At 38.9% G+C, this 288,358-nt stretch overlaps 5 protein-coding genes and 1 pseudogene across 17 annotated transcripts; 2 read left to right on the top strand and 4 right to left on the bottom strand.

Moving 5' to 3' along the window:
* The first annotated feature begins 67,925 nt into the window (after positions 1-67,925).
* On the top strand, positions 67,926-97,769 carry Rsph4a (radial spoke head component 4A). Of its 4 annotated transcripts, none has more exons than XM_087190211.1 (6): positions 67,927-68,700; positions 73,252-73,486; positions 80,910-81,653; positions 82,725-82,857; positions 83,512-83,629; positions 97,521-97,769. In XM_087190211.1, the coding sequence occupies exons 1-6, from the start codon at positions 68,081-68,083 to the stop codon at positions 97,741-97,743; spliced, it is 2,073 nt and encodes a 690-aa protein (XP_087046337.1). In that variant the 5' UTR covers positions 67,927-68,080; the 3' UTR covers positions 97,744-97,769. The 4 variants fall into 4 exon arrangements, with proteins under 4 accessions (XP_004860233.1, XP_087046337.1, XP_021096315.1 ...); XM_021240656.2 differs by lacking the exon at positions 97,521-97,769 and adding an exon at positions 85,243-85,445 and having other exon boundaries at positions 67,928-68,700; XM_004860175.3 differs by lacking the exon at positions 97,521-97,769 and adding an exon at positions 85,220-85,661 and having other exon boundaries at positions 67,929-68,700.
* Positions 87,680-117,132, bottom strand: Zup1 (zinc finger containing ubiquitin peptidase 1). Of its 7 annotated transcripts, none has more exons than XR_205893.3 (10): positions 116,599-116,855; positions 114,439-114,990; positions 105,956-106,066; positions 105,230-105,348; positions 101,664-101,832; positions 99,922-100,110; positions 99,533-99,698; positions 90,718-91,536; positions 90,133-90,353; positions 87,680-87,909 (listed from the first exon to the last, which is right to left on the bottom strand). XR_205893.3 is itself a non-coding variant. In XM_087190212.1 (10 exons), exons 2-10 carry the CDS (start codon positions 114,974-114,976, stop codon positions 87,862-87,864), a joined length of 1,713 nt encoding a protein of 570 aa, XP_087046338.1. In that variant the 5' UTR covers positions 114,977-114,990; positions 116,882-117,042; the 3' UTR covers positions 87,680-87,861. The 7 variants fall into 7 exon arrangements, 6 of the variants coding, with proteins under 6 accessions (XP_087046338.1, XP_004860230.1, XP_021096312.1 ...); XM_087190212.1 differs by lacking the exon at positions 116,599-116,855 and adding an exon at positions 116,882-117,042 and having other exon boundaries at positions 91,385-91,536; XM_004860173.4 differs by having other exon boundaries at positions 91,385-91,536.
* Positions 117,133-121,129: 3,997 nt separating this feature from the next.
* Positions 121,130-180,213, top strand: Kpna5 (karyopherin subunit alpha 5). Of its 2 annotated transcripts, XM_004860171.4 has the most exons (15): positions 121,166-121,280; positions 121,513-121,881; positions 133,753-133,886; positions 135,244-135,345; positions 135,441-135,540; positions 139,259-139,353; positions 142,628-142,759; positions 144,903-144,991; positions 152,710-152,809; positions 165,627-165,790; positions 167,396-167,474; positions 169,562-169,687; positions 170,249-170,376; positions 174,353-174,531; positions 176,967-180,213. In XM_004860171.4, exons 3-15 carry the CDS (start codon positions 133,758-133,760, stop codon positions 177,152-177,154), a joined length of 1,611 nt encoding a protein of 536 aa, XP_004860228.2. In that variant the 5' UTR covers positions 121,166-121,280; positions 121,513-121,881; positions 133,753-133,757; the 3' UTR covers positions 177,155-180,213. The 2 variants fall into 2 exon arrangements, with proteins under 2 accessions (XP_004860229.2, XP_004860228.2); XM_004860172.3 differs by lacking the exon at positions 121,513-121,881 and having other exon boundaries at positions 121,130-121,280.
* LOC106010671 (E3 ubiquitin-protein ligase Mdm2 pseudogene) lies at positions 159,323-164,183 on the bottom strand (annotated as a pseudogene). Its single transcript, XR_015442614.1, has one exon. The product of XR_015442614.1 is annotated as an E3 ubiquitin-protein ligase Mdm2 pseudogene (transcript).
* Positions 180,214-180,284: 71 nt separating the features above from the next.
* On the bottom strand, positions 180,285-184,846 carry Fam162b (family with sequence similarity 162 member B; the record flags this gene model as incomplete). Its single annotated transcript, XM_087190218.1, has 1 exon — positions 180,285-184,846. A coding segment is annotated over one exon (465 nt), but the record flags the coding sequence as incomplete, so codon positions are not given.
* Positions 184,847-213,081: 28,235 nt separating this feature from the next.
* Gprc6a (G protein-coupled receptor class C group 6 member A) lies at positions 213,082-235,945 on the bottom strand. 2 transcript variants are annotated; one of them, XM_004860170.3, is made up of 6 exons: positions 235,514-235,945; positions 231,951-232,254; positions 229,285-230,118; positions 224,620-224,832; positions 219,787-219,910; positions 213,084-217,524 (listed from the first exon to the last, which is right to left on the bottom strand). In XM_004860170.3, exons 1-6 carry the CDS (start codon positions 235,702-235,704, stop codon positions 216,410-216,412), a joined length of 2,781 nt encoding a protein of 926 aa, XP_004860227.1. In that variant the 5' UTR covers positions 235,705-235,945; the 3' UTR covers positions 213,084-216,409. The 2 variants fall into 2 exon arrangements, with proteins under 2 accessions (XP_087046336.1, XP_004860227.1); XM_087190210.1 differs by lacking the exon at positions 231,951-232,254 and having other exon boundaries at positions 213,082-217,524; positions 235,514-235,697.
* Between the last annotated feature and the right edge of the window lie 52,413 nt (positions 235,946-288,358).

Raw genomic sequence — 288,358 nt, 5'->3', positions numbered from 1 at the left:
GTGGATGGACAGGATAAAGAAGGACTGTGACAGCAGTAATTTCCGGGGTAGCCCTCCTCCGATGTTGATATCAGAAGTAGTACTGCTAGGGCCCCTTGTCTATTCCTATGGACTGCCTCGGCCTCCCTGACCGCACCAAGGCGCATGTGTGTGCTGCATTGGCCGATCCAGGCTCACCTGACCCCAAACCTCGACCGGTTTTAGCACTTTGTTGTCACTGAGACACATTCCCTGACATCCACTGGAAGGAGCACAGATTTGTGGCCGACGGGGTCCTCTGCGTGGGTCCCCTGCACAGAAGTCTTCAGCGGGGTGCCCGGGGCACCAGGTCTCCAGGGTGTCTACATGGACCAGCTCCCTGGCACATGCGTCCTCCACGCGCCGATTTGGACATGCAGGGGACCCCGGCCCAGAGTCCTCCCTTCCTTCAGAGGTGCCTAGCCCTGCCCTATCCCCAAGCCCTGCTCTCAGCCACCGGGCCCAAGCGCCTGCGGTTTCTGAGGGCGACTTCAGCAGGTGGTCCCCGGAAGCGGGGCCAGGACAGCACGGCAACGGCTACAGGCAGAGGACAGCGTGCCAGGCTGCACTGGACAAGGCGAGGGGCACTGTCATCAGGGTGCCCAGGGCCGGAGTGCCCCGCCGTCCCGGCTGCATGTGGCTCTGTGGCACAGTGAGGACCTCCGCCAGTCACAGTCCAGACACTGCAGCACCCCTGGGAGGCCCGAGCCCCCTGCCACTCCCCGCGGTCTCCACGAGGCCCGCTCACCCCCTGCTGGTCCCCGGGCGCCACTGCATCCTCCTGGGCCTGGCTCTGGGCTCAAACTGGGTGTGGCTTCCGTGCTACAGGAGCCCCAGCTCTGGGCTCGCCGGTGTCCACACTCGCGTGGCCGCGAGGCCGAAATGGCTTCCTCCTCAGGCGGGACCCGGCATCTCCTGGGTGTGGAGAACACCTTAAAATAAGATGGAATTGTATAACCCTAAGTGTGCTGTAACCCTAAAGTGTGCTGTGACTTTAAGAGTGCTGTAACCTAAGTATAATACAATCATAAGAGTGATGTGTAACCATAAAATATGAAAGTAATGAAAGTAGAACCTTAAGTGGTAGGGAACTGATAAGGGTGTAGCCCGAACTGGACGGGGTGTACCCCAAATTGGGCAGAGTATCGCCCAAGCTGGACAGTGTGATAAGTCTGAACCAATACCACAAACGCCCAGCTAGAATAGTATAAAAGGAGCTGAAGACCCCAAGCAAGTCGACGATCCGTCCCACCGACCAGTTGGCCAGTCAATCTGATGATCTGGCCACCGACCGAGACATCTGCACACCTGATCCCGCTGGGAGGAGCATCGCCGCCGACCAGAGGAGACCAGAGGACAAGGCAAGCGGAGAGGCAGACAGCCTAGCGCAGACTTGACGCCCTTCATCTACGGATCGGACCCTCTGACCCTACGGGAGGAAATGTCACGCTCCCATAAGGACTTGCACAGTACAGGTACAGGGACATGGTAATTGGCAGACTTAATATTGTGTGGTAATTGTATTGAAATGAATTAGGATAATATAAGATAAGTGTGTGAATTGCCATCTGAGTCCGAGTCCTCTTTACCCACGGTACTTGCTCGCAACACTGGGGCCCGGCCAGGCTGGGCTGGAACCACCCACGAAGCCTTGGTCCCAGCACCTCAGGGACCACGGTCACCACGCGGGCTCGGGCGCCCCCTGCTGGCCGCACAGGCTCGCTGCATGCTTTCTCCGTCGGCACCCAGGGGAGCGTGGAACTTCCGGGGCACAGAAGCCCAGAAGAGGCAGCTCCCCTACAGGCCGCCTCCCAGACCAGGACAGCGGGGACACTGCCACGCAGAGGACCGCGTGGAAGCCAGGAGAGCGGCTCAGAGCGCAGGTGACCAGGAAGGGAGGAAGAGAGGATCAATTTCCAACAAAGCTACCAATAGCTGCCATGTGCTAGATACCATGATGTTCTACAGCAGGATGTCAAGCAAGTTCAGTACATGATGTGATGTTCACACACATGACAGTGTTAAACATGTGAGCATATGCATACTCTTAGAATTTGAGGATATTGGTCTATCATTATCCTTTAGCTAGCAGGAACCTGAACTAAGTTTAACTAAGTTTTTAAAACTCAAGCTGAACCTTGCAGGGTTTTCCACTTTTATCCTTGTAACAATATTTTCTCCCAGACTACATATAGATTTGCGTTTTAGAAAAATCAGTACCCTGAATTTTCCTGGAGCGTGGTGAACCTTTGGGTTATACCTACATATGCTTATCTGTGTGTAGAGCTTCCTTCATATTTTGACTCGTCTTTTTCTCTTCACAGGAGCATTGCTATATTCCTAAGGTCAGTTCTATATTTCCAGTTTTCTGTGTCTTCCTCATCCCCATCACATTCTCATGACTGTTCTTTTTCTTTACACTGTACATATTTTCTAATCTTGGTTTCCAAATATGTGCTCTTTATGGCCTCCAATATGAATTTCTACTCTGCCTTTACTGTTTTGGTGTTATTTATCCTTATATACATTTAAACATACCCTAGCTTTATGCTCATTCTTTTTTTTTTTTTTTGTACCAGGGATCGAACTCAGGACCTTGCGCTTGCGAGGCAGGCGCCAGAACCACTGAGCTCAATCCCCAGCCCAATGCTCATTAATATAAGTCAATTTTGATTATAAGAAATCCGCTTCATGAGAACTTTCTTTTAATACCTGTACTTTGGCTAATGAGGCAGATCTTCAGATTTTTGTTTGCTTCTTGAAGTATGATTTAAACTTGATATCGCTCACCCTTTTTAGGTATACAGTCTTGTGAATTTTGACACATGTATGCAGCCCTTAAACACTATCACAAATACATATATTACACATTTCAATTAGTCCTTACTAGATCTTAACCCTTTACCCTTAGCTCTAGTGACCACATATCTGATTTGTCTTTATCATTTTATAGTTTCTTTCAGAATATGATATAAGGTGCTACTTTTGAGTCTGAGTTTCTCATATAGCACAATGCCATCAAGAGTTATAATTTTGTTGCATATGTCAATAGTTTGTTTCTTTTCCGCAGGGATATTCAGAGTGAAAAACATCAATGAAGAGTACATAGGAAGCCAGTAGATAAAAAAATGGGTGGGTAATGCTTAAGTTTCATGAGATGTACTTCAAGAAAGCTTGGTTTCTGATGGAGAGCAGAGAAGAAAGGGGTTTAATGACACAAAAATTAGCAACCAAGGGATTGTGGAGAAAGCACTACTGTTACATTAGGATTCCACAGAACAAGAAGTAAAGAAAACACCACTGGAGACAGCCCCCAATTCAGAGCAGTATGAAAGGGCTTGAAAGGAGGGTTAGCCCTGCATGGTTAACATATTTACAGCAGGATCATAGTTTAGAAGTCTTGCTGCCAGGTGGCTTAAACCATTGATGGTACATGTACGACTGTCCCATCAGGTGGTTTTTTTATTAATTGTACTGGTAAAAATATCAATGAAAGTGATTAGATCTGTTTGTATCACCAGTGGTACAAGCTGCCTAATAGGACAGTCATGCATTTACCATTGGTGGTTCAAGCTGATGGTAACATGTTAAACTCCAAGGTTAACAGCTGGCAGTCCTGGCAGACTCCTAGAGTAGTTTGCTTCTTTTTGTCTTTAGTAGTATTCTTTTGTGAATATATCACAATTTGCTCATCTATTCATCACCTGGTCGACATTTTGGTTCTTTCTAGTTTTTAGGGATTTTGACTAAAGCAATTACAAACATTCAGGTACACATTCATGTATTTATTTCTCCTAGGTAAAAAGAACTAGGTAGCATTTCTAGGTTGTATCACAAGTGCAGATTTGATTTTATAAGAAGCTACCAAACTGTTTTAAAGTGGCTGGATCATTTTGCTTTCACAGCTTCAATATTCCTGCTGCTCTGCATGCTTGTCAGTGCTTGGTACTTTCAGTTTATTTTTTGTTATCATCATTATTATTATTATTATTATTATTATTATTATTATTATTATTTCTTTTTCATTGGGGTTTTTGAGCCAGGGCCTCCCTTTGTAGTTTAGGCTGGGCCCGAACTCACTGTGTAGCCCAGGCTGGCCTCAAAATCCCAGTGATCCTCCTGCCTCAGCCTACCGAGTGCTGGGATTACAGGCGTGCACCACCACGCCCAGCTTCAGTTTATTTTTAATTATTATCCATTCTAATGTGTGTTGCAGTGCTTTTGTTTATTTTGCAGTGCTAGGATTGAGCTAGGGGCTTAATGGATGGTAGCTTTTGATCTAGTTTTAACTTAGATTTACCTAAGGACTCCTGATGCATGGAGGTTGGTACCATACATCTTTCCATGTGCTTCATGTGCTTGTTTACTGTTCATCTTTTTATTTATTTATTTATTTTTGTGGTACTTAGGATCAAATTCAGGACCTTGCAATTGCAAACTAGGCATGGTGCCAGGGAGCTAAATCCCCAGCCCTGTTCAGCTCTTTTTTATGAGGTATCTTTTCAAATACTTTTAGTATAGATTTATTCAGATGTCTTATTAAATTTTGAAAATTTATTACGTAAATGAACATATCAGAAAAATATTTGCACATATTTTCTCTTGATCTAAGGATTGTCTTTTCATTTCTTTTTTTGTTGTTGTTAAATTCTTTTATTGGTGCATTGTAGGTATACAACACCATTCCATTTCTCATTGGGAACTGTGCCTTTACATAATGCATCTTGGTTCTTATTTTTTCCCCATTCTCAGCCCTCCCTTCATGCCCTCCACCCTTCCCTATTTGCAAAGTCTTTATTTCCATTTCTCAGCATTTTTCCTTTCCCTTCTTTCCTTTCCCCTGCCCCTCCCACTACCCCTACCCCTTTGCACCTTTTATTCCTATTTTACATGATCGATTATTCATTCTAATCATTGGTACATTTTAGGTATACACTATAATGACATTCATCATTGGAAATTTGCACCTTTACATAGTCTCTCTTGGTTCTTATTTTTCACCCTTGCCCAGCCCTCCCTTCAACCCCTCCATTCCTCCCTATTTACAAAGATTTTGTTCCTATTTTTCCATTTTCTCATATTAATCCCATTCCCTTCTATCCTTTCCCCAATCCCTCCCACTTCCTTCCCCTTTGCCCCTTTTCTCCCTATTTCACATTACCTATTATACATTTAGTCCTTATTTACACTTTCAGTTTCTCACACCAGAGAAACTATTTGGTATTTATACGTGTGTGTCCTATTTATTTCACTTAAGAGTATGGCCTCAATGTGCATCCACTTAGCTATAAATGTCTCTAATTTCTCATTTTTTATGGCTGAGTAGTACTCCATTTTATTTTTTTAAAAACCACATTTTCTTTATCCACTCTCCAGTTAATGGGCATTTGGTCTGTTTCCAAGTTTTAGCTTTCACAAACTGGGATGCTATGAACATGGGTGCACATATATCACTGTGGTATGATTCTTTCAATTCTTTGAGGAAGATCCCCAGCAGTGGAATAACAGGGTCAAACGGGACTTCCGGTCCTCGTTCTCTGAGGTATCTCCATACAGATTTCCCCAGTGCTTGCACCAGACTACACTCCCACCAGCAGTGGAACAGGGTTCCTCTTTCCCCACAGCCCCACCAGCATTTGTTATTGGTTGATTTCATGATAGCAGCCATTCCTTCTGGAGTGAGGTGCAATCTCAGTGTTGTTTTCATTTGCATCTCTTGAATGACCAGTGATGTTGAACATTTTTTCATGTATTTATTTGCTATTTCTACTTCTTTGTCTGAAAAATGTCTGTTCATTTCAGATCCCCCTTTTCAGATTGGGTCTTTAAATTTGGGAGGTCTGATCTTTTTAAGTTCTTTATAGATTCGAGATAGTAGACCTTTGTCTGAGGAACAGCAGGTGAAGATTTTTTCCCACATTGTGGGCTGTCTCTTCACACTACTGGTGGTTTCTCTTGCTATGCAGAAGCCTTTTAATAAGAAGAGATCCCACTTGTTGATTGTCTGTGCTAGTTCATGGGCAACTGAGGTTTTGTTCATAAAATCTTTTCCTACACTGATGTCTTCAAGAGTTCTACCAAAACTCTGTTCCAACTGGTTCAGAGTTTCTATTTTAATATTTAGATCTTTAATCCATTTTGATTTTAGTTTAGTGCATGGCAAGAGATGTAGGTCTGGTTTTAATCTTTGGCAAGTTGAAGCCCAGTTTCTCCAGCACCATTTATTAAAGAGGCTACCTTTCCTCCAGTGAGGATGTTTGGTTCCATTGTCAAAGAAGAGGTGGCTGAGTGCGTCTGAAATTGTTTCTGCATCTTCTAATCTGTTCCACTGGTCCTCAGGTCTGTTTCTTTAGCAGTACCATGCTGTTTTTAATCACAGTAGCTCTGTAGTATAGTTGCAGGTTTGGGATTGTGATACCCCCTGCCATGTCTCTGTTACCTAGAATTGCTTTTGCTATTCTGGGTCTCTTGTTTTTCCAAATGAATTTTTTGGATTGTTTTCTCAAGATCCATGAAGTATACTGCTGGGATCTCAATTGGAATTACATTAAATCTATATAGCAGTTTTGGAAGTATGGCCATTTTCATTATATTAATCCTTCCTACCCAGGAGCAGGGGATGTCTGTCCATTTTCTGATATCATCTTCAATCTCTCTTTTCAGAGTGCCATAGTTTTCAGAGAAGAGGTCTTTAATTTCTTTTGTTAGGTTGATTCCTAGGTATTTCAGTTTTTTGGATGCTATTGTGAAAGGAATTATTTGGCCTATTTCTCTCTCAGTGAGTCTGTCATTCATGTAGAGGAAAGCTATTGATTTTTGTGTGTTGATCTTGTAACCAGCTACTTGACTGAATTTGGTTATTAAGTCTAGAAGGCTTTTGGTGGAGTTCTTGAGGTCTTCGATATAGAGTATCATGTCATCTGCATATAATGACAATTTGACTTCTTCATTACCTATCTTTGTTCCTTTTATTTCTTTCTCTTGTCTAATTGCCATAGCTAATGTTTCCAGAACTATATTGAACAAGAGTGGTGATAGTGGACATCCTTGTCTTGTTCCTGATTTTAGTGTAAAGGATTTCAGTTTTTGACCATTTAGTATGATATTGGCTGCTGGTTTTTCATAGATGGTTTCTTTCAGTTTGAGGTAGAGACCATCTATTCCAATTTTTTTGTAGAGTTTTTATCATAAATGCATTTAGGATTTTGTCAAATGCTTTTTCTGCATCTATGGAGATAATCACATGGTTTTTGTCTTGGCTCTATTGATATAGTGTATTACATTCATTGATTTACATATATTGAACCATCCCTGCATCTCTGGGATGAATCCCACTTGATCAGGGTGTATGATCTTCTTGATGATCTTCTGCATTCTTTTTGCCAGTATCTTATTAAGGATTTTTGCATCTATGTTCATTAGTGAGATTGGCCTATAGTTCTCCTTTTCAGTTGGGTCTTTCTCTGCTTTGGGGATCAAGGTGATGCTTGCTTCCAGGAATGAATTTGGGAGTACTGCTTCCCTTTGAATTTCATTGAAGAGTTTAACCAGTAGTGGCAGCAGTTCCTCTCTAAATATCTTGTAGAATTCAGCATTGAAGACTTCAGGGCCCAGGCTTTTCTTAGTTGATAAGTTTTTAATTATGTATTCAATTTCATTGGTGGATATTGGGTTGTTCAGAATGTCTAGGCCTTCTTTGTTCAACTTTGGTAATTCATATGTATCCAGGAATCTGTCCATTTCTTCTGTGTTGTCCATCTTATTGGTGTATAGGTTCTGGAAGTAGGTATTGATGATCCTCTGGATTTCTGCTGGGTCTGTTGTCATTTCACCCTTTTCATGCCTAATTCCATGGATCTGGGCCTTTCCTTTCCTTTTCCTGATAAGGTTGGCTAAGGGTTTGTCAATTTTGTTGATTCTTTCAAAGAACCAACTCTTGGCTTCATTGATTTTTTGTATCATTCTCTTAGTCTCCATTGCATTGATTTCTCCTCTGATCTTTATAATTTCCTCCCTTGTATGAGCTCTGGGGTTGTCCTGCTCTTCATTTTCTAGAAGCTTGAGGTTCAGCATCAGGTTGTTTAATTGGGCTCATTCTGTTTTGCTAATATGTGTATTCACTGCTATGAATTTTCCTCGTAAGACTGCTTTCATTGTGTCCCATAGATTCCGATATGTTGCATTGTCATTGTCATTTAATTGAAGGAACTGTCTGATTTCTTCTTTAATTTCCTCTGTGACCCATTGGTTATTCAGAAGTGTGTTGTTCAATTTCCACCTGTTTATGAAATTTTTTGAGTTTCTTTTCCTATAGATCTCCAATTTCATCACACTATGGTCTGATAATATACAGGGGATAACTTCAATTCCTTTGCACTTACTTAAACATGTTCTATGTGTGAGTATGTGGTCTATTTTTGAGAATGACCCATGTGCAGCTGAGAAGAATGTGTATTCTGATTTTGTGGGGTGGAAGACTCTGTAAACATCTGTTAAGTTCATTTGTTCAAGAGGTCAATTGAGTTCTAGTATTTCATTACTTATTTTTTGTCTAGTTGATCTATTTGTGACAGTGGGGTGTTGAGGTCCCCCACTACAATTGTATTAGTGCATACATGACTTTTCATGTCTGTTAGTATTTGTTTTATATTGTCGGGCACACTAGTGTTTGGTGCATAGATATTTATGATTTTCATCTCTTCCTCTTGGATTCTTCCCTTTACAAGGATGCAGTGTCCTTCTTCATCTCTCTTAATCAGTGTTGGTTTGAAATCTACTTGATCTTCAAAGAGGATAGCTACTCCTGCTTTTTTTCAGGTTCCTCTCTCATGGAGAATTGTTTTCCACCCTTTAACTTTCAGTCTATAAGTTTCCTTTTGAATTAAGTGTGTTTCTTGTATGCAGCATATTGTTGGATTTTGCTTCTTGACCCATTCTGCCAGTCTATTTCTTTTGATTGGTGAATTGAGACCATTAACATTGATAGTTATAACTGAAATGTATTGACTTGTCATTGCCATGACTTTTTCTTTTTGTTGGGTTCTCCTCCTTTACATTTAATTCCTTGTCGTGCCAGATGGGTTCATTCTGCTTTGCTTCCTGGGGTTGTGATCCCCAATGTCTGTTCCTAGGATATTGCATAAAATTCTTTGGAGTGCTGGTTTGGTATTCACAAAGTTCCTAAGGTGCTCTTTGTCATGAAAGTATCTTATTTCTCCATCAATTTTGAAAGATAGTTTTGCCGGGTACATCAATCTGAGTTGGAGGCTGTTTTCTTTTAGGGCTTGGAATATGTCACTCCAAGCTCTTCTTGCCTTGATGGTTTGTGTTGAGAAGTCTGTGTGATTCTGATGGGCTTTCCTTTGTATGTGATTTGTTTCTTTTCTCTGACTCCTTGGATAAGTGTGTTCTTCTGTTGTGTTTCTGGAATCTTAACAATTATATGCCTATGTGTAGATTTTTTTTATCAAGGCTATTTGGAGTCCTATATGCCTCACTTATCTGTATGTCAAGCTGTTTTCCCCTTTTTTATGTCATCTCTACTCTCTCTTGTTTCTTCATTGAGCCCAATCAGTCATATGTTATTCTTCTTTGCATCATCTAGCAGCTGCTGGATTGATTTCTCATGTTCTTTTATAATTTTGAAGGAATTTTTCTTTTCCTGGTCACTAATTGCAATCTTATCTTCTATATCTGAAGTTCTGTCCTCACATTGGCTCATTCTGCTGTGTAGACTTTCAATGGAGTTTTTCATCTCCGGGAAATCTATTTGCATCTCTTTTATGGATTCTATTTGTTTCCTATTTTGGGATTCCATCATGTTCCTGAGCTCCTCTCTAGATTTATTAATCATGTCTTGCACTAGGGGCACAATTTCTCCTGTTATTTGAGAAATTATGTCTGATTTCATTTTTTCCAGATCCTCTTTTGTTTCCAGTTCAGTGGGTCCAGGTGGTTGAGTATCAGAGTGTTCCATCTCCTTTCCCTTTGGGGTTGCTATAGGTGATCTGGAAGTCTGGTTTTGAGACTTATTTACGTGTTTTCTCATTTCAACTGGGGGGGGCTGTTGGTGCCTGCATGGATTACCTCCTCTGAGCTGGGAAAGGTGGTACAGGGGCCAGGAGCAGCAGTAGGGATGGTGGCCCAAAAGCCCTTTCCTGTGGGCTGGGAGCAGCGGGAGGGATGGTGGCTGTGAAGCCCCTTCCTCTGGACCAGGAGCAGTGGGACGGCAGCTCAGAAGGCCCTACCTCTGGGCCATGAGCGGCAGGACTCAGTACCGTGGTCTGGTGGTCCGGTGTTCTCTGCATCTTTGTAATGTGGAACCAGGTTGCTGCCTATCTGCAGCAGGCTGATTCAGCATGTTCTGCTTGACTCACAACCTCAGTAGGGCTGTCTTTTCATTTCTTAATAGTACCTTTCTCCAAAGTATAAATTACAAACTTTGATGATGGTATATTCATGATAAATTGCTTTTTTATTTCTAAATGTATTACTTTCTATTTATTAAGTCTTTTTCTTAAGCTCTACTTTATCTGATATCAATATAGCCAATACACCATTTCAAAGTATGATATTTATGATATATTTTTTCTCTTTGGGGGCTTCTCTTTCTACATTTCTATTTCTATTTTTTTCTATTTCCCTTTGCACTCAAAGTTCATCTCTTTTAAAAAGAATTTGACTTGACCCTGCTCTTTTATCCAGTCTGATAATCTCCTTAACTGAATGCTACATCTTTTAAATTCAGTGAAATTACCTATATGGTTAGTTTTCAGTTTACCATTTTGTTACGTGTTGTTTCTTTGTCATATTTGTTCTTTTTCTCCTTTTCCTCCATTTCTCCCTTGCTCTGAACTGCTATTACATCACTTTGGGTATAAGAACTTTATCGTTTTGAATTTTTGTGTTATTGATGTTATCAATTTTCCTTCCATGTGTATTTTAATAAAAACTTCTCTGTTATTATTTTTACTTTAAGTTGCAGGTTGACAAATATATTCTTTTTTTTTTTTGTACCGGGGATTGAACTCGGGACTTTGCCCTTGCAAGGCAGGCAGTGAAACCATCAGGCTAAATCCCCAGCCCAGACAAATATATTCTGTAATAGGGAAGTTAGTAGTAGACTCCTGAGGCCCAGGAAAGTCATCCTCCCTACAAGCTGCCTTCCACACCAGGACACTTATTTATTTTCAAAACTCACTTATTTATTGCAAAGTGCCAACACTGCAATTAAACCTGAGTACTGAGGTGTTAGTTTAGAGAAAATCAACACTTATGTGATCCTCAGTTGCCAGGGTGACTTGGCTCATGTGGCAAAGGAGAGGGTTCAGGGATCCCATGGGAATGTGCACCACAGGTTTGCCACACATGATCTAGAGGACCTCAAACAACTCACGTTGTTGCAGGGAGTGGCATGGCCTGCTTGCTAATGTGGCATGAGAGTATTCAAGCCACATTTCACCTCAACAGAAAATTTAAATATATATCCATACACATATGGCCCATCATTCTCTAGTTATGTTCACTCACGGTCCCCTCTGCCATAAGACTTCTACTGTATCCTAGAGACCTCACTACAGAGCATCTGAAATGCATTCTGCATCTCAGGTCAAACTTGCTCCATGTTTGAGAAGTAGCTTGTGCCTTTTACAAGAGCCTAAACCCCTGTTTAGGATCACTATCTGAGATTGCTACTGAGCCATTTCTGGAAATATGTATCTCCCTCACCCTACTCACCCTGCAGTATGGCATGCACTGTCCATCAGAGAAAAGCCCAAGGCTTGAACAGTTAGCTCATCCGGCACTGTCATTCCCTCATGAAGACGCCAGTTGAACAAAAGTGCCAGCTCTGTTTCTGGATGGTGGCTCGGTACACTTCTCAAAGCTTCTCCTACTGACATGTTCTAAGCCATATTCACTTGCAAGGTTTTTGGCAACTACAAAACATTAAACATTAACCTTGTTTAATTTCACATATTCATCGGTAAACCTTACTTTCAGGTTCTGGTTAATGACATCAACAACAAACTATTCTCCATATTCTTCAAACAAATTTTACAGATAAAATTGCCACATTTTACTGAATTAACAATTGTCAAAGATCAGTTCTTATTACTACTTCAGGTTTGTGGCTGGTGGATCTGGTAATGAGCCAACTCTGTGTGTGTGTGTGTGTGTGTGTGTGTGGCTCTGTGTTTGTTTTACAACCAAACCAATGTTTAAGTGCCTTTCCTGATTCATGTGGTGGCAAAATTCTTCACAGTACTGTGCTAATACCATGTGTACTCTCAAATATGTGTGCCACGTATTTGGCACTATGTGAAAAATAACAGTGAAATAACCTGTTTCAGTGGTTACCACTCCTGACTGTTTACAGATTCCACACTGTACTTGGGGTAGGGTACCCTATACAGTTAATCATTTAAGAAATAATTTTTTCATACCTGATATGATAACAGTGATTTATAGCTCATAGGCAACTTTTCTTCAGTGACCTTTTTTGATATTTTCAACAATGAAATGAGAAATCAGATTGTTGTGTCTATATTTACTCCTTTGCTCTAGATATCAATATTCTAAAGTTATGGGGAAATATCATCATCTCTTGACATGAAAATGACTCTTTTGTTATGTTAAGAAGTTTAAATTGTCAGACTTTACATCTGAAGAGCTGGAAATACTTTGTCTTTCCCCTTCAGTCTCTATGCAGTCGTGGAAGTCTATTATTTTTCTCTGAAGTATGTCCTGTATCTCTTCTTTTCATTTTCTTCTTATTGTGACCAACTGCTGTTCATTTTGTGCTCATGACATCTTGAAATACAACAACCAATTTTTGCAACAATTTTCTTAACAACAAAAACTACAGTTCAAGTTATACAAAATGCAAACATTACAGGAGTAAAGTATACTGATTGCCTTTTTAACAATGATTAAGATTACTGATTTGCACTTTAAAATTCTTCTTTAGTTACTGAGGATTGAACCCAGGACCTTGCACATGCTAGTCAAGTGCTTGACCACTGAGCAACACTCCACCTGTTCTTAAATTTTATTTATTTTTGGTACCAGGGATTGAATTTGAGACCCTGCATTTTCAAGGCATGTGGCAGCACCACTGAGCAGAATCCTACACCCTTTAAATTTTATTTTTAAGACAAGGTCTCACTAAATTGCCTGGGATGGTCCCAAACTTGCAATCCTCCTGCATCAGCCTCTTGAGCCACTGGGATTACAAGTGTCTGCCACCATCCATGGCTGGTTTGTACTTTTTCAACTATGATCATGCACCATTAACTATGGGATATGTTCTTAGAAATCCATTGCTCAGTACTGCTGTCTAGGATGTCCATGATATAACTAGATAACATCATCAAGAACCACCACTGTGTGCATGGTCTGGCATTGAGAGAAGTGTCACTCAGTGTATGACTCTATTAATGTAGGAGTGTATATTTATAAAATATTTAATACATTTTAAACTGATGTACTAGTTTAAGATATTGTTCAAAGTAAATTTTATAGTATCTTTTTAAGATATTTTACTATAATTATAAATGATAATAGTTTGTCATTTTTTCCTCTATTAGTAAGGTTTTGATATCATAGTAAATTTAAAATGGATCATATATCCTATATTTTTGATTATATGAAATAAAATAAATATATCTTTTCTCTTCCTCATGAAAAAGCTCTTAAAAACACATAAATGTGTGCCTTGACTTTTAATTCTCTGACTGAAGGTTTGATGTACATTTACTCTAAGCCCATTTGATCCTGGGCTGTTTAGAATCAGGCCATATTTTTGACTGCCTTCCTGCTGTGGCCTGGGTCAAGAATATCCCTGGGCCCCATGGTACAGGCTCGGCCCCAGCTCATGGTGGTCCTGTACAAGCTGCATTATTAAGAGGCGGCCTAGGGGAGGTTCTACTTCAAGGCGGTTGGGGCAGAAGGAGGTTGTGAGTGTCTCTCTGTCTCTGTCTCTGTCTCTCTCTCTCTCTTTCACCAGCCATGAGGGGAGCAGCTTTGCTCTGCCATGCACTGCTCATCACTATGTGCTGCCTCACCAACCACAGACTGACACCCCCAAACTGTGAGCCCAAATAGACCTTTCCTCTCATAAATTCATATCTCAGGTGTTTATTATGGCAAGGAAAAGAAGATGGATACACTTCTCTTTGATGGTTATTGGTCTACTTAGGTTTTCTGTCTCTTTCTGAGTCAGCTTTGATAGCTGGTTTCTGGAGGAGGTACCACTGGGATTCAGAGAATGCTTGTATGCTGGAGGAAATCAGAAACATGCTCACCTGTAGTTTTCCCAAATCTGGCAGGCCCCACAATTGTAATCCACACAGGCATAGTAGATTAAGCATGGGGTTGGAGGATATATTTTATGAGATTCTTCATGAATTTTTCCTTAGTTTTCTTACTAGATAAAAAATAAATATACTGATGGTGTATTACAGGGAAAATTGGACTCTGTATTTCCAACTGGCTGAAATGTTTCTCCTTAACTTAGCTCCAACACAATAGAATTTATAAGTTATTTTAATGTATACATAGAGCAATTCCTCAAGTACATTGAAAATCTGTAAAATAATAAAACAAATCTCAATTACAAAGAAATATAAGTATAAACAAATATTAATATTAGATAATTGAAAATTATTTCATAGCAATACACAATCAAAATAATGTTTTCTAAAGGGCTTTCAGTTTATGACAGTTAATATCTTTTCTATATACTGGATATTTATGTCGAGGAGTGGTAGGTTGTGGCATTTTTTTCCACAGACCAATTTATCCTCACAAACAGACCCATTCCAAACTGTCTCCTCTGCCCTGCAATTCAGATGTTGAAGCCCTAATCCCCAAAGTGACTATATTTGGAGATAGGGCCTTTAAGGAGGTAATTAAGGCTACATGAGGCCATATGGACAGAGCTCTAATCCAACAAGGCTGTGTCCCTTGAAGAAGAAGAGACCCCAGGGACAGGCCTAGAAAAATCTCCATGTGAGGGCACTGTGAGAAGGTGGCCATTTCAAGCCAAAGACAGAAGTCTCATGGAAACCACTCCACCAACACCAGATCTTGGACTTCCAGCCTCCAGAACTGAGAGAAAATAAATTTCTGTTGTTTAATCTTTCCTGCCTTGGGCACTTTGTTAAGGTAACCAGAGCAGTCTGCTTCAAGTGGGTTCTTGGGATATCTTTTGGAGTATCCTGGTAGGCCAAAAGTTTTACAGGTGATTTCCCACTCTCATAAACATTAACAGTGGTTACGAGAGGGGAAAATGCCTACAGGGAGCAGTTAAGGTGTGAGGATAGAAAAGAGAGAAAAGAGTATGGAGAGGAAAGAGTGGTCCCAGGTTTCACCTTGGCGGTGATGAGGGACCATCAATTTGGTTTCAATATGTTCAGTCTGAATATCCATGCTCAGTTTGAATATCTTTTCACAGCATCAGATGGCCAAGCATCAGCCATCCCTAGACTCGACAGAGTAGGCAGAGTAGTGTGGTTAATATTGGTTCTCCTTGACATCTGTCTCCTTGACAGTTGCCACTGGGGAGTCAATTGTCAATATCATTGCTCTTAAGCTGGAGGGAAGTTCATGGCCAGGCATGCATGCAAGGGATAAGAAGAAACTCAAGGGTTGGGTGGGATGTCTGCTTCATCTTATATTCTTGGTAATAAAAGAAAAGCTAAGTTCCACTTGAAATCTCCAAGTATTTTTTTAGCTAGTTAAGAATACTACACAATTCTTAAAATGTTTTGAATTATTTAGTCTTCTTCCTAGAAGTACCTGTATTTTATTAAAGCAATATTCAAAGAGTATGGTTTTCAGATATATTTGATGAAATTACCTTTACAGAGTCCCAGTAGCCAAACAAGCTTGTATACTTGTAGGTAAAAGCAAGCATTTTCTGGGCAAGGTGTGCTGATACTGTATCACATGTCTCAATCAAACTCGCACAATTTTCCACCAGTTTCATACTCAATGTATACTGTACCATGTGGATTTTCTGAGCTCCATGAACAGAAATTATTGGTATCAAAAACTTCTTAAATTCTTACTAATGAGAAAAATCATAGAACCTAATATATCTGGTGGGAAAAAAGTCATTCATGTACAACACATAGACACTTCTGGTGACCACTTCAGTGTAACAAACAGGTCTTTTTCAGCTACCAAGTGGCTGAGTGCTGGCAGCTAACCCTCCTCTGACCCTGTGAGGGCTCACAGTTGCTCTTGATTTATGGAATTGTTTTCATAATTAAGTGGTACTGACAAAGTAAATACAGCCCTAAAATATGCGTTTCTTTTGAAATGTAATCTTGAAATAAGGCATTAACCAATTTGCCTTGGTTTCATGCTCAAATGTTACATTTTGAATTATTAAAAATGAAGGAAAAGTCATAACCTGTATCATTTGTAAATTATTCAGATCTGTTTCAAATGTTTCTCCCAGTTCACTTCTCAGGCACTCAACTGCATCAATTTCCTGCTCATCTTCCTCATTCATCTCTTCCTCATCTTTTGTAAACACAATGCCATCATTGTCCTCATCAGGCTCTTCCTCATCACCTTCTCTAATACCAACCTAAGAAAGAAAATATTCCCTTTCACTGCTCACTCAGCATATGTGCCAAATGACACTGGTTAACACATCAGCAGGACTATTTTGTAACAACTTGGTATTGGTTAGTATCCTGTAAAAACAGTCATCTGGTAACAGTAAAATTTTAGATATCTGGCGTTCAAGACTCTGACACCACAGCAACCCCATTTGTAAATAAATAGATGAGTATTAAATGCTATTAAATGTGTAGAGTTGTCAGAATGCTACTTATTTTTGATGGTCTTCAGAAACAATACATAATGCCACTCAAAGAGCTTAGAAAATGTATTAACTATATTAACTAGGATGAGATCGGTTCCTTTATCTGTAAAATAGGAGCAATAAAAGTGAGGTAGCTTACAAGGCTTAGGGGAACATTAAATGACTTAACATAGATAATTTTCTTTATTCATTCATTCATTGATAGACATTTAGGCTGTTTTAACTGACTTAATAAATGGGAAGCAAAATCCAGTTATGATGGCACATGCCTGTAATTCCAACACTGGGAAGACTGAGGCAGGAGAACTGCAAGTTCAAGCCCAGCCCCTACAACTTCATGACTTAATGACTTTGAGACTCTGTCTCAAAATAAAAATAAAAATGGTCTGGGTATATAGCTCAGTGGCAGTGTGTTCCTGGATTCAGTCCACACTACCTGAAAACACACACACACACACACACACACAGAAAGCTCCCAAAAAAGTCTGTGGCACATGATGCACTATTATACTTATTTGTTATAAAGCACTGTACTGATAATGTCACCGCCCTGACCTTTTAGGAGACTACAGCCTGCCTGAGAAACAGGATTATTTCATGAATGATTCTTAAAGATCATGGCAAGAATTTCGTACTATATTGTGTACATAGACATAGAGTTTAAATGCTATTGTTCTTTTTGCACACACAAAAAGACATTTATTATGTGTCTCCTCTACCCTGCCTCCATATTATTTTCCCTGCAGTAGTCCTTGTCTCAGTTGGAGTTTGCCCAGCTCAGAAGCCTCCTCCTGGGTACTGGGAGCAGTTCACCTCCCCTGCGCTGGTGGTGGCAGCGGTACAGCAGTCAGGAAGCCTCTTCCTGGGTTCTGGGATCAGCTCACCTCCTCTATGCTGTGGGGGTGGTAGTACGAGGGGCCAAAAACCTCCTCCTGGGTTCTGGATTGACTCACCTCCTCTGTGCTTGGGGGGGGAGGTGGTACAGTGGCCTGGAACCCTCCTGAGTGCTGAGTGTGGCTCTCCTCCTCTTAGCTGGGGGTGGCGGTGGTACAGCAGCCAGGTATCCTCTTCCTGCACACTGGGTGTGGCTCACCTCTGTTCTGGGGGTGGAGGTAGTACACCTAGAAGCCTCCACCTGGGTGTTAGGAGCAGCTCAACTCCTCTGCACTGGTGGTGGCCAAAGTACACAGCCCGGAAGCCTCATCCTGGGTGCTTGGAGCGGCTCACCTCCTCTACACTGTGGGGAGGCAGTGGCACAGTGGCCCAGAAGCCTCCTCCTGGGCAGTAGGAGTGGCTCACCTTCTCTGCACTGGGGGTGGCCATGGTACAGTGGCCCTGTAGCCTCCTCCTGGGTGCTGGGAGTGGCTTAGCTCTTCTGCACTGGGGGTGGTGGTGGTACATCAGTCCAGAAGCCTTCTCCTCTGTGCTGGGTATGGTGGTCATACAGAGGCCTGGAAGCCTCCTCCTGAGTGCTGGGAGATGCTCACCTCCTGTGTGCTGGGGTTGGTAGTGGTACGGTGGACCAGAAGCCTCATCCTGGGCGCTGGGAGTGGCTCACTCCTCTGGGCTGGAGTGGACAGTGGTATGATGGCACAAAAGCCTCCTCCTGGGCACTAGAAGTAGCTCACCTCCTCTGTGCTGGGGGTGGCAGTAGAACAGCAGACTGGACACCTCCTCCTGGGCCTGTCTTTCAAATGAATACCTGGCCCTTGTCACACCACCACCCTGCTTGGCTGACCACACTCAGTCACACTGAACATTCTCCTATGTGTGTCTACTCTCTGTGAATGCAACAGGGTGAAAACACATCTTTGCTCCTTTGGCACACATGCTAGACTGAGCAAGGCTCTGCTATGGCCCCAGAAGGATATCTCTCTCTCCCTCTCTCTCTCTCTTTCTCCCTCTCTCTCTCTCTTCCTCTCTTTCTTTCTTTCTTTAGAAACACATTTATTTTCTGGAATGGCTTTAGGTTCATAGCAACTTTGAGCAGAAGGTAGAGAGTGCTCCCGGGTCACTGCCTACACTGACAGATGACAGATGAATGCACGGACACACACATGGCCAGAGTGTTCCAGGAATCGCTGTCACCCCAGCCACCTCACTATCATCCTGCCTCCAGGATCTAGCTGTATGCCCTAATTTTGTTTGTTCGTCTCTGAGGAAGGGAGCCAGTGTTTCCCCATTCAGGAAGGCTGACCAAAAGTGGTTGGGTCAAGGATGGGCACCAGCATGACCACCAGACAACCAACCCCTCCCTCCCTCAGAATCCCCTATCTGCTGGACACAACAAGGCTTGCCCCTCGGCACCATGACAGTTGGCAGTTGCCATGACAATGACCCAAAGGAACTGGAAGAAGAGAGGCTCCACCAAGATTCCCAGAAAACTTCTGCCCCATTTTCAGAAAAGACATGACTATTTCTCCCCTCCTTAAGCCCAGAAATGCCACCCCCACCAACCCCCCCCCCCACACACTTCCTTTTCTCCTACACCTCCCAGTAAGGCCCTCCTTCCCTCCCTCTTCCCCTAATTCCCTTCTGGGCCAAAAAGCACATCTGTCTGTAAATGTGAACACCTTCCCACTTCTCAGTCACTGGTTCCACAACCCCATGAGAGGGCAGAAGGACCTAGTGTGGGGGTCAGAAATCCATAGCATGAAATCTGACTAATAAAACAGACCGGTCTTCACACTCCCCATCCAGAGTTCACAAGAGGGCTCGCTCCCCCGTCCATCCCTGTCTCTCACCAACCAATGCTGCCTAAGCCCTCTGGGATTTCAGTTCTGGCCTTTCCAGAAGGATAGATGTGGTGGAAGCCTTGGATTCAATCCCCTACTGCCCCAGATACATACAGAAAAACAGAGGGACAGACAAATAAACAATAAAATGAAAAAGGCAGTGCCAGAGAAGGCTCTTGCTCTTTTGCTTCATTTTGCACTCATCTCATCTCACCTCTGTGAGGTGGCGCCAGGGGAAAACACTCTACATTTGGTCCCAACCACCCAGAACAAAGGTTCCTCCTAGGTGCTCAGAGTCCCAGTTAGGACAACAGCAAGGGGAACACCCGAGGACCTCCACCACCAGGAGCCTGGGCTGCCTCTGTGTCCATCTCCTCCTCCACTACCCTGCCCCCCTCAGCCCCAAAAGAGGGGCTGCAGTTCCCCCCCGGGTGGGTGCACTCAGTTGGGTCAGCCAGCTCCTCCCTGGCACCTCTCTCGCAGCAGCTTGAAAAGCCTCTCTGTGGGGTTTTCCACCCACCCTCATGAAGATCTCTCAGAGCATGGCCCAGGATGAGAAGATACAGGACACACAAAGGCATGAGTGACTCTGTCACACACACATACACACACACACACACACACACACACCCTGGTGCCCTTTCCCTCAACGGTCCTGCGCCTGCAGAACAACAGATGCCACCGGGCCCCAGGCTAGGTTGGGGTACCAGGGGACCCTAGTGGGACAGGCCAAGGCTTCCCTGCCAGATTGGAGTGAGGGAGGGGGCACAGAAACTACTGCTCAAGGAGGGGGCAACCCACCGCCACCACTTCCAATCACACCCCATCAGGGGACATGTGCAAGTCAGGATGAGTAGGTGTACACTTGGACAAACAGGGGCCTCAGCCAGGCGTGGCACATGCCCATCATCCCACAACTCACTCAGGAGGCTCAGGCAGGAGGATCAACACGAGTTGAAGGCCAGCCTAACACTAACCCTAACCTCATAACCCCTAAGCCTAACCCCAACCACAACCACAGCCCTAAGCCCTAACCCTATCCCCTAATCCCAACCCCAACTCTAACCCTAACATCTAACCCTAACCCCTAACCCTAAATTCTAACCCCTAAACACTAACACTAAATCCAACCTCAACCCCAACCCTAAACATAAACCCAACCCTAACACCTAAACACTAACCCTAACCCTTAACCCCTAAACCCAACCTAACCCTAACCCCTAATGCTAACCCATAACCCTAAACCCTGACCCCAAACCCAACACTAACCCTAAACCTGAAACCTAACCCTAACCCCAACCGAAACCCTAAACACTAACCCTAACTCCTAAATCCTAACCATAAACCCTAACCTCAATCCTAACTCTTACACCATAACCCCTAACCTTAACCTTAACCCTACACCCTAACCCTAAACCCAAACCCCTAACCCTAAAACCTAACGCTAGCCCCTACCCCTACCCCTAATCCTAAGCCCTAACCCTTACCCCTAATCATCTAACCCTAACCCCTACCCCTAACCCTAACCCTACCCTAACCCTAACCCTAATGAAAGCTTCAAAAAAAACTAATACCTAAGAATGAATGTAACAAAGAAAGTAAAAATACTCTAAAAGAAAAACTGTAGTAGTCAAAATAACAGAGAGATTGAAGAGATTAGAAAATAGAAAGACACATCTTGTTCCTAGACAGGTGTTGCTGCACATTGGGAGTCAAAATGATCTTCCAGAGACAGGAGAGTTGAGTAAAATAAAAAAGAAGTTTATTGCCAGGCAATGGCCAGTCCCAGGACTGACCTTGAGCTAAGGCAGTTTCTCCTTTTTATACCTTGCTTGTAGCCTACAGGGTAGCTTGAGTTGGGGTTATACAGAATGTAGCAAGGAGGTGGTAAAGCAACATTAGACAATTTTCCATTGTTTCAAGCTTGGGGGCTTACATAAACAAATTTCAAGGCTAGTTTCTAATCTTTCTGGGAACAGGCAGCCCTACAAGAGGGGGAAGGCCCACCCAGAGTTTCCAATCAGGGACAAGTTGGCACAGACAGTTTTTTAGGGGTAGCTCACACAAAATATATAAACAGTCCCTTGTTGCTACATTGAGCTGACACAGAATTCATAAACATGTACTTTACAGTAATTATCCATTCCAAGTTATGTTTGGCAGCTCTTTCTACCTCACAGGCATAGCCAATTAATGTTGTCAAAATGTCCATATTCCCGGATTTTTTATTTTATTTTATTTTATTTTTGTGGTACTGGGGATAGAACTCAGGACCTTGTATTCCCAGATATTTTTAATGCAATTGTTATCAAACTTTCAGTGTACTTTACAAAACTATAAAGTGCATTTCTAAAATTCATAACAAATCAGAGGGCTGGGGATTTAGCTCAGTGGTGCTGTGCCTGCCTTGAAAGCCTGAGGTCCTGAGTTGGAGCTCTGGTACTGGAAAAGAAAATGAGAAAAGACCAAGAGTAGCCAAAGAACCCCTGAGCATAAGAGCAAAGCAGGAGGAATCATTATTTGAGATTTAAAGTGATGTTGCAAACTTATAGTGTACTGGAAAAAGACTGTGCTGGAAAAACTCACTATCCTAGTACAGAAAATAAAATCCAGACCCATCTCTCATACATTCTCTAGAAAAAACAAATAAAAATGGACCAGAGAACTAGATATTAAACCAGAAACACTAAATCTAATGGAAAATAAAACAGAAAAAGCTCTTGAAGACATTGGCAGAAGCAAAGAATTTTGGAATAACTCAATTGCACAAGAAATAATATCAGCAATCAACAAATGAGATTATGTCAAATTTAGATTTTTACAGCAAAAGAAACAACAAATTAAAGAGAGAACCCCTGGAGTGGGAAAATCTTGGTCAGCTGTTCCTTGGACAGAAGACTAACATTTAAATTGTATTTTAAAAACTCAAAAACATTAGACACTCCAAAATAAATGACCAAATTTTAAAAATGAAAACTCAAAGTGAATAGATACTTCTCAGAAGAAGCATTTATGGCCATAAAATGCAGAAAAGTCTGTTCAATATCTTTGTCCATTAGAGAAATTCAAATCAAAACCCACTGAAGTTTGAGCTTGTTCCAGTAAGCATGCTTCAAGAACTCCAAAATAATGCAGGTGGGGTTGAGTGGGAAAGGGAACCATTCTGCAAAGTTTATTGCAAGAAGAAATAGTACAACCACTCTGGAGATTCCTCCAAAAAACTAAAACCAGAGATCCATTTGACTCAGGTATAACTCTTCTGGGTATCTTCACAAAATATGTAATGACATCTTACAGAGATACATGCACTCTATTTATAGTAGTAAAACTCGTAATACCTAAATTTTGGAAACAACCTACATGTCCATCAACAGATGAATACATAGAGAAAATCTGGTATATATACAAAATAGAGTACTACTCACCATAAAGAGACATAAATTTCACGTAGGAGGCTGAGGAGGAAGATTACTGTGAGATGGAGGTTAGCCTGGTCTCCATAGCCAGTTAAAGGCAAGCCTGAACTATAGTGAGATCCTGTCTCAAAAAAGAGATAAATTTGATTCATTTGTGGAAAAAATGGATGCATCCTGAGACTATAATGCTAAGTGAAATAAACCAGACACAGAGGGTTAAATAGTGAATAGTTTCCTTTGTAGCAAAAACTAAACATATACCTCATTTAAAGAGCTACATAAAAGAAAGGTGAAATGAAAAGGGGACGTAGATTATGTGGAGAAGAGAGGGGGACCTGGGACTGGAAAGAGGGGAAGATTGGGAGGGAAAGGGAAAGTAAAAATGATTAAGGTTACATGTGCCAATTCCCCAAGATAACTGCAACTATTATGAATCGTAAGTGTACACCAATGAAAGCAACAACAAAGATGTTGGCCCAGACTACAGTGTAGGATTAACTCTGCCTATCTCTCACTGAAAATGGAATCTGCTTTTATTCTCCCATCTTTTCTCCCCCCACCCTTATGCAACTCCTCAGCAGTCCAAACACCTAACCTCCTTGGGATCCATCATGGGGCCCAGACCCACAGGCTGGAAGGTTTTGCATAACACAATGCCAATGGCCACACAAAACTTCAATAGCCCTGGGCCGGGGATTTAGCTCAGTGGTTTTGCTGCCTGCTGCGTAGGCACAAGGACCCAAGTTCAATCCCCAGTACCAAAAAAACCAAAAAATAAAAAAACTTCAACAGCCCAGAGGATGAGTTTACTATGATTGCACAGCAGTCTGCATCTCACAAAGGAAGAAACATCTTCTCAAACTGTACCCTTGGCCACCAGAAATTATGGTACCTAACCCTAATGAAGAAAACCCATGGAAACTTCCTTCTCCATTTATTCTGTGATCAGAGTGGCTTTCCTCTCCTTGGTCAGTGCTGTCTTCCCTCAAAAGGAGCCCCAAAGTTTCACATTCCTGTGTGAGTGCCTGAAATACAATGGGTCTCATTTCCATTCCTCTCCAAGCATAGGATCCTATCCAGTTACTTGTTTTCTGTTATTCTCTATACCACTCTCCTGCTTTCTCTCTCTTGGTTTCTGCTCCTCACCTGCTCCTCCTCCCCCACCTGTAGGTACACAAGGGTGAAATAAACCCCTGCCCAGAAGAGTTCACTTCCCAATAGGGAAAAGCATACTAGAAAACAAAGGCAGTGGTGTCCCATCCCGTGGGTAAGTCAACGGAGACCCTAGAGGGGGAGCAAGAATGACAAAGGACAGGGGACACGAGAGATGGAGACAAGACAGGTTTCTGATCAAGTCTCGTTTATTGCGGAAGCTGCTACAGCATATGTACCGTAGGGCTAGAGGGAGGGAGCAAGGGGAGGGTACTGGGGCTACTTCCTTGTTGCCGGGTAGACTTGCAGCAGGCTTAGACATGCCCGTAAAAGGCACTCAAGAGTTCTAGTGGGGGGGGGGGCAAGGCCCCCCACAGGTCCTCCCTTTAAAATTATAATTTTAGAAAGGCATCAGGAGAGCCAAGCCTGGGGGGCTGAGCCTGTCTTGGGTCAGAGTGACATACGTGTCTGCACCGTGTACCTTACCCGTCATCGGTTAACCAGAGCATCAAGGCTCTGGCACCTGTCTTAGGCGGCGCACGAGGGCTCTCTCATTGCATGGCACGCTTGCTCAGTTGCCCGTCATTGGCTTGCCAGCCCACTCACCAGGTGGGGCAAGAACACTTCGCCACGGCAAGGACCTAATCGACGGTCCGGCATTCGTCCTGGTCAGCCATTGCCAATCTATGATAGTAGACCTGTATGGGTGCTGTTTTTATTGCCTCTATCCGGGCTCTAAGGAAGGCCATGATTTTGTTGTATATTATGGGCCCCAAAGAAATGAGCAGAAATAGGCCCAATAAGGGTCCCAGCAAAGGGAGAAGATAAGGGAGGAAACCATTGAGGCCAGTCCAGAGGGGATTTTGAGCAAATTTTTTCCCTGACGATCCCAGATTTATTGGCATAGAAACAACAATGTTCATGTAGGGCTATGTAAATCCCTCCTTGTTTCGCCGTGAGGAGGTCCAGGCCCCTTCTATTTTGAAGGACCACCTCAGCCAAAGAATCGATCTGATCTTGTACATCTGTAAGAGTGTTGGAGAGAGCTTGAACATCATTAATCAACTGGTTGGATAATTTGGCATAGGAGTGTAACGCCACTCAGATGCCAGCAGAGCCAGTGGCAAGGGCACCGGACACCCCCAGTCCCACGAGCAGGGGGACCAGTGAAATGGCCCTGTTATGTCGCCCAGCGATATAGTCAAAGCTGGGCAAGGGCACCGGCTCATCTCCAGGAATGAGGGCGATGTCCGGGAGGACAGTCGCCACCACGCACAGCCCAGTCCAATTAGTGGGGAGGAAGGGGAATGCCAAGCTCCCTCCACAGACGAGCACGTGACCCGGGGCAGGGCAAATGGCGGCAGAGCCATTAAGCATTACAGAGCAGAGAGAGGAATTTTGGACTCTGACAGGTATATCGAAGCTATCGTTGTGGCCCAAACTTAGATAACAAGCTGAAGCATTGAACTGTACTGGCTGGACCCCGAAGGGCAGAGAAAAACTGCAATTGTAGCTAGAACTGTTGGCATAGTCAGTTTGGTCGACAACTGGCAAGGCGAGGGGCAGGGGTGTGCCAAGGGTCAAACATAGCCAACAATCCACAGCAAAGGCTGGGTTGGATGTATTGATCAATTGATAAGTGGCCTCTAAGACACTCAGGGTTTGGACGTCAGGGTCTGGTCCTCGAGGTTTGGGAAGGGCCAGCGGATAATAATTTAGGGAGGTGTACATCTCTTGGATGATAGTCTCGAGCTGTTTTTGTACTCGCTCTTCCCTGAGCTGATCTGAAGGCCCGCCACCATCAGATACATGAATTGAGGCCTGTGGCGGCCAGCAGACATCTTTGCTGGGACTGCCGTTGCAGGAGGGTTGGCCAAATTTAGGATATCCAGTGGGGCTGGAAAAGTCCCAGTCACCTCCGACGGAGCCCCTGTAAGTTTTTTGTAGAACAGCAGTTAGATATATTTTTCCATTGGAATGCGTACATTGTTGGGCTTCAGTGTAACAGGTAGAATGCATCTCTGTGGCCTTGGCACAATTGGCAGGGCATGGCCCTGGTTCACCATTGACTGTTGGTATGACTTTAGGCTTAGGGACGCAATCCCATTCTTGGTTATATCCTTCCGCTAGCGCGGCCTCATAAACCAAGTAGGCAATCTTGTGCCGCAATCAGTACTACGAGTGTAACTTGTGGGTGCAGCCCCACCAGAACCCCCAGCACAGTCACAGGGGTTGCCATACAGGGCAATGAGCAGTTGTTCTTTGTTAACTGGTTGAAATCCACTTTTTGTTAGTGGTGCCAGGAACAGCAACAGACCATGCAACAAATTCAGGGATGTCATCTTTTTAACCTGTAAGCAAAATTTCGTCCTGCAATGTAAGCAAGGCTTGGCTGTAGATAAGAGAGTTAGGCTAACCTGATTAAGTTTTCGAAGATAACCAATGTGGACATATTACAATAACATATTTAAAACTTAACCAATGTAAATATTTTGTAACAACATAATCAGTGCTTAAATATCAAGAATAACCAATGTAATCAATTTATAACATATTTAGATAATATTCGTTGTGATGTGTCTCCCATAAGATTATAATATAAAATTTACTAGGGGGTCCCTTTAATGAATTAAGACCAGAATAATCATTTTCTGGGTGGCCACTTCTATATTCATCAAAGGGAGTCCCCATCTATATTCATTTTGACAAACAAGAATATATATCTTTTTATTTTTCAACTGTCAATTGCAATTTGATTTTTGCATGTAGGTGACAATACATATTACTTTCATAAAATAAATCTCAGTGGCACTTTGATCAATTAGCAACCTGGGAAGGAAGGCATGTCTTTAAGTTAATAATATTTATCTGTAAGTCAATTTAACAATAGGCGAATATCCTTTGAAAAGGAAGGAACATATTGAGCTCAACTGTACGAACACAAACAACAGACAATAGACAAACATATGAGACAGTGTATAAAATTAGGGTGCACTCAAATATAACTGGCCAAATTGAATTATACTATTCTCTTTATGATTATTAGATTATAATTGTAGGCACCATTGTTAACTGGTTGAACTTGGACAATGTTAGGTCATCGGCATCATTAACACACTTATCAACTTGTTTTACTAAGCGTTCTGGAAGCCACCTGGCTGACTTCATTTCCTTGGAGTAAACACAGACTGACCCTCGGCCCCAGATGAGTACGGGGTCAGGCCCATGCCATGAGTGGTCCAGGGGGTCTCTCCACATCACAGAGGCAAATTGTTTTTGTGTCTCTGGTTGCCAGAAACGGTTAGCTGCGGATAATCCCTTAGCATCCAAATTTAAAAAGTTAAAAATAAATAGTGCATGTGATATTAGGTTTCTGGGTGACCCCTTGATAGGGTACCATTCCCCCTTTTTTATTTTATCTAATGTAATTTTGAGTGTGAGGTTGGCTTGTTTTATAATGCCTTGTCCTTGTGGATTATATGGGATTCCCGTTATGTGTGTTTGCAAAACTTTGAAAAACCAGAGCTGGTATAGCCTGGACCATTGTCTGTTTTAATTTGTTGTGGACATCCAAGTACTGAGAAGGCAACTAGAAGGTGGGCAATTACATGTTTAGTAGCCTCCCCAGATTGTAGGGTGGCAAATATAAATCCACTATATGTATCAATGTTGACATGTATATATTTAAGATGTTCAAATTCAGGGTAATGTGTGACATCCATTTGCCATAGGGCATTTGGAATTAAGCCACAAGGATTAACTCCCAGATGAGGTGTGGGAAGATGGAGGGTGTACGTAGGGCAGGTTTTAACAATTTGTCTAGCTTGTTCTCTAGTAAGTTTATACATGAGGCGAAGCGTGTGGGCACTAAGGTGATGTAACTGGTGCGCCTTCTGTGCCTGATCAATCTGAATGGAGGCATCAATACTTAGAGAGTAGGCAGAAGCCTGAGGTCTTGTGGCCAGATCTGTTAACCGGTTGCCTTTTGTAAGTGGGCCGGGTAGGTTAGAGTGGGCACGAAGGTGCCCAATAAAAAAGGGCTTGGATCTTTTTCTGATTAGATCTTGTAATTGAATAAAAAGACCACCAGTTTGAGGAGTGTGTTTTATCAATCCACATGTCTCTAATAGGGGAACAGATTGAGCAATGTAAGCACTGTCAGTAAAGAGATTAAAGGCTTGTTCAGGGAATGTAGAAAAGACTGCTATGACTGTATGTAGCTCGGTTATTTGGGCTGAAGAACAGCTGGTTTGGAAGTGGACGATGTTATTGTCCCACACATAGGCAGCTATCCCGGTAGAAGAACCATCTGTAAAGACTAATAGGGCTTCTGTTAGAGGAGAACAGGAAGTGACTTTTGGGAAAATGAACTCATGTCTATTGGCAAAGTCAATAAGTTTGTTTGGAGGATAGTGATTGTCTATTAAGCCTGTATAAGAAGCGAGAGCAACTGGCCAGGAGCCGGTAGTCTGCATAAGCCAATCGATTGGGGTGAGCCAATTTTCTGCCACCGATTCTAAAATGGCCATTGTGTAAGGTGTAGTGGCCCCGTATTGAGCTGCGGCCGTTTTAAATTTTTTAATGACCTTAAAATCGAAACCACTGTGGTGTCTCCACGCCTGTCCCTGTGTGTCAGTAGTTTTAGTTACGGGAAAGGCTTCTGCATTTTTAAGTTTTAGGGATACTCCCGACCCGGATGGCACCCTAGGGGCCGCCCCTCTAACGGGGAGTCGTGGCTTAAGTTTGTCCTCTCTACGGACATTTTTATGGGTTTTGCCTGTTCTTAAGCCCTCGAGCTGGGTAATAAGTTCCCGGTGTTCCTTTTCTAATCTTATTTGTTCTTTTAGAAATTTTATCTTGTCCCGGAGTTCCTTTTGGGGATCAACAGCAGAGCATGCCAAAGCGGGCGCATTGGGAGTGCTGGGTACCGGAACATAAAGAGGAGGACCTTGGACTATGGGCGGCCAGGCAGGATTATGATATCTGGCTGTCTCCTCCTCAAGATTGGCCCAGTCAGCCTCCCCCGGATCGTTCCGTGGCAAGGGGGGGTGTCTGAGGTGGCGGAGGGAAGGGTACAAGGCCGGTTCCTCCTTAACAGGCGGGGCGGGGTCAGAGGCAGGGGCTGAAAGAGCAGAGGCGGAAGCTGAGAAGTGCCAAAGCTTTCCTTTAAAAGGCTTGGAAGAGGCAGAGCCCGCCTGTAAATCCTCATTGGTTGCATTTTTTTTTTTTTTTTTGGTCTGGCTCATCGTCACTATCAAAAGACATCAAGTCTTTTTCCTCATTTTTTGAGGAAGTCCCGTCCCGCAGGTGCTCGGGCCTCGGCGCCATCTTGGCATCTCGGGGGGTGTTTACAAACTCCTCACTCCGAGGGAGAATGATCGACCCTTCCTCCGATCAGAGAGCTGTCTCCCCGACCTGGATGGCTTGAGCCACCAGCGGATCTTTGGTTTTTTGGGAGATAATTTCATTAATAAGATTTCAATAAGAAAATGCAGTAATTGGGACCTTTTCTGGTCCACAAGTAGCATAATAACCTTTAAGGGCCTCCCCTACTCTTTTCCATCTCCTCTCGTCAATGGTACCCTCGGCGGGAAACCAAGGGCAGAGATCTCTAATATAATCAAAAAAAAATTTTAACAACTGTTTGACTATAACCTTTACCCCTCATGTCTGTAAAGTTTCTTTAAGACCTTGTACAAATAACTCATGTTGGCTAATGCCCTGTCCCATAATCGCTGCTCAACTCACCGAGGTGCAGGAAAGACGGCAGGTTCACGTCAAACGCAATCCTCTTTTTTCTATTTTATTTTATTGGGCCCCTGAGTAGCGTTCTTCACTGGATCCCCCGTTCTCTGGCCCCACGCTGGACGCCACTTGTCCCGTCCCGCGGGTAAGTCAACGGAGACCCTAGAGGGGGAGCGAAAATGACAAAGGACAGGGGACACGAGAGATGGAGACAAGACAGGTTTCTGATCAAGTCTCGTTTATTGCGGAAGCTGCTACAGCATATGTACCGTAGGGCTAGAGGGAGGGAGCAAGGGGAGGGTACTGGGGCTACTTCTTTGTTGCCAGGTAGACTTGCAGCAGGCTTAGACATGCCCGTAAAAGGCACTCAAGAGTTCTAGCGGGGGGGGGGGCGGCAAGGCCCCACACACAGTGGGATGGGATTTGGAAGTCATGGACACAAGGGCTCAAGTCACTTTCCCAGGGGCAGTGGAGTCTCCTAAAATGGGGACAGGAAGGAGCATGCAGGTGGAGAGGGCTCAGGAGGACCCTGTGGTCTGCAGAAGCTGGGGCTTCCCTGAGCTGTGAAAGAGCAAGAAAGGAAGGGTGGGAATCCACACAATGAAAACTGAGGGCTGCCCTGACAAATTCCAGAGCAACAAGGTCCAGGATGGGAGGCCCGGGATGATTTTAACCAGAATCAACAAATCCAGCAAGGAAGTAGAAGCTCTGAAAGGGTCATGTACCCCACAGGTATAAGAGTTCAAGCAGAGGTGACTCTGGGCCATGGAGAACAGTGTGCACTCACCTAGTGGACCTTGGGCCAGAAAATACATGTCCAAGTTAGGGGGAGGTGTGGTGGAGAAACAAGTTCAAAGTGGTGTCAGTGGGTATTTTTCTCCCTATGCTGATGACGTCCTTCCAGCTGAATAAAAATGTGAAGTGTTCACATACAGCAGCTGGTCAACCAAGGGGCTTGTTATGGCTTCTATCTAGATGTCCCCCTAAAGCCTCATGTGGTCACAGGTGGGGCTTTTGGGAGGCGGCTGGAGCTAGAGTGTGTGATGCTGGGGTCAAAGTTGTGCTTCTAGGATTAAGGGTATGTGATTACTAAGCTAGTCCACTTTGCTTTAGCACTGTTCTGGGTGTAGATAATGGGAAGGCCCACCAAGCATCACCCAAAAGGCAGGTAGCCTAGAAGTGATAAAAGGAAGAAGCTGCTGCCACCACTGCTGCTGCTTGCTGCCTTCTGCCTGAGCTGTATCTCATCAGTGATGCCCCTCTGCCCTGCCTCCCTGCCTTTGAGCCTCCCTGCCTTCAATCCGGCTGAACACACTGAAACCTCTCCAAGCTGTGAGCTGAAATACACCCTCCCTCCTTTAACTTCAGGAATTGGGTATTCTGTCTCAGCAAAGCAAAAAGTAACTAACACAGGCTGTTGATGATCTGTAGCATGGGGAATGGCAAGGAGTGCTCTCAGCGGGTCCAGCTGTTACAAACTTAGGAATGAGAGAATTCAACAGCTGGATGTGACTTTTCCTCTCTTAACTGAATGACCATGGTCCTGTGGGCCATCATCTCAATGAATGTTGACACTGAGAACTGATGACTCAGACAAATACCAGAGTCAGAATGTGAAACAAATACCCCACCCCTTCCACATGAAAACACAAACATGCTTAACATCTCAGCCATTAAGCAAATGCAAACTATGACCACAGTGAGGTTCTCCTTCACTCCTTCTACAGCACCTATCATCAATACAATTTCAGGTAGTAAGTGTTGGTAAGGAAGCAGAGAAACTAGAAACCTCACACATGGTGCAGCCTCTGGGTGAAATACTTTGGCATTTCCTCCAAATGTAGAATATAGACTTAGTATACTACTCAACCTTTCCATTCCTAAGTAGATACAGAAAAGAACAGAAGATATATATTCAAACAAAAATGAACATGTTCATTATCTCTGACAAGGTCCTAGCAATGGAAAACAGTCCCACAACAAGTTTCCAAAAAGAAAACTGGATCCAAATGGAAAAGAGAATTCTTCTCCTAAGTGAGACAAGTGGTGAAACTAAAGTTGGATCATGGACTGGACATTCATACCAAAACCCTTTTACCTCCTTACATGGGTGCTCTGTGGTGGTTACCTGGGTTTGCCTCTACTGTGGGTAAAATACACTGCCATTTTCATGCAGATTTGCAAATTAGGAAAGGTAATAACCACTGGAGAAGGTGAGTGGATAAATCATGGTGTACTCATAACATGATTGCGGATGTCCTATAAGTTTGACATCATTGGGAAATAAAATATTTTTTCTATGATCATTATTATTCCAAAAAAGAAACATCAAATGGGCTGGGGATTTAGCTTAGTGGTTTCACCACCTGCTGCGCAAGTGCAAGGACCCAAGTTTGATCCCTGCTACCAAAAAAAAAAAGAAACATCAAACATCACTATAGCAAGTAAGTGTACTAGTGAGCTTTCTCACTGTGAAGAAACAACTTCTGACACCCACAACATAAAGAAGGGGAGGTTCAATTTGTCTCATATTTGTGGAGGATTCAGTCCATGGTTGGCTGCCCCAAGGACCCAACATCATGGAGGAAGTGTGTGGCAGAGAAAAGCTGCTTACCTCATGGTAGCAAAGAAGCAGAGCATGGGAACAGTGCCAAAGATGTTGGGGTGAGGATGACATAGAGACATCAAAGTCATACCTTCATGACCCACAGAGACAAAGAAATGTGTTCCACCAAGCCTCTAGGTAGATCTTAAAGCCAATCAAGGTGTCACTCGATCCTTACCTGTCACACTAACCCTACCAAAATGCAGCCCAGCCAGGGCTATAAAGCCATTGTCCTTCTGTGTGGAAATTATATTAAAATGAGGAGGACAATGAATGACAATAATATGAAACACCAATGTGTGCACATTTTGTTAGGGTTAGATGCCACTCTCTTAGGTACTTTTCTCATTACTGAGACAAAATACTCAACACCCAAAGTTTAAAAAAAAAAAGGTTTATTTCAGCTCCCAGTTTGTAGAGGTTTCAGTCAAAAGTCAGTTGGTTACGAGGCAGGGTAGCATGACAGAGAGGCAATGCAGAGAAGTAGTTCAAAGCATAGCAAGAATAAGGCAGCAAGCAGCAAGCCTGCCTTTCCTTTTTATCCCTTCCACACTACCCACTTTGTGGGTGGTGCCACCCACACCCAGGGTAGAGCTTCTGTCTTCAGTAAATCCATCATGGGTTAGGGTTAAATATAAATTTGATTAGCTAATGTAGGGAAAATTTACATTAGCAGTTGAGGACACCTTTGTTATATCTTTTAAAACTTTTCTTTTTTTCTTTTGAGACAGGGTCTCACTATGTAGCCCAGGGTGGCCTTGAAATCTTCCTGTCTCATCCTCCTGCATGCTGGGATTACAGGAATGCATCACCATACTTTACCTTTTAAAATTAGTATTAGGCACCACTGTGCACATATTACTATTAGGGGTCCACTGTTAGTAGCACAGGGCCCTCTGTTGCTTTGATACTAGTACCAGAGGCCACTCTGTGGATAGTACTTTAGCACTGCAGGCCACAGTGGACAAAACTCGTCACTTACTCCAGGCCACAGTGTGGACATTATCTTAGGGATGTCCAGTGGAAACAGTCATCACTGTGAACGACAACTTCTGCATGAAGCCCTTCCTCTGCTGAGTTCTCTGGAGACCCATCCCTCCACCCTGCACACAGGCCACAGACAAGAATCTTTGCACTCATGGTTGCACAAGAGACACAGACGCTACTGTTCCCATGCTTGAACCCTGCCTCCTTAGTCCCACCCCAGTGTGAAGATAAGTCAGCCTCAAGGCCATATGAGCCCAACAGGGTGGAGACCATCAAGGCAGGCACAGTGCAGAAGCTGGTGAATCACCTTGTGCCTGACCATGGAAGTGGCAACCCTCTTCTTCATGCCCACATTCCTGTACACCTACCCCTACAAGCTCACCATTACCCAATAGGTGCTAAAACTGCTGTTCCTAAGGTGTGCTCCACATCCAAGCCCAGGGGGACTTGCTACCTCCTGGCAGACCCTTGGAATGCTCTGCACCTTTCTGTGTCCCAATTTGCTCTGTGAAAGCTGGGGTGATCTGAGGATCACCATCTGAGCATGTATTTGGGACCAAGAGGGCTGAGAGTTAGAAGCACCTGCTCCAGGCCAGGGTCTGTCAGGGTCAGTGACCCAGGGCTCTGGAACCTCCCCTCCTCCATGAAGAAGCTCTTTGCACCTCACTTAACTGAGTCCTCAGGCAATCCAATTTCCCCATTTTTGAATGAATCCCAACTCTGGAGTTCCCTACCTAAATATAGAGTGGGGACTCCCCATCAGAGTAGAATGAGAGGCCCTGGTCCCACTGAGATATCTAGGTAGGAGACAGATGGCAGGATTAATTTATAGCACATGTATATGAAGCACCTATCATGTGCAGGCATGGTTCCAGTCACTTGGCACCTAATTTAGGGAGAAACACAGGCAAAGCTCTCAGCCTTTTCCTGCTTCCATTCTCATCAGAGAAGAAGACAGTCCCCCTAGACTGCCTGGCAGGTGGGGGCTACAAGAGGATGTGGAGGCCACCCTCTCCTGACCTCTATGTCTGAATTCCTTCACCCCGACTGTGAGGAGTGTGAGTACATCAAGAAGTGAGTGGGCTTAGAGCCAAGACAGAAGAAGGTTTCTGTCTCCAGAGTAGGGGACATTTGAGGAACTGAGTTCAGGGGGGCTGGGAAATGCCAGATCCCAACATGTTCTTGATTGCTAGTAGAGGGATGGGGGCTAGGGCTTTGCCTTCATGAGGAGGAAGACAGGCAACAGGCAGCACAGGGGCTTCTGGGGGCTATGAAGAGCAGGTCCCTGTGAAGATAGACTCTCCACCACAGACCATCCCAGTCAGACATGCCCTCATGATTCTGTATGAAGTCTGTAGAGAAGCAGTGAGAAGCACACTGCTCACATGAGCCTCCTATATTTGTGCAGTGCCCAGATGCATGTGGGGTGTTCACTACCCTGAAGAATTCTGCCCATCCCCAGACCTGGCCAGACTAACCAGCTCTGTCCTGCATCCTGATCAGCATGCTGGGCTGACTTCTCCCCAAATGTACAGATTCCTGACCCAGCTGGAGGACCTAGTGACCAGCGAGGCCAAGCCTGAGGATGAGGAGGCCTGGGATGTGTCTGAGGGCACGGGTAGAGTGGCCATGGCTGAGCCCCACTGGGAAGGAGCTCCAATCACTAGATCCTCATCCACTGAGTGAGAACAAACTCCTCAACTGGCAACAGATGTTCCAACCAAGGTGTACTGGCAGTGACTGGATTCAGCAGAGGCAGAATCTCACCCCATTCCAATCCTGTCCATCATGTCACACCCAGAACCATGCTAATTCCAATCAGTGGACTAATTTAGTACCACATGCTCTTTTTTTTTTTTTTTGGTACCAGGGATCGAACTCAGGACCGTGTGCTTGTGAGGCAGGTGGTGGCACCACTGAGCTAAATCCCTGGCCCAGTACTACATACTCTTTATCACATACTCTAGATCTGGCCAGCTCTGAAAAGCCCAACCTATTAGTGTATGAAGCTTTGGAGAGACATTGAGATACAAGCTGTAACAGCTGCTCTCTGGAAATTATAATATGCAGAGTACATTGTGTGGACATTACATTAGAAATGTCCCTCTCTGAATATTATCATAACATTATGAATGGTCACACTGTTGATATTACAATGAGAGACAACTGTATGGATGGTATATCAGTATCTTAAGGCAATGTCTGAGTATTATTGTACATGAGTACTGGAGGGCATTGCATGGATACTGTTAGTATCAGAGACCACAGGAGATATATTAGTACTACTAGTTTGTGTGTGGCTATAAAATTAGTATTACAGGCCACACTGTGGACATTAAATGAACACCAAAGGCCTCAGTGTTAATATTATATTAAGATGCTACTGGGAGCCAACATGATGGAATACATCTGCAAAACACTTGAGAGGCTAAGGGAAGAGGACCTGAGTTCTAGGGCACTTAGACTACATAGTAAGATGCTGTCTCAAAAAAATGCTGCTATAGGTCTGGGGATTTAGCTCAGTGGTTCTACCACCTGCCTCACAAGCGCAAGGTCCCGAGTTCAATCCCTGGTACCAAAAAAAAAAGCTGCTATGTAGATTTTATATTAGCCTGAAAAGTCCCCAGTGTGGATATTATGAGCCACAGAATAAATAGTATATAATTAATAAAGGGCAATGGTGAGGATACTATCATAATATTAGGAGCCAGGATGTGAATAATTTATTCATATGAAGATGCCACTGTGTGAAAGTCTTAGTATTAGAACGCCACAGTGTGATATCATGTTGCTCATACACAGCTACAATGTAGATATTAAATTAGTATTAAGAGCCACAGAGAAAAAAAAAGAGCCACAGAGTAAATGTATTAATTTTGATGCCATTCTGTGTATATTAGTTTTAGATGCTGAAGTGTGGACAGCAATAATAGGCTAATCTGTGGATATTAAATTAGTAGTTGAGGAAGCAGTGTGGATATTAAATTACTATTAGAGGCCACTGTGTGGATATTAATACATACACAAAGGGGCTGTATGTGCATGACTGAGCCATGCTACCCAATGGGACAGCCATGCATGTACCACTGGTGGTTCAAGCCACTTGATGGGACAGTCATGCATGTACCACCAATAGTTCAAGCCAGCAAAAAGTGTTAAATTAGTATTAAAAGTAGTTGTGTAGATTCTAAATTAGTATCACATTCTGCTTTGGAGATATTCAGAGAGTATTAGAGAACATTGTGGAAATAGTATTAGAGGCTGCCTCTGGATATTAAATAAGTATTAGAGAATGCCCTGAGGACATTACATTCATGTTACAGGCACTTTTGGATATAAATTTGTAGTAGAGGCTGTTCTGTGGATATTGAGTATTAGACACCATCCTGTGGGTGCTAAATTAGTGTCACACATCACTGTGTGGATGTTAAAGTAGCATTACGTGCCACTATATGGATATCAGTATTAGAAGCTGTTCTGGATATTAAATTAGTACAGGCCTCTCCAGGGATATTAAATTAGCAATAGACACCACTCTATGAACAGTAGATGTTATATTCTACTCTGCGGATATTAAATAATTATTAGAGGCTGCTGTGCACATATTAACTATTTGAAGCCACTCTGGATATTAGTGTTAAAGGCCACTCTGTGAATATTGGTCCTAGAGGCTGCTCTGTGGATATAAAATTAGTATTAGATGTCATAGTTTGGCTATTAAATAAGTATTAGAAGCCATTCTGTGTATACCAAATTAGTATTAAAGTCCAAACTGTGGATACTGCATTATTATTAGAGGCCATTCTGGGGCTATTACATTAGTATTAGAGGTTGCTCTGAGGATACAAATTTAATATTAGAGACTACTATGGGGATATTAACAGTATTAGATTCTGCTCTGTGGATATTAAATTATATTACAGGCTGTCCTCTTAGGACAATCCTTTCAGCATATCCTCCTGCTGCTGTGGATCTCTAGCCACTGATTATCCTTTCACTGAGATACAATCACCTCCCAGTGTGGTAGCAGAACTTGTTTCCAAAACCACCAGGAGCCACCTGACTCAGAAGTGGTACAGCCTGATGCCATTCCACCTCTGACAGCATATCTTCTGGCTGCTGTGATCTCCAACCAGCTGAGTCTCCATCCACTGAGACAGAACCACCTCCCAAAGTGGCAGCATGCATTTCATCCAAGGAAGAACAGAGAAAGCCATACAAAAGAGGTTGAGCCTGACCCCATTCCACCTCCAAAAGCAAATCTTCCAATGAAGTTGATCTCCACCTACCAGATTTTCTGTACACCAAGATAAATTCACCTCCCTCTGTGATAGTACACCCTCTCTGCAAGGAAATGGAGGAGCCAGATGAGATAATAGATGTCAAGTCACACCCCATTCCACCTCTGGCAGCAAATCCTCTGACTCCTGGGTCTCATTTCTATTTTTTCTCAGTCAGAAGATCCTGTCTAGTTACATCTTATATTGTCCTCTGCTCTATTCTCCTGCTTTCTTGATTTCTCCTCCTCAACTCCTCCTTCCTCCCTCCAGGTACACAGAGATGAAATAAAGATACCCCTTTAGAAGAGCTCATCACTTCCCAATGGATCCCCAGGGGCAAACACATTGGCAGTTAGAGTCAGTAAGGTGGGATTTAGAATGCATGAACACACGTCCCATGTAACTTCCCCAAGAAACTGAGGGGCCTGCTAAGGTGGGGATGGGAAGAGACAAGCAGGTGGAGAGAGGTCAGGGGAGGACTGTGTTCTACAGAACTCATAGCTGCCTTGAGCAGCAAGAGGGTGAGTGAGGAAGGGAGAGAATCCACATGGCCAGTGGAGATTGAAGGATGGCCTAAGGAGACCCAGAGCAAGAGAGCCTTGGTGGAGAGGCCTCAGATGATTTTAACTGGAGTCAACAAATCCAGGAATCAAGCAGGGAGCTGTGCATTGCCCACAGATCCCACAGGCATGAGAGTGTAGGCAGACATGGCATTGTACCACACAAACCAGTGTACACTCAACTGAGTGGCCTTGGCTCAGAGGCTCCATGACCAGGTCAAGGTGAAGATGAGACAGTTGGTGTAGAGTTCAAAGTGTCCATGGGCTTCCAACACCCTTGGCTGCTCTACCCTCCTTCCATGCAACAGAATGTCCTGAAGCTTGACTTCCAATGACAGAGCTCTGAGCAGACAGCTGAAAAAAATGGGATTTGTTGCCCTATAGTAGCCATTCAGGACAAGAAACTATTAATGTTTGCATGGCATGGGTAATGATGAGGAGTGCTGTAAGCAGACCCAACTGTCCCAGACTGAAATGAGAGAACCCACCAGCTGAATGTGACATTTCATCTCTTATCTGAATGTCTGTGATCCTGAAAAGAAATTTTTTCCCTTTGAGGACAAGTGGCTTTGAGACCTAGGATATGAACAGCTTCCCTCACCACCACTCATCCTAAAAAAGTGACAAAATATACTGATATCCCAAGAAGAAGGCCTTTTCCACACAAAAAAAATAAGCTAAAAAATATAGCTGAAAGTGATAAAGCAAGTATGAAGATCTGCATTCTCTCTGTGTCCCCCTGCCTTCCTTAAGATAAACACCCAACAGAGAGATGGTGATGTGAGGAAAATGGGCCACTCGAACACCTTGGAGCTAGCTTTAAATCCTTTTTACCCAAATATATGGCCTCCTTTGGTTTGGTCAGTGACAAGCAGACAAATTTAAGCCTATGAGCCTAAGGGGCTAGTAACACTTTGGGTGACCATGAAGGGACTTTAGTCCCTGCTCCTGACAGCTGTGCATCCCAGCAATCACTTGGGAAAGAGATTGCTTGCTCATGGCTAGCTCAACCTGCTGTTGGGACTTCAGGGACATTCCAGCACCTACCAGGGACACCTTTGAACCCTGAAAATTCTCTTTCCCATCTGCTGCATCAGCTGCATATAAGTGCTTTTGTTGGTTACAAAAAAAAGGTTTCGGGAACTCTGATCTAGTAAACTTAGAAGTTCCAGGTTCCCTCCTATTCGGAACTGATGGGCTCTGCCTGGTTTCCCCCTGGAAGTGTGCTCCAAGGATCTACTCTCTGCAAGTTTGGACCTCTTTTAGGTCATTCAGCAGTGCCAACTGGGTGAGGCAAGGACCTTCACTCTTTGGGGCCACTCAGACCTATTGCAGGTCTTTTTGGTGTGAAGAGATTGGCGTGAGAAGAGAGTCAGAGGTTAAAACAAACAAATAAACAGTTCCAGACATTTGTTTTGGTTTCATTTGGTTTAGAATACTCCTTTGCTTTGGTCTGCTTTGATAGGCTTTTATTTCCTTTTGCGCTTGCACCACTGAGGTAAATCCCCAGCACATTTTTCTCTTCTTATAACCACTTTTATTGTAGGATGAGCAGCAGGGTTTCATTCAGTACCATCTAAAATTATATAAGCCATTTGGGCTTCAAGTCATTCTGAGGTTTCTTTGTGAGCCAATATAGAACTCAAGGTTCTTGAGCCATTTGTCCACAAAAATAACTTTAAACATTTTTAAAAGATTAAAAAAAACCTGCTGATGTGTTTAAAAAGCTCTGTTATAAACTGCTCAAAAATGAAAATGCTTGTGGTACTTTGCAGCTCCCTAGTAAAGTTTTAGTTACCTGTAATTTAAAAGGAGTGATTTTATTGTGATACACTATATACATATACATATATATATATATATATGAAAGCACACTGATTTCAGAGAGTTGTCCTTAAAAAGATTCACTAAAATAAGACTGGCTAAGATACAAATGTTTTGCCTTTGTGTTTTTCTTTGTGGGCAATACTGATTCTAAACTGGATTATTTTTCATATTAGATAAGACATAAATTTCTAACCATCAATATCTAAATTTTAGTGCAATAAAATGTCTTAAATTGACTAAGATCTATGATAAATTAAGGCAAAGAATAAAAGCTTCAAAAAATTCAAATTCAGTTTAATTAGGCAAGCAATCACCTTTGATATATATATTTCCAACCTGGTTACAACCTCAATCCTACCTTCAGATATGCAATTTTAAGATTAAATATTGTATAAGACTAATTAAAAAAATGACAATAATATAACTTTTTAAAAACTGATAAATTAAAACTTTAAGTCACTGCTTTATGTGTGTTGGCATAAATGTATATATTATGTTATGCCTACGTGTATACTTGTATTTATATATTGTTGAGATGGTACCAGATTCCTTTTTTTAAAAAGTGCTCAATAACTTAAAAACATAAACCTAAATACCTCTTTGTTCACATGACTTTTATAAAATGTTTTTAAAAGGTAAAGTATGGTGATGCATTCCTGTAATCCCAGCATGCAGGAGCATGAGACAGGAAGATTTCAAGGCCACCCTGGGCTACATAGTGAGACCCTGTCTCAAAAGAAAAAAAGAAAAGTTTTAAAAGATATAACAAAGGTGTCCTCAACTGCTAATGTAAATTTTCCCTACATTAGCTAATCAAATTTATATTTGAGATGTTTTAACTTTAGAAAGACTTTCAGTTTCACAAAAGTTAAAGATACTAATTGCTGGGTGTGGTTGCTCAAGCCTGTGATGCCAGCACTCAGTAAGCTGAGGCAGGAGCTGTGAGTTTGAGGCCACCCTGGGCTACATAATCAGTTTAAGGCCAGCCTGAATTACACTGTGAAACCCTGTCTCAAAAAAACAAATTAAAGGGCATAAAAATATAATTAAAATTTTTGAATTTGTTAAGATCCTAAAAATCAGAGTCAGTTAAACATTGAGACAATATGAATATACCAATGTCTGGGTATTCTTTTCTTTTAAATTATTTAGCTTCTCAAACAATGATATATAGCAATAGTCAATATAAAGGCTGCTTCTAAATTTGTACCAGGGGTCCTATTTTTTTTAATGTTCTTACAATTTAATAAAGAATTCTCTTGATGACTGCAGTTATAAAAGCTGTGGTAGTATTCACAGTAATGGTGGTTTTCCTCATTGGTCTGTAGTCTTCAGTAAGTGTAAGAAGGTATTGTATGAAACATCTTTCAAACTGTAAGACCGAGGGCCTTACCAAACGCTCCAAGGAGCTGACTATAGTGAAGCACACCCAGGGATCCCAGCGGTGCCTCCAGAATGCAAGGCCAAGGGCCTTACCAAATGCTCCAAGGAGCTGAAGTGGAGCACACCCAAGGATCCCGGCGGTGCCTTCAGAATGTAAGACCAAGGCCTTACCAAACGCTCCAAGGAGCTAGCTACAGCGAGGACCACCCGGGAAGGAACACACCGGCCATGTTGGAAAACAGACCTTTATTAGTCTGGCCAGACGGCACTCCCGAAGCAAAATAGCTCAGAGAGGCCCCTGGCTCAGAGGTTGTTTTATAGGGGGTTAAGGGGGGCGGTTAACATGTGGATTCACAGAAAAAAAAGAACAAAGGTTAGTGGCTCATTGTCACATGCTGATGTTCAGCAGACATCCTGACTGACAGTTACGACCACCCTCTTTACAGATTGTCCTATAGATACTGGGCCCCGGGACATTTGGATTTAGGGCAAACAGATGGCTGAGTAACCTCGCCCTATTACTGATTGTCCATTGTCCTGAGGCAAACACACTCCAACCATCAAATTTACAACAGAATCTAGGGGAGTAATTAACTTTTGAATCACACAGTCCCACAAAACCAGTAAGACTGCATCGACGCACCCATCATTCTCAGGATTGCTGGTTACCTGGGCATATTTACCCCAGATAACCTTGCCTCCTTGTGTCACAAGGCCCAACTCACTCACGTTCACTTCAATCACTGTACCTTTGGTACTAACACCCAAAGTTGTATATAGTGGTGATGAATTTTTTTTCACACCAAGTATTGGCAGGCAAAAGGTGGCTTTATGTTCAGGATGTGTTACATGGGCCTTCTTGAAACATAAGCCCATTGGTCTAATGAACCTTTCATATTTTGGTGGTTTTCTTGTAAATCCATCTCCAACAAAGCAGACTTTAGTAACCATTCTCTTCCATGCCTTCTTTTTTCTCTTTCCAGTTCAAATAACTTTCAATACTTCTATCTCTCCCTGTGCATGAACTTTGGGCAGAGGGACTTACCATTTTCCCACCTTTTCTTTCTTTCTTTTTTTTTTTTTTTTTTTTGCGCCTTTTCTTTTCTTTTCTTTTCTGTTTAATCATGTTGGAAAGCACTTTTGCCTGAGACTGTCCCTCTCTGTCTAGCAGAGATAGGCAGGTACTGCTCCCTGAGGAGTCTTTTCATCATTCTTTTGTTTGGTGTTTCTCTTTTCATGCATCTTGATAGTCTTCTTCATTTGTATTTTCTCAGCATGGCGCTATTTATGGTACAGCTTAGCCTTCAGGCCAATCATTTTGTTTGCCTTCTTTGAATATTCAGGAGCCTCTGAACTTTCCTTCTTTCTCTTTTTCTCATGGTAATCCAAACGATACCCATAACATTTACGGTCTAATTCAATATATTCATTTTGTGGCATGGTGACAGCTGCAGAGGCGCTGGGGGCGGCCTCAGGTACGGGAAGAAAAGTTTCAACTTTGGGGTCTCCCTGACACATGACCTGACTCCGTGCAGCTGGAAACAGGAAAGAAAAGCAGGGGCCTATTTTTTGATAGACCTTAGTTTAAAATGTTAGAGTGTTTGGGGGTTTTTTTCTTTTCTTTTTTTTGAGACAGGGTCTCACTATGTAGTTCAGGCTTGCCTTGAACTTACTATGTAGCAGAGGCTGGCCTCAAACTCAAAGCAATTCTCCTGTCTCAGCTGCCTGAGTGCTGGAATTCCAGGTGTGTGCCACCATTCCCAGGAAAAATGTTAGAGTTTATACCAAAATCTATCCTTATTTTCCTAGACATTAGTTTAAAAAGTTAGAGTTTATAGCAAGAATGGCCTTTAAGTCCCTGATAACAAAATGAAAATCATTCTTTTTAATAAATAGCAAGTAAAGGCCCAGGTCTAGCTATTTCTTACCTCTGTAGTGGTCTGCATACCATGACTACAGTAGTTTCAGGATTAGCTTCTTCCAAAATGTTCTCAAGACTGCTTTCTTAACCAAGAGTGGTTTAAGGAGCCTGACAGCTTCTACTTGGTTATTCTACTTGGCATGAGTTGGTAACAGACTTCTCCTATGGTTTATTAAAATTAAAAAATGGAAATACTTTTAAAAGTTTCTATTCATTAGCATTATCTAATAAAAGTCTATTGGAAAGCTTTCTTACTAAGTCTATATAAAAAACAGGCGATTTTGTCTTATACACTAAGGTGTGTCTAAATAAGCACTGTTCAGCCATGCTGTACTTCTTCCTAATTTCCTGAAAAAGCGGAGTCCATATTTACATATTAACTCATTCAACTCTAAAATGATTATACAAAATAAATATTTCTCCCTACAGTTCTTAGATCTTTCCAGATTTTCTGAGCTATTCCATTTTTAATGCCCACCATTAATTGATAGGTCTCCCACCACCTCAGCAGCTATTATGTATGGTAGCTGCCCTCTTCCTATGGTGTCTTGCCCCCTCCCCTGTGTGACATCATGCCAAGATGGTTGCTCCCACCAAAGAATAAACCCTTCTTCCCAGTATGCCCCTGTTCCCACCTAGGAAGTAACCTAATACTCGCTCACCTCCTACCACCTAGTGACCTCATGGGCTCCTCCATTCCCTTGTCACTACCTCACTCAACCCCACCTCAGCCCCTACACACCCCACCCCAGTCTCTATTAAAGACTCTCCCTGCCCCGGCCATATTGCTTTTGTCTCTCCTTTGTTCAGAGACAGCCTGGCAGATCTATTCCCTTAATAAAGGCTTGTTGTGGCCTGGTCTGGTGTTGGTCTTTGGCACTTTTACCTGACATTAATAAAGTTCCCTTTATGGTCTTCCAAGTAGATTCACTTATGGGTATCCTTGTTTCCCAAAACAGTTTGCTTTGGTGACATAAAAATGTGATCATAAATAATTCCTTGAGGTCAATATAAAGATTCAAGTTCAAAAGCCCCCCCAAAACCTTCAAAAATTTAAATAATACTCTGTTATAGTATATGCAAAGGGAATTTTGAGATATTGACAACTTTTCCATTTTTTTCTCAATAAAAGTTGGCTTTAAGATAATTACTTGTGGGCCGGGGATTTAGTTCAGTGGTTTCACCACCTGCTGCGCAAGTGCAAGGACCCAAGTTCGATCCCCAGTACCAAAAAAAAAAACAAACAAAGATAATTACTTGTGTTTGTCAAATATTTCACATTTTACATACAATGTAAATGTTATTGTTAAAAATTAAACAGATAAATAAAAGCTCTAAGTTATTTATAATTAAGTTAAAATACTAAAGATTTGTTAAATATAAATTCATATATTCTTTGTTTAAAATTTATCAATGTTAATATATTTAAATATTACAAATATTTCAAAGGTTGATATATTGGCAGTGATATCTATCACTAACATAAGTGATATCTATCACTAACATAAGCTCAAATATCTAAAAATAGAATTTTATCAATCTACAGGTCAACTAGTAAAAATGAGCTTAAGAAAATAACTCTTGAAGTAATTGAGGGTTATATTTGTTTATCATTTTAAGTTATTTATGTAAATACAATTTATTTCATATTCTAATAACAGTCAGCTTTTAAATTTTTAAAAAATTTTTTGATACAGTTAATAGCTATGTTACCTGATCTGTTAATGAGTTTGCTTATGCTGCCTAATGCTAACAGTTTCATGAGATAGTAAAAGGCTTGCTTGCTTCTCTATAAAAATTAAGTGCAATTATTTCAGTGTCTATCTAGTCTTTGTTTAAATTAAGTATTTAAAATGAGTTTTTATTTTTAAACCTCTTTGTTTCTAATAAAACTCCTTATAAGTTCAAAAGCAATGATTTGGGGTATTTCCAACCTCAAATATATTATACATGTGTGTTCTTTTTTAGATATTCAGTGGTTACATCAACATATGAAAGTTTGAGGCACAAATATGATTGAATAATAATTTTTAAATACTGGTGATCCACTGGGATAATTTTATGATATAAAAGTTATTTTTCTGTTATAAACTGATCATATATATTAACAGTATAACCTTTGAATAAAATGTTTCTAGAGACAGTTTATTGTAAAAATACTTTTTAAAAATTGTAATACACAAAAACAATGTCAAAATCTATTTAAAAGAATAAAGCTTAAGATAGAGATCTGTTCTTAATAAAATTGAAAGCAAAACTATTTTAAAAGGCTACAGATTTGTCAAAATAATTTATTGCATTTTCTATTGTATTGTTAAAATTAAATGTTGAAATAAATAAGTCTTTAAAAGTTTATTTTCCTTAAATATTATGCAGGGCAGTTCCTGATTTGTCTGCAAGTCAGTTTACAATAACTGCTTATTTTCTGTTTATACAGGAGGAACATGAAACTAAAATTTAGCTGCCTACTTTTATTCAGCTACCTCATAAATAAGCTCAAATGATAGTTCAACACTAAACCCAAACTTTGGAGCGTTGAGATAATAGACATTATTTGTTATCTTTAGTAGGTTCAACTATTTAGCCTGAAAATGTTAACTTTTTCTCTGAAATATTCTCAGAACTTTCCCTCTAATTTTGCTAGACTAGTTTCCAGAGCTCCTCATGTGAAAGTTAACTGTGAGAACTATATTCTATTGTATCACACAAATTGTTGCTAGTTGCATACACCAAAGATAGTTTGCTAAATAAATGGCACTGAAGAAAATCCTGACCCAAGTGGCACTACATGGCCAAATGATTCTAACCAAAGAAACTTATACAACAGTATGGTTTTTTTTGGTACTGGGGATCAAACTTGGGACCTTGTGCTGGCAAGGCAGGTGCCAGAACCACTTAGCTAAATCCCTGGCCCAACAACAGTATTTAAAGATAGTTGATGTTAAACTGTACATTTTATAGCCCAGATATATAGTCTAAGGGTTTATAAAATAAGTTAATGCATTATCAACTCTAAAAATATCATGTACAAGATAAATTTTCCTTTAAGTACTTGTGACAGTATTTCAGATGGAAGCAGTCATATATACAAAAATAATCCAGCATCTCAGCTGTTAAGCATATAATTTAAAGAAGTTTCAGAGTACTGAGAAAATCTTAGTTCATTCATGAATGATGGAAAATGCTGATTTGTGGGATTTAAACTGTTTCATTTTAAAAAAATACCCAGAATACATAACCTCTGTACAAAGAAAAATATAAAAATTCTGTATGACCATGTTTGATTATACTACATAATTTAGAATAAAAAGCCACTGGTTGAAAGTTTTTCTACTTTACTCATTCCCCTGACAGCACTGATTTGTGAGCTAACATTAATATTTATTTGGGCTGCATTTATGGAATAAGATTTTATTTTCAAAATGGCATAAATTTTTCTTTAGTGTAAGGACTCTATTTTTAGCAGCCATTATATCTCTAAAGGTTAACAATTTATAGAGAAAATGTTTTAACTACTGTATACTTTTTCTACTGTGTACTCCCCATTTTTAATATTTGCAAAAGGGTAACGTCTACAAAAAAAATTCTTTCACTCTCCCAACCCCACATCTTAATCAAAAGTGTTTCCTCCTCTCTCGTCTCTGACTGAATTGGGGAAGTGTGGGAATTCCAGACAGGGTATGTACACACTTTAGCTGGGATACTTGACTTTGGGTATAAAGACAAGTAAAAGATGAGCTCATTCTTAATTCAGGTATGTCCCAGTGCCTCAAAAGTTATTTGACAAACTGTACTTACTGACAGTCTAAAAAAGATGAGACATTCAAAGATGCTCTAACAATCTTGGGCCTGTAACAGCTGAACAGCAAGAAAGCCATTTAACTCTGCTGTGACAGTCATCACTGACTGGCATTGAAAGTTAGACACCAATCCTGTAGTTACTGATAAACAAGACGTTTAAACCAAGAGTGGTGCCACACACCTGTAATCCTATCACTCAGGAGGCTGAGGCAGGAGGATCACCATGAGTTCAAAGCCAGCCTGAATTACAGGGTGAGATTCTGTCTCAAAAACAAAACAAAACAAACAAACAAACAAACAAAACCAATTTAACTGGAGTGGTGTCACTAAATTAAAAAACTGAAAATAACATTGTAACAGTAATTTACACTGAGGGAAATACGGTTCTGAGGTATTCTATATGAACAGAGATTATAAATAAATGTGTGGCCCCTCTCCACACATCCAGACCCCTCCTTACCTGCTGCCCCTCACACTCACGCTGCTCAGCATGAGGGACGCCTGGGGCAGGCTTGGCGGGAAGGTGAGGCCTGGGGTTGGTGAGGCCCGCAGGTGCTCACACCTCAACCTGCCCAGGGGAGGCGGCCAAGGTCATAGTAGGAGGCTCCTCGCCTGCTGAGGAGAGAGATGAAGCAGCGCTCTGTGGCGACCCCTCTAGAAGGGTCTCTGCTGGACATAAAGCATGGCTGACTGCAGTGCTTTAGTCAGGAGGTGGGAAAGATTCAGAGAGCAGGGTGTGCAACTGGTAAGGTCGTGGGAGGGGGCGGAGCCTGGCTACAGGAGAAGGGGCGTGGCCAGGCTCCTCAGCTAAGGGCATCCTGGGGCTGGGCCATGGGAGGGGCATGCAGGGGGCGGGCCTGGGTTGATGAAGAGGAGGGGCATAGCCTGGCAGCACCAGGATTGGGCACAACAGGGGAAGTCGACAGAGGGGGTTGAGCCTGGCTACAGGAAGAGGAGGCCTGTGGCCAGGCTCTTCAGCCGTGGGTGTCCGGGGTCGGGGTCGGGATCATGGGAGGGGTGGGTCCTGGGTTCAGAAAGAGAAGCGGTGTAGCCCAGGAGTGCTAGGATCGGGCACAACAGGGAGGGTTACGGGAGGGGGCGGAGCCAGGGCACCTCAGCTGTAGGTGTCCTTGAGCTCTAGTGAGAGGGGCGGGGCCTGGGTTCTGGAGGAGGAGGGGTGTGGCCGGGGTGCGTCCCAATTGGGCGCAGCAGGGTGGGTAACGGGAGAAGGAACCTCTCAAGTGTAGGCACCCTGGGGCCAGTAACGGTAGTAGCCAGCTCTGACCCATCCTGGTCTTCTCAGCCCTTTTGTCCTACTGGATAGAGGGTACGTAGGAGTCCAGCTCACCAGGGCAACTGATAGGAGGAGGTTGGTGACAATAGATGCTGACGTCACAGCATTGCCCACTAGAGGTCACAGAATCTTGCACGTGATAACCCAACCCAGAACCCTTGCTGTGCACCCCCAACTGCAGTACCCAGAATTCTTGGCCTTACAGCCCACACCCAGGACTACAATACCCAGAAGACTTTTCCTGCACCAATCATAGAACTACACTATCCAGAATCCTTGGTGTGACCCCCCGCAGACTACATTATCCAGAAGATTATGCATGCCCCACCATCAGCCAAAGCCTTAGCACATCCCCTACCCTGGCACCCCATAATCCTCCATGTGATGCTCTCTCCCAGAAATTCTGTGTGCCTCAACCGCAGAACTACAGTACCCAGAAACTTCAGCATGTCACCCCCACCCATCATGGTTCACAGTAACGTCCCTAGGACACCACTTCACCCATGACTGTTGTAACAGGAAGACACCTGGAAGGACAAAAATACTTGTTGTAAGTGGTTTGCAAAAGAATAGATTTAATACAGGGCACACATAATTTGTAGGATTATTTTATAATATTCACCCAAAAAGTCAAAGGCAGAAGAGTGCAAGAAATCTGTCCATGTGCTGGAGACCCAAAGAATCCAGCCAAGTCTTGGAGCCTGCAAAGTCCAGCCAAAGGCCTAGAGCCCACAGAAATGTCCTCCATGCATCTACATCAAGGATCTGCACTGGGAAGCCCCAAAGGTCAGTGGTGGATTTTAGAAAGTCTGTGCAGGCCAGGTAAAGGATCTGTGCCAGAAGGCTAAGGGATTCACGCTGGAGCCAGGAAGTGACAATCAAGGTGAAGACCAGAGCTCCCCTGAAGAGAACAGCAGCCATCCCCAGTGACAGCGAGGACCACAGCTCCTCCAAGGAGAACAGCCAAATTTCTATCAGGAAAACCAGCTGCAGCAAGCTTCTCTAGGAAAATCAACAGCATACATCTTCCCCTCCTATTCTCCTTTTGTACCATTGGCAACACTCCTCAGGTGGGTCTTCCACGCCCAGAACCACACTGACTCAGTTCAGCTGGGCATTCCACTTAAGTTGACCATTCCTCAATCCACCACAGAACCCAAAAGCCTCTGCATGCACACACTGTGCCCCACCTTCCAGAATACCAGACAATTCCACGTCTGGTACTGCAGTACCTAGAAGCCCCCCACCCCAATGCCCCCAACCACAGGACCCAGAATCCTCTGGGTGCTCTGCAAGGACTAGGTACCCAGAATGATCCCCAAGGACTCTGCTACCCAGAATCCTCAATGTAACCCTTACAAATACTGCAATACCCAGAAGTCTCAGAGTGACTGTCCTGAGAAATATGATACACAGAACTTTCCATAACCCACAAGATTTCAGTACACAGAATCTTCAGTGTATCCCCTTAAAAAGGAAGATACCCTGAATCCTTGGCAGGTTCCCTCACGAATTAATGTACCCAGATTCCTGAGACATGCCCCAGGACTATGGTATGCAAAATCCTTGGTGTGTTTTCAGTTCCCCACCCATGGAATGTTGGTATTTAATTGACTTACTGTTAATAGTGGTACCTCCCAAGTTCATTCAACAAACCTTTATTGAATGACTACCACATATCAAGGACTGTTCAGGAGTTTGAGACCTAGACTCGGGCCCTTCTTGCAGTTTGCAACAAATCTCTACAGGAATTCCAAAAAAGAAAGTATATTAATCAGATTAAATATTCTGTGGGACTTTCTTCATATATTTTCATGTCCCTGGGGAGAATTTGGTCATGTCTGTCTAAAAATTTTTCAATGCTTAAATTGCTTCTGTAGCTTATCACATAAAATTTGCCATCATAGGAGACATAAGTGGGAGCTGTTAGAGAACTAGGCTTACTCTTGGTCTCATGGTCATGCTTGGTCCCTACCTTTTGGAAGTGAGGTCTCCTATTCAGCATGTGTGACTGTTGTTCTAGGGATTTTAAGCTTCCAAGAGATGTCAAGATGTTTTCCACTCTAAGTGGCTGCCAAGGATACCTTTGAGCTCACAGATACTATGTAAAACTTCAGTGAGAGAAGTCTAAATTACAGAGGATTACTTAAATATTCCTTCATTCTTTTCCCAAGGATATGTTACCTAACTTTTGAACTATAATCCAGATCAGCTTCACTTGGTCCTTGTGGAATAAATTTTTACCTAACTGAATCTTGCTTTGGCAGCATGGCACCAATACACCTTAATGAAACAGTATTATGAAATGCAAGACTGTATTTGCTATAAGGACACTGAGATGCTTTTAGGAAGAGCTAAGAGGAACATTTCTCCCAGATGTTCCAGAAATATTTCAAATGGAGAAAGAAAATTTGGTATATATACACAATAGAATATTTTTCAGCCATAAAAATAATGAAATCTTGTCATCTGCAGAAATGTGGATAGAACTGGATGACATAATGCAAAGTAAATAAGACAAGCACAGAAAGTCAAATACTGCATATTTTCATTCTTTTGTAGAAGCTGAAAAATTCTATCCCATAGAAGAAGAGAGCAGAACAGTGGCCACTAGAGAATGGGAAGGTTAGAGGAGAAGGAAATGAAAGGAGGAGAAGGCAAATGACAGGAGGGAAAAGGCAGTGAAAAGAGGCTAGGTAATGGATAGCACACTAGCTAGATAGAGCGACTTAGCTCTGGTGTTCTATAGCAAAGTAGGGTAACTACAGTCTATGGTAATTATGATACACTTTGAAATAATTAAAAGACCCAAAGGGACCCAACACATAGAAATGATAAATGCTTGGGGAGATAAAAGTGTTGATTACTGTAATTTGGTAATTATGCATTGAATAGACATATTATATTATCATACTCTACCCCATAAATATGTGTAAATATTACACTATTCAATTTTTTAAAGTCTGAAAACTTCAGTTTATTTGCCTAATTTTTATCTTTCAACTCAGACCCTGGAAATCCAAGAGCTAAATTCATATCCAAGGTCTACAAATATACAATATCAAGTCCTTATGGGACTTGTCCACACCTGCAAGTTAACATCACCTTTAACTCTGATTCCTAGTTGACCAATTTCCTTTGGCCACTTTATTTTATGCATCATGCATTGTAACATCTGTGCTATGAATGCCATTGAGGGTATAAATAAGAAAAACTGAAAATTTTATCCACCCTCTACCTGGAAATGATACTAAAAACAATTATTTCTTGAATAAAAATCTGGCTCTTAATCTGGAAAGCTACTGCTTAATGCCACGATTTGTTATCAGAAGCATTTTTGAATACAAATAATATATTTAAACATTCCTTTCATGAGTCCATGCATTCCCTGCCTCTGGCTTGTCTTAAATTCTGAAAGTATCTGCCCCTTATATGTCTCACTGTGCTGCAACACTGATAGAAGGGAGTTAATTTCTTGTATTTATTTGTATGAAGATATATTTGCATAATAATGTTAATATTTATCTTTTGAAAGTTTCTAAAGATTGCCTGTTTTAAACAATGATGAAATTGACTTATGTCAACTTTATTGATGTTACTCTTTATACTTTCAAATATGTTTGTGACTGTGTTGGTTTGTCAGTTTTAATGACAACTTTTGCCCATAGCAATCAAAAGTTGAAAACCAGTGTATTTACTCTATGAAGCAATATTTTTTCCATTTTTGCCTCCCCAAAACATGTTGAATATGATATTTCAACATTTTCAAGGCATCTAACATTTACATCTCATCCATCATCCTATTTTCATATTGTTTTTAATTAAGTCTGATAGGAATATTTATTGCAGTCTGTTAGTCTTTTGAATGTAGATTTTTATTTTTAAAATTTTTTTCACAACAACACGAATTTCGTTTTCTTTTGGGTACTGGGGAGCGAACTTGGGTCCTTGCATTTTCAAGGCAGGTGGCAAAATCACTGAGCTAAATCCCCGGCCCAACAACATGAATTTTTAAGGCTACTAACTGTGTGTTAAAATGGTCAAGAAAGTTAAACGATAGTTACAACTTCATTCTATCAAGAGTGTAATCCTGGATATGCAGCATCTTGGTCCTTTTAACTTCTTCTTCCCCTCCTCTCCCTCCTGTCTCCCCCACCCATCCCCAGGCTGTCTCTGAGATCACGGAGAATACTCTCATAGTCTCTTGCATGTCTAAAGTTTCATGGGTATAAAATCCTTGGGCTACATTTTTATCTTAAGGGTAAAAGCTGTCCTGAGACCCAAGCAAAAGAAGGGCCTCTGCCCTGCCGCACATTTCAGAGTACTCATACTTTGATGTGCTTCCCTCTAGTGGTTGGAATCCACCAAGAAGCAATGCTAAGTGTGTGTCCGGCCTGGTCTAGGACTCCATGGCTCCTGGTCCTGGTTTCTCCCCCAGGGAGCTCTCTTCCAATCTATCCTATTACTGAGTATTTGGCAAGCTCTGGGGGTCCTCACTCCCACTGAACAGTATGGCATTTATTTCATGAGATTAATTTTATTGTAATAAAAATATACATAATATAAAATTTAGCACTTTAGCCCTTTTAATATGGAATTAGATTTTATCATGTACGTTCACATTGTTGTACAGCCATCAGCCATCACAAGAACTTTTTTATCATCTGTTTTCATAGAAACATTAATTACCCATCCCTCTTCCCCTTAACCCTTTTTTTTTTTTTTTTTTTTAGACAGAGTCTCACTGTTAGTTCAGGCTGGCCTTGCACTCACTATATAGCTCAGGCTGGCTTCAAACTTATAGCAATCCTCCTGCCTCAGCCTCCTGAGTGCTGGGATTACAGCCATGCACCATCACACCTGGCCCTTTACCCTGACAACCACCACTCTGCTTTCTCTCTCTGAATCTGACTATTCTAGACACCTAGTATAAGTGGAATTGTACAGTGTTTGTCCTTTTGTGTCTAGCTTATTTTACTTAGCATAACATATTCAAGATATATCCACATTGTCACATGTAAGACACTTAATTGCTTTTTAAAGCTGAATAACACTTTATTGTGTGTATTTGCTAATCTTAATTATTCATCTGTTGATGGACATGGATTCACCGTTTGGCTTCTGTGAACAAAGTTGCTGTGAACACTGGTATAGCAACACCTCTTCTGCTTCCTATTATCAGTTCTTTAGGGTATATGGCCAAAAAAAATAGAATTATTCAATCATACAGTAATTCAATGCTTAGTTTTTTTGTGAAATGCCACATTGTCGTCCATAGAAACTGAACCGTTTTTACATTCCCATCAACAAAACACAGAAGTTCCAATTTCTTCACATTCTCCTCAATACTTGTTAATTTCATGGTTTTTTTAAAAAATAGTAGCCATCCAAGTGAGTATGAATTATTATTTCACTGTTTGAATTCTATTTCCTAAGGATCGGTGATATTGAGCATTTTTCACGTATTTACTAGCCATTTGTATGTCTTTGGAGAAATATCTAGTCAAGTCCTTTGACCATTTTTTTTTAATTCTTTTTTTTTTTTCCAGTACCGGGAATCAAATTTAAGATCTTGTGCTTGCAAGGCAGCTGCAGTGCCATTGAGCTAAATCCCTGGCCCTGACTATTTTTAAATTAAGTTGTTTGGTAACTGAGTTATAGGAAGTCTAGATATTCTGGGTATTTATCAGATATATGATTTAATTTTTAAAAACATTTTTCTCTCAATTTGTGGGGTTTTATGTGTCTTTCACTGTCCTGATTGTGTCCTTTGTTGCACAAAGGTTTTTAATTTTGATGAAGCCCAATTTGTCCATTATTTATTTTGTTGTCTGTGTTTCTGGTGTCACAGGTAAGTAATCATTGCCAAATCCAACAATGTGAGGCTTTCCTTTAAGTTTTCTTCTAGGAGTAATACAATTTTAGCTCTAAGGCTTAGGTCTTTCATTAGTTTGGGTTAATCTTTGTGTAAGATGCAGTCTTTTTCATGTAGATATCCAGTTTTTCCCAGGACCATTTGTTGAAAACACTTTTTTTCTTTCCCCATTAAATGATGTTGGCACACTTGTCAAATTCAATTTACCATATATTGAAGGTTTAATTTCTGAGCTTATTCTATTTCATTGGTCGGTATATCCATCTTTCTGCCAGGGTCATGTTTCTGAGAGATCCTTTTTTTTTTTTTAAATATAGCTACACACACACACACACACACACACACACACACACACACACAAATTGCCTGGGCCCAGGCAATTGCCTGTGCAGCGCTATAGATTTTTGAAACTCTGTTCTGGGACCCTTCAATGAAGATAATTATAGATATGACTGAGCCAGCTTGATTTATTTGCTGTCTTAAGGGACTTACCCCATTTCCTATCTGTCCAATGGACTCTGTATCTTCAATATTCACCAGAGAGAAACTCACTGTCATTAATCAGTTTTCCAGAGAATATGTTCTTTAAATTAACATCTTTAAAGCTTTAATTTCAGAAATTTTCTAATATTGTATTTTAATATATTAGTTCCATTCCAATATTTTATTTCCTTCTTTCAGTAATGCAATTTTATAGGATTTTTCTTTCACAGCATTAATTTTATAATTTCCTTAAACTCTATTTTTTCTGTTTTGATTTGTTCACTTCTCTCTTCTGCATCCTTCACTATGTAGTATTTATATCCATTCTTTCTTGTACCTCATCTAACTTTGCCTTTCTTTCCGTGATGATTTGATCTTTCCCTGAGCTTCCTAATCTTTCCTGGGTTACAGTTCACATCTTGTTTTCTAACATTATGTTCTCTGAACTTTTGGATCTCTTCACTATATTCATGCTTGTCAGAAGTGATAGTTTCATTGTGTTTTTTAAATTATCACTTTGTCCTAATTAATATTTTTCCTAATATTCCTTTACCCCTTAACGACTTTTAGCAAGATATATTTTAGCTATCTATAATTTATATTTTATCTTTTTCAGGTCATTTTTTTCTTCTGATATTTTTGTGTAGGTTCTCTGTTACTCCTTTTTTGTTACCTCATCACTGAAGGAAGTGAGTTTTTCTCTAATAACTACGTGCATAAATTTTGTGTGAGGGACATTCAGAGCTTCCTAACAGGATAACTGCATTTTTTTTCTTATGATCTAAGATTTTCCATTTCTTTAACCTTTAATTTTCCCCAACCAAAGCAGATAAGTTTCAGAGCTCATTAAATATAAAGATTCTTTTTTCCTTACCTAGTGCAAGGGCAGACACTCTATAAATCTACAAATCTATCTGACTCAGTATTAGGCCCACTTGTTGGCTTTACTTTGGCACTGCCCTGTGCACACCCTCACGTCCACTGAAATAAAGGATTTGGAGTGTACTACGAGTGTACTTCTCACCTGTGAGAAATAGCTTTTGTTGCCTCTTTCTATGTATATAGATACAAAATATTCTCTTCCCACTTCAACTCATGCTCATGGCTCATTGCCACCATATTTGGCAGTCCTTGTCAACATTTTGTATTCCACAGTTTTAGCTAACTCTGTTTCTCTGAAAATGGGCGTTCAGGGCCAGGGGTTTAGCTCAGTGGTTTCGCCACCTGCTGCACAAGTGCAAGGACCCGAGTTCAATCCCTGGTATCAAAAAAAAAAAAAAGAAGAAGAAGAAAAAAGGAAAAGAAAAGGGGCATTCAATTTCAGTTTCTCCTGTGGCCTTTGAATGATTTATTCTACAGAAAGAGAAAAATATTGGTTTTATGCTGCAGTTTATGGAGATAAATTTGCAGTGCTCATTTGCATTTAGCTCCAAGTTCTTCTGCATTTCTGCCTTCTCCTGTGAGATGGCAGGCCAGAGGTAAGAGCACCCTTTGTGCCAGGAACAAATTGCAGCAGTGTCATTTTTCCATTATAAACATTATTGACCTAAAATGGCATTTCAGCCTTCAGTTTTGTTTTTATTAGAACCATCTCTAATCATCTAGAAAACAGTTAATGATAAAATAACTTCTCCACATATAAATATATGGGAAAATTTTGTCATACTTTAAAAGGTTAAAATGTTAATCTATTAAAGTATATTTAATTCTGATTTCTCTGTAGTCAATGGTGAAAACATTTTTCCACACCTCTTGTGTGTGTGTCCTATGCAAATATGTGCATATATATACAATATGTGTAGAAATGCTGTTGTGTGTAAGTATCTGTGAATGGTTACCTCATTAGGCTGATGCCAATTTGCACTGTGAGATGAAGGAAAAGGGACTTGAAAGCATGAGGCTAATAAGCTATGCAAACCAGGGATTGTTCAAATCCTAGAAGTGAAATTTGCCATCAACTCCTCCATGACTTTCGCCTCAACATTGTAAGATCATTATCGTAATTCTTCATCAATCTTCTAATTAAGTATTGCACAAAGGAAACACTTCAATATTTCTTAATTGAGTGTCTACTCCATGAAAGAAACATTAATGAGTACTCTGGAAGAGTAAAGGGTTTGACAATGATTCTTGGACTGTCACTAGAGAAACCAGTGTCTCGTGCATACCCATCCAGCAAGGAATGGGGAGTTGGTTCTTTGAAAGAATAAATAATATTGACAAACCCTTAGCCAACCTTATCAAAAAAGGAAAGAAAAGGCACAAATTCAAGCAACTAAGAATGAAAAGGGTGAAATTACTACAGTAAAAAATACCCATCAGAAGTCCAGAGGATCATCAATACCTACTTTGAGAACCTGTACTCCAATAAGGTGGAAAACACAGAAGAAATACATAGATTTCTATATACATATGAATTACCAAAGTTGAACAAAGAAGATATAAAAATTTTAAAGAATCCAATATCAATCAATGAAATTGAAAATGTAATGAAAAACTTACCAACAAAGAAAAGCCCAGGTGCTGATGGCTTCACTGCTAAATTCTAAAAGACATTTAGAGGAGAGCTTTTGCCACTATTGTTTAAACTCTTCAATGAAATTGAAAGGGAATCAATACTCCCAAATTCATTTCCAGAAGCAAGCATCACCTTGATCCCCAAAACAAAGAAAGATTCAACTGAACAAGAGAACTATAGGCCAATCTCACTAATGAACATAGATGCAAAACTCTTCACTAAGATACTGGCAAACAGAATGCAGAAGATCATCTAGAGGATCATACAGCCTGACCAAGTAGGATTCATCTCAGGAATGCAGGGATGGTTCAACATATGTAAAAAAATAAATGTAATACATTATATAACAGAGCCAAGGACAAAAACCATATGATCGTCTCAATAGATGTAGAAAAATCATTTGACAAAGTCCAACACCCGTTCATTATAAAAACCCTACAGAAAATTGGAATAGATGGTCTTCATCTGAACCGGATAAAAGCCATCTACGAAAAACCAACAGCCCTCATCATGCTAAATAGTCAAAACTGAAATCTTTCACACTAAAATCAGGAACAAGAGAAGAAGTCCACTATCACCATTCCTCTTCAATATAGGTCTGGAAACATGAGTCACAGCAATTAGACAAGAGAAAGAAATAAAAAAGGAATAAAGGTAGGAAATGAAGAAGTCAAATTGTCATTATTTGCAGATGACATGATACTCTATATAGAATACCCCAAGAACTCCACCAAAAGTCTTCTAGACTTAATAACCAAATTCAGTAGAGTAGCTGGATACAAAGTCAACACTCAAAAATTAATAGCCTTCCTGTACATAAACAACAGACTCACTGAGAGAGGAACTAGAGAAACAATAACATCAAAAAAAGAGAAAGGACTTTCAGTTTCTCACACCAGAGAAACTATTTGGTATTTACATGTGTATCCTATTTATTTCACTTAAGAGTATTGCCTCAATGTGCATCCACTTAGCTATAAATGTCTCTAATTTCTCATTTTTTATGGCTGAGTAGTACTGCATTTTATTAAAAAAAACACATTTTCTTTATCCAGTCTCCAGTTGATGGGCATTTGGGCTGTTTCCAAGTTTTAGCTATTACAAACTGCGCTGCTATGAACATGGGTGCACATATATCACTGTGGTATGATTCTTTTAATTCTTTGGGGAAGATCCCGAGCAGTGGAATAGTGGGGTCAAATGGGACTTCCAGTCCTAGTTCTTTGAGGTATCTCCATACTGATTTCCACAGTGGTTGCACCAGTCTACACTCCCACCAGCAGTGGAGGAAATAATGTTTTTGCTCCATTATACTGGTTATGTGCTGATGTATTTTTTCATGAGTGACATTGTCCTATAATTTTACTGTACTCACTTGGGTTATAAATCAAATAAGTAGCAACAGACTTTGTTTACATTTAAAAAAAAAAAGAAAGGAAAGAAATACTAGGAAGTAATCTAATGAAGGAAGTAAAAGACCTCTACTCTGAAAACTACAGCACTCTGAAAAAAAGAAATCAAAGAGGATAACAGAAAATAGACATCCCTTGTTCTTGGGTAGGAAGAACCAATATTGTGAAAATGGCCATACTTCCAAAACTGTTATATAGATTCAATGCAATCCTGATTGAAATTCCAGCAGCATATTTCACAGAACTAGAGAAAACAACCTAAAAATTTATTTGGGACCAGAAGAGACCTAAAATAGCAAAAGCAATTCTAGGCAACAAAAACGAGGCAGTGGATATAACAATCCCCAACTTGAAACTATACTACAAAGGTACTGTGATAAAAACAGCATGGTACTGGCAAAGAAACAGACCTGAGGATCAATGGAACAGATTAGAAGATGCAGAAACAACTCCAGACATACTCAACCACATCATCTTTAACAAAGGAGCCAAATACACTTACTAGAGATAAAATAGCCTCTTTAATAAGTGGTACAGGAAAAACTATGTTTCAACTTGCCAAATATTAAAACTAGACCCATATTGGGCAGGGGATTTAGCTCAGTGCTGCCACTGCCTGCCTCACAAGTGCAAGATCCCGAGTTTGAACCCTAGTACTAAAAAAAAAAAAAAAATTAGACCCATATGTCTCACCATGCACTAAACTAAAACTGAAATGGATCAAAGATGTAAATATTTAAAAAGAAACACTACACTTGCCATAAGATAGATTTGGTAGGACCAGGGCTGAGAGGTCCCTGGCCATCTGGAGCCCTGCTCCAACTGGCTTGCCACGCCCACCTGCGACCAGTGAGATGGTGAGGACCCCTCCACATCCCCACTGGTGACCAACTTAGCCACATGGGCAACTGCAACCCCTGCCCAACCTCCACACACCCCCACCCTCAACTCTGACCTCCTGGCCGTCCCGCTACCTGGTTCCACACTACAGAGGCACAGGGGGGCATAAAGGCCATTGTCCTGAGCTCCAGAAAACAGAGCAGAACTGAACAACAGAGAGAGGGCCTCTCTCAGGCTCCTTGATGAAAACACTGGAAAAGTGAAGAGAATCTCTGCAATAAAAGCACACCAGACCACCATACTTGGTAAGTTGGAGTGAAAATCACCTCCCATCGGAACCTGGACTATCTTCAGGGGAAGGGTAACAGGAACCTGCAATAGAGCCTTGCAGAGTTCAACCCTGCATGAGGACAGGGAGCTCAACTTGGGACTTGCAGCCAGAAATCTGTCTGAAATTCAAGGGTCTGTGATTGGCTTGCTGAGACTCATTGACTTATATTTGCACACTGCTGCCCACATTGTCTATTGTGACAGCAGAGACACACCCTGAGAGGCCCTTCATTTTTATTTTTTATGTTATTTTCAAAATTATTTTTTTGCTTTTATTTTTTTTCTTTTTCTACTCATTTCAAATTTTTATTTTTCTCTTTCTTTTCTCTTTTCTTTTTTTCCCCTCACTCTCTTGCTGTTCCACATTGTTCTTTATCTCCCTTCATGTTCCTGTTCTGGCCCTAATGCGTATTTCTTCTTTATTTTTCTTTTATTCTCTTTTCCCTTCTCTTGCCTGTGTCCTCTGGCCTCGCTGCTAACCTTTCCCTATCCTTCTACCTATCTATCCCTCCCTCCCCAACTCTTCCTGAGTCCCTATCCCGAAGGATAAAGTTGCTATAATGAAGAGTTTATTCACTATAAACATATATTGGGTTGGTCCTTGATTTTTATTTAATTCACACAGGTAAAGGTGATAGATTAATAACTACCACAAATTGTCATTTTCTAAGATGTACTTCATGCTGTGGTGTTAGTGATTGTATCACTTGGGCTAAGGTGTTGTGATTGATCTAATCAGTTGTCCTTCCTGGTATAATGAAAATGAGACAGTCGCAGAGTCATTAGAGACTCAAAACCTAAAGACCAGCTGTATCTGGAAGACACCTCTGAGAAGCAATCATTCCATAAGGGTTCTAAATACAAGCAACAAAGGCACTTACAATAAGCAACTTCGAAGTATCAACCCAGGAATTAAACCAAGGACAGTACCAAAAACAAAAATGAGAAGACATTTAAGCAAGGCAGAAACTCAGACTTCCACTCCACAAAAGGCAAATTCTGGGGGAAACGAGGTGGAAAAGTCTGATAATCAACCACCTGGACACCCTGAACTGATAGCACAGGAAGTAACAAAACAAATGAATGAGGCTCTAGAAAAATTTAAAGCAGAAATAATCTCCCAGATAACTGCAGAGATGGTGAGCAGAGTGAGACATGATTAGAGGCTCTAGAACAGAAACTGATAAAAAAAATAGATGAGCTCAGAAACATGCTGGAAGCCATGAATGCCCAGCATAAGAAAGAAATGGAAATCATGATTGCCCAACATAAGAAAGAAATGGAATCCATGAAACAGATTGAAACAGATATCCAGGAGATTAAAAATTCCATTGAAAATATGCACAGCAGATTAAAGGAATGTGAAGATAGAATATCAAATACAGAAGACAGGATCGTGGTTAATGACCATGAAAACAGACATTTCTTAAAAATAGTAAGGGACCACAAGAAATCAATCCAGCAGCTGCAAGATGATGCAAAGAAGAATAACATAAGACTGATAGGAGTCCACAAAAAAACAGGAGAAAGTACAATTAACATAAAAAAAACTGTTCACAGGATCCAGGGATTTAGCTTTAGATTTAGCTTGCCCGCTGCGCAAGTGCAACAATTATTTTAAAATAGCATCCAAAAAAATGAAATATCTAGGAATCAATCTAACAAAGGAAGCAAAAGACCTCTACACTGAAAACTGCAGCACTCTGAAAAAAGAGTTTGAAGAGAAATAAGAAAGTGGAAAGATATCCCCTGGCCCTGGGTAGGAAGGATCAATATAGTGAAAATGGCCATACTTCCAAAACTACTATATATACTTCACACAATTCTGATTGAAATTCCAACAATATTCTTCACAGAACTAGAGAAAACAATACAAAAATTCATTTGGAACCAGAAGAGACCTAGAATAGCAAAAGCAATTCTGGGCAACAGAGACATGACAGGGAGTAACACAATGCCCAACTTGAAACTACACTACAAAGCTACTGTGATAAAAACAGCACGGTACTGGCAAAGAAACAGACTCAAGGATCAGTGGAATAGATTAGAAGATGCAGAAACAACTCCAGACATACTCAGCCACCTCATCTTTGAAAAGTAGCCAACCACCCTCATTGGAGGAAAGATAGCCTACTTAATAAATGGTGTTGGAGGGCCGGGGATTTAGCTCCGTGGTTCTGCCACCTGCCTTGCAAACACAAGGACCCAAGATCAATCTCCGGTACTGAAAAAAATAAATAAATAAATAAATAGTGTTGGAAAAACTGGATTTCAACCTGCCAAAGATTAAAACTAGATCCATATCTATCACCATGCACTAAACTAAGATCAAAGTGGATTAAACATCTAAATATTAAAACAGAAACACTAAACTTGGTGGAAGATAAGTTAGGTAGAACTCTTGAAGACATGGGCATAGGAAAAGACTTTATGAACAAAACCTCAGTAGCACAGGAACAAGCACAAAGAATCAACAACTGGGATCTCATCTTATTAAAAAGCTTCTGCACTGCAAGAGAAACCACCAACAGAGCTAAGAGACAACCTACAATGTGGAAAAAAAATTTTAGCATCTGTACCTCAGACAAAGGACTACTATTTAGAATACATAAAGAACTGAAAAAAATCAGACCCCCCCAAATTCAAAGACCCAATTCAAAAACGGGCATCTGAAATGAACAGACATTTCTCACACAAAGAAGTAAACGCAGCAAATAAACATATGATAAAATATTCAACATCACTGGTCATTGGAGAGATGCAGATGAAAACAACACTGAGATTCCACCTCACCCCAGAAAGAATGGCTGCTATCAAAAAATCAACCAATAACAAATGCTGGCATGGGTGTGGGGAAAAAGGAACCCTTCTCCATTGCTGGTGGGAGTGCAGACTGGAACAACCAATGTGGAAATCAATATAGAGATACCTCAAACAACTAGGATTAGAAGTCCCATTTGACCCAGCTATTCCCCTGCTGGGTATCTTCCCAAAAGAATTAAAACAACACATAAAAACCAGTAGCATTTGTGTATACCAACAATGAATGAGATGAGAAGAAAATTATAAAAATAATACCATTCATAGTAGCCTCAAGAAAAATGAAATATCCAAGAATTAACCAAATCAAGGAAGTGAAAGATCTCTACAAAGAAAACTACAATACTCTGAAAAATTAGATTGAAGAGAACATCAAAAAATGGAAAGATGTCCCCTGCTCCTGCAGAGGCAGAATCAATATTGTCAAAAGAGCCATACTCCCAAAAGTGTTACACAGGTTCCATAAGTCCCAATGAAAATACCAACAACATACTTTACAGATATAGAAAAAACAATCCTAAAATTCGTATGGAACCAAAAGAGACCTAGAATAACAAAAGTAATTTTGAGCAAAAAGAGCAAAACAGGAGACATACCAATACCTGACTTCAGGCTATACAACAAAGCAATAGTGAAAAAATGGCATATACTGAAACAAAAACAGACACATGGATCCGTGGAACAGAACTGAAGATATAGAACTTCCCCCAGACCCATTCAGCTGCTTGATCTTTGACAAAAGGGCCAAAAGCACATGTTGGAGGAAAGACGGCCTATTCACCATGCGGTGCTGGGAAACTGGGCATCTCTGTGCAGAAGACTGAAACTGGACTCATCTCTCACCATGCACTAAATTAAAATCAAAATGGATCAAAGATCTAAACATTCAAACAGAAACATTAAACCTACTGGAAGAGAAAATAGGTAAAACGCTGGAAGACATAGGTGTAGGGAGGGATTTTCCAAACAGAGCCTTAATTGCACAAGAAATAACAGCAAGAATCAACTAATGGGATTATATCAGACTAAAAAGCTTCTGTACAGCAAAAGCATCAATCACTAGAGTGAAGAGACAACCTACAGAATGGGGAAAAAATTTTGCCAGCTACTCCTCAGGCAGAGGACTAATATCTAGAATACACTAAGGACTCAAAAAAATCAAATCACCTAAAATTAAAGATGCAGTCAAGAAATTGGCAAGAGAAATGAACATCTGTTTCATTTCACATAGTCTGTTCACATAGGAACAAATGCAAATGGTCAACAAATATAAGAAAAAAATTTTCAACATCTCTGGCCATCAGAGAAATCCAAATTAAAACATTGCTGAGATTTTGTCTTACTCCAGAAAAAATGGCAATCCTTAAGATATCAAATAATAACTAATGCTGGCAAGGCTGTGGTGAAAAAGGAACCCTCCTTCACTGTTGGTGGGAATGTAACTTAGTACAACAGCCATTATGGCAGTTAGTATGGAGATGCCTCAAAGAACTAAAATTAGAAATTCCATATGATCCAGCAATCCCCCTGCAAGATATCTTCTCCAAAGAGCTTAAGACATCAAACTACAGTGATACATGCATACCAATGTTTTTAGCAGCATAACTTCCAATAGCTAAATCTTGGAAACAGCCTGTGTACCCATCAACAGATGATTGGATAAAGGAAATGTGGTATCTATATACAGTATAATGGAATACTACTCTGCTATAAAGAATGACAGATTTGAGACATTTGGAAGAAAATGGATGCATTTGGAAAATATAATGTTGAATGAAATAAACCAGATGCACAAGCTTAAATACCATATAGTGCCTTTCAGTTGAGTGAGACAAGTACAAACAAAGAGAATAACAAAAGATCAGTAGAAGAGGACAAGGTCATGGATTTCTTGGAATAGGGAGACGGCCCAAGGGAAAAAGCATGACGGGGAAGGAGGTGAGGAAGGGGAGTTAAGTAGAATAAAGATGTGCCATGTACAGGACCTAATATCTTCAATTAATGTAAACGTATGTCATAACATGGGCTAATAATAATAATATCAACAAGAATAATATCAACAATAGGGGAACTGGAGGAGGAGAGAAGGGAGAGGGGATTAAAGAAAGAAGCTGTGGTATGTACATGTAACCATGCCCCAAGATGCTTATAAACTGCATGAACTGCAAGCATGTACTAATAAAATTAAAAATTTCTTAAAAATATACCCTTTACTGTCCATATTTCTATTAGAATTCTACTCTTCTGAGTCCTCACTATGACATTCTAGGTTTTTCTAGCCTGTTTATTCAAATCCCTGCTTTAAACCAATTCCATGAGCTTCTCCACACCATTATGTATACGCCAAAAGCAAAGATAGCCCCTTTCCAGGACCAATTTTCTGTTTTAGTCAGCTGTCTATCACTATAACAAATGTCTGAGATGATCAATTTGAAAAGAGGAAAGTTTCCTTTGACTCACAGTTTTGGGGGCTCACTTGGCCCCATTGCTTTTGGGCTTATGTTGGGGCAGCACATTATGGCAAGAATGAGTGACAGAACAAAGCCCCTCACCTCATAGCTGGAAAGCTAAAGAGGGAAGGTCTGGTGTCCTACCATCTCCTTTGAGGCAGTGACCCCAGTGACCCACAGACCTACACTGCATCCCAGCTCTTAAAGTGTCCACCACCTTGGAACAGCACCACCATGGGATCCACGTCTCCACATGTGGTCTCTAGGGGACATTTAAAATCCAAGTTCTAGCACATGCATAAATAATACACTAAGAGAAAGTTTCAAAATAAATTTAAAATTACACATTCAATGGGTCCGGGGATTTAGCTCAGTGGTGCCACCGCCTGTCCCTGCAAGCACAAGGTCCTGAGTTCGATCCCTGGTACAAAACAAAAAAACAAACAAAAAACAAAATAAACCCCACATTCAACTGAATTAATAGAAAATAAGGTATCAAAATCTGTGGGACTGAGCCAGTGGTGTGCCTAAAGGGAATATATAAAACCCTAAATGCTTATAAATGAAATCTCAATCATCAATCTAAGTTTTTAGTCCAAAACTCTAACAAAAGAGCAAAACAAACCAAAGTAAGAAAGAAACAAAGAAATAATGAAGAAGAGAAATCAGTGAAATTGAAAATAAAAAAAACCAGAGAAAGTAATTAAACCCAATGCTAATTTTGTTAAATAGTGTTGTAATTGCTAAACTTCCAATAAGAGTCACCAAGAAAAAACATACATAAATTATCAATATCAGGAATTAAAACAGAGATATCACAGCACTTCACAACATTAAAGGGATAAGAAGGGAAGAGTGTAGTATTCAGAACCCAGTTCAAATAAATTTAATGACTAAGATGAAATGCAAAAAATCCTTTAAATTACAGGCTACCAATATAAAACCAAGATAAAAGAGATCCTATGTACAGTCTTGTAATTGGACTACTAAAGAAATTGAATTTATACTTAAAATCTTTGGAAGTAGAAATCTCTAAAAATACAGTTTTACTATAAATTTTACTAAACATTTAAAGAAATGATGCTAATTCTACACAATCTATTCCTGAAAACAGATGAGGAAAGAATACTTCCTAACTTATTTTATGAGGCCAGTATTAAGGTGAATGGCTTTAGATGAAGCTGGGGAGGTAAGCATAAGAATTTGATCTTTATTCTAAGAACAATGAGAAGCAAATTGAAGTTTGTTTAGTCTTTCTAAATATAGTTTGGGGATGAAGCAGGAATGGCAATGGACATTTTCTTACACTTCTTTTCAATTGTTCTTCTCTCCTAAATTGGAGAGACAAACAACCTCTAAGCACCTTGTCCCTTTATGCTTCCTTTGTCCTGGCCTTACCACCATGTTCTAGCCTATTTTCTACACAAAAAAAGTCTCCACCAGGGCTGGGGATTTAGCTCAATGGTTCCACCACCTGCCTTGCAAGCACAAGGTCCCAAGTTTGATCCCCAGTACAAAAAAATAAAAGGCCTCCACCATATCTTGCCAACTATAACAGATGGAGTAAAAAAGATCCACTAAGGAGAGGAATGTTTGATCTAAACCTTGCACCAGTGACAAAGAAACCAACTTATAGTTCTAACTGATCTTTTGCTTTTAGAATTCCAAGGATTCTAAATCTGGAAGATCTGACATTAAGGACTCCCTGAGCCAGCAGAAATTAAATGCAAGATTATGTGAGTGGAAGGGAAAAGATCCATAACTTATATCAAACTATTGAAGGATTTTTGATTCCCACACTAAACTGTGGGTACAGGAGTTTATATTCTTCCATGAAGTTAGAATTATCACTGACGACTTGCTGAATGGAAGTCACACCAATGTAAAGTGCAAAATAACAAAGTATTATTAGGTGGTTTATTATAAAAAAAGAGAGAAATGCAAAATAAACTAATATTAAAGACTTGACTACTTTATGGCTTGCAGTCAAGTCTAGATATGGTCCAGTCCTTTATACCTTCTTCATGGGGGAGAGAGCATACAAAAATTAATAGTCATACTCATGACCTTAAATCATTGTAAAATTATGAATTCACATGCATGTTATCAAATAAATATTTTTATATTAATATAGCTGTGGAATTCATCTGAATTTCAGTTATTAGAAAAGAAGTAGCCCACGAAACTGTTTACACAGAGTAACTTTTGTATTGCCTTCTCCTTGAAAATGTATTCTGCCTACTAATCAACCAGATTTCACCCTAAGCAGGGAAGCAACTCAGTCCTTCTTTATTTTTCCAAGAGACAAGGTTTCCCAAGGCTCTCTTTCCCTTTCCCTTTCTTCTTCTCTTCCTCCTACCTTTCCCTCCTGCCCCCCCCCACACACACTGTTTCTTCACTAATGCACAACTTGCTCCTCATGGTACAACTTGGATCACACTATCAGGTGGCCCTAAATCGCCCTGAGCTCAGGGCACCGGACCATGAATTTGGTTTCCAAACAGTAGCTATAGAGTCCGGGTCTGATTGGGTGAGCAAGAAAGAGGGACAGGGTCTCCATCAAATCACAAATCTAGGATTCTCACCTCAGCCTCTCTACAACCCTGGCAGCAGGCCTGCAGTTGTTCTCGGAAGAACCGCCCCCGGGGTTGCCATGGAGACCGGACGCTGCAAGTTGCAGAGCGCCTGAACGCAGAAATCACTTAGGAGACCTTCGCTAGGCGACGCCTTGCTTTGCCTTCTTCCCGACCTTCACGTCCCGGTCATCAGAGCTTTTTTCTCGACTCTTCCCATGGAAGACTCGACCACCCTGAAACAAGAAAAGGAAAACCAACAACTGGCGGAAGCAGTGCAGCCGTGGGAAGAAGAGACAGCAGCTTCTCCCCAGGATCTTGGTCCCGAGTCATTTGGGCCCTGGGAGGTCGAGTGGGCGCCAGACCCCGGCCCCCGGCCCAGGAGCAGCCGTGCTCGGACCCCCGAACCCGTAGGCCCCGTAGCGGAGCAAGCAGCGTCGTCTTCCCCGCCATCGCCTCAGAAGCCCTTGTCGACTCTGGCCAGGCAGGACCTCGGGGCCCTACGGCAGCTAGACAGGATCACCAATGGGACTCTTGATGCTGGGACTCCTCTTTCTGACCCACCGGGGCAATCGACTGATGCGAGGGAATCGGCTCCCCCAAGCCAATCGGGGCAGGACACCTCTGCACTGACTCAGCAACCCGATCCAAGTAGCAAGCCCTCTAAACCACAGGAGCTGCGACCTGGCAGTGCCCAGGAGGAGGCCTGGAGCAGCCACCAGAACAGAGATCAGCCTGGGCCCAAGGCCTCTGAGGCGGCCCCCAGCACTCTTGAGATCGCGGTGCAGAACGCCAAGGTTTACCTGCTTCGGGCCAGCAGCAAGACAGGCTTGAACCTGTAAGTCTAGGGTAAAAGGAAGGAGAGCAGTCTGACGAAGTGAAAAGGTTGGGGGTTATCTGTGACGGTATATTTCTCTAGGTAAACGGAAATACACTTAAAATGATATAGGGAAAGAAAGTCATAAAATTTCATCACAGCACTAAAAGCAGTGGGGTCTCTTAGAATTTAAAGACTCTAGTGCACAGAAATAAAACCTATCATTTATGAGTCTTGCCCTTTGAAGAGAAAATAAAAGCAAACTTTAAGCATCTTTCCAGGATGCTTGTAAAAAATAATTGCCTACAGTGTTAGAGAAGGCCTGTGTCTAAAATCCAGAAGTTCTCGTGCTTGTGTAGTATGGCTTTGAGCCACTTTCCAGGCCAGCCCTGAGGTGACCAGTACCTCAGCTTCCTGGGGACGTCCTGCCTTGAGCACTGAATGTACTATATCCTTAAAAAGCCTCCAGTTCTGGATAAACTGTGAGAATTTGTCATCACCCAGGCCATTTAGAAAATTCCCATTTTATCCAGATGTCTCTTCACATTTGGTGACCAGCAGTCCAGGTATGCTCCGGGTATCCCATTATAATTAATTTCAGAACTCCTAACAATACAGATTTCTATAGATGCTTGCCTTTAGGGTTACATAATCAGAGTCTGTCAAAGGTATGGTTAGAAGGGACTTTAGAAAACATCAAATCAACCCATTTGTTTGTAGGGGAAGGAACCGACTCCTAGACTACTTAATTTGCTGGATCCACAGGCTCAGGGCACCAGTGACTCACACTTCCCTCCCCTGTGGCTCTGCTCCAGCTGCATGGCCTCGAGAGTTGCTATGTGGGTCCCCTGGCCTGGAGACTTCTTTCCTAGTCCTGTGCTTGGCTGGCTACTGGTCCTTCAGAACTCAACTTCCGTAGAACTCAATTATAATAGCCTATCTTTTCCTTCAGAGTACTCAGAGCCATTTATAGCTGTGTACATATTTATGGACTTACATTTTAGTTCCTAACTCAGTGGACTACACTGCAGGCCCCAGAATGCAGTGACCATGTGAGTTTTGTACACTGCTCTATGTTTATCTCCTAGTATGATGATATCAACTTATTGAACATGAATGAATGAATGGCAGAAGAGTACAGGTCACCTTCTGAATCTGTTTCAGTTCTCATCATAATCTGCCAAGGTGCCTCCTGTTTTGTCAGAAAATAATGAGTGCCTACTAAATACATGATGAATATATACTGAATATATAATGCCTACTGAATATATAATGAATGTATGCTGAATATAAAATGAAGCATATATTGGCAGTCATTATTTCATTTTAAGAAACAGAAAATATGACTCGAAAGTCTATTCCCCTCCACACCTCGGTACCGGGGATCAAACTCAGGACCTTGTACTTTTGAGGCAGGCACAGAGCCACTGAGCTAAATCCTCAGTCCTCTAAAGTCTAATTAAAAAATAATATTTGATGGGAGAATAAACCCACTAAACCCAAGATTCACTAAACCCGAGATTGAGCAATTCAAAATATTATTTATAAATAAAATGCTATTTTATATTTTAATTTTTTTATTAAATTCTTTTATTGGTACATTGTAGGTATACAACACAATTACATTTCTCATTGGGAATTGTACCTTTACATAATGCATCTTGGTTCTTATTTTTTCCCCATTTCTAGCCCTCCCTTCATGCCCTCCACCCTTTCCTATTTACAAAGCCTTTATTTCCGTTTTTTCCATTTCTCATCATTTTTCCTTTCCCTTCTTTCCTTTCCCCTGCCCCTCCCACTTCCCCTACCCCTTTGGACCTTTTCTTCCTATTTTGCATTATCAATTATTCATTCTAATCAATGGTACATTTTAGGTATACAATATAATGACATTCATCATTGGAAATTTGCACCTTTACATAGTCTCTCTTGGTTCTTATTTTTCACCCCTGCCTTTAATTTTAAAATTATAAATTATAAATTTTAAATTTTATTTTAAAATTATTTTTATTTAAATTTAAATTTAATTTTTAAAAATACAATATTATTTATAAATTACTATTTTAAATTACAATTTTCTTAAACTGTTAGAGTGTAATTTGCTACTCAGTATGAATTCTACTTGAATTTCTATGGTATATTTCCTGTTATAACATCCTGGGTTAAATAACAAGCATGAATTTTCAAATTTTTCTAAAATAGCAAAACAGCTCATTATAAATATTTGTAAGTTTACTAAAATATGAAATTGAATACAAAAACTAAAGTGAGAAAATAGCCTCATTAAATCATTTTACAAGTGATATCAGCCAAATATTAAAATTTAATTTGGCTTTCAAATTCTATTTCTTAGGTCATTAATCAGTATCTTGGGTTAATATTCACTGTTTAAGTACTTTAGAGCCAACAGTCCAAAACAGCTTAGTAAAGATGGCTTTAATTTCCATTTCTTATTGTACATCTAATTTGACAGACATAAAATCTATTTTTGTGGCAATTAAAATAATCTTTGATTAAATACAGGATCTGATCATGGTTTTCCATTTACAGAAAAGAATTACTTCCTTCTTTTCTACCATTCTATTAAAACAACTTGGGCTGGGGATTTAGCTCAGTGGCACCGTGCCTGCCTCCACAAGCGCAGGGTCAAGTTTGATCCCCGGTACCAAAAAACCAAACATTAATTCTCCCTAAATGAAAAATCATCATCATGAATTAATACCTAACAAATATATATCATGATTTCACACAATACCTTTTTCAGGTGTAGACTTAGAAAACATTTATAGCCTATATGTACTGAAGAACTATGAGTAAAACACATATGGACATTATACTGAAACCTGAAAAATAAAGTAAAAATTCAGGTTTAGATATTCTGATTCATACACCAGGTATTGGAGCAAATCAAGCCCTCTCCTTACAAACACAGCAATTGTCCACGAACTTATGTGAAAATTTTTCTCATCTGAACTACAGAGGCTCCTCCCTGAGTAAATATTAAGAAAGCTTAATGAAGGTTTCTCAAGTTTTGTTCATTTATAAGAATAGCATGCCAGGCTTGGTGGTGCACGCCTGTAATCCCAGCACTTTGGAAGCTGAGGCAGGAAGATTGCTACGAGTTTGAGGCCTGCCTGAACTACTTAGCAAAACCCTGTTTAAAAAAAAAAAAAAAGAATGGCAAGATTTGCAGAGGGATTTGTTCTTCAAATATAATATTTTAACTGCCCTTCACATGGGTTGCCCATATAATCTACATATTTTCTGTGATATTCTTAAAATCCATTAGAAATATAGACATTAAAGGAAAAAAAGAATAACATCTCAGGTCAGTTAATAGAAAACAGGCAGCTATTGAGCATATATTTGTTTCATTATAGCAAGGGAGAAGACGTAAGAAAAATGGAAGTCTGATCTTGGCTATGAAAGGGCCTAATGTGCTTGCTATGCAGGAAATAATGCATGTGACCTCCTCAGCAGCATTTCTGTGTCACCAGAAAGGGCCACTCTAAGCTAAGGGAAATTGGGGAACAGCTTGAGTGTGAGTCTTTGAGAATAAAGGGGGCTTAAAATTATTTTTTGAGAGAAATGTTATGTTTGGGACAAATGAAGTCTCTCAGGGGGGATTTAGCAACAAAAGTGATTTTTCTTTGATTTACCTCACAGGACAGGTCTAATTGAACTAGAAAAAGGTTGGAGAGATGTGATGCAGAGAGTCATTTTATGCAAGTTCCATCCTGAACATAAGTTTCTTTTCCCCATGAGAGATTGACAGGGGTTTGTCTTCTTAAAAGTAAATCTGCGTTGTAAATCTGGTATTGAAAAGGCCCATAGTAACAGTAATGCATAAGATATAGCGAATTAGGGGATAGAGGCAGTTTCAGTACTTCAGTTGTGAAGTGACAGCTAGGGCCGTGGTTTTGATCGAATGAAACCAAATATCGGTCATCACAGTTTAATAAATGTAATACATGATGATACTTGTCTTAGTTGTGTGTAGTGGAGGCTGCCTTATGAAACTTATTCCTTGTAGGTCTAAATAAAGTAAATAACTGGCTTAAAAATAGGATGGAAATGGGGCAGGGGATTTAGCTCAGTGGTGCTGCCACCTGCTTCGCAGGCACAAGGTGCCAAGTTCAATCTCCGGTACCAGAAAAAAGGTGGAAAGGAAGTAAACAGGTCTTAAAGACAGAATCAGCAGATTTAGAAGTCAAGTTGGGTTGGCAAAGACAGGGGAATGGAAAAGACAGTAACAATGAAAATGTTAATCACTTTTAAATATGTAACCAAAATGAAATGTGAAGATGCGGATGTGGATATCCATCGGATATGGATGATGTGTCTTGCTTTAATATGTTTTTCTCTAATAATTTAAACATCTATATCCTATTAGAGACATTTCCTAAGGAAAATTCTAGGATAGCTTCTCTCTGACATGGTAGAAATCATCTACACTGAAAATCTCTGATGATGTCAGGTTGATGAATTCCCTAAACCCAAGCAACCTGCAGGAAATACTTCTATAAGTGCTCTTGATGTGCATATGATCTGGAATTTCCTCTGTTTGAGTAGATATGATCATCTTTCTAATATGCTGACCAAGATATTAGATGAGCGTCCTGAAAATGCTATTGACTTCATTGAAACTATCAGCCAAGATGTGAAAATGGCACATTTTAGTAAAAAATTAGATACACTCCAAAATGAGAATGAGATGCTTCCAACGTATGAAATGGCAGAGAGGCAAAAGGCTCTTTTTCTCCAGGGACATTTGGAAGGAGCTGACCAAGAACTGGAGGATGAAATAGTAAGTCATCACTGTAAATATTAATGGTTAAATTCTGGGGTGGGGGTCTGGGAAGATGAGGGTGTATGGCTTTAAATTCATAGCAAGTGGTTTTTATGGCTCTCTAAATAGTATTTGTATCTTAATTTCCTTAAATATTTTCAAGCCTCCAATTAACTCACTCACTGTGTACCACTTACTTCCTCGTTAATTAGTTTTTCACATTGTGTGGTTTGTTATTGTTGTTGTTATTTTGATACAGGGTCTTGCTATGTAGCCTGGAACTCATGATCTTCCTGCTTTAGTCTCCCAAATGCTGGGATTACAAGCATGTACCACTAGGCCTAGCTCACATGGAGTTGCAACATTTTATAGGCCTTAGTTTTTGTTAGAAGTTTGTGTGTGGTAACTTTCTTGGTAACAGAAAAGATGGTTTCTTTGTATTTTATATTCTCCAAGTTGTCTGGTACAGATTTAGGTATATGGCTGTTTCTTATTAAATATTTGTGAATAGTGAATGTCAGATATAGTTAAATTTCTATCACCTACTGACTCTGAAGCTGTGGTGAGGTTGTAGTGCAATGCATTCTCCACGTGTCTGCGGTGAGGCTGATAGAAGCAAACCTACGGCACTGCGGTTACACTGAAGCTGTATGTTACGGCTTGTGTCTAGACGTCCCCCCAAAACCTCATGCAGTCATGGGGGGAAGGGGCTTTTAGGGGTGGCTGGATCTAGAGTGTGTGGTGCTGGGATCAAGGCTGTGTGATTACTAAACCAGTCCACTGATTGGTGTGGCACAGCTCTGGCTAGGATTAAGGGTGTGAGTGCTACACCTGCCCTAGGGTGGGCAGACTGCCTAAAATATAAGGGACAGAAAAAGTGCTAATGTGATCCTGCCTGCCTGTTTGCTGTGGACTGCTTCTCCTCTGCAGTGCCCCTCTGCCATGCCACCCTGCCTTGGAGCTACTATGGACTGAAACCTCAGAAAACTGTGAATCAAACCAAAGAAACCGTTCCTCCTTTAACTTTGGGTGTTGGGTATTCTGTCTCAGCAATGAGAAAAGTAAGACGGTGTATTAAAGCTGGACTGCAGTTATATGAAAGCATAGCACATACACTTATGTACACTGTGCACTAGGTGCATAGTAGGCTATACCATCTATCATGTTTGCACAACGTAATTGTTTAATGAGACATTTCTCAGAATGTATCCATCATTAAGTGTTACATAATGGTAATTAAAAATTGAATTTTTGAATCAACTTCCACATTTCCCTTAAATCTACCAGGAAATTTAGAAGTACTTCTAATGTCATTTGCAGTCTCTTCCAAGGTAAGCTCCTTCTATTATGTCTTAATATTATGCATATTATGTTCACGAGACATAAGGTAAGGAAGAGGAATAAAATGCTTTTTAATCTTCATAGACAAAAAGATTAAAATATTAATGAGAGAGTTGGTGATGGTGGGGGAGCTATATTATACAGAAAATCTGGTGTATCACAAAAATTTTGGCTTCAGTCAGGTATGATGGCACATTCCTTTTTCTTTTTTTTTTTTTTTTTCGTACTGGGGATCGAACTCGGGTCCTTGTGCTTGCAAGGCGGGCAGTGGAACCACTGAGCTAAATCCCCAGCCCTAATGGCACATTCCTGTAATCCCAGCTAGTCTGGAGCCTGAGACAGGAGGATTGCAAGTTTTAGGTCAGCATGCACAACTCAGCAAGACTCTGACTCAAGCTTAAATTGTATAAAGTGGTGGGGATGTAGCTCAGTGGTAAAGCACTTTCTTTTTTTTTTTTGTATTAAATTTTTTTATTGGTACATTGTAGGTATACAACACAATTACATTTCTCATTGGGAATTGTACCTTTATATAATGCATCTTGGTTCTTATTTTTTCCCCATTAGCACTTTCTTGACATGCAGGAGACTCTGATTTCAACCCCCATTACTACAAAAAGAAGTTTATATAAGTTACAAATCTGATATTAGTAATCTATTTTCAAAAAAAAAAAGAGACTCACTCTGTCAGGGGAAAGGTTAGGACCTAGACAGTAGGCACAAGCCTAGGGCTCAGCAACTCATGACAATGAGGTCCACAGTACAGAATGAACAGATGACTGGGTTCAGGAGTCAACACCAGGCTGCTTCAACAAGGTGGCATTTGGTTGAGTTGCCTTGCACAGTTATGAGGTCTCAGGAGCACAACACATGAGGCAGACAGAAGATTTCCTCTGGAGACATTAATCAAAGCAAGGTCAGAATGGGCACCATGGTATGGAAAAGCATAGTGTCATAGGGATCCCCAGCCTAAAACCAGCATATTGGACGAAGATAGAAATAACCTGTTTTGACCTGGAGTCTAAGCCCCGTCTTAGTTATTTCCTCATTGCTGAGACAAAATACTGGCACCCACAAGTTAAAGGAGGAAATTCTTATTTTACTTTAAGTTTGTAGAGGTTTCAGTCCATAGTCAGCTGACCCCAAGGCAGGGCAGCATGACAGAGGGGTATTGTAGGGGAGAAACAGTTTGTATCCATCAGTACTTACTAGAGAAACAGATACAACACAAGATATACAAATATATATGAATTGACAAGATTGGCTCACAGTGGCCACACACAGAGTCAGATGAGGAAGAGTGCACAGGATCTGTCTTCACACTGGAGACCGAAGGATTGAGTTGAAGGTCTGGAGCTCACTGCAGTGTCTCATGCAAGTCTGTATCAGGAGGCCAATGGAAGCCTGAAAAGTCTACACCTGGAAGGCTTAAGGATCCGAAGAATGAAGGAGCTGAAGAATCCTCTCTAGAAGGCAGGAGATGATGTCCAAGGGGAAGACTGGAGCTCTTCTCAAGGAACAGAAGCAGCAGCACCCTTCCTCATTTCCCCTTTATACTCTCCAGGCAACCAAGCCACCCTAGGGTGGATCCTCCACACCTCAGGGCATGGAATTGCTGAGCCAATTTAGCTAAGCTTCTCTTAACCAAACTTCAAGTAGACACTATCAATCAACCGTCACCCAGTTCATGGCTGGGTAGGCAGAAAGCAGCAAGCGGCAAGCCTCCCTTTCTCTTTTATCTCATTCAGGCTAAAAGCCTACTGGATGGTGCCAACCACACTTAGGGTGGGCTTTCCCATTACTCACACCCAGAACTATGCTAAATCAACCAGTGGAGTAATTCAGTTTTCACATGCCCTTAATCCATATTCACACATCCATGATCCAGCCACCTCCCAAAGCCCCATTTGTGAGTGTATGAGGTTTTGGGGAGACATCTAGACACAAGCCATGGCAGCCTCTTACAGAGTCAATAAATCATCCTGATGAAAAGGGTAGAATTGGTTTTAGAACCAGGGAAAGCTGAGTCATCAGGTGAAGATGAAAAGCTCCACCTTAAAGCAGGAACAGGAAGAGCTGGCTTCCCAGGGAATGAGACATCAGCTATGTGACAATGCTGTTCCTGACTTCTTTGTGTACTGCACTCATGTTTTTAGTCGTGGTTAGACTTCAGCGTTCATTCATTCATTCATTGGCAAATGCTATGACTATCTACTGCATTCTAGGTATGGGGATGTATGTGTGAAAAGACTACTTTTTGGTACCAGGGATCGAAGTTGGGACCTTGTGCTTGTGAGGCAGGCGATGGCACCACTGAGCTAAATCCCTAGCCCTGAAAAGACTTTTCTGACTTTAAGTTGCTTGCAATCTAGTAAGAGAGACAATGAAAATAAAGCTATTTGATTAGTACAATAAAGAGATGGCCTCATATGATGGGAAAAACCTGGGCTTTGGAGTTAGAGCTGAGTTAGAATTCTGGGTCAGTCACTCACTAATTGTGTGACTTGGAGTAAGTGACTTAACTTTCTGTGCTTCAGGGACAGTCACATGGAAATACTCTGAGAAGTATGGATAGTCTATATGTAGGGAATCACTTCTGATAGATTCAAAGCCCAGGGCACCTGAGAACCCTTAAGGACATGACCCCGCCATCTAGCACATGTGCACAATGGGACACACCTATGTAAGCATGACTTAGGATAGACTACATGCGTTACATGCTTATGTGAGGACATAATGATGTAAGGCTGTGCAGTGGCCCACATAAGGGCCAAGGAATAAAGATGTTTGTTTCTGGTCTTGTTGCTGATGTTAGCTCTGTGCACTTTCTTTACCCTGGAGACCTCACCCACAAGCCCTTCAGCCCCCCCAACCCAGACAAGTGGCCTAGTTGGCAGGATGAGGTGAGTGTCCCCTTGGTGCCTATGGGGCCAGTGCCTGATGGCAAGGGAGGACCCCAGGAAAATGCGGACATTTCCCGGCCTCACTTTGGTTACCTGTAGCCAGCTTTTTGGCAGCATGGAAAGCCCCCAAAGACTGGGAAGCAGTTCAACTGACACCCAAGGTCATATTGAATCCCTCCACCCCATGAGTTGACAGGACAGATGGCTTGGCTGGTTTTCATTCTTTTCTACCATATGGGACAAGAGGCAGAAGATCTCCTCCAGTGAGAGGGACAAAGAGAGGGGAATCTGGAGCAATGACTGGCCACTGCAAAAGCCGTGTTGGAGGAGCACCACCTCCTCCCAAAGCAAAGTCCCCATCACCAGGAAAGTCCCCTGGCACTGCACACAAGGCCTGCTATTTGACAAGAGGTAGGGGTGGAGGAGCCCCTAACCCGAGGAGGGGGACAGGGGACCACCCATGTCTACCTGTCACACAACAAATACAACCTACACAGCCATGGAGCTATGAGAGGTGGCAAAACAACTGAATCAAAAGGTGGGTGAAACAGTGTCCATGAGGCTATGTTGTGGGACGAAGTGGCTGCTAACAATGTCAACCCCACGAGAGATGTTCCAACTAGCTAGCATAGCCAACACCCACTCTGTGCAATGGGTTTTGCAGGATGTGCAGCGGACAGCCCCAAGAGCAGGTAATGAGATTTTGATAAAACTGGTTGATAGCAGCAGCCCGCCTGGTTTGGGCAAATTCAGGCGACCTGCCAGAGCAAGTCACAAAATGGACAATCTACTTAGACTTAGTAGCTGTGCTGTGGGAAATGGGCATGTGACAAATGATGTTTGCTATGTGGTATCATAGCCCTGATGAAGAACTGCTTGCAGCGTGCACGAAAGACTTGATCCTGGCTATTGACCTGCTGGCTGCCAGTATGGTATTCTAGGCCAGGGGGTAAGATGATCCCAGCCACAATCCTATCGCAGGGTGAGCATATGGCCTGCATCCTCCTAGAAAGGCGGGATCTCCCTATAATGGTTTCTCTTTTTGTCCTGTCCTTCTGGTCAGGATAAGACATGCCAACAGCATCATCTCTTGGGCACACGTTTGCCCATGTACACCAACAATCACATTGTTGGGTGTGCACTGAACCCTGGACCAATGCAGATGAAGGCCTCCTGTGGAGGATCACACCAGTGTCCCTGCTCAGTTGGACTGACTGGTAGCAACAAAACCAGATGGGCTCTACCTGGGATCAACACCACCAGACTGCTAAAGCACTGATCCAGAAGAGCATGACCACCTGACAAGAACTGGAACCTGTTATATATAATGGTTGGGGGTGGATGACAGTAAATCAAGTAATGTTGCTGGGTGGCCACAAGCTGTGTTGTGCCAACAATAGTGTTAGTAATATTATTTTGTTCTCTTTATTGTTGTGGTGATGTTTGTACACAAGGATCAGCCCTATGAGCCACTCATAAGAAGCAATATTCCCCCAACCTTTGAAGGGGTGGGATGTAGGGAATCACTTCTGATGGATTCAAGGCCCAGGGCACCTGAGGACCCTTAAGGACATGACCCCGCCATCTAGCACATATGAACAACGGGACACACATAGCATGAGCTAGCATAGACTATCACACATGCATTATGGGCTTATGTAAGGACTGATGATGTTAAGGCTCTTTAGTGGCCTACATAAAGGGCCAAGGAATAAAGATGCTTGCTTCTGGTCTTGTTGCCGATGTCAGCTCCAGGGGCTTTCTTTACCCTGGGGATCTCACCTGTGAAAATCCCTTCAGGCCCCCAACTCTGACACCACATAAAAGCCTGGGTACACACTAGGGCTTTGGCCTAGGAGTTACAGTGCTTTGACAGCTGGCTAGACCTCCACACAGAATGGAGCACCTACTTCTGCTATTAGCAACTGGGTAGGACTTTGTAGCAGAAGTGATATTTCATCTGGATCACAAAGGATACAGGGTTCACCAGGTGAAGACTGTAAAAAATAAAATTTTAGGAAAAATGAAAAGTAAAAAATCAGGAAAGATCCAAATTCCAAGCAGCCACATATGATGCGAGGTGGTGTGGGAGGATTCTTCCCAAACTAAGCACTGTTTGCTGAGGTGCAGAGGAAGCTTTGAGGACACTACCACCTACAGCTCAATTAGGAAAAGAAAAAAACCAATGAAAGAAGCTCAGAACAAGTTCTAGGGGGGTGAGTAGGACCAACAATGAGTTTTACAATTCAATATCAAGAGCCAGCATGGTAGAGCACATGTGAAATCCCAGCACTCAGGAGGCTGAGGCAGGAGGATCACCACAAGTTCAAGGCCAGCCTGGGCTACATAGTGAATTCAAGGCCAGCCTGAACTACATAGTGAGGCCCTGTCTTAAAATAATATATACGAAAGAGGTGAGGATTGGAAAAGGCATTATATTTATCGTGATACTATAATATAAATGAGAGCAGATCATTTGTAAGAATAGCAAATGCTCTCAATTTCTCTATCCTGATCTCAGGTTCTATCCTACATTTCCACATTCTAAAAATTTTTTTCTTCAGACAGCTTGTTCATTTTCCTGTTTTTCTTTTACAGGACTATTTATATTGTTCTTCATTATCTTAAATCCCAAATTATTTATTCTAAGTAGGGACACACATCTGACTACATTGTCTTCACATTAAATTGAACACAACTTTATTACATTTTCCTTTTATTTATACTGTTACCATATATATGTACATACGATATGTTGATTTTTATTTGCCCTAAACACATATAACCATGTGTTTCAAAAGTATTTTTAAGTGGCAATATAAACATATTTACACTCATATTTTCTCTAAATATTTGTGAACATAAGTTATACTACATCTTATTTTAGCATAGTAAGAGTTACTTAAATCTTTTTATGAAACAGAATGTATTTTCATTGCCAATAAGTTATTAAATTCTTTCTTCCTAAAATATAGATATAAAACAGGGTAACAATCATATTAAGGAGTATAAAATACAATAAGTATAAGAAGCTACATTTACAAATAATGTGAGTAGAACTGAAATTTGAGAATTATTATAGCTTAAGTTAAATCTTCAAAGAAATGTTGAAAAGGTGGAGAAACTAGAGCTAATATCAAGAAAACAGGCATTTTCATTTACCAATAAAATTGTAACCATAACATTTGTTTTCACAGGCAGAAAGCTCTCTTCCAAATGTAGTGGAGTCTGCTTTTTATTTTGAACAAGCAGGAGTTGGTCTAGGCACTGATGAGACTTACCGCATATTTCTTGCCCTCAAACAACTTACTGACACCCACCCAGTCCAAAGATGCCGCTTCTGGGGCAAGATCTTGGGTCTGGAAATGAATTATATTGTAGCTGAAGTAGAATTTCGTGAGGGGGAAGACGAAGAGGTGGAAGAGGAGGATGCCACTGAAGCTGAAGAGAGGGACAATGGTGAAAGTGAGGTTGACAAAGATGAGGAAGATGAGTTACCGAAGTCCTTTTACAAGCCTCCACAGGCAATACCAAAAGAAGAAAGTAGGACAGGTGCCAACAAATACGTCTATTTTGTTTGCAACGAACCAGGAAGACCATGGGTGAAGTTACCATCAGTCTCACCTGCACAAATTGTTACTGCAAGAAACATCAAGAAATTTTTTACTGGGCGATTAGATGCTCCCATCATAAGTTACCCACCTTTTCCAGGAAATGAGAGCAATTACTTACGAGCACAAATTGCCCGAATTTCAGCAGGGACCCATGTCAGTCCTCTAGGATTCTACCAGTTTGGTGAAGAAGAAGGAGAGGAAGAGGAAGAGGTGGAAAGTGGACGAGATAGCTTTGAGGAAAACCCTGATTTTGAAGGCATCCAAGTGCTTGATCTAGTGGAATCTTTATCCAATTGGGTTCATCATGTACAGCACATTCTTCCCCAGGTAGGAGAATATTGTCAGGTCCTGCACAGACTTAATTTGTGTATGTTCTAAAATTACTCTGCTTTTATATATCAGAGATGGATGCATTATTTTGGAAAGTTCTTTAATTCTAACTCTTTTTTTTTGTTGTTTTTGGTACTGGGGATCGAACTCAGGACCTTGCGCTTGTGAACCAGGTGGTGGAACCACTGAGCTAAATCCCCAGCCCTTAATTCTATCTCTATAATACATAGACCTTTTATGTCAAGAACAATGATTATAAGAAAAGTAGGATAAGTAAAGTGTTATATTGCAGTTATAGGACCTATTGTATCAGGTGTTTATAGCACTATATCTTAAATTTCATGTATGATTGTATTAAATTATGACTATACTATATATTACAGATGTACATACTATATTTTAAATTGACTATATATACATATTCATAAATTAATCCCCAGAACAACCTTGTGAAAAACATAGTATTATTATCTTTATTTTATAGATGAAGAAACTGAGACAAAGAATTTAGGAAGCATTAGTAACATGACAAAGAGAATACAGCTACTAAGTAATATAGTTAGATGTGAGGCTGTGCAGAATGGACCCAGAGTCCGTCCTTCTAACCACTCTGTTGTATTCCCTCACTTACAGGTAGAAAAATCTTCGTTATATTTTGATCTAGATAGCAGATACACTGAGACATCTCTAGGGTTGAGAAATTACAATCCTCAACCTTAGTACACATTCAAAAATTGTTAATCATGATAGCTTTACTTAACTTATATACTTTCTTACAACCAGTATATTGCATTACTTTTTTCACTAAGGTTCTGTTAATTTTAAAACATACATGAAACTTCAAATTCTGTAATTTTAAGAAACTGGTAAATTCTTGCAAAATAATAGTACAATTTTTTTGGTTGGAATTACTTAGATGGAAATAGCACTTGGTAAATTCATGTAGAATGAATGGATGGAAAATTAATTTCCCATGCAGTGAAACCATATCCTGATAATTGCTTCAATCTAAATGAATATTGAAATTTTAAGGTCTACATTAGGCTATCTTGAAACATGCATTTCCAGGGTCGCTGTACTTGGTTTAACCCCATAGCAAAAAATGAGGAGGAGGAGGAAGAAGATGAAGAAAAAGAAGAGCCTGACTACATAGAACAAGAAGTGGGGCCTCCTCTTTTGACACCCATCTCTGAAGATTTAGGTAAGTTTATGTAACTATTAACACATAAACTATACATGATGTGCATCGTGTGGTAAACATGTAAGAACTGGAAACCTCCAAGAGGTGGGTAGGTACCAGGGCCAAACCCCTCTCCCTTCATCCTCGGGAGCGGTGGAGTCCACAAGGCAGCCTGCCATTGCTGCACACTGGGGCAGAGCCAAAGCAATGCTCCAGGGAGGAAATGTGAGCTGTTGCCCTCAGGGATGGTGACACTTGCACATCCTTCTGTCTTGCATTCTGCAGACCATAAACACATGGCAGGGCTAGAGTCGAATACCCATGTGGTACTGTTCAGTTTCTGCATCAGTAGTAATTTGGCTTTTCTTTGGTGGCATATAGGACAAAGTAGTATTCCTTCCCCCACAAAAGCCTCTTTTCCCTTAAAACCGCTGCAGCAAAAAGGTGTGTATGTGTGAATGTGCATATAGTCACGTATACTTCAAATGTGTTGTTCCAAAACAATCAAAAAAGTCTCCTGATTTTACATGGAAATGGTGTTTTAAGTTCTTTCTACATCAAATACATGTATAAGATTTAGAGGGGCTGGGGATTTAGCTCAGGGGCACCATGGCTGCCTCGCAAATGCAAGGTCCTAAGTTTAATCCCCAGTACCAAAAAAGAATTCTGTTCCAGAGATTCAGAATATACCCGCTTGGACAACACGACTATCCTCAAGTCTCATTCCACAATATGGTACTGCAGTCCTTCAATCCAACCTTTGGCCTGGAGCATATGCCTTTTGCACTGGCAAGTAAGTATCTGACTAAGCTCTGGAAATTATGTTATCACTGGAATGTTAAGCCACTATTGTTTTAACTCATCTTTCCCATATTATGTGTGTGGCAAAGATTAAAATACATCTAATTATAAAGTAAATCATTGAACTTAGGATTCTAATTTGGGCTTTTGCCCTTAACTGAAATAAAACATAATTTTTCATCTATGATTAATTTATTCACTGAGATTGATGGAGATAATTCCAAGTAGTGTTTCGTTTAAGACTTGTATTACTTTTGTTGACCATTTTGATAAAAGACAATAAAAAATGCTGTAAGCGATCAGTTTTGAGAGATTTAGAATCAATATACTCAAAATCCTATTATCACTCACCTAGAATAAAAAGCTGCTTTTGTCTCGGGCTTCCATTCTTTCCTGGTCAGCCTCTCCTCAGCAGTGCAGTGCAGCTGGAGAGCTGAGCTGCCAGGTGTCAGAGTAGCTACTAGGGCAACAAGCCAAAACTCAGAACTGAGCCTCATCACTCACTGTGAGCATAAGCAGGACAACTGACTTCTCCCGGCCCCGTTTCCTTCCACGGAGGGTCACATGGGTTCGCACGAATGTGGTTGTCACAGACTGGGGGGGGGGGGGGGCGGACTTGGGTCACTTCACTAACATAGTCCCTAGACAAAAGGCACCTGTGGTGTATGGAGTTAAGAATGGGCTGTTCGGGCCTCAGAAGAGACCCAGAGCCGGGCATTTAGCTCAGCGGTGCCGCCACCTGCCTCGAAAGTGCAAGGTCCTGAGTTCGATCCCGGTACAAACAAGAAGAGACCTAGAAATGAATGCACCTGAGTTAGGAATTCAGCGAGCAAGACCACCCAGAGGGGCCAGAGTCCTTGGCCACAGCTCTCCTCAGACAGTGCACTGGTTGGACACCTTGTTTGGTGTGGGAACAGCAATTTTCCTCTTTGGGGAGGGGGGAGTTTTCCCAGGTAAGGCTTCCCAGATAAAGCCTTTTGTAATGGCCCAAAATGAGTCCTGAAAAAGTAACACAAGTTTTTTTAACCTCGTGTGGCTCCTCACTTAGCCAAGTTTGCTAACAAACGTTGAACACATACATGACAAGGCCTCACTGCCTAGTGGCTTGAACCACAGGTGGTACGTGTATGACTGTCCCATGGGCAGCTTTTTATTAATTTTATTAGCAAAAAAGACTGAAGTGATTAGATCCGTTTGTACCATCAGTGGTACAAGCTGCCCAACAGGACAGCCCTAAATATACCGAGGATAGTCCAATTCAGTGGGAACATGTTTAAACCCTTCTATGTAACTTCCCGGAAAGTTGGTAACATTCCCCCACCCCCAAGTTGCCTAAGGCCTATTCTTGTGTTCTAGGTGGAGGGTATATTTTGACAAGTTTGGCCCCATGGTTTTCTTACCTTAAGCAGTTTGGATCAAAATTATTCCCTCTGGTAGCATAGTTACTGGGGATAATTTACCTCTAACCTTTTATTTTAAATGTAATGTTTTCTTAAAATTACTGGACTATATACGGTAAAAGCATTGTATTTCTACAGAAGGATCAAGTTTTCTCACCAAATATGACTTTTTTAACTTATAGAAAGTTTGAAAATTTCTACATAGGCTGGGGTCATAAATATAGTGTGGACAATTACACCCCCCCAGTTCCACCGCCAGTTTATCAAGAATACCCCAGTGGACCAGAAATTATAGAAATGGATGACCCTAGTGTGGAAGAGGAGCAGGCCTTCAAAGCCACACAGGAAGCAGCTGAACTTGCACCTGAGGACAATGAAGAAACTGGGGAAGGCGAAGATGATGCTGACAACTGAGGATTAAATCAGCCTGGTCTTGTATGGCTGAGGCACTAACACACACAAACCTCTTATGTGGGACTAATTTCATACTGAACAAGGACTTATATATTGCATAATTCCTTGAAAATATCAAACGTGACATTCCATTCGCAGAAGTATTAATGTGTTTAAAGAACAATGCTCAATAAATCACATTATGTTCTGATGGCCATGGCCAATGGAAAACATGCTTCTGTATTCTTGCTTTAAAAATCTCATTTAATTTCTAATATCACACACACTAAAAGCTACAACCCACAAAACTTCATGGAAACTTCTATACTTTGGAAGTGCCAAGGGGTATAGAGATAAACCCTGCTAACCAGTAAACTACATCGTCTGCGTTGATCCTTTGTGAGATTGACCAAGAGCAGGACTCAGCCTCCGTGGTTGGCTGTGGTCGAGGCTGTGACACTGCAAATACTGTGGATGTGTACTCATTCTCCTTCGAATTCCGTGACCTGCTCAGACTACAGAACACTCAAATGCTTAAGGCTGTTACTTCTCACTTCATCAGAATTCCTGTCATTCAAAATGATTTGAATTGAAAACATGCGGGATGATTTGCAGAGACAAAAAGATGGGGTATCCAGACACTTCAGACGTATTCTCCACTACTGCTTTCCATTCGACAAGTCTAAACATACTAGAGATCCTGAGGTTATGAATATAAACTTGGCACTGCTCCTGAAATCTCAGCTTTTACTGAAGAGGGGAGTATAAAAAGGTAGAGAATTAGAATAGACTGCAATTTGGCAAGCAGTGGGATGCAACTCTTGCAGAGTCCTGAAGAACAGTGCTTCCTAGTCTGTGGTAAAGGATAACATCAAGAGAATTCCAAGCCAATGCTGCCATTTTTACAAAATTAAAAAATATTACAACAATCTCAATTTCTGTACATACCTTGTCATACACTGGAAGTCTGTACATCCCTGATCTACACTTGAACACTGTGTCAAGTCCTCAGATGGTGACTTACCTGACTTGAGTAGGACAAGAAGCACTTCTGAGAGCCACCACATGGAACGCTACAGGGCAGCCTCTTGGTAGCAAGAGCTACATGCACTTTGACAAAGGACTTCAGGCTGAGACCTCAAGTGACAGGAATGGTGAGGAGGAGAGTGGGAAGGGAAAGGGGAAGCAAAAAGAATTAAGATGTGTTATATACATGTACCAACTCCCTATGGTGAATGGAACCATTATGTACTGCAAATGTGTACCAATAAAAACAAAAATTTAACAAAAAGAAGTGGTGAGAGATGACCCTGGAGAGGTAAGCACAGCCCAAACTGTAAGAAGGCTGGATTTGACCCACGAGTAATAAAGAGGATTAATTTAACCTAGAAAGTCAAAAAACCCCACTGTATTTTAGAATGTTTGGGCTTCAATGCAAAAGACAAATGGTAGAGAATTCAGATTTAAGACAGAAAGACTAGTTAGGTTATCAGATTATGTGGGTAAGAGAACGTGGTGGCATGAAAAAGGACAACTGCTTGGAAATATAAAATAGAAAACATTACTTCTGAAGGACAGAATATTAGAAAGGATGGGTCTGGAATTCTCTGTGGCAAGATTATTTTATTTTTGGAGTGCAAATTTCAGTCTTTGTTAGAGTACCTAAAATACATAAATATTTATTCAAGCAGGTTTTTGTTCATTTTTTTTTTTTTGGTACCGGGGATCGAACTCAGGTCCCTGTGTTTGTGCAGCAGGCGGCGAAACCACTGAGCTAAATCCCCAGCCCAACAATACAAGTTATATTCAACTTGAATGTGGGAGTTTCTCTCCTACAAGACATATTAAATACAGACTCTGAAATTCACATGTATAGTTAGTATAAATATTTAGCAAAAGCAAATCTTTGTGTAAAGAACTATGCCTGTTATATATTAAGGCTATTTCTATGCAGTGAGAAGGGGATCTTACTATTTATGTTCTCTAAGAGAAGACAGTTAAGTAGTATAGCATTGAGCTTCGAAGTGAAACAGCCTAGGTTCACTCCCAAATCATGATCATGTTCTTGGACAAATTACTAATCTCTGAGAGCTCCAGCTCCTTCATGGGGCTAATTTTAGTACTTGTGTAACAGAATTTTAATACATATAAAATACTGAAGAGTACCCACAAGTTAAGATCTAATATATATCAACTTATATATACAATACAAAATCGGTTTCTGAAACAGGATAAGAAAAACAAAACCCTTAATGAAAACAAGATATTTTATTGAAACAGTAGATAATGAAGCACTAAAGGTATAATTTAATGTAGGCAAACAGGTTGAGCACTTAAGAGAATTCCCAGATTCCTAAGTTGTATTAAAGAGTTCAGTATCAGAGTTTGGAAAACAAAGTACAATCCCATAATCACCAAAAAGCTTAATTCTTCAAGGAATCTTCTCTGCTGTAAAAACTTGAGAAGCTTGTCTCCTGGCCTTGAAAGGAATTTTAAACACTATTAATTGTAAGTTATAAATTAATTAGACAATTATCATTCTAATACAAAATACATTTTTTTGGTCAAAATAATGGAAATTCCTAAAGGAAAATTAAAATACCGATCTTTAAAAGTTAGGAACAAACATTTTTTTAAAGCCAAGGCACAAAGAAATTAAATTCTGCAGACGATGCATTTTGTAATAAAAGAAAATGTCACTGTTTTAAAAATACTGAGTCAAAAGTGACAATGCTGGCTCTCAGTCAAAGCTACAAACAGTGCAAGAGGAAGAAACCAGAGGAGGCCGAGGGAGTTAGTGCTGTGAGGACAGAGCCTTAAGAAAAGCATGTCTCACTACAGCCTTTAAAAACGTGACCTCAAAAAATAATTCAATGTTTGTGGTACTTTCACAACTTGAATTACAAACCAAAGCATGTTTAGCCAAGCTAAATTAGACTCCCTTAAATCAAGTTCAGAGTACAAAGACGACACATAGAAAACTAAAAATGTAGTGCAGTAAATTAACCACCGTGTATGAATATGTAAAAAAGAATTGAGGAAAATGGCTGTTAACAAAGATCTGTATTTATTATATAACTGAATTGTGTTTTAAGATTATTTTCTAGAATAAATTCCTTCAACTAAACAAGTACTCCCAACATCTAGAACATGGTCTGGGATTAGTAGCTACTGAAATATATATTTATGGCAGAATGTCTTATAATAAGACAATTGCAAAGCTAAAAATTTTTTCTTGATAACCAACTCTTCTCTTCCATCTGATTATCTGTAGAAAAAATCAATACACCAAAATGTATAAAGCACTGGCAAAAAGAACAAAGTAACTATAAGACATAAATGACAAAAAAAGACAAAAGAATGACGACAGTATGGAAAAACACATCATGTTGAATTAGTTGATCAATGAAACTCTATGCCTATGACAGAGGCAGTTCTGGGCAGGCTCTGAATGCAAACTGGCTGAACTGGAGCCCTGATGCTGCTACTCAGTAGCTGTATGACCTTATGAACAGAACATCACCTGTGTGTCTCAGCACCTACATCTGTAAAATGGAGATAATAACACTGTCCACCTTACAGGGCTGCCTTGTGGTTTATGTTAGTTAATATGCTCTCATATGTAAAGTGTAGCACAGAATAAGCACTGTACAACTGTTATTTCTATTTTAATTAGAATCATATGATACCTATATTATTCCTTTTCTACCTAGCAGTATTGTACATTGTTAGTCTTGATTCTTATGGTTAGACACAGCTATTGTCTATGACTCAAAAACAAACAAAACAGCATCAAATGCACAGTGGAGGAAGCACATTGCTAGTATTCTAAGAGCACCAATGACCAGTTTCCAAACTAGAAAGACCAAGAGCCAACTAAAATGCTCAACTCTACTCTGACATTAACCACACTGATGCTTTCTAAAGTTACTTGTACATTAGCGAACAAGCATCTTGGTATTTTTAAAACAATTAAAATGAATCCCTAACTTAACCTGGCCAAATTAGTGATGAGGTTAAAAAGAAATTAGCGTAACTTTGGAATTTAAGTCACTGCAAAAAAATCTTTCAAAGGACAATAATTTTTCTGTGCTATGTCACTCATCACTTAACTCTCATGGATAAAGGCATGAAGCAACTCAAATGAAGTTAATTTCTAGAACTGTATATATCCAATAAGTTTGAGTGTATAAAATAGAGCCTTGGGAATCATAATCACATTTTAATAAATAGTAATTACAAGACCAATAGGAGTTAGGTCTTTGCTTACCATACATGTTGTCATTGTTTATCACTCATCTGATACTAAAAAAGTTAAATAATATAAAACATCTTTATGAAGCATAATGAAGCAACTGAAAGGCATTTAGACACTACCAATTTAAATGTAACGATGCCCATTCCAGAAATTCAGTGATATAAACATAAATGTAATTTTCAACTTAATGAAACAGAATATGGTGTTAGGAGATACAGAGGGGAACAATGACAGGTAAAAACTGTAAACTTTCGCTGGATGTGGTGGCACATGCCTATAAGCCCAGCACTCAGGAGGCTGAGGCAGAAGGATTGCAAGTTAGCAGCAAGCATAACAAGTTCAAGACCAGCCTGGACTATGAAGTGGCACCCTATCTCAAAAAGCAAAAACAAAAAAATTAAAGCTTTAAGTTTCACCCATTAAAGCTTCACATAATAAACTTACCACTTTCTCCTCTGCAGAAAGAGCACCCTCTATTGCCACTATCTGGTACTGCTTATGTTTTAAATTTCCCACAAGTTTCCGAAGTTGCTTGATACTACTAGCCACGACGTCTTGTTTTAATAGATTCTGCATTTCTCGAGAAGGACATCCAGGATCAAATATTAGTAAACATAATGTTTTGTTTTTTCTCTCTTCAATTCCAATAACTGTTCGACTATGACCTATCAAAATATAAAATAAAAGCTATCTGTAAACCCTTTCTACCCATTGTTATTATACAGACACAAATAACCTCACATATTCACACGTACACATATATTCTTAATCTTTGTATGTTTATTAGAATTACAAATATGGGCAGTCTCTGACATTTATGTACCTGAGATCTCTCCTAAAACCCTAGTAGGTCGTTTTACTTCCTACCCTTCACTTTTACTTTCATTTTTAAAGGCTTTATTACAAAAAACAAAACAAAACAAAAAAACCTCTCCTTCTACTCTACAACATATTTTATTTTTCCCAACCTCTTGATGTCTTTTCCTTCCCTAGTCTCTTATTTAAATTATCTCATCTGAAAAGACTTACCTATCCTAGTTCGAAAACATTGATGGGTCCAAAAGGTCAATAGAAGTTAGTTATATATACTAGAATATCAATGGGGAGGGCTTAATTTCTTATGGTTTGTATTCCTGAATGATTACTTCTCTTTATTCCTGTCAATGCAAATCATTATTCAATAAAATTTCTCTCATATCTGTATGCCAGCACGGTTGCAGCAGTAAGGTAGACAGCAACAAACAAACCAATATGCCTGCTTTCATGGAGCTTATATTCAAAGAGGAGCAGGCACTCTGTAAACAAGGCAGATAAATGAAGGAAATGCCAGTGGTGGGCTGTGGGACTAACTATGAACTTTTAAATAAGGTGAGGCAGGGGCAGCCTTCACTAAAATGACATCTGGATAAAGATCTGAGGAAGGTAATGGAGGAGCAATGAAAGGAGAGTGGGGCCGGGATTTAGCCCAGTGGTTCTGCTGCCTGCCTTGCAAGCGCAAGGACCTGAGTTCGATCCCCGGTACCAAAAAAAAAATGAAAGAAGAGTGATACACACAAAGAAAACAGCATGTGCAAAAGGCCCCCAAGATGCCAGGAATACTGCCCTTTAGTACTCAAGAAGGGAGGCTAATGTCACAAAACTTCCCCCACATCCCTATCATCAAAATCTTAACCTCTTACCTAGGAGTTATACTAACCTGGATGCTGAAGATAGATAGGAGGTTTGGATGTGCATACTACCTTTGCATTCCCTTCCTGCTCTGAAGAATAATAGTTCAATATCCATTCAAATAAGCGAGGATGTGTACCCGAAGGACCAGTTGCCTTGTGAAAATCAACAATACGGCACCTAGAAAAAGTGGTAATTTCACTTAGGGCAGATTTTCAAAATATTTTCACTGATACAACTAATCAAATACACATAAAATTTTAATTTAGAACTAAATCTGGTTACATCACGGCTGACTAGAGGGAGTGGTGTGTGTGGGAAGCTGATGCTCGAGAGAGAGGTGGGGAAGTGCAGATACTCAGAAATGGGAGGGAGAATGAAGGCAACCAAAGGCCAGCACCACAGGAAATCCAGTTTGGGGTGGGCAGACAGGGAAGCTGGGCCATCCTTTGACCCTAGCATTGCTTACACCTAAGTCCAGCAAACATCCTCTTGGGAGAGGACCTAACATCCTGAGGAAGGGGCTGGATACCCCAACATCTAGTGCCATCCACCATGGCTCCATTCACACTGGAAGAGCGAGATGGTGAGTCACACTCACTGAGCAGGGCACCACAGAAACCAAAGGCCAGATACTCACGCAGGGACTCAGGACTGGACAGCCCTTGGAAAGTAAAAAGCAAGGGCATGGGCCTGATGAGGGACCTGGAACTATTGACCCTAAGAGCTCAGTGAGCTGCACAAGTGGGCAATGGCTACAACCAGTGTGATCAAGGGGACACTTGAGTACTGCCCTAAATACCAGTGAAGTCAAGGTAAGTGGCTGTGGGATATCCTGTTCACCACCCACCACCCTTCAGTGCCCACTAAGGAACCCTGGCACCCACAAGCAGAAGCTGGTGAGCTCAGAGCCCTAGGCACGACTGAGCTCGAAGGGTGGACAGGGACCCTGTGGAGTGTGGTCAGCACGTTTGGTGCAGGTGGAGAACTGGAGAAGAGCATACAGCCAGAGGGAAGGGGTGACGTGGTTCCCCAGCCAGATATCAGAACCGTACAGAAAGAGCAGACACAAGCAGCTTCAGGGATGATCAGAGGGAAGGGGGAAGAGATGGAGAAAACCTTGGGAATCAGCAGAAGACTGGGTGTGTAACCGGCCACACTGGACCCTTCTAACCTCCAGCACCTGCAGGTGTCTGCTCACATACAGAGGCAAAACCTCCAGCGAGCCATTCCCACGGGGTCACGGCCCAGACCAAGCAGCGCAAGGCCTGCAGGGGGGGATGCAGGCCCAGTGGCCGCCTGGACACCCTACAAGTCAAGCTCTCCCACCTGTGAGCGTGGGGGAAGAGCACATAGGCTGAACTCTGACCACTGTATAAAGAGGCCTGCCAAGTCTCTTCTGTGTTTTTGTACATATGTTATGTCTTTTTACTCTTTCTCTTATTTTTCTTTTTCTCCTTTCATCTGGTATACGTGGGAGGTGTTCATATATATGAAATGGAGAGTAAAAACGAATTGGTGCTTCAGTTAGTATTTTTCATGGACACGTTGGGTTAACTCTCATTAAAAACTGAGTACAGAGCAGTGGTGCTGAAACTGTGGCATGCATGCCAGTCAGTCGTTTGTTATCACTGAAAGTTCTAAAAGGTTCAGCACTGCCAGGATAGAGCATTCAAACCAGCTTCCTGTCGGCATATTAATCAACTCTGACCTTCTCACAGCTTTCTCTAACCTCAAATTACATTTCCCTCCCTCTTGATCCCTCTTTCTTCCCCAAATATCCTCTCAAAACCCCACTCCACCAGCTCTCCACTCATGTTTTAAAAATAATTATCAAGAAGAGGGCCGGGGATTTAGCTCAGTGGTTCCACCGCCTGCCTTGCAAGTGCAAGGTCCTGAGTTCGATTCTCCGGTGCCAAAAAAGTTTTTAAAAGTATAAATAAGAGATGGGGGAGGGGACATAAAAAGAGTAAAGCTGTATTATGTACATGTGCAAACTCCACATCATGGATGTAATCACTGTATACTGCAAACATGCACCAATGAAAATTTAAAAGGACGACACAGGTCCCCCCTTCTTCCACTTGCTGTTATCTCACCCCCTCTTCACTTCCTTCTGAACTAGTCATTCCTTTTCTCCTTCCTCTATCTTCCCTCATCCACGACATCCCAGCCTAATTTGTTTCAGCAATGTGTCACCATCTTTCTGGGTCACTGAAAGGGGACTGAAATAGAGCAAATTTTACATTACATGGATCTGTGGATGCTGATATAAATGGCAGTTGTTAAAAGTTAAAAATCTCAAGAATTCAGCAAAAAGAAAGAATACTAAAAGCTGTTAAAGAAAAACATGAGGTAACTTATAGGCAAGCTTGCTGAAGTTAACAGTTGATTTTTCAACACAAAATTTAAAGGCCAGGAGAGCTTGCAGTGAAGTTCCTCAAGCCCCAAAATAACAAACATAAATATATCCAACAAAACTATCTTTCAAAATTGACAGAAATAAAAGACATTCCAAGAGCACTGAAGAAATTAATGGCCATGAAACTAGCACTGCAAAAAGTGCTAAAAGGAATCTTAGACAGACAGAGAGAGAGCAATATCACAAAGAGCTCTAAAACAGAATACATCTAAAAGTGATAATAGTTCAACAAAAGGGAAAATAATACAATGACAGGATTCAGGGAATACCTTTCAATAATAACTCTCAATGTAAATGTTCTTAACAATCCAATCAAAAGACACAGATTGACAGATTGGGTCAAAGAACAAAACCCAACTATGTGTGCACAGAAGAGACACCTCATCCACAAAGAAACACAAAAACTGAAAGTGAAAGGATGGAAAATGATATACCATGCAAGTGTAGCCTGAAAACAAGCAGAAGTAGCTGTCCTATCTGCAGACAAAGTGGACATCAAGCCAAAACTGAGCAAGAGACAAAGAAGGTCACTACACAGTGGTAAAAAGAGCAATGCAACAGGAGAAGATAATGATTGTTATTTATACATGCACCAAATGCCAGCCCACTCACTTTAATAAAACCAATATTACTGATCATTAAAGGGAATTTCAATACCCCACTCTCATAAATAGGTCAACCAGACCAAAAAAAAAAAAACACACACACACACAAAAAAATGTATTTAATAGATATCTATAAAAGTTTTCATCCAACAACAGAGTACAAAGTTTTTCAGTGGCACAGTTTGTCCAAAATAGACATTTCAGACCATGAAGTATGCTTACAATACAAAGCAACAATCTCCTGCATACTACTAGGTCATAATGGAATGAAACTAGAAATCAAAGCAAAATAAATCACAGAAACTACACAAACACACAAAGATTAAATAATACACTCTCAAACAATCAATAGTTACAGAAGAAAATAGGAAAGAAAAGTTTCTAGAATCCAATGGCAACGGCAGCACAACATACCCAAATCTATGGAACACAATGATAGCAGTTCTAAGAAGGAAATTACACCTGTAAATGCCTACATTAAAAAAACCGAGCCATACAAAATAAACAGCCTACTGATGCATCTTAAGGTTCTAGAATAACAAGACCAATCCAAGTGGAAAACTCAAAAGAAAAGATAAAGAACAGAACAGAAATTAATGAAATTGACACTAAAAGAAAAAATATAAGGAATCAATCAAAGAGCTGGTTCTTTGAAACTATAAAAAAGATTGATAAACCCTATGCTAAACTTATCTAAAGACTAATATTAGTGTGGAAAATGAAATGAAAAAGGCAAAAATCACAATCATATATATTACTGAAATCCAGAGGATTATAAGAAACTATTTTGAAAACTTATATTCCAATAAATCTGAGAAACTAGAATAAATTCCTAGACACATATGAATTATCAACTCTGAATAAAGAACATATAAACATCTTCAACAGACCAATACCAGGCAATGAAATAGAGACAATAATAAAAACTGCAGCAATTAAGAAAAAAACCAGGCTGGCCGCACCTGCCTTGCAAGGGCAAGGTCCTGAGTTCAATCCCTGGTACAAAAAAAGGAAAAAAAAAAGAAAGAAAGAAAGAAAAAGCCAGGACTCAATGGATTTACCACTGAATTTTACCAGAACTGTGGGGAAGAACTAATGCCAGCATTCCTCAAACTTATCCAATAAATTTAAAGGGAAGAAATACTGCCATTCATTCCTTCAATCTAGCATTACTCTGATACCTAACCAGACAACGACTCAAACGAAAAATAAAAAAAAGGCCAGTTTCCTTAATGAACACAGATAAAAAAATCCTCAATAAGATATTTGCAAAAGAATGCAACAAATCATTAAAAACATCATACACCATGACCAAGTCAGCTTAATCCCAGGGATGTAAGAAGAGTTCAATATACATACATCAATGAATGTAATGCACTGCATTAACAGAAGTAAGGATAAAAATTACATGGTCATCTCAACAGATGCAAAAGACCTTTGGCAATATATAACATTCATTCATGATTAAAAAAAAAAAAACTGTGATGAAAATAAGTATAGAAGGACCTTACCTCAAACTGATAAAAATCATTTATGAAAAACCACTACCATAATCATACTAAGCTGGGAAAAACTGAAAGCCCTCCTTCTAAAATCAGCACAAGGGTGTTCACTCTTACCACTCCTGTTCAATATAGTACTCAAAACATTGGACCAATCAGGCAAGAGAAAGAAATAAAATGGATACAAATAGGAAAGGTAGATGTCAAACTTTCCTTACTTGTAGAAGATGTGATCTTTTACATAGAAGACTCAAAAATCTCAAGCAGAAGACCCTTAGAATAAACAAATTTAGCAAAGTGGTAGCATATAAAACCAACACACAAAAATCAATGGTGGTCCTATACAACATGGTCTCTTTAAAAAAATTAAATATCTAGGAATTTACCTAACCAAGAAAATGACAGATCTCTATAATGAAGAGTACACTGCTCTGACAATAAAGCTTGAAGAAGAAATTATAGAAGACATCCCTTGTTCTTGGATAGCCAAAACAAAAATTGTCAAAATGACCACATTACCAAAAATGATTATATATATCATCCTTATTCTTCACAGAACTAGAAAAAACAATTCTAAAATTTATATGGAATGAGAAGAGATCCAGAATAGACAAAGCACTCCTGAGCAAATGAGCAAAGAGACTTGAAGTTATACAAAAAATGTATAGCAACAAAAACAGCACAGTACTGGCACAGAAACAACCATGTTGACCAATGGAACAGAACAGAAGAGGCAGGGAAAAACCCCAAGCACCTTTAGTCATCTGATTTTGACAAAAGGGCTAAAAATACACATTGAAATAAGATAGTGTCTTTAACAAAAGGTGCTGGGAAAACTGACTATACACATGCGAAAGAATCTTATAATCTCTTACCCTAGACTATAATCAAATGAATTAAAGACCTCAATAGAAAAACAAAAGCAGTAAAAAAGAAAAAAAAACACTGAATCTGCTGGGGGAAAAATAGGTAGAATTCTTGAAAATACAGGCATATGCAAGGACTTTCTGCATAAGACATAATACTATACCAAGAATCAACAAAAGGGATTTTATCAAATTAAAAAGCTAAAGATCAAAGCAAACAACCAACAGAGTGAAGAGATAACCTACGAAACAGGAAAAAACTTTGCCAGCTACTACTCAGACAGAGGAGTATTATCTAGGCTATATAAAGAACTCAAAGGCCAGGGATTTAGCTCAGTGGCACCGTGCCTGCCTAGCAAGCGCAAGAGATACCCAGTACCAGAAAAAAAGAAAAAGGAAAAAAAAAAAAAACCCTCAAAAAATTAGATCTTCCCAAAATAAAAAATGGGTAACTGAAACAAAAAGACACTTTTCAAAATAAGAACAAATGGCCAATAAGTACATGAGAAAATGTTCAGCATCTTTGGCCATTAGAGAAATGATAATCAAAACAACACTGAGATTCTACCTTATTTCAATAAGAATGGCTATTTTGAAGGACTCAAAAAACAACAAATGCAGTGAGGTTTTAGAGAAATAGGAAGCCTTCTACATTTCTGGTGGGGATGTAAACTAACAACTACTATGGAAATAAAAAGGGACAATACAAAAAACTAAAACTAGAAATTCCATTTGACCCAGCTTTACCCTTCCTTTGTATCTTTCCCAGACAAAGTCCTATTATGGAGGTATATGCATACCCATCTTTATGCAGCAGCAAAACGATCATTAAGTCCCAGAAGCAGCCTGTATGCCAATCAACACATGAGAAGATAAAGAAAATGTGGTCCACACACACAGTGGAGCACTCAGCAATAAAGATGGATAAATTTGCATCATCTGGTTTAACATGGTACAGTTTCTCTAATATAAGAGAATCCAAATATAAATAATATAAAGAACAAAATAAAAGATGAAGGATTTGGGGAAATAAGACTGCAGATGGGAAGGAAGTCAGGGGAAGGACTGACAGGGATGTGTGTCAGGGAAGGTTGTAAAAGTGATCAAGGCGAGATATATCAATTTCTCAAGATGAATAATTAATTATGTATCGCAAACATATACTAATAAATTTCTTAAAAGGCAAATGAAGCTCTCTCTTTCTCTCACACACACACACCACACATAGACACACACAAGAACTAAATTCATCTAGCCATTAGTTCCTTATGATGGAAGAACAAATATGAAACATAAACTTTTATTATTTATCTGGAAAACTGTCATTTTTTGTGAAGGAAATATTTATTTAAATAACCACAGTAAGATTGTGAACTAAAGATTACAAATATTTTCTCACATATTAAAACTCTTTGAGTATTAAATGAGGGCCAGGTTTGATTTTTAAGTCATCTACATATAATCTGAGCCATAGCTTTCATTCTAAAATATCTAACACTGATTGAGCTAGAAACTTACTTTTGATTTTATTTTCCCAACAGCCATTTGCATATATAAAAAATAATCTGAACACTTTCAATTTTCTCAAATCTCAATAGTAGATGAGGGTATATGTAAAGATTAAGAAAATGCATGCCTACATCTACACAGCTATCTATCTCCTCTCTGATACCAACCTACAGTAGTATGCTTCCTTCCAGAGGAAATCTCCCTTGAATAAATAACAGTTTTTCAACCAGACCACTGTTTGTACTATTCAATAACTGTTTTTAAAAAGTAAAGTATATACAAAAATCACTTAGTAGTTTTTATCACTTCATAGCACAGATTATCCTTGTCTCTCTTGGCAGTAAAATCTTCAAATGTCCAAATTACAAGGGTTGCTAACCTTAGTCTAACAAAATTTAATGCTGACAGTTTACAACTATTGATTACTGAGGTTTATGTACTCAAATAAAATTCAGGATAAATTATTTTCAAGTAAGGACACTACTTTGGGGTTATCAGTTTGATTGCATGTTTAGATTTAGAATATTTAACAGTACCCTACAGAGTGTAATTCATATAGAAAACAAAATGAAGACATAGACAGCAGTAAACACATGCAGGGTATCATTAATAGAAAAGCCCTATAAAGCTACCAAGAAAGAAGCTGGATGTAAAAGCTGGACTTTTAGAAGAGAATTTTTTTTCCTAAATAACTTAAAAGGAATATTTAAGTCATATAGTAAAAATGAAAAGGAAAGGCAATTATTAACCTCAAGAAATCTTTAGAAAGCTTTTCAGGAAAGAAAATAAAATCAGCAATGAGCAATATTCACACAATCATCATGTGAGCTCTCATTTTAATGTAGTAGAAACTGACTTACGCATATTAGATTAAGGGTTGCAGACTGAGGGTGAGGAGGTAGAAGACAAAGAAAAGCAAGTGACAATGTCTAAAAATGATAAACCAAGAAATGGCTACAAAAGCACATTGTTTAAAAACAGAAATGACAGTTGCCTCTGCAAAATAAGACTTGGGAACAGAGAGAGCATGAGATAGGGAATCATTGCTGGTTTCCATTATAAGCCTTTCAGGGCTAATTAAATTCATTTTTAACTATTTCTCTCTCTCTCTCTCTCTTTCTTTTTTTTTGGTACCAAGGATTGAACTCAGGACCTTGTGCTTGCAAGGCTCCCTGGGCCTTTAACAATCTCTTTGATAAAAATAAAATTCAGAAAAATAAAAAATCTCTCTGATATGGCAGTAACATTAATTGGGGTTTTTCAGGTACATACTTGACCCTCAGGGAAGTCAGGAGGGTAAATACTTCACATGCTCCAATCCAGGCTTTTGTTCCCTGTAACCTGTTATTAAGTTGAGAGGCCCCCTGAGGATCAAAACCTTCTTTCCATGCATCTTCAATCATAGACTGAATTTTTGGGATACAAGGAACTGACATACCTAAAATTATATAAGCAAACAAATTACATGACAATTACTAAAGGAACACTTTAGGCAAACCTACAATACAGCTTTGAAGATAGTCATCTTCTATTATATTACTTTCTCTCCCTCTAACCAAAATTCAAATTTCTTATATAAAATCCACTACAGTACTTCTATTAGTTATTATGTGCAGTATATTTAATTCATCCCATATCACATATATCTGTATTTCACATACCTTTCAAGCAATCATCATAAGCCTCATTCTGCAATAAGGACGAAAGTAGCATTTGGAAATTTCTGTAACCACAACCCCAACCTTTGTCACCTAGAGAAGAATGAAAATGATCCACCACTGCAGAAAGCCACACATGCCTCACATCTGTGGCAGCGTTCTGATAGTATCTATGAAGTGCTTCAATAATTCCTAAAGGACAAAGAGGTTTAGAAGACAGGAAGATTTGTTATCATCAGTATATGGCCGTCAGTTTTAAAATTTTTAATTTGTACAAGTTTGTTGTACATACTAATTAAATTCACCATGAGGAGTTAACATATACATAACAAATCTGAATTCTACATCCTTTCCCCTTCCTCCCTCCATCTCTGCATTCCCTTCCCATCTGCAAAAGATCTATCTCCCTGTTCCTATCATGTCTTTCATTTTGTTCTTTATATTATTTATACTCTAGGTGTCTTCTATAAGAGAAATCATGCACTATTTAAGTTTGTGTGCCTGCTTTATTACATTTAACATTATAGTCCCACGATGAATCCATTTTCCTAGAAATGACTCAAATTTATCCTTTTTTCGGTGTGTGTGGGGGGGTTACCGGGGATCGAACTCGGGTCCTTGCGCTTGTGCACCAGGCGACAAAACCACTGAGCTAAATCCCCGGCCCTAAATTTATCCTTTCTTATGATTGAGTTTTATACACACACACACAACACATTTCATTATCCATTCATCTGTTAATGGACATATAGGTTGCTTCCAAGATTTAGCTGAATTGTGCTGCTATAACCACAAGAATGCATGTTATCACTGTAATATGACATTTTTAATAAATATATGAAAAACTGTTCAACATCTTTGGCCATTACAAAAGGGCATATTAAAACAACACTGAGATACGATCTTACTCCAGAAAGAATGACCATTATCAAGAAATTAAATAACAGATGCTGGTGAGGTTGCATGGATAAAGGAACCCTTCTACATTGCTGTGTCATACATTTCTAACATCAACCTTGCACAAGTTCTAAAGCTAAATCCCACCAATTCTTTTTCTTTACCGTCTTACCACTTACAATCTTAGATCATGCCCTTGCTTGTTACTATATCCAAGTTTCCTAAACATTAGCATATCCTTTACAGGGAACTGAAATTGTCTGCATCTTTTATCTCTGCATCTACAGGGCCTAGAACCTAAAACTTCAACTTGAATGCCTTTTTTGTCTCTCCTTTTCATTATACATATTGCTGAAGATCACTCAGTCCTAAACAACTTGCCAAATCAAGACAATAGCTCCCCATTACCTATAAAATTATACTAATCTATGGTATATGATGCCTACTGTGATGTATTCTGATATTATTTACAAAGTAAAAGAAAAATTTTTTTTGGTACCAGGGATCGAACTCAGGACCTTGTGCTTGTGAGGCAGGCATCACCACCACTGAACTAAATCCCTGGCCTAAAAGGAAATTATTATTATTATTATTATTATTATTATTATTTTGGTACTGGGGATCAAACTTGAGTCCTTGCGCTTGTGCAGCAGGCAGCAAAACCACTGAGCTAAATCCCCGGCCCAGGAAATTATTTTTAAATGAATTATTTACTATAAAAAGAGAAGTTCAGAAATTTCAAAACAACCAATTTTTAAAAAGTATTTGAATATAGTTTCATCTGAAATTATATAACCTTGGCTTATACATACAATATTAAAATTATGATTCCCACGTTTACCACTCACCAGAAGTTTTTGTTTTTCCGTCATCAACACCAGCAGCAAGGGATTCCATCAGGTCAGCTTTTCTCTTGTGAAACTCAGTCGGATGCATTCTTCCTCTATTTACTTCTATCTCCATATTCCGGAGTTGCTGTTGTTTATATCCTCCAGAACCATCTAAACCATATTGTCGCTATTGAACATGAAAATAAATGACTTACACATCCTTGTCTTAATAGTTTATGTTAGAGAGACCTCACAGAGGACTACAGACAGCAGCACTGAAGAGATTCACATCAAGATCTATAGATATTTGGGATGGTGGGGGGACAAAAACTCAAACATTGAAAGGTACCATGAAGGAGAAGCCCACCAGGTGAATTCCAGTGCAAGGGTGGAGAGAGAAAGAAGCAGGGGCCACCTCTTGATCCCAGCACTACTCTTAGCTGGGGTTCAGGGAACAAGTGAGAATCCAACCTGAGGACCAACCTCAAGGTGAACCATGGAGGGCCAAGTCCTACACTCTTGAGGGCCAGGACCTACACCATCAAGGACCAGGACCTATGCCACCATGGGACAGGCCCTATGCTACCATAGGCCAGAACCTATACCATCATGGGACAGGTGTGAGGGACAGGACCCATGCTATTGTGGGACAGGAACTAACCCGAGAGGAGCAACTGGACAGCTACAGCCAAACTGCTACAATGGGTGCCAGGCCCAGCAGCCACCTGTCCCAGGTCTTCCTACAAGGACACAGAGCCACAAGAGGGCCACCTCAGGTCAGGGCACCAAGGAAGGCACATGACAGAAAATCCCTGGAGGGTGAGGACTGGGTTCTGAGAGAGCCCTAGAGACAGAGGAAGGAGGGTGGTACAGAGGCCTGGAACCAGACCAGAGGGACCTGTGGGATGGTGAATTGTACTTGGATGGCAAGGTCACTCTATCACCGCCCTCTACCACCTGGGTGGGATCCCCCACCAGCTACCAAGGCCCTGAGATCACCCTCCTGGCCCCTGGCAGAGGCCCCATCCTCACCTGGCCAGGCCCTATATACCCTGGGACTGTGGCTGGATGGCATGGTGGGTCACACAGATGGCACTGAGAGGAGTAAAGGAGCTGCAGGGGTGACATGCAGAGACTGTGAAGGCCTCCAGAGGCTGATGGTGTCTAATCATAAAAAGGCAAAACCTTGCACAGTCACACCTACAGAAGCAACTCTGCTGCAAAGGCAACAAGCAGCCTCTGAGGTCCACCGGGACCCGGGACCCTTCCCTTACGGGCAGGCACAGGATAAACTGCTAGCAGGAGCCAGCTCCAGCCACAGCAGGCACATCAACCTCCTAGCCACCACCACAGTGGATTGGAGCCCAGTCCAACTGCTGGACCAAGCCTCTCCAAATGTGAGCAGAGGGGAAGAGCACTCTGGTCAGATTCTGACTGCACTGTTAACAGGACTGAGAGGAGTGTGTGCTTTTGAGTTTTTGTATGCATACAGGTTTTTTCCTTCATCTTGTATTTTTCTCCTTTTAAGTGGAATATGTATGAGAAGTGTTTGTATATGTGAAATGGAGAATAAAAATTAATTCATGCTTTAGCTTAGATGGTACCATTCATGTGCACATCAGTGCACATGTACACTAAAATAAATGTATGGTAGATTCAAACACAACCATTTTATTAGCATGTTTATTGTTTTTGACCTTCTTAGAGCTTCTCCCAATCTTCAATTATACTTCCTTCTCCCTTATTTTCCCCTACACTCACAAATAATTTCTCAAACTCCCTCACCCACCACATCATTCAAGATATAAAAATAACATCACCAAATTTGTATCTCGTTTCCTACTTTCATTTGAGGTTGTTTTCTTTGTCCCTTCTTTCTGAACTATTTTTTCTTCCTAATTCCTCCACTCATACTCATACTCTACATCCCAGCCTACTTCTCATCAGTACTCTTTCACTATATATTGAAAAAGGTGGGAAGCTGTAAAAACAAAATTTTAATTACATGATTGATATATGACTGGTTCTGTAGATGCTGATATAATCGGATATTGTTGTCTTCTTGGAACACAGTGACCAGGACTGATCCTATAACACTGAATAGAATGAATAGGTGCACGAACACCAATACATAAAGGTGATCAGGTTACATCGAGAGAAGTGCATTAACTAAGGAGATCAAAAGCTTTAAAAAAGCTTGAAGAGAACTAAGAGGAAACAAGCTGAACCATAATCAGCTCTACACAGATCAAGCCTTACAAGTATACAAACAAGCTCTCAGAGTTGGTCACCAGAAAGAGAAAGCCATGATTTGTATCCTGCATTTGATTGTGTAAAGGGCAGCGTTTGATATCACTGTCTACTGCACTGTAACAAAGTCTGGGTTCGTTCTTTAGGAAGCTCACAAGTTATACATTTGTACACAGAATTCAGTCTATTTTTCAGCTCTGCAAAGTTTTAAAATGCATCTGTGCAGAGTGGGGTATATGGAATATCTCTGTCCCTTCCTCTCAATTTTGCTGTGAATCTAAAAATACTTTTAAAAATGAAATCTTTAATGATGATTTTTTAAAACCAACAAAAAAACAAAACAATAACCAGCATGGTACTGGCACAAAACAGACATGTTGATCAATGGAACAGAATTGCAGCGTAGAAACAACTTCATGTGTCTTTAGTCATTTGAGTTTGAGGAAAAGGGCCAAAAGCATATGTTGAAAAAGAGCCTCCTTGACAATAGTGCTGGGAAAAATAGTTATCCACATGCAGAAAAATGAATCTAGAACCTTATCTCTTACACTGTAGTAAAATCTAACGAAAAATGGGTCAAAGAAGTAGATACAGTAAGTCCCCAACTTAGAAATGTTTGAGTTGTGAACTCTCACAGGTGTACTATACAAGATTCACTCTGTTGGATTACGAACAAATCTGACTTATGAACATTCTCCCAGAATGGAATTTATTTGTAAGTCAAGGACTTACTATGTAAACAGAGAAAACCAAATCTGCTGGAAGATAAAATAGGTAATTCTTGAAGATATAGCTAAAGACTTTCCAAGCAAAACACAAATTACATAAGAAATGATACCAAGAATCAATAAATGAGATTATATCAATTTAAAAAGGTTTTTCTGCACAGGAAAGGAAACAACCAACAGCAGAAAGAAATAACCTACAGAATTTAAAACTTGGGAAACACTGATTCAAGTATAAATTTCACTTTTAAGTATCTGTATAAACTAAGGCTCTCTTAATTTCCCCATCAAGCTACACAGGTTTTAATCTAAGCTTTACCATCTACTAATTGTCTAACTTAGGCAAATTACTTAACCACTCTGTTTGCATTTGTTCACCTGAAAGGGGAGGGGGGTTGTTCTGGATTTGTCGTGAAGATTTTGAGATACTATACTATACTCCAGTACTTCACCACAATGAGTACTTATAAATTGTGGTTATGAACTGTAAGATACACAGAGAAAAATACTTTAGAGCAGAAATAATACACTTATGTCTTAAAAGTATATTTGAGAAATAAAAACTCTAATTCTAATTCAAAACATTATAACTGTTACTGATCTCAGTACCTGCAGCTTATGGAATTCTTCCATTTCTTGTACTGACTCCTCAGATTGCTTCCGGTCTTCTTCCTGCTGAAGCTGGTGAGCCAATTCTAGATCAGCAGAACACTGAATTCTATCCATGCCTATTAAACATTTTTAATGTTCAGAACAAAATAACTGCTATCATCAAAACCTATCTATCAATCAATAAATATCTCAAAATAGAATAAGAGTCATTATTTGTTATTTATTTATGATTGTGATATCGGAGAACCACAGAGTATCAATGTAGCAGAGCTCAGAACTGCTTCTGCTAACGGAATAACCTCCATTTAAACAACAAATACAGACATTCCTTGTTTAACAACTGAGTTCTGGTCCTGTGACTAGGTCATTAAATGAATTAGCTGCTAAATAAATGAAGAATTGTATATGGTATGTATGGTACAATATTCAGAACAAAGAAATGGTCAATGGAAACTCCAACTTGATAATTACTTCAAGGAACAGGTTTATTTTTATTTCTATTTATTTTATTTTTTTTTTGGTACCGGGGATCGAACTCGGGTCCTTGCACTCGCGCAGCAGGCGGCAAAGCCACTGAGCTAAATCCCCGGCCCAGAAACAGGTTTATTTTTAAATGGTATGATTTTTTTTTCCCTCTGCATAACTAACCAAAGAATAAAGTATAGAAAGTATGTAAAGGGTAAAAATTAAATAAAGATATTTTTCTTAGAAATATAATCTTACCTTGTTGAAAGCTCCTTTCTTCTAAATGCAAGTCAACATGTTCCTGGAGAATATGATAATTTGTGCAGACGAGACCACACATAGGGCAGTCATACAATGGTTGATCACAGTCTGTATCAGAGATATAAATACTGGTAAGTTGATTTTTTTTAACTTTACTTTTCTTATCACATGTCAAACACTATATACCACCTACTAACTTTATTACATAGGTAAAAAGTCTCGGTGTGGGTAGATTTAAATAAGTTAAAGACTACTTCCTACTAACCTTATGCAAATAAAGGCTCTTTGTGGTTGAATTTAAAAGCTATTTTTCTATTTCTAGGGTTAGATAGAAGACTAAGCACAGTTATAAACCTTTCCTAGCATTCCCAAAACAAAGTAAGAACAAACATTCAGATCTGTATTCAAAATTTTAAAAGATAAAAAGAAAACCAACACGAATAGGAGCCCACATGGATTTCAATTTGGGGGCTAAATTCTCAGCACTCACCAAACAAACTGGAGAGACACTGAACTCATGTACCAGCATGAAGCTGGGAATGGGGGTCATGCCTCCAGATTAGCCAAGCCATCAAGCAGCACTGCAAGCAGATACAGCTAGCTAGCTTAACCCAAACACAAGTGGAGCCTCTGCAAGACTACAGCCTAGAAGACACTGGGCACTGAAACGGGGCCCAGATCTGCTACACAAGGGTAAAAGCACTAAGAGACCCACACTGGAAGTTGGTTTAGAAGTGGAGATGTGAAATGCTACAGTGAAGGAACAATGAGGCTGCCTCACTGTGAGGGGGACATGAAACACGGAACTCCCAGGTGAATAATGGGATGCGGATTACAAAACACACTGGGAAGACAGGTGTGGTGGCACATGCCTGTGATTCTAGCATCAGAGGCTGAGGTAGGAGGATCACTGAGAATTCCAGGCCTGCCTGGGCTACAGACATGGTGAGTTCAAGGCCAGGTGGAACTACAAAGCAAGATGCTGTCTCAAAAACAAACAAAACACACTAAGGGATCTAATGTCAAGAAACACAGTCGAGAAATCCAGACACTGAAGAAGCCACTTGTAAGTAAATGGAGCCTATAGTAATCTACAAAGGACTGTAAAATAAGTAAGTTTAAAATAAATGAGCACCCAGCCAAGAGTAGACCAGTGAGGAGCAGAGCCCTGCACGCCCAGCGCCCCCACCTCAGCACGCTACCTGCGCCGATCCCTGGATCCACACCTCGGAGGCACAGGGGGTCATAAAGGCCACTGTCCTGAGCTCCAGAATATACAGCAGAAGTGAACAACAGCAAAGAGGGCCTCTATCAGGCTCTTTGATGAAAACTGAAGCCCACTGGAAAAGTGAAGAGAATCTCTGAAATAAAGGCACACCAGACCACTGCAGTTGGTGAGGTGGGGGGATCACCGCCTCCCATCAGAACCTGGACTATCTTCAGGGGAAGGGCAGCTGGAACCTGCAGTAGAACCTGGCAGAGTTCAACCCTGCAGGAGGTCAGGGAGCTCAACTTGGGCCTTGCAGCCAGAAATCAGCCTGAATCTCAGGGGTCTGCTGCTGGCTTGCTGAGACTCAATCACTTAGATCTCCACACTGTGGCCCGCATTGTCTACGGTGACAGTAGAGACACACCCTGAAGGAGGCCCTTCATTTTTATTTTTTATTTTCAAAATTATTGTTTATTTTTATTTTTTTCTACTCTTTTCAGATTTTTCTGTTTCTTCTTTTTCTTTTTTTACTTTTCTTTCTCTCTTTCCCTCACTTTCTTGCTCTCTCACTCGCCCACATTGTTCATCTCCCTTTTTGTTCCTGTTCCTGCCCTAATTCGGAATTCTTCTTTCTTTTTCTTTTCTTCTCTCTTTTTCCTTCTCTTGACTGTCATTAGTTTCAAAGGAAAGTGAGTACAGTTTCTAGCTTCCCGACTGCTGTTAGGTTGTTCTGTTCTTGTCTTTGTTCTTTCAGAACTGAACCAAACTTTTGAACAAATGGACTTAACAGACGTTTACAGAGTGTTCTACCCCACAACATCAGAACATACATTCTTTTCGGTTGCACATGGGTCACTGTCCAACACAGACCACATACTAGCTCATAGAACATGTTTAAGTAAATGCAAAGGAATTGAAGTTATCCCGTGTATATTATCAGACCATAGTGTAATTAAACTGGAGATCAATAGCATAAGAAACCGCAAGAACTTTACAAACACATGGAAAATGAAAACACTCTCCTGAACAAACAATGGGTCACAGAGGAAATTAAAGAAGAAATTAGACAGTCTTTACAATTAAATGATAATGCCAGTACAACATACAGGAATTTATGGGACACAATGAAAGCAGTTCTACAAGGGAAATTCACAGCATTGAATGCCCACACTAGGAAAACAGAGTGAGCTCAAATAACCTAATTTTGAATCTTAAGCTCCTAGAAAAAGAAGAGCAAAAAAAGAAAAAAGGAGAGCAAGACAAACCCAAAGCTCATTACAAAGGAGGAAATTACAAAGATCAGAGCAAAAATCAATGCAGTGGAGACTAAGAGAATGATACAAAAAAATCAACGAATCAAAAAGCTGGTTTTTCGAAAGAATAAAATAGATAAACCCTTAGCCAACCTTATCAAAAAAAGGAGTGAAAAGGCTCAAATTGATGCAATTAGGAATGAAAAAGATGAAGTCACAACAGATCCAGTAGAAATCCAGAGGACTATCAATACCTACTTCGAGAACTCATACTTTAACAAATTGGAAAACACAGAAGAAATGGACATATTCCTAGAAATATATGAATTACCAAAGTTGAACAAAGATATAAAAATTCTAAACATCCCAATTACAATCAGTGAAATTGAAAACATAATTAAAAATTTACCAACCCGGGGATTTAGCTCAGTGGTTCCGGCGCCTGCCTCACAAGCACAAGGTCCTGAGATCGATCCCCAGTACCAAAAGAAAAAAAAAAATTACCAACAAAGAAAGTCCGGGTCCTGATGGCTGCGCTGCTGAATTCTACAAGACATTTAGAAAAGAACTATGGCCACTACTCTTTAAAGTTTTCAATGAAATTCAAAGGGAAGCAATACTTCCAAATTCATTCCTGGAAGCAAGTGTTACTTTGATTCCAAAACCAGGGAAAGACACAACCCAAAAAGAGAACTACAGGCCAATCTCCCTAATGAACATAGATGCAAAAATCCTCAATAAGATACTGGCCAACAGAATACAGAGGGTCATCAAAAAGATCATACACCCTGACCCAGTCAGATTTATCCCAGGGATGAAAGGATGGTTCAACATACATAAATCAATAAATGTAATATACTATATTAACAGAGTCAAGGACAAAAAACATATGATCATCTCAATAGACGCAGAAAAAGCATTTGACAAAATTCAACACCCATTCATGATAAAAACCCTACAGAAAATTGGAATAGATGGTCTTTATCATTTGATAAAGGCTATCTATGAAAAACCAACAGCCAACATCATACTAAATGGTCAGAAACTGAAATCCTTCACACTAAAATCAGGAACAACACAAGGATGTCCACTATCACCACTCCTGTTCAATATAGTTTTGGAAACATTAGCCACAGCAATTAGACAAGAGAAAGAAATAAAAGCAATAAAGATAGGAAAGGAAGAAGTTAAACTGTCATTATTTGCTGATGATATGATACTCACATAGAAGACTCAAAAAACTCCACCAAAAGACTTCTAGACTTAATGGACAGATTCAGTAGAGTAGCTGGATACAAGGTCAACACTCAACATTTTGTCAATAGCCTTCTTGTCCACAAATAACAGACTCACTGAGAGAGAAATTAGGGAAACAGTTTCTGTCACAATAGCATCCAAAAAAAAATAATCTAGGAATCAATCTAACAAAGGAAGCAAAAGACCTCTACATTGAGAACTACAACACTCTGAAAGAAGAGAATGAAGAGGATATAAGAAAATGGAAAGACATCCCTTGTTCCTGGGTAGGAAGAACCAATATAGCGAAAACAGCAATACTTCCAAAACTGCTATACAGATTCAATGTAATCCTGATTGAAATCCCAACAGTATATTTCACAGAACTAGAGAAAACAATGCAAAAATTCATTTGGAACCAGAAGAGACCTAGAATAGCAAAAGCAATTCTAGGCAACAGAAACATGACAGGGGGTATCACAATCCCCAACTTGAAAGTATACAACAAAGCTCCTGTGATAAAAAACAGCATGGTACTGGCAAAGAAACAGACCCAAGGATCAGTGGACTAGATTAGAGGATGCAGAAACAGCTCCAGACATGCTCAGGCACCTCATCTTTGACAAAGGTGCCAACCACCCTCACTGGAGGAAAGATAGCCTCTTTAATCAATGGTGTTGGAAAAACTGGATTTGAACTTGCCAAAGATTAAAACTAGACCCATATCTATCACCATGCACTAAATTAAGATCGAAGTGGATTAAAAATCTAAATATTAAAACAGAAACACTAAACCTGCTGGAAGATAAGTTAGGTAGAACTCTCAAAGACATTGGCATAGGACAAAACTTTATGAACAAATCCTCAGTAGCATGGGAACTAGCACAAAGAATCAACAATTGGGATCTCATCTTATTAAAAAGTTTCTGCACTGAAAGAGAAGCCACCAACAGAGCTAAGAGACAACCTACAATGTGGGAAAAAAATTTTACCAGCTGTTCTTCAGACAAAGTTCTACCATCTAGAATATATAAAGAACTAAAAAAAAAAAATCAGACCCCCCAAATATAAAGGCCCAATTAAAAAATGGGCATCTGAAATGAACAAACATTTCTCAAAGAAGTAAAAGTAGCAAATAAACATACGAAAAAATGTTCAACATCTCTGGTCATTTGAGAGATGCAGATGAAAACAACGCTGAGATTCCACCTCACCCCAGAAAGAATGGCTGCTATCAAGAAATCAACCAATAACAAATGCTGGTGGGGCTGTAGGGAGAAAGGAACCCTTCTCCATTGTTGGTGGGAGTGTAGACTGGTGCAACCACTGTGGAAATCGATATAGAGATACCTCAAAGAACTAGGATTAGAAGTCTCATTTGACCCAGCTATTCCCCTGCTGGGTATCTTCCCAAAAGAATTAAAAGAATCATACCACAGTGATGTATGTTCACCTATGTTTATAGCACCAGTTTGTAATAGCTAAAACTTGGAAACAGCCCAACTGCTCATTAACTGGAGACTGAATAAAGAAGACGTGGTTTTTTTATAAAATGGAGTACTACTCAGCCATAAAGAATGAGAAACTAGAGATATTTACAGCTAAGTGGATGCACACTGAGGCCACACTCTTAAGTGAAATAAACAGGACACACGTGTAAATACGAAAGTTTTTCTGGTGTGAAAAACTAAAAGTATAAATAAGGATCAAAATGTTTAATTGATATTGTGAAATAGGAAGAAAAGGTCTAAAGAAGCAGGGGAAATGGGAGGGGCAGGGGAAAGGAAAGAAGGGAAAAGAATAAATACAAGAAAAGGAAAAAAATGGAGACAAAGTCTTTGTAAATAGGGAAGGGTGGAGGGGGTGAAGGGAGGGCAGGGGAAGGGGGAAAAAATAAGAACCAAGATACATTGTGTAAAGGTACACGCTCCCAATGATGAATGTATTGTATACCTCACATGTACCAATAATCTTAATAAAAAAAAATAAAATAAATGAGACTGGGTAGCTGGGCAACACAGCACATGCCTATAATCCCAGAGGTTCAGATGGCTGAGACAGGAGGATCACAAGTTCAAGCCCACCTGAGAAACTTAGTAAGTACTTGTCTTAAAGAAAAAAATAAGAGGGGCTGGGAATGTAGCTCAGTAGTTCCGCTGCCTGCCTTGCATGCGCAATGACCCGAGTTCAATCCCTGGTACCCGCCCCCACCCAAAAAAAGAAGAAAGAAGAAAAAGGAAAAACAGTTGAGGATGCAGCTCAGTGGAGGACTGCCTCTGAATTTGATCCCCATTCTAGAGAAAAAAAAGGACTGAATCACTGAAATAAAAAAGTCTTTGAAAATATTCCAAAAAGCACTCATAAGCAATAAAGGTCCATGCTACCATGCATAATGATGCTACAGGATGTAAGAGCAGTCTTTAGGCTAGTTCTCTACCCTAAAATGCCTCAGAGCCATGCCCAGAGGCCTTTGCTCATTCCCTTGGTTATCACATGCAAGCCAACCTTGCCCTTACTACCACATTCAACCAGTGTACCTCAGCACTGCACACTTTCTAACCATCGGAAGTCTAAGCTTCACAGGTCAGCCATCATCATTCAGCGTGGTTACCCAGGGCCACAGGTACCAACGCTATTCTAACAATGAAGAGGTCTAACTGGCCAGTGGCTGTCCTAAGAGTCTTTAACTACATGTACATCCACTAATTTGACCTAAGCTTCATCCCTTTATTTCCTCAAGGACTCCAAACACAGCCTCCACAAATCAGTCTATGGTTCGTCAGTTTCTAACTGAAAATTTTCACAGAATATTCACTTTGTCTTGTTGCATTTACTGAAATCTAGTTGGCCTACTTCCCTGACAGCTCCTTAACACAGAAGCAATTTTTCTTTCATAATTTAGGGCTCTAGAAATAGAAATCATATCCCTTTTGCTCCTTTTCGTCACTTCAAACCACATTCTTTCCTCAAAAGCTCTATCTTTTTACTAATTCATATCACTAAAATACAGCATCTCATATCTCTTCTTTGTGGCTAACATTTTCTGAAATCCTAGATACTTCTTTTATTTCTGTGGATGGATCAAAATCTTTTCCTAAACCTTGCACTGTGATCATTTTTTGTTTGTTTTTGAGACAGGGTCATGCAGAGTAGTTCAGGGTAGCCCTGAACTCACTCTGTAGCCCAGGCTGGTTTTGAACTTGCAGCAATCCTCCTGCCACAGCCTCCCAAGTGCTGGGATTACAGGCACGCCCCACCACACCCAGCTACACTATGATCATTCTCAGCAACTTCAATATCCATAGAGGTAACTCCTTGACTTCACCTCCAACAATTTATACCTTCATCCTAATTTAGTCACAGAATAACAAGATTATACTTTGGGTTTGTCATCAAACATCCCTTTTGTAAACTATTTGAGCCCCCAACTCATTTCTTTACATTCTACCACTCTAAAGTCTTTGGGCTAATTAAAACCTGTCACGTATAATACATATAGGTCCTGTATTTTTGTAATTCATCACCTCCCTCATGTTTTTTTTTACTTTCCAGCCTAGATGCCATGCATCCTCTACATAATTATTCCCTTAAAATACCTGCAAACTTCCTTGTTCCATTACTATTCCTAAATGTTAGTTAAACCCAGCTATTAATTTCACTTCTGTATCTCTAATGACAACCAGGTTCTTTTTTCACTCAACATTCAGACACACAAGGCTGCACTTGGCACTGGTTTGCTGAGGCTCTTAAGAGACAGCAGTGATCCAGCAGAGCAGTGCCAGGTGTTGCACTCAATGGGGGAACTCTAGCAGTCCACAGAATTAATAGCAACAGATAATGAACTCATCCACAACACTGACAGCAATCAACAGACGACTATCAAAATGAGTTAAGAGCCAAACAAGACTAGATGCCTTTTATACAGAGTTGATAATGTACTCTATAAACTGCAAGTCAATTATAGAAAAGGTCCATTATACAGAAGTAATAGAAACTACACACTACAAGGGAATAAAGCTCATGGACATGTGCAATGAAAAGAAAAATTATGAAGATATAAGATAAATGGAGATAATGTGGAAATGTTCTAATTACAAATAATATTTGAACAGAATTTTACGGAACTTGACAAAATGGCTGAAGCAACAAAAACAAAACAAAACAAAACAAAACAAAAATGGCTGAAGCAAGGTGCCTGAAGTGAGGGGCAATATTTTTAGGGTTAATGGCAATGTACCATTTATTGTATAAATTTTTAAAAATTTTAAATTTACCATAATTGTTGATTATCTATCATATGTAGAACACTTTACCCATCATGCTTTTAAGCATATGTGAACTGTGCAAATCCTGAGCCAAACAAATTCAAACAATTGGTTATCAAAGTGTAGTTAAAAAAAAAGATATAATTATACAAATGAGCAAGAGCCAAGAGATTAAAAAAAAAGTGTAGTCCCTGATCATAATGGACTCAAACTAGAGCTCACTAACACAAAGTTAAGAATTCAGGACAGTGCACATGATACTGGGCTGGTGGAAGCAAAAGAATATCCTCTGGAAATTAGACAGAAAGTACTTTTGATGTACCTGAAACATTCAAATATGCATTAAAATTATTTTTCATAATTCTATTTGTATATTGTAATTATGGCAAATTACAGGCATAAATTGGATTTAAAAACACATTTGTGGTAATGATTTACAAACCAACCTTTAGAACACCACATGTTAAACCAAGACTACTGTTATTACAATAATTTAAAATATAATAAACACTTTACCTTCTAATGGTGTGTCTAAAAGACTGACATGCTTTGTTTTCACATGATTTTCCATATCTTGACTACATTCCTCTATTATTCCACAGAATGGACATTCAGGAGGACTATACATTGTTTCATAAATTGATTCTTTTGTTTCAGATAAGTCAGACTGGTTTTCCCTACTTCTCAGGAATTTTCTAGATCCAATTAAGTTCTCTGAGTAAACGATTTCATGTTTTAAAGTACCATGGGTAGGCGGGCTTTGAGCTGAACATTTTGGATGACTAGATGCACAAGCTTCCATTGTACTCTGCAGAGAGCTGTCCTTGTCATCTGAAGTTCCATACTGTATTGGGTCTACCCTCTCAAAGTTTCTTTCTAGAGCATTCTGATCAAAATGAGCAGTTTCAATATGAAAGCACATTTCATCATAATTTACACCTGACAACTTGCAAAATGGACATATAACTTCATTTTCCATGTGAACAATTAGGAGGTGAGTCTTCATATCTGATTCTGAGGTTACCATTTCACCACAAATATCACAGGGAAGCATGGTAAGACTGGTGGCTAGAAAAAAATACAATACTATTTTAAGTTTTAAAGTGAGAGTTAAAGAAAAATACATTTCATAAAATTTAGGAGAATTTCTTGGTATTTAGGGCTGTATTATTTGGATGAGGAAATTTTCAATGTACTTACTGTACCTCATGTATATAAAATTTTAATAAACCTCAATCAAAATTTTATTACAGATTGAGGACTCCTAACCTGCAAATCCAAAGTCCAAAATGCTCCAAAATCTGAAATTTTCTGAGTGCTGATATGGTGCCACAAATGTAAATTTCTCACCTAATCTCATGTGACAGGTGGCAGTCAAAGCCAGCCACAGTGAAATACTGTATAAATTTACTTTCAGGGTATGAGTATCAAATGTATGTGAGACAATTGAATTTCATGTTTATGCTTGGATCCCAGTGTCTCATTATGCATGTGCAAATACTACAAAATCTGTCTGAAATTCTCTCAAGCACTTCAAATACAGGATACTCAATCTGCACTGTATTTCAAGTTTGTAGTAGCAATAAGTCAAAGGTAATAGTAATGAGGGCAAATAATTTTAAAAATAAAATATTTCAAAAAGTACATCTGGCCTGAGGTATAGTAAACAATTATGTTTAAAAAACTGTCCAGGTAAAATAAATCTGATAAAAGAAAAACAGAAGAAACCTATCTATAGATTGATTTATTGAAATACAGAACTTTAAAGTTGATTATAATGGGAACCATAAGTAAGCACATCTTAATAATATTTCAACAGCTTGACATATATCAAATTCATTATAGTAACAATATCATTTTATACATAATGAAGCCCTGGCTCAGACAGATTACCACAGGCAGAAAATAGTGCAAGACAAAACGCTAACCCAGTCACAGGTCACAGCCAGTATTCTCAACCCAAAGGACAAAAGGAGAGTAGTAAAACTCAGCCGTTACTCCTGGAGAACTGGCTTATATTCATTCGCAGGTTTCATTAGGTTAGGCAAGACATCTTATCTCTCTGACGTTCGGTCTATGAAATGAGTTGTACTAAATCAGTCACTTTTAAATTTTACGAGCTAATAAAGTAGTGACTACTTATTTAAAGGTGTTAAGAAATAGTAATTTTAAATAACCACGGCCACCACTCTAGTAGATTATAGTTCAGCTAAGTGCTCCATTTAAAAACAAGCAGGAAAAAGAAAAATAAGGACGTTATGTCCTTCATAAAATTTAGCTTTACAAGGCCTCCCTACGGTATCCTCTTCCTCCTTTCCCTCCAGAGAAGTGAAAATAGTCTCTGAGTTTAGAAAGATCCTCTCTACCGCAATGAAACACCCCAAGTTTCCTCTCCTCCAGGGCCTGGGACACAGCCAGGCACGTGCTCATGGGGACAAATGAGCAAGGGCGCCCTTAGACGCGAGATAGGGGAAGAATGAGGGCGCCGGTGGACGCCGACTCAGGAGGGAGTTCACGGTCTCTGGAGGCGCTGGGAATGTGTTGGGGGAGGCAGTCAGGGCCCGAATGCTGCCAAGTTCTGAGTCCACATCCTGAGCTGGGATAAAACCTGCCCAGACGTTAAGTGAATCAAAGCTGGAAGCCTGGAAGATGAGGACCAGCGTCTTCAGTGCTTACCAACCGGGAGACCCAGCGGCTGCCACCCTGGCTTCCTCCTTTCCTCTGCGGGTCCGCTACTGCGGAGCCGCGGCGCCTCGCAGGGAGAAGAGCACGCGCCTGATGTACAATCTCTCTCCCAGCCTGAAGGACTACAGCCAGGTCCTCCACATATCAGAGATTCACAATCAATCAAGAAAAGTATCAGAGACTCAGGAAACCTTAAGTCTCCGGCAACAAATTCAAAAAACCTCTCCTTCCTTCCCCGGAAGTGGAGAGATCCCAGAATGCCCCGCTCACTCACCTCCCCTTGGGGTGTATCCTGGGAGTCGCAGTCTCGGTGGCGGTGTATTCTGGCAGTGGCAGCTTGGTTGTGTTGCATTTTGGGATTATCAGTCCCATTTGTATGCTTCCACGTTGTAGCGCAGTCCACGTTATAGTACTGTCTAGGAGTCGCAGTCCCTCTGGGGGTTATAGCCCTGACTACACTGCCTCCTAGGAGTCCTGTCCCAGCTGGGCCTCCGGGGAGTCGCAGTCGGGGTCATAGCACATTCTGGGAGTCACTGGTTGGTTGTATACCATCCTAGGAATCACAGTCCCGACTGTAATACCTTCTGTTGCACTGCCTTGTGGGAGTTGTAGTCTCCGTTGATGTGTAGTGGGAGTCCTAGGGGTGTCAGTCCTGCCCCACTCCTGTCTCATCCCGCCCAACACCCCACCTCCCCTTTCCTTGCTCATTCCACCTGTTTGCATTTTTTCCATCCTTTCATTAGCGTTTTGACTCTGGGTTTGCTACCAGAGAAACTAGGTCTAAGATTTTAGGGCTCTGAGTAAATGTATAGGTCCTAATGATATAGGAGAAAATATAACTTCCAACCTGCTAGATGTCAGATATGCTGAGTTCGTGTCCCCAAAATTGAAGAATTAATTCTAAGGAACAAGGAGGTTAAGAGTACAAAAGATTTATTGAACGATAGCTCCTGGGCCAGGGATTTAGCTCAGTGGTTACATCGCCTGTCTTGAAAGCACAGGGACCCGAGTTTGATCCCCGGTACTAAAAAAAAAAAAAAGAAAGGTAGCTCCTGAGAAACAGGAGGGGACCCAAAAGTGGGTTGCCACCGAGGCCACTTCTCTAAGAATGTTTTGTAGAGCAAAATCATGAAGTGGGTACAAAATCACAAGGAGGGTGCAATGTGAGTCAAACTATAATCAACCAATAACATTAGTATAGCCACTTAGCTAATATACATCCAAGAGAGAAGCAGGTCGTGTAGCAAGGGTCCATGGAAAGAACAAAGGCATTTTTGAAAAGGGATGGGACTCGATGCTCTGGTCACCCACCTGGGTGACTGCTGTTTATCTGGACTTTTATTGGACCAAGTGATACCAATCACAGTATAATTCCAAGTTACTGCTTATGCCTTAGGGGAGGCATGTAGGCCAGGTCATTATTGCATCTTCATCTTGAGGCCTGATCTTCTTAAAATGTGCCTCCAGCGACAATTCTGATATCTTTATTTTTCTGCCGACTTCCTTGACAGCCCAGTCCCTCTCTGATTTGTAATAATTTCTAATTTGGCGGCCCATAATACCAGGGCAAACTCACATCTACATTACCAATTCTGCAGGAACTGGCTGAGTAACATCTATTCTAGTATCAAGACACTGTTTATAATGCTACAAAGTGTCAAGTTCCAACCTATGTTCTACAAAAAAAGAATATGATTCTTTCCTCAAGGTCACAAGAACACATGTACATGTATTTGCCTCTTAGTCTATATTTATTTGACAAGTATTTAAAGAGTGCCCCCCCCAAAGAATGCCCATTAGAAAGGCATTCTGCTTGAAATTGGAGTTGCAGAGTAATCAAAATACACAAAATCCAGGATATTAGAAGCTTACATCTGATGAGGCACAGCAAACAAACAAGTAAATAAACTGATTGTGAAAAATGCTTTGAAGACAATAAACCTGGCCTGTAGAGACACAGTACTATTGCTCAAAAGGGTATGTCAAGGGCTGGGGATTTAGCTCAGTGGCTACGCGCCTGTCTAGCAAGCACAAGGTCCTGAATTCGATCCCCAGTTCCACACACACACACACAAAAAAAGTTCCCCAGAGGACAAGAATGTGTAGATGAACAAACCTTGTGCCAATATGGGAAGAACATTTCAGTCAGATAAATAACTGAAAGGAAGAACTAAAGATAGAGCAAGAAAAATACTTTGTAATCAGAGCATAATGTGCTGGGGAAGAGTAATTACAAGATGAGTTTAGAGATGTAGATATCCCTTAACTCATATAGGACCTTATAGAAAGCTATTGAGGTACATATTTAAATAGGAGGGTAACACGATCTCAGCATGAACTGTGTACTGTATTTTTAAAAATTATTCTGGGGAGTCTGTAATTAAATGTAGAAGATTGAACAAGCATCTATTGAAGTAATAAAATAATAATAATAAAGGAGATTGAACACAAAGTTGAAAACTAGAAAGAGGATAGATGAATAGTTACTAATTTAGCTAAAATGAGAAACAAAAAACAAGTCAATTCATACTCCCCAGAAATCTGGAAATGTTCAGAAAGTAAAAACCAGACATTTATGAAAAAGATGTCAAAATGTGAGGCTGAAAAAGGGAACGTTTTGCTGAATGTCTGAATAAGGAACAGTTACAGCTCCATCCCCAAATGTCCTCCATCACCAGGTTGTGACGTGACACATCTTTCCCTCTACAACACAAGACTACAAGTTTAGTTCATGCAAAAAAATGAAGCCCACTGAGGGATGCTACATTTTGTCGGGCAAGGTGGCACATACTTGTAATTCCAGCATTTGGGAGGCTGAGGCAGGAGGGTCACTGTGAGTTCAAGACTAGCCTGGGCTACATAGTGAGTGCAAGGCCAGGCCGGACTACATAGCAAGACCCTGGCTCATAACCCCATCCCCCCCCAAAAGAAAACCAGAGAGGCAATGAGCCCAGAAGTGAACCCAGAAGTGAAGGGAGAGGTCAAGGCAGGGGACTGAAAATGGAAAATAAGAAAAGATAAAGACTGAATTATGAATCAATGCCCTATTCTCCATCACATCTGATTTCTGGTTTGTGCCTCTAAGGTAGGAGAGTGAGAAATTACTTCTCTGAGAAATCAATTGTCCTCATAGACCTGAAGATAGACTTTTAGGAGCTTCTCTATAGAAAGCACCAGCCCCTCACTTTTATCCCTTTGTGGGAAGGTCAGCAATTGGTGAGTAAATAAGCCCTAGTGATACAGTGTAGGGCAATGCGAAACACTGAAAAAGCACCCAAGACTTGGAGACAGAAAGCTATCTTTATATACGTTGACAGGCCTGGTCGGGATAATTCCTCAAAGAACCAGGTGTCTGTCTTTTGTCCATCTACAGTTTATATGGAGTTTGCAAGCAGGAACTAGCACAGAAGCAGAGCAAGCAGTTGGTTGGTTACATAGGATATCATTATTACTGATTGGTCTATAGCAAGTTCAAACTCAGGTTAGAACTTAGGTCAGGGGATGGTCAGCTAGATAAGGGTGACAGATATTTGGAATAAATACCAGTTCAGGGTAGGATCAACTAGATAAAGGTGGCACATAGTTGAAATATGTATCAGTTCAGGGTGGGGTCTGCCAAGAAGGAATTTGGTTGGGCTGGAAAAAATGAAACTGCTCACAGCCAACATTATCCTAGACTGGTGTCCCACCTCTCTGTTAGCCACTTTATTTTTCTATCTCAACAGAACTTGCAATAGATATCTTTAGTGCTCTGTTCTTAAATATGAATGGATCCTCAAGGATAACCAGGCATTTGAGTACAGTACAGCTAATGGCAGGTATGCTGGAAACAAATACAATTTTTTAAGTGACTTCTAAAGAAATACCAAAAAAAGAAGAAAAAACAAAAGGAAACCACAACTAACATTCTCAGATAATGTATTTTAACCTACGAATCAAAATAGGAAACAACTCTCGGGATTAAAAAATACTAGCACAGATTTAAAAATGTATGTATCAACAGAGATCTGGAATATAAAGCTCAAGAAAATTTTCGGAAAAAACCCAGAAAGGGATAGAAAATAGGGAAAAATCAGATGATAAATTGAGTTCCATCTAAAACTAGTCAGAGACAGAGAAAGCAGTATATGAAAAAAGTGAGAAATAGCCAAAGAAATGAAATTGAAGATAATTTCCCCAAAATACTACTTCTTGGGAACCATTCCAAAACACTCTTTCCCGGAAACCTCCTAAAAGGAAGAAACAAAAAAGTGAAAGCTACGAAATTCAATATGAATTTCCACCAAAGTCAGGGATGAAGTGGATAGAGGCAGACAATGAAAGAAGGGAGAGAAAAAATGGACACAACCCTTGCGTTTATAGTAAACGGAGTGAACTAAATCACACTCCGTACAGACAGAACGGTTCAACCTGTGTGGGCGGGGCCGGGTGTACACTTGTCCCCGCCCCTTCTCGGCAAGGCACGGGGGGGGGGATGTGTGTGGGAGGGGCGGAGGAGGTGCCCTGACGTTGCCGGGGCTTCTGGGAGCCTGCTCGAGGTCTCGCGAGAGGCTCCCGTGGCCGCCATCTTGGGCCGCGAGCCCGGTTAGCCGCGCAGACGCGCTCGCGCTGGGGAGGGACGGGTCGTTGCTCCTTCCCTTTCGCAGCCTGGCCGGACAGGACCCTAGGAGTGGGTGAGTGGGCGTGACGCCGGCCAGACTGTGGAGACTTGGGACGGTTTTCTGGGGAGCTGCAGGTTCCCGGGGCTACGGCTCTGTTTTCTTCTTTGATCGCCAAGGGTGTCTGGGGTTTCCCTGGAGGGACTATGGGCGTGGCGTGGGCGTCGGGTCGCGGTGGGAGAGGGTCGGTCCCAGGCGCTGGAGAGGAGGGAGCTCGGACCGCTGAGCTCGCCTGCCCGCCTTCTAGGTGGTGCTCGGTACCCGTTTTGGCCGACGTTGCCGCTCAGTCCGGCTAGCCAGCTGCTGTCGCCTGCTGGGCGCCGCGGCTCCTGTTAAAGGGACCGGGAGCTCCCGGATCCCCTGCCACCGGTGCACCCAGCGGTCGGCTCGGCGCCCCGAGCTGACTCCGTGCTCCGAGAGGAGAATGTCGCGGCGCTGCATCCGGGATGCACCCGACTGGGGAGTATTCGAAATCTGTGAAGCAGCATGGTGATATTTACAATGACATCCTCTCCTGAGCTTTTTGAACACATCAAGAAAAGACAGGAAGACTTCTGACTTGTCGCTCAGTTTCAGCATTCGCTGGTGACTGTTCTGTGGGACAGGGACTTTCTTGGTAAGCAGGGGTTGCCCCCAGTCTGCAGCCCCAAGATCGCTGGTGGACGTGCGATTGCAGTCGGGATCCCCTCCCATACAGTCTCATAGTTTTCTGAGGTGTCCAAACCTATAGAAACGAAGGCTTCACTGGCATGAGAAATTCTGCTAGTAGGTATCAGAAAAAAGAAAACTTTAACTTCAAATTACAATTATTTGCCCACCTTCAACTTCATTTTGCTTATGAATGAAAAAAGGTCTGTTAGACACCTTTAAAGTGACCTCAACCTTTGAAACACACTCTTCAAAAAATTTATTTTCCAGTGAACAAAATTTCGTTGGAAGAGGTATCTTTAGAGATTTTTGAAAGTGCAGGTTTACAAGATAAAGGAAAAAAGGATATCTGAGTTGTTGAGGCCCCATTTTATTTGGATACAAATTATATGAAAACCTTCTTGAAACTTTTTGGTGGTCTTAGTGTCCAAAATACATGTGTGTATTGGAGCAGGACACAGAGTGATCCGATTCAATCAAATGTGTGAAGCAAATATTAGAACTTTTATTTACCCTTTAAAATGATTTTTTTAAAAAAAATTACCACTGTTACTGGATTTTATGGTGGGCTAGTATATTAAAGTAACATGTAATAAAATGAGTTTTGAGGTTAAATACAAAAATATATTTTATGATGGAAAAAGCCCAGTGACTAGTCTAGAAAATGCTATGTATATAGATTATAAATATTTTACTTTTTTTTTTTTTGGTACTGGGGATTGAACTCGGGACCTTGTGCTTGTGAGGCAGGCGCCGAACCACTGAGCTAAATCCCCGGCCCGGTTATAAATATTTTAAAGGGTGTATTTCTATGAACATTTTATTTTATTAAACTATTGAGCATGTTCAGCTGCAAATGTTGAGGCCTGGTTTGCTCTGTAATGAACTCTGGTCTGTCTTTTCCAGCCTAAACTCAGTGAGATTGATGAGTTTTTAAAAAATAAAATAAAGAATAAAGGTAAATAATATTAAAACTAGATTGAGCAGTTTCTAATGCTAACTTTGTAGGTGCATGCAATATTGCTGAAATCCATTAAATAATTTAAAAGGGGATTTTGATCAAATATGAATGCACTTTAATTGCTGAAATACATATATGTTAACTTCAAAGGCACAGAATATTTTTATTCATTGATACCGGGGTTAATCCCAAGGCCTCATAAGCCTTCTGCTCTATTGCTGAGATACACACCCTAGTCCATAGATTATTTTTATTTCATTCTCAAGTCTTCAACCCATTGGATTTGTTTCACTCTTTATTTTTTTCCCCCTTTTTTTTATTGGTCCATTTTAGATATACATAATGATACCATTCATAGCAGGGAATTTGTACCTGTACCCTAATATATCTTGCTTCATTTTTTTCATTCCCCTCCTCTCCTTTCAACCTCTATCCTCCTTATTTGCAAAAGCTTTGTTTCCATTTTTTTTCTTCCAGTCCCTTTTTTTCTTATCCTTTCTTTTCTCCCTCTCCCCTCCTTTGTTCCTCTTCCCATTTGAACATTTTCTTCTCATTTCCTGATATCTATTATACATTTTGGTCCTTATTTACACTTTTGGTTTCTCACACCAAGAAACAATTTGGTGTTTAAACATGTCTGTCTGATTTATTTCACTTAAGAGTATGGTCTCAGTGCGGGGGATTTAGCTCAGTGGTTCCACCGCCTGCCTCACAACTGCAAGGTCCCAAGTTCGATCCCCGGTACCAAAAAAAGTATGGTCTTAAGATGCATCCATTTAGCTAGAAATGTCTTATTTTATCCTTCTTCCTGGTAGAGTAGTATTCCATTGCATAAAAATACCACGTGATCTTTATTCTTTCATCAGTGGATGGGCATTTGGATTGTTTCCAAGGTTTAACTATTGCACACTGTACAGCTAAAAACGTGGGTGTGCATGTATCACTGTGGTATGATGCTTTTAATTCTTTTGGGAAGATACCCAGCAGGGGAGTAGCTGGTTCGAATGGAATCTCTAGTTTTAGTTTTTTGAGGAATCTCCACACTGATTTCCACAGTGGTTGCACCAGTCTACACTCCCACCAACAGTGGAGCAGGGTTCCTTTTCCCCCACAGTCCCTCCAGCATTTGTTATTGGTTGATTTCTTGACAGCAGCCATTCTTTCTCGAGTGAGATGGAATCTCAGCATTGTTTTCATTTACATCTCTCGAATGACCAGTGATGATGAACATTTTTTCATATATTTATATGCTGTTTTTATGTCTTCATCTGAGAAGTGTCTATTCATTTCAGATGCCCATTTTTGGGTTGGGTCTTTAAATTTGGGAGGTCTGATTTTTTTGAGTGCTTTATATATTCTAGATATTAGTCCTTTGTCTGAGAAACAGCTGGCAAAACTTTTTCCCCACTCTGTGGGTTGTCTCTTCACCCTGTTAGTGATTTCTTTTGCTGTGTAAAAGCTTTTTAATAAGATGAGATCCCACTTACTGATTCTTTGTGATATTTCCTGTGCAATCTGGGTTTTGTTTGTAAAGTCTTTGCCTACACCAATGTCTTCAAGAGTTCTAGCTATTTTCTCTTCCAGGAGATTTAGTGTTTGTTTTACTATTTAGATCTTTGAACCATTTTGATTTTATCTTAGTGCATAGTGAAAGATACAAGTCTGTCATGTGGAAAGCCAGTTTTTCCAGCAGCATTTATTAAAGAGGCTATCTTTCTTGGAGTGAAGGTGTTTGGCTCTGTCAAAAATAAGGTGAATGAGCGTGTTTGGGGCTGTTTCTTCATCTTCTCATCTCTTCTGTTGATCCTTGGCTTTGTTTGCTTGTTTGTTTTTTGCCAGTATCATGCTGTTTTTATCACATTAACTTTGTACTGTAATTTCAAGTCAGGGATTGGGATGCCCCCTATCTTGCCTTTGTTGCCACGAATTGTTTTTGCCATTCTAGATCTCTTCTGGTTTCAAATGAATTTTAGGATTGTTTTCTCTAATTCTGTGAGATATACTATTGGTATTTTGATTGGGATTGGATTATATCTGTATACTAAATTAGGGAGTTTAGCCATTTTCACTATATTGGTTTTTCCTACCTAAGAACAAGGGATGTCTTTCCATTTCCTGATATCCTCTTTGATCTCCCTTTTTGGAGTACTGTAGTTTTTAATGTAAAAGTCTTTTATTTCCTTTATTAGATCATTTGTAGGTATTTAATTTTTTTGGATACTATTGTGAAAGGTGTTGTTTCCCTGATTTCTCTCTCAGTGTGTTTATTTGTGTGTGGGAACCCTATTGAGTTTTGAGTGTTGACTTTGTATCCAACTACGCTACTGAATTTGGTTATTAAATCTAGAAGTCTTGTGGTGGAGTTTTGGGAGTCTTCTAGATAGAGTTTCATGTCATCTGCAAATAATGATAATTTAACTTCTTCCCTTACTATTCTTATTCCTTTTATTTTTTTTCTCTTGTCTAATTGCTCTGGCTAATGATTCCAGAACTATATTGAATAGGAGAGATGAAATTGGACATCCTTGTCTTGTTCTGATTTTAGAGTGAAAGCTTTCAGTTATTGTCTGTTTAGTATGATGTTGGCTATTGGTTTGTTATAGATGGCTTTTATCAGATTGACATAAAGACCATCTATTCCAATTTTCTGTAGGGTTTTTATCGTGAATGGGGTCAAACTTTGTCAAATGGTTTTTCTGTATCTATTGAAATGATCCTATGGTTGTTGTCATTGGCTTGGTAATATGGTGTATTAAATTTGTTAATTTGCGTATGTTGATCCATCCTTGCATCCCTGGGATGAATCCTACTTGGTCATGATGTATAATCTTCTTGATGAGTTGCTGCATTCTGTTTGCCAGTTCCTTATTGAGGATTACTGCATTTATGTTCACTGAGATTTTAGCCTGTGGTTCTCTTATTTGGTGTATCCGTCTCTGCTTTTGGTATCAGGGTAATACTTGCTTCCAGTAATGACTTTAGGAGTGTTGCTGCTCTTTCAGTTTAATTAAAGAGTTTGAGAAGTATCAGCATTAGATCTTTTGCACCTAATCTGAATTTCCAGAGGATCTGTTGTGATTTCATCCTTTTATTTCTAATTGCATGGATTTGAGTCTTTTCTTTTTTTTGATAAAGTTGTCTAAGGGTTTGTCGGTTTTATTTAATCTTTCAAAGAACCAACTCTGATTCATTGATTTTTTTTTTTTATTCCTATTATTTTCTTAGTCTCCATTGCATTAATTTTTGCTCTGATCTTTATAATTTCCTTCCTTAGAAGAGCTTTGGGTTTGACTTGCTCTTTTTTTCTAGAAGCTTGAGGTTCAACATTAAGTTATTTGTGCTGGGGGTTTAGCTCAGTGGTTCCGCTGCCTGCCTTGAAAGTGCAGGATGCTTAGTTCAATCCCCAGTACCAAAAAAAAGAAAAAACATTAAGTTATTTGAGCTTGATGTTTTTTTCTAATATAGGAATTCAGTGCTATAAACTTCCCTCTTAGGATGGCTTTCATTGCATCCCAAAAGTTCTAGTATGTTGTATTGGCATTATTGTTTAGTTATAGAAACTAATTTCTTCTTTAATTTCATCTGTAACCCATGGTTGTTCAGCAGGGTGTTACTTAATTTCCATGTGTTTATGAAGTTCTTGCAGTTTCTTATGCTATTGATCTCCAGTTTAATTACACTATGGTCTGATAATATACACGGGATAACTTCAATTCCTTTGCATTTACTTAAACATGTTCTGTGAGCTAGTATGCGGTCTGTGTTGGAGAATGACCCATGTGCAGCCAAAAAGAATATATGTTCTGATGTTGTGGGGTAGAACACTCTGTAGATGTCTGTTAAGTCCATTTGTTCAAAAGTTTGGCTCAGTTCTGATATTTCTTTGTTGATTTTTTTTGTCTAGTTGATCTGTTTGTGACAGTGTGCTACTGAGGTCCCCCATTACAATTGTAGTAGTGGTTATTTGATTTTTCATGTCTGTTAATGTTTGTATAATATAGTTGGGTACACTAGTATTTTGGTGCATATATATATATAAATGTTTTCACTTCTTGTTGAGTTGTCCCCTTTACAAGGATGTAGTGACCTTCTTTGTCTCTCTCCATCAGTCTTGGGTTGAAATCCACTTTGTCTGTAAATAGAAAAGTTACCAAATAGAATAGATTTTTTCCAGGTTCCTGTCTCATGGGGTGTTGTTTTCCATCCTTTGACTTGCAGTCTATGAATTTCTTTTTGAATTAAATGTATTTTTTGTGTGCAGCATATTGTTAGATCTTGCTTCTTCATCCATTCTGCTGTCTGTTCCTTTTGACTGGTGAATTGAGCCCATTAACATTGATGGTTATAACTGATATGTATTGACTTATCATTGTCATGTTATTTTCCTGTTGTTGACTCTTTTTTATTTTTCCCTCTCTCTAATTTCTTGCCTTGCCTGATGGATTTGCTCTTTTGGCCTCATGGAGTTGTGACCTTCATTGTCTTTTTCTAGGATATTTTTTAGAATTGTTTGGAGTGCTCGTTTGGTATTCATGAAATTTCTCAGGTGTTCTTTGTCATGGAAGTATCTTATTTCCCCATCAATTTTTTTTTTTTTTTTGTGGTACCGGGGATCGAACTCAGGTCCTTCCGCTTTCGCAGCAGGCGGTGAAACCACTGAGCTAAATCCCCGGCCCTTTCCCCATCAATTTTGAAAGATAGTTTTGCAGGATGCATCAGTCTAGGTTAGAGGTTGTTTTCTTTTAGGGCTTGAAATACTTCACTCCAACCTCTCCTTGACTTGACGGTTTGTGTTGAAAAGTCTGCTGTGATTCTGATGGGCTTTCCTTTGCATGTGACTTGTTTCTTTTCTCTAATTGCTTATAGTATTTTGTTCTTCTGTTGGGTTTCCGAGATCTTGACTATTATATGTCTAGGTATAGATTTTTTTTTTTTGATCATGGCTAGTTGGAGTCCTATATGCCTCACTTATCTGTATGTCAAATTTTTTTGCTCTGTTTGGAAAGTTTTCTGTTATTCATTCTGTGAAGAGTTTTTTTATGTCATTTGTACTTTCTCTTTTTCGTGGACTCCTATCAGTCTTATTCTCCTTTGCATCCTCTAGGAGCTGTTGGATTGATTTCTCATGGTCCCCTTAGTATTTTTAAGAGATCTTTCTTTTCATGGTCACTGACCACCATCCTGTCTTCTCTATCTGATATTCTGTCTTCAGAATGGCTCAGTCGGCTGTGTATACTTTCAGTAGAGTTTTTAATCTTCTGTATATCTGTTTGAATCTGTTTCATGGATTCCATTTCTTTCCTATGTTGGGCATTCATGGTTTCCATTTCTTTCCTATGCTGGGCGTTCATGGCTTCCATCATGGTCCTGAATGCATCTGTTTTTTTATCTGTTTCTGTTCTAGAGTCTCTCATCATGTCTTTCATTCTGCTCACCATCTCTGTAGTTATCTGGGACATTATTTCTGTTTTGAATTTTTCTAGAGCCTCATTCATCTGTTTTGTTACTTCCTGTGCTGTCAGTTCAGGGTGTCCAGGTGGTTGATTATCAGACTTTTCCACCTCATTTTCCCCAGAGTTTGGCTTTGGTGAGCTAGAAGTCTGGGATTGTGCCTTGCTTAAATGTCTTCTCATTTCTATTTTTGTTGTTGGTACTGTCCTTGGTTTAATTCCTGGGTTGATACTTCGATATTGCTTGTTGTAAGTGCCTTTGTTGCTTGTATTTAGAACCCTTATGGAATGATTGCTTCTCAGAGGTGTCTTCCAGATATAGCTGGTCTTTAGGTTTTGAGTCTCTAATGACTCTGGGGCAATCTCATTTTCATTATACTAGGAAGGATAACTGATTAGATAAATCACAACACCTTAGCCCAAGTGATACAATCAGCAACAACAATAACATCAAGCACAGCTTAGAAAATGACAATTTGTGTTAGTTATTAATCATACCTCCTTTAACCCTGTGAATTAAATCAAAATTGCGGACCAGCCCAAAGTATGTTTTGCAACTTTACCCTTCAGGATGGGGACTCAGAAGGAGTTGGGGAGGCAGGGATAGATAGGTAGAAGGATAGGGAAAGGTTAGAAGTGAGGCCAGAGGACACAGGAAGATCACACAAACTCTAGGGAACTGTTGAAGACAAGAGGAAAAGACAGAATGAAAGAACAAAGACAAGAACAGAACAACCTAACAGCAGTCGGGAAGCTAGAAACTGTACTCACTTTCCTTTGAAACTAATGACAGTCAAGAGAAGGAAAAAGAGAGAAGAAAAGAAAAAGAAAGAAGAATTCCGAATTAGGGCAGGAACAGGAACAAAAAGGGAGATGAACAATGTGGGCGAGTGAGAGAGCAAGAAAGTGAGGGAAAGAGAGAAAGAAAAGTAAAAAAAGGAAAAGAAGAAACAGAAAAATCTGAAAAGAGTAGAAAAAAATAAAAATAAACAATAATTTTGAAAATAAAAAATAAAAATGAAGGGCCTCCTTCAGGGTGTGTCTCTACTGTCACCGTAGACAATGCGGGCCACAGTGTGGAGATCTAAGTGATTGAGTCTCAGCAAGCCAGCAGCAGACCCCTGAGATTCAGGCTGATTTCTGGCTGCAAGGCCCAAGTTGAGCTCCCTGACCTCCTGCAGGGTTGAACTCTGCCAGGTTCTACTGCAGGTTCCAGCTGCCCTTCCCCTGAAGATAGTCCAGGTTCTGATGGGAGGCGGTGATCCCCCCACCTCACCAACTGCAGTGGTCTGGTGTGCCTTTATTTCAGAGATTCTCTTCACTTTTCCAGTGGGCTTCAGTTTTCATCAAAGAGCCTGATAGAGGCCCTCTTTGCTGTTGTTCACTTCTGCTGTATATTCTGGAGCTCAGGACAGTGGCCTTTATGACCCCCTGTGCCTCTGAGGTGTGGATCCAGGAACTGGCACGGGCTGAGGGGCTGGGGAAGGCCTTGAGTGGTGCTCCTTGCTGGGCGGCCTGGGGTGGGGCCAGTGCAGATGGTGGCAGTTACAGCCAGCTCCTCACCTGTCCACTCTTCACTCAGAGGACCAGGGTCTCCGCCATTACTTCTGTGCACAGGTTTTTAATGTCATTTGTACTGTCTCCTGCTTTTTCATTGACTGTTATCAATCATGTTATTCTTCTTTGCATGATCTAGCAGCTGTTGAATTGATTTTTCATGATCCTTTGCTATTTTTAAGAAATCTTTCTTTCCATGACAGCTAACTGCAATCTTGTCTTCTAGATCTGATATTCTTTCCTCTAATTGGCTGATTCTACTTCATATACTTCCAGTGCAACTTTTCATCTCCTGTCTGTTCAAATCTGTTTTTTGGATTCTATTTCCTATATTGGGCCTTCATGGTTTCCATAGTTTTCCTAAGCCTCTTTATTTTTTTATCTGTATCTGATCTAGAGTCACTAACCATGTCTTGCATTTTGTCACCATCTCTGATTATTTCTGATTTGATTTTTTTCTAAAGCCTTGTTTATCTGCTTTCTTACTTCTGCAGTTAGCATTTCAGAGTCCAGGTGGGTGGCTTTCAGAGTGTTTCACCTCATTGTCCTGTGGGTTGGCCTTTGGTAAGCTGAAAGTCTAGCTTTGCATCTTAAGTGTATTGTGATTTCTATTTTTTTTGTTTACTTCCTGGGTTGATGCTCATAAATTGCTTATAGCAGGTAGCTTTATTGCTAGTATTTCAACCATTAGGAAATGACTACTTCTCAGAGATGTTTTCTAGGTGTAGCTGACTTTTGAGTTTTGAGTCTCTTGCAAGATCCTACCTCTTCAATTTATTGGGGATAAGAAGTTGCTGCCTGTTTGGCCTAGCCCCTGGTTCTTTGGCACTGCCCTGTAGTATTTATGACCCTTAGGCAATCTTAGTCTTGGCATACCAGGAAGAAAAACTGATTAGGACAATTATGTCACCTTTGGAAAGTAGTACAATCAACAATTACAATAACCTCACACACAACCTAGAAAATAACAGTGTGTTAACTAGTAATTTGTCATCTTTAATCATGTGAACTATGTGGTTATATGACAAAATGTAAAGCAAACCAGAAAATTATGTCCAGTAAATATGGCCTCAGTATGGTGATTTTACCTTCAGGGGAGAAAACTTAAAAGGGGTTGGAAAGAAAAAAAAAAAAAGAATAAACACGGGCCAGAGATTTAGCTCAGTGGTTCCGCCACCTGCCTCACAAGCACAAGGTCCCAAGTTCAATCCCCAGTACCCCAAAAAAGGGGTTGGGAGGAAAAATAGAGAAACAGGAGGGGGAAAGATGAGAAGCAGGCTGGAAGACAAAGCAAGATTGGGCAACTTTGAGAAAATGGTGAAGAGGACAGGAGGGAGAGAGAAGGAAGAAAATAGAAGAAGAAACAAAAACGAGAACAGAACAACAAAAAGACTAGAAACAGTGTCCACACTTGCATAAAAACAAGAACAGTGGGAAAAAAACCAAGAAAAAACAAAACAAAAACACAAGAAAAAAAAGGAAGAACAAACTGTTCACTTCAGGGTATGCCTCTGCTGTCACTAGCAGACAAGTTGTGCAGACAGAGTCCAGAACCAAGTTATGCTCAGCAAGCCAGCCATAGATTTATGGTGGGGTAACTTTAGTTCCTGTGAAGTTCAGGCTGGCTTCTAGCTGTGAGGCCTGAACCCAGTTTGTTCATCCTGTAATACTCTGTGTGCCTCTTGCCAATTTGAACTCAGTTTGCTTTACCCTGATGGAGCCAGTCCACAGCTGCTCGGAGTCCTGAGCTCAGTTGGTCCTTCTCCAAGATGGCAACCAGCCAATCACCCTCTCCTGGGGGTGCATCTGAATGGGAACAACTCACCAGCCGCTGCAGTTTGCAGTGTTCACTGCTTTGTTCCACTGTGTGTTTCTCTGTGGAGTCCTCTAAGGTTGCCAGTAGTCAACCATTTTTTTTACAGGTTTGGCCTCCCCCTCCCACATAGCGAGTCCGGGCTCAGGAAGAAAGCGCAGCTTGCTACCTCCTTCTACACTGAAGTCCCTCTCTCCCTGTGGGCTTCAGTTCTTACTTCTGATACTTGCTGGGTGCTGGGGACCCACTTCCCTTCTTCTCTTCCTCATGTTACTATATTCCAGTCTCTGGACACCAAATCTCGGAGAGGCTGTTTCTCTGTTGTTCACTTTGCCATTTTCCTAGAAGTCTCTTTCACTGTTTAAAGCAGTGACCAAATTACCAAATCTGCTTTGTTGTTGTTGTTTTTTGAGACAGGGTATCACTGTGTAATTCAGGATGGTGTTGAACTCACTGTGTATTCCAGGCTGGCCTCAACTCCAGCAGTCTTCTGCTTCAGCTTTCCAAATCCTGGGATTATAGGCATGTACTACCAAACCCAGCCCAATCACCAAATCTGATGCCTGGTTTGGTACTTTACTTGTTGATGGCATTTACATTTGCTAGTTCAATCAGTGAATGAATTGCATGGTCTTTTTAGTGTACTACAACTTTATTACAATTTTAGTGCTACTATTATAATCTTTTATTTCAACTCCCTTTTCTTGCAGAACTCTTAATTTTTTGCTATTTTTCTACTTCTCTGACCTATTTCATTTTGATTTCCTTTCCACTAACATGTGAATAACCTAAGGGTTATTCTGGTATCTGTCTTTTATAAGTCTATATGCTATTGGATGATCAGTCAGAACCCCTGTCCTGTGTTCTGACCACATTCTCAACCATTTGTAGATCCAGACCTTCTATATTTATCACAGGTATACTAGAAATTTAACATATTTAAAGCCATAGTTTTTTATTATGCATCTTTCAAAATGGCTACATGTAGCAACCGCAGTGTTGACAATAGGAAGTGGAGACAAGATGCTAAACAACTGGAACCATTGTATGGTATTAATTTGATTGCAAGATGGAACTGTAACTTTAGAAAGCAATTTGACAGTTTCTCATAATGTGAACACACACTTGCCATTTTATCCTTTAACTCTACTTCTAGATATTTACCTGAAAGAAATTTAGAAATACTTAATGTTTATATAAGCACTTATGAATATTTATAGCAAGTTCATTCATAACCATCTTAAACTGAAAACCACTGAAATTGTCTTCAGATGGTAAATGGTAAATGAGTAAATGCCATTGGAATACTAAGCAATAAAAGACAAATGATAGGTGTCAACAACATGGGTGGCTTTCGAATACTATACTGAATAAAAGTCAGACTCAAGAGACCACATGCTATATGATTGCATTTGTATGGCATTCAGGAAAGGGCAGAACTATATGGCTAGAAAACAAGTCAGTGACATGAAGCACAGAGATGGGATAGGGAGAAGGCCAGTTGGAACAACATGATTATCTTTTCTTTTTTTTTTTTTTTTGAGACAAGGTCTCACTGTATAGTTTAGGTTGGCCTTGAGCTCATTATATATCCCAGGCTAGCCTTGAACTTGATGCGATCCTCCTGCTTTAGCCTCCTGAGTGCTGGGAATACAAGTGTACACCACCATGCCTGGCAATATGATGGTTTTTTGAGGGTAGAGGAACTGTTCTAACTTCACTAATGGTTTTAAAGCCTGCACATGTGTTATGTTCATAGACTTGTGTGCTGAGTGATTTTTACTGTAGATAAATTAAAAAATAAAATACCTGAATTCATTATTAATCTTGATAAGGAGAGAAGAAGGTACCCATTATATATAAGATGTGTTTTGTTTGTGTAATCAGTGAGCCTGAATTTAGTTTTCATAGAGCAGTGGTGGCAAACCTATGGCACACATGCCACAGCCTGCTGTTTGTTACCACTGAAAGCTCTAAAAGACTATCACTGCCCTAAAGTAAGCTTCTTACTTTGTTTTGAGAGTTATCCAGGTCTGTTTTCTGCTCTTCTTCTTTAAGAGTCAATGGCGAGTCCAGGGAAAGATAACTACAGAATGAAAAGTTATAAGAATAAAGCCCTAAATCCTCAAGAGATGCGTAGAAGGAGAGAAGAAGAAGGAATACAGCTTCGAAAACAAAAAAGGGAAGAACAGGTAGGATTTTAAAGTATTTCATTTTATTTGATAGAAAAGTGATGTGAATTCATGAATCAAACTCCTATGCTATTGGTTTTTTTTAATACCAGAGTTCAAACTCAGGACCTTGTACTTGTGAGGCAGGTACAGTGCCACTGAGCTAAATATCCCTGGCTCCTATGCTATTTTTAGCCACTGAGAGGAATGACATTTCTGTTTTGATAAACTTATATTTCTGGCCCACTGATAAGAAATTTTTATTCTTGACTCGTTTAGATCATTTCCATCTGTCATTGTAGAAGTTGCCTCCACCCCCTCAAAACCCATGAATTGTGTTTATTGTTTTGGGGTGTTTATAGCTCTTTAAATTTATTATAGTTGTCTGCCCTTGTTAGTCATTCTCTTTTTCCAATTGTCACATCAGCAAGATCTCTTCGACTTCTCTGTTTATATTTTACACATGTAACACAAAGAATAGAAATCATTTAGGAGTGACCATCTCAACATTTTATTTCAAGATATCTGTAAATTTAGAAAAACTTACAAACAAATGATAGTTACAAATAACATTTACAAGTAAAACTGATGTATGAAAAGGACTAGTGAAGAAAGTGGGAAAAGCCCCCTTTACAAATATTGTTATTAGCCGAGAGTGGTGGATCATGCCTATAATACCAGTACTCAGGAGGCTGAGGCAGGAGGATCACAGGAAGTTTGAGGCCAGCTTGGGTTAACAAAGTGAGTTCAAGGTCAGCTTGAACATATAATGAGACCCTGTCTCAAAAAAAAAGAAATATCAGAAATAATCACTATGATTTGTCAGCTGCCTATCCATAGTATTGTGCAGTCCTTAATGTGTTACACTAAACGGTCAAAAAAACCCCCCAAAAACCCAAAACTCTGTTGATGAAAAAGTATGTATAGATTGAAGAAGAGCAGTATTTAGCTAGCAAAAAGAAAGTAATTTTTCTCCTCATTTCTGATCTAGGAAATATTCCTGTAAATCTTCTTCAGTGACTTCATGTCTCTTTTGTCCTTGTCTTTTTTTCTCCTATCTATTCCAGGATAAAAATAAGCATGGGGTTGTTTTTCCTGAGTCCTTGTTAGTTGGATATACTAATTGTTAATATACAATGTGTTATTTCTTCTATGAAACAACTTTGCTTCCTAATTAAGACTTTCTTGGAAAATTCTTAGACATTCTTGTAATGTGGGAATATATGCATTTTTAAGTGCTATAAAATGTAAATATGTGCTTTTAACATCTAAATTATGAAGTTATTTGCTGTGTTCACTCGAATGAAAAGTGTAACTCTGTGACAATTGAATGTTTTGTGGAAAACTGAAAGTATAAAGCAATTTTTCTTTATTGTAGTTGTTCAAACGAAGAAATGTCTCTTTGCCCAGAAATGATGATTCTATGTTAGAAAGTCCTATCCAGGATCCAGATATTAGTTCCACCGTACCCATTCCAGAGGTATGTTTTAAAAAAATGTCAGAGACAGTGTTTACAGCAAATGTTATTCATACAAGACATTAAATGTTAATTTTATTTTCTTTTGTGCCTTTCAGGAAGACGTTATTACCAAAGATATGGTTCAGATGATTTTTTCTAATAATGCCGAACAACAATTAATGGCAACACAGAAATTTAGAAAGCTCCTTTCTAAAGGCAAGAATTCTTTTCAGTATGCCTACTTGATATTACAGGATTTTGTAGTAGAACTTAATTTAATTAGACTTTAAAAAAATTGTAATATAACTTTCTTTGCCAGACACAGTAGATTTTAGTTTTTTTTTAAAATATATACAGAGTTGGGTGTGATGGTGTATGCCCGTATTCCCAGCACTCAGGAGGCTGAAGTAGGAGGATTGTTGTAACTTCAAGGCCAACCGGAGCTATATAGTGCGTTGAAGGCCAGCCTGAACTACATAGCAATACTTCCTCTCAAAAAACAAATAATGTATATATATCAGAGACAATAAACTTGATTTACACTCTCATCTACAGTTTGTACAGATATTTATTTTACTGTATTTTTATTGTCACAATTAATTTTTTAAAATACAAATGCTTATATAATCATCTTTTGGTCTTTTTTTCTTAATTAGGTCAAATATTTCTCCTTATTTAATTGACCTTACATAATTCACAATTATTTATTATGTTATTTGTCCAATTTTATTATTTTGATCCAATAAGAATCATTAAAATTAAAGCTTTAGTCTGTCTTTATTTTCATATATGGAATTTATAGAACTTGTAATTATATGAAATTACGTATACGAACTTATAAGATTTTGAAAATGCCTTGTCTTCCTAAGACACAGAATTTAGTAACACAGGAAGAATGAAAGAAATCTTATAGTCAGGTCCTCATAGATTCTAAGGCTTTTCACTTCTGCTTTTTTACAAATACGTGTTCATAAACGCATTTAATTCTTGTTTTCCATTTTTCATCCCAAGACAAAGTAGTTTAGCAATGTTAAGAAATCATTATACAGTAACGTCATGTTCTTTTCCACCCTATATTTCAGGGTTTGTTGTTTTGGTAACTGAAGTTACTTTGATTAGATTAATATTTTTATGTTGTTTTTTATATTACCATGTTCTTCAAGTTTTTTTGACATGTGCTTGATGCCATAAATGATTAACAGAATTTCTAGAGATATTATTATGTTTAAGAGTTTGCTACCCATATTTTTATAGCAAAAATTCACCATTATTGAAATCTCTGTTTTAATTCATTAAGGTCTACCTCAAAGAATTTTTTCTTTTCTTCATATTCTTCGCTTCCTTGAAAGTTCCATTGGCACAATTCCTTTTAAGTCTTTACTTATCTAAATGTTGTAGGTTTATGAGCAAATTGTCTGGATTTTGAATTCTTTGGTCAGAAGATTTTATCTTTATTTTCTCTAGTTACTCAGAATATTCTGTTTCTGTTAAAGTATATTGTTTTTTCATAGAGACCGTCATTGTTCTCTGTTTCTTCTTGAAGTGGGATTTTGCTTGGGCATACATGAGGAAATACAGATTTTTTGGTTTTTACTAATTGACCTAATTCCTGCCAGATCTATCAGTCTTAGAAAAAAATTAGAATTACTGGAGTTTTACTTCATCTGTTAATGTAGTAAGCATAGGAAGGCAGCTAAAACAAGAACTGAAAGCTAAACCAGTAGGAAACTGCCTGTTTTGGAAGCATTTCTTTATTGTAGATAGAGTTGTTACTGTTGGCACTAGGGAGATAGAGCTATGCCCTGGTGACTCCACAGCCAACACTCAGCTTCGCCTTCTTTCCTCTGATCTAAGTCGGGATCGTGACCTTCACCGTCCTTTCACCAGGATTTGTCTGCCCCTGTCATGGCTGTTCTTGTGGATGTAAATCGCAACAGTCAAATTTTTTGTTGTTGTTCAATCCTAGTTTTGTAGAAATTCCTGCAGAACTTTTTTGTTTTATATTACTCTTGGTAATTTTCTTTCCTTTCTTTAGTTTTTTAAATTTAAGAAATTTTAATGAGGATGTATTTCTAGCACATAATGATTACATTCATCGTGGAGGATTGGTACAGATACATAATACATCTTAATTCTTTTCTCTTCCTCTCTCCATCCTCTTGCTTAATTTTCCGTGCTCAAGTAAATACTGCTGTATTGCTTCTTTACATTGCCATAATGACTGAAAGACTTTATAATGATTAATCACTTTTATAAGATTATATAGACCAGTGGTGGCGAACTGATGGCAGGAGTGTTAGTATGTTTTCCTTTTAAGACAAAAGATGTTAATGTAGATTTGTTTTTTCCAAACGAAAACCTCAGTGTTCTGGTTAATTGCAGCGTTGGCACTTTGCAATAAATAAGTGGGTTTTGGGTTATAGTTTGGCCCTCGGTCTCTAAAAGGTTTGCCGTCACTAATATAGGCTATTATTTTGTCAGTATAGTACTAGTAAAAGTTCATGATACATAGATTAGCTGGTGATCTTGCTTTCTTTTCAGTGGTGATAACCATAAATGTGCTTCTTGTAATTCTCCAGGAAGAGACTGTATTTAGGTTCTCAACTCTATATATGTCATATCTGTATCTGAATCAGCTACATAGCTGATAGTCCAATGTCAGCTCTTCACATTCCTCTATACAGAACCTTACCGTTTCTTCTTCTAATCTCATCTCCTACTCAAAAAGAGCACAATTTTCTTTAGGAAAGAGAAAAATCAAGAATGGCAGCTAAAACCCTATAGTTTTGGTTTGAGATTTTTTTTAAAAGGGGGAGGGTAAATGGTTTAAGAATATTATGTATTGTTTCATCCTTTCAGGTAGGGTCTGGAATTAACATTTTGAAGAATTTGGACTTTTTTATTTAGAGCATCTAAACCAAATTAATGGATATAGCTTTATTAACTTTACAGAATTCAGAAGTAAAAACGAGAGTTCTCTTTTTTGTGACTAGATGGACAGATAACTTATTGCTTAGAGGATGTAGGACCAGGAAAAAAAAAAGTAAGCATCATGGTATGAGTTTGATTTTGCTTATGGTACATTTTAAAGAATGTATGAAAACAAAAATGAGTCGCATAGGCACTTAGAGATATCGTCTGGAATCTGGAAAAATTCAGGTAAGGGAGTTTGAATTAACATAAATGATAATAAGTGACAAGTGAATTAACAAAATAGATAAATTTTCTAGGAAGAAAATAAATAGGAATAAGACTTAGCCAAAGGAACACCAACAGAAGTACTGAAGAAACACAAAGGGTACTTTTTATTGAAGCCAAGGCAGAGAAGAGATTTCTTTGTACTTAATTTGGTCAATATCTGAAATATCTTTTAACTTTACTTGCATTTCCTAGGAGTTTGTGATCTCAGAAACCTACATTCATAAAAATTTATCAAGAAATTTAGATTTTCCAATAGCATTTGTGTAAATAATAAATAATATCCAGACAAAATAGAATCCCATCTGGCTGAGACATTAAACAAGTCATTTTACTGAAGGGGGTATCCTTGGGTACCAAAGATGGCACTATAAAGAATTACTGGGACTCCTATCCCTCAGATGCTATTTTGAGTATTGGACCGAAATATTCCTATGTATAAAGATGACCTCTTAAGTAGACTTCAACTTATGAAATTTAAACTTTTAGGAAATATGTATTTTAAATTTCCAAATATATGGGAAATACACATTTAAATATCCTGTCATTATGGTTAATAAAAGAATTTGCAAAAATACTGCAGTTATAAGAGCATTTGTCCTCAGTTACATCCAGCTCAGAGTTTTAAATTTAGATCTGTGAAACCCAGGAGAGTTATTTTTTGTATTATTAACTGAAATATGGGCCAGATCCAAGCCTTTTTGTGTTAAAGTAATAATTTCTTTTTTATTTTTAGAACCTAATCCACCAATAGATCAAGTTATACAGAAACCAGGAGTTGTACAGAGATTTGTGAAATTTCTTGAAAGAAATGAGAATTGTACTTTACAAGTGAGTCTAACATTTTCTTTTTTAATCTGTTTTAGAGAAAGGACATACTGAAGTTTCTAGTGAAAAGTTTCTTCAGTAATGACTGTGTTGCAAGCGTTCAGTAAATACTTATCAATTAAAGGAAAAGATAGGGTTACCTGTCTTGCCCTGGGTATGGTTACAGTGCTGATTTCTTCTAGAAATTGTTATTTTGTTAAATAATTTGAAAAAAGTCCATGAAACCATTGTTAATGTTAATAAAAAATTTTATGAGCTGGGGATATAGCTCAGTGGCACCGCACCTGCCTGGCAAGCTCAAAGTCCTCATTTTGATCTCTGGTACCAGAATAAAAAAACAACCCTAAAATTTTATGGTTGTCAATCTTCAATAAAAACCTTTGTTTTAGAAAACTTCAAAATGAAATCTTATCTTAATGGTTAAATTTATTTCGGCTGTTAGCAAACTAGAGTCATAACTTTTACCTTTAAAACACATTGCTAAGCCAGGCGTGGTAACACATACTTATAATTGCAGCACTGGGGAGTCTGGGGCAGGAGAATTGCTCTGAGTTCAAGGCCAGCCTGAACTGTATATAGCGAGACTCTGTCTCAAAAAACCAAAAATAAACAACATTGCTAGCCATTTGATTAGTTCTTTTTAGAGAAAAGAATAAATTAGTATAATTAAAAATGTGACCAAAATCAGATTTGTCCTAAAGAACATTATTTCTCAGTCATAACTAATTTGCTGCTAATGGCAAATTACTGAAGTTTGTATGTATTTTAATGTTAAAACAGTAGCAGAATAGAAAGTTATCCTTCCTGACTTTGTATGTATTTTTTCTTTTTTCTAGCAGTGCTGGGGATCAAACTCAGAGCCTTGCACATGCCTGACAGTCACTTTACTCTGACCTACATCCCTAACCCTGCTGTGTCTATTCTTAAGTAAGAGCACAGGGTGGATTATGTCTTATGTTTCAGGAAATGCAGAGGACCTATGTCTGATTATCAGTGCTGTTGTCAGTAATTCAAAGCACTTACTTGAGTAACAGTTGAATTTGCAACTTAAGTAGTTGTCCGCTTCTCTGAATGATTTGGGAAGGACTCTCACATTTTAAGTATAAGCAAAGAAGTTTTGTGTAAATGTGAAAAATTGTTGAGAATGTTTACAATAAGGATCTCAGAGGAAAAGGCTGAATTTTTCAGATTATGCTATACTGTCATTTCTTTTGGTTAGAGATCCTGGGATCTGGTCCTTTTGCTTTATCTAAGCTCTGAGCCTAGACTAAAACCCAGGTTTCCTGATATCTTGTTTATTATTTGGCTCTTTAATATGAAGTGAATGGAAGAAGAAACAAGTGAATATGAATATATAAAACCAGCGAGTGCTGGGTTTGAGCCCAGTATTATGTGAGGCATTGTAGTTCCAAAATTAAGACATTGTTCTTATCTACAGAACTTCTGTACTTCTGTTGCAGAAGGCAGACGTATAAACAGATCTGTAATAACATGTATGCTTAGTGCTGTAACAGAACTGTAAACAAAGTGCTGAGGGAACACAGAGGTTGTAGCAACTTATTCTGTGTGGAGAAAATTAAGAAAGACTTCACAAGGGTGGTCCTGAGTATGAAGGAGAGTTTGGCAGACTAAAAGGAGGAAAATGAATTTCAGGTTAAAAAGACAAAATGTATAGAGGGCATGACATGTGCGTGAATGTTGGAAATTTCAGCACTTATTAATCGTTATAATTAAAACAAATTCAGCAGTGTGGGGTAGCTCCATGCTGTGTCTAACTAACTAATAGGGATGCCTCAGACAGGGTGGGGGCCACCAGGCCAGACTGATGGACAAACGAGTTTTATTTGGCTTGCACACACATTTCACACTGGATCTTAGCCAAAAGGCCAAGAAGTGATGCACATGTTTTAAAGCATACTGAGGTGCTATCAGACTTTTAAAACTTGGGGAATTTCAAGTGAATATCCATTTTTTTCAACTTATTTGAACAGATCAGAAGAGATAGCATTAATCCCATATAGTAAAGATGAAATAGACCTTCATAGGAGTTCTGTGGGTTTTTTCCCCCCTCTAATGCTGGGAAATGAACCCAGGGCCATAAGCATACTAGGCAAATACTTTACTGCTCAGCTACATATCTAGGCCTTTTCTTTCCTTTTTAAAATTATAGCCTGCATTCTGATTTTTCACAGTTTTGATAGGTGTGAGAGTCTTCACCAATGCTTGTGCCTAGGAGTACAAGGAGAATTTTGCAGAGTAATCTTTTGTTGTCTTTTGTTTTATTTATAATTGGTTAGGATTATGGTCTTCTAAATTTGTCTTTTTTCTTTCCTCTTCTTCTTTTAGCATGGCTGAGGTTTATTCCCAGGGCCTTGTACATGCTAGGCAAATACTTACACCCCCAGCCCTCATTGATTTTTTTTTTTCTGTACCAGGGATGGAACTCAGGTCCTTGCGTTTGCGCAGCAGGCGGCGAAACCACTGAGCTAATTCTTCCCCTAAAATTTTTCTTAGTCTCACACATAATAGTAAATATACTTTTTAGTATTTTAGTAGTGATTTTTGGTATAGTTTTTGTTAATTTATAATGACATCTACATTAACATGAAAACTATTTATGCAAACTATAGTCCCTATTTAGTTTATGAATTTATACGTTGCTTTTTATGTTTTGCTGCCTTGCTGTTTGAAAGCTATTAAAATCCATCATATTTAATGGATTTAATTCTAATTGGATTGATACAAGTAATTGCTCAAAGGCTCTGATGCTTAAAAGAATAGCAGGAATCTTACTCCTGGTTCTGGTAATAGTAAAATCTTTACGTTGAACAAACATCTAAATCTCTGAACTTCTAATTTTCTTGTTTCTTAAATGGGGAGGTTGCTGCTAGTTGATCACTAGGGAAACAAGTACTTTTTAGGGTTCTGTTGCCCTATTAAGTAGTGTCTCATTTTTGAACTGTTTGCTTTAGAACACCAACTCTCTACTAGTAAACATTAGGAATTTTATGAATTGTAAAACAGTGTGTATTTGTATACAGTATTGTTGATTTTGTAAATTTCCATTTTCCTTCTCAGTTCTTGTTTTTCAGATTGAAGAATAGGCTTTTTTATTAGTAAGGATTTTCATCCGCGAAATCTGTTCTGACAGTGAATCTTATTAGTCAGTCTTTCCTCTCAGACTTGTCCAGCTAAGTCTTAAACATCCCTCTCTTACTTCCTTCTCCTTCTTGACATTTCTTTTATGCTTTCATTTGTTTTGCTTTCTCCCCCTTAGTTTGAAGCTGCGTGGGCATTAACTAACATCGCATCTGGAACTTTTCTGCATACCAAGGCGGTGATCGAAACTGGAGCAGTTCCACTTTTTATCAAACTCCTTGATTCAAAACATGAAGATGTTCAAGAGCAGGCAAGTTTCTAATTTGTCCTGATATATATGCAGTTAGGGAGAGAGATTTTAATTTTCTCATGAGAATTGCCATTTATGATTATTATTTATCATTCATTTTTGTAGCTAATTTACCTGTACATCGTATTTGTTAATGTAATCATCAAATTTAAAAACATGGAAGAGTGAATTGTCTCAGTCAGAATCTTGTGTTCTTTAGAAGTGTAATGTCAGCTAGCGTAGGAGTCACCATTCCTACTTAAAAAAGAGCCTGCTGAGACACAGAAAAAGTACTACCTAAGGGCCGGGGACTTAGCTCAGTGGTTCATGCTCCTGCCTCGCAAGCACAAGGTCCTGAATTCGATCCCCAGTGCCAAAAAAAAAAAAAAAAATTACTACCTGACCAAAGGTTACAGTGAATGGATGGCAGGTTTTAAATCTGAGCCACTCTGAGTCCTTATTCTCCTCAGGTAAGTAAATTATTTTAATATTACTTCACATTACCTTAAGTAGGGCCATTTTAAAATATGCTTTGTGAATCAATTTTCAAAGTTTTCTTGTTAGAGGGAAAATTGTTCACATACATATGTACCATCCAAAGAAAATCAAGAATTTTGCTATTTTAATTTTGCATCATCTTGTATGCACACTGAACAGCTACCATTTCATTCACCACTGAATTTTATGCCTTTTTTTATATCCATTTAACACTAATTGAGAACTTTTCCTTTTTAGACACAGGGTTTTACTGTGTGGTTCAGGCTGGCCTTGAACTCACTAGGTAGCCCAGGCTGGCCTCAAACTCATGGCAATTCTCCTGCCTCAGCCTCTCAGATACTGGGATTACAGGCATGTGCTACCATGCCCAGCAGGGAACTTTTTCTTACGGCATTAATTATTCCTCCAAGAAAATTTCACTGATTACTCAGTATATACCAGTGTATTTTCCATAACTTATTATCTATTCTTGGATTTTTATACCTTTGAATTATTTCTAGCTTATTAGCATTAATACTAGGATGAATATCAGTATATTAGGTTGCTTGATTATTTTATTAAGGAAAATGACTATCCATTATGAAAAATTATTCTTTCATAGGGCGGCTTTTATATTTTCTTTATTAATATCTCCTTGTGTGTTATATTAAAATATATTAAAATTTTAGAAAGTCAGTGCACTGCAAAAACGTGAGTAAAAAACAAAAAAATAGAAAGTTTTAAAGTATTAAATATTTCAAGACTGAATTACAAAAAGATTTGAGCAATAACATCTCTACCAACAGAATATATTTAGAGTTTTTTTCTTAAAAGTTTACATACAGAGTAGAGGTTGAAAATATTAACCCTTTTTTTTTTTGGTACCGGGGATTGAACTTGGGACCTTGCACTTCCAAGGCAGGTGCTGGAACCACTGAGCTAAATCCCCGGCTAACCCATGTTTTAAATGGTAAAATTTTCCCAACTGGAAAACTATACCTGTACTTTTGTACTTAATGTGAAAATCTGGAGTGAGAATATATTAAAATGATAATTTGCATTTGCATTTCTCATAAAGTGAATAATTTAATGCTTACTATTTTAAAAAATATAGTTAACTAATTAATCAAACTATTCTAATTCTCATTTTTAGCCATAACTATTTTAAAGCTTTTTCTTTCTCTCTTATTTTAAAAAATCAGTGCATTCCCAGTTAGAGGATTTCTTGGCATAGGAAGTGACCTTTATTAAAAAGAATTAGAAAATTTGCTAGATAGATGTATTTTGTCTCCATGTAGACTCAGAGTGAACACATTCTGCTCTTTGTTGAGTAGAATACAGACATTTTCCTCTCTATATAATTATATATATGTAATATATGTGGAAACAATTATAAGTACCCTTGTCTTTAACTTTGTTTTGAAGTCAGGTTTTCCTTTTAGAGGCTTTTCTTTCTTACTGCCTTACTTTCTTTCACATGCTGAAAACCTGTTCATTCTGCATAAAAATCCCTCACTGCCGCCCCGCGGTGGCCAGAATCTTCCCACCTTCCTTGCCTCCCCCTCTGGAGGAGCTAGGGCTGTATGCACATGCCACCATGCTCAACTTTGTTAAAACTTCAACTTTAAGAGAGAGCATCTTATTTAAGATACTGTTTTAAGAGAATTTTTTTCTTATGTTTTTAAAGGCTGTTTGGGCACTTGGTAATATTGCTGGGGACAATGCAGAATGCAGAGATTTTGTTTTGAATTGTGAAATACTTCCACCTCTTTTAGAGTAAGTACATTGTTTAAATATGTCTCAAGTTAATGCTACTTTTGGAAAAAGTGTACTATGTGTCTACATACAATTAAGTTCTTCAGTAGTGTTTTATAATTTTGCCTCTGATTAGTTATGCCTACAGCAGTTTGTAAGTAGGTAAAACCAGGAAGAGTTTTCAAATTATATTCTTTTAAACCAAACTTAACAGTGGTCATTGCTTACTTTGCTAACATAAATATTCTATAAACAGAAGTATGTATTAGTTTATAATATAGTAAAATTTAAATGTTCCTATAGCATGGAGTTTTTAATGCTGAAACTTACGATGTACTTAGGATGTCATTTGGTTTTTATATTTGATTTTTTTTTTTTCTTTTGTTATGGGGGATCAAACTTGGTTCCTTGCGCTTGCAAGGCAGGCATCGGAACCACTGTGGTAAATCCTTGGCCCTGTTTGTTTTGTTTTTTGAGATAGGGTCTTTCTTTGTAGTTTAGGCTGGCAATGAACTCACTATGCAGCCTGGGCTGGCCTCTAACTTGCAGCGATCCTCCTGCCTCTGCCTCCAGAGTGCTGAGATTATAGGCGTGTGCCACCAAGCCGGGCTTTATATTTGATTTATTTGTTTTTATACCGGAATCGAACTCTGGACCTCTTGTGCTTGCGAGGCAGAAGGTGAAACCACTGAGCTAAATCCCCAGCCCTCTGTATTTGATTTTTGAATGTCCAGAGAATAAAGATCATAAGAGATTTTTCTTTTTCATCTAGTGGTTTCTTAACTACTTTATGCATTTTTTAGAAAGAAATTACCTATAATGTAGGGTCCTTTGCTGACATTACATAAATTATTTAAAGCATAGATTTCTTTATGTTGTTTATCATAAAAAGGCTAAATATCAATGGCAAGTAGTGAGGAAACAAAAACAAGTGAGAGAGTTAGAAGGAAAAATTTTAACTCTTTATCATTTCTGTGCTATTCTCCATCCTCTCCAGCTGAGGGATTACTATCTATGGACAGAAGTGATTACTCAGTGACTGCCTGCAACTAACATTAATTGCAGACCAATATCTTGTAGACCATTGATCCACTCACATCAGTTTCATTACTATGAACTGTCCAATGTTCCATAGTCTATGAGAATTTAGCTGAGCTTGAGAAGAAAATACTGATTTTAAGTTTAATGTCAGGGTATTTTTTGAAGTCTGCACTATTAACAGTATCACTTAAAGTTTCAGTAAGACATTTTGGTGACTATATTATACGATTTGTAGATTAATGGAGTATTTGTTTCTCATTTTACTTTCCGTTGGTTTTTTTTCTAGGTCATTTTATTATTAATACCTCAAGTTGGGCTTATGAAATAATAAGCATCTATTTGTCTCATCCTTTTAAATGTCCTAAGGAGCTATTAAATCATGATTGAAGAAACAAACTAATGGAGAATAAATAGCACCTAGCTGTGTAGTACTATATGTAAACAATGAATTTTAGAAAAAAAGTGTTAGAAAGTTGGAAAGTTTTAGAGTTTCATTATAAAATTTGATCTTAGAAAATTTCAAAATTTCATCAAAAAATTTGAGAAATGTAGTTATTAGCTTGAAATGATTATTATCTGTCATTCATATTGAAATTTACACTTAGTTAATGTTGATCAGTTCTATTTGAAGTTTTACTTTATTGTAGATCCTTTGATTCTCGGTAAATATAAATCTGTTACTACTGTGGACTACATAATTTCATGACTTTGTTGTATCAACTTATTTATTTTTTGGGCGAGGACTCATTGTGTACCCCAGGGTGGCCTTGAACTTATGGTCTCCCCCCTCAGACTCCCTAGTCCTGGGATTACAGGCATGCACCGCAGCTACTAGCTGGGAGTTTAAATTTCATTCAACTTGGGCCGGGGATTTAGCTCAGTGGTTCCATGGCCTGCCTCACAAGTGCAAGGACCTGAGTTCAATCCCCAGTACCAAAAAAAAAAAAAAATTTTCATTCAACTTTTAATTTGTGAGAAAGGAGTTTTACTTCCTTATAATAATCCATTAATATAGAAAAAGAAAAGTATGCAGTAGGGGTTGCCAACCTAGGCCCTCAAGCCAACTCTGGCTTGCTATCTGATTTTATAAATTAACTTTTATTAGAACACAGTAATACTCATTCACTTAGTTAATGAACTTTAGTTGCTTTCATGCTCTGTCCGTAAAATTAAGTGACTGCAGAAAAAAAGCCTAAAATATTTACTGAAATAAGTATCAGCCCCGATAGTCAATATTATATAACTGTTTGGTTTCTAAATGAAATATATATTTTAGGAGGCTTTAAATCTATAGGAAAATTTGTAGAACAGATTTGTGTCTGGCTTCTTAGCATGTTTTCAAAATTCATCTATATTGTTGCATGTATCAAAACTTCATTCTTTTTGTACCTGAATAATACTCCATTTCTGCAAAAAAGCCATTGCCTTTTTAAATCTGTAGATTGCTTTGTGGAGTAATGCCATTTTTATTTTTTAATTTTTATTTATTTATTTATTTTTATACCGGGGATCGACTCAGAACCTTGCGCTTACAAGGCAGGCACAGCACCACTGCGCTAAGTCCCCAGCCCAGGGTATCTTTCAGTTTATTTAGATCTTTAATTTTAGCAGTATTTTGCAGTTTACACTATACAAGTCTCCTTGGTTAAATTTATTCCACAGTACTGATAGTCCCTAATTTGTGATGGCTCAACATATGATTTTTTTACCCTTTTTCTTTGGTAAAACAGTGAATTGCATTTAATGGAAATTATACTTTGAATTTTGATGTTTTCGTAGACTCGCGATATGTGTGTTATGATGCTGTCTCATGATTCTGGGCAGCAGCAATGACTAGCAGCTCCCAGTTAGCCCTAAGGTTGTGAGGATATACAGCCAGTCCTGCACAATGTATGGTGCTGCTAAGCTGTGGTGTGTAATAGGTGTCAGCTTTCTATCCCTGCGGAAAAGACCTGATATAAACCATCTTATAAGGAAAAAGGGTTTATTCTGGCTTGTGGTTTCAGAGGTTTCACTCCATGTTGCTTGGCCCTGTTGCTTTTGCCCTGTGGGAAGGCAGAATATCATGGTGTAGAGCATGTGGGAGCAAAGCTGCCTACTACATGGCAGCCAGGAAGCAAAATGAGCAAGAAAAAGGGCTAGGGTCCCAGTATCCCCTTTGAGAGTGTGCTTACCATGATTTAACTTCCTTCCCATGGGCCATGCCTCCCGAAGGACCCACTACGTTCCAGTAATGCCGCAAGCTGGCAAACAGGCCTTTAACAGGAAGGAGCCTTTGGTGGACCTTTAAGATCCAGATCTTAACAGTGGGTTAGGAATATTGCATACATCTTCACCCACCGTACAGTATTTTCAGTTTGTGGTGGATACCCTAGTCATAAGTTGAAGAGTAGCTGTATTTTTATGCTGTTGTAAGTAAAATTATTTTCTTGATTGTTTTCGATTTATTCATTGGAAATGTATAAAAAATAGAGTTAATTTTTGGTATTGATCTTGTGCCCTGAAATTTGCCTGAATGTACCCACTAGCACTAATAGGTTTGTGTATGTGTGTGTATATGGGTGGGTTCTTTTTGACTTCTACATATAAGATCATATCTGGGAACATAGATAATTTCAGTACTTTCCAATTTGGATGTCTTTTATTTCTTTTTTTGGTACCAGGGATCGAACTCAGGTCCTCACGCTTGCGAGGCAGGCGCCAGAACCACTGAGCTAAATCCCCGGCCCAGATGTCTTTTATTTCTTTTTCTTGCATAATTGTTCTGTCTAGAGCTTCTAGTACCATCTTACAAAGAAGTAACATAAACAAGTATCTTTTTCTTGCTTCTTACTTTGGAATGAAAACTTTCATACTTTACCAATGAATATTTTAGCTGTGGGTTTTTTATAAATTCATTTTATCAAGTAGAGAAATTTTCCATCTATCCCTAGTTGTTGAGTTTTTATTATGAAAGGATATTGAGTTCTTTTAAAAGCTTTTTTCCATTAGTTAAGATGGTCACATGATTTCTTTCATTTTATTATTACTGCATTCGTATGTGTATATTGAACTATACTTCCATTCTTGAGATAAATTCCCATTGGTAATAGTATTTAATCCTTTTACTATGCTGCTGGGTTCATTTTCCTCGAATTTTGTTGAAGATTTTTCTGTGTATATTCATATGGAATAATTGGTCTGAACTTTTATTTTGATGTCTTTGACTTTGTTATCTGGTAATAGTTTCCTCATAGCGTGAGTTAGGAAGTGTTTTGTGTCTTAGAGGAGTTTGAGAAGGATGCAATTCTTTAAAGTTTGGTAGAATTTACTCGGTGAAGTTATCTGATGCTGAATTTCATTGGGAAGTTTTTGATTAGTGATTCAGTATTTTATAGGCATATTCAGATTTTGTACTTCTTCTTGAGTCAGTTTGGTAGTTTATATGTTTTAAAGAATTCATTCTCAGTAATCCAATTTGTTGGCTTTTCATTGTTCACAATATTTGCATATAATTTTTATCTCTGAAAAGTCATTAGTAACGTCTTCACTTCCATTTCTAGTTGTTTTTTTTTGTACCGGGGATGGAACTCAGGTCCTTACACTTGTGCAGCAGGCGACAAAACCACTGAGCTAAATCCCCGGCCCATCCATTTCTAGTTTTAGTAACTTGAATCTTTGTTAGTATAGATATTATGTTAATTTTTTCCTTTTTAAAAAAACGTTTAGTTTCGTTGAACTTTTTCTAGTGTTTTTCTGTTCTTTGTTTTATCTCTGCTCTTATTTCCTTCTAGCTTTGAGGTCTGTTTTTTGCTCTTAATTTTTCTAGTTTCTAGTAAAAGGTTGGGCAGTTGATTTGCAGTCATTTTTAATGTGTTCGCAACTGTAAATTTCCCTCTGAGCATTGCTTTCATTGTAGCCCCTGCCTTCATTTCTTAGCCAAGCCAATTACAGTTGTGACTTAGCATTCACCTTTTGCTTGTGCTAAATCAAAGGTGAAAGTCTACCTCTAAGGTGAAAGTCTTCCAGTCTACTCAGATTTTTTTCTGAGTATATTCTCTGGCCTGGGTGTGTGTGTGGCTGTCTAGATGTCAGATACACAGAGAGGCTTTTCACTCCTTTATTCCCAAAGTGTTTTGCTCTTCAGCTTTGCCACCCAGGCGTGCCACCTTACTCATTTGTTGTGCCCTCAGGCACTCACCTTCTCCAAACAGGCCCCACCCCCTAAGGACCCGCTCAGTGGTAAACGCATCAGTGGCCGATCCATCGATGAGGTTAGTGTTCCCATGATCTGATCACCTTCCCACAGCCCCACCTCTGAACACACGAGCCTTTTGGGGTTCATTTTTACCCAGCCTGTAACACTGCTGTAAACTTTTAACCATCTCTCAAAGTTGTCATAAAGTTGATTGTGATGGTGTTTGCAAATTTTATCAGAATTTCTGGGGAGGAAAAGGCTCACCAGAGTTCCCTCTTCACCATTTTTGCTAATGTCACTCCAAAATGGGTTTTCTTTTTTCAGTGTAAGTTCTCTCTATTTCTGGCAGGTTTTTTGAGGTCCTTAGAAGGTTAGCAAAATCCTTACATTGCAAACCACATATTGTGTGTGCTTTTTTTCCTGAGGTGTTAGGATATCAGTGAGGTCCACAACTCTCTTTAAGTTTCAAGGATCACTACTGTAGAGGATTGCCTATTTAAATATTAATAACTAAAATATACAAATCAGACAGATAAAACATTTTTTTTTTTATAGAAACCTGTAAGTAGGTTAACTTCTTAGGAGGCTGAGAAGAAAACCTTGTTTGAGACACTCAGTTTCTTTGCAGATACAAGAGTTCTTTGCAAACTAAATAAAAAGTACTTAGAAACGCCTTGAACATTTTAGTCAAGCTACAGTGTTCCGGAATCGCGGAAAGAAATGCACAGAGACACAGACGTTGGGTAAAATAAAAAGTTTACTCGCAAGCAGGCAGGACTGCCAGAAACTGGTCTGGTCAGAGTCCGTGCCCTGTGTTCTTTGTCCATCACCTTTTATACTTTTGTCAGTCATTATCTCATCCCTAGTGGTCTTTGTTAAGTAAATAAAGTTCCATTTCCTGTTTAATGGTTAGACACAGGTGGTTTCTGTCACTGATTACAGTCCTAAACACATGACAGTTAAGGCACATACATCACAAGTTCATTCAACGATTCCCACTTTGTTCTTCAGAGCTAGGATGTTATTTATAATGGAGCTACAGATCAAAGCAGCTATAGAACCTTCACGTTAAAGAACAGAAGCAACGGGCTAAGGCAAGCTTTTAAAGGGATACAGTACCTATTTTGCTTTCACAACTGCTTTAATAGCTAATCTGCTAACCTTACCTTAAAACTTTTCCCTGTCAACAACAGATTTGGAAAACCTGTGGGGGAAGAGTAAATATAAAATTTCTTCTTTTTTATCTATTCCCTTTGGCCTTCAAACTACAGATTTTTTTAAAGTGGAAATTTGTCCCTACTTAATTAAAGCCTGGGTAGAATTCTAGATGTGGTCATTTGTGTCATATTTTTAAAAATTTTGTTTTTTTTTTATTTTTTCCTGCCTTGACTGTATATTTAGATGTTAAATATATGTAGCCTTAAAACCATTAAAACATTTTTTGATGTAATGTAAGGTAATTTTGTGCTGGTGCCTGTTTTACCATGGGTAATTTTTGTTCTGCATTACAGTTCTTAATTTGTTTAGAGTTTTATTAGAGATAGTATAGTTATTATTAACAAAAGCAAAGTAATCTTACAAAATATTCATACAAAAGCAATACTATTTTGTGACTAAACATTTTTATTTTAAAATTTACATTAGCAACTGTGTTGAGGTTTCAGGGAAATAAGAGTGGAATTTAAAACTTCAGTTTTGTTAAACCTAGAAACATCAAATTAGTATTCCAAAGAAATTCTGAAATTTCATACCTTGGGAAAATGATGGTACATTAAATCAAAATTGAGTATGGATGATCTTTTTTTTTTGGTACCGTGGATCGAACCCGGGACCTTGTGCTTGCGAGGCAGGCGGCGGAACCACTGAGCTAAATCCCCGGCCTGAGTATTGGATGATTTTAAAATAACATTTGACTTTTGAAAACAAAAAGAAAACTATATAAAAAAAAGTGCTTAGATATATAATTTGTTAAAAACAAAACATAAATAAAACTTCTTGTATCAGTGATCTTCATTAAATTTGACCCTGGATTTCATACTAATTGATATACGATATACTTTTGTGATTAAAACAAAAATAGTCTAATACTCTTTAAAGTACTTTGTGTAGAAATATGTAAATTTCTCATGACACCCATTATTTTTAAAGTGTTTCATGATTTAAGAATCTGTTCAGATCTTAGATTCAAAAAAAATAACTAATATTTTTTTTTTGTTTCTGAAAAATAGAATTGTTTTGTTTGTTTTTGATTTTTGAGGCAGGGTCTCACTATATGGTCCATGCTGTCCTTGAACTAGCTATGTACCCCAGGCTGGCCTCAAACTTGTGATTTTCTTACCTTGGCCCTCCTGAGTACTGGGCTTCAGGTGTGCACCACCATAGCCAGCAATAACATACATTTTTAAAGATTCTTTTTTCTCTTTCACTAGATGGACTATTGTGTATTATGATTGAAAATAGCTGAATAGGAGAATGAATGTAAAATGACAATTCCTTTTTTCTTTTTCTTGTTTCTTGACAGATTGTTAACAAATTCAAACAGACTTACAACAACCAGAAATGCTGTATGGGCCCTTTCAAATTTATGTAGAGGCAAAAACCCTCCTCCCGACTTTAGTAAGGTATGAGTAGAATACAAAAATTAAGAAATCTGTATCCATGAACTTTTAAGTCTCTTTATAGTAGTTTTTTTTGAAGCAAAGGAACTCTGTGTTTTGATAGTAATTATTTTCTTGACTAGATAGCATTTGCACATTCATGAAATTCAAAAGCTTTAAAATAAAAGAGAAATTTTGCTTCTCTTCTAACCCTTGAATTCCTCTGCCCAGAGGCAACCACTATAACCAGATGTTTGTGTATCTGGGAGTTGAAATTAGAAATCTTCTAGACTAATTCTTTTCATTTACAGGATATTGAAGCCCCTCTCCCCAAAACAGATTAAGAATACAGTGTTGATTGTAAAACTGAAAATGTGAAATGGCACAGATTCTCTAAGTCTGGAACTTACCAAGAGATATAAATGTATGTCTGTAGAGAGACCTCTATGTAAGTATTTGTGGCAGCTTTATTCATAATCAATACTGGAAAGAGTACAGAAGTACATTACTTGGTGTGTGTGACACAAGCCACTATTGATAAGAGGAAACAAACTCTGGTTAATTTCAAAAGCATTCATGTAAATAAAAGGAGCCACGCGCAAATGCTGTGTCTTGTATGATATTTTGGAAAAGACCAAGCTATAACAATAAAAATTAGATTGCTGGTTGCCTGAGAGAGGAAATTGACTACAAAGGGGCAGAAGGGAAATTTTGGGGATGATAGAAAAGTACTCTGCATTTTTGTTGCATGTTGGTCATGCAGCTATATTCATTTGTTAGTATGAACTGATGTAAGTAAAAAGAAAAACACTGAATTATTTACCTAAAGAGAGTTCAGTTTTACTGTATGGAACTACTTCAGTAAACCTGATTTATTTTTAAAAAGTCACCTTTCAAAAAGAGAAATGGGATGTTTAATCCTTAGATCATGGATCAAAGTAAATTTTTTTTTTTTTGGTACTGGGGAACAAACTCAGGACCTTGTGCTTGCAAGGCAGGCGCCGGAACCACTGAGCTAAATCCCCAGCCCATCAAAGTAAATTTTTAGCATAAAAAATTGAGTGATTTATACCTTAGATCATAATATTACATCAATGTTGGGCCGGGGATTTAGCTCAGTGGTTCCGCCACCTGCCTCGCAAGCGCAAGGTCCCATGTTCAATCCTCGGTACCAAAAAAACAAAAACAAACAAACAAATAATATATCAATGTTAAATTTCTTGGCTGTGATGCTTATGTTGGACGGAAAAATACGTGTATGTGTTTATATATATGGGAAAAGTGCAAATGTAGCAAAATGTTAACATCTGGATCTAGGTGAGTAACATGAGTGTTGATTGTAGTCTGTTTGCAAATTTTCTGTAGGTTTGAACTTTTTCAAAATAATATACTGGGGAAGGAAATGTATCACCTCCCCTGATAGCATCTGCTCTACAGTACTGTTTGTCACCTTGTTTACTGCGGTAACCTTCTAAAAAAATCTTGCTTCCTCTTTGCCCCAACATAGTTTCTATTCCAAAAAACCAGCCAGAATGATTGTTACTGTATCATTTATACCATACCTTTCTTCACAACCTTGCAATGACTCCTTAACGTTTTCATCAAAGAAAAGGTTTTAAAAGTCCTACAAGAATTTCATCACCTGGCCCTTCTGTTATCTTTCTGATTCATCTTTTTCTGTTTTCCGTTTCACTTAACTATTGGGTCGTACTGGTCTGCTTGCTGTTTCCCAGAGTCACAAAGCATGGTCTTGACTTTGCTCTAGCTCTTCCCACTACCTGGAACAGTGAATAGCTCTTAAACTATCTGGTCTTGGGGCCAGGGATTTAGCTCAGTGGTTCTGGTGCCTGCCTCACAAGCGCAAGGTCCCGAGTTCGATACCTGATACCAAAAAAAAAAAAAAAATCTGGTCTTGAAACTCCTTTCTACTCTTAAAAATTATGAAGAATTAAAGCCTTTGTTTCTGTGATTAGTATCTAGTGATACTAGATTAAAAATTAAAACAAAGAAAACTTGAAATACTTATTAATTTAAAATAATAACAAACCTATTACATGTTCAATAACTTTTTTTTTTGTACCAGGGATCGAACTTGAGTCCTTGCGCTTGCGGGGCAGGTGGTGGAACCACTGAGCTATGGGCCAGGGATTCAGCTCAGTGGTTCTGCCGCTTCTCCTGCAAGTGCAAGGACTGGAGTTTGAGCCCCAGTACCAAAAAAGAAAAGAAAAAAAAAAACCCTAAAAATTTTGTAAGCAGAGTTGCATTGATTCACATTTTTACATACCTTTAATATCTTTGAGACAGAAACCAGGGCTCATTTTCCCTCTGAATCCAGTTTGCTGCATTGTATTGTTTTAGTTGAAATATTTAAAATCTTTTCAGATAATCATGGTTATTTTTTGATACTGCACCAAAACATGAGTAGTAATTTCTTTAAAGTTAGTTTTATTAAATAGTCAAATATCCTGCCATTAAACTTTGTGCACTGTTACATTAAAATCCATCAGTCTTATCTTGTATTTTGAATGGATCTTTTTCTCATGTATGACTTTGAAACATTATGCCTTTGTCATTTGGAAGGTGTGTTCCACTAAAGTACTCACCTCTTCCAAATGCTGACACATTTCATCATACGATATATATTTTTAAATGAAAGTACCACTACTAGTATTGGGAAATGTCAAACTTAATGGTAGAAGGTCCAATTTTTCCAAAATTCTAACTTTTTAAATCTGAAAATTTATCATTGGCAGAAAATACAGTTATTTTTCTTGAAATGACAGACTCACTTTATTTATATTTTTGAGTGTCCTTCAGATACCTACGACTGGATAAAGATTAATAGTCTTTCGAATAAAAATAGTGCGTTATGGGGAAAATTGGCTAATTTGCAGCTCATGCATTAAATATGTTCTTGCAGAAAACTACCCAAGTACTGTACTGCTGTGTACAGATGTGCTTTATGTGTATTTCCCTTCTCATCTCATAAAATACTCAAAAGACATGAACTCCAGAATTGAGATTTAATGAAATCAGTAATTCTTACTGCTTATTTGAGGTAGTTCTTAAGTAAAAGGGTCTGCCTCTCTTTCTCCCTCCTATCCAGCCCTTTTTTTGGAGGTAAATAATACAAAAATCATTTTGGTACTGCTTGCTAAGGTGCCAACAGTTTTACTCACCATTATTTTGTACTTTCAGTGTAAATCTCAGCAGAGTAAAAAAAGATGAGCTATATCTTAGTATCACTGTTAAAATAATTTTGATATCACTTACCCTCTAAAAGGGTTTTCAGGCCTCCTGAGCTCTTGGACCAGACTAGGAGCTGCTGGCCTATTCTTTCTGTCGCTAGCTACTTGAATGATTCCCTCATCTCCTTTAAGTGTTTATAAAGAAGATTTGTATCCCATGAGCTGTGAGTTTTCCTGACACCCTATTTTACTGTAATTTTTCCAAATCACTTTTTAACATAATATTTATTTTTTTACTTATTATGTATATTAATATAAAATAAAGATTCCAGTAAAATGTAAACTCCTTACAGGCAGAAACTGATGTCTCTCATGTTTACATATATGTTCCAAACTTATGGAATAATCACATTATAGAGTTTAAGGCTTATTTGATAAATTTTCTATGACTTTATATGAGAGTTTCCAATTATCAGCCACCTTTTAAGAAATTTATTTCTACAGTTATATATTTTCAAGACTTATTTCTTTTGTTCTCTGTTTGCCTGTGCATATAGAATTCTGCTCTTTGTCTAGTAAATTGTCTTATCTATCTGAGGATTTATAGGGTTTCAAAAAAGTTTTTTTCTTTTTCTAGTGTCTGTTTCTTATGATAATCCTTCATTCTTTCAGGCAGCTTTAGGAAGCTGATTGGACGTATGGGTGGGGGTTGTCATCTCTGGGCTTCATAGTAGGGTAATGGGCAGTGTGTATTAGTCAGCTTTCTTGTCATAGAGACTCAACAGCTGACATCCACAGTTTAAGGAAGAGAGGTTTAATTCAGCTCATGGCTTTAGAGGCATTCAGACTGTGGTTGGCTGGCTTCGGGGCAGGAACATCATGGTGAAGGGCATGGTAGAGGAAACCAGCTCACTCTGGCACTCTGGAAGCAGGGATATAAATGAGAAGCTGGGGAGGGAGATAAGCCTTCCACAGACACAACCCTAGGGACACATCTCTTCCAACCGCCCCAATAGCACATTAACTATGAATTCATTAGTAGATCAGTGTGTTGCACTTATGATTCATTCACTTTCCAAAAGGTCCACATCCAAATATATGACTTTTGAGGGACATTTTAGCTCTAAACCATGACAAGCAGCAAAACTATATTTTTCTTGTGGAACTCCAAGTTTCGGCCTCTTGTTCCATTGTATTTTTCCAGAGACAAATTTTCCATTCTCTTGCTAGAAGGTGGGCAGATTGGATTACAGTATGCAGTAGATGATGTACTTAGTTTCTAGAGATCCGGAAACAGCATTGGAAAGTGGTGATAGGTTTCACCCATCAGTATGCAGACTTTTACTAAATCGTACTAATTTCTACTCACTCTCTCCATTTCATCCTCCACTTTGCCTAATATCCTATTCAGTTTCATCATGTTTTGTTCTTCAGTTTCTTCTTAAACCTTCAATCTTTGGTAGCATTGAGAATGCTGGTCACCTGCAATGTGTAGTAGGCACCCAGAGCCTAATCTTTGTACTCGATTTGTAATCTTTAGCTCTATTTTAGCACTATCTCCCCTGCCATCTGTGATACCTGAGGCCTCTGATTTCTAAGGCATATTGGGATGGTAGAGGTGGAATAGGTAGTGTGCAATTCCCTCTTCAGCCTTTTAGGGCTCAACTTTGCCTAAGTGCATTTCTGTCTAAGTTAGTTCAGTTTCTTTAATTATTTTAATCTTCATGTATTTTGAGCAGGAATATAAATAACAGCTAGTCTCTTCAAAGATGGAATTTGCATTTGTTTCTTTTTTTTTCACAAAGCTAGAAATCTAGGACTTTTTCTTAGAAATGTAGTACTTTATTTTTTAACATGGTAAAAAGATTTATCAACTATACTGATTTTTTTGAAGCAAAACATTTATTGGTACATTTGAGATATATATTATGATAACATTAGTCATAGGGAATTTATACCTGTACATGATATATTTTCCTTCTTTTTTCCCCCATGCCCCTCCTTTCCCTTCAACTCCTCTTCCTCTCCTTATTTATAAAGCTTTGTTTCCATTTTTTCCTTCAATCTCATTTTTTGTCCTTTCTTTCCTTTCTCTGTACCTTCTCCCTTGTTCCCCTCTTATTTGAACATTTTCTTTCCATTTCCTACTATTTATTGTACATTGTAGTCCTCATTTACACTTTTTGGTTTCTCATACCAAGAAACAAAATGGTATTTAAACATGCCTGTCTGATTTATCTTAAGAGTATGGTCTTGTGGTGCATCCATTTAGTTAGAAATGTCTCAAGCGTATCCTTCTTTATGGCAGAGTAGTACTCTGTTGAATAAAGAAAAACCACATCATCTTTATCCATTCATCCATGGATAGGCATTTGGGCTGTTTCAAGATTTAGCTATTGCAAACTGTACTGCTATAAACATGGTGTGCATATATCACTGTGGTATGATGCTTTTAATTCTTTTGTAAGACACTGTGTTAGTTACTTTTCTTGCTGAGACAAAATACCCAACACCCACAGTTGGAGGGGAAGGGGTTCATTTGGCTTACAGTTTGTAGAGGTTTCAGTCCATAGTCAGCTGGCTCTAAGACCAGGATGACAAACAGGTCTCACAAAGGAGAAACAATATGGCACACACAAAGTAGCTAAGGCAACAAGAGAGTTTAACAGCATCTTTCTGCCCCTTTATTCAGACTACTAGGATTAGGGTGGTGCCAAACTAATCACTCACATGTAGTGGTTTAGTAATCACACTTCCTTAACCCCAGGATCACATTCCAGATTCTACTGCCTCTGAAAAAAAGTCCCAAGTCACCTGCATGGAGCTTTAGGGGGACATCTAAACACAAACCCTAACAGATAGATAAAGGGGAATAGCTGGTTCCAGTGGAACTGTAGCTTTTTGAGGAATCTCCACGGTGGTTGCACCAGTCTACACTCCCACCAGCAGTGGAGCAGGGTTCCTCTTTCCCCACAGCCCCGCCAGCATTTGTTACTGGTTGATTTCTTGACAGCAGCCATTCTTTCTGGAGTGAGGTGGAATCTCAGCATTGTTTTATTTACATCTCTCGAATGACCAGTGATGATGAACATTTTTTCATATATTTATATGCTGTTTTTATGTCTTCATCTGAGAAGTGTCTATTCATTTCAGATGCCCATTTTTGGGTTGGGTCTTTAAATTTGGGAGGTCTGATTTTTTTTTGAGTGCTTTATATATTCTAGATATTAGTCCTTTGTCTGAGGAACAACTGGCAAAATGTTTTTCCCACTCTGTGGGTTGTCTCTTCACTCTGTTAGTGATTTCTTTTGCTGTGTAAAAGCTTTTTAATAAGATGAGATCCCACTTACTGATTCTTTGTGATATTTCCTGTGCAATCTGGGTTTTGTTTGTAAAGTCTTTGCCTACACCAATGTCTTCAAGAGTTCTAGCTATTTTCTCTTCCAGGAGATTTAGTGTTTGTTTTACTATTTAGATCTTTGAACCATTTTGATTTTATCTTAGTGCATAGTGAAAGATACAAGTCTGTCATGTGGAAAGCCAGTTTTTCCAGCAGCATTTATTAAGGAAGCTATCTTTCTTGGAGTGAAGGTGTTTGGCTCTGTCAAAAATAAGGTGAATGAGCGTGTTTGGGGTTGTTTCTTCATCTTCTCATCTCTTCTGTTGATCCTTGGCTTTGTTTGCTTGTTTGTTTTTTGCCAATATCTTGCTGTTTTTAATTTAATTTTTAATTGAGACCACTTACATTGAGGGTTATAACTGATATGTATTGATTTATCCTTGTCATGTTATTTTCCTGTTGTTGGTTTCCTCCTTTTTTTCCCTTTCTGTTTAATTACTTACCTTGCCTGGTGAATTCATTCTGTTGGAGTTCATGGAGTTGTAGTCCTTGTTACCTCTTTTTAGAATGTCCTGCAGAACAGTTTGGAGATCTGTTTTGGTGGTCATGAATTTCTTCAGATATTCTTTTTTTTTTTGGTACCAGGGATCGAACTCGGGATCTTGCGCTTGCGCAGCAGGCACCAGAACTGCTAAACTAAATCCCCGGCCCTCTTCAGATGTTCTTTATCATGGAAATGTCTAATTTCTCCATCAATTTTGAAAGATAGTTTTGCAGGGTACAGCAGTCTGGGTTGGAGGTTTTTTCTTTTAGAGCTTGAAATACTTCACTCCAATCTCTCCTTGACTTGAAGATTTTTGTTGAGAAGTCTGCTGTGATTCTGTTTTTTGGTTTTGGTACTGGGGATCCAGCTCGGGTCCTTGCGCTTGCAAGGTGGCGGAACCTCTGAGCTAAGTCCCCAGCCCTCTGCTGTGATTCTGATGGGCTTTCCTTTATAGGTGATTTGTTTCTTTTTTCTAATAGCTTTTTTTTTTTTTGTACTGGGGATCAAACTCGGGACCTTGCGCTTGGGAGGCAGGCGGTGGAACCACTGAGCTAAATCCCTGGCGCTAACAGCTTTTAATATTCTATTCTTGTGTTGAATTTCTGTAATCTTGACTATTATATGCTTTGATATAGCTTTTTGTTGTTCTTGGTTTTTTGGGGTTTTTTTGATCATGGCTAATCGGAGTTCTATATGTCTCACTTCTCTATGTCAAATTCTTTTCCCTGCTTGGGAAGGTTTTTGCCATAACTTTTGTTAACAGGTTTTTAATGTCATTTGTACTGTCTCCTGCTTCTTCATTGACTGTGATCAATCTTATGTTATTCTTCCTTGTATCATCTAACAGCTGTTGGATTGATTTTTCATGGTCCTTTGCTATTTTTAAGAAATCTTCCTTTTCATAATTGCTAACCACAGTCCTGTCTTCTAGTTCTGATATCCTGTCCTTACATTGGCCCATTCTTCTGCATACACTTTCAGTGGAATGTTTAATATCCTGGATATCTGTTTGAATCTGTTTCATGGATTCCATTTCTTTCCTATGCTTTCCTATTTTGTTATCTGCATCTGCTCTAGAGTCACTATCCATGTCTTTCATTGTGATCACCACCTCTGTAGTAATCTGACAGATTATTTCTGATTTGGTATTTTCTAGAGCCTCATTCATCAGCTTTGTTATTTCTGCTCTTACCACTTCAGAGAGTCCAGGTGGTTGGATTTTGAATTGTTCTACTTCATTGTCCCTCAGGTTTGCCTTTGGTGAGTTGAAAGTCTGGGGTTGCATTTTGCTTAAAGCTCATGCCTTTTTCTGTTTTAGTTTAACTCTTGGGTTGTTGCTTGCAAATTGTGTGTGGCTAGTACCTTTATTGGTAGTATTTAGAATCCTTAGGGAATGACTTACTTCTCAGAGCTGTTTTCCAGGGGTAGTTGGCTTTTGAGCTTTGAGTCTGTTGCAAGATCTTACCTCTTCCAACTTATTGGGGATAAGAAATTTCTGCCTATTTGGCCTAGCCCGTGGTTCTTTGGTACTGGCCTATAGTATTCCTTATGACTCTTAGGTGATATCAGTCATGCAATATCAGAAAACAACTGATTAGAACAGTTGCGACACTTTGGTTAAAGTAGTACAATCAGCAATAACAATAGCATCGAACACAGCCTAGAAAATGACAAAATGTGGTTACCATTCATTTGCCACCTCAAACTGTATGAACTATATTTGTGGTTATATAACAAAATTTAAAACAAACCAGAAAATTGTTTATAGTAATTGTACCCTCAATATGGCAATTTTACCCTTAGGGGAGAAAGTTTAAAGGGGTTAGTGGAGAAAAAGTAGAGAGATAGAAAAAGGAAGAAATTAGAAGCAGGGCTAGAGGACAAAGGAAGATTATGCAAACTTTGGTAAACGATGAAAAAGACAGGAGGAAGGAGAAGGAAGAAAGAAAAACCAGAACAAAACAACAACAAAATTAGAAATAATGTTCACACATATAAAAACAAGAACAATGAAGAAAAGGAGAAAAGAAAATGAAAACCCAGAAAAGAAAATTTAAAAAATATCCACTTCAAAGTATGTCTCTGCCGTCACTGGCAGACATGTTGGATACACAGAGTGCAGAGACACATTGATTAGTCCCAACAAGCCAGCCATAGATTTATGGTGGGGTAGTGGATAATCCCAGCCAGTCTGCACCTTTAGTTCTGAAGCTCAGGCTGGTTTCCACCTATGAGGCTGGAACACGATTTGTTCAGCCTACAACACTCTGTGCCTCCTGCCAGCTTGAACTCCACTCTCTGCTGGCTTGAACTTGGCTCCTTGACCTCCTATAGACTTGAACTTAATTCTACTCACCCTGATGGAGCCAGCCCACAGCTGCTCTGATATCTGTTGGCCTGTCTTCAAGATGGTGACCCACCAAGTGCCCTCTCCTGGGTGATGTCTGAACCCGAATAACTCACCAGCCACTGCAATCCGCTGTGTCCAATGGTCTGTTCCACTGGTGTGTTTCTCTGGAGGCCTTGGGTCACCGGTAGTCACTGAGCATCTACAGGTTTGAGCCGCTCCACCCATGCAGCGAGTCAGGGCTCAGGGAGAAAGTGCCACTTGCCACCTCCTTCTTTGTTGAAGTCTTTATCCTTGCTCTTCCCCTGGGTCTCAATTCTTGCTTCAGGTCCACCTACTTCCCTTCTTCCTGTCTTCCTCACATTGCTGTATTCCAGTGTCTGGACACCAAATCTCCTATACTGATTTTTTTTTTACATTCAATGAATCGTTTATTTGTATATCAATAAATAATATACATATGCTAAACCTAAAAATTTAGACAATCAGGACTACATTAATATATGCTCATAAAATTTGTGTTGACTATATTTTTAGGCTTACATAGTTAGAAATTTAAAATATATACTTTTATGGATCTGTCAGTAGAAATGAGTTAACACAGGTTTTTGAATTGTCTGCATACTGGGCAGGCCTTACTTCCTTTCTTTACTTTCTTTTCTTCTTTGCACATGTGAAATATGACATAAGATGTCCTGTTTTGTCATGAACGATGCAACCTCTTTGAGGTCGACCTTGGCAAATCACACAAGGTTCAATAGCATTAAGGGAAAAACTAGATTCCACACTTTCTTCTTTCTCTTGTGTTTCTTCCTTCTCAAACTCTTTAACAGTTTCTTGGCTACTGTTAATAATGCTACTGAAGTTGATGGCTGAGAATAGTCCTCTTTCTTGTGACTGCGAGGCTTGTGTGACTTTATCATTATTTTCATCTCTAATCATTTGCTGCAGTTTTTTTTACCATCAGGCACATCCAAGTCCTCGTCTGCCTGTGATGTTTTCTAATTTGGCTTTCTCAGGGAGCTCTATTTATTTTTCTCTTTATTGGCCGGAGATTTAGCTCAGTGGCACTGTGCCTGGCTCAGAAGCACAAGGTCCCGAGTTCGATCTCCAGTACCAAAAAAAAAAAAATCACCCTCTATTTTTCCCTTTATCTTCAGGAAGCCATTTCTCATGAAGTGCCCAATATCTGTTGCAATGCGATGGAAGGGGAGGATTCATTTCATTGCATGAAGTACACTTCCAGTAGTCAGATGAGGAAATTTCAAGGTCTTCTTCAGATGAATCTGTATCACTTTCCCCTGCTTGATACACAGTAACTCAATATACCTCATCATCTTCATCTGTGAGTTCTTGTCATTCTTTCCTAAGACTGTAATCTGAGTCAAGAGATTCGACTTCAAATTCTACAGTAAATTGATCTGAAACTGAATCCTGATCCAACCAATCACCAGAGTGTTCACTTACCCAGATCCAGATTTGATAGTCTGTCGATTCACTACTATTATTTTTTTTCACAGTATATCTCCCTTATTACACACAGAGCCAGGCTTTCATCAAAAGAAAGAGAAATACTGTCTGATTTGTGGCATTTTCTTTGTCGTTCACCAGACAGCTCATCTGAATTTTCTTCTGTTTCACTAATTGCTCTCCTTCTAGATGAGGTAGATGGCCTAGAAACCAAATCTGAAGAAGATGGCTCTTCTTGTAGCTCTTGTCCAGGGTCCTTTTGTTCATTCCCACCTTCACAGTGGCACCTGTTCTCACTCACTGATGTGCCAGAGTCAGATGGCTCCTGCTGATTGACTACTATCAAGCTTCTGTAGATTATTGTATATATTTTCCTGTGTTCTTTGACAGAGAACCTTGGTACTCCAAACAGATCTCCTAGATCGCTTGAACTGTATACAATATTTGTTGTTTTTCATCATATAATCATTTAGTCGTAATATACTGAGATAAAATATGACCTCTTTCATAGTGTAAGTGTCTTTTTTTTTTTTTTGGGTACTCGGGTCCTTGCACTTGCGCAGCAGGCGGCAAAACAACGGAGCTAAATCCCTGGCCCTGTAAGTGTCCTTTTGTGCACCAACAGACTTTAACAATTCAGAAGCAATGGCTTGGGTCTAACCAGGGTCTCTTGTTCTGAAGCGGGAATCTGTGAAGTGCTTACAGACATGTTGGTATTGCACGTTGACCTAGAGCAATGTAGAAAACTTGCTGGACACCGGTGATTACAGGTGTCTCTCTCCAGTTGCCAGCGAACACAGCTGCTCCTCACCGTGTGGTGCTTCTCACGCCTGGAGTGGGACCCCTGGCCCTAGGTCTCCCCAGTTCCTGTTACCCACCGTGCGGAAGCCTGAAGCCCTGGGTCTCAGAGACCATGCAGGCCCTCCGTGCGGGCCAGGCCACTGGGACGCTCAGACCGCTCAGGGTGCACTGGGGGGGCTTGATATGGATCTCCCATGGATAAGGGAAGGAGGAGAGAGACCAAGATTAAGTTAGGAGACCAATTTTAGAAGAATGTAGGCAGTGTAGACTCATTGCCAATCATGGGGATAAAAAGAGCTGACTCGAGTGGTTACTGGATGGCAGGCATTATTCTTAGATGCTGTATGCATTCTTACAAACTCAGTGGAACCTTATTAAAAATGAAGAAATGTGGATTTAGAAACATTACATAATCTTCCCATGGTCACACAGCTAATAGGAAGTGTTGAGCCTAGACTTTTCCAAAAGGAAGAGAAGGATGCATCATACAATCTATCCCCCTTTGTTTTGTGTTTGAAAACTGAGTGTCAGAGAAATGAAGTTGTTTCCTCACCTCCACAACTAATGAGTTGTAGTGTTAATACTAGAAAGATTAAAAATCACTGTTGGCAGTCTTTTGTTCTGTTTTTTAGTTGAAAATTTAGGGTATGATTACATTAAGAAGAAATATACCTTACTAGTGACTTCCATTTGAATACCTTACAGAAATATATTTAGTTTAATATTTCTACACCTTTGCTCTCCAAATGACTGTCAGTTATTTCCAGTAAAACACATGTAATGAACGAAGGGAGGCTATTTAGGTTAGCTCATATTCCATGTTCATTACAGTAAACCCTTAACGGAAGCATTTCGATTTCTTTCGGTTTTAGTATACATTTGAGGACCCATGGAATGTATGATTCAAACATAGGAGACCCACATACATACTTTATTATTTTTTCGAAAACATTATCACAAATCTTACTCAATGTAAGTTCAGTAGTGATCATAATCAGTTTCGAGTTTATAATCTGAACATAATTTAAAACACTACAGTCTTTTAACTTCTCTGGTTTTATATAAGACTAAATTTCACTGTTGAAATGAATTTCTGTAACTTCCTAAGGAAACTTGTGTTTTTTAAAAAATGTTGACTCTTTCTCTTCTAGGTTTCACCTTGCTTAACTGTCCTGTCACGATTGTTGTTTAGCAGTGACTCAGATGTGTTGGCAGATGTGTGCTGGGCCCTTTCATATCTCTCTGATGGACCCAATGATAAAATCCAAGCTGTCATTGATTCTGGAGTCTGTCGGAGATTGGTGGAACTATTGATGTAACTATAATTTATGCTTAATACTTACATGGTTGTGTATTAAGGTTAGCAATTAAAGTTTTTATCTTGTAAACATCTCAGAGTCATTTCTTTGGAAATAATTAAAAACCTGCCAATCTCACATTTTACAGAGTATCTATAATCCTAAAAAGTTTACCTTTAAATTTGTATCATATTTTGAGGTAGGGACTGATTATTTTGTAAATGAATTCCCTTAGTTTTATGTGATCTGTGAACGAGAGAAACTTTATTGAGGTAATTATAGAATGCCTAGTATCTGCTAAGATGATGTGTAAGACTTTGTTAATGCAGTGTAGGACACAGTTCTTACTCTTAGAACTAATAATATAATTTATTATTTGTTACAGTAATTTCATGTGTATCAAAGATGGTATGCTATTGTAGTTACCTCCCTTCTTTTAAAAGAATAGATTTTCTATTCAGAGAAATCAAGAACTTCTAAGGAAATTTGTTTCAGAAAGGTATTATAACTTCTAATCTTCCACCTTTAAAGCATTTTATATTCCTTTCTCTTTTGTCAAAAAGCCATTTGGTTGCCCCAGATGAGGTAGGTAGTTTAAAGCGGAGAGGTCAAGGTCTATAAGAGAACAGTGTCATGGGCAGTGGGCAGGGGGCAAGCGGATTCAATGCAGAGGTTACAGCCCAGACTTAAGAGTGGCTAGGAACAGGGATACCCCATAGAACAAGCTGAGTACAGTAAAGGCCCAAGCCTTGGATTCTAAGTACCACACTCCATTCATAGGAACCAGGAATCTTAGAGAAATAACTGGCCCAAGGGCTGGAAATGAGAAAAAACTAAGATGAACACCAAAAGTACTGAGTGCTCAAAGAATGGAGAAATGTCAAAAGGACACAAAAGCACATTTGAAGGGGCTCCCTCTGTCCAAAACTGGGACAGTTTGAGCTTTGGAGTAAATTAATAGTAATGTATTATAACTAATAAATAAAATAGAAAACTCCTGAGTCCACACTAAAATAAATAAATCAGTAGATAGGTAAATATATAAGGCATACAGCTGAAATGATAATCAATGATGAAAATCATCAGTGGACACAAATAATTTCAGACAAGCATCAAAGCTAGTGGTAAAAGTAGGTTAAGGAATAGGATTTTTACATAATTTCAGAATATTTCCTCACTAAATACTGCTTATAAAGGGAAAATCAATAATACTGAAGTGGGAGAATATGGCAGACTCTTTGTCTTAACTAGTGACCAGAGCTGAACACAAGTATCATGGGACAGAGGCAACACCAGGTACCACTGAATAGAATGACAGTAGCATTTGTGATACCCTAGCCAAGTATATATGAATTGGGTTTTAATCTTGATAAAACATTGCTTAAAAACAACTGACTTATGGTCTTCAAAAATGTCAGTATCTAGACTGAGGAGCTGTTCTAGACTGAAAAATCCTGGAGAGTCATGACAAGTGAGTTAACATGGGATCTCAGATTAGATCCTTTGCTATAAAGTAGTACTAGGAGAATTACTGAGATTTAAACGGGGTCTCTGTGAGGAGCTGCTATTTTTGCAACTTTCTGTAAATTTTACATTTTTAGTAAATTTGTTTTTATCTTCAGGTACAGTGATTATAAAGTTGTATCACCTGCATTAAGAGCAGTTGGTAACATTGTCACTGGTGATGATATTCAAACACAGGTGAGTCCAGACTATCATATGTTAATGTAATGGACTTTATTGTGTTTCATACCACTTGCTTACATACTAAGATTTTAGCATTACTGTAAACTATATATCACGTTAGGCATGATAACATGCAGTCAGCCTCAAATACATGTAAGAGAAAGTGCTATCTTAGATCTGTATTAGTACAAAGAACTACAAGATACAAGTTCTGCTCTTGAGGGATTTCTAGTCTTTAAGGGAGAAAATATATATTAGACCAAAGCAAATTACCCAAGATAGTATATGTGTGCTATGAATTAACCCATCAGTAAATGCTATAAAAGTTTTAACACCCATGTTTATAGCAGCACAGTTTGCAGTAGCTAATACTTGGAACAGCCCAATTGTCCATCAACTGGAGACTGGATAAAGAAAATGTTTTGTTTTTTTATAAAATGGAGTACTACTCAGCCATTAAGAATGAGAAACTAGAGACATTTATAGCTAAATGGTTACACATTGAGGCCATACTCTTTTAAGTGAAATAAATAGGACACACGTGTAAATACCAAATAGTTTCTCTGGTATGAGAAACTGAAAGTGTAAATAAGGATCAAAATGTATAATGGATAATGTGAAATAGGAAGAAAAGGGGCAAAGGGGAAGGGGGAGGGGAAAGGAAATAAGGAAAAGGAAAAATTAGGAGAAAAGGAAAAAAACGGAAACAAAGTCTGTAAATAGGGAGGGATGGAGGGGTTGAAGGGAGGGCAGTGGAATGGGGAAAAAAATAAGAACTAAGATATATCATTTAAAGGTACAAATTCCACATGATGAATGTCATCATATTGTATACCTAAAATGTACCAATAAACAATGAATTAAAAAAAAAGTTTTAAAAAGTGGTCAGTGTGTTAAGAAATCTGTGTATTATCCTTAAAGGAGTGGCCTAAAAGTAGAGAAGTACTTCAGTGGACTGGAAGAGATTTATGTGATCATAGGTACACAGATGTGTGTGAGGTATTTTAAACATAACTAAAATAGAAAGTGTTAGAGCGTGCTTGATTATAAAAAGTTAGAAATAGAGTGGATAGTGAGGCATTGTGTATCAAAGACCCAAATGAAAAGATGGCAAGGAAATTGTTCCAGGATTGGTAGACTGTGTGTAGGTGTGTCTGTCTTTTGGAGAGAGGTCACATTAGGAGTGATGTCAAGATTGACTCCAGATTTGGGCCACAGTCTTTCTTAAAGATAAAACTTTAAACTCTGTAACCCATTAAATTTTTCCTTGTTTACAACTTTTAAGTATGTTTTCTTATTCTAGCTTACATGTTTTGCAGCTTTATTTTTCAAGTCCTGTTTTGATACCAAAGTTATAAGTAGTTGATCTGTAGTAATGGATGGTTATTCATTTAAAATAGCTCTTTTAATGAAAATGCTTTTCTAAACATACACTGTATTTTTCAGCTGAATATTCAGTGAACTGCTCCACGGACTCTACTAAATTAATATCATTGGGAATTATTTTAAACATAAGAACATAACTAATCTTGCAGTGGAATAAAAAAATGTAAAAGGACAAAGCAGAATCTATTTCTTTAAAAAAGAAAAGTGGAACAGTAAAAATTTTAATGAAACAGACTTATCCTACACATAGAATTTTTACTAATTCATTTTGAAAACTAGAGATTGGATCCTGACCTCAATCACTAAATCTTTCTTCAAATTATTACGTCAGTTCAACTCTGAAAATATTTTCAAAGTTATTTCCAAAATTCCTGACTTAAAAAAAGCCAGAGTTTCAAAATACCTCTACTTGATAACATTTTAAAACAGTATTTTCACTGATTATGCTAAATGTAAACTTGCTTTAACTTGTAAACTTGAAGAATGCAACTCTGGCATTTTAGTGGACTGAAAATAGCACCTTACTACTCTGCCTCTAGACAAGCTTTGGCATTAAGCGGAAGGGAAAAGACAGCAAGTCCCTGTTTTACTTTAGGAAAATTTCTCTTCTCTTCATTTTTCAGGATGAATTTTGTGCTTCTAAATAATCTAGTAGTAAATTTTTATGTAGATTGTTTACTATAAAACTTTTTGTTTCCATATCTAATTACCTTTAGGTGATTTTGAATTGTTCTGCATTACCCTGTCTCCTGCACTTACTGAGTAGCCCAAAGGAGTCAATTAGAAAAGAAGCTTGCTGGACTGTCTCTAACATAACTGCTGGAAACAGAGCTCAGATTCAGGTAACAGCCTTTCCAGTCTGAGACTAGAACACGACTGTCTTAAGATGCCAGTGTATCATGCAGATGTATTTTAGTGAGTTATTTAAAAGATTATTTTTTAAAAAATAGATTCCTAAAAAGTATTTAGTAACATTTACTTTTAGTATTCTAGTGAGGATTATATATGTAACCTCACACAGTACCCAACACACAGTGATTAATCTTTAGAAAGAAATTGTTCTTCATTAGGTTTAAGTTAGGAAATGATCTTCCTCTTAGAGCTTTCATTGATTTATGAGCTTTTATCAAGCATCAGTGATTGCTTATCCATTTTTTGATCATATTCCTGTGTTTTCTCATCTTTAAAATTATAACCTGCTAATATCTTCACCATTATTTAAAAAGCTAATTTTCCTTTTAAAAAAGAAAAGTGCATGAAAGTTTATTGACAGATTAGGCATAAAGTGTTTCCAAGGGTAATTCTGGTATTGTGAAGTCACTCAGTTTCAGTACTCTTATACTTCGTGATATTTTTAAAACTCGTTTGCACTGGCTATGCTTCATCATTTTTCTTATTCTCAGGCTATTATAGATGCTAGTATTTTTCCTGTTTTGATTGAGATTCTTCAGAAGGCAGAGTTTCGCACCAGAAAGGAAGCAGCTTGGGCAGTAACTAATGCGACCTCAGGAGGGACTCCAGATCAAACAAGGTGTGATGCAGGGTTTTGTTGTTTTTTGTTTCTGTTTTTTTACTGAAAATACTATTTTTATTTTTTATATTTTTAATTTTCATTAGTACGGTCTATATTTGCCATACAGAATGATCACATTCATCATAGGGAATTTGTACTGTATATAATATATCTTTTTTTTTTTGGTACCGGGGATTGAACTCGGGTCCTTGTGCTTGTGCAGCAGGCAGCGAAACCACTGAGCTAAATCCCCAGCCCCTATATAATATATCTTAATTGTTCTTTTTTCCCATCCCCCTTGAACCCTTCCCCTCCACATTTACAAAAGTTTTATTTCCATTTTTTTCCTTCTGTTCTTTTTTTTCCTTTTTTCCACTTGTTTTCTCCCTCCCCCTGCCATTTGAACATCTTCCTACTTCCCAGTATCTGTCTTCTGTTTTGCTCCTTGGGTTTCTCACATAAGAGAAACAAATGTTTAAGCTGTGTGTCTGATTTATTTCACTTAACATTATGTTTTTCCCCCCAGTACTGGGAATCGAACTCAGGACCTTGAGCTTGTGAGGAAGGCATGGTGCCCCTCACTTAACATTATGATCTTGAAGTGCATCCATTTATCAAAAAATGTCACAAGTTTATCCTTCGTTATGCAGAGTAGTACTCCTCTGAATGTAAATACATTTTCTTAAGAAGTGATACAATTTTTAAAATTTTTTTAAGTATAAATGAAACAATTTGAAATAAACTATTGATAAAGCATCATTTCTATGTCAATTTGATAGGCATTTTAAATCTTAAATGACAGCATTTGTTATTTGCAGTGTTTTTTTCTTCATTTACTATCTTTATTCCTTTTATTTCTTTCTCTTGTCTAATTGCTGTAGTGTTTTTTAAAAAATTAAATTCTAGCTAATAATCTCCATGGCAGGCTAGAGACTAAAAATCTTAACAGGGAATAGCCTGTGTTAATTTGCACAAAAATATTATGGGCATTAGATATCTTTTAAACACTAAAGTCAGAAAAAAAATTTAACTTGATTATATAGAAATGACTAATACATTTTAATATCTTATTTAAAATAAGTTGAAATAGATATTTAGAGATGTTCTACCCTTAATCAGTTGTTAACCTTACAAGTGGATATCACACTTTCACTTTTCTACTCTGGTTGTCTTTTCTTATATATTAGCTTTTTGAATGTAGGCCTTTTATTGTTTATTTTACTGACAACATAAGTAGTATTTAAATGGGCTTTTAGATCAGCCTGGTTTAAAGTCTTGTTCCTTTAATAAAAATTGTGTGGTCTTGACAGTGTCATTTAATGTCTAATTCAGTGTAGTCTTTTTTTTTTTTTTTTGGTACTGGGGATCGAACTTGTGTCCTTGTGCTTGCCCAGCAGGCGACGAAACTACTGAGCTAAATCCCTGGCCCTCAGTGTATTCATTTTTTAGAATGCATTTAATAACAGATATTAACTTAAGTGATATTTATGCATTTCACTACAGTGCCTAAACATTAAGCTCTCATCTAAAGTTAGCTACAACTATCATTATTATTTGTAATCATCATAATTTTTATCAATATTGATTTCTTGCTCTTGGTTTTGGGTTTTTTTTTTTCTTTTTTGGGACCGGGGATCGAACTCGTGTCCTTGTGCTTGCGCAGCAGGCGACGAAACCACTGAGCTAAATCCCCAGCCCTGCTCTTGGTTTTTATCATGTATTTTCAGTCTTTTTATCTTCTGTTGGAAAATTCCATATTGCCATCTAATGAAAGTCCAACTTCCTGCAGAATCTTACTCTGAATATTTCTCAGTGAAACTTGAGGGGTTTTTTGTTTTTGTTTTTTTTGGTACCGGAGATCGAACTTGGGTCCTTGTGCTTGCGAGGCAGGCAGCGGCACCACTGGGCTAAATCCCCGGCCTGAAACTCGAGGTTTTTTTACATTTCTTGAAGTGACTATTTGGGAAATACTCCCTAATGAATATTTGATTTTTTTAAATTGATAAAACAAGAAACCAGCTTGGGGGCCTGGTGACAAACACCTGCAATCCTGGCACTCAGGAAGCTGAGGCAGGATTGCTGCAAGTTCGTGGCCAGCCTGGGCTACATAGTGAGTTCAGGGCCACCCTGGAGTACATAGCAAGACCATATCTCAGAAAACAAAACAAAAAATAGAAAAAGCCAAGTTACAGTGTTATTCTACAAATACAGGATTTTGAAATCTACCTGTTGTTAGGTCACTGTTGCTTTAATAAATGTACTATTGTCTGGCCCTCAGATTGTATCTGTCTGTATTGTATATACTGATGTCATCTTTCTATGATGCTTTTTCTTTTGCAGCACTGGGGATTGAACCCAGGACCTTCACCCTGAGCTACATCCCCAGCCCTTTTTCTTTTTTTAATCTGAGGCAGAATCTCACCAAATTGCCCACGTAGGATTTGAACTTGTGATTCCCCTGCCTCAGCCTCCCAAGTACCTGGGAATTAGATACATGCCCCTGAGACCTAGTGTCTGCTTTTTATTTTCAGTTCTGTCTCATTGCTTTAGTCAACTTTCCACTTCATTTGTGTCATGAATACAAGTAGTAATGAAACAAAAATCTTTGTTTTCTTGTATACTTTTTAATGCTGCTGTTATTTTTGTCTGCTTTTGGCTGAAAGTTTGTCCATCTGTAAAGTTGTATTTTTTCACTTTATTTCCTAGTATCACAAAAAAATTATTTTCATGATTATATTATTCCACATAGCATTCCTCAAATTAGTATAGGTCAATTGTCCATACGAAGCTGATTACCTTTCTAACCATTCTCTCAGTGTATATGGGAAGAGAATTTCTTGATCTCAGGTAGCTTCAGCATGCATATCACGGATGCTTGTTGAGTGCCGAAGCCAGTCATTTTAGCTGTGGAATATCAGCGGGTATCAGGTGCTTTTATGGATTGTAATTCCTTTACCCTCATAAGTGTGAGAGAGGTTTTTTTGTTTTGTTTTTTTTTGGTACCGGGGATTGAACTCATGTCCTTGCGCTTGCACAGCAGGCGGAGAAACCACTGAGCTAAATCCCCGGCCCTGTGAGAGAGGTTTTTAACTCTCATGCTTAATATGAACTTACAGAAAATGTGAAAACAGCTAATAACAGAAAAGGAAAACCATTAGGAAAGGGAGTATTTTGTGAACATTATTTATAAACATTATTTTCAAGACTGCCTGTTTTGTTCCTAGAGGTCTTCTGTACTTGTGAAACACAGTATATGTTTAAGACATTAACTGTGATAGCTTTTGTGCGAAATTTCCTAAATTTAATTCAGTTGTCCTTTTCCATTTCTTCAGCCTCATGTGACCACTCTGTGTGTACATAGCCCTTAAAAAAAGCTCCCCCCCACACCAGACCTGCTGTTTACAATGTTTATATGCCATGCACAAACAGATCCATGTGCCACTGTGCCTGTACTTATATTGTGTAGTATTTGCAGTACCATTGGTAATTATTTTAAATTAGAATAAGAGAATCCAGGTTTTCAGAGTCTTGTTTTTCTTTTGTTTTAATTGATACATGTTTGTAGTAATTACATTCATTGTGGGGATTTGGTGCATATACATGACACATGACACATTTTAATTCTTTTTAATCCCCTTTCCCCTCCCTCTGTCTCCTCGTTCCCTTCTCATATGCTAAAGATTTATCTCACTACTTCCTATTGTCTTTTATTTTGTTCTTTATTTAAATAAAAATTTAAATGTTCGGAATGGTTGTGGTTTTTTTTTTTTGGTACCGAGGATTGAACTCAGGACCTTGTACTTGCCAGGCACGCATGGTGCCACTGAGCTAAATCCCCAGCCCTTTTGTTTTTTTGGTTAAGTTTTTATAGGAATACTTTTCTCAATTGTTTATATAGACATTTCATCATGAATATTTTTGTGTCATTGTTACAGTGTTTAAAGTCATTTTAAATCTTTTTTCCTCATTTCTCACTTTTTAAAATTATTTGAAGGTATTTGGTAGCCTTAGGCTGCATTAAACCACTGTGCGATCTTTTGACTGTTATGGACTCCAAAATAGTCCAGGTGGCGTTAAATGGACTTGAAAATATATTACGTCTTGGAGAACAAGAATCTAAGCAGAATGGAGTTGGCATTAATTCATACTGTGCTCTCATTGAGGAAGCATATGGTAAGTGGTCAGTTAAGAATTTATAAGAAGTCAATTCTTAATGATCTGCCTTAGCCAGTTTTTCCTTGATTCCATAAAAATTTTTGTTATAAAAGCACTGTATTTTAAAATGTGTTTTCTATTACCTTAACAACTTATTTTCATCCTTTAACATTCGTTTTGCATTAACCTTATGTGCAAATACTTTATATTGATTTAATAAGTGTATATTTAGTTTTGTACTTTCTAACATTTTGTAGAAATTTTACATTTCTCCATCATTTGTAGGATTTTGGTAGCCATGTAGTGTTATCTCACTTGAACATTGCGTGTGCTTTTAGCCATGTCATGTGCAGTTTTAGCCATACATTTGCAGTTGACCAGTAGTTTGTTTCCAATTATTTACTCCTTTTTATATGCCAAAATAGGCATCTTTCAGCATATAAATTTGCTTCTTCTGTTGGACTAGTATCTTGGGATGCACTTTGAAGGGTGTAGTTGCTGAGTCCTGGATGCAGACTTTGTTTTAGTACATCTCATTCTGCTTTCCAAGGCCTGTTACTGACAAGTCACTCCCTTGCTCTGTGCAAATGTGCTCCACACCCTCATGCTTGTTTGGTTGATTTAGCAGATGTGAGCTGGTATCACCAGGTTACATTTTTTGTATTTCTTGGTTTATTTCACATAGTGTGGTATGTATTTTCCATGCACTACTGTATTCCTAATCAAAATTACATATTTATCATTCCTTATCCACTTACCTATTTGAATATTTTGTAAAAATTTGAATTTTTTTAGTTTATTTCAATACAGCTTTTCTCCCAGTCTGATTTTTTTTACTTTAACAAAATGAACTATGTTCATTTATATTTAATAAATGGATCTCCTGTTTCTTCAGTTTATAAAGTCATTGTCCTCATGGAGTTTAGTGAAAAAAAATTTTATTGGCCAGGTGTTTCTGATTGGATCCTTAAAATATTTAAATTAACTCATCAGGAATTTACTTTAGGATAGATATGAATCTAAATTGTTTTTTCTTATACTTTATTTGTATTGATACTTTTCTATGTTAAGTCCTCTTACTGTATGCTGATTCATGCTTTTATTTAGGGTTTTCTGTGAAACCTGGGCTGTCACATTGTCTTTAGCTCTGCTTATATATGTCACTGATTAAAACATTACATAAACACAACATACGAATCACTGGTTTCAGGCATACTTCCTTACTGCAGTCATTATTTTGACCCGCGGTTACACTGATGTTTGGGCTATTTCTGTCTGTAAGATATGACTGACCCGCTTATTCTTTCTTATTCTACACTAATCTTATTGAAGTGGCTCTGTAATTAAATGCAGTGTATTTCAGCATTAGACTGCTGGTGGTGAACCTATGACACGTTACTATGTTTTTCTTTTAAGACAAAAGATTTTGATGCATGAGTTGTTTTTTCCTAAACTAAAACCTTGATATTCAGGTTTAACTGCAGTTTTGGCACTTCATGATTAATAAGTGGGTTTGGGGTTGCAGTTTGGCACTCGGTCTCTAAAGGTTCACCATCACTAACCTAGACTTAATGTGTAGAATGTTTTCTTCTAAGCAGTAAAATATAGATTCTCCTCATTTCTTCAGAATGAGGTTTTTCAGTTTCACTTGCAGACTATACTTCAGATAGTAGCCATATATGATATTTTGCTGTGAAAAAAGTCATGAATTGTCAAATAATTTACATTTGCTCCATAGCAATATTCTCTGGCTCAGTATTTAATTGGTTTAGTTACTTTCCCTTTTTGTGCTTTGTTGTTTAGCGTAAATACTCTGGAAGGGACATTGATTTTTTTTGAGACGGGTCTCACTGTGTAGTTCAGGCTGGCCTTGAACTCATAGTAATCCTCCTGCCTCAGCCTCCCAAGTGCTGGGATTATAGGTGTGCACCACTTTGCCCAGTTTGGGACTTTTGAAATTCCTTATTGTAAAACTCATTTTACAACTGAGAAACTCAAGTACAGAGAAATTGAGTAAACGGGGCCAAGACCACACAGCCAACAAGGTGGTTTCCTCTGTGAGCTTTTAGTACCAGGCCCATGGTCTTAGCATCACACTTCCCTATACAGCCATTCTTGAAGAAAAAGACCTATGTCTTACAAAGTCTCTGTAAATAGGGAAGGGTGGAGGGGGTGAAGGGAGGGCAGGGAATGGGGAAAAAATAAGAACCAAGATCCATCATCTACAGGTCAAGTTCCCAGTGGTAAATGTAAATGTATTGTATACCTAAAATGTACCGATAAAAAAATTTAAGGAAAAAAAGAAAGACGTATGTCTTAGCTGTTCATGTGTGCAAAAGTTAATTTGCAGTCCATTGCTAGTGGAGTAATAGATACTGTTGATTTATTATTTTGATTTATATATATACTGAAACTTTAATAATAATTTGTCATATATGCGCTTTTTTTAATAGGTCTGGATAAAATTGAGTTTCTGCAAAGCCATGAAAATCAGGAAATTTACCAAAAGGCTTTTGATCTGATTGAACATTATTTTGGTGTAGAAGAAGATGACCCCAGCATTGTACCTCAGGTGGATGAACACCAACAACAATTTGTATTTCAACAGCAGGAAGCACCAATGGAAGGCTTTCAGCTTTAATTAGTGGGGAACAAATTAATGGCTAAAAGAGTTGTTTCAGATTATCTCCTCTTTGTCGCCAGTGACAGCTGGAATGTTTGACTTCTTTTAGCATAGGACAGAAAAAAATTTGATGCACTTTTTAGAAGCAAAATGAAACAGAAGTTTCCATTCAGATGCAACTTTTTGTTTTAAGGTTTTTTTGTTGTTGCTTTAGTGTGATTGTATTTATGTCTTTTTTGTTGGGATTATCTATTTGTGAATAAATACATTATGCAGTTATTTAACTGAAGCTTGCAAAGGAGAACTGATGAAGTGTTAGATAATGGTTCTGAAATCTTTTTCATGTATTTTTGGAAAGTGCACAATAGCAGTACAGCTATTGATAACTGCATTTTCACTGTAAGTCTGACACCCATTCTCTACTGAATCTACCTCTATTTTGAAGCAAAAATAAAAATAAGCTTCAGAAGCATGAAATCATTAAAAGCTAAATTAAAATGTGAAAATATTTATTACCTTAAATTATAAATCACTGTGCTGTAGGTTATACTTTGTAAAGAAAAAGTTGCAACAGAAAACCTGTAAAATTTATTTATAAAACTTAGAAGAATCAATGTATTGATATTCAGTTAAAATGTGGCAGTTCAAGAAAGAAGTTGTTCTTCATGTTGAACATACTAAAGTGATTAAAAAATACATCTTTGTGTTTTAAAGTATAAATGCTATTATATTAGTATATTTTGTATTTCAACCAAATGTACCATTTTTGAAATGGTTTTATTATTTTTTCACTCTTCATTTTAAAGAGCATTGGGGCAGAGATGCTATCATGAATCTAGAATTGTGCTGCATACCTAAAATAATACTGTAATTCTTTTTCAGAGCAGAAATTAGTTTTATTCTCTGTAATAATGAATTTAAGTAGTTGAATGATAAAAGTATTTCTGAAGAAGTCACCTTGTTATATATTAAACTATTGAATGCATTTAAGGTTTGAATAGTGACTATATTAATGAAAATTGTTAAGGGTTCTTTAATATGGTTGAAATCTTAGGAATTTTTTCTTTTGGTAATACTCAGAGGGGTCATACTGGTGCTTATTATGCACCAGGTTACATTTTTATCAGATTGGACAATATAATGTGTGTGTTTTATGAATTAACAGCAGAATCCTTTTCAGATTATGAAAGTTTAATTAAAAGGGTTTCAATAGAAAATTTATATATATTTATTTACACATATATGTGTTTGTCTATGCTTCTCACACAGTACTGTGCTTGATAGAATTTTCTAAGGAGATGCGGTACTGTTGAACTCAGATATTTAATTTATAGTTATATACAGGCTATTTACATTTCCAGTTAAATACATAGAATGTTTATTTAACTTCTTATTTGCAGCTGTTAAGACGAGAGCTAAAACAATTTTGATAAGATTCATAGTCTCTTCTGTAAAGAAAGATTTCATTTATGATAGCATTTATAATAATTTCTGCTGGAAATCAAAGGCATGTTACAAGAAGAAAAATATAGGATACTTTAAATAGTATGACTTTATAAATTATATATCATGAGACTAGGCTTTTGGCAAGACACTTAAAACCTACAGCTGTACAATGCCAGGGTTACATGGTGTCTGTAATGCTGACCACAGTGGCCAACCCTTTATTAGTCTGTTATTTAGGGGACTGGGTGTGCTCTTCTTATTGTAGTGGAAGTTATATAGTTGAATATAAAAAGTTTTTTGGTATTATATTACTAAAAAAACAGGGTAGTTCTGTTAAAGATTACCAAGTTGATCATGAATTCATCAGATAAACACTGTTTTGTGCTTCAGATGGTTCTCAGAATCAGGTAACAGGGTATTCCACTTTTTCATAGCAACTGACCAGGATAATGCACCATAATTGATATACTAACCAGCTGTGCCTGCTTTCGAGGACCCCATAGTCACTATAATCTTTAAGCCAAATCATTAAAAATACAGAGAGGAGAGAGAGATTTTAAAATATTTGGCAGTAAAACAAATGTTATATCTCGTAAGTATAGAATATGACCACACCTTTAAACATTTCAGTGCAAACTTTAATTTCTTGGATCTGTTACTTGAAGAATTAATTTGATTAGATTTGAATGCAAAGAGGACTGGACCAGCTTAGGCCTAGTGATAAGTTTATTGGATCAAGACTAAGAAATACTTTACTTTTTTATATATTCAAAATATGACTACTCTTTTCAAGTATACCACTTAAAATGCTCCATATGTGTTTTCATTAATCTTCATTGGCCCTTGTAAAAAAAGTTTTTAACTTTTTAAAGATTTATAGTATTTACATCCATGAGAAACTGTGCCAAATGAAGTAAAAATGTGTCATAAAGATGATTTCAGTTGCAACATTCATGTAAATACTAAGGAAAAAGAAAAGGTCCATTTCTAAATTTAGTATGTTTTGTCTGAATTTGAATTAGTTAATCTGCACAATCATGTTTGTTTTATATTTATAAGTACTTGACTCACTGGCCCTTTTTGTTTTAAACTGTAAGTTTCATTTTAAAAGGTTATTCTCACTAATTTTTAGTGTCATTTGTTCACTTACTGGTAACACCAGAACAAAGAAATTAAAAAGTAATAAAATCTGCTGGCACAGAAATAATATATCCTTTGGTAACATAAAACCATTTGCAGTTAAAAATTGATTTATTGGGTAAAGAACTAAACGCACTTATTACCTCTACCTTTGTTTCTTCTCTTACAAAGGAGCACTGTGAAAAAAGTAAATATAAAAAAAATTGTAGTGGAGTTTTGTTGGTATTCTAAGTTCAGCAATCTACTGGTTACTTAATTGTGAAACTGAAACCAAATTGTTAACCTATATTATTTTAGTTCATAGCATTACTATTTTATGAAATGTGACACGTTAGGAACCAATATAAGACTCTGGAAGGGTAATATGCCTTTAAATCCTGACTGAGGGGAGGATATTCTTAGCTAACTAAACCAACACTTGAGCAGTATGCAGTATTATGAAATGTTACAACAATATGTTAAAAATAATAAAATGCTATTTTACAATTGCATATGGATATAAATGTGTCTGTTTGATTTTTTTTCCGCTTATGATTGTGTATTCCCAACAGGGAGCAAAGACAGATGCCATCATTGGTTAACTTTATACCTACTTTATAAAACCAAGAAAGTAGATAAAATGAAAGTACTTAAACTAGACAGAAAAGAGTTAAAAGACCAAAAGAGAAGGGAAAAGGGAATAAATAGCAAGATGGCGAATCTAAATTCAGCTGCTTCAGCCATCACAGTAATTGCATTTTAACTGGAGTGTTTAAATCATTAACAGACTGTCAAAATAGAGATAAGGTTCATAGAGTAGCTCTATTCTCAGCTTTCTGAAGAAACTACCATACTCTTCTCTGTAGTAGCTATACTTAATTGACAGTCCCACCAACAGTCTCTTCCATATCCTCACCAGCATGTGTTCTTTCTTGTTTTGATCATAGCCATTCTAACTGATACAAGATGGTTTCTCACTGTGGTTTTGATTTGCATGTCCATGATGGCTAATGATATTGAGCCCATTCCTTGGGTACATCCAAAGGTCATGGAGAGGAAATCACACCAAAAGGATACCTGTATTTCTGTGTATAATACAGCTCTGATCACAGTAGCTGGGGTATGAAATCAGTGCTTTGCTTTTGAGCTTTGTTAATGGGAACAGGTAAGTTATGGGGAAAAAATTGACTTTACAGGTTTGCTTTTAAACTTGAAAGGCAGTTACAGGACAGCCTTTATTTTCCTTCTGAGGCTGCTCCTTTCTGAATACTCATACCATTTAAACTGAGGGAACCCAAAATATTCCTGGTCATGTATGAGCTCTAAAACAACTGTTTCCTCTGGTCCCTTGGAGGTGGGGAGGGGCTTCTCTGGATGCCCCGGGGTAGTGGTCACATGAGGTCAGAGATACTTAGCTGAAGACTACAAGGGGATCTGGAGCAGTCTGCGGCCCTGTTATCTTGGGTGCTCCCTCCAGTGAAACCTGCTTGTCCCGACCTGGCCTCACGACTCACCCTACCTCGGCAAGTCTAGGCTTTCCCAGGCTTTCTCTGCCTTACCCTGCGGTCTTGAAGTTCCCAGGAAGTAAAGAGCACACACAGCTGCTCAACTAATTTGTTGCCTCTGTTTCACAAGTCACACTGTCCACTACCTCATGCCTCTTGTTTCATGTTTTGTCTGGTATTTTACTTGTTTCAGGATAGTAAATACTATTATGTTTTGAACAGAAGCAGATGATAGCATACCAATCCATACTGTTCTTTTAAAAACCTTTTTCATTGTTATTAGTACATGTTTGGAGTACATAATAATCATATTTACCATGCGGACATGACGTATCTTTTTATATCCCCTTTCCCCTCCTCTACCACCCTTTATAATAAAAATCTGAATATGGACTTTAATCCCTTTTACCATTTCTAATATTATTTTCTGCCTTTTTAACCTCAGTGACTTCCTAAATTCCTAAGTTCTGTTGATCTTCTACCTTATTTTACTAGTTTTTGCCTCTTAATTTTATTATCAAACTTTGACTCTGGATTTTTTCTATAGTTGTATTGTTTCTTCAGAATGTTTAAGATGTTCTGTATATTCTCTAAGAAAAGGACTTGTGAGGCCAACATTGACATTTATGATTAAAAGTTAGATGCTAACTTAAAAACAGGATAACAATTTAAAATGTTTTAGGGCTTATTCAAGTTTGAAGACCATTGAGACATACCATTGTTATTTTTCTAATGATTTTGTCTTTAATAAAACAGTTTTTACAATTACTGTTTTAGTACTTTATCATTTTAGTAACATTCTGGAAATAGTATTTCTTGGTTTATTTAACCTGTTTGAAACCTGTTTCACCTAGTTGCACATATTGAAAAGAATAACCAAAGGGACTGCAGTTACCAAATATTGTAGAACTCAGGTTGAACATTAGTTTGGATTTTAAAGGCCCCTTAATTTAGTTCAGCCTCATTTTAATGACATGCACATCCTTAGATTTTAGGCAGAATCATATAAAGTTTTAAGATGATGATTGTAAACAGTTTCAATTAGTGTCCACACAGACATTATTAGATTATATTTGTTACTAGCTTTTATTCCAGATGGAACCTAAATGATCTGATTTTATTTTTACCTACCCATCTGGCTTTGATATGTTACACCAAATTGGCACTAAAAAACAAGACAAAGTACAGTTATTATTAAATAGAATTAGTGTATTTTACAAAAATTACAGGTAATTTCTCAATTATATGTCATTAAGAGCACAAAAAGTGAAAGCTGTTTACACTGCCAATTTAATAGTTTAACAGAATATTCCTCCTGAATAACAATGCTTTGAAAAAAGATTATAGAAAATAATACAATGAAAAACATTCAAATATTTTTATGTTTCTAGCTCAAAACTACAATGCTTTCTATGGGTATCTTGCTCATTGTGAAATGCTCCTGTTTATGATACTTCTTTTGACTGTGATCATGAGGAAATCAAATTATTTCTGTAAAAAAGGTCTCTTTTGACATGCAGCTATGTTGGGTATAGATTCTCTTGACAAACACTACTTTATAATAATGCTCATTCTTGCCAGGGATTTAGCTCAGTGGTTTCGCCGCCTGCTTCTCAAGCGCAAGGACCCGAGTTCGATCCCCGGTACCAAAAAAAAAAAATAATAATGCTCATTCTTTACTACTCTGCTATAATCACTAGATCCCAAAATAAAAAAAAAATGAGGGTGGTATTTTAATTTTTGTCTGTTTACATTTTTATCTATTCATTTAGCTTGTAAAGTATTCTCATTTATCAATTCAAATTTAAGAACCAGAGCTTGTGCTAATAAAGACTTTCTGAGGCTAAATCATACTTTTAGCTAAGTTTGCAGTTTGGCCTTTAATGATCTCAAGGAAAACAAATTGTTTTATGGTATTAGAAAATGTCTCTGCAGTTGAATAAATGCAGAAAAAGTTTTCAGAAAGCCACATTATTTCAAAGTCCATGTCTATTCCATATTAAATAACTCTTGATCTAAAAGGAACAGAAATGCTTTAGAATTCATTATTGAGTATATATTTCCCACCACTTTTTCTCCCCCATTTAACTTGAAATGCTTTTGGTAAACTGTAAACTAATAGCAAAAACTACAGGCAATATGTGATGGACAAGATGTAGACCCAGTTGTTACTATCTGTCCAATAGGCATTCATCAACTCCATTGTACAAATGTGATATAGAAAACATCTGAAATCCTTATTTGACATTTTGGTTTTAGTCTTTCACATGATCAGTAAGGCTCTGTTTGCCACCGTGGTACATCTTCGACCCATTTTTGATTTTTCATTTTGAGACAGGGTCTTATTAAATCACTAATTTGCCTAGGCTGGTCCGGAACCTGTGATCTTCCTGCCTTAGTCTCCCAGAGCGCTGGGATTACAGGCATGCGCCAACATGCTGTTTTTGTTTTTTCTTTTTTTTAATGTTCAGTTTTAACAGTAGTAGATTGATTTTATTCTTAGTTCCTTCTCTTTCTATTTTCTTGCAAAAGTGCTGGGGATGTCTTTTGGGATTGGCGTAAACTGGAAGAGTAGGGTTTCTTTTTGTTTTTTCTACATTACACTGACTTATTTTTATTGTTATTACACAAGGGCTACATTGCCCTGGAGGTGATTGCCCCGGAGGTGATTCTGGTCACTTATTAAATCTCTGCCTTGGTGGATTTAGCACTATGAGGAAGCCAACCATGCCAGTGGCCTCTCCGGTCCCAAGCCCTGGCTGCAGTACAGAAAAGAAGGCTGGGTGGGTGAGGTTTCTCCCCAGACACCTCCGGCAGCCCGCACGCCTGCTCAGAGGACCCTCCCTCCCTTCCTTCCTTTCGGAGCCCAGCGGCCAGGGCTGCAGGCGGCACCGCCGCTTTCCCCTGGCTCCTGCGCCCGCGCCCCTCCGCGGCCGCTCTGGAGACCGTAACGAGACGGTGGCGGTGCCCAGGGAATCTCGGGTTTTCGCCCAACGTCCTCGGTCTCCGTAAAGATTAGCTGCCCACTGTCCGGGTGAGAGCTTCACCTGAAGAGCGCCGGGAAAGGGGGCTGATAGCTTGCTGACGGCCAGGGTTAGCGGGAAGAACCCCGTGGCACGGGCTCCGCGGCCCGCACCGACCTGCAGCCCTGCATCGGCCCCACTCCCCGCCCGACTCACGGGACCCGCGCCGGGATCTCTTCTGCGGATTTGAAGCGTCCGGTCCACAGCAGGAGTCTCTGGTCGAACTGCGAGGGCTTGAGCTGCGCGGGGAACCCGAGCGCCTTTCCTGCGGGGACAGCGGCGGCCGGTGAGGGGCGCTGGGGCTCAGCGCCGCTGCAGTGACAGGGGAGACCCCAGGGCCGGGGAGCCAAGGCCTGGGCGCCGCGGGCCGCGCCCCCTAAGCCCAGCCGCAGGACGCGCGCGCCGGCCGGGAGCACGGTGCGCTTTCCCGCGCAGTGGAGCCGCCCCGCGCCCCTGCTGCCGCCCGCCCCGCCTCCTGCACCCTCAGGCCCACCCTGCGACCCCCTGCGGGAGGACACGGGTGGGGTTGACTGAAACTCCCAGGCCTGCAGGCTCAGGCCCCAGCAACGCACTGCGGACGAATTTCTTTGCGTTGAGTAGATGTTCCCGTTAGGTGTTCAGTCTTCGGTTAGCAGCTCTAGGAGAAGAATCTGAACTCTCTTGGAAGAGACCACAGGCCGTGCGGTGCCTGCGATCCCACTTAGCTGCCAAGCAAGGGCGGAAGCGCCGGAAAGAATTTTTCTCCCCCTGGCTGAGTCTGAAACTTTACACTTCGGCTTTCTGGGCTGGAGGACCTCACCCCTACAACTCCTTTCCTCTAGCTTTTCACCTCTTAGTCCACAAACTCTCCATACTCTATCCAAATGTGCTTTTCTTCTGCCACCTCCCACCGGACTTGAGAACTGAACAGAAACAGACCCAGACTCAAGGCCGGCGAGGAAAAGTCCTGCTGGAGCAGCCAGAAAGCACACCGCTAGGCCTCCTCCGAACTCAGCCTGCAGGGTCCCTCCACGCCTCCTCGCAGCTTCACGTTTGTGGCCGGATTTCTAGGCATTTCCTTACAACCAGCCAAGCGCTTCTGAAAGGCAGAACCTCTCTTAATCCCCAACCCAGTGTCCCTCGGGGTTTAAAGACCACTAAAAACGAAGCTGTGAAGAAAAGCGCACTTAGAGCTGCGACTGTGGCAGAAACTCGGCCTCTGTCTTCACACTGTGTTTAAATCGCACACTGCTGTCCGAAGAGTTGCACGATCATGGGAAAATCATTTGAGTCATAAATCTTGGCCTCGGCTGTGAAACTAGAATTCCTACGGTTCACCCAGCGGAGCAGTGGGTGACGTGGGTGAATACAGTGGATGAAGGAAGGCAAAGCGAGTGGCAAAGCCAGCAGGGTGGGCGGCAGCTCAGAAGGGGCCGGAGGGCGCCCTCTGCCAGCCGCACACAGTACCTCCCACGCGCGGTTTCTTCCCTGTCCTGAGCTAGCACCAGGGCGTTTCAGCTCAAGAACTCTCCTGGGGGTCTGAGAGCGCCCTGACCGGAAGGATTTGTTAGTATATTCCCAGGATGTAGCTGAGACATGGGCACTAGCAGCTATTTAATAAATATTTGTTAAATAACGACTAGATGAACGCAAGTCTACCGGAACCGAACAGTCTCCTCCTGGGTAGCGTGAGACTGAAATTCTTGAGGATCGATATCCTCATGGGCTGAGAGAATTCTGCCACTGATAATATCTGATCATCCCACTACATTTCTGGAAAAGTCTCCCTTTATTCAAATGTGGTTCTTTGTTTAGTATTTTATTTGTCTTCGCATCACTGGGAAGGAGGGAGACCCATAGAGACAGAGAGAACTGTCTCTGAGAAACAACTAATGATTCTCAGTCCCAAGCAACACGCAAATAGCCGAGGAGTTTATTTCCCTGGAGAGAAGAGAGGCCAGGCAGAGACCCTGGAGCCCCAAGGACTGGAGACCCCGAGACCAGGAGCGAGGCCGGAGTCGTTAAAGAAATCTGCATTCTGTCTCTGCTGTAACGGGATTAAAGCATCACGCTTTGGCAATGAGTCTACATGAAATAAGTGACTTCTAGCTACATGAGACATGTTTTCTTTGGCTGTAGAATTAGAACAAGTTAAAAAAAATACTTGAATAAATTCATTTTATTTTGTGGTACTGGGGATTGAATCCAGGCCCCTCACACTGAGCTTCAACCCCAGCTGTTTTTAAAAATTTTGTTTTGAGACAAGGTCTTGTGGGATCATGAAGTTTCCCAGGCTGAGCTTGAGCTTGAAATCCTCCTGTCTCTGCTCCCAGAGTGCTGAAACCAGTTCCTAATAGAAGAACACTGTTTTCTCATATTTCTTTTTTTAACCAGGATAACACATTCATTCATTAAACAAATATTTATTTTTCCTACATGCTGGACAGTCTTCCAGGCTCTGAGGTTGCAGCAGGTAGGAGAACAAAAATCTGCTCTTTATAGAGCTTGCTATTATCTATGGTGGTCTCAGTTTGTCCATTCTGTTCTGTATTATTATTATTATTATTATTATTATTATTATTATTATTATTGGTACTGGGAATCGAACTCAGGTCCTTGCACTTTCGAGTCAGGCGGTGGAACCACTGAGCTAAATCCCTGGCCTCTGTGTCATTTTTTAACCCAAAGGTTCATGCAATGTGTTGGAATATACTCTCTTGAGTATTGTTTCTTCAAGACTTTCAATTAGGATGGTTTACATTTCCAACTCCCCTAGCGAATGTACTTACTTCTTAATTTACACACAATGGAGCACTACTCGGCTATAAAAAGGATAGACTTGAGTCATTTGTAGGAAAATGGACACATCTTGAGACCATAATGCTAAGTGAGAGAAATCAGACACACAAGCTTAAATATTGGATGGTTTGTCTTGCATGAGAACCCAAACTATAAAAAGAGCAAAATCAAAATAAAAGATGATACTAGAAAGTAGGGAAATAGATCTTTCTCAAATGAGAAGGGACCAAGAGTTGGAGGGAGGGGGAGGGAGTGTAGGGAAGGGGAAGAAAAAAGGAATTAGATGAGTTGTGTACATCACCAACCCCACACAAGGGATGCAAGCCTTGTGTACAGCAAACAAGCGCTAATAGAAAGGATCAGTGTGGTGTGGTCCCTCCTTCCCTCCTTCCTTCTTTTTCGTCTTGCCCTTTTCAGTTGGAAGGTGTTTGATGAGGTGGCTTGCAAAGACTGTGCGCTGCCATCTGCTGAGGCCGCGTTCCTGCGTTTGGAGACTTCTGTTCCCAGGGGCGGTAGCCCTGACCCTGACTCACTGACCGCACTTCCTGCCTGCTCTGGTCTCCCAGCGGCAGGGCCTAAGGTCAGGTCGGAGTTCAGCTGCAGACACCGCGCGCGAGGAAGTCCCCAGCGCTCAGGCCGCCTCAGCCCCAGGCGGATCACCTTGCACCAAGCATGCCGGAGGGCTCCAGCAGCAGAAGAGGCACCGAAGAAAGAAGCAGCGTTCGAAGTGACTGTGACATTTAGAGCTTCAAAACATCTCAAGGGAAGGGCAGAAGTTTGTTGGAGACCCTTGCGCTTATTTCCTAAATGTGCATCTCCGTGTGTTTGGGAACTGCTGTAACGTTTTTGGCGCTTGAAGATGCCGAAGTCTCAATTTGGCCTGGCCACTTACAGCCAGAGCTGATAATGGCAAATCCTGGTCTGGTTTTGATCCTTTGAAAAATATAAGTGATAGCCTCTTCCACACTGTCCTTAGGGCGACACTGGACCTCTTTTCCAAGGTGCGCAGGGCCCTGTCTGGCCTGGCCCTGCTCAGTCCTACCTCTCCTTCCCTTTCCACCTCGGAGCTTCGCTCGCAGGACCAGGTGGTGCTCACCTCCTTTTCAGTGTTTTGGTCTCAGTGCAGCCGTCACTACCTCAAAGAAGTTTTCTTGTTCACCCTAACAAAGTAACCCTTCCGCTGTTCCCAAAGGCTTGAGGTCGGTCCCTTGCTTCCTGGCTGGCAACTGCCACTGTACTTGCACATTTGATGCATCTGCTCTTGTCATGGAGCAGCACTCTACTCAAAATGAGGCTCCATGCCTAGCACACAGACAGGCTCTCCAATAGGTATGAATGCGTGGGATAAAGGAACGAGTGGATGCATGGAGACACTGCCTCATCCCATTCCGTTAAGATTCTCAGAAGAAAGCATGCTCTTAACATCCTTCTACACTGTGTGTGTTTCTGTCAGGGGTCAGCCCTCAGCAGTCTGCTCAAAATGACATCTCAGAAACCATGTACATCTATTTTCAGTTTTTCATGTTACTTCTCTTAATTCCCATTTTCCTGTAGTTCACTGCTGCAGTTCAGTCTTATTATCTCGTATTACAATGATCTCCAATGTATTTTCCTCATTTGTGGTGAATTCTTTCTCTAATCCTTTCCCTGCACGGCCTCCAGAGTAGCCTTCTAAAACGTGGGTGTAACTGCAGAAAACTTTCAGGGTGCTGGTCTCTTCCCTGGCCCTTTTTTAACGTTGTGCCCCACATCCTTATCCACAGACTACAAAAAGAGTCCTGAAAAACTCACAAGGAGGCAGAGAAGATCCTTTCAAAGTCTCCTGCTTTGATATTTTTCATGATCTGATTCAAACTGCTTTCATCACACCCCCTCAGCAATGTCACTAGCCACTGATTGGCATATTCAATTATGCTGCTAGTAGCAGCGGACACAGTGGTCTGTTCCACGTGTCAGCCCTGGCATGGAGGTTTGGGGAGGTGTGCTCATGGGAAGCTGCTTGTTTGGGCATGCTGAGTTCATGGAATTGCTCATCTCGGTGCTCTTAGCATTAGTCTGGGACTGGGAGTGTGGCTTACCTTGCTTAGCATGTGTGAAGCCCCAAATTCAACTGAAGCACTGTAAAACAAGCAAAGCCCCCAAACAATCAAACTATTATTTTGAGAAGTAAGTTCAGGAGGAAACATGTTGGATTAATTGTTCCTACAGATGAGAACTGTTCAAAATCTTTTATATTTTCAACAATACACAGCTTTTATTTGTTCTAGAATAGCAAGTCTGAAATGCATGCACATTTTCGGAGTACAGCTTTTTTGTTTGTTTTTTTAAATTTTATTTTATTGGTACATTTTAGGTATACAATATGATGACATTCATCATTGGAAATTTGCACCTTTACATAGTCTCTCTTGGTTCTTATTTTTTTCCCCCTTCCCCTGCCCTCCCTTCAACCCCTCCTTCCCTCCCTATCTACAAAGACTTTGTTTCCATTTTTTCATTTTCTCATATTAATTCCATTCCCTTCTTTCCTTTCCCCTACCCCTTCCACTTCCCCTTTGCCCCTTTTCTTCCTATTTCACATTATCTATTATACCTTTTAGTCCTTATTTACAATTTCAGTTTCTCACACTAGAGAAACTATTCAGTATTTACACATGTGTGTCCTGTTTATTTCACTTAAGAGTATGGCCTCAATGTGCATCCATTTAGCTATAAATGTGTCTAATTTCTCATTTTTTATGGCTGAGTAGTACTCCATTTTATAAAACACTGCACATTTTCTTTATCCAGTCTCCAGCTGATGGGCACTTGGGCTGCTTCCAAGTTTTTTAGCTATTACAAATTGTGTTGCTATGAACATGGGTACACATATATTGCTGTGGTATGATTCTTTAATTCTTTGGGGAAGATACCCAGCAGGGGAATAGCTGGGTCAAATGGGACTTCCAGTCCTAGTTCTTTGAGGTATCTCCATATTGATTTCAACAGTGGTTGCACCAGTCTGAACTCCCACCAGCAGTGGAGCAGGGTTCCTCTTTCCCCACAGCCCCACCAGCATTTTTTATTGGTTGATTTCATGATAGCAGCTATTCTTTCTGGGGTGAGGTGGAATCTCAGCATTGTTTTCATCTGCATCTCTTGAATGACCAGTGATGTTGAATACTTTTTCATATGTTTATTTGCTATTTCTAGTTCTTTGTCTGAGAAATGTCTGTTCATTTTAGATGCCCATTTTCGGATTGGGTCTTTAAATTTGGGAGGTCTGATTTTTTTTAAGTTCTTTGTAGATTCAAGATAGTAGACCTTTGTCTGAGGAACAGCAGGTGAAGATTTTTTCCCACATTGTGGGTTGTCTCTTCACACTGTTGGTGGTTTCTCTTCCTGTGCAGAAGCTTTTTATTAAGAAGAGATCACACTTGTTGATTGTTTGTGCTAATTCACGGGCAGCTGAGATTTTGTTCATAAAATCTTTTCCCACACCAGTGTCTTCAAGAGTTCTACCTAACCTCTGTTCCAAGCAATTCAGCATTTCTATTTTAATATTTAGATCCTTAATCCATTTTGATTTTAATTTAGTGCATGGTGAGAGATACAGGTCTAGTTTTAATCTTTGGCAAGTTGAAACCCAATTTTTCCAGCACTATTTATTTATTTATTTATTTATTTGGTGCTGGGAATCAAACTCGGGTTCTTGCACTTGCACAGCAGGCAGCGAAACCACTGAGCTAAATCCCTGGCCCAAAAGAAAGTAGCACTGTTTTTTGGGGGGGTTTTTTTTGGTACTGAGGATCAAACTCAGGTCCTTGTGCTTATGAGGCAGACAGCGAAACCACTGAGCTAAATCCCTGGCCCTCCAGCACCATTTATTAAAGACATTATCTTTCCTCCAGTGAAGGTGTTTGGCTCCTTTATCAAAGATGAGATGGCTGAGTGTGTCTGGAGTTGTTTCTGCATCTTCTAATCTGTTCCACTGGTCCTCAGATCTGTTTCTTTGCCAGTACCATGCTGTTTTTATCACAGTAGCTTTGTAGTGTAGTTTCAAGTTGGGGATTGTGATATCCCCTGCCATGTCTCTGTTACTTAGAATTACTTTTGCTATTCTGGGCCTCTTCTTGTTCCAAATGAATTTTTGGATTGTTTTCTCGAGGTCTGTGAAGTATGCTGGTGGGGTTTCAATTGAGATTGCATTGAGTCTGTATAGCAGTTTTGGAAATATGGCTATTTTCACTATGTTGATCCTTCCTACCCAGGAGCAGGGGATGTCTTTCCATTTTCTGATCTCATCTTCAATCTCTCTTTTCAGAGTGCCATACTTTTCAGAGAAGAGGTCTTTGATTTCTTTTGTTAGGTTGATTCCTAGGTATTTCAGTTTTTTGGATGCTATTGTAAAAGGAATTGTTTACCCTATTTCTGCCTCAGTGAGTCTGTTGTTTGTGTAGAGGAAAGCTATTGATTTTTTTGTGTTGACTTTCTATCCAGCTACTCAACTGAATTTGGTTATTAAGTCTAGAAAACTTTTGGTGGAGTTCTTGGGGTCTTCTAATGTTTCCAAAACTATATTGAACTAGAGTGGTGATAGTAGACATTCTTGTCTTGTTCCTGATTTGAGTGTGAAGGATTTCAGTTTTTGACCATTTAGTATGATGTTGGCTGTTGGTTTTTCATAGATGGCTTTTATCAGATTGAGGTAGAGACCATCTATTCCAGTTTTTTGGAATGCAGTTTTGCAAACAGCCGCAAGCTGACAGTGAAGAGCCCACACACATGTGTAGTGGCCATGCTGTTCATTGTATTTAGCAGGATGGTCACGTGTAGCTCAGTGAATACCAGGACTCTCTTACATGCATCAGATCACATGCAGCTGTCAAGTCACATTATGATGGGATGTCTCTGTCCCCAGTGATCAGTTTCAAGCCTCAAGCTTTTAGTAACAATCTTGCATGATAAAGTTAGCATTTTATAGCTCCAAAAATTAAATCTGCTACATTTTTTTCACCCTTGAAGCACAATAAGGACATTATGGGGTTCAGATCTGCTCGCTCGAATCATGCGTATACATGATGCCACCTCAAATCTCCCCGGATATCTCTTCTGCCCCACATGCATTGCTACAATCTTTCTTTAGCTCTCCTCAGCAGCTTGTGCCTCTCGGTTTATATGGTCATGTTTTCTTAGAAATTGAGAACTGACCTATTTGGATATTTTGTCTACTCAGGGTAAAAACCAACTCATCAACAGAATTTTATTTTTTCTGCTTCAAACCTTTTTCTTTAAACTACTCATTCTGATTTCCAATTCCTAGTCTGAAGTAGAATGATATCTTGGTATAAATGATTAAAATGGCAGAGATTAATTTTTTTTCAATACTAGGAATAGAACTCAGGACCTTGCTCTTGTCAGGCAGGTGTGGTGCTACTGGGCTACATCCCTGGCTCTAATGTTTTTGTTTTTGATGTTTCTGGGGCTTCTCTTTTTGCATGCTGCTCATTACACCATTATATGCAATTGAATTTTTATCATTATCTATGATCACAATATTTTACTAATAATAATTGGCAAGGCACAAATAATTTAATTATTTGTGGTCTTCAACATTGGGTTGAGTTAAAGAATCAAAATCTAGCAAAATTTTTCAAGGTTGAAACTGGATAACCTAAGACACAGAATGTTATAGGGGTTACAAATCAGCTGTTTTATTTTGTTCATTCATTTTCCCCATTAATTCACTTGGGAAGTGTTTATTAAGCATCTACTCTCAGAAGACTAGATCTCCAAAAGTTATTCATAACAGGCTATCCAAACATCAAATCTTTAAACTTAAGAAAAGTGTAGTCTTCTTGAATATATGTTTACTTTGACTACATGCTAACTCTAAAAACAATTTATAACATCGACAGGATGAGAAGTATTGATAAAGCTTTGTTGCGATCAAGCAAAAATATTTAAAGGGGATGGAGACTTTAAACAGTCTTTACTTCTGTGATCACTACTCTGAGTTTGAAAGGTTTCCTAGCTTCCTCTGTTACTCATCTAAAGCTTCAAAACTGTTTCTTAAAAAGCTTGACTGCTCTAAGAGATCATTAAAAAGGTGCTTGCAGGGTGTGGACCAGAGCAGTGCAGCTGTAGGCAGATCTAGCCAGGGCCCCACCCCACCCCTAGACACTTAGGCACACAGGCCCAAGCCAATGGCCCACCTAGAAAAGAGCTGCACAGGTGGGCAATCATCAGTCAGTGGCCCTCCCTGATACCATTGGTAAGTGCAAAGAGACCCTAGCCAGAAGCCTGCTCAGACACCAGGGTCTGGGGTGTATTTTCCTCAGCCAAAGGCCCTCCCTGACAACACCTACATAGGGGGGCAGGCCCTAGCCATAAGCACACCTAGATACCATCCCAAGTGTGCACAGGCCCAAACCAAAGGCCCTCCCAGACAACAGGTCAGCTCAGGGATCCAGAAGGCAACCATTCTGAACCCAGGAATTGGTGCACTGGTGAGCAGCAGAGAAAAAGCCACTCGGTGGCTCACTGAGATTTGAAGACCACTGGGTGAGTAAAGAGTTGCTTCAACAAAGGCACAGCAGGCTGCATCTGTTGAAATGAGTAGACACATAAACAATTCTCAAAACCAGACTTCCAGATCACCTAAGGCACCCCCAAAGGAAAATGAGATGGAACAATCTGATACTCAACCACCTGGACTCCCTGAACTGGTAATGAAAGAGGATCTGGAAAAATAAAATCAAAAATAATTTCTCAGATAAAAACAGATTGTGCCCATAGTGCAAGACATGATTAATAAATCTAGAGCAGACACAGATAAAAAAAATAGAGGAGCTGAGGAACATGATGGAATCCCAACATAGGAAACAAATGGAATCTGAAAACAGATGGAAACAGATTTCCAGGAGATTAAAAACTCCATTGAAAGTTTATGCAGCAGAATGAGCCAATGTGAGGACAGAATTTCAGATATAGAAGATATGATTGCAATTAGTGACCAGAAAAAGAAAATTTAAAAAAAAAATAGTAAGGGACCATGAGAAATCAATCCAGCAGCTGCTAGATGATGCAAAGGAGAATAACATAAGAGTGATCAGAGTCAATGAAGAAATAGGAGAGAGTCCAGGTGACATAAAAAAACTGTTCACAGAAGTAATTTCCCCCAACTAGGGGAAAAGAACTTGACATACAGATAAGTGAGGCATATAGGACACCAACTAGCCATGATTAAAAAAAAACAAATCTACACTTAGACATATGAGAGTCAAGATCCCAGAAACTCAACAGAAGAACAAAATACTACAAGCAGTCAGAGAAAAGAAACAAGTCACATACAAAGGAAAGCCCATCAGAATCACAGCAGACTTTTTAACACAAACTCTCAAGTCAAGGACAGCCTGAAGTGAGGTGCTTTACTCTCTAAAAGAAAACAACCTCCAACCTAGATTGATGTATCCTGCAAAGCTATCTTTCAAAATTGATGGGGAAATAAAATACTTCCATGACAAAGAACACCTGAGAAACTTCATAAATACTAAGCCAGCACTCCAAAGAATTCTAAATAATATCCTAGAAAAGGACAATGAAGGTCACAACTCCATGAGGCCCAACAGAGCAAATCCATCAGGCAAGGTAAGAAATTAAATGCAAAGGGGGAGAATCCAACAAAAAGAAAAAATCATGACAAGGATAAGTCAATACATAACAGTTATAACCATCAATGTTAATGGTCTCAATTCACCAATCAAAAGAAATAGACTGGCAGAATGGAGAAAAAGCAAGATCCAGCAATATGCTGCATATAAGAAACACACTTAATTCAAAAAGAAACTCATAGACTGAAAGTTAAAGGGTGGAAAACAATACTCCATGCGACAGGAAGCCCCCCAAAAAGCAGGACTAGCTATCCTCTTTGCAGATCAAATGGATTTCAAACCCACACTGATTAAGAACACTACCTCCCTGGAAAGGGAACAGTCCAGGAGGGAGAGATGACAATCATAGATATATATGCACCAAACACAGTGCGCCCATCTATATAAAACAAATACTAACAGATATGAAAAATCAAATAAGCACTAACACAATAGTACTGGGGGACCTCAAAACCCCACTGTCACAAACAGATAGATCAACTAGACAAAAAATAAACAACAAAATACTAGAACTCAATCAAACTCTTGAACAAATGAACTTACCAGATGTTTGCAGAGTGTTCTACAGCACAAAATCAGAACACATTCTCTTCAGCTGCACATGGGTCGTTCTCCAAAAGAGACCACATACTAGCTCATAGAACATATTTAAGTAAGTGCAAAGGAACTGAATTTATTCCCTGTATATTATCAGACCATAGTGTGATGAAATTGCAGATTAATAGCAAAAGAAACCACAAGAATTTCATAAACACATGGAAATTGAACAACATACTTCTGAATAACCAATGGGTAACAGAGGAAATTAAAGAAGATATCAGATAGTTCCTACAATTAAATGACAATGTCAATACAACTCCATTGTATAAAAAAAAACACACACCACATTTTCTTTATCCAGTCTCCAGTTGATGGGCAATTAGGCTGCCTCCAAGTTTTAGCTATTACAAACTGTGCTGCTATGAACATGGGTACACCTATATCACTGTGGTATGATTCTTTTAATTTTGGGGGGAGGATACCTAGCAGGGGAATAGCTGGGTCAAATGGGACTTCCAGTCCTAGTTCTTTGAGGTATCTCCATACTGATTTCCACAGTGGTTGCACCAGTCTGCACCCCCACCAGCAGTGGAGCAGGGTTCCTCTTTCCCCACAGCCCCGCCAGCATTTGTTATTGGTTAATTTCATGATAGCAACCATTCTTTCTGGGGTGAGGTGGAATCTCAGCGTTGTTTTCATTTACATCTCTCAAATGACCAGTGATGTTGAACATTTTTTCATATGTTTATTTGCTATTTCTACTTCTTTGTGTGAGAAATGTCTGTTCATTTCAGATGCCCATTTTTGGATTGGGTCTTTAAATTTGGGAGGTCTGATTTTTTTAAAGTTCTTTATAGATTCTAGATAGTAGACCTTTGTCTGAGGAACAACTGGTGAAAATATTTTTCCCACATTGTGGGTTGTCTCTTCATGCTGTTGGTGGTTTCTCTTGCTGTGCAGAAGCTTTTTAATAAGAAGAGATCCCACTTGTTGTTTGTGCTAGTCCAAATGCCACTGAGGTTTTGTTCATGAAATCTTTTCCTATGCCAATGTCTTCAGGAGTTCTACCTAACCTCTCTTCCAGCTGATTTAGTGTTTCTCTTTTAATATTTAGATCCTTAATCCACTTTGATGTTAGTTTAGTGCATGGTGAGAGATATAGATCTCGATTTAATCTTTGGCAAGTTGAAACCCAAATTTTCCAGCACCATTTATTAAAGACATTATCTTTCCTCCAGTGAGGGTGTTTGGCTCCTTTGTTGAAGATGAGATGGCTGAGTGTGTCTGGAGTTGTTTCTGCATCTTCTAATCTGTTCCACCGGTCCTCAGGTCTGTTTCTTTGCCAGTACCATGCTGTTTTTATCACAGTAGCTTTGTAGTATAGTTTCAAGTTGGGGATTGTGATATCCCCTGCCATGTCTCTGTTACCTAGAATTGCTTTTGCTATTCTGGGTCTCTTCTTGTTCCAAATGAATTTTTGGGTTGTTTTCTCAAGGTCCATGAAGTATGCTGTTGGAATTTCAATTGGGATTGCACTGAATTTATGTAGCAATTTTGGAAGTATGGCCATTTTCACTATGTTGGTTCTTCCTACCCAGTAGCAAGGGATGTCTTTCCATTTTCTGATAGCATCTTTAACCTCTTTTTTGAGTGCTATAATTTTCAGAGTAGAGGTCTTTGATTTCTTTCATTAGGTTGGTTCCCAGGTATTTCAGTTTTTTGGGTGCTATTGTGAAAGAAACTGTTTGCCTCATTTCTCTCTCAGTGAGTCTGTTGTTCATGTACAGGAAAGCTATTGATTTTTGTGTGTTGACCTTGTATCCAGCTACTTTACTGAATTTGGTTATTATGTCTAGAAGACTTTTGGTGGAGTTCTTGGGGTCTTCTATATAGGGCATCATATCATCTGCAAATAGTGACAATTTAACTTCTTCATTTCCTGTCTTTATTCCTTTTATTTCTTTCTCTTGTCTAATTGCTAATGTTTCAAAAACTATATTGAACAGGAGCGGTGATAGTAGACATCCTTGTCTTGTTCCTGATTTTAGTGTGAAGGATTTCAGTTTTTGACCATTTAGTATGATATTGGCTGTTGGTTTTTCATAGATGGGTTCTATCAGTTTGAGGTAGAGACCATCTATTCCAATTTTTTGTAGGGTTTTTATCATGAATGGGTGTTGGATTTTGTCCAGTGCTTTTTCTGCATCTATTCAGATGATCATATGGTTTTTGCCCTTGGTCCTATTAATATAGTGTATTACATTTATTGATTTGCATTTGTTGAATCATCCTTGCATGCCTGGGATGAATCCCACTTTGTCAGGGTGTATGATCTTCAGCATTCTATTTGCCAGTATCTTATTAAAGATTTTTGCATCTATGTTCATTAGTGAGATTGGCCTATATTTCTCTTTTTGGGTTGGATCTTTGTCTGCTTTGGGGATAAAGGTGATGCTTGCTTACGGGAATGAATTTGGGAGTACTGCTTCCCTTTCCATTTCACTGAAGAGTTTAAACAGTAGTGGCAGCAGTTCCTCTCTAAATGTCTTGCATAATTCAGCAGTGAAGCCATTAAGGCCTGGGCTTTTCTTAGTTGGTAAGTTTTAAATTACATTTTCAGTTTCATCTATTGATATTGGGTTGTTTAGAACTTTTAGTTCTTATTCAACTTTGGCTCAGGAGAGAGCAAGCAGAATCTTACAGAAGCAGAACCACACCAGGTTAGTGGGGGCACAAGGAAGTTTGATACACACTAGGTGAGCTGCACAACATCCTGCAACTGCAGCAAGTTTACTGCCCAGCAGGATGCGGGGGTTTGGGGTGCTTTTTGTTCAAGTACAGGTACAAAATGGCACTGAGGCTCAAGATGGAGTCAGGTTGGCTATCACAAGGGGATCGAAAAGGGAACTGAGATGAGATGTGTTGCGCTCATGCACCAACTGCACACAAGGAATGCAAACATTATGTACTACAAATATGTACTAATAAAAAAGAATATATGTTAATATTGTCATTTTATAATTATGTTCAGTAAAATATTAAATCATATTGTAGTTGGCTGCTTATATTTGTTACTGTCTTGCTAAAATGAAACATTCATATTAGCATTTATCATGAAAATGTTCTAAACCTATTCCTGAGGGTCTCAATTTGTTATAAAAAAAAGAAAAGACTATAATTTCCCACAAGGTGGCAGCATTTTACAAACTACAAATGAAGAGCATTTTTCCAAAACCCTGGCCCCGCAAGTAATCCTGTTCTGTTTTGGAGCTCTAGAGCATCCCTTTCATTCACTCAGTTAAAATGTTGAACATGAGCCCATTCACTCTCATGAGAAGAACACACCGATGCTCTAGCTGTGTTGCTCAAGCCTGGAATCACAATGTGAGTAGAAGACCCCTTCCCTCTTTGCTGGCGGTCAGTCCAGTGAGCACCCTGGGGTACTCTTTCCACAGAAATGTGTGGTTCAGGATGTATTTTTCATGATTTTTCTAAGCTTCAGGAATTGAAACTGTCTTTTTTTTTTGTATTAAATCCTTGTATTGGTACATTGTAGGTATACAACACAATTACATTTCTCATTGGGAATTGTACCTTTATATAATGCATCTTGGTTCTTATTTTTTCCCCATTCCTAGCCCTCCCTTCATGCCCTCCACCCTTCCCTATTTACAAAGACTTTATTTCCATTTTTTCCATTTCTCATCATTTTTTCCTTTCCCTTCTTTCCTTTCCCCTGTGCCTCCCACTACCCCTACCCCTACCCCTTTGGACCTTTTCTTCCTATTTTACATTATCGATTATTCATTCTAATAATTGGTACATTTTAGGTATACAATATAATGACATTCATCATTGGAAATTTGCACTTTTACATAGTCTCTCTTGGTTCTTGTTTTTCACCCTTGCCCAGCCCTCCCTTCAACCCCTCCAGTCCTCCCTATTTACAAAGATTGTGTTCCTATTTTTGCATTTTCTCATATTAATCCCATTCCCTTCTATCCTTTCCCTTAGCCCTCCCACTTCCTTCCCCTTTGCCCCTTTTCTTCCTATTTCACATGACCTATTACACATTTAGTCCTTATTTACACTTTCAGTTTCTCACACCAGGGAAACTATCCAGTATTTACACATCTGTGTCCTATTTATTTCACTTAAGAGTATTGCCTCAATGTGCATCCACTTAGCTATAAATGTCTCTAATTTCTCATTTTTTATGGCTGAGTAGTACTCCATTTTATTAAAAAACCACATTTTCTTTATCCAATCTCCAGTTGATGGGCATTTGGTCTGTTTCCAAGTTTTAGCTATTACAAACTGCACTGCTATGAACATGGGTGCACATATATCACTGTGGTATGATTCTTTTAATTTTGGGGGAAGATCCCCAGCAGTGGAATAGCTGGGTCAAATGGGACTTCCAGTCCTAGTTCTTTGAGGTATCTCCATACTGATTTCCACAGTGGTTGCACCAGTCTACACTCCCACCAGCAGTGGAGCAGTGTTCCTCTTTCCCCACAGCCCCGCCAGCATTTGTTATTGGTTGATTTCATGACAGCAGCCATTCTTTCTGGAGTGAAGTGGAATCTCAGCATTGTTTTCATTTGCATCTCTCAAATGACCAGTGACGTTGAACATTTTTTCATGTATTTATTTGCTATTTCTAGTTCTTTGTCTGAGAAATATCTGTTCATTTTAGATGCCCATTTTTGGATTGGGTCTTTAAATTTGGGAGGTCTGATCTTTTTAAGTTCTTTATAGATTCAAGATAGTAGGCCTTTGTCTGAGGAAGAGCAGGTGAAGATTTTTTCCCACATTGTGGATTGTCTCTTCACACTGCTGGTGGTTTCTCTTGCTGTGCAGAAGCTTTTTCATAAGAAGAGATTCCACCCGTTGGTTGTTTGTGCTAGTTCTGAGGAAACTGAGGTTTTGTTCATAAAATCTTTTCCTACACCGATGTCTTCAAGGGTTCTACCTAACCTCTGTTCCAACTGGTTCAGAGTTTAATATTTAGATCTTTAATCCATTTTGATTTTAGTTTAGTGCATGGTGAGAGATATAGGTCTAGTTTTAATCTTTGGCAAGTTGAAGCCCAATTTTTCCAGCACCATTTATTAAAGAGGCTATCTTTCCTCCAGTGAGGGTGTTTGGCTCCTTTGTCGAAGATGAGATGGCTGAGTGTGTCTGGAGTTGTTTCTGCATCTTCTAATCTGTTCCACTGGTCCTCAGGTCTGTTTCTTTGCCAGTACCATGCTGTTTTTATCACAGTAGCTTTGTAGTATAGTTGCAGGTTGGGGATTGTGATACCCCCTGCCATGTCTCTGTTACCTAGAATTGCTTTTGCTATTCTGGGTCTCTTCTTGCTCCAAACAAATTTTTGGATTTCTTTCTCGAGGTCTATGAAGTATGCTGCTGGGATCTCAATTGGAATTGCATTAATATATAGCAGTTTTGGAAGTATGGCCATTTTCACTATATCAATCCTTCCTACCCAGGAGCAGGGGATGTCTGTCCATTTTCTGATATCTTCAATCTCTCTTTTCAGAGTGCCATCGTTTTCAGAGAAGAGGTCTTTGATTTCTTTCGTTAGGATGATTCCTAGGTATTTCAGTTTTTTGGATTCTATTGTGAAAGGAATTATTTGCCCTATTTCTCTCTCAGTGAGTCTGTCATTGGTGTAGAGGAAAGCTATTGATTTTTGTGTGTTGACCTTGTAACCAGCTACTTGACTGAATTTGGTTATTAAGTCTAGAAGACTTTTGGTGGAGTTCTTGGGGTCTTCTATATAGAGTATCATGTCATCTGCAAATAATGACAATTTGACTTCTTCATTTCCTATCTTTATTCCTTTTATTTCTTTCTATTGTCTAATTGCCGTGGCTAATGTTTCCAGAACTATATTGAACAAGAGTGGTGATAGTGCTCATCCTTGTCTTGTTCCTGATTTTAGTGTGAAGGATTTCAGTTTTTGACCATTTAGTATGATATTGGCTGTTGGTTTTTCATAGATGGATTCTATCAGTTTGAGGTAGAGACCATCTATTCCAATGTTTTGTAGGGTTTTTATCATAAATGCATGTTGGATTTTGTCAAATGCTTTTTCTGCATCTATGGAGATAATCATATGGTTTTTGTCCTTGTCTCTATTGATATAGTGTATTACATTGATTGATTTTTTGTATATTGAACCATCCCTGCATCCCTGGGATGAATCCCACTTGATCAGGGTGTATGATCTTCTTGATGATCTTCTGCATTCTGTTTGCCAGTATCTTATTAAGGATTTTTGCATCTATGTTCATTAGTGAGATTGACCTATAGGTCTCCTTTTCAGTTGGGTCTTTCTCTGCTTTGGGGATCAAGGTGATGCTTGCTTCCAGGAATGAATTTGGGAGTATTCCTTCCCTTTCAATTTCATTGAAGAGTTTAAACAGTAGCAGCAGCAGTTCCTCTCTAAATGTCTTGTAGAATTCAGCAGTGAAGCCATCAGGGCCCGGGCTTTTCTTAAGTGATAAGTTTTTAATTACATTTTCAATTTCATTGGTTGATATTGGGTTGTTCAGAATTTTTAGGTCTTCTTCATTCAACTTTGGTAACTCATATGTATCTAGGAATCTGTCCATTTCTTCTGTGTTGTCCATCTTATTGGCGTATAGGTTCTGGAAGTAGGTATTGATGATCATCTGGATTTCTGCTGGGTCTGCTGTAGTTTCACCCTTTTCATTCCTAATTGCATGGATTTGGGCCTTTTCTAGAAATTGAAACTGTCTTTAAAATTTTTTTTTCAAGACAGGGTCTCTCTATGTAGTTCAGGCTGGGCTTGAACTTGCAGCGATCATCCTGCCTCAGCCTCCTGAGTGCTGGGATTACAGGCCTGCACCACCATACCCAGCAAAACTGGATTTTTTTGAATATTAAAAGTGATTGCTGGGCCAGGGATTTAGCTCAGTGGTGCTGCCACCTGCCTCACAAGCATAAGGTTCCAAGTTTGATCCTCAGTACCAAAAAAAAAAAAGTGATTGTACTTTTAGGGGACCAAATTCACTTTTATCACATTCATTTTATGGTCTATTTTCTAGTGGCAATAGGCCTATAGCCGATAGTTAATGGATGTGTCTCATCTTGAGCATATATACATTTCAATAAGTCCTACCAGGATATTTAAATATATATTGCTAAGTAATATTAAAGGTAACAACATTGTCTTCTATTCCTACATCCAAAACACAAAATATTTTCTATTTCCCTGTGCTACTTTAGGATCTTTATTCAATATATTATGGAGTTCTAATCAAAGCACCCATACCATTTAAAACTTTTACTTACTACTTCATTAACTATTATTATTTCAGAGCATAATTTTTATGTCTTTTTATGTGGCATCTCATTATTGAGTTATAAAGATAAATTATGATTTATTTCTAGAGTGGACATTTAGATGTCTACTTTTGCCTGTAAATTAGTGGATGTTCTGGATAGGCTTCAATACAGCTATTTTGCTGAATTTTGTCTGTAAATACTCATATTTTCCAGTTCAGATGCCTTGAGTTTGATTTGTGATACCTGCCAAGAACTACCCATGTGTGGGATGGGGTTAGGATGCCAAGGGTTTTGTTCTGTGACGTTGACTTGAAAGAGTTTAAAAGAGAAAATATGGTATCAATGCACAAATTATATTATTCTGCAATTGGTTTCTTCATTCACAATGCATGCAGGGCTTTGTAAATGCATATTCAAATAAACTTCACATTTTAAAAGGGCTCATCAGTCTTTCATTGAAAAATTATCAAAATTTATTTAATTGATTTTATTACCATTTGTTTTAAGTTTTAATTATTTTGTTATTTTGAGAAATATTGTAAAGAACATCTTTCTTTTTTTGCTTAAATTCTTTTATTGGTACATTTTAGGTAAACAATACGTTTACATTTATCCTTGAGTCCTTGTACCTGTACATGATGAATTTTGGTTTTTATTTTGTCCCCATTCCCTGTGCACCCTTCACCCCCTCCACCCTTCCCTATTTACATAGACTTCGTTTCCATTTTTTTCTTTTCTCATAATGTTTTCTTTCCATTCTTCCCTTTCCCCATCTAGTCCCACCACCCCTACAAATTTGGACCTTTTCCTATTTCAAAGTATCAATTATTAGTTATTAATCCTTTTAATCCTTATTTACACTCTCAGTTTCTCACACTAGAGAAACTATTTGGTATTTACACATGTATGTCTCATTTATTTCACTTAAGAGTATGGCCTCAATATACATCCATTTAGCTATAAATGACTCTAGTTTCTCTTTCTTTATGGCTAAGTAGTACTCCATTTTATAAAAAAGCCACATCTTCTTTATCCAGCTTCCAGTTGATGGGCACTTGGGCTGTTTCCAAGATTTAGCTATTACAAACTGCGCCGCTATAAACATGGGTACATATATATCTCTGTGGTATGATTCTTTTAATTCTTTTGGGAAGATCCCCAGCAGGGGAATAGCTGGGTCAAATGGGACCTCCAGCCCTAGTTCTTTGAGGTATCTCCATACTGATTTCCACAGTGGTTGCACCAGTCTGCATGACCAACAATGGAGAAGGGTTCCTTTCTCCCCACATCCCCGCCAACATTTGTTATTTGTTGATTTCTTGAGAGCAGCCACTCTTTCTGGGGTGAGGTGGAATCTCAGTGTTGTTTTCATGTGCATCTCTCCAATGTCCAGTGATGTTGAACATTTTTTCATATGTTTATTTGCTGCTTTTACTTTTTTGTCTGAGAAATGTCTGTTCATTTCAGATGCCCATTTTGAACTGAGTCTTTGAATTTGGGGGGGGTCTGATTTTTTTCAGTTCTTTATAGATTCAAGATAGTAGCCCTTTGTCTGAGTTACAGCTGCTAAAATTTTTTTTTCCACAATGTAGGTTGTCTCTCAGCTCTGTTGGTGGTTTCTCTTGCAGTGCAGAAGCTTTTTAATAAGATGAGATCCTAGTTTTTGATTCTTTGTGCTAGTTCCTGTGCTACTGAGGTTTTGTTCATAAAGTCTTTTCCTATGCCAATATCTTCAAGAGTTCTACCTAACTTATCTTCCAGCAAGTTTAGTGTTTTTTGTCTTAATATTTAGATCTTTAATCCACTTCAATCTTAGTTTAGTGCATGGTGATAGATATGGGTCTAGTTTTAATCTCTGGCAGGTTGAAATCCAGTTTTTCCAACACCATTTATTAAATAGGCTATCTTTCCTCCAATGAGGGTGGTTGGCTCCTTTGTCAAAGATGAGGTGGTTGAGTTTGTCTGAAGTTCTTTCTGCATCTTCTAATCTATTCCACTGATCCTTGGGTCTGTTTCTTTGCCAGTACCATGCTGTTTTTATCACAGTAACTTTGTAGTATAGCTTCAAGTTGAGTATTGTGATACCCCCAGCCATGTCTCTGTTGCCCAGAATTGTTTTTGCTATTCTAGGTCTCTTCTGCTTCCAAATGAATTTTTGGATTATTTTTCTCTAGTTCTGCGAAGTATATTGTTGGAATTTCAATTGGCATTGCATTAAATCTATATAGCAGTTTTGGAAGTATAGCCATTTTCCCTATATTGGTTCTTTCTACCCAGGAACAAGGGATGTCTTTCTATTTTCTTATATCCTCCTCAATCTCCTTTTTCAGAGAGCTGTAGTTTTCATTGTAGAGGTCTTTTGCTTCCTTTATTATATTGATTCCTAGATATTTCATTTTTTTGAATGCCATTGTAAGAGGAATTGTTTCCCAAATTTCTCTCTCAGTGAGTCTGTTATTTGTGTACCAGAAGGCTATCGTTTTTTGAGTATTGACCTTGTATCCAGCTACTCTACTGAATCTGTCAGTTAAGTCTAGAAGTCTTTTGGTAGAGTTTTTTTGGGTCTTCTATGTAAAGTATCATATCATCAGCAAATGACAGTTTAACTTCTTCCTTTCCTATCTTTATTCCTTTTATTTATTTCTCTTGTCAAATTGCTGTGGCTAATGTTTCCAGAACTATATTGAACAGGAGTGATGATAGTGGGCATCCTTGTTTTGTTCCTGATTTTAGCGTGAAAGTTTTCAGTTTTTGACCATTTGGTATGATGTTGGCTATTGGTTTTTCATAGATAGCCTTAATCAGGTTGAGATAAAGACCTTCTATTCCAATTTTCTGTAGGGTTTTAATCATGAATGGGTGTTGGATTTTGTCGAATGCCTTTTCTGCATCTATTGAGATGATCATATGTTTTTTGTCCTTGACTCTGTTAATATAGTATATTACATTTATTGATTTAGGAATATTGAACCATCCTTGCATCCCTGGAGTAAATCCGACTTGGTCAGGGTGTATGATCTTCTTGATGACCCTCTGTATTCTGTTGGCCAGTATCTTGTTGAGGATTTTTGCATCTATGTTCATTAGGGAGATTGGCCTGTAGTTCTCTTTTTTGGTTGGGTCTTTCCCTGGTTTTGGAATCAAAGTAACACTTGCTTCAGGGAATGACTTTGGAAGCCTTGCTTCCCTTTCAATTTCCTTGATGAGTTTAAAGAGTAATGGCAATAGTTCTTCTTTAAATGTCTTGTACAATTCATCAGTGAACCCATCAGGACCTGGGCTTTTCTTTGTTGGTAAATATTTTATTACATTTTCAATTTCACTCTTTGTAATTGGGGTGTTTAGAATTTCTATATCTTCTTCATTTATTTTTGGCCATTCATATATATCCAGGCATCTGTCCATTTCTCCTGTGTTTTCCATTTTATAAGAGTACAGGTTCTCAAAGTAGGTATTGATGATGCTCTGGATTTCTGCTGGGTCTGTTGTGACTTCCCCTTTTCTGTTCTTAATTGCATGGATTTGAGCCTTTTCTTTCCTTTTTTGATAAGGTTGGCTAAAGGTTTATCAATTTTATTTGTTCTTTCAAAAAACCAACTCTCTGATTCATTAATTTTTTGTATCATTCTCTTAGTCTCCATTGCATTGATTTCTGCTCTGATCTTTATAATTTCCTCTCTTGTGTGAGCTTTGGGTTTGTTATTCTCTTCTTTTTCTAGGAATTTGAGGTTCTGCATTAGGTTATTAATCTGAGTTCTCTCTGTTTTCCTAATATGGGCGTTCACTGCTATGAATTTGCCATGTAGAACTGCTTTCATTATGTCCCATAGATTCCTGTATGTTGTACTGGCATTATCATTTACTTGTAGAAACTGTCTAATTTCTTCTTTAATTTCCTCTATGACCCATTGGTTGTTCAGGAGGATGTTATTCAATTTCCAGGTGTTTGTGGGAGTTTTGCAGTTTCTCATGTTATTGATCTCCAATTTTATTGCACTATGGTCTGATAATATACAGGGAGTAATTTCAATTCTTTTACATTTACTTAGACATGTTCTATGAGCTAGCATGTAGTCTATTTTGGAGAATGACCCATGTGCAGCTGAAAAGACTGTGTATTCTGATTTTGTGGGGTGGAACATTCTGTAGATATCTATTAAGTCCATTTGTTCAATAGCTTGGTTCAGTTCTTGAATTTTGTTGTTAACTTTTTGTCTACATGATCTGTCTATTTGTGATAGTGGGGTATTGAGGTCCCCCACTACAATTGTATTAGTGCTTATTTGGTTTTTCATGTCCATTAATATTTGTTTTGTATAGTTGTGGGCATTCGTATTTGGTGCATATATATTTAGGATTGTCATCTCTTCCTCTTGGATTGTTCCCTTCACAAGGATGTAGTGACCATCTTTGTCTCTCTTAATTAGTTTTGGTTTGAAATCTACTTTGTCTGCAAATAAGATTGCTACCCCTGCTTTTTTTCTGGGTTCCTGTCGCATGAAGAGCCATTTTCCATCCTTTTACTTTCAGTCTATGAATTTCTTTTTGAGTTAGATGTGTTCCTTGTATACAGCATATTGCTGGATTTTGCTTCTTAATCCATTGTCAGTCTACTTCTTTTGATTGGTGAATTGAGGCCATTAACATTGAGAGTTATAATTGATAGATATTGATTCATCCTTCTCATGATGTTTTACTGTTGTTGGCTCTTATTTCTTTTTCCCCCTTTCCTTTAGTTTCTTACCTTGCCTGATGGCCTCATGGAGTTGTGACCTTCATTGCCTTTTTCTAGGATATTGCTTAGAATTGCTTGGAGTGCTGGTTTGGTGTTCATGAAATTTCTCAGGTGTTCTTTGTTGTGGAAGTATCTAATATCCCCATCGATTTTGAAAGATAATTTTTCAGGATACAACAGTCTAGGTTGGAAGTTATTTTCTTTTAGGGCTCAAAATACTTCACTCCAGACTTTCCTTGATTTGAGGGTTTGTGTTGAGAAGTCTGCTGTGATTCTAATGGGCTTTCCTTTGTAGGTGATTTGTTTCTTTTCTCTAACTGCCTGTAGGATTTTGTTCTTCTGTTGGGTTTCTGGATTTTGACTATTATATGTCTAGGTGTAGATTTTTTTTGATCGTGGCTGGGTGGAGTTCTATATGCCTCACTTATCTGTATGTCCAATTCTCCACCTCTGTCTGGAAGTTTTCCATTATTACTTCTGTGAACAGTTTTTTTTTAAGCCAGTTGTACTTTCTCCCGTTTTTTCGTGGACTCCTATCAGTCTTATGTTATTCTTCTTTGCATCATCTAGCAGGTGCTGAATTGATTTCTCATGGTCCCTTACTATTTTTAAGAAATCTCTGTTTTCATGGTCCTTGACCACAATCCTGTCCTCTATATCTGATATTCTATCTTCAGATTCTCTTAATCTGCTCTGCATGCTTTCAATGGAGTTTTTTAATCTCCTGAATATCTGTTTGAATCTTTTTCATGGATTCCATTTCTTTCTTATGCTGGTCATTCATAGCTTCGAGCATGTTTCTGAGCTCATCTATTTTTTTTATCAGTTTCTGTTCTAGAGCCTCTAATCATGTCTCACTCTCCTCACCATCTCTGCAGTTATCTGGGAGATTATTTCTGCTTTAAATTTTTCTAGAGCCTCATTCATCTGTTTTGTTACTTCCTGTGCTATCAGTTCAGGGTGTCCAGGTGGTTGATTATCAGACTTTTCCACCTCATTTTCGCCAGAATTTGCCTTTTGTAGGGTGGAGTTCTGAGTTTGCGACTTGCTTAAATGTCTTCTCATTTTTGTTTTTGGTACTGTCCTTGGTTTAGTTCCTGGGTTGATATTTTGAAGTTGTTTATTGTAAGTACCTTTGTTGATGTATTTAGAACCCTTATGGAATGATTGCTTCTCAGAGGTGTCTTCCAGATATAGCTGATCTTTAGGTTTTGAGTCTCTAATGACTCTGAGGCTATCTCATTTTCATTATACCAGCAAGGACAACTGTTTAGATTAATCACAACACCTTAGCCCAAGTGATACAATCAGCAACACTATAGCATCAAATATATCTTAGAGAATGACAATTTGTGGTAGTTATTTATCTATCACCTTTAAAAATGAAGGACCTCCTTCAGGGTATGTCTCTGCTGTCACAGTAGACAACATGGACAGCAGTGTGTGCAGTTATCAGTCAGTGAGTCTCAGTAAGCTAGTCCCAGACCTGTGAGATTCAGGCAGATTACAGGTTCCAATGGGAGCTGATGATAAGTTGAGCTCCCTGTCCCTCCAACTTACCAATCATGGTGGTCTGGTGTGCCTTTATTGCACAGATTCCCTTCACTTTTCCAGTGGGCTTGTTTTCTTCAGAGAGCCTGAGGCAGGCCCTCTCTCTGTTGTTCACTTCTGCCACTCCGGACAATGGCTTTTATGTCCCCCTGTGCCTCTGCAATGTGTAACCAAGTAGCTGCAAGGCCAAGAGGCCCGAGGCTGTGGGGAGGGCTGTTGTTGGAGGCACCTGCATGGCCAAGCCATCGGCTGGTGGGCCTGCCTGGGGTGGGGGCCTCCTCACCCTGTCCTGGTGGCAGGCTGGTGGAGCCTGACCTCTAAAGAACATTTTATATATAAATATGTCTCTGTGTGGTACAAAATTTATTAATTAGTTTATATTATTAGAGTGGAATTCCTAAGAGAGAGACTATGTTTTCCTTTAAGTATGATGACTATTGACAGACTGGCCGCCAGGAAAGTTGTTCTGACCTCCTTCCATCTATAACACATGATAATTCTGACATATTTAACATACTTCAAAGATCTGAGCAAATCTATCTCTTTATAATTGGCATCGACCCTGTCCTCCCTTTTTATATCTTGTTTTGATCAATTCACTGGAAAAACAGGTCTATGATTGTAACATGGTCTTTGGACTGAAATGTTTATAAGATTACTTAAGCTCTTTTTGTAACGGTTCCTCAAGATGAAGTATAGTATGGTCAAAGTTATGACAAAAACGTGTTCACTGAAAATTATAGAAATTTGTTCTCTTCCTGGTTTTCATCGCAGGTGACCTGGTGTCCTAGTAGCAATCAGGGTGTCTGGATTTATCTCCACTTGGCCACTGCATGGATGGGCAACTTTCAGCAGGAATGTCAGTAACACCGTTCTTTAATTCTCTCCTCAGTAACGGTCACTTGCCTCACAAGATTGTTGGGTAAAAAGAAATACTAACAGGTGCTAGCAATGGTATTTGGAATAGTGATTTATAGCTTCCAAAGTACTTTAATATCCATTATCTCTTAATCTTCATAATAGTCTCATATGGTAGATAAGACATTTTTATTATTATGGTTTTTTTTTGTTCTATTTTGTTTTTTTTGGTACAGGGGATTGAACTCAGGACCTTGCGCTTGTGAGGCAGGCAACCTAAATCCCTGGCCCTTTTATTTTCATGTTTTTAAAAAAACTAATACATTGCTAAGATTTGGTAACAATATCAAGAAAAGTTTCTTTGAGAAGCTGAAAGTACTTCACAAATGTAACACCAAGAACTAGATATACAAACATTTTCCAGTCAAGGGACTTCAGAAAAGCTTGCAAATGTATGGCATTTCTCCTTCCAATATTCCTAGGGGTGTTGACTACAAGAAGAAGAGTTATGTGACCAAAACTTCTCCCTTGCTTTTCCCACCAAAATTCTTGTGTATGGTTATAGGGAAAGGCTAACCATCAGAAAACAGACTTGTGTGTGTGTGTGCGTGCGTGTGTGCATGTGTGTGTGTTACCTGTAAGTGGGTACATTCCTTAAATACTTAGAATTCATCCTACCTATTCCCATGGACAACAAGACAGCATTTGCTGCCCTCTGTCACACTGGACCCCTTGTTTGTGTGTCCAGTTTCCAGCTCCCATTTTCTCAGCTCCTTCTGGAACAACTTCATCTCAGGCACGGCCATGGGACCTTGGGAAACCCATTCAGGATGCATCACATACTGGGTTTATTAGGGTGAACTCTAAGCACAGGACACCCTGCTCTTTAGAGGAGACATGTGTCCTGGCAGAGTAACTTCGTATTTTGCTCACCTATCCTTGAAGGACAAATGACAAATGGTGCATGTGTGGGTGCGTGCATGTGTGGGTGCATGTGTGTGTGTGTGTGTGTGAGTGTGTGTGTGTGTTTTGGAAGGGTGCTTGAGGGAAAAGAAAGTTCTAACATGAAAATAAACATAAGATAACGTTCCAAAACTTGGGTTACGCCTCTTTTAGCTACTGATCCAAAATACTCTTAAACTCTTGTTTTCATCAAACAGAAAGCAAGAAAGATTAAATCTTAAAGTTTCTTGTGAATGTACTAATAATTGAACTATAATGAAGAAGTGAACTTTTCTCTCCAGCTTAGATTATGCCAATAATAACTCTTGGACACTCACAATTTCTATAGTATCAGATAAACAGTGCAATATGCATTTCTCACTTGGAGATCAAATCTATTTGTTAATTTATCCAGGATTATTTAACTGCCTTCTCATGAAAGAGAAGCCTGTGATCATGCACATGACACTGCCTTTTACCGCGGATACAGGTGGGAAAAATAAAAAAATTAACAGAGATAACTGCTTTATAACTGGCTAGATTTAGAGAAGTTTTTCCAATGTAATTCAAGAATAGTGATTGAAAGCCTCCTAAATTTCCTGCAGAAATTCAGGATTCCAAAGTAGGTGAACTAATACTCCTATCTTGAAGTCATTCCCAATTCACCTAGCATTTTAGAGTTTTTGACTTGGAGGGGAATTTGAGATTTTTACTTCAAAAATTTCACTTTCTAGATGGGAAAACATATCCAGTCATGTGAAGTGTAAGTATTTCAGTTGTTATTCTTTAGTTTCAAGTAACAGAAGCCGGGGGCGGGGAGACTGAAGAGTTTAGCTTTAGGCACAAATGGACAAGGAGGTCAAATAATTTCTCTCTTCGCTTCTCCTCTTCTCTCTTCCCCCCACTCCCACCACCTTCCTCCTCCTCCCATCCCCTGGTTCAATTTCATCTTGACTCCTTTACCTCCTACTTCAAACAGGTTTGCTTCATGTGCAGGAAAGAGGATGGCCTGGGGCCCTGTGATGGACCAACCCAGCTCAGGGTCTTTCTGTTTTCCTTTGGGGGCTGAAAGAAGGACCCAGAAGGACTCTTAGGTCTCAGGTTTAGCCTTTCCAGCGGTCTCACATATTTGGAGTGGGATGAAGACTTGTAAGATTACACAGTAAGATGGAGTTTCTGAGACAGGAAACAAGTCCTTAGACTGTAAGATTTCTGACACATGAGCAGGCTTTGTCTGTTAAGGGGTCTGGGGTCTGCTTTTCTTAGCTGCCATGATGCCCATGATGGCATTCAGTACAAGAGCCACTGCTATTCCTAGCTTGGATTTCAGTCATTATCTGCAGTTCTAGTACATATTTGCTTTTAATACATAATTATTATATAAATATTAATCATATACTTGCTTTTGGTGCCAGGGATTGAATTTGGGTCCTTGTGCTTGCAAGGCAAGCGGCAGAACCACTGAGCTAAATCCCTGGCCCTAAAAATATTTTATTTATTTAAAATTGTATTAAATATATTTTCTTTTTACGAAATTCATTTCTAATCCTTTTGGAAACAAAGTCATTATAAATATAACAAATTATACTGACCAACACCTCACTTTTCTTGGTGCTTATCAGCATGGGGTCTCTCATCAGATGCTCTCATCCAAGTTTAGTATTGTGAATGGACATAGTGATTTTTCAAATATTCTGGATTCCATGAGTTTTACAGGTGAAATTCATGGACTTTGGTTCCTATGTTTTCTATTTATTTGTGTATTTATAGTGGATGGCTCTTTTGAAGAGAAATACTCCAGCACCCTCCCACTGGTTAACTGCAGATTGGATTTAATACTTTAGGTTTCTACATTTTCAGTCATGCCCGTGGGTCTAACAAGCAAGAACTAGATCCAGTCCACAGATTTGCAGATGTAAAATAATGGTAAAGATGAGACGATACTTGGTTAATGTGTTTTTAGGTCCAACATTTTCATTTTCTGATAATCTGATTTTGACTGAAAACGTACTGTTATCAAAAAATTAAGAGAAGTTATGAAGCATAGTGTATTTCAGAGAACTGAGATTGCCCTGTGAGAAGCTCTTGGATATGTGTGCATCTGCTGGCTGTGTTCAGCCTTCTGTTCATGAACTTGCCAGGCTGTTGCTCTTAACAAGCTCTAAGCATAGGAATAAGGGCTGAATGCCAAACCCCAAGTGTTGGGGACCAAGACTGCTTCTATCTTGCTACTCTGCCATCCCATCTTCAGCTTCCGATTCCATCAGAGCTGCCATGGAGCAGGAGGTCTACACCTCTCCTTTTAATGTCACACTGCAGGCTTCACTTCTAAAAAGTGCCTAGACTCGTATTCCCCACCTTCTCACCTGAGATTTTAGGTTTGTGCAATTAATTGTTTTCTACTTTAGCTATCTGGAAATCTTATGTGGAGACTCTAATATCAAGAGAAAGCTTGGAAAAAAGTCATTGCATTACCGTGTTAATCAGGATTTTAAGGAGATTCATGGCAATGTGAGTTGCTCATTCAACATTTATTAAACTCAGGGTACATAGTTGACAACCACACTTGGACTTTGCTCTTAAAACTCTTACAACTTGAGCTGAGGAGCTTTTGATGTCATCCTACAATAAAGTCTGTGGGTACAAGGTATGTTATCCCCCACCCTGAATTCTAACAATAAAGTATTTCACTGTGTGTTTCTCTGTGGGAAAGGAAGGGGATATTATATGAGTAATATGACACTGAATGCTCAATGTTTTCCTCTAAATCAGTGTGTCTTAACCTTTGCAAAATCTCTGAATCCTGATTTGTACTTTACCAAGACAATCTGTAAAGTGTTGGATACTTTGTACTGGAGGGTCCTGTTGGGTGGAGTCATGGGTACTACTTTGTGTGTTCTTTTGGATTGTTTTTATTTTACTATTTAAAACCCTTTATTCCACAATGAGTAAAAATAATCACTTAATTTATTATATCCAATTGAATTTAAGAGTTTCAAAACTTAAAAGAAAATTTAAAATAGTCATTCTCTTACTTGCTATGCTTTACCTGATGGCAAGAACGTAGTTTTGGCTTCAAAAAGGTCAGAATGTAATTTCTTACACTGAGTGGCATTGGTTTCTTCTGGACTCTTATGAAACAATGTTTCTTTTGTTACTCTATTGGCACAACAGAACTGGGAGTTTTGTTTTGTGTGACTATGCTCTAGGATCTGGAAGCTTTCCTGCAACTTTGCCCTCTTGTCAATAGGAGAAACTGTTTTCATATCAACAGAGTTGGTGAAATCACAAACATAGTAGCCATTTATTAATATTCTCATGTGGGTCCAAATATTTTCTCCCCTTAGCAATCCTCCCCTGCAGTACTAGGGCTGCACCCAGAGTCCTGGCACTGACACACTCCAGCTCTTTTTACCTTTTCTTTTCTTTAATATTCCTTGTGCACAGACACAGACTTTGTATGTATAGGTGCTCAATTCAGTGTTAGCTGAGCAAATTAAGAGGAACACAGATGAATGCAATGAGGTGTAATGAGTGCCATCACAAACGCAGGGAGACAGACTTTACAGAAGAGGAAGTCCTTGGGTCAGCTGAAGAGTCTGGGGAGGACGCAGGGTGGGAGGACTCGGAAGCTCTGGCTCAAGTGCAGCACAGTGCGGGGTGATTGCTCGCAGCTCGCCCTTTCTGAAGAGCAAAGCGTGGAGCCGAAGGGTGAGCAGCTGGAGCTGGGCTCGAAAAGCTTGGGCATCAGCATAAGGAGCTGGCTTCTTGCAAGTTTTTAAAATAACTGAGTAGCAGGAAGAGTTCTTCCCCCTATGAAAACAGGTCCAGCGGAAGTAAATAGAAAGTTTATTAAGAACTGCTCTTTGTTTAGAGTAAAATATTTGAGACCAGAGTTAAATTAGGAGACTGTTGTAACAATGCATGAAAGAGGTGACAAAGGCCCAGGTTACGAATGGGATGAAAGAGGGGATCATGATAGTTTTGGAAGAATCACAAAGTAAAACAATATGAGAAATTAAAGGTGTAGAAGGGTGAAGAAAGCGAGGGCGTTGCGAGTGAGTCCCAGGTCCCAGTCAGCCAAAGGTGAGCAGCTCCCTGAGGAGGAGGAGCAAAGAGAAATGGTTCCATTCAGGGTGAGTGGACGTAGGGGCCAGGTGGGCGGGCTGTCTGGAGGGTCCCGGGCTGGAGATGTGGTCTGGGGAGTTACCTGGGTCAAATGCAGACGTGGAGGTGGGTTACACTGCATGAGACGGTAGCTGAGAGAAGAGAGACGCTGGCAAAACTTAGAGCTCTGCAGAACGCCCCACGGTAGGGAGAGGTTAAGGAAGACAAACCAGCAAAGGAGACACTGAATGGTCAGGGTACTGGAGAATTCTGGCTCATCTGAACTCATGAAGGGAACTGAGGCATTTATATAGGGAAGAATTAAGACTAAATGCCATTAGGATGCAAGGGAGATGAGCACCTAAGACTGTAATTAAATTTGAGACGGAGTCATGATGACTGTTCTTTGAACTACTTCAACAGGTGGTCCAGTAGACAGCAGACTTCAGTGGCCTCAGAACCAACAGGTCACTAACACCTAACCAAATGCCACTTATCACATTATTCCTTTACACATTCAATTCTAAAAGAAAGACAAGTCGCAGTACCTAAAAAGAAAGTCAGGGTTGGGGAGAAAGCTAATTTGCATGTTTATCTGTTTCAAAAGAAAAGGAGAGATGTGAACATTATATCCAAACCCTTGTTACCAGCCCTGGCCCTCTGAGCACAGTCTTGTGTCCATAGCAACATTTGGTACACCTTGGAATCACTGTAGCCACCTCAAACCCAACATGTCACCTTATATTCCAATATAAAGAAACCAGTTCTTCCTTCTGCGTTTCATATCACCTCTCAATAACTCACCCTCCAGCAAGCACTTTAAATAAATGGCCACCCCTTCTAGAGCTTGGCTACCTGCTCATATTCTCTCTTCTAAGCCCCTGGGACGCAGCCTAACCCTTTCCTAAGGAGATCCCAGCCTCCAGCTTTGTGCTGCCTTCCACCTTGAGGCCACCCGCTCCCACAGATAAAGACCCAAGCTCCTTAGCAAGGACCCTCACCACTTACACATGCATACCAGGCAGGCTCCTCTCCAGGAATGCCAAGGGACTACAGCCCTGGAAACCCCTTCCTGTTGCCCTTTTGTTGCTGCTTCTCCTGGTCATCTAGAACAACTTTTTGTACTGTGAGGAGCTAGCTCCTACGCATCTCCCAGGGATCCTCCTAAACGTCACACCCATCGTTTAGCCTTCTCCTGAACCTTCCTTTCCACAGGGGGGCTAAGTGTCCTATAACATTATAATGGTAGACACCCCATGCTGAAGAATGATGTGATTCTCCCCCGCTAGAATTTGAGCTCTTAAGGTCAAGAATGGTTCACTGCTTGGGCCACTCAGTGGCCAGTGGAATGGGTGGGTAAAGGTGCTTAAGAGAAGAGGAGCCATGCAGAGGTTTGAGAAGTGGAGAGTGAGGGTGATGCATTATGGGTTAACTTTGGATGTAAGCGTGCCTAAGAGGAAGGAGGGCTGAGGTAGAGACTGACGGTAGTGGTAAGCATGAAGGGAATTTCAGAATGGAGGCTCTCTTTACTTCATGAACAGGTGGCTGGACAGAGTGAATATTCAATCACAGTCTGGTGAAGGTGGCTGCAGAGAAGAGGTACATGAGATGAATTTGCTGGGAGACCAACTGCATAGCTTAGGACCAAGTCCCTGCCAACACTGCACTCTGGAGAGTGCCATCTCCTAAGGGCTCGCTCATATACTTGAACTTCTCTTCTGAAGCCAAGTTTTAGACATTTTTGCAGCATTTTCTCTGCATAAGTGTGCAAGGGCTTGTGCCTGAAGGTCTTTGCTTCTCCTCCAGGCTGCACACTTGCCACCAGGGCTGGCATGGGTCACCAAGATGCTGCTGTTGGTCGAGTCCAGGGAAGTGTGACTCACAGTGAGGCTGTCAGCACTGTGTGAAGAGTAGCTGTAAACTAACTGGAGAAAGGCTGACTTTGTGTTAGTCTCTTGTTTGCAAAGAATGACATAGCATTTGGGGAAGAATGTGCAACACAGGATCCCATAGTTGGATATTAAGATGACAATGATCTCCACAGCAGGCAGATACTTGCCAAATGTGGTAGCATAGACAGGGATGAAAGTGGCCCATGCTATGAAGCAGATGAGCAGGCCAAAGGTTATGAATTTGGCTTCGTTGTAATTCTCAGGTAACTTCCTGCCTTTGAAAGCAAATATGAAGCCAAAGAAGGCCAGGACTGCAATGTAGCCCAGCATGGTACCAAGTGCCAGCACAGACCCCTCGTGGCATTCCAGGATGATGACCCTGGGCAAGGACACATTCTCCTCCACCACAGGAGCTGCGAAGGTGAGCCAGAGGGTGCAGATGAGGACCTGGATTCCAGTGCACGTGATGATGATGGGGACCGGTTTATAGAGACACTTCAGGGAGTTCCGCAACTTGGGGTCAAAGCTGAACGCCAGCAGAATTTTCAGGGACTTCATCAAAATGCAGGAGATGCACAGAGTAAAGCTCACGCCAAATATCATCTGCCTGGTTTTACATGCGAAGTCTTGTGGTTCTCCGATGAAGAAGCCAGTGCTGACGAAGTTGAGGAAATGGCAGAGGAGGATCACGTAGCTGAGCAGTAATCCCCCGGAAGATTTCACAACAGGTGTGTTCAGGTTTCGTGTAAATATTATGCCAATGGCCAGGACAAAGGCGATTCCCAGAAGGGAGAAGGCCACTAGTAGGACAGCCAAGGCATCGCCCCAGTTGAGGAACTCTACCTCCTTCTCAAAACACGTGGTGCTCCTCACAGGGGCCCAGTGAGTTTCACTGTTGCACAGGAGGCAGTGATCCATGTCTAAAGGACAAAAGAGAGTCAGCAACCTTGCAAACAATTAAACCAGGCAATTGCCCACAATACCACAAATGAAGCTTCCAGGGCACTCATCCCAACCATAAAACAGATACAGGTAATTATAACAGCAGTTTCTTATTAAAGCATCACAGAACTCAGAGAAAGAGAGAGTGAAACAGCAAAGGTGAGTAAAGAGGGCGAGGGGAAAAGAAAAAAGAGACAAAAAGCCAGCTGTGCCATGAGCCTTTAGGACATTTACATTTCAGGATAGACACTAGCAGCTTATACACTTTCTGTTACAGATGGCAGTTCAGGCCCTCTGATGGGAATGCGTGATTTGGAATCAAATATCGCCCCAATTCCTGTCTTTTCTCTACCACCCGTGAGTCCTGTACTCTTTTTTTTGATACTGGGGATTGAGCTCAGGGCCTTGAGTCCTGTAATCTTGAACAAGTGCGTTGAACTTTCTGATCCCCTTTCCAACCCTACCAACCCCAAGGGTGCCACATTCAGAATGCTGCACAGAATAGACCCTCAATGTGCTTCTCCTCCAGGCTGCACGCTTGCCTGGAGCTGCTATTAAGAATGAGGCTGCAATTCTTTGCAAAGCAGAAGTAACATAGCTGGGTTGCCTTAAAAGCTGGAAGTTCCTTTCCAAAAGTGAGATGACACAAGATAATCCTATCAGGACAGCTGATGAAGAACTGAAGTTTATTTGTTTCCCAGGGTTAGGGTTAGCATACTTGAGCCTTTTACACTGTCAGTGACAAACCAGAGCAATGTTTGTGCAAGTCCCACCTGCAGGGCAGCATGTGATCTCTGGGAGTCGGGCTGCATTTGCTCCCCATTCCCACCACCGATGATGGATCCTGATGCTTCTGAAAGGCCTCTCTCGGGACATCATCTGACTACATGGGGCAAAAGTCAAAAGGCTCATTCAACTTTTTAGAATGTCCACGTTCTCTTCTGTGTTAGCCCCGAAGCAAGGTTGTGGTTTTATCCATAAACTTTATGACCTTCCCAACATCCTTCTCTTTCCAACACCTGTTTCCCTGCAAGTATTCTTCTGTGTTTTCTTTTTACCCCCGGCTGCTATTACCTGCCCTTTCATTCACTCAGTGGACATTTAGGGTCTTGCCCCGCAGACAGCCATGAGTGAGAGATGTGGAGAGATGATGAGCTTCCAGGATGCACTCATTCCTGAGTTTTCCTCCGCAGAGTCCTCCTCGTCTGCACTTGCCCTGGTCATCCAAAGATGCAATACAGATTGGACCTAGAAAGACTTCGGTATCTTTTTATGGGAAATCAATGTGTTTTTTTCTACTTGGAGGATAGCTGCTAAGGCACTGTGTTGCCAAAAAATTTCTCCCAGTTCCCTAATTGTTTATGCAGCACAGTTCCTCTAGAGTTAGAGTGCGTGGCATCTTAAAGGTGTTGACAAAACATGAACACTGGGATATTCCATTGCTGTACTTCTCCCCTTGAAGCCAGTAAGAAGAACAAATATCCATTTAGGAGCATTCTGGCTCTGAGATTTAGTTTTCACAGAAGAGGAACAGGGCTGTGGCAATCAATGAAGAAACATGATGCTTTCAAGTGGGCTTTGCTCCAAAGAAGGCGCCAATAGTTCCTCTTAGGGCTTCTAAGGCTGCTGACCTCAACCCTATACTTTTTGTGTATTTTGCTCTGATCTTGCCAAACTGATAAAGATAAGGTGGGCAAACAGTTGTTTACTAGCATCTCATCTCCACTAATACCGGGTCCACTTGTCTTACAGACGTCCCTTTTTTCTCAGGTGCAACCTTTGCCTCTTGGTAGGAACATTAAGCTCTCCGGGATAGGCACACCTGCTTCTTGGCTGGGAACCTCTGGGTTTCTACTGTGTCAGTTTAGCCAATTCAGCATTTACTTATTTGTACTTCTTGAGCCACAGTTACAAAGGATGGGCATACCAACAAAAGTTGGGGGAAAACTTGCTTTGTTTTAGGAGTTGCTGAGGAGGAAATATGTGTGAAGCAATGACTTTTTCACTGGAAGTGAAATTCCTTTCATGTCTATATTATTTATTGATCATATATCAAATGATATAATATGGGAAATTCCAAAATAAAATGAAATTTCATAGGAATTTTACCTAGCAGAACATAGGAAGCTTTTAAAATTCTTTTTAGATGAAAAAGTAAATAAAAATAAGATTTATGAAAAGAAAAATAGGCCCAAGGGAATAATTTATGTGCCCATTCATGCTGTCATGCCTGCAATTACCTGTCTGATTGCTGTACTGATTTTCGGGGCAGCTCACACAGTCATAGCAGCAGGTATGTTGGCTTCTTGTGCTCGTCTTCATTTGTCCTGGGCTGCATTCCTTGGAACATTTAGATAGAATTTGCTGCATTGAAAGTGAAAAGAAATTCCAAAAAGATTTTTTAAAGTATCTTAATTATCTTTGATTGAAAGATGTATTTAATAAATAATATTTTGATCATTTTTAGTACTACCAAGGTACTTTCTGCCCTCCTGAGATATGAACAAGCTTAAAATATGTAAAATGCTTCAGATGGAGAAACTGTTTTAGAAAGTATGTAGTTTTTGTCACATCAATGATGTCTGTAAGAAATGATGGCCATTATTTCCATCAGGCTGTTCCTCTGCAGAAAGAGAAATGTATAGTAGTAAAGAAGTAAGGATTTGGAAATTTCCAATTCTATGCTGAATAAAGAATTTTGTCAAATAAGAAAATAGTAAATTATAAACATATTCTTCAGAAGAAATTTCTTATCATATGATCTAAGAAGCCTATCCAGCCTCACTCTAAAATAAATTTTTTAAAAAAGGAGTATTTTAGGTTTATAACCCTAGCACTTTGGGAGGCTGAAGCAGGAGGATTATTAGTTCAAGCCCAGCCTGAGCAACTTAATGAAATTGTCTCCAAATTAAAAAAAAAAAAAAAGGATTAGGATGTAGCTCAATCCTCAGTACGACAAAAACACAAAACAAGCAAAACCAAAAATCTGTTAGTGTTAGTTAAAAAGACAACCTAAAATACTGAAAATTTGAGTCACAGTTCTGCATATCATGATGCAGGCAGCATTCTGCTTTTGTGGGATTCTCTGCTTCTGATCCAGCTAATACTTCTTTCACAAGAATTAGGCTGCATCATCATTTTCCAGTCCCTCTGTCATGGTACATCCTGTGAATTAATCTGTGTTATGATTTCACGTTTACCCTGGGAAGTCAAAACAGAGTGGTTAGTGAAGCTTTTCTCAGGATTCTCTGAACAGCTGCTGCTGAGTCTGGAACACAAAGTGTTAGGTCAACCACTGTTTCCTCTGGAAGATGAAGACCTGGGAGGAACAGAGAAACAGTCAAGTGTTGCTGCCCTGTAGCCACAAGCACTGGCTTTCTTTTTTTTTTAATTTTTTGACTTTCTGTTTTTCAACTCAATTATTTCTGATCTGGGTTTTAGCAGAAAGTAGATCTGCCTAGAGGATTACCCAGGCAAATGTCTAATCTGGGGTATTTATTCTCCTCCTGCCCAGCAGACACAAAGGATTTAACTGTCAGACGCAGTCGGGCATCAAGGGGGACAAAAAGAGCAATCTTACTTCCCACAGCCCAGCACTTTCTCCCCCAGCACCTCAAGAGACCGTGGGGGATCTTCTGAGGTCTTGGGCGTGAGCGAAGCAGGTATCGGGAGATGGAGGGCCATCTGATGTTTTGGACCAGCAATGTGGATGCCCTAACTAACCTCCCAATTAGCAAGCAGATCTTGAAATCTGACCACATGATCTCAGATATTATTCATTTTTATTATATTCTTGAAATATTTGTGGCTGTCTCCATCAGAAAGGAAGACTTTCCCCATCTTCATGTCTGCCCTCTCCAGTTAGTCATAAAAATCTCAGTCCCTGCATCCTGCCATCGCTCCCTCAAAGTACGTCTTTGATAAAGTCTAGAGATTAAATGTGGTAACGATTAAAAACGGTGCTTTTTGCGAAAATAAGAAAAATCCGCTCTGTACTCAGTAAGTAAGTTAGAATATTTAAAAGGCCCAGTGTGAGTTACAGTGTTTAGCAGGGGCTGGGTTCATAATGTGCTTTTGAGAACAATGATAATGATCATGAAGAATATGAAGGGAAGTTGAGAACACAGAAGTGTGGCTATATTTCTGTCTTCTAGGGAAAAAGCATCTTGCTTCACTGAAACTTCTAACAAGGAACATACCTTTAAATAAAATGGTTTACAGCACTACTATAACCACTTTTCCACCCACCAAATGTGTTCAGTGATTATTATATGCCAGGCATTGTTCTAATTGTTGGAGCCCTGTCAGGGAATAAAACAGAGAAATCATCCTTTCATAGTCCTTCAATTCTAGCTCAAAAGGTTGACAATAAACAAAACAACAATAAGAAAAATGAAGATGAAACAGTGACTAGAAGAATGAGCACCCAAGACCCTCACCCTATCCCTGACTGGCGCACCCAATCAGTCACTGCAATTTTAAATAGGGTGTCCAGGAAAAGCCTCCCTGGGAAGACAACATTTCAAAAAATACAGAAAAAAAGCAAGAAATTAACCACACAGATATCAGAGAAAATTATGACAGACAAAGAAATGGCAGGAACAAATCCCTCCTCTTGGAGAGGGAAGCACAGGAGGAGGGGTTGCAGGTGAGGGATGCAGAGGTGAAGGGGGGCGGGGGGACGACAGGTAGTGTGGGGCTTTTAAAGAAAGTCTGGCTGCATGGACGGGTGCTTAGCAGAGCATGGTGTCGTGCAGGGCAGCCTGGCTGACTGCAGGGCCAGGTGGAGATGGAGGGTGGGATCTTGCCACAGTCACCCAGATAGCAGCTCGAATAGGCGTGAAAGGTGGTCGGCTTCTAGATACCTTTTTTGTTTTTGTTGTTGTTCAGTTGGTTTTAGGTTTTTTTTTTGGTACCGGGGATCAAACTCAGGACCTTGTGCTTCTGAGGCAGACTCGGGCCACCAAGCTAAATCGCCGGCCCTTGGTTTTAGCATTTTTGAGACAGGGTCTCACTATGTACTTCAGGCTGGCTCTGAACTCACTATGTAGTCAAGGCTGCCCTCCAACTCATGGCAATCCTCCTGCCTCAGCCTGCCCAGTGCTGGAATTACAGACATGACACCACACACAGATACATTTTGAAAGCCAAACTTTCATCGAATATGGAGTGTGACACAGGGAGCAAGGAACCCAGCAGCTTTACTTCTTCATGAAGAGCTAAGACGGAGAATTTCCAATTACTGTGCAGGAGTAGCTTTGGAAGGGAATATTAGGAGCTCTGTTTTGGAGAAATTCAAATTGACTATTGGATGTTAAACACTTCCAACATTCAATGGCACAAGATAGACATTTCCATTGTAGACGTTACAATTGGGGATAGCAAGGAGTGGGAACAAAGCAAGACTAAAATCCAGGAAGGAAAATGTTAAAGCCCACAGTTCCTCTTTCGCATCCCCAGAAATCTGTGGCAAGTCATGAACTCCAAAGGGCTTGTTGGCTCTGGCCCTATGGCCCTTCTGCTGACTGGGGCTCCCATGTACTCTTTCTTTGGATGGCTTTGCTCACTCCTTGTAGCTTTCCTCAGACAATCCATGTTCGTGGCTCCTTCAAACTTCTGGGGTCTCCACTGCCCCTTTGGCTTCACACTCACAGCTTCACACACGGCCCTCTCAGGAGCACACTGCCTGGCCTCCCAGGCCTTCTTCTGAATTCTGGGTGGAAGCCTTCCTGACCCCACGACTCCTGCATTCTGCATGCACCTAAAACCAGCACCATGTGGGTGACACCAAGGTCTGCTGCCAGCTGGAGCAGCAGGCGGGCTTCCTCCTCTCTTGGCTATGGAGGCCCAGGGCCTCTGAAGAAAATCTCAAGGTACAACTTCCCTAAGCCACTGCCATTCTGGAACATGGTGCTCTGGGGCTCTCTTCTCAAAGCAGTCTTTCACTTTTGCAATTTTGAGGCTGTAAAGGGTAGAGTTTTGCTGCTTCTTGTGATGCCCTCAGGCCATCTTTTCTAGTCTCCTGCTCCTTTTCAGCAATAAAGATCTCCTCTGCTCTATCTTTGCAGTACACAGCCTTACTGGAGCTTCCTTTCTGGCCAAACTCGAAACTCAAAATGCTGTAAATCTGCTGGGCTCTTTGCTCTTGATTCTCAATATAAAACTGGCTAGCCATGCCACTGCTTTGACATTAGACTGGCTTGAAATTTCTTCTGCCAGATTAATTAGTCCACAGCCCTTAATCTCAGTCTCAGGCAGTCTCTGGACAGGAGCAAATTGCAGACAAACTTTTGCCAAGGCGTAACGCACATGGTCTGGAGTCCAGCAGCCAGTGCAGCCCTTCTTCCCAGCAGATACCTCCTGAGCCTGGCCTTTACCAGCAGAATTTCTATCAGCATTCTGGTCTTCTGAGCTCTGACCAGAATTTCCCATCCAGTACAGCCTCAGGCATTGCAGCTCTGCTTTTTCAGGCAGCATCTCCACATCTCCTAAGTTCCCCTTCTCACAAGCCAGCTCCAAAGGCTCCTGAACCACATCGTCAGGAACAGCAACGACCCCACTTCCCTGGTACCAAATTCTGTCTTAGCTAGTTTCTCATTGCTGAGACAAAATACTCAACACCCAAAGTTAAAGAAGGAAAAGTTTATTTGGGTCACAATTTGTAGAGGATTCAGTCCAATAATCAGCTGTCTCCGAAACAGGGTGGCATGGCAGACAAGGTATTGCAGAGGCAAAACAGTCCATGGCAGGCAGAAGGTAACGAAGCAACAGGAGACAACCACGGCTCTTTCTGTCCCTTACATCTTATCCAGGCTACTTAGGGGTGTAGCATTCACAGCCTTAATTTTACCACCCTTGATCCTAGCATTGTACCATGAGTCAATTCCAGCATCACACACTCTAGGATCCAGCCACCTCTGAAAAAGCTCCACCTATGACTGCATGAGGCTTTTGGGGGAAAGCTAAACACAAGCCATAACAGACGATTGAGGAAGTCCTGGTAGGTTCAAGGACTTTTGCAGGTGAGACACCAATTGATTCCAATGCTACAATGCAGCCTACAACAAAATTACCTTAAGTTTCCTGAATTCCTTTTTTGTTTCTTCACTTTCAAGGACAAAGACATCATCCTGTAAGTCATATTCTGCCATCTTGGTGGCAGTCATCTGGCCGTTGGTCTCTTTCCACAGCACAACATCATATCCAGTGTTCAAGTCTCCATGGGTGTTGAAATGAAAAGAATTCCTTCCATCAGTGAATGTTACATTTTTCAGCACATCAAGTAACTGTACAAAATGAAAATGAAAACAAGCACTGAACATAAACTTTCTGAGTGCATCCACGATCCCAATCACCACACTGACTTATCAGAAATATATCACTTAAAATGAGAAAAAGGACGATTCTGTGTCACTGGTTGGGGGAACTCTTAACCATCCAGCAGTAATGAGTTCCACTTGAGTTCTAGTCTCATTTGCCAAAGTTTTGCCAAGTTTGTTTCTATGGGTGGGAGCTACTCCATCCTAGGAAATTAAAATCCAAGCACCTGCATGAATTCATGTTGCAGAATTTCGGAATGGTGTCCTGACTATGTCTTTTTCTTTGTGGAATTTTCTCTGGTGTAGAAGAAAGCCCACTGAACGAAGCCTAACTATGCAAATGACGACGGGACAGACCTGTATTTTGGCAGCCTCTTCCACCTCTAAACTGCTGTAAGAAGTGGTCGCCAGTAACACTTCCTCTTACCACATACATAAGACAGCGTGTAAAGAACAGGAGCCCTACCTGGGTGAGAGGTGAGATATATGGGTACTTAGAATGCTGTGGCTTAAATTATCAGTTACTGTTGTCTTTATCCATGCTCAATCACTCTCATGTCATCCCTGCCTTCTACACTAATGTGCAACTACCATGGCTACACATGCATCTCTCATAACATTTTCGATCTCAGCATCTCCAAACAGAATGCTTAATATTTCTTCTCCTCACTTTTCTCCATGTTTCTATGTCAACAAATGACACTGGTTGCCCACATTGGGAATCATTTGTGACACCTATTCTGCACTCTGTAATCTTTTCTATCCAATCTACCCCTAAATGTTCTTCACCCATCCTCTTAAATACATTGGTGTATGTCTCTCCATCCTTCCCATTACATCTGTAGAACAAAGCATTCTTATCCTATGTCTGGATCACCATATTGGTCTTCCTCCTTACAATCTTGTATTCCTCTAATCAATTCACTGCAGCTGAAATGCGATTTCTTCAATGGAGAACAAATCACATCAATATCTTGCCTAAAAATATTTAATTGGCTCCTTTTTGCTCTCTAATGTCCAAATGTTAAACCTCAGGTTTGTAATCTTCCTATTTAAATGATGGTTCCTATATTAGCTGTAAGAGCATTACATGGGAAATTGTTAGAAATGAGATTTTCAGGTCCCATCATGCAACTAGAAAATTAACACCTGCCTAAGATTTCCAGGTGATCCAAATGCACATCAAACTTTGAAATGGCTTAACTGACAAGTTGCTGTCAACATGTCCTTTACAAACTCCTCCAGTCTCTTTTGCTTACAGTTTCCATGTGATACTTCAGTCCCATGGCACCATTTTCTCAGCATTTGCTGACCATTTCTGTCCTCCTACCCTTCTATCACATTCACCACAGACATCACGTTTTCTAGTGTTCTCTGAATTGCCAATATTGGAGAAGCAGGCTCAGTTATGTCCTCTTCTGCCATCTTGGGTTCATATGAAACATGGTCATGCACCATGCCACTTCATGATCGGCTCCATAATCACTTGCCTGCACACCACACTAGACAGATGACTCCTGAAATGAAGGAGTATTTTTGTTTTGTTTTGTTTTTTGGTATCGGGGATCAAACTCAGGACCTTGCGCTTGCGAGGCAGGTGCAGTGCCACTGAGCTACATCCCTGGCCCAGGAGTCATTTTCTTCTCCATGATATCTTCAGTATTCACCACAGTGCCTGGAGCACTGAGACACCCAGCAAACATTTGCTAAATAACCAGGTCTGTTCAACATTGTCCCACAAATATCATTTCCTATCTTATATATCATCAGAAAGAGAAAGAAAAAAAGACCCGAATCACTAGTCACAACAAGAAAGTGGTATCCTCACACGTATCGACAGATCATTAAAAGTGTGTTAAAGTAAATAAGTGTGACTGTGCTGTCTACAAACACTGCTCACAATACCACCAAATAGAGAGCCAACACTGCTCACAATACCACCAAATAGAGAGCCAAAGTGTATTTTATAAAACTAAACCCTTTAAAATTATGTGAATCTCAACTCACTCAGAAAGTGTCATTTAGATATAAGTGAATTTTGCTGGGGGACAAAATGGAATGGATCCACGATAGGGATCCTAAATGTTCCTGATCTTTTAAATTTGGTGACTATGAAAATTTCTTCACGAGAAGAGTTGTTTGCAGTATTTGTCCTGCTGTATCTGGCCCTGCTCAGACAGGTTTACTTCCATCATGATCAAAGGAGCAAGCCACAAGTCTTCCTTTTCAGTCTGTTTGTTGCTTCTAGATTAGCGGGTTATTGGGATCATAAAGGATGACCCCAGGCTCCCAGTGTTTAAACAAAACATTTTAGAGAAAAACTTTCTCAAATCTTTTTCTCAAAATGTATGAGACATAGTCTTGGCTTAAAACAATTTCCCAGCTCTCTAGCAGATAAATAGCTTTGCTATTTGTATTCTTTTTCCTCGTGGGGCTCTGTGTCCTCTTTGTTCTGTCTCTGGAACTGGACTCTATTTCTGTTTCTCAGTCTCTCACTACTAGAGTTGTATGTAAGGATTTTTCAGGGTAGCCTACTTTAAAAAAAATTTTTCTGCAATATACCAGGCCAAAACTATTGAAATGTTTTAGAAAATATCATACTAAACTTGGATTAGAGGGGGAAATGGTGAACTAAATAAGATAACTTAGAGTTTTCACCAACCCCTCATTAAAGTTTTATACTATTAAGAAAATGCTTACATTTTCTTATGTTTTCAAGCATACATTTAAAAAGCATTACACACATAAATAAATCATTTAAGAGTTTAAATTTTAAAAAGACTCTAATTATTCATTTTACCTCTTCATTATACTTTAGGCTTTGCATTTACAATGGTGAAAATAGTTTTAAAAGTAAACAATAAAAACTCCACAGATATGTACAATAATTATGTGTCAATTAAAAATGAATAGCTTGAAATACATGATTCACTCAAATGTAAGCTGGGTACCTCAGACCTGGAGCTTATATCTATGTGTGATTAAAGCAAACACACAAGGGTTGAGGTGGTTCAGTGGGTAGAGCACAAGTTTAGCATGCGCAAGGCTCTGGGTCCAATCCCCAAACCAATAAAAAAAAGAAAAAGAAAGAATGATAAGAGTGGAAATTAATTGTTCTGGACATCCATTTATATGATAAGAAGAGTTTTGTCTTATTCTGTTATTTTCTTTTCTATTGGAAACTAAAATACATACTTTTTATAATATGATTCTGCCTTAAGATATACAAGTGTGACTTTCAACTATACATTATTGGGAAATTTCTTTCTAATGAGTAAAATGTATTATTACTAAAAGAAGCAATTTATTTTTAAATCCCTTGTTCATGAGCATTAAAAAAATTGACCAACATATGATGTGAAATGTATATGTAACAATTCCCCAAGATCAATGAAATTATTATGTATCACAAACACATAAAAAAACCTAAAAATTAAGGAAAACACAAATAGAATCACATTAAACTGTAAATTTCTCCATATAATCAAAGAGAAGACAGAGAATCAGTTTTTATACAGAGTTGGTGGTTCACTTAAACTTGTAAAATCATGACCAGACCAACAACATTCCTTTGACGATGTCTAGAGCTCCAGGCAGAATTCTTTAGACACCAGAGTCTAACTGAAGTGCCAGGGTTTTAAACCACTGGTGATACAGCGAAGAGCAAAGGGTCTAGCATCCGAATATTCAAACTAGGGTCTTATTTAGGGTTCTTCCTAGCTTTAGGTTTCTCACCCATAATATATGTTGAGCACTCCTAATTCAAAAGTCTGAAATCCAAAATGCTTCAAAATCTGAAACTTAGTGACTGCCCATATAATATCACAGTGCAAAATTCCATATCTAAGCTCATAGTCATAACACAGGTGTACTGAAAACATCATATAAAATTGCCTTTGCCCAATGTGCAAGTCATATACAAACATAAATGAATTTTGCATTTAGACTTGGATTCCATTCCCGAGATATCTCATCATATATATGCAAATATTCCAAATCTGAAAAAATTGAAAATTTGAAACACTTCGAGTCCGAAGTATTTCAGAAAAGGTATACTCTACTATATTTAGCAACAACAAAAAGGATCTAGTTCCTGTGATTAAAAATGTTAAAAGAGATCATTTATATGAGAGATTGAAAATTCATGTATTTAAATAAGACAGAATGATTACCAGAATATTCTTGGGAAACAAAAGTACAAAACATTGGTTGGTCAGAGTAGGAGGTGAGGGTAAAAGATACCTGTTGTCTTTAAGAAAAAAGGACCGTGATGACGGCACAGGCTACTCAAACGCAGACCATTTCTCTTTATAGAAGGAACAAGAGTAAAAGCAGCGAATATAAATCTTTGCAAAACAAAGCAAGGAAGTTACTCAGAGAAATGATGGCATTTTCTAGACTATGTCGGCCAGTTAGTACCTCCCATGGTTGAAAGGCATTGGGGTTCCGACAGTCTCGATCTTGGCACAGATCCCGGATAGCGTAAGCAAGTGCAAACACGGCAAGCTGAACACTGCGAAGGAGTCCTGGCTCCGCGTAACGCCAGAGGAAGTCATTCCTCAAGAGCAAGTTCCTTCCTACAGCCTTGTGGCCCTCGTATGTCAACATCTCATGAGAATGGTTAGAAATGCATTGACTCAAATCACTGTCTTTGACCTGTTCACAGGCAGAAGAAAGCATGGCGTATTCATAGAAGAGCTTGTTGTCACTGGGATACATATGGAGAGTTTGAAGAAAGGAATAGAAAGAGGACATATTCCCTCTTCTAAAGGCAAATCCCACAACTTTGCCAATCTTTTTAACGTTGGGAATGGTGATAATCTTGGTAGCAGTTGACCAATTATCACTAGCAATCCACATCTTATTTATATTCCTTTCAATGGCTTTGTTGAAGAGATTGAAAACATGGAATTTCCTCAGAAATACCACAATGACATTAACCTGGGCTTCTGTAATGATTTTTTCAAGTGTCTCATTGATCCTGATTTCGATGGTCTTATCAGTGAGGAAAGCTGGGAGAACCTCCTTGAAAGCTATGCACACTTTATTTGCTGCAGCCTGAACTGCAAATGCATCCAGAGCCAGTCGTCCATAGTCATCATCTGTGGTTATGACACCAATCCAGTTCCATCCAGATTTTTGAATTAGTTGGGCCATTGCTTTAGTTTGATGGAAGTCACTGGGCACAGTCCGTAAAAATGAAGGAAAACGAATTTTGTCACTTAGGATTTCTGCAGTTGATTCATAACTCACCTAGAAGTGGACAGAATCTTTTAGTTATGGTGTTGGTAAGGTCAAGGTGATTGTTTATAGTAGGTTGTCCTCCCTTTGATTTCCATGAGTTTCCATACATTTTTCCTAAATTTTGTGGTTCCTTCTATCTTGCCCTTTGCATGAGTTCCCACTGTACAAATAGCTAACCCACTTACCACCAAAGCATGGTTCAGGATCAGTGCTCTCTAATCGTATTGTGTATAGTACAGGGTCTGTTTTATACCTCCATTTATGCAACTATATACATCTACATCCAGCTTAAACCTTGGGCCATGACCAATAATAGATATTTTAAAATTTAGGGGTAAATATAGACAAAATGTAAACATAATGCATTTGGGATTAAGGACATGAAAAATCTTGTTTAATCCACAACTTTGCTAATTTTACTTTAGGTAAACTCATCCCGTCCAGGGGTCAATAAACATTTCTGTAAAGGACCAGAAATAAAATATTTTGTTTTGTTTCAAAGCTTTGTTGTTCACATATAGTCTATACATTCTTTATTGTATTTTTCTTGTTAAAACTTTCAATAAATCAGAACCTTTCTTAGCTTGACAGCTCAGTAGCTAAAGAGCCACATTTGTTCTGTGGGGTATGGTTTTCCAGTGTCTGATCAAGTTGAATATACATCAGCATTTTGGGAGACCTACTTAATGTGTGAAAAGTTTTGCTTGATTTATAGCTTTTGTGATTTTATTTTATGGAGAATTACTGGAATTATTGCCTCCCACAGTTGCAATAGCATGATGTAACTTGCTTAGTGAAGTGTTTTTGTTTTTTTTTTCTACTCAACAGTAGCCAAGGAAGGGGTCTGGTAGACATAATATAGGCTTTGGAGCCAGACAGAATTTTAGAATCCTAACTCCAATAAATTTGGAAAAGTTATTGATTATTTCTTTACCTGTACAATAATAGGATTCTTGTTAAAATTAAAGGAGAAATCTTAAATGGACACTAGCACTCTGTGGACACTAGCACTCACAAAGCCTAGCTGCCCTCCTGGTGCCGACTTCACTGTGTGGCTGCATGATAAATCTGGGCTTCCACTCGTGCAAGATCAGTGTCCCCCGCAGGTCTCCCTTTCCTGTTTGGTTCTGTCATAGAAATTACAATGAATGTTCCTTGAGCTTAGAGAGCACGGACTCAGGAGTTCCAAAGCGTCCCCATGCAAAGGTAAGTGGGCTCAAACGGAATCCACGGAGACCTGCTCAATGTGGACTGACCCTGAGCAATGTGCAATAGTTAATATAACAGCATTTTGATCTTTCAGAAAAGTTTTGCTTAGTTTCAGATTGCTGCCCTGCATTCCTGAGAAGCAATCGGGTTTACTGCCTACCACAAACAATGCCTCTGCTCACCAGGTGAGGCACGGCTCAGCTTCTGCTTGTCTCCGCAAATGCATTTTAGTTTTCTCCTTTCTGTTCGAATCAATCCAGCTACGAAGACCTTTGTGCTAGTCTTTCATCTCTGTGCTCGGTGATTTCTTTGCCAGATACTCTCTACACCTCCACAGAATCACCTTGGTATTCTTTTTATCCACAGTGGAGGATAAGTATCACCTCCTTGAGAAGACTTCTCTGGTCCCTTAACCTGGCTACCCTTCACCCACTCCAGTTTCTTTCACACCTGATTGATGCTAAGGAAACAAGGAAGTCGGGGTCCTCAGAATGTGCGTCTTATTCAAACCGATAGAAACTAGAGCTGACTGATGTAACTGCAACTCCCTAACTAGTTTCTCCAGTTTTTTCTGATCATTTCATCATAACAAACATGATCAAACCAGTGAATGGACATGGAACAAAACCCACCTGTGGCATGAGCTGTAGGTTCAATGTCCTGGAGACAGCCATGGTTATTTCTGAGTAGCCAGCACCTATGACAGCCTTAACTCTTGGTATGTAGCTGGAATAGTCACACTGAAACTCCAGAGAGCCTCTGGAGGAGCCGAGTGTAGAAAGCAACCTCAGTGTAGCTGCCATGGCTGCTGTGACTTCTGTACAAGTGTCATAAATTTCGTACCCCAATTTGATTCCAGATAATAATGTGGAATTATTGATCATTTCAATGCTGTGTATCATGGCAAGAGTTTGAAGAAAGACTGATATTTCAAAGCTGTTGAGAAATAAGTGTTTTCAAATGTAAAACATAACTTCTATAGATATGGTGATATTTTATTTATATTTCTGCCTTATATCAGATAATTTTTGGATAAATGAAGTCTATATCTTGAAGGATCTAAACTTTCTTTGAAAGTGAGTTTTCATGGAAACTTTTAAGAAGGATAATACCAGACACCACAGTTCTTAAATGGAGGCAACAGTGCAGAATTTAATCCTTTCTTGAATCTGCATCAGTTTTAAATATTCATTTTAGTATTTTGCAGTATGAGATATGTCTGATTTGGGGGGTTTTTTGTAATTTGTTGTGAGTATTTTATTACCATTATCTTAGACTCAAATCCCATTTTCAGTTTTCTGATTTCAATTTATTGTGGTTGGAAACTAGATAAATAAGACACTTAAAAATTCCACTTAAATAGTACCTGCGTAAAAGTCCAACAGGCTTCTAGCAAGTGCACTGGTTTAATACAGAGACAGCACTTTCCATATTTAGAGGACACTTCCAAAGTACTTCTCTACCTGTGATCATCCCAGATCCCTGAGTTGCTTCATATTGATTTTCTGTTATTACATCAGTTATTGTATGCAAAAGATTATAAATAGTGCCTAATACATAATACAAGTTCAACAAATGCTTTTCCACATGAAGAAAGAGGGATACACTGGTAGGCGTTTTGAAGGCTTGAAGTTTTCTAGTAGTTCATTAAGTTATGCTACATTACTTAAGAATTACTACTTGTCATTGAGGACTGTCTGAACATGAGGTTTAAAAGATTAGTATTATAATTTTTATTTTTAAAAAAGATATAGGATACAAATGCAACATTTAAAAATATCAACAGCTTTTCTATATGAATAATGAACTAGTTAATAAGGAAGTCAGCAAAACAATTCCATTCACAATAGCTTCAAGAATTAAAAAAAAAAATCTAAGAGTCAATCTCACCAAGAAAATAAAGATCTCTACAGTAATTACAGAACTCCGAGGCAGAAATAGAGAAGCGGGCGGGGGATTTAGCTCAGTGGTTCTGCCACCTGCCTCGCAAGCACAAGGATCAGAGTTAGATCCCTGGTACAAAAAAGAAAAAGAAAGAAAGAAAGAAAAAAAGAAATTGAAGATAGAAGAATCTCCCATGTTCACAGACTGACAAGATTAATATTGTTAAAATGACCATATTACCAAAAGTGATCTGTACGTTCACTACAATCCCCATCAAAATTCTAACGACATTCTCCACAGAACTAGAAAAAAAATCCCTAAAATTCATATGGAAACAAAAAGCCTCCGCATAGCCAAAGCTATTCTAAGCAGAAAGAGAAAGCCTGCAGGCATCACAAAGCCTGATTTCAAATTATACTACAAAACAGTGGCAACAAAAGCAGGATAGTACTGGCCTAAAAGTGGACTCAGGCCAATAGAATAGAGGATACAGAAACAAATCACACAACTGTAGCCATCCGATGCTTGACAGGAGCCAAAAAAATAATTTGCAGTATTATTTAACCATGGAAGAGAATGAATTGTGTCATTTGCAAACAAGTGGATGCACTGGAGAACATCACGTTAACTGAAATGAGCCAGACGCAGAAAGTCAAGTACCCTGTGTTCTCCCTAATACTGTAGAAATCTAAAAAAACACATGGAAGTAGAGGAGACCATTATTAGATAAGAGGAAAAGAAAAGGCGACAGGATAGGGAAGTAAAAGGGGAGATAATCAGGTGGATATGACAGAAACATTATATGTGCATGTATGAAAACACTACATGGAAACTCAGTATTTTAAAAATTCACAGGCACTAATATATTAAAAATAAAGAAGAGAGAAATAGTAAACTTATATTCCTTAATATTTAAATTGCACAATGTTGGCAGAGTCCCTCACGTGTAAGCTCTATTACAGTCAGAATAATTTTGTTTGATATATTTACCAGGATGTCCCCGGTGCCTAGAACAGGGGGTAATGTGGGCACTTCACTTAGTAAGTAGTGGTTTAATGCTGAATGAAAACTATTTCTCTTGATGACTGACAATAAGGAAAAAGATTTTCAATTCAGTAATTTTTCTTTTTCCTCAGGAGAAATCTGTTTGGGGTCAAATGACTGTTTTCCACTTGTTGTTGGCCTACAGCTATAGTCCTCAAACCTGCAGCCACTGGGTACCAATGTCGTGCTCCAAAAATTCCCACCACTGTTCTGTGTGACCTCCCGGGGCTCCTCTGATCAAAGATTCCGATGACAATAGCTCCCAGTGCCCAGCATCTGGGGAGGCCAGCAAGGGACTCCGTGTTATAGATTGCCTTTTATCTGAAAGTATTTTTAGAAGGCTTGGTAAATACTTTTTGATGAAGAAAATAGAAAAGGTAGGAGAAAAGAGAAGATTAAATTTATGTCAGGTCAGAATCAGAATTTTAGAATTAGAAGGAAGCCTGGGAACCACATTGTCAGAGTAACTGAAGCTAAGGCTGCCTGTGTCCTCAGAGGTCTGGAGAAGTCAAAGGGCTCAAGTGATTTGCCTATGTTTGCACTGGAACTGAAATTAGAGTTAAACATCCCCTCCTCTTAAGGAAAATGCATTTGAAACTCCCTCCCGCAGCATCACTTGTCCACACTACACTGTGCTAACTTCTCTTCTGTGATTAAGCTTCATGACAGTGTCCACGTCAGGAAGGAAGTTTTGAATAGAGAAGGGTCATAATTTTATCACCAAAGCATTAGATTATTTCAAGTATGAGATGAATATGGCATTGACCCAAACTTTGAGAAAAAATGTAAATGTAGCCTATTTTAAATTAAGTGTTAAATAATAGATCTATATTTAAAACAGTACATGTTGTGGGTGACAGAAATACAAATATACTGAACTATGTTTGAATGGAGTAAAGAGCAGGTTACAGTGTCTTCTCAAGTGAGTTCAGGAATTCCTTTTTTTGGTACCGGGGATCGAACTCGGGTCATTGCACTTGCGCAGCAGGTGGCAAAACCACTGAGCTAAATCCCCGGCCCAAGAATTACTTTTTAAAGGCACAGTCCAAAAAAACATTAATGAGAGACATCCGTTACCTCTGCACTTGAAGGTTGTTGGATTACACATAGTGCTGATGAATGCAAGACTAACCACATGCAAGTGAATACATACACATACATATGTATACCTATGTGCTCAAATTTTATTAAACTAATGTAGATATTAATACACTTAATATCATGGCATAATCTTGATATCTAAATGTGTTTTGGGGGCTTTACTCACCCAATGCATTTCTCGATTTGTGGCCTTCTGGGGTGGTCTTCTGAGAACATCATTTTTTCGTGAATGGGGAATAAACCTCCAATCATGATATGTCCTGGAGAAGTGACAGCCACAAAGTCATCAGGGGTCTGGCAAAGCTGAGAAGCATGAAGAATAATCAGAAAGCAGGTAAGTAGTATAAAAAATGCCATGTTTCTATCTCATTTGCTCAGTTCCTGAGTGCACTTAGGGTCATTATATTCACAGGGTGCCTTCAACAAGGTTCTTACTTCACTTGTAAACACCTTGCAAGGTATAGGGCAGTGGCCAGGGCGGGAGGCACTCAGCATTCAGACAGTTGATGATAGTGAAAACAGTTCTTTCACCAATAAGAACATGTCAGGCTCTCTCTGACACTCTCCAGTGTTGGAGTTAGATGTGTGGTAGTCATCATTCATGGTAACAGCTGACAGCATCATAAACACAAGTCTCACTGAAATCGTAATGCTTTGCTCCTATGACATGTCAAGGGATTTGATCATGTTGGAATTTCTTTTAAAATAGAATGTAGACTCCTCAGGAGGGAGTAGTTGGAAAAAAATTTTCACTGTAACAGTGGAAAGGTTTGCATTTCTAAATGTATCATATTTAACACACACAAATGATTCAATGTTTATTGGGTGTGCAGGGAAAAACCATCCTTTTATTTTTCCTCAAAAGCTCTATTGAATAAAACAAAATTTAGTTACCTTTATTTTAAAATCCCTTCTAGTTTCCATGTGTTAGAGAAAATAGCTTTTGTGGTGATGGCAAAACTAAAAACAAGATGAACCTTGGTTCATACAGTTTTTTGGTTTGAACAAGAAAAATTGCAATTTTCACCATTACTTGTTTTATTTTAGTGTATTTTTTAAATTTGGGAGTAATTTCAGGATACAAGTTCTTAAATGCTAAGGATTCCAAGCAGACAGGATTTGATGGGTATCTTTGGAATTTAACAGAGGACAGACAACTCCCAGTAATTTAGGCAGCATTAAGAAAAAGTTTTAAGTTTTAAAATATGTTTTTCAAAATCGATCTTTTAAAAATATTTGATATAAAAGGAATATTTGATATAAAATCATGTGAAACAATACAAATTCTATTTATACATTTAGTTTGATGGGTAGCAAATACATTTAAAAGAATTTCAAAAAATAAAACAGTACAGTGGCTAATGCAGTATTTTTTTAAAAATTCATTAAGCTTATTGATATATGTTAGGTATGCAATACAGTTATGTTCATCATTGGAAGCTTGTACCTGTACATGATGCATCTTGGTTCTTATTTTTTCCCTTGTTTCTTATTTTTCCCCATTCTCCTGCCCTCCCTTCATCCCCTCCATCACTCCCTATTTGTATTAAATTCTTTTATTGGTACATTGTAGGTACACAACACAATTACATTTCTCATTGGGAATTGTACCTTTATATAATGCATCTTGGTTCTTATTTTTTCCCCATTCCTAGCCCTCCCTTCATGCCCTCCACCCTTCCCTATTTACAAAGACTTTATTTCCATTTTTTCCATTTCTCATCATTTTTTCCTTTCCCTTCTTTCCTTTCCCCTGTGCCTCCCACTACCCCTACCCCTTTGGACCTTTTATTCCTATTTTACATTATCGATTATTCATTCTAATCACTGGTACATTTTAGGTATACAATATAATGACATTCATCATTGGAAATTTGCACCTTTACATAGTCTCTCTTGGTTCTTATTTTTCACCCTTGCCCAGCCCTCCCTTCAACCCCTCCAGCCCTCCCTATTTACAAAGATTTTGTTCCTATTTTTCCATTTTCTCATATTAATCCCATTCCCTTCTTTCCTTTCCCCTAGCCCTCCCACTTCCTTCCCCTTTGCCCCTTTTCTTCCTATTTCACATGACCTATTATACATTTCATCCTTATTTACACTTTCAGTTTCTCACACCAGAGAAATTATTCGGTATTTACACATGTGCATCACTCCCTATTTATCCAACTTTTTTTTTTTTTGGTGCTGAGGATCGAACTCATGACCTTGTGCTTGGCAAGGGTGGAGCCACTGAGCTAAACCCCAGCTCCAATCACTCCCTATCTACAAAGACTTCATTTCCATTTTATACTTTTTTCATATTTTTTCCTTTCCCTTCTTTCCTTTCCCCATCCCTCCCCTTTCTCTTTCCCCTTTGAATGTTTTGTTCCTATTTCACCTTATCTATTACAATTTTGATCCTTATTTACACTCTGTTTCTCACACTAGAGAAACTAATTGGTATTTACAGGCATGTCCTATTTATTTCACTTAAGAGTATTGCCTCAATGTGCATCTATTTAGCTATAAATGTCTCTAGTTTCTCCTTCTTTATGGCTGAGTAGTACTCCATTTTAGAAAAAAATCCCCACATTTTCTTTCTCCAGTCTCCAGCTGACAGGCACTTGGGCTGCTTAATTCATATATATATATACACATACAATCACTGGACTCTAAACCACCAAGTTCAGTACAGTTTCTGCCAGGTGCCCTGCTCTCCAGTGCTTACCTCCAGACTCAGTACTCCATCACTGCTGTTCCAGGAGGAGGAATCGTTTGTCACTGCAGCCCTGTGCTTTGTGACCTACCACCTTCCTTTCCTGCAGTGTTGCTGTTTGTAACTGAAGTCTCTCTTATAGTACAGTTTTAACATTATGTAATTAATATTCTTTAGTGCATACCACGGGTCAGGTCATCCTACATCAGAATATCACAGGCGACCTGTGGGTAGAATTAGTGGAAGTCTGTGCACACCCTGAAATTGCACACACATTTTGATACCAGGGATCGAACTCGGGACCTTGTGCTTGCAAGGCAGGCGGTGGAACCACTGAGCTAAATCCCTGGCCCTTACACACACACACACACACACACACACACACGCATTTTGAATGAACATGCTTATGTTGATTTTTCTGGGGAAGAGCATTCAGTGCTTTGAACAGAGTATGGGGGTTTCTGTTAACCCCACAAAAGTGACGAACCACTGTCTATCTGAATAGATTGAGCTCTGTTCCCAGGAAGCACAGGAATGTCTCTTGAGATAACAATCCTTCCTTTGTTGTGACTTGTTTGACACTCAAATCATCCTCACTAATCTTCCATCAACTGTGTCATATGCCGGATACACATAGCACAGTTTGATATCATCAGTCAAAAGTTATGCACCGAAGCATGATTGCTACAGGCCACTTCTCATCCACCAAGGGCAGAGCACAGGTGGGTCACTATCCTCAGAAGACCAGACTACTGATAGCTTTATTTACCACTTAATGAAGTGAAGAATGATTCTTTTCTGGGGAACTTAGGCAGCAGTAATAGTCTACAGTGTTTTATTAGTTCAGAATAGGCAAAGTGATCTTTTATTCTTTTCTACTATTTAAACAAAAATATGACTGTCATTAATTATTTTGTTGTGACTTAGGTGTATATTGCGATACAGAAACATAATCCCCTTAAGAGGAGAATTTTAGTATGTTAGGTTACCATTTAGCTCTACCTTCTTTTGTAGTATGTAGTGATTCATTTTTTCCCTTAGATCTGACATTATAGTTACAGTCACAAAATTAATTCTTTTACCTAACTCAGCATTAGTTGTAAAACAGGCAAGGTAATCAAAGTCCCAAATGGTCTACCAGTCATCTATCTCAGCAATCAATCATTGCCTCTCCTTCTCATGTATTCACTGAATCCTCTATACTGCAAATTCTATTTTCAATGGAGTTTTTAAAAAACTAAAGGTCTTAATCCTTGTGTATAACAGGTTGAATAAGCTTGAAAGCCATTTTTATATTATGCCAAGTTATAAATTCATTGAAAACCAAATCACTAGTTTAATGTTTTGATACAAAAATTAGTTACTTGAGTGAATGTCTCACTTTTCAATCCAAAAGATTTTTATGTAGACATAGTTAAAGTCAATCACTTAGTTCTCTTTCAACACAGTAGATAAATAATGTACAATTTATAAAATAAATTTTCTTTAGGACTCTCAAACCAGGTTCCCTATGATCCATTTTCTCATGGAACATTCTGGACACAAGATAGATACTTAAATTAGTGAGAAAAAAAATTAAAAAAAAATTAGTGAGAAACTTCCTTTTTCTCTCTACATTATTATGCTGGGCTCAAACTTAAGAAAGCATAAAGTACCCTTTTAAACTTGCAGATGTTAAAATTAGAACACATTTATCCTTCTTGGATTTGATTTTGGCTTAAATGAGCCTTCCTCAGAGAACTTATTTTCCTCTCAGCATTTATCAAAATCTGTTACTCTTGTTGGTTATTGTCCATTTGCTCCATTGTATTTGGAAGTTCTATAAGGATAAGTATTATGTCCACATTTTTACTAGGATTTTCCCGGTATCTTTTGCAGAGCCTACACACAGCAGACATGCAATAGTTAGTTGTTGTATAAAGGAATGAGTACATTGATAAACACCAAAATTGGTGGCTTCAGCTTAAACTGCCTTTCTTAGCTGTATGGATGTAAATATAAGAAATCCATAATATCAGAGAACTCTGAAGGCTGAATATTGGTAAAGACCACTCCCAAGCTAGAGGCAGAAACTCCAAGTTCACACTGGTTTTCTCCAGTTTGAATATCAGAACAAGGATTTGTTTGGGGAAGTATAACACCTGCTTCCTTGTTTGTTCATCCTATGCTTTTCTCCTAATGAGGTCAGGTGTAAGCACCTGGCTCATGGGAAGTCCAACAGACTGCCCACTACCCACTTGTTTGTTTTTAACAGACATACTCTGGTAGGTTCACAGTTCATGTTGTGAGTGTGGCACATTTGTGTTGTAAGTATAAATAACCTTTTAAATGTGTTACACATGCAGCTCATAAACTCAGTTCACTAGCAAGAAAGAGCCCAAATGATAAGTCACTAGATGACAAATTCAGTTCTTTAGTAGAAATAGCTTATCAGTGCAAAGTCTGTAAGAAATTGCTCAGAAATAAGAGAACTTGCCATCATCAGTGTTAATATAAGCAAAAATCAGAGGCGAGGCGATTTTGAGAGAGCAGTATGACACTGTGGAGGTGACAAACTCAGGTTGCTTCCTTGTGATTCCAGAAAATCAACAGGTTTAATCCCTCAAACAAAGAGACAACTATGGCTAGACCAGGTTGGTGAATTATTGCAGATCTGGCTGCTTTGGTTGGCAAACAATCATTGAATGTTTTCTTCAAACTCTTCCTTGTATAAAGAGATAGTGGAGCAATTTAAAACAAACAGAAAACCTCTGGACTATGATAAACACAATAGTAACAGATAACTAATTTAGAAAGAACACATTTACCTGATTGCTATATGTAGTTCTGGTTGGTTAGAGTCTTCAGTAGATAAGATTTGTTTAGCTCTTTAAGTCCATCACTTTTTCCACAAATGCTGTAAAAGTAAGTTTATATAGTCCTTTAAATCTGTAGAGAAGACAATGAAGAGCTTGAATTACAAATACACTTATGGTGAAGACTGTTATCAAGTATCTTGAGGGGAAGTATTGTGAGAATATGGGTGCATTTTGTTGGTAATTCTATTCTAAGATTTCGTATTTTATCTAAATTAGGCTTGGAAAATTACCTGTAAATTGATCAGAATGCTTCTGATTTGCCTGTGAAAGCTTTATTTTCTTGTTGAAAAGACATTACATCAGCCCGATAGCATATTTATTTATTCAAAAGGTGTATGAGGCATTGTCTTAGGGGCCAGAGAAACCGAATGAACACAGTAGGGGAAAATCCTTCATGAAGTTTTACATCCTAATGAGCAATTACCAAACACACGTTTTATAACGTATTAGAAGGAATTAAGAAGCTTATGAACAATATGGCAGTTGATGGGCATAAAAATTCCAGACTGGAGTTGGACTTTTAGTCAAGCACATCTGCCAATCCAGCCATTGCCAGGAGGGTGACACAGGAGCACAGGGAAAGCCCTGAGGATGTGGGAGGGAAGAGTGACCTAGATGGAGTGGTTGTCAAGGCCCTAAGAGGGGACCTGGGCGGACAGCAAGGAGGCAGTGCATTTGGAGTGGAAGGAGAAAGGGGAGCAGAGGAGCAGGAGCAGAGAAGTGACACGAGGCCATGCTGGAGGCCTTTCATGTTGCTTTAAAGACTGCTTTGCACTCTGAAATGGGAAGTCATGGGAGGTTTTGAGTCATGGAGTGATATATCCTTTTTTGGATTTTTTTTTTTGGTACCAGAGATGGAACTTGGGACTTCGCGATTTCAAGGCAGGCAGAGGAGCCACTGAGCTAAATCCCTGGCCCTGGAATGGTACATTCTGACCTAGACTTTTAAAGGTTCATTTTGTCTCTGTGTTGAGAATAGATGGGAGGCAACTCGGTAACTCTTGTAAAAATTCATTTGAGGTAATACTGGCTCCCATGAGTCTGGAAATAGTGGAGGAGAGTAGTCAAATTCGGAAAATATTTAAAATATGGAGTCAACCTGATCTGCTGCTGTAATGAACTGAACTTGAGATACAAGAAAAAGAAAGGAGTCAGGGTGGCACAAGTTTTTATCCTGAGCAACTGGAAGCACTTGGTTTTCAATACTTGTGATAAATAAGAGCATAAGATGTGCCAGTTTAGAGTGAGAAATATCAGAATTTTAACTTTGGCTCTTTGAGTTTGAAATATCTATAATTTCACATTTAAGCAAAGATGTCAGGTGGGCAATAGGATACATAAGTGCAAAGGACAGAAATGATGTTTGAGCTAGAAATGTACCTATGAAATCATCAGTATGTAGATGATATGGAATCCAAGAACCAGAGACATCTCTTCATCCAATACTGGTAAGTTTGTTAAAGACAAGTCTGAAGGCTGACACCCGAGGGATGCCATGTACGAATACAGGGGAAGCCGACAGCACGAGAAAGAGCAAGCAATGAAATACAGGGACTCGAAGGGAGTGAAGAAGGTGCTTCCAGGATAGATCAATGTAGCCAAACCTTACTTGGGTGAGATCAGAGAAGACTGAGAATGGACCTGCCACCTGCTTCACAAGTGCAAGGTCCTGAGTTTGATCCCTGTACCAAAAAAAAAAAAAAAAAAAAAGAGAGAATGGACCATTGGATTTAGCAATGTTATGAGATCAATAACATTTAGCAATGTTATGAGATTGTAAGAGTAGTGTTGGAGGGTCAGGAATTTAGCTCAGTGGTTTTGCCGCCTGCCCTGCAAGCACAAGGACCTGATACCAAAAAACCCCGAAAAAACAAAAAAAAAGAGTAGTGTTGGTGGAGGGGTGAGGAGTAAACTGTATTTTAATCACGTAAATGATCACTTCCAGACTGATCATTGGATCTCTGTGGGTTTATCATATTAATATAATAACATTTAAAATATTAAAACATCTAATCTGTTAATCCAGCTAGTCAGGAATCCAATATAATTAATTGTTTGCCTATGAAACATAATGATCAATAATGGGTAATATTTATTGGGAACCTATTATATTTCAACCACTATGGTAAAAGTCCATGAGGTAGGTCCCATTAACACTTCTGTCTCAGATAAGAGGACTCCTAGGTCAGGGATGTAGCTCAGTGGTAAGCACCTGCCTGGCAAGTGTGAGGTGCTCAGTTCAATTCCCTGTACTGGAAAAAAAAAAGAAAGAGAGGGATCTCCTAGGCTGAAAGGGGTGTGTAATTTGCTGAGGATGGGTGGCATGGCCTCAATGCTGCAGCTGGGAGTCAGATCTACATCTGTCTGGATCCAGAGTCTTAGTTTTTACTTTCTATATCCAAAAGGCTCACTCAAGTCACAAGCTTTCTGAGGAATAGAGCTGAGTGAAAAGGACATAAATGGGTGAATTTGTCATAAAAACTAGAAGAACATTTAGAAAGGAAACACAAGACAATCTTATAGTGAGGTTCCTTCTTATCTGTTTCATTTAGTAAATGCTACTCTCATATATATATATATATGCAATATATATTACATATAATATATATTATTGTTTCAGAACTGGAAGAGTGGAATAATTTATAATTGCTATATCTTATATCATAAATAATACACAATCCTAAAATATAACAAAGCCATGCTCACAGAACCATACTTTTCTTAATGACTATAATAGTCTTAGAGCTTAAGAGTTACTGATAGTTTTGAGATATTGATCTTTATAGTATTTGGAAGTATTAGCTTTTTTAGTCATCAGCATTTTTATGACAGCTCTCTCTCTTTCTCTGTCTCTGTCTCTCTCTCCTCCGCATTAGAATGGAAAGATTATGATTCTACAGGGAAAAAAGGAAGTCAGGAAGCAAAAGGAAATGAAGTAAGATTATAGGTTTTGACCCAGCAGAAATCCAGAGCATCATCAATACCTACTTCGAGAACCTGTACTCTAATAAAATGGAAAACACAGAAGAAATGGACAGATTCCTAGATACATATGAATTGCCAAAGTTAAATGAAGAAGATATAGAAATTCTAAACACCCCAATTATGATGAGTGAAATTGAAAATGTAATAAAAAATTTACCAACAAAGAAAAGCCCAGGTCTTGATGGGTTCACTGCTGAATTCTACAAGACATTTAAAGAAGAACTATTGCCATTACTCTTTAAACTCATCAAGGAAATTGAAAGGGAAGCAAGGCTTCCAAATTCATTCCTTGAAGCAAGTGTTACTTTGATTCCAAAACCAGGGAAAGACCCAACCAAAAAAGAGAACTACAGACCAATCTCCCTAATGAACATAGATGCAAAAATCCTCAACAAGATACTAGCAAACAGAATACAGAGGGTCATCAAGAAGATCATACACCCTGACCAAGTTGGATTTATCCCAGGGATGCAAGGATGGTTCAACATTTGTAAATCAATAAATGTAATACACTATATTAACAGAGTCAAGGACAAAAAACATATGATCATCTCAATAGATGCAGAAAAGGCATTCGACAAAATCCAACATGTATTCATGATAAAAACCCTACAGAAAATTGGAATAGAAGGCCTTTATCTCAACCTGATTAAGGCTATCTATGAAGAACTAACAGCTAACACCATACTAGATGGTCAAAAACTGAAAACTTTCACGCTAAAATCAGGAACAAGACAAGGATGCCCACTATCACCACTCCTGTTCAATATAGTTCTGGAAACATTAGCCACAGCAATTACAAAAGGGAAATAAATAAAAGGAATAAAGATAGAAAAGGAAGAAATTAAACTCTCATTATTTGCTGATGATATGATACTTTACATAGAAGACCCAAAAAACTCTGCCAAAAGACTTCTAGACTTAATTGACAGATTTAATAGAGTAGCTGGATATAAGGTCAACACTCAAAAAACAATAGCCTTTTTATACACAAATAAGAGACTCACTGAGACAGGAATTAGAGAAACAATTTATTTTAAAATAGCATCCAAAAAAATGAAGTATCTAGGAATCAATCTAACAAAGGAAACAAAAGACCTCTACACTGAAAGCTACAGCACTCTGAAAAAGGAGATTGAGGAGGATATAGGAAAATGGAAAGACATCCCTTGTTCCTGAGTATGAAGAACCAATATAGTGAAAATGATCATACTTTCAAAACTACTATATAGATTTAATCCAATACCAATTGAAATTCCAACAATATACTTAACAGAACTAGAGAAAACAATCCAAAAATTCATTTGGAAGCAGAAGAAACCTAGAATAGCAAAAGCAATTCTGGGCAATAGAGACATGGCTGGGGGTATCACAATCCCCAACTTGAAACTATACTACAAAGCTACAGTGATAAAAACAGCATGGTACTGGGAAAGAAACAGACCCAAGGATCAGTGGAATAGATTAGAAGATGCAGAAACAGCTTCAGACATACTCAGCCACCTCATCTTTGACAAAGGAGCCAACCACCCTCTTTGGAGAAAAGATAGCCTGTTCAATAAATGGTGTTGGAAAAACTAGATGTCAACCTGACAAAGATTAAAACTAGACCCATATCTATCACCATGTACTAAGCTAAGATCGAAGTGGATTAAAGATCTAAATATCAAGACAGAAACAGTAAACTTGCTAGAAGATAAGTTAGGTAGAACTCTCAATGACATTGGCATAGGAAAAGACTTTATGAACAAAACGTCAGTAGCATGGGAACTAACACAAAGAATCAACACCTGGGATCTCATCTTATTAAAAAGCTTCTGCACTGCAAAAGAAACCACCAACAGAGCTAAGAGACAACCTACAATATGGGAAGAAAGTTTTAGCAGCTGTACCTCAGACAAAGGACTACTATCTAGAATATATAAAGAACTGAAAAAAATCAGACCCCCCAAATTCAAAGACCCAATTCAAAAATGGGCACCTGAAATGAAGAGACATTTCTCAGACAAGGAAGTAAAAGCAGCAAATAAACATATGAAAAAATGTTCAACATCACTGGTCATTCAAGAGATGCAGATGAAAACAACACCGAGATTCCACCTCACCCCAGAAAGAATGGCTGCTATCAAGAAATCAACCAATAACAAATGCTGGCGGGGGTGTGGGGAGAAAGGAACCCTTCTCCATTGTTGGTGGGAGTGCAGACTGGTGCAACCACTGTGGAAATCAGTATGGAGATACCTCAAAGAACTAGGACTAGAGGTCCCATTTGACCCAGCTATTCCCCTGCTGGGTATCTTCCCCAAAGAATTAAAAGAATCTTACCACAGTGATATATGTGCACCCATGTTTATAGTGGCACAGTTTGTAATAGCTAAAGCTTGGAAGCAGCCGAAGTGCCCATCAACTGGGAACTGGATAAAGAAGATGTGGCTTTTTTATAAAATGGAGTACTACTCAGCCATAAAAAACGAGAAACTAGAGTCATTTATAGCTAAATGGATGCATATTGAGGCCATACTCTTAAGTGAAATAAATAGGACACACATGTGTAAATACCAAATGGTTTCTCTAGTGTGAGAAACTGAAAGTGTAAATAAGGATGAAAATGATTAAAACAAATAATTGATAATTTGAAATAGGAACAAAGGTCCAAAGGGGTAGGGGTGGCAGGAGGGGAAGGGGAAGAAAGGAAAGGAAAAATTATGTGAAAGAAAAAAAAATGGAAACAGTCTATGTAAATAGGGAAGAGCAGAGAGGGTGAAGGGCGCACAGGTAATGGGGAAAAAATAAGAACCAAGAGTCATCATGTAGAGGTACAAGCACCCAAAAATAAATGTAAACGAATTGTATACCTAAAATGTACCAATTAATATACTGAAAAAATCATTTCCTTTCTGTTTAGAGAACTTCTTGTAGCCATTCTTTTAGGAAAGGTCTGTTGCTGGTAAATTCCATTTCCCTTCAACTGTGAGTATCTTCACTTTCTCTCATTCCTGGAAAGTATTTCCACTGGTAATCTTACTCTGGCTCCACGGCTCTTTTCTTTCAGCATTTGAAAAATATTTTGCTAGTTCCTTTCGAGAAACAGAAGTCCATACTTCTGATACTGTTGTGCAGTATTGTAACAATTTTGTAGGCTTGTGTGATTCTACAAAGCTTCAGTTCCTCGAGGTTTTTGGTTCAAGTACAGCTTCCAAATGCCAACCTCACTGTTTGGCTGATACTAGGTACACTACAAAGACATGTAGAACAAATTCATCTTAGAGAAATAAGCTTGAATCATTGTAAGAAATGGATGCACCTTGAGAACACAACGTTTAGTAAAATCAGATATATAAGCTTAAACATCGTGCGTGGTTTCTCTTATGAGAAACCCAAAATATAAAATAAAGAGCAAGACAAAAGATAGATAATAGGAAGTGGGGAGATACATCTTTCTCAAATGGAAATGGAATCAACAGATAGAAGGATAGAGGAGGGTTAAGAAGGGGAGACGATAAGAAAAGCAATTAGGATATGTTAATGTACATGTCCCAGCTCCCCACACGGAATATAAATATTATGTACTGCAAACATGTACAAATAAAAATGGAAAAAATAATATTCTGTTACAGCAATATTTAATACTTGCTCTGTCCAAATAATTTCAAGTTAATAACTCCTTAGAAATAAGCAGTTTTGATTTATAAGTAACTTTCCACTAAGAAATGCATTTCTTTTTTCTTTTTTTTTGTAACAGGGATCAAACTCTGGACCTTGTGCTTGCCAGGCAAGAAATGCATTTCTATGACATAAATAGAATTTTCACTTCAGACAGGAGGAATGAAGCTTTGGCTTTGTTTTATTCAGGTCAAGTAGCTGTCCTGCCAAAAGTACTATAAAAATGCCAGATCTGAAATTTACACTTTTTTCTCAATTTCTGTGTGTAGATACACTGAGGAGTCAGGATCTCAGATTACTTGGCTGAATGGACTATACTTTGAGGTAGATAATAAGGCTACATACAGTAATATTTCTCAGTATTTTATACTGTTATTTTTATTCTAAAATATTTAGATAAAATGGAATAAAAGAGAAAATTCAAACTATGTCTAAGGATGTAAATATTACTTTAAGGAGGTGTGGCTGAGGCATTGGATTTGAACTTCATGATTCTGTCTTTGTGTTCGCTAATAATAACAACATGTATATCTTGGAAAACACAAAAAATCAAAGAGTTTCCCCATTTTTCTTCAAAGACAGTAAAGGGAAAAACAGGAAAAGAATAATAACATTTTCCCACTTTTGACCCCTCCAGTTAAGAAGCATAAAGGGATTTATGAGGCAGAATTTTAAAAATACGCACTCAAAAAAATAAAGCAGTAGCCCTTGAAAGGGAGTTGCCTTGTGGCCTCCAGCTGGATTTGAGGGTGTTACTGAAATGTGTTATTTAGGATGTGCATCTGGTGTCTGTCGGGTTAGCGCACTAGGTGGGCTATGTTGAAACGCAAAGCATCTACATGTGCTGGAAGCTGAGACCTGGTGTCCTCCTAATGGTGCCCTCCCTGAGGACAGGGCTGGGAGGAGGTGAATGTCACCAGCTCAATTCCTGTCTGCAGGGTCACTGTCTTAAAGGCAATAACCTTAATACTTGGAGTATTTTTCCCTCTCAACTTCCTGGTTAGTCTAAAGCCCATTGTAATTTGCTTTGGTAAATGAGAGATGATGAAAATATTTTCTTGTGATCATAAAATAAACAACAACAACAAATTCCATTTAAAAAATAAAAACTCTTTCAGGAGATACAAGATAAACAGCATACAGTATTAAGGAGTTGTAATTCTGGGGAATGATAGAATGTTAGCAGAAAAGGCTCTGATGACACCCAGTTTGGGCACCAAGGAAACCTGATGGAGCTTTTCTTTTTCCCATTAACTTTATTGGTACATTTTAGGCATAAAATACAGTTACATTCATTATTGGGATCTTGTACCATTACATGAGTATCTTGGTTATTTCTTTCACCTTCCCCTGCCCTCCCTTCACCCTCTCCACCCTTCCCTATTTGTTTCCATTCTTTTCCTTTTCTCATATTTTTTCTTTTCCCATTTTTCCTTTCCCCTACCCCTCCCACTTCCCCTGCTCCTTTAGACCTTTTCTTCCTATTGCACAATATCAATTATACATTTAAAAAATTATAATATCAAGACCTAGGAGAACATTACCACAGATTTTACAGAATTTAAAAAGATATAGAAAGCATATTACAAAAATCTGTTTTGAAATAAGTTTGACAACTTCTAAGAAGTACCTTGGAAGACAAATTAATGAAACTAACTCTGGAGGAAATATAAAATTTGAATAGAACCTATTAAAGAAGGTATATTTCTAGCTTGAAAACCTACCTATATGACAACAACAGGCTCATATACATCTTAACTGATAAATTATATCAAACATTTAAAGCAGAAGAAAGAACACTTCTCCCCTCATTTTAAGAAATCAACATTGTGCTAATCCTAAAACTAGATTAAGAGAATAGAAGAAAAAAGTATGAACATAGATAGAAATTTGTTTAACAAAACAAACTCTTAGAAGTCAGATCTGGCAGTATGTAGAAAGTGGTTTTATTATAGGGATGGCAGTGTTGGTTCAGCATTGGAAGATCCACCCCCAAAAGTCATCATTTTAACAGAGGAAAGGGAAAAGCCATATGATCCTGTCACTAGTTGGAGAAAAAGTATCAGACTAAATTCTACAGCTGTTCATGGTAAAAGCTATCAGGAGACTAGAAGTAGAACAGAACCTTCTCAACAGATTAAAGACATGTACTCCATACTTCCAGCAAAAATGCCTTATATGGATGGAGAAGATACAATGCTTTCTCCCTAAGGTGGGGAACAAGGGCAGATATGCATACTCTTCATCTGTCCATTGAACTTTGAAACACAGGCCTAAACCAAAATAGTCTGGCAATAAAATGATACAATTAGGATAGGATTGGCAGGGTAGAAGGCAAAATCTTTACATATAGATGAAATGATCACCTACAGAGAAAATACTAAGAAATCACAAGGAACCTCTAAACTTGCATTTGAATTTATCAGGATTAGAAAACACAAGGTATATATAAAAATTCAGGTCTATGTATACTTGCTATAAATGAAGAATTGGATATTGAAATTTAAAAGTTATGTAGGACTACAATAGACCTAGAAAAGTAAAAAGAAAAAGAAAAAAAACTGTTTGGGAATACCTTTAGTACCTAATTTTAAGACTTCCTCTAAATCTACAGTAATCAAGGCAGTGTTGGTGTAAGGAAAGACATATAGATCATTGGAATAAAACAGAGAATCTAGAAACAGAACCACACATATATGGTCCACTGAGTTTTGAAAGATTATTTAACATTAACATTTTATAGAACATAAACTCAATTCAAGAGCCAAGGAAGAGATAGTGTTTTCAGCAAATGGCACTAGAACACCTGGTATCCGTACATAAAAAATGAACCTCAACCCTTTATTTCCATACATAAAAAATAACTTGAAAGGATCTATGAACCTATATATGAAAGACTAATACTATAAAACTTTAAGAAGAAATTATAAGGGAAAGTGTTTATGAATTTAGGGTAGGCAAGAACTTCCTAGGATACAAAAAACATGATGTATAAAAGAAAAAATTGATGAGTTTCCATCAAAATTTAGAACTTTAAATGACATCATTAAAATGAAAAGTAGTCTTTAAACAGACCATATTTACAATGCATATAAGCTATGACCAGAATATATAAAGAACTCTTACAGCTCATTAATAGACAACAAGCCAATTAAAAAGTAGACACAAGAAGATGATAAACAGCCAGTACAGCACAAGGAAAGGTGTGCAACACTAGAATCAGAAAAATACTAATCAGTACAATAACAAGATTGAATTATACACTCATTAGGGAGATGAAGTTAAAAGTTTTAAAAGCCTGGTCATGACTTTTTCTTTTTGTTGAATTCTCCCCCTTTGCATTTAATTTCTTGTCATGCCTGATGGATTCATTCTGCTGGGCTTCCTGGGGTTGTGATCCTCATTGTCTTTTTCCTAGGATATTGTCTAAAATTTTTTGGAGTGCTGCTTTGGTATTCATGAAGTTCCTAAGGAGCTCTTTATCATGAAAGTACCTTATTTCTCCATCAATTTTGAAAGATAGTTTTGTAGGGTACATCAATCTGGGTTGGAGGCTGTTTTCCTTTAGGGCTTGAAATACATCACTCCAAGCTCTTCTTGCCTTGAGGGTTTGCATTGAGAAGTCTGCTGTGATTCTGATGGACTTTCCTTTGTATGTGATTTGTTTCTTTTCTCTCACTGCTTATAGAATTTTGTTCTTCTGCTGGGTTTCTGGAATCCTAACTATTATATGCCTATGTGTAGATTTTTTTTGATCAAGGCTATTTGGAGTCCTATATGCCTCACTTATCTGTATGTCAAGTTCTTTTCCCCTGCTTGGGAAGTTTTCTGCCATCACTTCTGTAAACAGTTTTTTTATGTCATCTGCACTCTCTCCTGTTTTTTCATTGACTCCCATCAGTCTTATGTTATTCTTCTTTGCATTGTGTAGCAGCTGCTGGATTGATTTCTCGTGGTCCTTTACAATTCTGAAGCAATTTTTCTTTTCCTGGTCACTAATTGCAATCTTATCTTCTATATCTGAAATTCAGTCCTCACATTGGTTCATTCTGCTGTGTAGACTTTCAATGGATTTTTTAATCTCCTGGAAATCTGTTTGTATCTATTTTATGGATTCCATTTGTTTCCTATGTTGGGATTCCATCATGTTCCTCAGGTCCTCTATTTTTTTATCTGTGTCCTTTCTGGATTTACTAATCATGTCTTGCACTATGGGAACAATCTCTGCTGTTATATGAGAAATTATTTCTGATTTCATTTTTTCCAGGTCCTCTGTTGTTGCTAGTTCAGGGAGTCCAGGTATTTAATTATCAGAGTGTTCCATCTCATTTCCCTTTGGGGTTGCTGTAGGTGATCTGGAAGTCTGTTTTTGAGGCTTGTTTACATGTCTTCTCATCTCCACGGAGTGGGGTGGTGGTGCTGCTGGCTCCCACTTGGCTCACCTCCTCTGCCCTGGGAGCCATGGAATGGTGGCCCAGGAGCCTCCTCCTGGGTGTTGGGATTGGCTCACCTCCTGATGGAGCTTTTACTGTGAGCCACAGAGAAAGAGACAAAGGAATTACTTGATCAGTAATTTCCTATTTCTTAAGATGGTGCTAATAGCTGTACTTTGATAAACATTTCTTTTCCTGTAATAATGGGAAACACTGGGTTGAATGAAGTACAGTAGTCAGACTATTTACTTATTTTTTTCTAGGGCTCTTACCTCTCAGACTTGACTCAGCCACCAGCAGCATTGCGGTGCATAGTTCAAGCTACATGGCGGGATCCAGAGATATGTGCTCATGATGGCTGCAGCTCCTTCGTGGGCTTCTCATTTTATCCCTATTAATACATTTTCTCTTAAGTTCTATCATGTCCAATACTAAACTCTACCACCCATTGTCTTCCAGCAGGCATTTATCTGGTATATAGTCTCCTATATTCCTTTCAAACTTAATGTGCCTGTTTTTGTCCTAGGTTTGTTTCCTGTAAGCGGTGTACCACTGAGGAGTTTTTCTCTTTTCTTTTTAAGAATTTGATCTGATTTCAAAGCTGGGTTTAAGAGGTGAATTAGGCTCTTTAAGCACAGTATGACTGGAGATTGAGAGGAGCTGTGAGGAGGTCAGAGCCAGTGACGCGGATAGAAAGCTTGTTTGAATCTCTGTACAGCTTTTGGTGAAGGTTAACTTCACATGGCCATGAAACACAGTATCTAAACTAAAGTACTGCTTGATTCCTATTCTCCGTTACACATACACAAGCATTTCCTGTATTTATAGAGAAGGAAGAAAAGGAAAGGAGAGAATGAGAAGTAAAAAGCCACACACTTTCAAAAACACAAACTAAGGAGTCCTTTCAGTCCTATTTATATTGAGGTCAGAGTTCAGCTCCTTCCCCTAAATTTACCAATGGAGAAACTGACTTGTAGCAACTGTGGGGCTGAGCACCTGTCTTCTGTGTTTGAGTCCAGGAGGTCGGATGTGGCCCCTGGTCCTCGAGTGGGTTCCCCTCATGTGCCCTGCTCTCTGGTCTGCAGTGGGTGAACCAGCTGCTTTACCAAACTATGTTGTGTCCCACAAACAGTCTCTCTCCAGCCTGTGAAATGAGTTGCTTTTGTTTGGAAGAAGCTCAGCCACTTTTTCTTGGCATGGGCATCGAGCTCAGCATTGTCTGGAGGGCCCGTGTCCCACAGGATGCCCTCCAGGCACAGAGCTGCTTGTGTTTGAGGGAGTGGGAGAGAGCACCTACACCGCCCTACTCCAATTTCCTTTCTCCTGTCATGGGTCATGCTGGTCACATCCCTGCCCACCACAGGGACTGACAGAGCCATGGACTTTTATTGTCTGGTTCCATGTCCCTAAATAGGACCATGCCCTGGTTTCTTTCCCAGGAGTTCAGTTGTTCTAACTTACTCATTGCCCTCAAAATGAATCTCTGGCATTTGCTGTCTCTAGTGCCCTGGTCTGTGACTGTCTCACTCACCAGCTCTGTCTCCCAGTGAGAAGGGAGTTGGGACAGGGAGTCAGGGGCTGACTGCTAGGCTGGGCAAGGATTACAGCAGCCTGGTCAGCACCGCAGGCCATGTCTTCTTCCCCAGGGGCTTGGATCTTTCCCTGATATGGTGTGTTCATCAATCCTGGGATGTAAGCACTGCCAGGATTCAGGAAGGGCTCTGCTTCTTTTGCTAAACAGCCTGACACTGGAGTTCATCTGGTGTGCTTCCTCTTCAATTTGCTCTCCACTTTGGGGTCTTTGCCCCACATTTCTGAGCACCTCCCTTTCCACTGTGCACATCTGAGCACCCTGTGAGTGCCCCTGCCTCTTGTCAGCCCTGATGAATTCTTTCCATGTTTTTTCATCTGTTCATTGTTATGCACCTAGATTGATTGCATAGCACAGCCATTGTGGATAGCACTGCAATAAACAAGGGTGAATGCATATGTTTAATTAGTAGTTGTTTAAAAATTCAGCAATGAGGGTGGGGATTTAGCTCAGGGGTTCCGCTGCTTGCCTCACAAGCACTAGGACCAGAGTTCAATCTCTGGTACCAAAAAAAAAATTCAGTAATGATATTTTAAAATTTATTAGGCAGATGAGAGCAGCTAAGGCTGTCTTCAAATCCTGTCTCTATCATTTACTACTTGGATGAACCTAGACAAGGGACTTAAATTTCCAGTTCCCTTACTTGTAAAATGTAGCAAATAGTACTAATCTCCCAGGCTGGCTATGATGGTTAAGTGAAACACAGTATGGAAAGCACATCATTTAATCCTGGCACCAGTTAGAAGTTTTTCAATAGCTGCTAACTAGAGTGAGGCTCTATCCTTATATTTTCACAACACGGGTCTCAGATGGACACTCATAGATCATTTATATTTTGTACTCCACTTTCAAAGCACTACATCGGAAGTTTCAAGGAGCCCACCAAGCTACCAGAGGCAAAGGCTGAATTGCTGACCCTGCCCTGTGAGAGGCCTCCCCCTCCCTGCCACTCCAGTGTTCACATTCTAGGCTGAATCTAGTAATTTTTATGGTTATTTTAAAGAGTTTACAAAGCAATTTATAGTTTTGAGAAAATTTTCCATTAAAAAGAGATTGTTTGATACATTAGGATAGATATGTTTTCATAGGTCCATTTTTCTTTCCTTTAAAAATCAGGAACAGGGTTTGGGTCAACTTAGAAAAATATTATTCAACATCCCCACCTACTGGTTACTTTACATTATAATATTATTTAATTATTGAGAGAACTAAAAGTTCATGGAACTATTACTATTATAATGCTTTATTATCAACAAACTACTACTACTACTACTATTGATAATGACAAAGTGTATTGAGCACTTACTGTGGTTTGGAGATCTTTATAAATTTTTCTGATGTGGGAAATGGCAGAATAACAGGCTATGTTTTGGATCGAGTCAACATGACCTAATGGATAAATAGTTTCCTCATTATCACTTAGAAGAGAAAAAATCATTCATTCACTACAAAGCAACAATCTTTTAACACCAGGGACTGGCTTTATGGAAGGCAATTTTTCCATGGCTTTGGGAGTATGGACGATTTCAGGATTAGACTCTCATAAGGAATGCACAACCTAGATCCCTCACATGCACAGTCCACAGGAGTCCTCCCAGGAGAATCTAGTGCTGCCGCTGACCTGACAGGAGGTAGAACTTGGGCATACTGAGAGCAGTGGGAGCCCCTGTAAATACAGATGAAGCTTTGCTCTCTGCCTGCCACCCTGCCTGCGCTGGTGCTCGGACCCTACTAGTGCCGGCAGTGGCTGGAGTGGGGGGACCCTGATCTAGAAGCCTGCAGCAACCTCCTGTCTACAGCCTGTTTACAGCCTCTCTGGCTCCAGTTTTTCACGAAGGCCATTCATCCTGCAATGTAGCATACATTTTCTCAGGGAGATAAAAATAAAGAAATAAGTTTCTGAGTAGACTTTAACATTTTAATTTTGAATTTATACATAATAATTATGTATATTTATAGGGTTAGTGTGAGAATTTGATATATGTATACAAAATGTAATGATCAAAGTATTGTACTTAGCATTTCCATCTCCTCAAACATTTATTATTTCTGTGTGTTGAAAGCCTTTTCACTCTTTTACTTTTTTTTTTTTTTGGTACTGGGAATTGAACTCAGGACCTTGTGCTTGCAAGGCAGGTGTTGGAACCGTTGAGCTAAATCCCCAGCCCACACTCTTCTACTTTTAATGAAATATATAATAAATTGATATAAACCATATTTATCCTACTGTTTACTAGAACTTATTCTTCCTAACTGTATTTTTTATTATATCTGTGCTTTTGAACTGTGAAGGAAACCACCTGAGAGTGTGGAGATGGAGTGAAGAGACAACTTGCAGAATGGGAGAATATTTACAAACCATTCATTTGACAAAGTACTAATATCCATAACATGTAAACAGCTCAACAGCAAAGAAATTATCCAATCTAAAAATGTTCAAATGATCTGGATATACACCCTTCAAAAGAAGATTAAACCAAAGGCTAATAAATGTGTAAAAAATTGCTCAACATCACCAATCATTAGGGAAATGCAACTCAAAATCACAATGAGATGTCATCTCACTTTAGTTAGAATGGCCAAAATCAAAAGAAAATAGATGCTAGGGAAAATACAGAGAAAAGGAGTTCTCATACACTGTTGGTGGGAATATTAATTGGTACAATCATTAGGAGAAATAGTATGGAGTTTCCTGAAAAAGCTAAAAATAAAACTATGATTCAGCAATCCTACTACTAGGTATTTATCCAAAAGGAGATAAAACTGGTATTCAAAGAGATATCTGAACTCCTATATTTATTGCAGGACTAGTCAAAAAAGCAAAAATATGGGGTCAACTGAGTAACTTCAAAAGTATTAGAAAATTTTATAGCACAAACAATAGTTTTGAAACCCAAGAATTTCATTTGCTGCATTGGATTTGTGAGAGAAAAGAGTCAAAGGTGGAGCTAGGAGGGCCATAGAGCATGAGGTCTTTGCCTTATAATGTTGATTTTTTAAAAGTCACATGATATCAAAGCAGGTTATCCAGGTTGACTGAATACAAGTCTTACCAATTGGGCATTGGAAAGGAAATGAACTAGATAGTGAGATCCCAGACCTTCAGGATATGACATGTTTAAGGATTTGGGGAGTAAGTGAGCACATTTTGTAAGTGGGAGGATTAGAAGTTGTTGCCAGAGGATGGACTGATTTTTGGCAAAGGGGCTGATAACACATGGTAGAGAAAAGATGGCCTGTTCAATAAATGATGCTGGGAAAACTGATTATCCACATGCAGAAGAATGAATGTAGATCTGTATCTAGATGTGCATCTTTCATCTTGTACTGAAATCAATGCCAACAGATCAAAGACCTAGATAAACAGAAACACTGAATCTTCTATAATATAAAATGTGTACATCTATTGAAGACATAGGTATATGGAAGGACTTTCTGAACAGAAATACAATTGCATAAGACATGAAGCTGTGAACACTATATGGGATTATGTCAAATTATAATCTTCTGGAGACCTAGAATAGCAAAAATAATTCTAGGCAAGAGAGACATGACAGGGGGTATCACAACTACCAAACTGAAATTATACTACAAAGCCACTGTGATAAAATCAGCATGGTACTGGCAAAGAAACAGAACCGAGGATCAGTGGAAGAGATTAGAAGATGCAGAAACAACTCCAGACACACTCAGCCACCTCATCTTTGACAAAGGAGCCAACCATCCTCACTGGAGGAAAGATAGCCTCTTTAATTAAATCCAGGAAAAACTGGATTTCAATCTGTCAAAGATTGAAACTAGACCCCTTTCACCATGAACTACCCTAAAATCAAAATGGATTAAAGATCTAAATATTAAAACAGAAACACTAAAAATGTTGGAAGATAAGTTAGGTAGAGCTCTCGAAGACCTTGGCATAGGAAAAGACTTTATGAACAAATTCTCAGTAGCATAAGAACTAGCACAAAGAATCAACAACTGGGATCTCATCTTATTAAAAAGCTTCTGCACAGCAAGAGAAATCACCAACAGAGCTAAGAGACAACCTATAATTTGGGAAAAAAATTTTTTACCAGCTGTTCCTCAGACAAAGGTCTACCATCTAGAATATATAAAGAATTGAAAAAAATCAGGCCCCCCAAAATTTAAAGGCCCAATCCAAAAATGGGCATCTGAAATGAACAGACATTTCTCAAAGCAGTAGAAACAGCAGGAGCTGAGCTGTATCTCTCACCATGCACTAAACTAAAATCAAAATGGATTAAAGATCTAAATATTAAAATAGAAACTCTGAACCAGTTGGAACAGAGGTTAGGTAGAACTCTTGAAGACATCGGTGTAGGAAAAGATTTTATGAACAAAACCTCAGTTTCCTCGGAACTAGCACAAACAACCAACGGGTGGGATGTCTTCTTATGAAAAAGCTTCTGCACTGCAAGAGAAACCACCAGCAGTGTGAAGAGACAACCCACAATGTGGGAAAAAATTTTCACCTGCTGTTCCTCAGACAAAGGTCTACTATCTAGAATCTATAAAGAACTTAAAAAAAGCAGACCTCCCAAATTTAAAGACTCAATCCAAAAATTGGCATCTGAAATGAACAGATATTTCTCAGACAAAGAATTGGAAATCACAAATAAACATATGAAAAAACATTCAACATCACTGGTCATGCGAGAGATGCAAATGAAAACAACGCTGAGATTCCACCTCATTCCAAAAAGAAAGGCTGCTATCAAGAAATCAACCAATAACAAATGCTGGCGGGGCTGTGGGGAAAGAGGAACCCTGCTCCACTGCTGGTGGGAGTGCAGACTGGTGCAACCACTGTGCATATTGAGATACCTCAAAAAAGACAAAAAAGTAGGATTAGAAGTCCTATTTGACCCAGGTATTCCCCTGCTGGGTATCTTCCCCAAAGAATTAAAAGCATCATACCACAGTGATACATGCAGACCCATGTTTATAGTGGCACAGTTTGTAATAGCTAAAACTTGGAAACAGCCCAGTTGCCCATCAATTGGAGACTGGATCAAGAAGATGTGTTTTTTAAAAAAATAATATGAAATACTACTCAGCCATAAAGAATGAGAAACTAGAGACATTTATAGCTAAGTGGATGTACACTGAGCCCATACTCTTAAGTGAGATAAATAGGACACACATGTGTAAATACCGAATAGTTTGGCTGGTGTGAAAAACTAAAAGTGTAAATAAGGATCAAAACATATAATTGAAATAGGAAGAAAAGTTCTAAAGGAGTAGGGGAAGTTGGAGAGGTAGGGGAAAGGAAAGAAGGGAAAAGAAAAAAACATGAGAAAAGGAAAAAATGGAAACAAAGTCTTTGCAAATAGGGAAGGGTTGAGGGTGTGAAGGGAGAGCAAGGGAATGGGGAAAAAATAATACGATACTCATGTACAGGTACAAGAGCCCAATGATGAATGTAACTGTGTTGTATACCTAACATGTACCAACAAACTTAATGGGAAAAAAGTAGAAATAGCAAATAAACATATGAAAAAAGTTAAACATCACTGGTCATTAGAGAGAGATGAAAACAACACTGAGATTCCACCTCACCCCAGAAAGAATGGCTGCTATCAAGAAATCAAGCAACTACAAATGCTGGCGGGGTTGTGGGGAGAAAGCAAACCTTCAACATTGTTGGTGGGAGTGCAGACTGGTGCAACCACTGTGGAAATCAATATGGAGATACCTCAAAAAACTAGGATCAGAGGTTCCATTTGCCCCAGCTATTCCCCTGCTGGGTATCTTCCCAAAAGAATTAAAAGCATCATACCACAGTGATATATGGAGACTCATGTTTATAGCAGCACAGTCTGTAATAGCTAAAACTTGGAACCAGCCCAAATGCCCATCAACTGGTGACTGGATAAAGAAAATGTGTGTGTTTTTATTAATAAAATGGATAGTATTCAGTCATAAAGAATGAGAAACTAGAATCATTTAAAGCTAAATGGATGCACATTGAGGCCATCCTCTTAAGTGAAATAAACAGGTCAGACATGTGTAAATACTGAATAGTTTCTCTGGAGTGAGAAATTGAAAGTGTAAATAAGGATCAAAATGTATAATAGACAGAGTGAAATATGGAAAAGAGGTCTGAAGGGGAAAGGAAGGGGAAGTAGAAGAGGTTGGGGAAAGGAATAAATATGAGAAAAGAAAAAAAAGAAACAGAGTCTTTATAAATAGAGAGTGGTGGTCAGGTTGAAGGGAGGGCAGGGGACTGGGGAAAAAAAAAAGAACCAAGATACATCATGTAAAGATACAAATTCCCAATGATGAACGTCATCATATTGTATACCTAAAATGTACCAATAAATTTAATGAATAAAAAAATTATAACCTTCTGAATAGCAAAGGAAATAACCAACAGAATGAAGAGATGGCCTACAGAATTGGAGAAAATTTTGACAGCTATACATTGGATGGAGGACTAATATCTAGAATATGTGAAGAACATAAAAAATTAGACTTCTCAAAATATAGATCCTACCTAAAAATGAGCAACTGAAATGAATAGATACTTTTCAAAAGAAGAAGTACAAATGATCAATAAGTACATGTTAACATGTTCAGGGTCTTTGGCCAATAAAGAAATGCAAATCAAAACTACACTGAAGTTCCATCTTAATCCAGTAAGCATGGCTGTCTTCAAGGATCCAAAGAAACCACAAATGTTGCTAAGACAGTGGGGAAAAGAAGTCATTCTACATTGTTGATGAGAATGTAATCAAGTATATACTTTGAAAATTAATGTGAACGTTCTTCCAAAAAGTAGAAATAGAAATTCCTGTTGACCCATCTATACCTCTTTTGGGTATCTCCTCAAAAGGATTAAAGTCATCACATAATAGTGATACATAAATATCCATGCATATAGCAACACAATTTACAATAGCTAAATTATGGAAGTTTCTTATATGCCTATCAACAGATGAATAGATATTCCAACCTGGCCAATTAGAGAAGAAGACCCTTTAGAAAAGCTAGCAGGAGAGACATCAAGTAAAACGGGTATTCTGAAATGCAGGAAGCAATCACATTCACATACAGAAAATCAATCTGAAAGAAATCCTCTAGGTCAAACTCAATGGGTTGTTGAAAAAGGGAAGCAGGAGTGCCACAGCCCGCCCAATCTTCACCTACCAAAGCACCATCTTGGGAACAGCTCTAACAGCCCGAGGGAAGGAGACAGCACAGCAGAGGACAGACTCCTGGGGTAAGTGCCCTACATACCCTCCTTTTGGGGTGGGAGTACACTGTAGTTGGGGCTCCAGGGAAGCTGCAAACTGCAGCAAGAGAAAGGGAAAGCCAGAGGAGCAGAACAACCAATCCCACTCCACCATCCTCCTCTTAAATACCAGGGAACACTGTGTCCCTGAGCATCCCACTCACCGGGCAGCTTCCAAAGGGTGGGCCCCAGCCCGGAGAGAGAGACTGAACACTGCGCACTGTGGGTGGCACCAATCCTGCTGGAAAGGACCCGTGGATGGTATCCCTGGAGACATTGGGCACGGAATGGGGAGAGTATCAACAGACTGGTCTCGAGTGGGAGGTTTCCTGTTGTTTCCCCCAAACATCGCAACATCATAAACAACAGGAAATCCTGCCCACCACCCACTATCCGGCATAGGCAAAGGAGGCCTTCTGCTGAGCCTGGGAACCGAGACAAGACAATTTCCGAGGGTTAGAAAGCAGTGCTCTTGGTCTGAGAACAAAAGAACAGAGGGCTTTGCCTGAGGGAGAGGGATTCTGACACTGTACTGGGCAGAAGACTGTGGAGGGAGAACACAGAGATTCTGGTGGGATTTGCCCAGCAGCAAGGGGAGCAGGAGTGGATCACTGGCAAAAGTCCATGGAGAACTGGGTGTCGGGCAAACTATCTCAGATTTGCTTCTTCCCAAATTAATTGAGATGTTTGCTTCTTGGGACAGAAACAAAGATATGCAGTTGGCCACACCCAAAGCACAGCTTGCAATCAGGAAGTGGTGGTCTAGAGAGACTAACAGCCCTCAACACTCCCAAGCAGGCAGTTAAGCAGCTGTATGTAGTGGGAAACCAGCTTGACTGTGTATTCGGCCTATCTTACACCGTATAATGGGTGTTTATTGCTTCCTTCCTTGCTTGTCTGTTCTAGGTTCTTACTGTTTTTTCTCTTTCTTGACCTTGTTTCTTGCTTCTTCAGTAGTATTTTTAATTTACTTTTTATTTTTGCTCTTTATTCTGCTGTCTCTTCTTTTCTCTGTCAAACCTTCTTTCCACCCCTATTCTTTTATCCTTGGCCCTCGTGTTCCCTATCCCCTTGTCTTCCCTTACTTTTTCTCTACCTTTCATGTGAGATATATATATATATGTGTGTGTGTGTGTGCGTGTGCGTGTGTGCGTGTACATATTTGCATATATATTTATGCAAATATGTATACTCAAAAAGAGAAAACAGACCAATGGTTTAACTTGAATAATATGCTCAAGGTAATGTTGGGGTAACCCTTAACAGAACTGGGTTGGAGGATCCAAGCTAACTGCAGATATATTAACAGTTTCAAACAACCTCATAACTTCCCTCAATACTTACACTTCCCTCCTGCTGCATCCCTCCTGCTACCTCTACAAATATTCTCTTAAACCTTCTCAACAGTGACCTTTTGCTCCAGCTATAAATATCTCCAGCAGAGTTCAACCTTCTGTCTGTTCTTGCCTACTAACATTTCTCTTTTTTATCTCTCCTCACACTGACTTACCTTCTTCCTTTCCCCTTTCTTCTCTTCTCCCTCCACATCCTAAACTAACCACTAAAAATAGTACTATCATTAGTCTGTAAGGGGCCCTGATAAAAGGGTGAAAATGTCAAAAGTAAATTTTAATATTCATGATAGAGTATATGGTTGGATTTGTGGATGCTGTCAAAACCAGTAGGAATTCTCTTCCTACAACACAGCAACTCAGTTCTACCCAATTAAACTGAATAGTGTACAGTGACAGGCAATACCTCTGGACAAATAAAGCCAAGATCACATCACTGGAAAACAGAACCTAACTGAAAGGATCTTCAAACCAACAACAAAGTTTGGTCTTACCCTTGAGGGTGTGCACACAAACGTGCGTGCGTGCGTGCGCGCACGCACACACACACACACGCAGAGGAACATGAAAAATCAAGGTAATGAAATGCTTCCAAAGACTCCCAACTCTGTCAAAGCACATCCAAGGGGCACCAGTGGAGAAAAAAATCAAACACCAAATAGCTAAGCTGTATGAAATGATTAAATAGGAGGTCAAGCTAAAAATTGACATAAGCAGACAGAGAGTGGAACTAACAAATCAGCCAATGTGGTTAAGGAAGAATCAAATGAAAAATTAGAAGAGCTGACCAAAGCCATTCAAAGCATGAATGGCAAATTTAGCAAAGGAAAAGACTCTGTGAAAAAATAACTAAATAGAAATCCCGGAGATAAGGAATTCTATTGAATACATGAAAGGCAGAAATGATCATTTTGAGAATAGAATGTCAAAACTTGAGAAAAGAATGGAAGCATAAAATGATATAATCAGAGATACCTTAAAAACAAGAAAACAAGGAAAATTGATCTGACAGCTACTAGATGACACCAAAAAGACTAACCTAAGGGTAATTGAGTTAGAGAAAAATTAGAGGGCAGGATGCATGAAATATAAAAGACCTGTTTACAGAAATTATAGAAGAAACTTTTCTAAGTATGAGGAAGAATTCAACATACAGTTAAGTGAGGCTCATAGAAATCCAGATGATTATAACAAAAAAGACGCTCCCTACAATGCATCACAGTGAAAATTACACAAGTCCAACACAAAGACAGATTGTTAAAAGCTATCAGAGGAAAGCAAAAAAAAAAATCATTTATAAAATAAAAACATGAAGATTACAACAGACTTTTCAACACAAACATTAAAGGCCAGGAGAGTTTGGAATGAGGTGTTTCAAACCTCAAAAGAAAACAACTTCCATCCTAGACTAATATATTCTGCAAACTATTTTTCAAAATCAATAGACAAATAGGGACATTCTATGACAAAGAACAGTTTAAGAAATTGATGACCACCAAAACAGCACTCTAAAATAACTCAGTGATATCCTAGACAGAGACAATGAAGCCAAGAAAGGAAAATGTCTTTAGGAATGAACACATAGGGCAAACTGATCAATAAGACAAAAAGGAGAAAAAAGGAGTCAACAACAGAAAAACAACGTGACAGGAATAAGTCAATAACTTTCTTTTTTCTTTCTTTTATTGGTAAATTTTAGGTATACAATACATTTACATTTCTCATTCGGAACTTGTACCTTTACACTATGCATCTTGGTTCTTATTTTTTCCCCGTTCCCAGCCCTCCCTTCACCCCCTCAACCCTTCACTATTGACAAAGACTTTGTTTCCATTTTTCCCATTTCTCATAATTTTTCCTTTCCTTTCTTTCTTTTCCCCTGCCCCTCCCACTTCCCCTACCTCTTTGGACCTTTTCTTCCTATTTCACATTATCAATTATTCATTCTAATCATTGGTACATTTTAGGTATATAATTTAATGACATTCATCACTGGGAATTTGGACCTTTACATAATCTCTTGGTTCTTATTTTTTTCCCCCTTCCCCTGCCCTCCCTTCAACTCCTCCATCCCTCCCTATTTACAAAGACTTTGTTTCCGTTTTTTCATTTTCTCATATTGATTCCATTCCCTTCCTTCTTTTCCCCTAGCCCTCCCACTTCCCCTTCCCCTTTGCCCCTTTTCTTCCTATTTCACATTACCTATTATACCTTTTAGTCCTCATTTACACTTTCAGTTTCTCACACCAGAGAAACTATTCGGTATTTACACATGTGTGTCCTATTTATTTCACTAGAGAGTATCGGCTCAGGGCCAGGGATTTAGCTCAGTGGTTTCGAAGCCTGCTGTGCAATGACAAGGACCCAAGTGATCCCCGGAACGGAAAAAAAAAAAAAAAAGAGTATCGCCTCAATCTGCATACACTTAGCTATAAATGTCTTTAATTTCTCATTTTTTATGGCTGAGTAGTACTCCATTCGATAAAAAAAAAAAACCCCACATTTTCTTTATCCAGTCTCTAGTTGATGGGCATTTGGGCTGTTTCCAAGTTTTAGCTATTAAAAACTGTGCTGCTATGAACCTGGGTGCAGATATATCACTGTGGTATGATTCTTTTAATTCTTTGGGGAAGATATCCAGCAGGGGAATAGCTGGGTCAAATGGGACTTCCAGTCCTAGTTCTTTGAGGTATCTCCATACTGACTTCCACAGTGGTTGCACCAGTCTACACTCCCACCAGCAGTGGAGCAGGGTTCCTCTTTCCCCACAGCCCCGCCAGCATTTGTTATTGGTTAATTTCATGATAGCAACCATTCTTTCCGGAGTGAGGTGGAATCTCAGTGTTGTTTTTCATTTGCATCTCTCAAATGACCAGTGATGTTGAACAGTTTTTTATGTATTTATTTGCTATTTCTACTTCTTTGTGTGAGAAATGTCTGTTCATTTCAGATGCCTACTTTTGGATTGGGTCTTTAAATTTGGGAGGTCTGCATTTTTTAAGTTCTTTATCGATTTTAGATAGTAGACCTTTGTCTGAGGGACAGCAGGTGAAGATTTTTTTCCCACATTGTGGATTGTCTCTTCACACTGCTGGTCGTTTCTCTTGCAGTGCAGAAGCTTTTTAATAAGAAGAGATCCCACTTGTTGATTGTTTATGCTATTTTATGGGCAACTGAGGTCTTGTTCATAAAGTCTTTTCCTACAACAATGTCTTCAAGAGTTCTACCTAACCTCTGTTCCAGCCGATTCAGCATTTCTATTTTAATATTTAGATCTTTAATCCATTTTGATTTTAGTTTAGTGCATGGTGAGAAATATAGGTCTAGTTTTAATCTTTGGCAAGTTGAAACCCAGTTTTTCCAGCACCATTTATTAAAGAGGCTATCTTTCCTCCAGTGAGGATGTTTGGCTCCTTTGTCAAAGATGAGATGGCTGAGTGTGTCTGGCGTTGTTTCTGCATCTTCTAATCTGTTTCACTTGTCCTCAGATCTGTTTCTTCACCAGTACCATGCTGTTTTAATCACAGTAGCTTTGTAGTATAGTTTCAAGTTGGGGATTGTGATACCCCCTGCCATGTCTCTGTTACCTAGAATTGCTTTTGCTATTCTGGGTCTAGCCAATAACTTTCAATAATAATTCTCAACATGAATGGTCTCAGTTTCCCAATCAAAATACAAAAATTGGCAGGATGGATCAAGAAGCAAACTCCAACAGTATGTTGTATACAAGAAACACATTTACAAAGATAGGAAATGAAGAAGTTAAATTGTCATTATTTACAGATGATATGATACTCTGTGTAGAAGACCCCAAGGCCTCCACCAAAAGTCTTCTACTAAACTTAATAACCAAATTCACTTGAGTAGCTGGATACAAGATCACCACTCAAAAATCAATAGCTTTTCTGCACAGGAACAGCAGACTCACTGAGACAGGAACTGGAGAAACAACTCCTTTCACAATAGCATAAAAAAAGAAATACCTAGGAATCAATTTAATGAAGGAAGTAAAAGACCTCTACTCTGAAAAAAGAGATCAAAGAAAATACCAGAAAATGCAAAGACATGCCTTGCTCTTGGGTAGGAAGAACCAATATAGTGAAAATGGCCATACTTCCAAAACTGCTATACAGATTCAATGCATTCCTGATTGAAATTCCAATAGGATAGTTCACAGAACTAGAAAAAAGAATCCAAAAATTCATCTGGAACCAGAAGAGACCTAAAATAGCAAAAGAAATTTTAGGCAACAAAGACAAGGCAGGGGGTATCACAATCCCCAACTTTAAACTATACTACAAAGCTACTGTGGTAAAAACAGCATTGTACTGGCAAAGAAACAGACCCGAGGATCAATAGAACAGATTAGAAGATGCATAAACAACTTCAGACATACTCAGCCACCTCATCTTTGACAAAGGAGCCAAACACCCTCACTAGAAGAAAGATAGCCTCTTTAATAAATTGTGCTAGAAAAACTGGATTTCAACCTTCCAAAGATTAAAACTAGATCCATATCTCTCAGCATCTACTAAACTACAATTGAAAATGTATCCAAGATCTAAATATTAAAGCAGAACACTAAACCTGGTAGAAGATAGGTTAGGCAGAACTCTTGAAGAACTTGGCATAGGAAAAGACTTTATGAACAAATCTTCAGTAGCATGGGAACTAGCACAAAGAATCAACAACTGGGATCTCATCTTATTAAAAAGCTTCTGCACTGCAAGAGAAACTACCAACAGAGTGAAGAGACAACCTACCATGTGGGAAAAAATTTTACCAGCTATTCCTCAGACAAAGGACTACTTACTATCTAGGATATTTAAAGAAGTTTAAAAAAATCAGACCTCCCAAATTTAAAGACCCAATTCAAAAATGGGCATCTGAAATGAACAGACATTTCTCAGACAAAGAAGTAGAAATAGCAAATAAACATGTGAGAAAACATACAACATCACTGGTCATTTGAGAGATGTAGATGAAAACAACACTGAGATTCCACCTCACCCCAGAAAGAATGGCTGCTATCATGAAATCAACCAATGAGAAGTGCTGGCGGGCATGTGGGGAGAAAGGAACTCTTCTCCACTCCTGGTGGGAGTGCAGACTGGTGCAACCACTGCAGAAGTCAGTATGGAGATAACCTCAAAGAACTAGGGCTGGAGGTCCCATTTGACCCAGCTATTCCCCTGTTTGGTGTCTTACCAAAAGAATTAAAAGCATCATACCACAGCGATATATGCACACCCATGTTTATAGCTGCACAGTTTGTAATAGCTAAAACTTGGAAACAGCCCAAATGGGCATCAGCTGGTGACTGGATAAAGAAAATGTAGTTTAAAAAAAAAGAAGTACTATTCAGCCATAAAGAATGACAAACTAGAGACATTTATTGCTAAATTGATACACATTGAGGCCATACTCTTAATAGAAATTAATAGGACACACATGTTTAAATACCAAATAGTTTCTCTGGTGTGAGAAACTGAAAGTGTAAATAAGGATGAAATGTATAATAGATAATGTGAAATAGGAAGAAAAGGTCCAAATGGGAAAGCTAAGTATGGAGGAGGGGTGGGGGAAGGGAAAGAAGGGAAAGAAAAAAATATGAGAACAGAAGGAAAAAGTGGAAACAAAGGTTTTGTAAATAGAGAGATGTGGAAGGGTGAAAGAGAGGGAAAGGGTATGGGGAAAAAACAAGAACTAAGGTATATCATGTACAGGTACAAATTCCCAATGGTGGATGTGATTATAAAATGCACCAATAAACTGAATAAATAAAAAAACCACATTTACTCCAAAAAGAAATTTATAGACTAAAATCAAAGGATAGAAAACAATATTCCATTCATCAGGATCCCAAAAGCAAGCTGAGGTAGCCAATTTATTTTTCAAACTGGACATCAAACCAAAACAGATCCAAAACAGCAAAGTAGGTAATTATATATTGGTTAAAGGAATATTTCCACAGCAAGAGATAACAATATATACAGCCCCATACTGGTACACCTCACTTCATCATAATCACTATTGGACATAAAAGATCAAATAAATACTAATGTGCTCATAGTAGGGGACCTCAAAACCCCAGTTTCAGAAATTAGACAAATCATGTTAAAAGTTAGCAAAGAAATACCAGAGCTGACCTACATGTTTGAACAAATGGACTTAATATCTACAGTGTTCTACCCTTTTACAATAGCATACATATTCTTCTCACTAGCACATGGAACTCTCATCAAGATAGACCACATTCTAGCCCATAAAGTTCACTTAAATAAATACAAATGAATCAAAATTATCCCATATGTGTTATAAATCATAGTGCACTGAAACCCAAAATCAATTGCAAAAGAAAAATTTTACCAACACCTGGATATTAAATAACACACTCAACAATGTGTCACAGAAGAAAGCAAGGAAAAAAATCAAGTAATTCTTAGAATCAAACAATAATCCCAATACAACATTCCAGAACCTATGGAATATGATGAAAGCAGTACTAAGAGGGAAGTTTATAGCTGTGAATGCCTACATTAGGTATACAGAATGATCTCAAATAAATAACCTAATGATGCATCTCAAAGTCCTAGAAAAACAAGAACAGTCAAACTCAAATCTAATGTGAGGAAGGAAATCATAAAGATTACAGTTGAAATTAATGAAATTGAGACTAAAAGAGCAATGCAAAGAATCAATGAATGAAAGAGCTTTTTCTTTGGAAGAATAAGGAAAATAGACAAACCCTTGGCCAAACCTATCAAAAAGAAGACACCCATATCAATACAATTAGAAGTAAAAAAGTTGAAATCACAATAACATGATTAAATTCAGAAGATAACTAGAAACTACTATGAAAAATTCCACTCCAACAAATTGAAGAATCTAGAAGAAATTCTTAGAAACATACGAATTACAAAAACTGAACCAAGGGAACATAAAAAATCTTAAACAATACAATGATAGGCAATGAAATTGAAGCAGTAATAAAAAACCTACCAACTGAGAAACCCCAGGATCTGAAAGATTCACCATTAAATTTTATGAAAACTTGAGGGAGGATTAACCCCAATACACCTCAGACTCTTTAATAGAATTGAAAGGGAAGGAGCACCTTAAAATTTATTTCTGGAAGCTTACATTATCCTGATTCCAAAATCAGAAAAAGACCCAACTAAAAAAAGAAAACTACAGGCCAACCTCTTTAATGAACATAGATGCAAGTATCTTCAACAAGATACTGACAAACAGAATCAAAATCATCAAAAAGTTCATACATCAATCAATCAATCAATCATCAAAAAGTTCATTCATCATGGCCAAGTGGGCTTCATTCCAGGAATGCAAGGATGATGCAGCATATGCAAATCAATAAAGGTAGCACTCCATATAAACCAAAGCAAAGAAAAACATCACATGATCACCTCAATTGATGCAGAAAAAGCTTTTGATAAAACTCTAAAACCATTTATGATAAAACTCTGAAGAAAATAGATATCCAAGGACTTTATCTCAACCTGATAAAAGCCATCTATGATAAACATACTGCTAACTTCATGTCAAATGAAAATAACCTGAAAGCTTTCCCTCTGAAATCAGGAACAACACAAGGATGTCCACTATCACCACTCCTCTTCAATATGTGGTACTCAAAACACTATCCAGAGAAATCAGGAAAGAGCAAGAAATAAAAATGAAATAAAGGATGATCAAATTATTATTTGCAGATAACATTATCGTTTCCATAAGAGACTCAAATTCTACCAGAAGATTCAGAACTCGCCAAATTCAGTAATGTAGCAGGATACAAAATCAACACACAAAAATCAGTAGCATTCCTGTATACCAATAACAAACTCACTGAGAGGGAAATTAGGGAACACTACCTTTCAAGAAAAATGAAATACTTAGGAACTAACCTAACCAAGGAAGTAAAGACCTCTGTAAGAAAAACTACAATACTCTGAAAAAGGAGATCAAAGGAGACATCAGAAAATGGAAAGATATCCCCTGTGCCTGGAAAGGCAGAATCAGCACTGTCAAAATAGCCATACTACCAAAACTGATAACCTAAATTTAACACAATCCCAATCAAAGTACCAATGGCCTTCCTCATAGAACTAGAAAAAGAAACTATCCTAAAATTTACATGGAACCAGAGTAGTCTAAGCATAACAAAAGCTATCCTGGGCAAGAGACAAATCAGGAAGCATCACAATTCCAGATTTCAATTTATACTAAAAATTTAGAGTTATGAACCTTGACCAAAATAAAATGAAAATGAAAGACATCAATATTAAAATAGTAACAATCTACTAGAAGGTAAAATAGGTAAAATTCTTGAAGACATAGGCAGGCACAGGAAGGGATTTTCTAAACAGAGCCCAAATTGCATGAGAAATACCATCAAAAATAAACAACTGGGATTACATAAAATTAAAAAGTTACTGCACACTAAAAGAAACAATCACCGAAGTGAAGAGACTATTTACAGAATGGGAAAAAATTGCTAACTACTTTTCTGACAGAGAACTAATATCTAGAATTTACAAAGAACTAAAATGAAGCAGATCCCCTGAAATAAAACATCCAGTCAAAACATGGGCAACTGAAATGAGCAGACATTTCTTAGAAGAAGAAATACAAATGGTCAATAAATAAATGAAAAAATGCTCAATACTTCTGGCCATTAGAGAAATGCAAGTTTAAAAAACTGAGATTTCTTTGTACTATAGAAAAAAGCTTATTAGCAAACAAACAATCAAACAAACAAATAATAGCAAGTTCTGGTGAGCCTATAGGTAAAAAGACACATTTCTACATAGTTGATGGGGATGTAAACTGGTACAACTAGTATGGAGATTTCTCAAAAAACTAAAACTAGAAATTGCATGCAACCCAGCTATTCCATATCTAAGTATCTTCCCAAAAGAGTTCAAGATATCATATCACAGTGATACATGCATACCCATGTTTATAGTAGTGCAACTCATAACAGCTAAATTTTGAGAGTAGTCTATATATCCATTAACAGATAGATAAAGAAAATGTGGTTTTATACATAATTGAGTGCTACTGTGTAATAAAGAAGAATAAATTTGAGTCATTTGTAGGAAAATGGGTGCAACTTGAGACCATAATGTTAAGTGAAATAAATCTGACACACAAGTTTAAATATTGCATAATTTCTCTTATATGAGAAACCCAAAGTATAAATAATTTCAAAAAAAGAATAAAAGGGAGAAAATGGTAAATAAGGAGATGGATCTTTTGCATATAGGAAGTAGATCTAGAGATGTAAGGAGGAGATTGTAAGAAGAATAAAAAAGATTAAGATATGCTCAGTACAAGGTGAATATAAACATTATGTACTGCAAATATGTACTAATAAACAATTTAAAAAATAGATGAATAGATAAAGAAAATGTGGTATTTATATACAATGGAGAACATATTACTCATCCATAAAGAAGTAGGGCCGGGATTTAGCTCAGTGGCTTCGCCGCCTGCTGCACAAGCGCAAGGACCCGAGTTCGATCACCGGTACCAAAAAAATAAGTATATTCAATTGTTTGTAGAAAAATGGTTGGATCTTGAGACCATAATGCTAAGTGAAATTAATCAGACACCAAAGATATCACATGGTTTCTTTAATATGAAAAACCTAAAATATAAATAAAGAGGAAAATAAAACCGGTAAATGGGAGGTGAGCCTTGTGGAGATGGAAGGTGATCCAGGGCTGGGGAGACGAGCGCGGACACAGCGGGAGTAAAATGGTGATGGCAGGTGGGTGTGCACGTCGGCTCTCCAGGACGACTGTACCTCCCGGGAAGGCACGCCGAGGAGAAGGCGCAGCATCCTGAGAACAAATTCTCTGAACAGAATACAGTCACTGTCATTGCAGTCATCGTCAACATTACCAATTCTGTGACTACTTTCGAATCCAAATTAAAATGCAATAGTAACCTTTTAATGTATTATTAGATTTAATTTTCAGGGTTTTTTTGTCTTACTGGGCTGTGGCTGCCTGGGTGACTGGTAAAGCATTGTTCCGGATGTGTCTGTGAGGGTGTGTGTGGATGTTTGTCAGGATTTAAATTGGTAGGCTCTGTAAAGTGGATTACCCACCCGACCTGAGTGGCCTTATCCAGCCTGCTGAGGTTTGTGTAAAACAAAAAGGCTGAGCTGCTGAGGGCAAGGGGGTCCCTTCTGCCTCACTGTCGTGAGCTGGGTGCTTGGCTCTTTCCAGCTTTCAGGCTCACGTGGAAGAATTGCCTCTGCCTGGGCTTGGTGCTTCCCCCCAGGCGGGACTGGAGCTGCACCATCTGTTCTCCTGTTTGTGGGTGCAACTCGTGCTGCAATTGTGGCATCAGTGCTCCTAGGTGGCACCTTGCTAACTGCTGAACTTGAGATTTGTCAGCCTTTGTGATCGGTTGACTCAGTCCTTATGTCAATCCCTTTCTCTATTTCTGTACACCCTGTTTTCTGGAGAACACTGACTAGCACAATTCTTTAACCTAGTTTTTGTATTTCATTGTCTCTCACTAGTTCAATCTGTGTATTTTATTCTAATTTACAGTCTAGTTCACTAATTCTATCTCTAACTATATTGAATTCCTAATTTCATTAACTGGATTTTTAGTTCTAAAATTTCCTTTAAAAAAAGAATCAGTTATCAATATTTTATTAATTGACCATATCATGATTAATCTGTTTGCATTCATGTATTTGTTCCAATTGGCTTTTCTTCTTGTGGTTTCAAAAGTTAAATTTTCTTATTTTCTTCTTGTATTTTTTATCTTTTTGGAGTGCTAGATATTGTTTAAGAATATTTTATTTTAGAACTAATGGAGGTCAGCTGGGTGTGCTGGTGCACAGCTGTATCCTAGCACTCAGGAGGCTGAGGCCAGAGGATGACCATGAGTTCCAGGCCAGCCTGGGCTACACAGTGAGAGCTAGGCCAGCCGGGACTAGAGAGAGAGACCCTGTCTCAAACAAACAAACAAACAAACAACAAACAAGAACTGAGATCTAGGTGGATGTTTTCCTCCACTGGAAGGAAATGAATTTTTTATCTGGTAGTTGGATAAGGATAGCAACAATTCAAATTACTTCACTCAGTTTCAAGGACTGCAAGTGTTTGAGATTGACTTTATATTTCTCCCATGGCCAGACTATTTTTAGTTTATCCTTTTTTTTTAATGGAACGGAACTTTCATTGTCCTACAACAATTTTCTTTATCAGGAAGCCTCTTTGTTAGCAGGATTTGAACTCTATTTGTCTGCTAAGTTTTGTGAGATTGTCAGTGCACTGCCCAGGCTCTCCATCTCAGAGATAGCTCTTATCCAACCCTCAGACATTCCCAGGAGAGAAGCTCCTCAAAGAGCTGAGCTTTCTTCATTGAATTGTTTCTTCTCTAGGACCTTGTTCAAATAATCATATGTATATTTTAGGCTCCTTAATGTCTTTAAAAAGATGTTTCAAAATTATTTTTAAAATTTTTTGTAGATTTTTCTATTTGTTCTCTGTGGGAAGATTTATTTGCATTACCTAATTCATCATCACTGAAATAAGTCCTTCTTATTTAATTTTAGTTTCTGGTGTAAGTCTGCATAACTTCCCTTAGTCTATTGTAATTTTTTCCATGAAGAGAATAGTTAGAAAATTTGATACTTGGGTGACTGCCTTACTCCCTGGGTCATTTTCTTCGAATGCACATTATTGTACACGAGCTGCTCCTGTGCCTTTTTTTTCTTCTTGGTAGTACAGGGTTAAATGAACTGTTAATCTTAAGCAAGGTGAACAGTTTATCTGTTCATTAGAGTGTGAAGAAAATAGTTGCAACTATAAACACAGATACTTTTTAAAAACCATAATGTTAGGCAAAATGTGGCTGAACCTTAATGAAGTGTAATGAAACTTAACACAGTTGAGCTGTTATTCTTCTGGAGCAATCTAAAGGCCAGAGCCGATCAGGCAATTCTGCAGGCCTCCTGGCCTTTCTGGAGAAGTAGAATAAGTAAGTCTCTGAAACATCGGATTTCTATTAATCCCTTATTAAGGAATTAGTGCCTTTTAAAAAGCCTACTTTTCTAAAGCTAAACTTCCTCACCTTACTACATTTTTCTGTGGTGCTAGGTGCTATCTATGATTTAATAATTTTTCTCTGGACCAGGTATTATCGCCACGATCCTCATTTTGTGGAAGAGACAAGTGAGGCTTATAGAAACTAAACACGTGAATCAACTGGCACAAGTACTTAACGGCAGATTCTGGATTCCAATCCAGACATGATTGGAAAATACAGTGCATGTTTAAATTTAAAAATATTATTACAGTAAAAGACCCTAAAGGCCATGGGTCCCTCTCAAAGCCCTCCCCTTGCTTTGCGCACACTCATCTCATCATTCTTGCCACTTCTAGAGCGGTTCTGGAGTCCTCTTTCCTGAGTGTCTTTAGTTGCTCTGTTGTGGCTGCCTGGATGTCCTGAATTGACCTTCCATGATCATTTTGCCTTTGGGGAAGATCCAGAAACCACAAGGGGGCAGATCTGATGAATAAACTGGATGAGGACACACTGGTGTTTTTATGGGCCTGCTTTTCCATTGAATGTCACTCAGCAGCAGCATTCACTGTATTTTTTATTACATTTCATAAATACACTGACAAAAGAGGATTCCAGAACTACTTCAGAAAGTGGCAAGAATGATGAGATAAGTGTGTTCAATGTCAGGGAGAGTATTTTGGGTGGGATTATGGCAATGTGTCTTTAACTCTAATAAATGTCTTTATTCAAACATTCACCACATTTTGTGATCACTTGTGCTTTCATCCTTAACTGGTTTTCACCATATTGCCTTTATTTAATGACTTAATAGAGTGTATACTTCTTTGGAGAAAGACTAAATTAATTTTTTATAACAGCAAATGCATTTTAATAGGTAAATATTATTTGCTATTTTTATTATTCCCTGTAAGGTTTCTGTTAAGTTTAAGATATTAAACTAATCTTTCTTGGTTTTTTTTTTGGTTTTTTTTGTTTTTGTTTTTTTTGGTACCAGGGATCGAACTCGGGTCCTTGTGCTTGCAAGGCAAGCAACGGAACCACTGAGCTAAATCCCTGGCCCTAATCTTTCTTGTTATTAAGAACCTGTATGTCAGAGTCCCATTAGAAAAACAGATCACATGCAAGGTATTTTAAAGAGAAGATTAATATAAGACCAGACTGGGAGAGTCCATGCCTGCAGCTCATAGAATGAAGCAGCAAGGATAGCATACGCTTCTCTTCCCTGATACAGAGTGTCTTCATAAAATCAAGGAAGGCCATGAGTTTGCAAAAGTAATTTCATAATTGCAACTTTTAAGTTAGAACTCAGAATTTTATTATCGATGACACACATTCAGATTTCCACAAGCTTTCATGAGTAACAGTTGTAGCTTAAACTACTTAATTCATTCACATCAAAGTGATGATGAAATAACTGGAATCCTAAAATACACCTATTGTTGGCACTGTGCAATTACTTTTTCTCGCCATAGGCTTGTAATTATCAACATACCGGAACAAGGTCAGAGTAGAAATCATCCTTACCATGACCCTGACTCTATTAAAGTCTTTATTTTTACCTTAATCACTTCCTGTCTCAACTATTGCAATTTCCTCTTTTTTAATGACCTTCCTTGGTTGTCTAATTTTTAACACTTAGCGAAGGTTGAAGGCAGCTGCTGATCCATAGAGTATTTAATGAAAACTTGCCATAGGAGAATTTTCCATTGACTTTATTTTCCTTATATGGTCAACCAGTAAATCATATAATGACCTCAATCATTTACCTACTATCTCTGGAGGGAGGAATTGACTTTTATGTTTTTCTCATGTCCCTTCAAAATTAACTCATAGCTATAAATAGATAATCAACCACATTTTAAATGTGATTTAAGCTATGAATTAGTAGTTATAATAGGTAAGCTTTAAGGATGAAGTAGTTATTTATTCACTTCATAAAACTGAAGCTTGGTTCACATTTACTGCAAGTTCACGAATAGACAATATGGACTTTAGTTTTACATCTGCTTTTATGTTGTCCATCTTGTCAGTGATTTAAGTTCTTGGAAATCTGAGCAAAGAGAAACCACAAAAAGATCAACCTAAAACATCTAATCATATGTAATTATTTACTTTTTCTGTTAGTGTAAACGTTATTATAGTTTACTTTTATAGTTACAGGTGACTTTGAATATTTTAAAAGTTGACATGATTTTCAACTTTACATTTTTCTGACTTATTTTGAAATGTTTGGGTGTATTTAATGCTGAAAGGTATGTTGCTAAAACTCAACATAGTTTGAGTTATATAGAGAAAATTACATTTTTAGTACTACAGAATTTAAAAAACAATCCATCTTTTAATTTGGAATATTAATAGCTTGGTAGATCTTTGCTGTTTGGCTTTTATAAAAGTTAATGTCACAACCATTTTTTGACTTCTCCATTTCTGACTGGCTCCCTTTCTCTGCCTTTATGTCTTTTAACTTGGAATGCATGTTTGTTTGTTTTATTTTTTAAAGTACAAATATATCAACAAATGATTGTCATCTAAAGATAATTAAGTCAACTTTCACTATCACTTTTCTAGGTATATATTTCATCTTATTTTATATAAAATAAAAATTCTTTTGAAATTTTACATCATTTTATATCTTCCTTACATCAAAGATTGCTAACTGGAAAGAAAACACTGGTAATTGTACACATACATTGATTATTAAATTATTTCACTAACATGTAACTAAAATAATGAAAAATACACTACATGTAACATCATATCCATTTAGTAGTACTCACTAATTACCTGTGGAAAGGGGCAAGCTATAGCATGTCCTTCCTTAAAATGAGCTGGAGAACAGCCCAGCAACTGCCTGGGATTAACCGTTGCTCTGTAAAGTGGATCCAGCAAACCCAGTGCTGAGGCCTGGCTGACAGCAGTGGTGAAAAAGGCATTAGCAGAGAGTGGCAGATACCAACCTCTTTGGGGCATCAAGAGACTTTGGTCTGCCCATCCCTATCTGTGATCTCATCCCAGTGTGCTGGATATGACGTTAGCACTTTCTCCGTGCTGTGACTAAATACCAGGAAAGCACCCAGAGACCCAGGGCCATGGTCACCAACCCTCACCTTTACCACACAGAATCTGTCCCACCCTGTCTTTCTTGTTTTTTTTGGTACCAGGGATCTAACTCGGGTCCTTGCGCTTGCGCAGCAGGCGGTGAAACCACTGAGCTAAATCCCCGGCCCAGCCTTTCTGAATAAACCTAGGTTGGACTGTAATATGGTTGAAGGCATCATTATATACGTCTCTAGGCTTCTAGATTGTGGCTTAGACTGAGATACATTATTCTCCCTCACATATTCTAAAAGCCAGTTTTCCTTGTCTTGATATGTATATTACTATACTGATAAAACCCATTCCATGGTTGATTCCTGGCTTGAATGTAAGAATCTGCATATTTAATAACAACTTCAGGTAATTCTGATTCTTGAAGTCCAACTTCAAGAAACCAAGAAATTTAATTCTTGGTTAGATTTAGCCAACTGCCTCTTCTCTTGACCTAACATCTGTTGACTTACTACAGTATTCCATTCCTATTTATTCTCCCCTGTCACCCAAAGCAGTATATTAAGGAAAGAGTAGCATTCACTCATTTCTTCCACTTGATAAATTGTTCAATAAAGGTTGTATATTGGGCCAGAGAGCTTTCAAGCAGAGCGAGAGAGTGTACACAGTTTTAGAACCACCACCTGGAGTTAGTAGACACAGTCGCCCATTCTACTCAGGGAAACAGTAAGAATGAGTACTTTAAAGAAAACAAATCAGGCTACTTCTGCTGCTGCCATTGCTGCTGCTGCTGCTGCTGGTCTCCTGCTACCTCCTGCCTGCTCTGTGATGCCCTTCTGCCAAGCCTCTCTGCCTTGCAGCCAGCCGATTATGGACTGAAACCTCTTCAAACTGTCTGAAACTATTTCAGAAATTTAAAATATATGTGTCAAGCTGGGAACACTGGGACACACCTGTGAAACCAGCTACTTGGGAGGCTGAGGCAAGAGGATCACTTGAGGCCATGAGTCCAACACCAGCAAGGGCAATACAGCAATGCACGGGCAATACTCTGTCTCAACAAATGTGGCTGAACCACTGAGCTAAATCCCCAGCCCTAAAACTATATTTTAAAAAGTAAGACTAGAGCCAATCCCAGCACCCAGGAGGAGGCTCCCCACCACCATTCCACTGCTCCTAGGGTAGAGGAGGTGAGCCGCATGGGTGCCAGCAGCACCCTCCACCCCCGGTGGAAATGAGAAGACACATAAACAAGCCTCAAAAACAGACTTCCAGATCACCTACAGCAACCCCAAAGAGGAACGAGATGAAACACTCTGATACTCAACCACCTGGACTCCCTGAACTGGCAACAAAAGAGGATCTGGAAAAAAAAAATCAGAAATAATTTCTCAGATAACAGCAAAGATTTTGCTCATGGTGCAAGACATGATTAATAAATCTAGAGAGGAAACAGATAAAAAATAGAGGATCTGAGGAGCATGATGGAATCCTAACATAGAAAGCAAATGGAATTTGTAAAACAGATGCTAGCAGATTTCCAGGAGATTAAAAACTCCACTGAAAGTCTACACAGCAGAATAAACCAATATGAGGTCAGAATTTTAGATATAGAAGATAATATTGCAATTAGTGACCAGGAAAAGAAAAATTGCTTTAAAATTGTAAGGGACCATGAGAAATCAATCCAGCAGCTACCAGACGATGCAAAGAAGAATAACATAAGACTGATTGGAGTCAATGAAGAAACAGGAGAGAGTTCAGATGACATAAAAAAACTGTTCACAGAAGTGATGGCAGAAAACTTCCCAAGCAGGGGAAAAAAAGAACTTGACATACAGATAAGTGAGGCATATAGGACTCTGAATAGCCTTGATTAAAAAAAATCTACACATAGGCATATAGTAGTTAGGATTCCAGAAACCCAACAGAAGAACAAAATTCTACAAGCAGTTAGAGAAAAGGAACAAATCACATACAAAGGAAAGCCCATCAGAATCACAGCAGACTTCTCAATGCAAACGCTCAAGGCGAGAAGAGCTTGGAGGGATGTATTTCAAGCCCTAAAGGAAAAGAGTCTCCTACCCAGATTGATGTACCCTGCAAAACTATCTTTCAAAATTGATGGAGAAATAAGGTACTTTCATGATAAAGAGCACCTTAGGAACTTCATGAATACCAAACCAGCACTCCAAACAAATTTTAGACAATATCCTAGGAACAGACATTGAGGATCACAACCCCAGGAAGCCCAACAGAATGAATCCAACGGGCGTGACAAGAAATTAAATGCAAAGGGGGAAATTCCAACAAAAAGAAAAAGTCATGACAAGGCTTTTAAAACTTTTAACTTCATCTCCCTAATGAGTGTATAATTCAGTCTTGTTATTGTACTTATTAGTATTTTTCTGATTCTAGTGTTGCAAACCTTTCCTTGTGCTGTACTGGCTGTTTATCATCTTCTTGTGCCTACTTTTTAATTGGCTTGTTGTCTATTAATGAGCTGTAAGAGTTCTTTATATATTCTGGTCATAGCTTATATGCATTGTAAATATGGTCTGTTTAAAGACTACTTTTCATTTTAACGATGTCATTTAAAGTTCTAAATTTTGATGGAATTCCATTTATCAATTTTTTCTTTTATACATCATGTGTTTTGTATCCTAGGAAGTTCTTGCCTACCCTAAATTCATAAACACTTTCCCTTATAATTTCTTCTTAAAGTTTTATAGTTTTAGGCTTTCATATTTAGGTTCATAGACCCTTTCAGGTTATTTTCATGTATGGAAATAAATGGTTGAGGTTCATTTTTTTATAAACGGACACCAGGTATTCTAGTGTCATTTGCTGAAAACACTATCTTTTCCTCTGGTCTTGAATTGAGTTTATGTTCTATAAAATGTTAATGTTAAATATTCTTTCAAAACTCAGTGGACCATATATGTGTGATTCTATTTCTACATTCTATGTTTTATTCCAATGATCTATATGTCTTTCTTTATACCAACACTGCCTTGATTACTGTAGATTTAGAGGAAGTCTTAAAATTAGGTACTAAACGTCTTCCAACACTGTTGGTTTTTTTTGATTTTTACTTCTCCAGGTCCTTTGTATTCCTACATGACTTTTAAATTTCAATATCTAATTCTTTATTTATAACAAGTATACACAGACCTGAATTTTTATATATACCTTGTGTTTTCTAATCCCAATAAATTCAAATACAATTTCTAGGGGCTCCTAGAGATTTCTTAGTATTTTCTCTGTAGATGATCATTTCATCTACATATAAAGATTTTGCTTCTGCCATGCCAATCCTATCCTAGTTGTGTCATTTTATTGCCAGACTATTTTGGTTTAGACCTATGTTTCAAAGTCTAATGGACAGATGAAGAGTAGGCATATCTGCCCTTGTTCCCCACCTTAGGGAGAAAGCGTTGTATCTTCTCCATTCATATAAGGCGTTTTTGCTGGAAGTATGGACTACATGTCTTTAATCTGTTGAGAAGGTTCTGTTCTACTTCTAGTCTCCTGATAGCTTTTACCATGAACAGCTGTAGAATTTAGTCTGATACTTTTTCTCCAACTAGTGACAGGATCATGTGGCTTTTTCCTTTCCTCTGTTAAAATGATGACCTGTGGATCTTCTAATGCTGAACCAACACTGCCATCCCTATAATAAAACCACTTTCTACATCCTGCCAGATCTGACTTCTAATTGTTTTGTTAAACAAATTTCTATCTATGTTCATACTTTTTTCTTCTATTACCTTTATCCAGTTTTAGGATTAGCACAATGTTGATTTCCTAAAATGAGGGGAGAAGTGTTCCTTCTTTTTTCTGCTTTAAATGTTTGATATAATGTATCAGTTAAAATGTACATGAGCCTGTTTTTGTCATATAGGTAGGTTTTCAAGCTAGGAGTATACTTTCTTTAATAGGTGCTATTCAAATTTTATATTTCCTCCAGAGTTAGTTTCATTAATTTGTCTTCCAAGGTACTTCTTAGAAGTTGTCAAACTTATTTCAAAACAGATTTTTGTAATATGCTTTCTATATCCTTTTAAATTCTGTAAAATCTGTGGTAATGTCTTCTAGATCTTGATATTGTAATTTTAAAATGTACAATTGATATTGTGTAATAGGAAGTAAATTCTAAAGGAGCATGGGAAGTGGGAGGGGTAGGGGAAAGGAAAGAAGGGAAAAGGAAAAATATGAGAAAAGGAAAAAAATGGAAACAAAGTCTTTGCAAATAGGGAAGGGTGGAGGGTGTGAAGGGAGGGCAGGGGAAGGGGAAAAAAATAAGAACCAAGAGACTCATGTAATGGTACAAGATCCCAATGATGAATGTAACTGTGTTTTATACCTAAAATGTACCAATAAAGTTAATGGGGGAAAAAAATAAAGTAAGGAAAACAAATCCTAGGGCAGGGGATTTAGCTCAGTGGTTCTGCTACCTGCCTTGCAAGCACAAGGCCCAGAGTTCAATCCCCGGTACAAAAAAAAAAAAAAAAGAATATGAATCTTGTTTAGCTCAAGGAAATTATATGAGATCTGAAAAGGGTTATTGCTTTCAATATTATACTTAAAAACTAATCTATTTCATTAAAATTATTAATGATCACCAGACAAATCACGATATACCCAAAGTAATTACAATTAGCATATTCACATACTGATTTTATAAAATATGAAAAGCAGTTGAAAGGCTGAGAGGAAAAAAAAGCAACAATCTTAAATAGTCACAGAAGAAGGATTTGAAGTAAAGAAGCCATTTAGGGTGCATTTAACAACTGCCAGAGAAGTACACTGAAAAAAACAATAAGATTGGAGCTATGTATTTATTACAAAAAATAAAGACAGATTTGTAATAAGTCATGTGTAACAAATTTATGATAAATCATGTGCATTACCTTAAATTCCAGATGATCTTATTTCCTCTATATTGTTCATGACAGCAGATAAAAACAATTAAAAATCATAAAACATAAGATATTAGTTTTAATTATTGGCCTTGTTATGATAGGACTCTTAGGACTGAAAAGCCATCTTCTTCCCACGTGAACACTGATATGGCCCTGAGCAGTTTATTGTCTTCATTTTGTAGACTACAAACTATGTTTTGAAATTAAATGCATAGTAAAACAGCATATCTTTTTTTTTCCCCCATTAACTTTATTGGTACATTTTAGGTATAAAATACAGTTACATTCATCATTGGGATCTTGTACCATTACATGAGTCTCTTGGTTCTTATTTTTTTCCCCTTCCCTTGCCCACCCTTCCCTATTTGCAAAGACCTTGTTTCCATTTTTTTCCTCTTCTCATAATTTTTCCTTTCCCTTTTTTCCCTTCCCCTACCCCTCCCAATTCCCCTGCTCTTTTAGACCGTTTCTTCCTGTTACACAATATCAGTAATACATTTTTAAAATTACAATATTAAGATTTACTACATTTACTACAAATCATTACTACAGATTTTACAGAATTTAAAAGGATATAGAAAGCATATTACAAAAATCTGTTTTGAAATAAGTTTGACAACTTCTAAGAAGTACCTTGGAAGACAAATTAATGAAACTAACTCTGGAGGAAATATAAAATTTGAATAGCACCTATTAAAGAAAGTATACTCCTAGCTTGAAAACCTACCTATATGACAACAGCAGGCTCATAAACATTTTAACTGATACGTTATATCAAACTTTTAAAGCAGAAAAAAGAAGGAACACTTCTCCCCTCATTTTAGGAAATCAACATCGTGCAAATCCTAAAACTGGATAAAGATAATAGAAGAAAAAGTATGAACATAGATAGAAATTTGTTTAACAAAACAATCTCTTAGAAGTCAGATCTGGCAGGATGTAGAAAGTGGTTTTATTATAGGGATGGCAGTGTTGGTTCAGCATTGGAAGATCCACCCCCCAAAGTCATCATTTTAACAGAGGAAAGGAAAAAGCCATATGATCCTGTCAGTAGTTGGAGAAAGAGTATTGGACTAAATTCTACAGCTGTTCATGGTAAAAGCTATCAGGAGCCTAGAAGTAGAACAGAACCTTCTCAACAGATGAAAGACATGTACTCCATACTTCCAACAAAAACTCCTTCTATGAATGGAGATGATACAATGCTTTCTCCCTAAAGTGGGGAACAAAGGCACATATGCCTACTCTTCATCTATCTGTCCATTAGACTTTGAAACATAGGTTTAAACCAAAATAGTCTGGCAATAAAATGACACAACTAGGATAAGATTGGCACAGCAGAAGCAAAATCCTTATATGTAGATGAAATGATCATCTACAGAGAAAATACTAAGAAATCTCTAGGAGCCCCTAGAACTTGTACTTGAATTTAGCAGAATTAGAAAACACAAGGTATATATAAAAATTCAGGTCTGTGTATACTTGCTATAAATGAAGAACAGGATATTGAAATTTAAAAGTTATGTAGGAGTACAAAAGACCCAGAAAAGCCAAAAGCAAAAACAAAAACAAAAACAAAAACAGTGTTGGAAGATGTTTAGCACCCAATTTTAAGACTTCTTCTAAAGCTACAGTAATCAAGGCAGTGTTGGTGTAAGGAAAGACATATAGATCATTGGAATAAAACAGAGAATCTAGAAATAGAACCACACATATATGGTCCACTGAGTTTTGAAAGATTATTTAACATTAGCATTTTATAGAATATAAACTCAATTCAAGAGCCAAGGAAGAGATAGTGTCTTCAGCAAACGGCACTAGAACACCTGGTATCCATATATAAAAAATTAATCTCAACCTTTTTTTTCCATACATGAAAATAACTTGAAGGGATCTATGAACCTAAATATGAAAGCCTAAATGTATAAAACTTTAAGAGGAAATTATAAAGGAAAATATTTATGAATTCAGGGTAGGCAAGAATTACCTAGGATACAAAAAACATGATGTATAAAAGAAAAAAAATGATAAATGAGATTACACCAAAATTTAGAACTTTAAATGACATCATTAAAATGAAAAGTAGTCCTTAAACAGACCATATTTACAATGCATATAACCTATGACCAGAATATATAAAGAATTCTTAGAGCTCATTAATAGACAACCCAATTAAAATGTAGACATAAGATGATAAATAGCCAGTATAGCACAAGGAATGGTGTGCAACTCTAGAATCAGAAAAATACTAATCAGCACAATAATAAGATTCAATTATACACTCATTAGGGAGATGAAGTCAAAAGTTTTAAAAGCCTTGTCATGACTTTTTCTTTTTGTTGGAATTTCCCCCTTTGCATTTAATTTCTTGTCACGCCCGATGGATTCATTCTGCTGGGCTTCCTGGGGTTGTGATCCTCACTGTCTTTTCCTAGGGTATTGTCTAAAATTTTTTGGAGTGCTGGTTTGGTATTCATGAAGTTCCTGAGGTGCTCTTTATCATGAAAGCATCTTATTTCTCCATCAATTTTGAAAGATAGTTTTGCAGGGTACATCAATCTGGGTTGGAGGCTGTTTTCCTTTAGGGCTTGAAATACATCCCTCCAAGCTCTTCTAGCCTTGAGGGTTTGCATTGAGAAGTCTGCTGTGATTCTGATGGACTTTCCTTTGTATGTGATTTGTTCCTTTTCTCTTACTGCTTGTAGAATTTTGTTCTTCTGTTGGGTTTCTGGAATCCTAACTATTATATGCCTATGTGTAGATTTTTTTTGATCAAGGCTAGCTGGAGTCCTATATGCCTCACTTATCTGTATGTCAAGTTCTTTTCCCCTCCTTGGGAAGTTTTCTGCCATCATCTCTCTGAAGAGTTTTTTTTATGTCATCTGCACTCTCTCCTCTTTCCTCACTGACTCCAATCAGTCTTATGTTATACTTCTTTGCATCATCTAGCAGCTGCTGGATTGATTTCTCATGGTCCCTCACAATTTTAAAGCAATTTTTCTTTTCCTCCTCACTAATTGCAATCTTATCTTCTATATGTGAAATTCTATCCTCACATTGGTTCATTCTGCTGCACAGATTTTCGATGGAGTTTTTAATCTCCTGGAAATCTGTTTGTATCTGTTTTGTGGATTCCATTTATTTCCTATATTGGGATTCCATCATGTTCCTCAGATCCTCTATTTTTTAATCTGTGTCCTCTCTAGATTTATTAATTATGTCTTGCACCATGAGCAAAATCTTTGCTGTTATCTGAGTAATCATTTCTGATTTCATTTTTCCCAGATCCTCTTTTGTTGCCAGTTCAGAGTCCAGGTGGTTGAGTATCAGAGTGTTCCATCTCGTTTCCCTTTGGGGTTGCTGTAGGTGATCTGGAAGTCTGTTTTTGAGGCTTGTTTATGTGTCTTCTCATTTCCACAGCGGGGGCTGGGGGGTGCTTCTGGTGCCCACGCGGCTTACTTTCTCTGCCCTAGGAGCTTGGAATGGCAGCGGGGGAGCTTCCTTCCAGGTGCAAAACAGCATCTTATTACATAATTCATTATCTAAAATAATAGGCACTTTAGCCCCAATATCACTAGGAAAGCAAGTGATAAACGGAGTACTAGATAGTTTCAAAGTGAAGAGGAGTTTGTTTAGTGTTCAAACATGTTTATGTAAGGGGTTTAGTGTTCACACTTGGAATTTCTTGTTCGGTTTGTACCTTGTTTATCTATGGAATATGTCAACGTGCCTCTGTGTGAACACTTCATTTTGAAGAAGCAACAGCTGAATTCTCTGGATTTGGGTAGAAGAAGAGATCAGTCTCTTAATTAATTCCATTTGTAGGCAAAAACTTTAGAGTGCCCGCCAAAAATTACATCTCACCTGTGTGCAGAAACCCTAAGGAGCTGCTTTAAAGTATACTGCAGTCCCTAAGTGTCTCTCCCCCAAACTAGAGGTTTGTGCGTATGTCTGTGTGTGCATAGCCACTGTGTGAATTCTCTAAGAAGCAAAATAGAAGAAAACATGCACTTACTCAACACAGACACAGACTTCGAAGGTTACAGTTATTTTTCGTTTCATACTTTTATGTATGTTATTGCATTTGACCTTCATAGAAACCCTTTGAAATTTTATTTTTCAAAATCTCCCTCACTTTTGAGTTCTTCCTCATCTAAATATTAAAAAAATAAACAAAAACCCCTTCTAAAACAAAAACCAAAACCAAGAAAATTGTCCCACATTCACTCTCCAAACTGCTTCTTTCCTGTCCACCGGCCAGCAGACACCTTGTGAAATAAATGTTACAGCCCACTGGCTACTGCCTTGGGCTGGGCAAGGCCTGTGAGGCTGCAGTGCTTGGGCAGGTCCACTGGAAGCTGGCTCTCTCAGGAGGGCTCTGCTCCCAGTGTGGGCACTTGGTGTTGGCTGGGGATTAATTCTGGATGCCAGGTGGAATGACATGTTTAACACATCTCCCAAGAGCTAGCCTGGGCCAAGTCACTTGGTGTTCCCGAATTTTCTAGCCACAGCAAGAGAAGTAAAACCCAGTGCATACAGGCTTCCAAGCTCATCCGTGTGTATTTGTTAACAGCCAGGTTCAGGTCAGTCTGCATAACAGAAAGGCTGACTGGAGATGCATGGACCCTCGAGGCTTGGGCTGCAGCAACCCTTCCCCTGGTCCCACAGCACCCTCCCCGTCTTCCCTGCCACCGACTGGCCCCAGCCAACATTGTCTAATCTGCTTGCTCTTTATGATGTTCTCCCCTGAAGCCCCTGGATGATTGTCCCCCTGTGGCAGTAAAGTTGACGAGTCTCAGCTCTGAGTTCCACCCAGGTGCTTCCAAGTCCTTCGGGCTTCTTTTTGCCCACTGTCCCCAGGTCTGGCATTTCTCACCATTCATGCTTTTCTGCTCCTGCACATTCACTTTCCTTCATCTGACGTGGCTTTCCCACCTTGCCACTTGTGAATGTGTACAGGCCCTTGAGGACCTGGTAAAGGTCGCTCTCTGTTGCTGTGGACCACGGCTGCTGCGTGTGAATGACTCACCCTTGCCTGTATGTTTCTAGAGCACTCTGTGTGCACTAACTACCACGCTGTATTTGTTGCCTTACATTATAATATATTACAGGAGTGGGGAATTAGATCAGAGGCACTGTGTCTGCCTGGCAAATGCAAGGTCCTGTGTTTGATCCCTGGTACCAAAAAAAAATATATGTCTAATATATTACATCCTCCACTACACCAAGAGTATTGGAGAAGAGTGAGCATGTCGTACTTGCCTTTGAATCACCATGTCAGGATAAATTATTTTTGATTAATTCAAGGAGAGGATGGAGCGTTGCCACTACTTTCTCTTCACTTTTATAACAAATATTTAGTAGATATCTATGATGCTCCGGCCACTGTTTAACATGTATGTGCAGTATTTAATAATTTGATTTGCAACTTTTTTTCCTATTCATTGTATATTCATTACAACACTATATAAGCAGTTCTCAGATACACATGAAGCAGTGCATTACTTACTTTTGAACACTGACTAACCTATGTTCTTTCTCCACTACTGCAAGCAACATACAATTAGTTTTACACTAACTTAAAAAGAGCATTAAACTACCTATTGGAAATGGAAAGAAAGGCAAGGGTTATCATGAAGAACAAAGGTTATTTGAGACATAGGATAACAAAATAACTTTCAGGAAAAAATAAAGTGATTTTATTTTAACTAAAGAAGTGCATACTAAAATATTTCAAATGTAGTTTCTCTCTCCACATTTAAACAGTAACATTATAATAAAAATATATTTCCCAAATTTTAACATATTTTCTATGAAAATATATCACCTCGGACTTCTGTAAATATCTTCTATTTATAAACAACTAGAGGTCAACTTTTACTAAAGATTGTAAAAACTCACTCAGCCTTTCACATTTTATTTTAAGACAGTTTTAACCTTAATGAAAATGAAAAATAATGTAACAAGCACCTCTGTGCTCTCTATCCTGGCATTTTTACTTTTTTAAATAAGATATCAAATACGAAATGAATGCATTGGAACCTGTAGGGAAGATGGCCATCTTCTCACAGCTTCAGGGAAATCTGACTGTCCGGCCCTGGCCCTGGGGGGCTCAGCCGCGCACTCTGCAG

Source organism: Heterocephalus glaber, unplaced genomic scaffold (genome assembly GCF_053883595.1).
Source record: "Heterocephalus glaber isolate CG9 unplaced genomic scaffold, H.glaber_assembly_v1.0 deba00001550, whole genome shotgun sequence".
Lineage (NCBI taxonomy): Eukaryota > Metazoa > Chordata > Mammalia > Rodentia > Bathyergidae > Heterocephalus > Heterocephalus glaber.
The sequence above is the reverse complement of the archived record's forward strand: the minus strand, read 5'-3'. Positions and strand labels throughout refer to the sequence as shown.

Bases quoted from the DNA above. Each gene is read 5' to 3' on its own strand.
- Rsph4a (XM_004860175.3), top strand. From the start codon at position 68,081: ATGGAAGACTCGACCACCCTGAAACAAGAAAAGGAAAACCAACAACTG. The intron at 73,487-80,909 runs GTAAGTCATCAC...TTGTTTTCACAG, and splicing joins AAGAACTGGAGGATGAAATA to GCAGAAAGCTCTCTTCCAAA. The intron at 81,654-82,724 runs GTAGGAGAATAT...ATGCATTTCCAG, and splicing joins TACAGCACATTCTTCCCCAG to GGTCGCTGTACTTGGTTTAA.
- Zup1 (XM_087190212.1), bottom strand. From the start codon at position 114,976: ATGCTTCCCTGTGATATTTGTGGTGAAATGGTAACCTCAGAATCAGAT. The intron at 99,699-99,921 runs GTATGTGAAATA...ATATAATTTTAG, and splicing joins TTATGATGATTGCTTGAAAG to GTATGTCAGTTCCTTGTATC. The intron at 87,910-90,132 runs GTAAGTTTATTA...ATTCCTTTCAAG, and splicing joins TTTCTGCAGAGGAGAAAGTG to GCCAGGAGACAAGCTTCTCA.
- Kpna5 (XM_004860172.3), top strand. From the start codon at position 133,758: ATGGCGAGTCCAGGGAAAGATAACTACAGAATGAAAAGTTATAAGAAT. The intron at 170,377-174,352 runs GTGTGATGCAGG...AATTATTTGAAG, and splicing joins GGGACTCCAGATCAAACAAG to GTATTTGGTAGCCTTAGGCT. The intron at 174,532-176,966 runs GTAAGTGGTCAG...TTTTTTTAATAG, and splicing joins TCTCATTGAGGAAGCATATG to GTCTGGATAAAATTGAGTTT.
- Gprc6a (XM_004860170.3), bottom strand. From the start codon at position 235,704: ATGGCATTTTTTATACTACTTACCTGCTTTCTGATTATTCTTCATGCT. The intron at 224,833-229,284 runs GTACTAACTGGC...CATTTTGTACAG, and splicing joins ATGCCTTTCAACCATGGGAG to TTACTTGATGTGCTGAAAAA. The intron at 219,911-224,619 runs GTAATTTTGTTG...CTTTCAATGCAG, and splicing joins AGGAATTCAGGAAACTTAAG to CAAATTCTATCTAAATGTTC.